At 40.5% G+C, this 288,358-nt stretch overlaps 2 protein-coding genes and 3 long non-coding RNA genes across 7 annotated transcripts; 4 read left to right on the top strand and 1 right to left on the bottom strand.

Moving 5' to 3' along the window:
* Window positions 1–44,022: 44,022 nt before the first annotated feature.
* On the bottom strand, window positions 44,023–51,381 carry LOC119728614. Of its 3 annotated transcripts, XR_005271088.1 has the most exons (5): window positions 51,342–51,375; window positions 46,571–46,671; window positions 45,389–45,525; window positions 44,240–44,376; window positions 44,023–44,133 (listed from the first exon to the last, which is right to left on the bottom strand). It is a non-coding gene; the product is annotated as an uncharacterized LOC119728614 (long non-coding RNA). The 3 variants fall into 3 exon arrangements; XR_005271087.1 differs by lacking the exon at window positions 44,023–44,133 and having other exon boundaries at window positions 44,140–44,376; XR_005271089.1 differs by lacking the exons at window positions 44,023–44,133; window positions 46,571–46,671 and having other exon boundaries at window positions 44,140–44,376; window positions 51,342–51,381.
* A 40,009-nt stretch (window positions 51,382–91,390) lies between these two features.
* On the top strand, window positions 91,391–265,811 carry LOC119727347 (stromal interaction molecule 1-like). The gene is made up of 16 exons (XM_038199200.1): window positions 91,391–91,648; window positions 92,665–92,737; window positions 93,735–93,868; window positions 123,017–123,131; window positions 133,026–133,137; window positions 144,479–144,594; window positions 161,463–161,637; window positions 170,681–170,885; window positions 201,272–201,439; window positions 217,647–217,747; window positions 218,776–218,927; window positions 219,804–219,833; window positions 246,800–246,925; window positions 249,195–249,387; window positions 256,736–256,938; window positions 265,651–265,811. The coding sequence occupies exons 1-16, from the start codon at window positions 91,391–91,393 to the stop codon at window positions 265,788–265,790; spliced, it is 2,301 nt and encodes a 766-aa protein (XP_038055128.1). The 3' UTR covers window positions 265,791–265,811.
* Window positions 112,204–114,452, top strand: LOC119728192. Its single transcript, XR_005271013.1, has 2 exons — window positions 112,204–112,375; window positions 113,122–114,452. It is a non-coding gene; the product is annotated as an uncharacterized LOC119728192 (long non-coding RNA).
* LOC119728193 lies at window positions 148,337–153,106 on the top strand. Its single transcript, XR_005271014.1, has 2 exons — window positions 148,337–150,307; window positions 152,150–153,106. It is a non-coding gene; the product is annotated as an uncharacterized LOC119728193 (long non-coding RNA).
* Window positions 204,062–207,352, top strand: LOC119728191. The gene is made up of 2 exons (XM_038200320.1): window positions 204,062–204,505; window positions 205,199–207,352. The coding sequence occupies exon 2, from the start codon at window positions 205,692–205,694 to the stop codon at window positions 206,454–206,456; it is 765 nt and encodes a 254-aa protein (XP_038056248.1). The 5' UTR covers window positions 204,062–204,505; window positions 205,199–205,691; the 3' UTR covers window positions 206,457–207,352.
* Window positions 265,812–288,358: the final 22,547 nt, after the last annotated feature.

Genomic DNA, 288,358 nt, shown 5'->3' with positions numbered 1-288,358 from the left:
CACCTATAACTCTTGAACAAAATTATCAATCGTGTTCCAACCTTGTAATCAGATAGACCATTAATTGATAAACTTTTTTGTGTACGTGATCTCGCTTGACCTTAACTTCCGGGTCAACCGGAAGGTCAAAGTAAGGTGAATTTAAAATACAGACAGAAGCCTCAAAATCAAAACGAACCGAATTTCTTCAAAACGATTTACGGGATTATAATAAAAACATGGTATGAACTTGAAAACCTATTTGTGAAAATAGTTTCAGCTATATCTTTTGAACTAAATTGAGTATCGTGTTCGTTTTTTGCGTGAGGTTGTAAATGATACCTCGGCAACAATTCGTATTCCCGGGCACAAAACCGCTTGGCCTTCACTTCCAGTGGTACAGGAAGTGCAATAAAAATTGAATATAACTCGAAAGCAGAAGCTCTTTACTTGAAGCAAGTAAATTATGGAAGTGTTTAGAACGGAATAAAGGACACGAAGACAGCATTATGACGTCATCGTTTCAAAGGGCGCCCTCTAGTGTTGCATCAAATAGGCTTTCCTTTTTTTTTCAATTTAAAAACCATCCGTCCAAATTTAACCAAATTGCCCCTTGTTATTTTCTTAACAACTACATATAACTTTGCAAGGTTTCAAAATTATGACGTCATTAGACCGGAAATTACTGTAGGGAGAATTTGAAAATGATCATTTTTTTTAAATTCTATCATTTGTTCCCTGTCTTATGACTTTGTTTGTAGCCCAAATAATGATATCCGTTCAGAAGTAGGATTTTTTAATGCGGTATCTGCTGCTAGTTACACTAGATTCGAACCAGCCATCCCATCCCTTTAGCTCGGTGGTGGAATAGTAAGACATCAGCACTAGAAAGCAGGAGGTCGAGGGTTCGAGTCCCACCCGGATAATTTTTTTCCAACTTTCACTCGGGAGGTAACACACTGAGTATACAGTGTTTATACGTCGGGAATGGCAAAACCTAATTTGATAATATCCGTTACAATGTTGACCTTTCGATCCTTAATGCTGTGACGTCATCAAACCGGAAGTTAGGTGTTATTAATACATACACTTATATTGTCCATATTTGCATACGTTATTTTTCACTTAAGTTCATAATGAAACATGTGTCCTCTCCGAACTAAATCAGTATTCAGTTTCCCTTTATGGACTGATGACGTCATCAAACCAGAAATAACTTGTTTTTATATAAATAAAAAGTATATTGAAATTTGACTCCCAGGAGAATAAAGTACTGATGAGTCTCCGATACCAGGAGCATTTGGAAAAATTTCATTGTGTAGCGCCCTCGTACATGCATGGAGGACAGAGCCCATTGTTTGCCCCGCAAATGTTTATTACACTTGATGGTTACCAAGATTATGTAACCGGACATGCGCAAATACAATATATGTATTTAGGAACTAGTTCAAGCCCCCCCCCCCTTCCGTTCAACGTTGTTGGAAATCGGGTGTGTAGGCAAACTGGCCAATTCCCCTAGCAACATTGCATGGGGGGGGGGGGGGGGGGGCGGGAGGAATAATGTTTATATTCACATAATTGAGTAGTCTGTTTGATATGCTTCAACCATGGAGTTAGATACATAACGCATAATGATAGACATTTCGTCGAGAGGGGGCGCTATTTACATTTTTGCAAAATGCAGAATGGCTTTGTGCCAAAAGGAAGAAGTGGCGTTGGACTTTTGGTGGCCAAATGGAGCCCGTGGGCTCCAGGAGTTCGTTATGCATGATCGCGTGAGGGCACTGTAACGAGGCCAATTCGCTCGTACCCCCCGCCCTGCAAACGGGACGCTGGGATACTCTGATAAATTCGCGCTCTGATTGGATAGATTTTGAGTGACCTGTGACCTGCGCGTCATCACGGTTATGACTCTGCAAGGTTTGAAACGGCCGTTAAGACTGTGATTCATTACACTTTTTATTCCAGTTTAGAGATGTGTTGTTGTTTTTTTCGTTGAAAAGCGTAATAATATAGGAAATTCTGTAAAACTTATCTGTGTTGTAAATTTACAATTGCCCGTCTTTTGCTCAGGCTCCGTTTCACGAACGGTCGGATTGCATTATGCGACGCTCACAATTTTGTCCACATGCATGGTCCGCAATGATATAGAAATCACATCCGGTATGGAATGTGTGCATTTCTACGTGAAGTTTTCGGATAGCATTTGCGCACATTGTCTAACTGCGGTCTTGAACAGCTGCAGCCAGATGCTTTATACATAGGTCATAGGCCACTTCCTTCACAAGATTCTGTGAAGCTCATCAGAGTATCCCAGCGTCCTGTTTGCGAACACACAGTAGTGAAAACTATTATGTTGATGATTCAGGATACACTCTATGTTTTTATTGTTATTGATTGTTTATATTCATTACTACATACTATGTATTACACCCAACGATATATCCGAATGGCAATATAAGACTGACAGCGGGCGCAATAAATTCGCGAGTGATTAGGGTTTCAAAAATGTATTCGCGAGTCATTTGCATAGAAAGTGACTCCACAATTTCTTGTAGAAAACATGACCGTCTGGTTTAAAAATCGGTGGAATCGTGCGAATATAGCAGAGGATCATCTTCCTAGCTTTTGGGCCATTATCTCAGAGCAGATTTGATAAAATTAGGGTCCAAAAATGGGTCCTATTCGCACGAGCAAATGTAGGGATGCCATTGGTGATGTTGGCAGCATGCAGGCTCAAGCCTCATTACCAGCACACTTTCCCAAAAAAATGGTTCGGCCAGCTGTCTATGCAAAGCCTCATTGGCCCATGGTTTTGTGCGTAAACCTTATCAGTCGGACGATCACACTCAATTGACTTCGGCAAAACCGCAAAGGCCATCATAAAGAATAAGTTAACCGGACCATTTTTTCCAAGAGTGTGATTCTAATGTACGTCACGACTGCGCTGGGTTTATTAATGTCCCGAAATCCTGTTTCGCTCTTGCTACATCGAATCTTCTTTGAGGTAAGACTGCAATCACCAAAAGTCGTTAGAAGAATGACGCGTTTTTCATCTTGCCAAACTACACATAATTGGTCTGATTTCTCTAGAAAGCGGGGGTCATCTCCTTTTTTCAGTGTACAATTTTTGGGGTTCACGTCATGTGACATTCCCAAAGTAGTGTAGCGCGAAGTTCCACAAATCCAAATCCTAGTTGTGACAACTTGCTTACTTGCATGCAAGGGCTGGGCAGTTATCACAAAATATGATATGGCCCTTGTGCTGTACTTCTTTCACAAGATCCACGACGACTTGTCCCGTAACAGTGAGAAAAGGGCGGATGAAATGTGGATGAGTTCGAAGTGGATGCATTGTCATTAGTTAGCCGGTTCTTATCAGCTCCTGTGTGCAGTTGCCAGGCACAGGTGTATCCTGTTTGTGACCCGGAGAAACACTTTATGCCCCATTTGACCGGTTTTAGTGGCATGTACTGTTTAATACGGTGGCCCTGGAACGACATTTTAAAATTGACCTTTTTAATGTGAACCTTGTAACCTCTTAATATTGACGTTGTACCTTCGCAATATGCACGTTGCACGCGGCTTAATATCGCATTTTGGAAGTTGTTCCCTCTTAATGTGAATGTTCCAACTTGTTAATATTCACGTTCGATCTTATCAATGTACACCATTGATCATGCTTGATGTCAACGTTGCACCTTGCTTTTTCGCAATATGAACCATGTACCTTCGCAATGTGAACGTTTGACCTTGCATCTTGTGAATATCATTGTTGAGCCGTCCTCTTTCGCAATGTGAATCATGCGTTCTAAAAAGTACGAAGTCCTTGCCAAGCCCTATAGTTACACAACCAGTTATGATGGAGTTTCAATCGGACGGCTGTTTAATGTCACTTAACCTGGGCGTCTACCTTGTAGTGATTTTTATCATGACTCAAGGCTCTCTGTTTTATTTACTCATCTTTTATAATTCATGTTCAGGCTAACCATAACCCAAGGTTGGGCATACATGTAAAAACATGCATCCTGAAACAAATTTGTCATTGTTTCAAATAACCCGATCTAATCATTTCAACCGTTTACTATATACGAATTTATACTGAATGTAATGATTTCTTTCTTCCTGTACTTTCATCTTTGCCATAGGCCTATCCCAATAATTTTTGACTCGCCAACAGGGCTCCTTAGCAAATAGTATGAGGATCCCCGCTGTTTTGACGAGCATTTGGTTTTCGGGCTACTGCTAAGTCGAACCCTACATACTCCCCCCCCCCCCTCCCCGGATATCCGCGCCTGACCGCAACATGAAGAATATTCGCAATTGGCTGACGACCAGTCATGTATGCATATTTTATTTACACAACTATCTGGGGTACCCATTTTTCAGGCGACTTGAATCACGGTTATAGGATTGTAGACGAAAGCCCATTAGCGCCACTGCAAGTACATGTATATATGTTACAGATTGTGTAATTCGTTATTACGGATTATTAATTCGTTATTACGGATTACTAATTCGTTATAACGGATTATTTAATTCGTTATTACGGATTATTAATTCGTTATTACGGATTATTAATTCGTTATTAGGATTATTAATTCGTTATAACGGATTATTAATTCGTTATTACGGATTATTTAATTCGTTTTTACGGATTACTAATTCGTTATAACGGATTATTTAATTCGTTATTACAGATTATTAATTCGTTATTACGGATTATTAATTCGTTATTACGGATTATTAATTCGTTATTACGGATTATTTAATTCGTTATTACGGATTATTTAATTCGTTATTACGGATTATTAATTCGTTATTACGAATTAGGTCTGATGTTCTCACACGTGGAGAGCACGTGACCAGGGGCCTGTGTATATAGCGCCGCTAGGCGGCGCTATCTTTGCATACAACGTTTGCACTCCTGTGCCATACTTGCCGAGTATGACTCAGAACGTATGAGTAATTCGTAATAACGAATTAATAATCCGTAATAACGAATTAAATAATCCGTAATAACGAATTAGTAATCCGTTATAACGAATTAGTAATCCGTAATAACGAATTAATAATCCGTAATAACGAATTAAATAATCCGTAATAACGAATTAATAATCCGTAATAACGAATTAGTAATCCGTAATAACGAATAAATAATCCGAAATAACAAATTAAATAATCCGTTATAACGAATTAATAATCCGTTATAACGAATTAGTAATCCGTAATAACGAATTAATAATCCGTAATAACAAATTAAATAATCCGTTATAACGAATTAATAATCCGTTATAACGAATTAGTAATCCGTAATAACGAATTAATAATCCGTAATAACGAATTAAATAATCCGCAATATATATACTTGCAGTGGCGCTAATGGGCTTTCGTACTCTCCACATGTGTGAAAGTATATAATTTACGAATTGCAGGGATTTTTCGAGCATCGCCGTTGCCTAGTGGTTAGGCATGCTGGCTTATGATCGGAGGGCTCGAGTTCGATTCCTCGCTCTGCCAACAAAGATTTTGCTCTTTTTTTCAACAATTTAAAGTTGAATCTTAAAAACGTTATTTTTCAGTCGGATACTACTTGTATAGCCTTTTTCTTTTCCTGATCTGAGGCTCTGGAGGATTTTTTTAAAAAGGGAAATAAAGTCCGAAATCCGTACCAAGTTGAAAAATAGTAGCCTCCACTCAAGCCTGGTTATAAAAACCAAGCCCCATAGGAAAGCGCACAAAGTACCCCAGATAGTTGTGTAATAAAAAATATCGCGCCCCGGTGTCACGGTCTCACTTCTCCGGTGTGCCAGCTTCTCCGAAAGGGAAATTTGGCTCCAACACACGCTGGTATGGAGCTTGTCCAAAAAGTGGTGCGGCGACGCGTTTTTTTTTTTTTTTTTACCCGACATTTTTGCTTCAAATGTCGGCTGATGACTGCAAATGGTGCCCGACTAAACTTAGTGCAAATATATGGGAGTCCAGAGAGGCCAAATAAAGCTTATTCTCGATCATAACCCCATCAAAAAAACACGTTGAAATTGCGCAGCAGCAGAATTCCAGTCAAACCAGTGAGTTTGGCGGTTTTGAGACATCATCTTTCATTGAAAAAAAAACTTTTTCATTTTGCCGACGCGCATGGCTACGGCGACGCGCGCGCATACCAGAAACCGGCTAAGGATACCAGCTAAGGAGCCTGCTGAGTGCTTCGGGGTTGTACTGGTGCACGTAAGATCTTAGAATATTTGTATGCATGGTTACAGGGTACCAGTCCAATCCAGAATTTTCGTGACGCGCACAACTCCCAATAACCATGGAGGAATAAGAACACATGCAATAACCAAACCAATTTATTTTAGGCCGTGGCTGCAAAAATAAAGACAAAATGGACCACGAACGAGCACGGAACACGGACCAAGAAGTTCGTTCTTAATTATTCCTCCATGAACACACACACATGCATGACGCTGGAAACACAAATCAGAATGCTACGGACCATCATGACCATGGAATGACTTGACCCCACAGGAAGTATTACATAATATACATTCTTAGGTGTCCCTCACTGTGTTATTAATGGGCTTGGTAGACTCGGAATACAGCTCCAGGAAAAGTAAGCATAGCGGACACATGGGCACGAATCGTGCTTACGTGACGTACACTGTAACGTGCTCAGTTATCCGCCGAATCCACCCGGAGAAGCTAGCACGCCGGAGAAGTGAGACCGTGACACCGGCAACACGTGATTCGCGCTCAACGCAACGGTGCGGTCGTGATGCGGCGCTCTCTCGCGGTGGCGGGTTATCGCTGCAGTGGGTAATTGCGCATTCAACCATAAAAACGTCTAGCCCCTAAACAAGCTCGAGTATGTTGCGGGTGTATGCACGCACTGAATAAACAATTAAATAACTGACCGAAGCCACCTGTGCCCCGCGCGCTATCGCTTTTCCAATGATTGACGGGAATGGGACCGTTGGTGAAATCCCCGATTTTTCCGCAAAGTAATAAATATCAATGTATGCCGGTGTAGCATGAATTTAGGTTTTATGAAATACGGACTCATTGGTGATATTGCGCATGCTCATGCATAGATAATTAGGAGAGGGACCGGTCACGTGAGAGGATTTAACCAATAAAAGGGAAAAAGAGTCCGATTTTCATACGAGTCTGATTTTCATGTGACACCCTTACTATTGGTGCCATGCTTTATAAGACGTGGATATTATTTCGTAACGGTACCACCGCATATAAATGATGTTTCTTTCAATTAGCCAATTACATCTTTAGATCATACTCTTATGCTAATTAAATACGCGGATCTCGACGGAAATCTCTCGTAACACAACAACAAAAAATCTGAATAGGGCTTGAAGGATGTAAAGTATTATGATAAAAGCCTTCTTAACGTGATCACAGAACACTGTTTGCATTATTGTAATTGACGGAGAGTATACCGTCAAGAAATTAATTAGTCTCATGAATTGAACACATCTTTTCTAGTGAAACATCGCTCATTAGCCTGAACATGAATTATGAAAGATATGTAAAATAAATCAGAGAGCCTTGATTCATGATAAAAATCACTACAAGGTAGACCCAGGCTAAGTGACATTAAACAGCTGTCAGATTGAAACTCCATCATAACAGGTTGTCTAACTATAGGGCTTGGCAAGGACTTCGTACTTTTTAGAATGCATGATTCACATTGCGAAGGTGCACGATTCAACAATGATATTAACAAGATGCAAGGTCAAACGTTCACAATGCGAAGGTACATGGTTCATATAGCGAAGAAGCAAGGTGCGGCAACGTTGACATCAAGCATGATCAATGGTGTACATTGACAAGATTGAACGTGAACATTAACAAGTTGGAACATTTGCATTAAGAAGGAACAACTTCCACAATGCGATATTAAGCTACGTGCAACGTGCATATTGCGAAGGTACAACGTCAAAATTAAGAAGTTACAAGGTTCATATTAAAAAGGTCAATATTAAAATGTCATTCCAGGGCCACCGTATTTCTGAGTTGAGTTGTTCTATGTTTAATTTCATGTTTTTTCTTAGTGTTTTATTGTGTATATTCTGGGGCCCCTGTGTTTGTATGTATAGCTGTTGAAGTCAAAGACTTCCTTTCCAAAATGCAATATATAGCCATTTGGAACACTGGTGCTAAATGTCTAGAGTTTCAAGACTCCAGAGAGTTAATCACAGCAGGAAAGCTGGCTCTCAAGAAAAATTCTTGCACAAAAGTCACGAAGAAATGATATGGCATTTTGAAGGAAAACTCTTTGAATTGATGTTGAAATCAAGTTCATTCTGCATGTACTGACCCAATTTTTTTTTTCTCTTTGCAGTATTTTTCTGTCCCTTTCTGTTGTCCATGTGTCCTGCAGGTACTGACTGGATGTTCTCTGACTGGATGTTTTCTGACTGGATGTTTTCTGACTGGATGTTCTCTGAGGGTGCTGTTGGCGTTTGCTGAGTTGAGTTGTTCTATGTTTAATTTCATGTTTTTCTTAGTGCTTTATTGTGTATATTGTGGGGCCCCTGTGTTTGTATGTATAGCTGTTGAAGTCAAAGACTTCATTATAGCCATTTGGAACACTGGTGCCAAATGTCTAGAGTTTCAAGACTCCAGAGAGTTAATCACAGCAGAAAAGCTGGCTCTCAAGCAAGATTCTAGCACAAAAGTCACGAAGAATGGCGATATGGCATTTTGAAGGAAAACTCTGGTGTTGAAGTCAAAGACTTCCTTTCCAAAATGCAATATATAGCCATTTGGAACACTGGTGCCAAATGTCTAGAGTTTCAAGACTCCAAAGAGTTAATCACAGCAGAAAAGCTGGCTCTCAAGAAAAATTCTTGCACAAAAGTCACGAAGAAATGATCTAAGGGTGCTGTTGGCATTTTCTGAGTTGAGTTGTTCTATGTTTCATTTCATGTTTTTTCTGAGTGCTTTATTGTGTATACTGTGGGGCCCCTGTGTTTGTATGTATAGCTGTTGAAGTCAAAGACTTCCTTATAGCCATTTGGAACACTGGAGCTAAATGTCTAGAGTTACAAGATACCAGGGAGTTAATCACAGCAGAAAAGCTGGCTCTCAAGCAAAATTCTTGCACAAAAGTCATGAAGAATGGCGATATGGCATTTTGAAGGAAAACTCTTTAAATTGATGTTGACATCAAGTTCATTCTGCATGTACTGACCCAATCTTTTTTCTCTTTGCAGTATTTTTCTTTCCCTTTCTCTAGTCCATGTGTCCTGCAGGTATTGACTGGATGTTCTCTGACTGGATGTTTTCTGACTGGATGTTCTCTGAGAGTGCTGTAGGTGTTTTCTGAGTTGAGTTGTTCTATGTTTCATTTCATTGTTTTTTTTCTTAGTGCTTTATTGTGTATATTGTGGGGCCCCTGTGTTTGTATGTATAGCTGTTGAAGTCAAAGACTTCCTTTCCAAAATGCAATATATAGCCATTTGGAACACTGGTGCCAAATGTCTAGAGTTTCAAGACTCCAGAGAGTTACTCACAGCAGAAAAGCTGGCTCTCAAGCAAAAATCTTGCACAAAAGTCACGAAGAATGGCGATATGGCATTTTGAAAGAAAACTCTTTGAATTGATGTTGAAATCAAGTTCATTCTGCATGTATTGACCCAATCTTTTTTCTCTCTGCAGTATTTTTCTTTCCCTTTCTCTTGTCCGTGTGTCCTGCAGGTACTGACTGGATGTTCTCTGACTGGATGTTTTCTGACTGGATGTTCTCTGAGGGTGCTGTTGGCGTTTTCTGAGTTGAGTTGTTCTATGTTTCATTTCATGTTTTTCTTAGTGCTTTATTGTGTATATTGTGGGGCCCCTGTGTTTGTATGTATAGCTGGTGAAGTCAAAGACTTCATGATAGCCATTTGGAACACTGGTGCCAAATGTCTAAAGTTTCAAGACTCCAGAGAGTTAATCACAGCAGAAAAGCTGGCTCTCAAGCAATATTCTTGTACAAAAGTCACAAAGAATGGCGATATGGCATTTTGAAGGAAAACTCTTTGAATTGATGTTGAAATCAAGTTCATTCTGCATGTACTGACCCAATCTTTTTTCTCTTTGCAGTATGTTTCTGTCCCTTTCTCTTGTCCGTGTGTCCTGCAGGTACTGACTGGATGTTTTCTGACTGGATGTTCTCTGAGGGTGCTGTTGGTGATTTCTGAGTCGAGTTGTTCTCTGTTTAATTTCATGTTTTTCTTAGTGCTTTATTGTGTATATTGTGGGGCCCCTGTGTTTGTATGTATAGGTGTTGAAGTCAAAGACTTCCTTTCCAAAATGCAATATATAGCCATTTGGAACACTGGTGCCAAATGTCTAGAGTTTCAAGACTCCAAAGAGTTAATCACAGCACAAAAGCTGGCTCTCAAGCAAAATTCTTGCACAAAAGTCACGAAGAATGGCGATATGGCATTTTGAAGGAAAACTCTTTGAATTGATGTTGAAATCAAGTTCATTCTGCATGTAATGACCCAATCTTTTTTCTCTTTGCAGTATTTTTCTGTCCCTTTCTCTTGTCCGTGTGTCCTGCAGGTACTGACTGGATGTTTTCTGACTGGATGTTCTCTGACTGGATGTTCTCTGAGGGTGCTGTTGGCGTTTTCTGAGTTGAGTTGTTCTATGTTTAATTTCATGTTTTTTCTTAGTGCTTTATTGTGTATATTGTGGGGCCCCTGTGTTTGTATGTAAAGCTGTTGAAGTCAAAGACTTCCCTTCCAAAATGCAAAAAATAGCCATTTAGAACACTGGTGCCAAATGTCTAGAGTTTCAAGACTCCAGAGAGTTAATCACAGCAGGAAAGCTGGCTCTCAAGCAAGATTCTTGCACAAAAGTCACGAAGAATGGCGATATGGCATTTTGAAAGAAAACTCTTTGAATTGATGTTGAAATCAAGGTTCATTCTGCATGTACTGACCCAATCTTTTTTCTCTTTGCAGTATGTTTCTGTCCCTTTCTCTTGTCCGTGTGTCCTGCAGGTACTGACTGGGTGTTCTCTGACTGGATGTTCTCTGACTGGATGTTCTCTGAGGGTGCTGTTGGCGTTTTCTGAGTTGAGTTGTTCTATGTTTAATTTCATGTTTTTTTCTTAGTGCTTTATTGTGTATATTGTGGGGCCCCTGTGTTTGTATGTATAGGTGTTGAAGTCAAAGACTTCCTTTCCAAAATGCAATATATAGCCATTTGGAACACTGGTGCCAAATGTCTAGAGTTTCAAGACTCCAGAGAGTTAATCACAGCAGGAAAGCTGGCTCTCAAGCAAAATTCTTCCACAAAAGTCACGAAGAAATGATATGGCATTTTGAAGGAAAACTCTTTGAATTGATGTTGAAATCAAGTTCATTCTGCATGTACTGACCCAATTTTTTTTTTCTCTTTGCAGTATGTTTCTGTCCCTTTCTGTTGTCCATGTGTCCTGCAGGTACTGACTGGATGTTCTCTGACTGGATGTTTTCTGACTGGATGTTCGCTGAGGGTGCTGTTGGCGTTTGCTGAGTTGAGTTGTTCTATGTTTAATTTCATGTTTTTCTTAGTGCTTTATTGTGTATATTGTGGGGCCCCTGTGTTTGTATGTATAGCTGTTGAAGTCAAAGACTTCCTTATAGCCATTTGGAACACTGGTGCCAAATGTCTAGAGTTTCAAGACTCCAGAGAGTTAATCACAGCAGAAAAGCTGGCTCTCAAGCAAAATTCTTGCACAAAAGTCACGAAGAATGGCGATATGGCATTTTGAAGGAAAACTCTTTGAATTGATGTTGAAATCAAGTTCATTCTGCATGTACTGACCCAATCTTTTTTCTCTTTGCAGTATGTTTCTGTCCCTTTCTCTTGTCCGTGTGTCCTGCAGGTACTGACTGGATGTTCTCTGACTGGATGTTTTCTGACTGGATGTTCTCTGAGGGTGCTGTTGGTGATTTCTGAGTCGAGTTGTTCTATGATTCATTTCATGTTTTTTTCTGAGTGCTTTATTGTGTATATTGTGGGGCCCCTGTGTATGTATGTATAGCTGTTGAAGTCAAAGACTTCCTTTCCAAAATGCAATATATAGCCATTTGGAACACTGGTGCCAAATGTTTAGAGTTTCAAGACTCCAGAGAGTTAATCGCAGCAGAGAAGCTGGCTTTCGAGCAAAATTCTTGCACAAAAGTTACGAAGAATGGCGATATGGCATTTTGAAGGAAAACTCTTTAAATTGATGTTGAAATCAAGTTCATTCTGCATGTACTGACCCAATCTTTTTTCTCTTTGCAGTATTTTTCTTTCCCTTTTTCTTGTCCGTGTGTCCTGCAGGTACTGACTGGATGTTCTCTGACTGGATGTTCTCTGACTGGATGTTCTCTGAGGGTGCTGTTGGCGTTTTCTGAGTTGAGTTGTTCTATGTTTAATTTCATGTTTTTTCTTAGTGCTTTATTGTGTATACTGTGGGGCCCCTGTGTTTGTATGTATAGCTGTTGAAGTCAAAGACTTCCCTATAGCCATTTCGAACACTGGTGCTAAATGTCTAGAGTTTCAAGATACCAGAGAGTTAATCACAGCAGAAAAGCTGGCTGTCAAGCAAAATTCTTGCACAAAAATCAGGAAGAATGGCGTTATGGCATTTTGAAGGAAAACTGAAATCAAGTTCATTCTGCATGTACTGACCCAATCTTTTTTCTCTTTGCAGTATTTTTCTTTCCCTTTTTCTTGTCTGTGTGTCCTGCAGGTACTGACTGGATGTTCTCTGACTGGATGTTCTCTGACTGGATGTTCTCTGAGGGTGCTGTTGGCGTTTTCTGAGTTGAGTTGTTCTATGTTTAATTTCATTTTTTTTCTTAGTGCTTTATTGTGTATATTGTGGGGCCCCTGTGTTTGTATGTAAAGCTGTTGAAGTCAAAGACTTCCTTTCCAAAATGCAATATATAGCCATTTGGAACACTGGTGCCAAATGTTTAGAGTTTCAAGACTCCAGAGAGTTAATCACAGCAGGAAAGCTGGCTCTCAAGCAAGATTCTTGCACAAAAGTCACGGAGAATGGCGATATGGCATTTTGAAAGAAAACTCTTTGAATTGATGTTGAAATCAAGTTCATTCTGCATGTACTGACCCAATCTTTTTTCTCTTTGCAGTATTTTTCTGTCCCTTTCTCTTCTCCGTGTGTCCTCCAGGTACTGACTGGATGTTTTCTGACTGGATGTTCTCTGACTGGATGTTCTCTTAGGGTGCTGTTGGCGTTTTCCGAGTTGAGTTGTTCTATGTTTAATTTCATGTTTTTTCTTAGTGCTTTATTGTGTATATTGTGGGGCCCCTGTGTTTGTATGTAAAGCTGTTGAAGTCAAAGACTTCCTTTCCAAAATGCAATATATAGCCATTTGGAACACTGGTGCCAAATGTCTAGAGTTTCAAGACTCCAGAGAGTTAATCACAGCAGAAAAGCTGGCTTTCGAGCAAAATTCTTGCACAAAAGTCACGAAGAATGGCGATATGGCATTTTGAAGGAAAACTCTTTAAATTGATGTTGAAATCAAGTTCATTCTGCATGTACTGACCCAATCTTTTTTCTGTTTGCAGTATGTTTCTGTCCTTTTCTCTTGTCCGTGTGTCCTGCAGGTACTGACTGGATGTTCTCTGACTGAATGTTTTCTGACTGGATGTTCTCTGAGGGTGCTGTTGGCGTTTTCTGAGTTGAGTTGTTCTATGTTTCATTTCATGTTTTTTCTTAGTGCTTTATTGTGTATATTGTGGGGCCCCTGTGTTTGTATGTATAGCTGTTGAAGTCAAAGACTTCCTTTCCAAAATGCAATATATAGCCAGTTGGAACACTGGTGCCAAATGTCTAGAGTTTCAAGACTCCAGAGAGTTAATCACAGCAGGAAATTTAAGCTGGCTCTCAAGCAAAATTCTTGCACAAAAGTCACAAAGAATGGCGATATGGCATTTTGAAGGAAAACTCTTTGAATTGATGTTGAAATCAAGTTCATTCGGCATGTACTGACCCAATCTTTTTTCTCTTTGCAGTATTTTTCTGTCCCTTTCTCTTGTCCGTGTGTCCTGCAGGTACTGACTGGATGTTCTCTGACTGGATGTTCTCTGACTGGCTGTTTTCTGACTGGATGTTCTCTTAGGGTGCTGTTGGCGTTTTCTGAGTTGAGTTGTTCTATGTTTCATTTCATGTTTTTCTTAGTGCTTTATTGTGTATATTGTGGGGCCCCTGTGTTTGTATGTATAGCTGTTGAAGTCAAAGACTTCCTTTCCGAAATGCAATATATAGCCATTTGGAATACTGGTGCCAAATGTCTAGAGTTTCAAGACTCCAGAGAGTTAATCACAGCAGGAAATTTAAGCTGGCTCTCAAGCAAAATTCTTGCACAAAAGTCACGAAGAATGGCGATATGGCATTTTGCAGGAAAACTCTTTGAATTGATGTTGAAATCAAGTTCATTCTGCATGTACTGACCCAATCTTTTTTCTCTTTGCAGTATGTTTCTGTCCCTTTCTCTTGTCCGTGTGTCCTGCAGGTACTGACTGGATGTTCTCTGACTGGATGTTCTCTGACTGGATGTTCTCTGAGGGTGCTGTTGGTGATTTCTGAGTCGAGTTGTTCTATGTTTCATTTCATGTTTTTTCTGAGTGCTTTATTGTGTATATTGTGGGGCCCCTGTGTTTGTATGTAAAGCTGTTGAAGTCAAAGACTTCCTTTCCAAAATGCAATATATAGCCATTTGGAACACTGGTGCCAAATGTCTAGAGTTTCAAGACTCCAGAGAGTTAATCACAGCAGGAAAGCTGGCTCTCAAGCAAAATTCTTGCAAAAAAGTCACGAAGAATGGCGATATGGCATTTTGAAGGAAAACTCTTTAAATTGATGTTGAAATCAAGTTCATTCTGCATGTACTGACCCAATTTTTTTTCTCTTTGCAGTATGTTTCTGTCCCTTTCTCTAGTCCATGTGTCCTGCAGGTATTGACTTGATGTTCTCTGACTGAATGTTTTCTGACTGGATGTTCTCTGAGGGTGCTGTAGGCGTTTTCTGAGTTGAGTTGTTCTATGTTTCATTTCATTGTTTTTTTTCTTAGTGCTTTATTGTGTATATTGTGGGGCCCCTGTGTTTGTATGTATAGCTGTTGAAGTCAAAGACTTCCTTTCCAAAATGCAATATATAGCCATTTGGAACACTGGTGCCAAATGTCTAGAGTTTCAAGACTCCAGAGAGTTACTCACAGCAGAAAAGCTGGCTCTCAAGCAAAAATCTTGCACAAAAGTCACGAAGAATGGCGATATGTCATTTTGAAAGAAAATTCTTTGAATTGATGTTGAAATCAAGTTCATTCTGCATGTATTGACCCAATCTTTTTTCTCTCTGCAGTATTTTCCTGTCCCTTTCTCTTGTCCGTGTGTCCTGCAGGTACTGACTGGATGTTCTCTGACTGGATGTTTTCTGACTGGATGTTCTCTGAGGGTGCTGTTGGCGTTTTCTGAGTTGAGTTGTTCTATGTTTCATTTCATGTTTTTCTTAGTGCTTTATTGTGTATATTGTGGGGCCCCTGTGTTTGTATGTATAGCTGGTGAAGTCAAAGACTTCCTGATAGCCATTTGGAACACTGGTGCCAAATGTCTAAAGTTTCAAGACTCCAGAGAGTTAATCACAGCAGAAAAGCTGGCTCTCAAGCAATATTCTTGTACAAAAGTCACAAAGAATGGCGATATGGCATTTTGAAGGAAAACTCTTTGAATTGATGTTGAAATCAAGTTCATTCTGCATGTACTGACCCAATCTTTTTTCTCTTTGCAGTATGTTTCTGTCCCTTTCTCTTGTCCATGTGTCCTGCAGGTACTGACTGGATGTTCTCTGACTGGCTGTTTCTGACTGGATGTTCTCTGAGGGTGCTGTTGGTGATTTCTGAGTCGAGTTGTTCTCTGTTTAATTTCATGTTTTTCTTAGTGCTTTATTGTGTATATTGTGGGGCCCCTGTGTTTGTATGTATAGGTGTTGAAGTCAAAGACTTCCTTTCCAAAATGCAATATATAGCCATTTGGAACACTGGTGCCAAATGTCTAGAGTTTCAAGACTCCAAAGAGTTAATCACAGCAGAAAAGCTGGCTCTCAAGCAAAATTCTTGCACAAAAGTCACGAAGAATGGCGATATGGCATTTTGAAGGAAAACTCTTTGAATTGATGTTGAATCAAGTTCATTCTGCATGTAATGACCCAATCTTATTTCTCTTTTCAGTATGATTCTGTCCCTTTCTCTTGTCCGTGTGTCCTGCAGGTACTGACTGGATGTTTTCTGACTAGATGTTCTCTGACTGGATGTTCTCTGAGGGTGCTGTTGGCGTTTTCTGAGTTGAGTTGTTCTATGTTTAATTTCATGTTTTTTCTCATTGCTTTATTGTGTATATTTTTGGGCCCCTGTGTTTGTATGTATAGCTGTTGAAGTCAAAGACTTCCTTTCCAAAATGCAATATATAGCCATTTGGAACACTGGTGCCAAATGTCTAGAGTTTCAAGACTCCAAAGAGTTAATCACAGCAGAAAAGCTGGCTCTCAAGCAAAATTCTTGCACAAAAGTCACGAAGAATGGCGATATGGCATTTTGAAGGAAAACTCTTTGAATTGATGTTGAAATGAAGTTCATTCGGCATGTACTGACCCAATCTTTTTTCTCTTTGCAGTATTTTTCTGTCCCTTTCTCTTGTCCGTGTGTCCTGCAGGTACTGACTGGATGTTCTCTGACTGGATGTTCTCTGACTGGGTGTTCTCTTAGGGTGCTGTTGGCGTTTTCTGAGTTGAGTTGTTCTATGTTTCATTTCATGTTTTTCTTAGTGCTTTATTGTGTATATTGTGGGGCCCCTGTGTTTGTATGTATAGCTGGTGAAGTCAAAGACTTCCTGATAGCCATTTGGAACACTGGTGCCAAATGTCTAAAGTTTCAAGACTCCAGAGAGTTAATCACAGCAGAAAAGCTGGCTCTCAAGCAATATTCTTGTACAAAAGTCACAAAGAATGCAATATGGCATTTTGAAGGAAAACTCTTTGAATTGATGTTGAAATCAAGTTCATTCTGCATGTACTGACCCAATCTTTTTTCTCTTTGCAGTATGTTTCTGTCCCTTTCTCTTGTCCGTGTGTCCTGCAGGTACTGACTGGATGTTCTCTGACTGGCTGTTTTCTGACTGGATGTTCTCTGAGGGTGCTGTTGGTGATTTCTGAGTTGAGTTGTTCTATGTTTAATTTCATGTTTTTTCTTAGTGCTTTATTGTGTATATTTTGGGGCCCCTGTGTTTGTATGTATAGCTGTTGAAGTCAAAGACTTCCTTTCCAAAATGCAATATATAGCCATTTAGAACACTGGTGCCAAATGTCTAGAGTTTCAAGACTCCAGAGAGTTAATCACAGCAGGAAAGCTGGCTCTCAAGCAAAATTCTTGCAAAAAAGTCACAAAGAATGGCGATATGGCATTTTGAAGGAAAACTCTTTGAATTGATGTTGAAATCAAGTTCATTCGGCATGTACTGACCCAATCTTTTTTTCTCTTTGCAGTATTTTTCTGTCCCTTTCTCTTGTCCGTGTGTCCTGCAGGTACTGACTGGATGTTCTCTGACTGGATGTTCTCTGACTGGATGTTCTCTGACTGGATGTTCTCTTAGGGTGCTGTTGGCGTTTTCTGAGTTGAGTTGTTCTATGTTTCATTTCATGTTTTTCTTAGTGCTTTATTGTGTATATTGTGGGGCCCCTGTGTTTGTATGTATAGCTGGTGAAGTCAAAGACTTCCTTTCCAAAATGCAATATATAGCCTTTGGAACACTGGTGCCAAATGTCTAGAGTTTCAAGACTCCAGAGAGTTAATCACCGCAGGAAAGCTGGCTCTCAAGCAAAATTCTTGCACAAAAGTCACGAAGAATGGCGATATGGCATTTTGAAGGAAAACTCTTTAAATTGATGTTGAAATCAAGTTCATTCTGCATGTACTGACCCAATCTTGTTTCTCTTTGCAGTATGTTTCTGTCCCTTTCCCTCTTCCATTTTTTCTGCAGGTACTGACTGGATGTTCTCTGACTGGATGTTTTCTGACTGGATGTTCTCTGAGGGTGCTGTTGGTGATTTCTGAGTTGAGTTGTTCTATGATTCATTTCATGTTTTTTTTCTGAGTGCTTTATTGTGTATATTGTAGGGCCCCTGTGTTTGTATGTATAGCTGTTGAAGTCAAAGACTTCCTTTCCAAAATGCAATATATAGCCATTTGGAACACTGTTGCCAAATGTCTAGAGTTTCAAGACTCCAGAGAGTTACTCACAGCAGAAAAGCTGGCTCTCAAGCAAAAATCTTGCACAAAAGTCACGAAGAATGGCGATATGGCATTTTGAAAGAAACTCTTTGAATTGATGTTGAAATCAAGTTCATTCTGCATGTATTGACCCAATCTTTTTTCTCTCTGCAGTATTTTTCTGTCCCTTTCTCTTGTCCGTGTGTCCTGCAGGTACTGACTGGATGTTCTCTGACTGGATGTTTTCTGACTGGATGTTCTCTGAGGGTGCTGTTGGCATTTTCTGAGTTGAGTTGTTCTATGTTTCATTTCATGTTTTTCTTAGTGCTTTATTGTGTATATAGTGGGGCCCCTGTGTTTGTATGTATAGCTGGTGAAGTCAAAGACTTCCTGATAGCCATTTGGAACACTGGTGCCAAATGTCTAGAGTTTTAAGACTCCAAAGAGTTAATCACAGCAGAAAAGCTGGCTCTCAAGCAAAATTCTTGCACAAAAGTCACGAAGAATGGCGATATGGCATTTTGAAGGAAAACTCTTTGAATTGATGTTGAAATGAAGTTCATTCGGCATGTACTGACCCAATCTTTTTTCTCTTTGCAGTATGTTTCTGTCCCTTTCTCTTGTCCGTGTGTCCTGCAGGTACTGACTGGATGTTTTCTGACTGGATGTTCTCTGACTGGGTGTTCTCTTAGGGTGCTGTTGGCGTTTTCTGAGTTGAGTTGTTCTATGTTTCATTTCATGTTTTTCTTAGTGCTTTATTGTGTATATTGTGGGGCCCCTGTGTTTGTATGTATAGCTGGTGAAGTCAAAGACTTCCTGATAGCCATTTGGAACACTGGTGCCAAATGTCTAAAGTTTCAAGACTCCAGAGAGTTAATCACAGCAGAAAAGCTGGCTCTCAAGCAATATTCTTGTACAAAAGTCACAAAAAATGGCGATATGGCATTTTGAAGGAAAACTCTTTGAATGGAATTTGAAATGAAGTTCATTCTGCATGTACTGACCCAATCTTTTTTCTCTTTGCAGTATGTTTCTGTCCCTTTCTCTAGTCCATGTGTCCTGCAGGTATTGACTGGATATTCTCTGACTGGATGTTTTCTGACTGGATGTTTTCTGAGGGTGCTGTAGGCGTTTTCTGAGTTGAGTTGTTCTATGTTTCATTTCATTCTTTTTTTTCTTAGTGCTTTATTGTGTATATTGTGGGGCCCCTGTGTTTGTATGTATAGCTGTTGAAGTCAAAGACTTCCTTTCCAAAATGCAATATATAGCCATTTGGAACACTGGTGCCAAATGTCTAGAGTTTCAAGACTCCAGAGATTAACTCACAGCAGAAAAGCTGGCTCTCAAGCAAAAATCTTGCACAAAAGTCACGAAGAATGGCGATGTGGCATTTTGAAAGAAAACTCTTTGAATTGATGTTGAAATCAAGTTCATTCTGCATGTATTGACCCAATTTTTTTTCTCTCTGCAGTATTTTTCTGTCCCTTTCTCTTGTCCGTGTGTCCTGCAGGTACTGACTGGATGTTCTCTGACTGGATGTTTTCTGACTGGATGTTCTCTGAGGGTGCTGTTGGCGTTTTCTGAGTTGAGTTGTTCTATGTTTCATTTCATGTTTTTCTTAGTGCTTTATTGTGTATATTGTGGGGCCCCTGTGTTTGTATGTATAGCTGTTGAAGTCAAAGACTTCCTGATAGCCATTTGGAACACTGGTGCCAAATGTCTAGAGTTTCAAGACTCCAGAGAGTTAATCACAGCAGGAAATTTAAGCTGGCTCTCAAGCAAAATTCTTGCACAAAAGTCACGAAGAATGGCGATATGGCATTTTGAAGGAAAACTCTTTGAATTGATGTTGAAATCAAGTTCATTCGGCATGTACTGACCCAATCTTTTTTCTCTTTGCAGTATTTTTCTGTCCCTTTCTCTTGTCCATGTGTCCTGCAGGTACTGACTGGATGTTCTCTGACTGGATGTTCTCTGACTGGCTGTTTTCTGACTGGATGTTCTCTTAGGGTGCTGTTGGCGTTTTCTGAGTTGAGTTGTTCTATGTTTCATTTCATGTTTTTCTTAGTGCTTTATTGTGTATATTGTGGGGCCCCTGTGTTTGTATGTATAGCTGTTGAAGTCAAAGACTTCCTTTCCGAAATGCAATATATAGCCATTTGGAATACTGGTGCCAAATGTCTAGAGTTTCAAGACTCCAGAGAGTTAATCACAGCAGGAAATTTAAGCTGGCTCTCAAGCAAAATTCTTGCACAAAAGTCACGAAGAATGGCGATATGGCATTTTGCAGGAAAACTCTTTGAATTGATGTTGAAATCAAGTTCATTCTGCATGTACTGACCCAATCTTTTTTCTCTTTGCAGTATGTTTCTGTCCCTTTCTCTTGTCCGTGTGTCCTGCAGGTACTGACTGGATGTTCTCTGACTGGCTGTTTTCTGACTGGATGTTCTCTGAGGGTGCTGTAGGCGTTTTCTGAGTTGAGTTGTTCTATGTTTCATTTCATTGTTTTTTTCTTAGTGCTTTATTGTGTATATTGTGGGGCCCCTGTGTTTGTATGTATAGCTGTTGAAGTCAAAGACTTCCTTTCCAAAATGCAATATATAGCCATTTGGAACACTGGTGCCAAATGTCTAGAGTTTCAAGACTCCAGAGAGTTAATCACAGCAGGAAAGCTGGCTCTCAAGCAAAATTCTTGCACAAAAGTCACGAAGAATGGCGATATGGCATTTTGAAGGAAAACTCTTTAAATTGATGTTGAAATCAAGTTCATTCTGCATGTACTGACCCAATTTTTTTCTCTTTGCAGTATGTTTCTGTCCCTTTCTCTAGTCCATGTGTCCTGCAGGTACTGACTGGATGTTCTCTGACTGAATGTTTTCTGACTGGATGTTCTCTGAGGGTGCTGTAGGCGTTTTCTGAGTTGAGTTGTTCTATGTTTCATTTCATTGTTTTTTTCTTAGTGCTTTATTGTGTATATTGTGGGGCCCCTGTGTTTGTATGTATAGGTGTTGAAGTCAAAGACTTCCTTATAGCCATTTGGAACACTGGTGCCAAATGTCTAGAGTTTCAAGACTCCAGAGAGTTAATCACAGCAGAAAAGCTGGCTCTCAAGCAAAATTCTTGCACAAAAGTCACGAAGAATGGCGATATGGCCTTTTGAAGGAAAACTCTTTAAATTGATGTTGAAATCAAGTTCATTCTGCATGTAGTGACCCAATCTTTTTCCTCTTTGCAGTATTTTTCTTTCCCTTTCTCTCGTCCGTGTGTCCTGCAGGTACTGACTGGATGTTCTCTGACTGGATGTTCTCTGACTGGATGATCTCTAAGGGTGCTGTTGGCGTTTTCTGAGTTGAGTTGTTCTATGTTTAATTTCATGTTTTTTCTTAGTGCTTTATTGTGTATATTGTGGGGCCCCTGTGTTTGTATGTGTAGGTGTTGAAGTCAAAGACTTCCTTTCCAAAATGCAATATATAGCCATTTGGAACACTGGTGCCAAATGTCTAGAGTTTCAAGACTCCAGAGAGTTAATCACAGCAGGAAAGCTGGCTCTCAAGCAAAATTCTTGCACAAAAGTCACGAAGAATGGCAATATGGCATTTTGAAGGAAAACTCTTTGAATTGATGTTGAAATCAAGTTCATTCTGCATGTACTGACCCAATCTTGTTTCTCTTTGCAGTATTTTTCTGTCCCTTTCTGTTGTCCGTGTGTCCTGCAGGTACTGACTGGATGTTCTCTGACTGGATGTTTTCTGACTGGATGTTTTCTGACTGGATGTTCTCTGAGTGTGCTGTTGGTGTTTTCTGAGTTGAGTTGTTCTATGTTTAATTTCATGTTTTTTCTTAGTGCTTTATTGTGTATATTGTGGGGCCCCTGTGTTTGTATGTATAGGTGTAGAAGTCAAAGACTTCCTTTCCAAAATGTAATATATAGCCATTTGGAACACTGGTGCCAAATGTCTAGAGTTTCAAGACTCCAGAGAGTTAATCACAGCAGGAAAGCTGGCTCTCAAGCAAAATTCTCGCTCAAAAGTCACAAAGAAATGATATGGCATTTTCAAGGAAAACTCTTTGAATTGATGTTGAAATCAAGTTCATTCTGCATGTACTGACCCAATCTTTTTTCTCTTTGCAGTATTTTTCTTTCCCTTTCTCTCGTCCGTGTGTCCTGCAGGTACTGACTGGATGTTCTCTGACTGGATGTTCTCATAGGGTGCTGTTGGCGTTTTCTGAGTTGAGTTGTTCTATGTTTAATTTCATTTTTTTTTCTTAGTGCTTTATTGTGTATATTGTGGGGCCCCTGTGTTTGTATGTATAGGTGTTGAAGTCAAAGACTTCCTTTCCAAAATGCAATATATAGCCATTTGGAACACTAGTGCCCAATGTCTAGAGTTTCAAGACTCCAGAGAGTTAATCACAGCAGGAAAGCTGGCTCTCAAGCAAAATTCTTGCACAAAAGTCACGAAGAATGGCGATATGGCATTTTATAGGAATACTCTTTGAATTGATGTTGAAATCAAGTTCATTCTGCATGTACTGACCCAATTTTTTTTCTCTTTGCAGTATGTTTCTGTCCCTTTCTCTTGTCCGTGTGTCCTGCAGGTACTGACTGGATGTTCTCTGACTGGATGTTTTCTGACTGGATGTTCTCTGAGGGTGCTGTTGGTGTTTTCTGAGTTGAGTTGTTCTATGTTTCATTTCATGTTTTTTCTTAGTGCTTCATTGTGTATATTGTGGGGCCCCTGTGTTTGTATGTATAGCTGTTGAAGTCAAAGACTTCCAGTGTTGTAGTCGAGACCGGATAGTCCGAGACCAAGACCGAGACCTGGAGATTCGAGACCGAGACCGATACCGAGACCAGCCCCTTCAAGGCGGACCGAGACCGAGACCAATATGGTCCGAGACCGATGAGGAGACCGAGACCGCTGATAATAAATAACAAAAGTCGAAATAAAAAAAAAAGACACGTTATTATAGTTGAAACTTGTAACCTTTCTATTCACAAAGATTACAGACCAAAATTTTGACCAGTGGCAGTGTTGACAAATTGATACATGACACGTTACTTGAGCAAAAAGTAGTTATACTTACGAAATATAATGGGCTGCACCCAATCTTGACAAAAATAAAAGTTAAAGGTAGATGTGTTATCTGTTATAGGAACTCGAATCCTAAACTCAACAGTCACCCCTTGGTTTCAGCTATGACTTCTAATGGATATTAAAAGATGCAATTTTAATTTTACATTGTGCCTCTTTTTTCCTAAAATAAATATAGGACTTAACTCAAGACTTGTGTACTTGATTTTAAAAAATGGGAGCTAGAAAATGTTGAATCAATTTTTAAATTTCTGTCATAGAATGTGGACTTGTACATGTAGACCCACAAGTTGTGAGGTGGTAGCCAGAATGTGCCAGATATGGATTTTTATTTTTTTTCTGAACGGGATTTTAATTTTTGAGGAATAATGGGGTACTTCAAAATGAGCAGCCAGAAAATTGGGTCTCATCATACAATCTCATGGCAACAGTGAGTGGTAACTGGTAAGAGTGTGTGAGTTCAATGCTGGAAAATCAGGTGGGAAAATTTACTTTTTCTTCAAAATATTGTCCCAAATTAAAGAGATCATTGTGTGGGGTCGAAAATATAACTAATTTGAAGCACCTCATTTATTATCAGAATACAAAATGCAAGTGATTACACCCACAGGGGTGGGCTAAACTACACAATCCCCGAAAATGGTTGACCCTTTTTGCATAAATTGTTACAAGTTTATTCTTTGCTTTATGTGCCCGACTCAACAGATAAATGCCGAACTTGTTCCAAATCGTTCAGTGACTGGTACTGCTGCAGTTTTACATGTACTTTGGAGACTTTCCAACGTGCATTCGAGTCCAAACCGACCGCGATATATAACAAGCTTGATCTACGGGCTAGCAAATGTTTTAACTATCAATTGTACTGAACGAAGTGAACAAAAAGTAATCGATCGAGCTGTAAAAGCTACATATTGCCGGTCTCGACCCGAGACCAGCCAAAATATCGAGACCAAAGGGGTCCGAGACCGAGACCAAGACCTAGACCACAGCTTCCGAGACCGAGACCGAGACCGAGACCAGCAAAAAGTGGTCTCGAGACCGGTCTCGAGACCGAGACCGGTCTCGAGACCTACAAAACTGAAGACTTCCTTTCCAAAATGCAACATATAGCCATTTGGAACACTGGTGCCAAATGTCTAGAGTTTCAAGACTCCAGAGAGTTAATCGACGCAGGAAAGCTGGCTCTCAAGCAAGATTCTTGCACAAAAGTCACGAAGAATGGCGATATGGCATTTTGAAGGAAAATTATTTGAATTGATGTTGAAATCAAGTTCATTCTGCATGTACTGACCCAATCTTCTTTCTTTTTGCAGTATTTTTCTGTCCCTTTCTCTTGTCCGTGTGTCCTGCAGGTACTGACTGGATGTTCTCTGACTGGATGTTCTCTGACTAGATGTTCTCTGAGGGTGCTGTTGGCGTTTTCTGAGTTGAGTTGTTCTATGTTTAATTTCATGTTTTTTCTGAGTGCTTTATTGTGTATATTGTGGGGCCCCTGTGTTTGTATGTATAGCTGTTGAAGTCAAAGACTTCCTGATAGCCATTTGGAACACTGGTGCCAAATGTCTAGAGTTTCAAGACTCCAGAGAGTTAATCACAGCAGAAAAGCTGGCTCTCAAGCAAAATTCTTGCACAAAAGTCACGAAGAATGGCGATATGGCATTTTGAAGGAAAACTCTTTAAATTGATGTTGAAATCAAGTTCATTCTGCATGTACTGACCCAATCTTTTTTCTCTTTGCAGTATTTTTCTTTCCCTTTCTCTTGTCCGTGTGTCCTGCAGGTACTGACTGGATGTTCTCTGACTGGATGTTCTCTGACTGGATGATCTCTAAGGGTGCTGTTGGCGTTTTCTGAGTTGAGTTGTTCTATGTTTAATTTCATGTTTTTTCTTAGTGCTTTATTGTGTATATTGTGGGGCCCCTGTGTTTGTATGTATAGGTGTTGAAGTCAAAGACTTCCTTTCCAAAATGCAATATATAGCCATTTGGAACACTGGTGCTAAATGTGTAGAGTTTCAAGACTCCAGAGAGTTCATCACAGCAGGAAATTTAAGCTGGCTCTCAAGCAAAATTCTTGCACAAAAGTCACGAAGAATGGCGATATGGCATTTTGAAGGAAAACTCTTTGAATTGATGTTGAAATCAAGTTCATTCTGCATGTACTGACCCAATCTTGTTTCTCTTTGCAGTATTTTTCTGTCCCTTTCTGTTGTCCGTGTGTCCTGCAGTTACTGACTGGATGTTCTCTGACTGGATGTTTTCTGACTGGCTGTTTTCTGACTGGATGTTCTCTGAGGGTGCTGTTGGTGATTTCTGAGTCGAGTTGTTCTATGTTTCATTTCATGTTTTTTTCTGAGTGCTTTATTGTGTATATTGTGGGGCCCCTGTTTTTGTATGTATAGGTGTTGAAGTCAAAGACTTCCTTTCCAAAATGCAATATATAGCCATTTGGAACACTGGTGCCAATGTCTAGAGTTTAAAGACTCCAGAGAGTTAATCACCGCAGGAAAGCTGGCTCTCAAGCAAAATTCTTGCACAAAAGTCACGAAGAATGTCGATATGGCATTTTGAAGGAAAACTCCTTGAATTGATGTTGAAATCAAGTTCATTCTGCATGTACTGACCCAATCTTGTTTCTCTTTGCAGTATTTTTCTGTCCCTTTCTCTTGTCCGTGTGTCCTGCAGGTACTGACTGGATGTTCTCTGACTGGATGTTTTCTGACTGGATGTTCTCTGACTAGATGTTCTCTGAGGGTGCTGTTGGCGTTTTTTGAGTTGAGTTGTTCTATGTTTAATTTCATGTTTTTTTCTGAGTGCTTTATTGTGTATATTGTGGGGCCCCTGTGTTTGTATGTATAGCTGTTGAAGTCAAAGACTTCCTTTCCAAAATGCAACATATAGCCATTTGGAACACTGGTGCTAAATGTCTACAGTTTCAAGACTCCAGAGAGTTCATCACAGCAGGAAATTTAAGCTGGCTCTCAAGCAAAATTCTTGCTCAAAAGTCACGAAGAATGGCGATGTGGCATTTTGAAGGAAAACTCTTTGAATTGATGTTGAAATCAAGTTCATTCTGCATGTACTGACCCAATCTTTTTTCTCTTTGCAGTATGTTTCTGTCCCTTTCTCTTGTCCGTGTGTCCTGCAGGTACTGACTGGATGTTCTCTGACTGGATGTTCTCTGACTGGATGTTCTCTTAGGGTGCTGTTGGCGTTTTCCGAGTTGAGTTGTTCTATGTTTCATTTCATGTTTTTTCTTAGTGCTTTATTGTGTATATTGTGGGGCCCCTGTGTTTGTATGTTAAGCTGTTGAAGTCAAAGACTTCCTTTCCAAAATGCAATATATAGCCATTTGGAACACTGGTGCCAAATGTGTAGAGTTTCAAGACTCCAGAGAGTTAATCGCAGCAGAAAAGCTGGCTTTCGAGCAAAATTCTTGCACAAAAGTCACGAAGAATGGCGATATGGCATTTTGAAGGAAAACTCTTTAAATTGATGTTGAAATCAAGTTCATTCTGCATGTACTGACCCAATCTTTTTTCTCTTTGCAGTATGTTTCTGTCCCTTTCTCTTGTCCGTGTGTCCTGCAGGTACTGACTGGATGTTCTCTGACTGGATGTTTTCTGACTGGATGTTCTCTGAGGGTGCTGTTGGCGTTTTCTGAGTTGAGTTGTTCTATGTTTAATTTCATGTTTTTTTCTTAGTGCTTTATTGTGTATATTGTGGGGCCCCTGTGTTTGTATGTATAGCTGTTGAAGTCAAAGACTTCCTTTCCAAATCGCAATATATAGCCATTTGGAACACTGGTACCAAATGTGTAGAGTTTCAAGACTCCAAAGAGTTAATCACAGCAGAAAAGCTGGCTTTCGAGCAAAATTCTTGCACAAAAGTCACGAAGAATGGCAATATGGCATTTTGAAGGAAAACTCTTTAAATTGATGTTGAAATCAAGTTCATTCTGCATGTACTGACCCAATCTTTTTTCTCTTTGCAGTATGTTTCTGTCCCTTTCTCTTGTCCGTGTGTCCTGCAGGTACTGACTGGATGTTCTCTGACTGGATGTTTTCTGACTGGATGTTCTCTGAGGGTGCTGTTGGCGTTTTCTGAGTTGAGTTGTTCTATGTTTAATTTCATGTTTTTTTTTCTTAGTGCTTTATTGTGTATATTGTGGGGCCCCTGTGTTTGTATGTATAGGTGTTGAAGTCAAAGACTTCCTTTCCAAAATGCAATATATAGCCATTTGGAACACTGGTGCCAAATGTCTAGAGTTTCAAGACTCCAGAGAGTTAATCACAGCAGGAAAGCTGGCTCTCAAGCAAAATTCTTCCACAAAAGTCACGAAGAAATGATATGGCATTTTGAAGGAAAACTCTTTGAATTGATGTTGAAATCAAGTTCATTCTGCATGTACTGACCCAATTTTTTTTTTCTCTTTGCAGTATGTTTCTGTCCGTTTCTGTTGTCCATGTGTCCTGCAGGTACTGACTGCATGTTCTCTGACTGGATGTTTTCTGACTGGATGTTCGCTGAGGGTGCTGTTGGCGTTTGCTGAGTTGAGTTGTTCTATGTTTAATTTCATGTTTTTCTTAGTGCTTTATTGTGTATATTGTGGGGCCCCTGTGTTTGTATGTATAGCTGTTGAAGTCAAAGACTTCCTTATAGCCATTTGGAACACTGGTGCCAAATGTCTAGAGTTTCAAGACTCCAGAGAGTTAATCACAGCAGAAAAGCTGGCTCTCAAGCAAAATTCTTGCACAAAAGTCTTGCACAAAAGTCACGAAGAATGGCGATATGGCATGTTGAATGTATGTATAGCTGTTGAAGTCAAAGACTTCCTTTCCAAATCGCAATATATAGCCATTTGGAACACTGGTACCAAATGTCTAGAGTTTCAAGACTCCAAAGAGTTAATCACAGCAGAAAAGCTGGTTCTCAAGCAAAATGCTTGCACAAAAGTCACGAAGAATGGCGATATGGCATGTTGAAGGAAAACTCTTTGAATTGATGTTGAAATCAAGTTCATTCTGCATGTACTGACCCAATCTTTTTTCTCTTTGCAGTATTTTTCTGTCCCTTTCTCTTGTCCGTGTGTCCTGCAGGTACTGACTGGATGTTCTCTGACTGGATGTTCTCTGACTGGATGATCTCTAAGGGTGCTGTTGGCATTTTCTGAGTTGAGTTGTTCTATGTTTAATTTCATGTTTTTCTTAGTGCTTTATTGTGTATATTGTGGGGCCCCTGTGTTTGTATGTATAGCTGTTGAAGTCAAAGACTTCCTTTCCAAAATGCAATATATAGCCATTTGGAACACTGGTGCTAAATGTCTAGAGTTTCAAGACTCCAGAGAGTTAATCACAGCAGGAAATTTAAGCTGGCTCTCAAGCAAGATTCTTGCACAAAAGTCACGAAGAATGGCGATATGGCATTTTGAAGGAAAATTATTTGAATTGATGTTGAAATCAAGTTCATTCTGCATGTACTGACCCAATCTTTTTTCTCTTTGCAGTATTTTTCTGTCCCTTTCTCTCTTCCATGTGTCCTGCAGGTACTGACTGGATGTTCTCTGACTGGCTGTTTTCTGACTGGATGTTCTCTGAGGGTGCTGTTGGTGATTTCTGAGTTGAGTTGTTCTCTGTTTCATTTCATGTTTTTTCTTAGTGCTTTATTGTGTATATTGTTGGGCCCCTGTGTTTGTATGTATAGCTGTTGAAGTCAAAGCCGTCCTTTCCAAAATGCAATATATAGCCATTTGGAACACTGGTGCTAAATGTCTAGAGTTTCAAGACTCCAGAGAGTTAATCACAGCAGGAAATTTAAGCTGGCTCTCAAGCAAGATTCTTGCACAAAAGTCACGAAGAATGGCGATATGGCATTTTGAAGGAAAACTCTTTGAATTGATGTTGAAATCCAGTTCATTCTGCATGTACTGACCCAATCTTGTTTCTCTTTGCAGTATTTTTCTGTCCCTTTCTCTTGTCCGTGTATCCTGCAGGTACTGACTGGATGTTCTCTGACTGGATGTTCTCTGACTGGATGTTCTCTGAGGGTGCTGTTGGCATTTTCTGAGTTGCGTTGTTCTATGTTTAATTTCATGTTTTTTCTTAGTGCTTTATTGTGTATACTGTGGGGCCCCTGTGTTTGTATGTATAGCTGTTGAAGTCAAAGACTTCCTTTCCAAAATGCAATATATAGCCATTTGGAACACTGGTACCAAATGTCTAGAGTTTCAAGACTCCAAAGAGTAAATCACAGCAGAAAAGCTGGCTCTCAAGCAAAATTCTTGCACAAAAGTCACGAAGAATGGCGATTTGGCATTTTGAAGGAAAACTCTTTAAATTGATGTTGAAATCAAGTTCATTCTGCATGTACTGACCCAATCTTTTTTCTCTTTGCAGTATGTTTCTGTCCCTTTCTCTTGTCCGTGTGTCCTGCAGGTACTGACTGGATGTTCTCTGACTGGATGTTCTCTGACTGGATGTTCTCTGAGGGTGCTGTTGGCGTTTTCTGAGTTGAGTTGTTCTATGTTTCATTTCATGTTTTTCTTAGTGCTTTATTGTGTATATTGTGGGGCCCCTGTGTTTGTATGTATAGCTGTTGAAGTCAAAGACTTCCTTTCCAAATCGCAATATATAGCCATTTGGAACACTGGTGCCAAATGTCTAGAGTTTCAAGACTCCAGAGAGTTAATCACAGCAGAAAAGCTGGCTCTCAAGCAAAAGTCTCGCACAAAAGTCACGAAAAATGGCGATATGGCATTTAGAAGGGAAACTCTTTGAATTGATGTTGAAATCAAGTTCATTCTGCATGTACTGACCCCATCATACCCAAGTGGATGCACAACATGATGCTTGCCAGGATCCACTCAAGTCACCTTGAAGTAGAGGCTTGCCTATGAAGAGCCAGAGAAGTACTGTACTGGCCAGGGATGACAAGCCAAATCAAGGACAGGGTTAGCCAGTGCGAGTCCTGCAATGAGTTCCTGACCAAACAGCAAAAAGAGCCAATGATGTCTTACGAAATACCCAACCGGGCTTGGAGCATAGTCAGTCAAGATCTCTTTCACTACAGACGAGCTGACTATCTGACCACCGTAGACAACTACAGCGACTTCTGGGAACTAGACAAGTTTGATGACACCAGATCTGAAACCAGGTACTGACTGACACACTTCTCACGATGTGGCATACCCAGCAAGGTAATCACCGACAAAGGTCCTCAGTTCATAGCTGTGGACTATGAGCAATTCAGCAGAGAATAGGAGTTTGAGCATGTCACTTCGTCTCCATACCACAGCCAGAGCAATGGTAAAGCAGAATCAGCAGTGAAGATAGCCAAGAACGTAATCAAGAAGGTGACCAAAGCAAAGGAGGATCTTCATCTCGCGATTCTAGATTGGCGTAACACACCTGATGCAAGTGGCTGTAGTCCAGCGCAGAAACTGATGTCTAAACGAACGAGAACACTGTTGCCGACTCCTGAAGTCTTTCTTCAACCTAATGTCATTGGAGGCGTGCCAGACAACATCCAACTTTGAAAGCAGAAGGCCAAACGCCAATATAACAAGTCAGCAAAGCCACTACCGGAACTGCAAATTGGACAACCAATCAGACTACAGCCAACCAGCAAAACCTCATCATGGAAAACCGGCAAGTGTGTTGACAGTGACGGTTCCCGTTCATACCTCATCGAACTGGACAGTGGACAAGTGCTAAGACGTAACCGAAAGCACTTGCGTACATCAACACAGCAGCCAGAGAACAGCCAATCAGCCACAACCTTAGTCTCTACTTCAAACACACCACCAGATAAACCAGCAATCCTACCTGAAACAGCCAAGCCAGTGGAACCGACTAAGGATCCTGTACACCCAACCGAAAGTCAACCGAGCAACGACCAGATTTCCTTGAAGTCAACACGCAAACGATCAAACATCAAACCACCTTCTCGATACAAAGATTTTGTAGTTTGAAACATGACAATGGACTCTAAATCTGTCATGCAAAATTCCACATAAAAAGCAAACACGGAGAACACTTGACAATTCAGTTCAACAGATTTAAATGTTTAATTATCAAGTTTAAAGTTGCATACCACATGCTCTAAAAAAAAAAGAAGTTTATTCAACTTTCAGAGTTTTACATCCAAGTTTCCTTAATAACCATGAGAAACATTTACACGAAGTTTATAATGATCATTGAAAATTGCAGGGAAAAAAACACCAACAAACAAACAGGAAGATTAGTTTCCCTATCCAGTTTTACACTGAATCAGTGCAGGAGCTTAATCTACTAAGTTTCGAGTTAACTAACTTAATGTTAAAAAAAGAAAAAAAAGAAGGGAGATGTCTGGGATATACATGTAGGAGTTTACTCAACACCACTAAAACTTTTGCTCGTATCCCCCGCCCTGCAAACAGGACGCTGGTTAAGGGCTGACGTCATATGAGCTCTCATTGGATAGATTTGCGTGAACTGTGACGTAGAATGCGTCACACAAACTAGCTTCTGGTGCCCATCATGCGCAGTGCGCGCTAGCTGCATGCAAAGGTCAATCTGTACTTCCTTCACAAGATTCTGTGAAGCTCATCAGCCCTTATTACCAGCGCCCTGTTTGCAGGGCGGGGGGTACGAGCGAACACTAAAACTGTATAGCGCCCTCTATAATGTGTTGCCATGTAAACCAGAGACATGACGTTGAAAAAGTTCAGAACACACAGTTGTTTGTCAGAATGCTGTCTGAAAAAGTGTCGTCATTCCAAGCCTCAATCATAAATAGAACCACGTAACAGAAATGGCCTTGATTTTGTTATGCTCTAAATTATACAATTTGGCAGGCTGCATAAACATTATTATAACTGTGTCCATGAATATAAACGAACATAAAATGATGCAAACATGGGAGACGTAATCTTAATCCCCCCTAAAATTCTGGTTAAAGGGTATGCATCATATACGATTTCAAACTGACCTTTTCATTTTAAATTTGTAAAATATTTTCAGGAAAGATACGAGAATGAAACCAATGTGTTTATGAAATGTTTGGTTTTTCTAGTTAGAGGATATTGATTTTAAAAAATTCACATTTTAAAAGAGTTTATCATCCAGTGTTTAACAAAAAACACAGAAGATGAATAAAGGAGCATTCACGTGTACATACATGTGACTTAAATGTTAATTTTTTTATTAATGTATGGTGTTATAGGAGGAAATCAACAATACGTCTGTATAACCCATGGTTAACCGTTGATTGCAACCAGTGGTATTATCCATGGCTTTTACGACAATGTGTTAGTAATGATAGTGAACCGTTACGATGCACGCAACAATAAAGTTGGGATTTAAAAGGATTGTAACATGGCATCTTAATTGTCGCTGATACTTTCGATGGTCTATAAGCCTCTGGACTAATGACGTCACACTTTGTTTTCATGTGCACTTTCCTATGGAGCCAGTGCCATGACGTTACACTTTGTTTATGTGTGTGTTTTCCTACAAGTAAACAAAGTGTGACATCATTAGTACAGAGGCTTATTTAGCCTATGTACTAATGACGTAACACTTTGTTTACATTTGTGCTTTCCTATGGTGCCCAGTGGACCGTTGGCCCCACAATTCAAGAAAGCAGGTATCATGGGTTCGAATCTCACCGGAGATAAATACATGTGGATTGTTTACCCGCAACACTCGGGAATAAGTATACCCTGCTTATCCCCCATACGTGTATAAAATATACATGTATACGTATTTTTTTATTTCGATTTTTTTATTACTATCAATAACTATAGGTTTTCTCGGTCAATTTCGGCAAATGAGCAGCCAATTTAACCACTACGCTATTCTATTTCGCGCAAAATCAAATGCTACTGAAAAGGGTCATTCGATTTCGTTTTATGACCAGTCAAATGTACTGTTGCGTCATTCAATTTAACAAAATAATCATGCAATTTAACAATTCAACAAAGCAGCATTCAAATTCGCAGGAGCTTTTTGAGGCGTGTGTTTAGTCATTCAAATTCATTTTTGGGCAGTCATTTCTGGAATTTGTGCAATCTAAAAAACGCTTTGTTAAATTTTTGTTTCCTTAAGAATGTTGAAGGCATAAATACGGTTCACTTTTTGGCACTTGAGTCACTTTGCCGATGTACTTCGAAGACGAGCTTTCGCTACAGTTTTACAAGCATATTTCTAGAAATGGCAGCTCGTGGTCGCTACGCTAGAGTGGCCCAGGTAGATCTAGAAAGGTTGATTGAGGCCTTCGAGGGAAACGAGCAAGACTACCTTGAGCTTGCGGTCAATTTGAACATCAACAAGTCCACAGCCAGATCAATTGTTGCAACATATTTGAGGACTGGAAGGCGAAAGACGCTGGCAAGAGGAGGAGCAACCCACAGCAAGATGGATGATGACATGCGAAACCATCTGCAAGGCATCCTTGACGCTAATCCTGTCTTGACACTTCAACAAATGAAGGCTAGTTTGAGTGAGCATCTGCCAGAGAAGCCCCAGGTTTCTACTGCCACCATAGCCAGGGCCTTGGATGGGATGATGATTACACTGAAACTAGTGGAGGACGTCCCTGATGCAAGAAATTCCCCTGAAGTTCTTGATCAACGCGTCCAGTATGGTGAGTGGTTCCTGCAGCATGGTGTTCTGGCGCATCTAGTCTTCATTGACGAAACAGGTTATAACGTCTGGACTCGACGCTCCCAGGGTAGAGCTCCACGAGGGATCGCTGCAAGACGAGTCGTCGACAGACAACGAGGGAGAAATTGCAATGTCACCTTCGCTGTTTCTAGTGAAGTAGGCTTGGTGCACCACCGAATCGCATTCGAAACTGTGACGCGAGAGAGATTCGAGGAGTTTCTTGCGGACACAATTCAAGAGTGTGATGCAGTTTTCCCAGACGACGAACCCATTTACCTCATATACGACAATGCGAGGCCTCACGTGCGAGCCCAACTCCCTGAAGGTGCCAACCCAATGATCCAGCTGAAGCGCCTCCCTCCCTACTCCCCATTCCTGAACAGCACGGAGATGGCACACTCTGCATTCAAGGCTGCAGTTAAACGCATCCTTGGGTTACCTGAGTGGCAACAACGTGTCGGAGACAGACAGGCTGCCCAGCAAGCAGGAATGAACATGCAGCAGTGGAGGTGCGATCTCCTTCAACAAGCAGCCATCCAGAGCGTTGATGTCATCACCCAAGTGAAGTGCATGCAGTGGTACAACCATACCCAAACATATATGCCAAGATGTCTGGCACGCCAACAGATTGATGGTTGAGGAAGAAACAACATAAACAATAAAAAACCAGGAAAAACATAAAGAAACACCCCATTCAAACACAATACAAAATTAGGTCTTGGTCATTAACCAATAAAGATCCCCCCCCCAAAAAAAAAGAATGAAGAAGAAAACAAAGAAGAAGAAAAATCCTCATTGGCCCCATGTAAAGTCTACTGGAAGCATAAATAAAGAAAACAAGGTTTGCCTGAATTAAAGTGAAGATACGAAACAGTTGCCTAGTACAGTTTATCTGTTTATTCGTATTTCTTTAGTCGTACTTATTTGAATTCTCTTTAAGCGAAATTGATTGCCTCTTTACGAAATTGAAAAAAATTAAATCAGTAAAATCTCCAGTCGAACCAGCTTTGCTAAATTGAATGATGATTGTGTGTCACGAAAAAGAATGACGATATGCTAAATTGAACACAGTGCTAAAGGAATTTGAATACCTCAAAACGAAATTGAATGGCCGAATTCTGAATTTGAAACGCAGTAACAACTGGAGAGGCAAAATAGCTTCAATTCGAACGCACGAAAATTAAATTGGCTGCTCATTTGCCGAAATTGACCGAGAAAACCTATATTATCTATCCTAAATATGTGTTCCTTCATTCAACCTTCGGCCGCCATTTCATATGTTGGAAACAAAACTGAAGAAAACAGCCCCCCCCCCCCACATATGTCTGAATGTGTGTTTGCTTCGTCTTAAGTCAGTCAGACATATGAAAGCACCAAAATATATGGTTTGAAGAAAAACATGTACAAAATCAATGGAAATAATATACACTGATGACACCTGATGACGTCATCGCAACAACAACAATTCGGCACACAGCTCAGGATGGTTGCCTATAATTTGATTTTTGCCTAGTCTGAAGTCGATCGGATTTACGTAAGTGCCAAGTGTATGGGTAGAAGAAAAACATGTACAAAACCTATGGAGAGAAGTCTGAAAAGGAACAAAAGGGGGGGGGGGGACTTTAACGAAAACAATAGTGTTTCAAAATATATACTCCGAAACAGCTACAAACATGAGAAGGGAAATTAATGTGGTTTGGCTGGACAGAAAATGTGTCGTCTTCAGTCTAGGTTTCAATTGAAAAATAATAAACTGAGTAGGTTTAATATTTTTGTGCATTTCTATGGGAAGTTTTCGGATAACATTTACGCACATTGTCTAACTGCGGTCTTGAACAGCTGCAGCCAGATGCTTTATACATAGGTCATTGGCCACTTCCTTCACAAGATTCTGTGAAGCTCATCAGAGTATCCCAGCATCCTGTTTGCAGGGGGGGGGGGGGAGGGGTGTACGAGCGAACCGTTATCCACGGAGCCCCAACCTCATCCCCAGGGTGTCGAACAGTACGTGCCCATCACTACCGGCTCTTTTATTTATCTATTTATTTTATTTTATTTATTGTAATTTTTAACGAGGGTAGTCCATTTCAGTTGAAAAATAACAGTGTTGCTTTTGAAACCCCTCAGCCAAAGTTTGTCGAAAAAGGAAAACTGACATTCCGAACTCAAATATCATGTCTAACTGAAATTATCATGCAGAAACCATTAGTGACCTTGACCTTGACCCCCAAACCAATCTCAACTTGCCTGTACCCAAGGGCATCCCCCTACCTAAGTTAGACACCAAAATCTCATTTCTAACTCAAGTTATCGTCTGGAAACCATTTACCTTTAACTCACCACGGTGACCTTGACCTTTGACCTTTTGACCTCAAAACCAATCTCAACTTGCCTACTCCCAAGGGCAACCCCCTACCGAAGTTACAATCCCATACAACATTTCTAACTCAAGTTATCATCTGGAAACTAAGCTGCCCGGACGTTCCAGCCAGACGGAATTGTGGGGTGATAGCATTGTGTTCCCATTATCCCTTTTTCTAAAGATTCCCTTCTGGGGTGATGTTTTTCTATTGTGAAAAAAGTGGGGTGATGTGTCCTGAAAGGAACATCACCCCACAAGGGTGGTATGGTCAGAACGGCCAGACATACGGACGGACATACGGACGGACGCCGTAGGCGATGACAATACCCCTCGAGCCTCCTGGCTGAGGGGTAAAAACTGCTTTCCAAAGGAGCCCTCACATTAAAATTACATGAAAACAGAATGAAACAAAGAAAATAAAATTACAAAAAAAGACAAGACTTTACAACAACAAAAACCTTTACACAAAACATACAGTATGAGTAAAAACTAACAGAGAGCATAAAAACACTTATTTCACATTTACATTTGCACATGTAGAATTAAAATTATTACATGGAATTACATGGAGTCCCCCAGTAAACCTAAAAAAACAGTGCTAGTAAAAAGCAAAACATCACAGTTATCCCGATTTACACATCAAAAATAAAATGCTAAGAAAGAAAAAAGTCAGGCTGTAAAATAAGTGCCCTGTCATTCCTCAAAGATTTGCATAAAGTCCCACAACAGTGCATGTAACCTAACCATAAACCACATATAATAATAATAATAATAATAATTTGGGAGGCTAATCATCCTTACTCGCAGCTGGTATGCTGAATTGCGAAGGACGCGGCTACAACGTGGTCGGGCCGCTGGCACGCAAAGGCGCCTATGGCTGCCGGCCACATCGACCCATATATGACCACGGAGCACAGCCTGAGATCGAAAGTGTTTGATTTTTCCGGAGGGAGGAAAACCGGAGGGCCCGGAGAAAAACCCTCGTGGCACAGGAGAGAACCAACGCACAACTCTACTCACATGCGATCCGCGGCCAGGATTCGAACCGTGGTCACCTTGGTGAGAGGCGAGCGCTTTACGCACAAGCCACCCATGCCACCCAAACCAAACAGTTACACATGATGATTACTAAAAGTGTAGCTACATGTATAAACTGCTATCATATCACAAACCGTCCCCTCAGAACTGATTAAAAACTGGATTAATTTCAAATATGTTGTTTGAGGTTGAGTTTAAAAAGTGAGGCTGAGGTAGACTCTCTTAAGCTTATAAAGGAAGGTTATTCCAGATTTGGCCACCAGAGAATGTAAGCATACGTTACATCTCTCTCACCCTGGTATGATCATTTGCATACGGTGCAAGATTTTTGAACACGTATGCAAATGAGGAACAGTCTGGTGCCTGGATATGCGTTACATTAGATTTTGTTTTTGTATGCGGTGTCGGGGGGTAAAAACAGAGTCAATTCGTTGCAGCGCGAGCACGGCGTGAGTTACGAAAACACAATTTTTTAAAATTAAACTGTTACGATCTTATCGAGACAACATGCAGTATCATATCTCATAATAATATGAGCAAATTGGAAAGAAAATTAGTATTTTGGAGAAGGCGTGGACAAATGATCGCGAAAACACGTACTGCACGTTGTAAATAATAGCACCAAGTACACGATAAATATCCATTACTAGCCAATTGCGGTATCGAATCAGGATACAGGAAGAAAGTTTCCTATCCAGGGCTTACTATTGGAAACGAGGTTGGAAATAAAAATGTTATTTTCAAGTGATGCAGCAACAATGGCAGCAACCCAGACTTGGTCAATCTGCCAAGCGTACGCGCTGGTTTGTTCCATGTTTGTACACAGTCTATGGAAATTATTTCTTGATGGGATTGGCTTCTATCGATTTCGGTAGAAGCCACTCATATCACAATATTTCAGGTAATGAGCGTTTTTATTCTTAAAAACGCGCGCAGGTTGTTTTGACATTATTCCTAACACGCAATTAGCCTTGTCTGCGTGTATTCGCGCAGCCAAAGTTTTGCGGAGAACGCACACACATCCCATTGGTGAGGAGTAGAAACAGATACACGCACGCGTACGTTCGAATGCTTTGAAACGGCTCTGGGTCTGCACAACACGAAGCGGTATCAATGGATCTCAACATTTTTTGCAGGTTAAACCTTTTTTTAAGATACCGACTTAAGGCAATTCAGACTTAAGTTAAACCAGATAGCCCAACCGCAGAAAAAAAGAACACGATGGCCAAAGGTCAGAGCTTCGGTTTCCATTTAGTCTTTATTCCACGGTGAACTGTAATGAAAAATAAACAATGGCAAAATTAAGTATGTCGTACAAATCAAACTCTAAAATCATGAAAGTGACCTTAGTTAGAGCAGGTGTAGTCTAAAATGAGGGGGAAAGTCGGCTCCAAACAAAGGAACAACTTATAAACGAGTCTACAGTGGTTTTCTCAAAACCCTTAAATAAAGGGATGGCTCCTGGGTATGAGTGTACAGAGACCATAGAGCTGTATGACAGAGCCTGCTACAGAAGCTAAATACAGGGATTGCTCCTACTCGAAAATTTGGCGTGGAAATGCCCGCGGCTTTAAATTTCTCCACACGAGAGTTTATAATCTACCCAGAAAATGATACAGAAATACTTAGAATAGAACTGGGATCTAAAATCCAACTAGAACTACTTAAAAACCGTAAAACTAGGGCTGGCCGTTAATAATATGAGACCAAAGTTTAACGTTAAACCACAGGCCACTGAAGAAAAATCACTAGAAAAAAACAGTAATAACATAGAAATCAACTTATGTGACTGTGGGTCTTAGAGGGGGTGTCAAGGTAAGGAGCGGTCGGCTCGATAAGGACTGAGATCGATGGTTTGAACTGTTAAATTGTGAATTCTTAACAAAAGTGGGTGACAAAAATGGCTTCTTTGAAAATGTGCTTTCCTCGCTTCGAGTCAGTCTTGAAGATGAAGTGCGCCCTCTCGTGTTGAGAAAAGGTAGGCGCCGGAGGCCGCTACAAATAGCATTGAAGGTCTCAAGTAGCAGAAAATAAACTCGCAATGTGCGCGTAAACAGCGTTGCGTTCGTCACATCTAGCGCACAATTTGTATCTATCCTCCAGCGCGTGACCCTCCATGCAAGGCCGTGCGTATGCAGCGCTGCCGATCTAGTCTTTTTATTCTATATCTATGCCCGTAACATGATAACAGAGCGCGTGACGCAAGTTTTTTTTTTATCCATTGTCTATGACGTGCAACGGGTGAATGACCGCAGCCTCCACTCCATGGGCGCGTTAGCCTTTAGTCAAGTCCCATGCGCCTCTACCCGGACCATCCAGACACGTAACGCACCCCGGATGCTGGCACGTAAAAAGACTAGCACGAGCGGCGAAGCTGCAAGGGCCTTTCCTATCTCGTGGAACTAATCACTTATTTATTTATTCACGTAATATAAATTAAGCAATATAAACTTATCATTTAACGGTGGTTTGCGGTTACCAGCAACAGCACGCGCGCCATATCACTCGAGTGCTGTCTGGCGCCAGACGACAGCTGATTTATGTTAGTAATTCTGCATTTTCATTGGTCAATTCACAATGGGTAATGCATTATGCATGTCTACCAAATCGACAGACAAATGTAAAGAAAAACATAAGCGTTCTCCATGAGATGGTTAAAGGCCCTCGCGGCTTCGCCGCTCTTGCTAGGCTTTTTACGTGTCAGCATCCGGGGTGCGTCACGTGTCCGGGTAAGCGCGTGGGACTTGACTAAAGGCTATGGGCGCGTGCGTGTTCCTTCACTAACCCCTGGCCGTGATGTAAACGATGCTGACTGGCTATTCAGAGCATAACTGCGCGGGCATTTCGAAGATTGCACACCGGGTGCGCCCATAATGCGCTCGCGTGCTTTGCACGTCACGTCACGTACGAATATTCAAAACTGCGCGATGCCTGTATGATATGGATTATGGCAGCCTCGTTTTTCGTTAAAAAGCCCTGTATCTGCAGTTGTAAAGGGCAGAGTTGTAATGACTCGAGTCAATGACTCGACTCGAGTCCGACTCGAGTCACAATTTTTGGTGAGATCCACTCGACTCGAGTCCCTAAGGGTAAATGACTCGACTCGACTCGAGTCACTGCAAGCAAATGACTCGACTCGACTCGATTCCCTCACCAGAAGACTCGACTCGACTCGAGCGAAGCCTAATAAGACTCGAGTCACCAAAATAAAAGCGCAACTTTGCGAAAAGTATTTGCAATGACTTACGGTGCAAAATGTATGCTCACCTTACTTTGCGAATAGCAGTCAAGTACAAATATACAACGTGTCACAGACTCCAACCTCATGGTTCTAGAATGCACAAAATACTATACAGGAACCAGATTTTAAAACACATTTTCTAATTCGCCGTTTCATCATTGGTTTTGGGCGATTTCTTAAAAAGCTCTTGGAATCGAACGCTGGCTCCTTTCATAAATTTTGGTATATATAGTGTGGCGGGGATCTCCCCGGGCCAAACCTAAGTTAGTGGGACCAAGTCTGACACCTATTAGAGTGTAGCTGATCTTCCCGAACCCAAGCTTCCCAAGATGAGAGACCACTCAGAGCGACCTCAAGGCTTAGGGAGCAGGTCCGTTTGGGAGGAAATATACCGCCGATTATGATGATTGTGATTACCCTCTGTTTAATAATCGCACAATAAACCAACAACAAGTACACCTGGACAACAGGATTGTCAGCACAACAAATATGATCGTAATTTATTATACAATAATCAAGAAATATGCAGAAGTGATTGGGTTTTAATGTTTTAATGTAAGTTTTAATGTAAGTTTTAATGTAAGTAGTGTACGCCAATGTAAATAACACATGCCTAGGGTGTTCTATAGACGCCAAATCTGCGTCGCGTCGTGCTTTCACATCGTGCCGTCGCGTTGTGGCGTCGCGTCGTGCCGTCGTCCGTCGCGTCGACCGTTGCGTCGTGGCGTCGTGTCATGCCGTCGCGTCATGCCGTCGTCTCTTAAATTACCGTTTCTAAGCACGTACACTGCATGAGGAAGCGACGCACCTTCACACGTCGTGTCGTGCCGTCGTCCATCGCGTTGTGCTGTCGTGTCATGCCGTCACGTCGTGCCGTTGCCTGTAATACCTCGGCACTTCTAAGTAGACTGCTTGAAGAGGCAACGCACACATTGCCCGTCGCGTCGTGCGGTCGCCCGTCGCGTCGTGCCATCACCCATCGCGTCGTGCCGTCGCATGTTACCTCGGCGCTTCTAAGTAGACTGCTTGAAGAGGCGACGCACACATTGCCCGTCGCGTCGTGCCGTCGCCTGTCGCGTCGTGCCGTCGCGTCGTGCCGTCGCCCGTCGCGTGACTGTATCTTTCTTGGCAATAACTGGCGCCTTCATTCGTCATGTACTTGTGTTTAATAGGAAGGGGCATAATCATACAGGTCGCCACTACATTTTCAGTTAAATGGAATGGAGTTTGGCCGCCACCATGCATTAAAGTTTTTATCAGACTTGTGTTTTCTTAAAAAAAAGTGGTTTTCTGGCTAGGAAAATAGCAAGGAAGAACCGGTTTTGTGCGAGCAAAATTCAGGGAACAATCTGTTGATGCTAATAACTTGTTGGAAAGTTCCAAAGTCATTCCAAGAAAGTTGCCGCCGTGAATAAGGGTTTAAAACAAGGGAGGAGGATGGGATTTGCTATCAGCATCAGCAGGGCCGTTCCCAGCCTCGACTCCAGGGGTGCGTGCTCGTTCCTTACACTAACCCCTGGCTGTGATGATGACGTAAATGACGCTGAATGGCTATTCACAGCGTACTGCGTGGGCGTTTCGAAGATTGCACGCGCTCGCGCTCGCGTGCTTAGCTTTGCACGTTACGTCACGTACGAAAAGAAAATTATGATTCAAAAGTCGCGATGCCTGTACGATATGGATTATGTCAGCCGCATTTTTCGCTTAAAAAAAACCTGTATCAGTGGTTGTAAAGGTAAGAAAGGGGTACGTACATTTAATACAAATCTTTGCTAATTAACACAACGTCCAAACGTTGTGTTTGAAAGGATTGATTCTTCAAAATTACAACTTTTAACATTTTAAAGATGGTGTAGGCACGTCAAACGGATAAACTGCAGCCCTAATTATAATATACCGTATTTTGGTATATTTAAATTACACAATTCCAGGGGTTACAATCGCGCAACGCATGATGGGAAACAACATGGCACTGCAAGAATGTACCCACGGGTGCACTGAACCAATTGAAGCCCCATTGAAAACAGTGTAAAATCAACAAAGTTCAGGGCCAAATAACATGCATGCCGACATCACTGGGGTTTCTCAAACAAAAATTAAATTATTTTCTTGTCCTTTATCTGCCTATTTCTTTTCAATTTTTGGTGGGTTAGCCAATTAAATCTTTTAATATTCACACCAAAACTTACTCACCCCCCGGAAAGTGATACTTCCCAAGGGTGCATGCAGCCATTTTACAAATGGCGTCCATCCACTTTCTCGGGCAAATAGGACCCATTTTTCAACCGTGATTTTATCAAATTTGCTCTCACATGGAAGCCCAAAAAATGGGGAGTTGATCCTCGGCTATATTTACACAATTCAACCCTTTTTTGAGCCAAAGTTTCTCCTTTTTCAAAAGAAATTCTGGGGCACTTTTTATGCTAATTGGCTGGCATAGAAATTCTCACTTGAATTTTTGGAATATTATATTTACTTTTCCCTTTTATGGAGGGGGTGGGGTGTAGGGGTGGGGTTCAATATGACAAGCAAATATCATCAAGGGTGGAGAATGTTTTTCATAGTCATGGCAGGTTTTACTTAGCACTCGAGATTTCAATTGACACCCCCCCCCCCTTTGAATTCCACCACCACCACCACCCATGCACCACAATCATATATGAAATAAAATCAAAGTGTGAACAATTCTGTCCTCAACATTTTCACAGTTAAATTGAAGGGGGCATTTGAATGTTTTACCATCACAATCTTGCAACTGAACATCTTAGGATGTATTTCAAAAAGATGAATTGCTAAGAGTTCCACAATTGAAAAGTGACCTTGACAACACATAGAAACAAATAAGGTAATTGCCCCCCGGGATACAACAGCCTTTCCAAGTGGCATAAGGACACATGCACTGACTGACGTATCTTGTGACCTTCACTTGGAAAATGAGTTCTCAGAAGTACCCAAGTAAAATGCTGAGAAATTGTATATAAGTCTGATTTAGTATTGGGATGACCATATCATTTGAAGCAACCTTATGAAAAACATTCAACAAGACTGAAATTATTTTCTTGCACGATGGGTCGAGTTAGACGAGGAATTTTCAAAATGAAAAAAACTTGGTTCAAACCAAAGCATGAGCTGTCTCCAAAAAAAATGTAGTGTGCTGAAGACCTGGAACTCCCCAAGTATGTTAGACCAACTTATGAGCAGCTTGAACTAGCTGTTCCCACAGATGAGCGAGGGTTTCTCAGCCAGCCACTGCCAACAGCCGAGGCCAAGTGCAGAAATGTAATGTTGCTCCGACCAAAATCTGCAGAAATTACTCCAGTTGACAAGCTCCAGCCCAAGAGTGGAAAACCCGAGCACAAAATAGGGCACTCCCAACCCAAGAGTGGAACAAATCACCAAGGAGGATACCGTTTCGTGAACATCCAGTCAGCTGTACAGCTAGGAGCACAGGCTGTACTTGACCATCAAAGATCGCATCCTGAGTGTGACGGTCATCCTGAACTAATGACAGAGGCAGAGGAGTGCAGAGGTTTAGCCGTATCTGAAGCAATGTACTGCCAAAAATGTGGATTCACAACACAGAGACAAAAACTTTACACCGAAATACCTCAAAATGGACCTGGACGACAGACTGCTACTCCCAACATGGCATTCCGGGTGGGACTCTACAATACTGGCATCGCAGCTGCAGGTGCTCGGAGGCTCTTGACTGCTATGGACACGACTGTTCCCTCAACCAAAGGACTGCAAAAAATTGCAAACAAATGTGGTCAAATAATAACTCGGGAGAACATGGACGACATGGCTGCAAAGAGGAAAATTGTAAAAGATGTCCATGAGATGCAGGGATTTCAAAAGGAGAGTCCAATTGCTGTTGAGACAATACAACAATCCGCTCAGACACTCTAGGAAAAAAAAGTCTCTTTGTGCCTGCCACACAAACCAGAGACACGGTGTGTGAAAATGTGACATCTTCAAAATATGTCATCATGTTCCATCACGAAAACAAACTGTGCAAAAGCAGAGAAATGAGGCGAGCCAAAGGAGAACCAACAAAGTGCCCTAACCACGCAGGATGTACAGCGACACGCCCCCCTCACTTCAACATGGGAAACGAGCGAGAAGGGGGACTACGATGTGCTGAAAAACTTTTGAAATGCAAAGAGCCCCTGCAAGTCAACAGTGTCACCACTGATGCAGATGGAGGTCTGGCAGCAGGCTTGAACACACAGATGAAAACTAGAACTGGTTTTGAAACTGTACAACAACTTGATCCGTCGCATTTGAACAAATCGCTATGCTCTGCCATCAGTCGGGCAAAATTCAGTTCAGATATGTTCCCCGGCAGAAGTGCCAGACTAAGAAAACAACTGCAAAATCGTTTTGCTGATGATGTTAGTCATAGGACACAGGCCGAGGCCATTGCAATTCTTAAAAAATCTGATGGGCAACTTGATAAAATGAAAACCATGGCAGCTAAGGCTTCAAATGCTATCCCCAAATGCTATATGGGGGATCACAGTCTATGCAAAAATGTTCCCAAATTTGCAATGGTAATTATGGCTTCCCATATATGTCACGCAGCACTAGGGGCAAACTAAATTTATCCACCAAGGATGAGCTCCTTCTAAAGACAATTTTAGAAAAGCGAGTGGGACACGAGGCATTGGAAAAAAACGAAGTACGGCATGAGTACGCAGAAGACAGAATCTGTAAATCATGCCTTTGGGATGACCAACCCCAAAGGATCGCTAACCTTTTCAAAGAACGCTGCAGCTAGAGATCACAGCGCCATTCATCTCGTTAATAACAGGCACGCCAATTCAATCATCAAGAAATGCCAAGCAGTTGGATGTCCCATAACCAGTGGCTCCACTGCAGCTAGTGCTCTTGCTGAAATGGAAAAAAAACCCAGAAATATCATAAGAAACGCGCAAAGTCACAGAAATATAGGAAACGACGAGCACAATGCCGTGGTGAGAGATTCCATGCGTACTAATACTACACAGACCATGTATAAGAAAGGACAATTAAATCCAAGGCCTAATCATGAATTCCTGCAAAAAGACAATGAACCGCAGCCAAATATCTACTACGAACACAATTACTGTAAAATGTTCTTGTAAACAAAAAATGGCAGTTCCACTGGGTTTGGTTTAGTTAGGGTTAGGTTTCAAATTAGGGTTACGTTCCGATTCTAGGGTTAGCCTTAGCTAGGGTTACCCTCCGCTAGGGTTACCCTCTGCTAGGGTTACCCTCCGCTAGGGCTACCCTCCGCTAGGGTTACCCTCCGCTAGGGTTACCCTCCGCTAGGGTTACCCTCCGCTAGGGTTAGCCCTCGCTAGGGTTACGCTTGGTTAGGGTTAAGGTTGGATTTGGAGCTAGGGTTAGCCAGTTACATAGTCTGAATATCAGCTTACATTATGTGCACATGCATTTTGGGTGTTGCCCGTGCCCCGTACAAGCCTTCTGTTTGTGGCACTTTTTCCTCGCATTGTTTACGGCGTGTGGTTCCAGGGAGAGGTGGTCGAAATTAACGCACAAGGAATTGTGGCAAAGAATTGTTAAATTCTTGGTGTGTACGATATAAGCCATCCTGTGTACACTCATCCTTGTTCGTGATTTCCATCCAGGAATATGGACATTCATCCGTCCATAATTTCCACCTCTCCCCTTGGCCTTTTTGGTGCTGCCCACCCACAGCCAGCAGCCTGTGGATGGCTTAAAACGAGATTTCTTCTTGAGTTTGGCAGCCATTTTGCCACACCAGACTTCAATGTTATCTGCCTCCATTTTGTTCATTCAGACTATGGAATCTCATTGGCTTACCAGTTTGTTCTTTTGTAGAAATTAACAATCATTTCACAAAGTCATGTTGCAAATTTTGTTCACTAAACCAATGTATATAATTATCATGTGTTTTTAAACGTTTCTGTACCTTTTTGAGAGGTTTTGCCAGCAATAAAATGTCCCTGATGTGTCACAACCAAGAAAACTGTCTCCCGATTGCTTGATCTCGTCTCTTTAGCACTGCTACAACTAACGTAAACAAGAGAAGCCATTTTTAAATCCCCGCCAGCATCAATGTGCGGACGAAGCCATGTTGGAAATACAGGGTGCACTGAACCAATTGAAGCCCCATTGAAAACAGTGTAAAATCAACAAAGTTCAGGGCCAAATAACATGCACGTCGACATCACTTGGGTTTCTCAAACAAAAATTAAATTATTGTCTTGTCCTTCATCTGCCTATTTCTTTTCAATTTTTGGTGGGTTAGCCAATTACATCTTTTAATATTCACACCAAAACGGGGCACGAGGTTGGGCCGTTTCTCATTCTTGTCTTTTTATGGGATGTATGATAAAATTGGAGTACGAGGGGCTCTGCGAGCTGATGAATCTTTTTGAAAACATTGTATTTGCAACCAGCTAGGGAAGATTTCCGTTTCTTTAATAAGACTTAGAAGCACTGGTATGGATACCTGTGTAAGTATACGACTAAACTGCCTAGAGCGTATTTGTTAAGGTTTTTTTCTTTTTTTGGAAATTCAATACGCATATAGGGAGTAACATCAGTTCCACTGCTGGGTTGCGATGATGGGTGGGTTACAACTTGTCAAACATACCTCGCCAGTGGGCCCATTAGATTGGTGATAACCGGAGAGCGGGAGTTTAAAAAAACTCATCCGTTGTTTAGGCCACACAGGGACTGGTTTGTGTACATGTGGTTTTTGTTTCTAGTTCACTTAATGATTTGATTTATACCAGTGATAATATGCCGTCCCACCTGTTTTTTCTTTTTTTGTGTGTCGGGGGAAACCAGTGCATATTTTCTGTGCCCTTTTTACGCACTTCATCAGTCACCCTTTGTTTAATTCTTTTATACGTATTTACTTTAATGCTAATGATGGTTAAGAATATTTTACGCGTTAGCATTACTTGTAATGATAGATTAAGTGGATTCCTTATTTTTTATTTTTATTTCGAAATCCATGCCTAAATGACCATTATGTTAGTTCTGTTCTTCAAGAAATTCCAATAGGACTTGTACGTTCTCCTCATCCAAGTTTTTTTTCTTGGTTGGATGGTGGAGATGGGTTAATCCTTGATCGGACCAGGCCATCTTTTATGGTTTTTTTGTCGTTTGTATGCCAGGATGGGTTGGGTCGCAAAGAGTGCACTGAGAAAATCATTATCGCTGATCAGATTCCAGTGTTTCAGAAGGGCCTGCTTAAGAGCTGGGTGTTTAATTTGTGGGTTGTAGGGTAAACCAAAGACCAGCGGGATATTCTTTTCGGTTTTTGCACAGTTTTTAGAGTTCACGCGAGTTTCGCCTTTTTGGGGAAGAAGGGCTAAGTCTTCTTGGTTGTATCCGCGTTTTTGAAGTTTGTCTTTGAAGAATTCATCCTTCTCCTCAAATTATTTTGAGTGTGTGCATATACGGTCATATCTCATTAATTCTCCCTTAATCAAACTGCCAAACACTGACTCAGGGTGGGCTGAATCTCGAGCAAGATACTGAAAGGTATCAGTTTTTTTGGTTGCTACTCGAGTATCCAGTTTCCCTTCTTTTTTGAACCGTTCGCCTTTGTAGATGACGAGGTCGAGGAAGGTGACTTGACTGTTTGAAATCTCTGACGTGAACTTGAGCGTGGGATGAATTTGGTTTAGAGTTTGGACGAGGTCACCGGCTTGGTCTTCGTTACCGTTAATTATTATTAAGACGTCGTCCCTGTATCTCATGTAACTCACAATTGAAGGATTGTGTGGGAGAATAATTTCTTTTCATATTTGAACAGGGTTATATCGCATATTTCTGGACTGCATTCGCATCCCATAGCCACGCCAATTTTCTGTCTGAAGAACTTCCCATTGAATTCAAATACGTTTCAATGCATGATAAGTTCCAGGAGACAGCGAGCGTGTTCTCTTGTAGGTTTGGGTATTGCGTACAGACTGTTATCGGCAACTTCAAGTGCATCGCAAACTGATTCAATTGCCTCATCTTGAGGGCAGTTCGTATACATGGACACAATATCCAATGTGATCAATAGGCTATCCTGCTTCAATGTCACGTTGTTTAGTTTTTCAAGCACATGCCCGGAATCGCGTGTATATGTGCTTTGTCGTTTGACAATCGGAAGCAGAAAAAAGTCTATGTATTTTGAAATTGATTGAGTCGGACCTCCGCAACCACTAATAATAGGCCTCCCCACAAACCGTGTACAAACTGTACGACATAGCAATTTGCAACACTTTCACCGCACGGCACGCATGTCATAAATACAGTACAGGTACATGAAGAATGAAGGCACCACCTATTGCCAAGAAAGATAGTCATGCGATGGGCGACGGCACGACGCGATGGCATGACACGACGGGCGACGGCACGACGCGACGGGCAATGTGTGCGTCGCCTCTTCAAGCAGTCTACTTAGAAGCGCCGAGGTAACAGGCAACGGCACGACGTGACGGGCGACGACACGACGCGACGGACGACGCGACGTGTGAAGGTGCGTCGCTTCCTCATGCAGTGTACGTGCTTAGAAACGGTAATTTAAGAGGCGACGGCACGACGCGACGGGTGACGGCACGGGCGACGGCACGACGCGACGGACGACGCGACGGTACGACACGACGTGAAAGCACGACGCGACGCAGATTTGGCGTCTATAGATAAGATAAGATAAGATTGAACTTTATTATCCCTCAGGAGGGAAATTAAAATGGCTTGACAAAGAACGGGTTATAAAAACATACAATCATTAATTATGATATAAACAAAAAAGATGTAAACATGCAATGTAGTTACCACAAACTTATAAATCCAGAAATTACATGTAAAAAACAAACTACTACATATAATACACATATTTCATTACATTAATGAGGAATCAGTGGCAGCCAAACGACAGTTCATCGTTCCAGTTGGTCATTGTACCATTTGATAGCTGCTGGAACGAATGAACTGCCGTATCGCCGTGTCCTGATCCTTCGTTGTAAAAAGCGATTACTTCTGGAGTTCGTTTGGAAGTCAGCATGCAATGGGTGATGTGAGTCGGAGAGAACTGTCATAGTTTTATTGCACATAAGAGACTTGTATAATGCCTCTGGATACTCTTGTTGTATACCAATAGCTTTACTGGCTTGCTTAACTATTCTGTCTAGCTTAATCCGATCCTGGCACCTCATATTTCCGTAAAAACAAACAAGACAAAATGTGAGAATACTCTGTACAATGGACTTGTAAAACAGTTGTAAAATAGTTTTATCAACGTGAAAAGACTTGAGTTTGCGCAGAAAAAACAAACGTTGTTGCAGCTTGTTATATTTTGATTTGGTACATGCGTCAAATTTCAGTTGGTCATCAATTTCAGTTCCCAAGTATTTGTATACAGACACTGCTTCCACACATTTGCCTTTAATAATAGCTGGTGTAATTGGAGATTTCTTTTTCCTAAAATCAATCACCATCTCTTTGGTTTTGTTGATATTGATTTCTAGATAGTTATCATCACACCACTGAGTAAATTGTGCCACCTCACCAGTAAAACAATCTCGAGATTCTTGTTTGCCATCCAGAAAGCCAACAATAGCTGCGTCATCGGCATACTTAATTATCCTATGTGATGTTTCCAGAGTAGTGAGATCATTTGTATACAAAGTGTACAGGACAGGTGACAGAACACCATACGTTTGTGCTATATAACTCTTCCTTATATTATAAACGAATCCGACGGTGGTGTGGTTTAATCCGTGATCGAAGCCTGTGAAAATAGACATGCTCGGAGAACTTTAGCCCCATAAATGTGGCCAAGTTACTGGACTACCTCCGTAAATAAAGGCCGCACTTGGAACATCAGTACAAAAACATGTAGAACTTCGTCAAATTTTGATTTTCACATTTTGGCTTAGTTTGTAGTTTAATTTTGCTTTAGAAGCACTCACCTTTATAGGCTAATCAGAAAGTGTTGCCTTTTTTCAGATGTCTATTTTTCGTGAAATTTCCAGATTCGTTTGCACACGTTTGCGTATCAAAATTTCAACATGAAAGTTCTACATGTACATGTACTTGGTTCTTCTCCTAAGGACTTCCACAAGGGAGTATAACTAGGAGGCCAGAAACACCGGGGCAAACCCTTAATTCTCTTAGCGATAAGTGTTACTGGGTTCTTTTACGTGCATTGGGCCTTATACAACACACGGGACCTCCGGCTTTAGGTCCCATCCGAAGGACAAAGCAACAATGGTTAAGTGCCTTGCTCAAGGGCACAAGTGTCCGGGACTGGATGGAAAGATGAGTTTTTTTGCCGGGCCCGCCGTATCGTGCGCGCAATGGCTGGTCAACGTGGCTGTCCGGCGGTGCACGGTGTGACATCGTTTTTGCCACTGGCAACGGCTTTTAGTTTCAGGCAAAAAACAAAACAACAGTTCTGCTTCTGGATGCGATGGCATTCGAAAATAGGGTAGGAATGTACATGTAGGGAAATTTTCTTTTTTGGCCATTTTTTTGTTTGTTTATGATCATATGCAGGCGTCTGCGTGTCTGGGTCTGTTTTTTTTTCTCCTTTTCTCCTTTTTTCTCCTTTTTTTTTGGCGCCGACGCCATCTTTAAACTGTTGAAAGTTGTGTTATTGAAGAATCAATGCTTTCAAACATAAGGTTTGGACAATGTGTATTTTAGAAAAGATTTGTATTAAAGATACGTACCCCTTTCGTCCCTTTACAACCCCAGATACAGGGGTTTTTTTAGCAAAAAAAACGAGGCTGCCATAATCCATAACGTACAGGCATCGCGCAGTTTTGAATATTTGTACGTGACGTTACGTGCAAAGCACGCGAGCGACCTAGCACCCAGCGTGCAATTTTCGAAATGCGCGCGCAGCACGCTGTGAATATCCATTCAGCGTCATTTACGTCATCATCACAGCCAGGGGATAGTGTAAGGAACGAGCACGCGCCCCTGGAGTCGAGGCTGGGGATGGGGCAAAGTGGGGATGGGGCGAAGTGGGGATGGGGCAAAGTGACTGTAAAGTGAATTCATTGTGTTGTGCGTTTGCTCCGAGCATTTATACCTCAAGCCAAGGGCCGTGAACCTAAGCTTGTACCTGATGCCTTGTACTAGATCAAACTCCTGAACAGTTCACCGGAACACCAGGGACTAAACTAGAAGTTGACGAGAGTGTATTGATGCCTAGCCCGACTGCGTCTGGCCGTACAGCACTATCGAAAGCTCTGTAGTACGGCCAGACGCTCAATACTTTCCCACAGACTGAATTTTTTTCACTCTGATATAGCGATTTTGCTACAGATTTTTATCGAGATTATATCTTCATCAAGGACAAAAATTTCCAAAGTTAAGGTTCTTAGTCGTAGAGCAACTCATACCTTTTCGAAAAAACGTTGTTTGGTCTCAATATTTTCATCCATCTGGCCAAAAGACGACTTTCAGTCATCATCTTCCACAAATATCGTCCCGAAAATGTCCTTCATGCGACCGCGTTGTAATGTATGCATTATGCGGGCGCACTTGGGCAAGATAATGAATATACATTATTTAGTTCATGACCTCGTGTTTATATGGCCAGTCGCGCCGCGCGCCCGACAAACTATGATGCATATTCATTATGCATCAAGCATCAAGCACGCCCGCATAATGCATACATTACAACGCGGCCGCCATTTTGAAATCGCATGGGAGGACATTTTCAGGACGATATTTGTGGGAAATGATGACTGAAAGTCGTCTTTTGGCCAGATGGATGAAAATATTGGGACCAAAGAACGTTTTTTCAAAAAGGTATGAGTTCCTCTACGATTAGGTACCTTAACTTTGGATATCTCTGCCCTGGACGAGAAGATAATCTCGATCTCAATCTGTAGCAAAATCGCTACATCAGAGTGAAAAAAAATCAGTCTGTGGGGACGCATTGAGCGTCTGGCCGTACTAGTACAGAGCTTGCGATAGTAGTTTTAGTAGTAGGCTACTGTACGGCCAGACGCAGTCGGGCTAGACAGACTGTTTCGTACCAAAGGCTGATAGTTATGGTACGAAACAGTCCGTCCAGATAATTTTGAATTTATTGCATAAATAATGCATTATACATAAATAAATAAATAAGCCTAAATAAGCCGAAAACTGAATTATGTAATAATAATGAATATAGGCCTAGGCCTATGAATAATTTTTATAATTTATTTTTCCATGTAGTTTATTAAAATCATTCTTACAATATTAACGTCAAGTCCACCGTGTAGGGTTTAGTTTATGCAAGATTACTTCTGAAATCAGAAGGCTTCTCTCCGTAATGCAAGACAAAAATCGGTCAAAGTACTAAGTGCGCGAAAAATGGTCAGACGAGGCCGGCTAAAGCTTAAACTTTTAAAGGGATCTGTGGTGCACGCACATGTGGGTAGCATAAAATGGCACGACAGTAGAGCGCGTGATGAATATGCATGACTATGACGTCACTCTTTCTACTGTCGCGCCGCCACCCTCTAGTGTCGTCCCACTTACCGATGATAATCAAGTGGGACGACACTAGAGGAGGCGGCGCGACAGTAGAAAGAGGACTTGTTAAATGTGATATCATCGGTAAGTGGGACGACACTAGAGGGTGGCGGCGCGACAGTAGAAAGAGGACTTGTTAAATGTGATATCGTCGGTGTGCGGGACGACACTAGAGGGTGGCGGCGCGACAGTAGAAAGAGGACTTGTTAAATGTGATATCGTCGGTAAGTGGGACGACACTAGAGGGTGGCGGCGCGACAGTAGAAAGAGGACTTGTTAAATGTGATATCGTCGGTAAGTGGGACGACACTAGAGGGTGGCGGCGCGACAGTAGAAAGAGGACTTGTTAAATGTGATATCGTCGGTAAGTGGGACGACACTAGAGGTGGCGGCGCGACAGTAGAAAGAGGACTTGTTAAATGTGATATCATCGGTGGGATGCAGCACATACAGTGTGCATCTACATGTATATCTATCAGTACCGTGCGTGATATATTACTCATGAGCTTCTAGTGACGTCATAGTCATGCATATTCATCACGCGCTCTACTGTCGTGCCATTTTATGCTACCGCACATGTGACGCAAGCTGGATGGATCAAAATCTTAATCACCGTTGAGGGAGCACTTTTGTCAAATTTGCTAATCGCGAATGTACACGTAATTCAAGTCAATTCGTGAGTAGTAAACGAAGTGGGTAGTGTCGGGTCTAACGTTAGTCTTCATTAAGTTCCTATTCATAAATCGTTTTTGTTAACGTGTGTTTATACTGTTATTTTTTTGGTATAATTTGGACATGCTAGTTGGGCAATAGTTGTACAAATTATTCACCTTTCTACATTGGGGGCCTACTAGTACTGGGATATAACACGAACCACGATGACGATGCTGATGTTCCAAGTTCTATTTCAATGCCAGTGCCGTGTATCATATGCATGGATATTTGTTGTGCTGTTTTGCGTGATGGCTATCGCTGGAGACCAAACGTCTTCGGAAGGAAGCACTGGACTTCATTCTCGAGTGAAGTTGTCAGGTGAGCCTTGGAGATATGTGTAGCCTAGCCCCACTAGTGTGGCCGCGGTATGCTGCGCTGAACTACTCCTAGAACTATGTAGCCCCATAAATGTGGCCTATTTACTGGACTGCCTCCGTAAACATAGGCCACACATCCACATGTAAAAAAAACGTGTCGACTTTGCCAAATTTTGATTTTCACATTTAGGCTTACTTCAATACTTGTTATGTTTTTTTTGCTTTAGAAGCATTCTCACCCTCTACATAGGCTAATCAGAAAGTGCTGCCTTTTTCAGATGTCCATTTTTCGTGAAATTTCCAGATACATTTGCACACGTTTGCGTATCAAAATTTCAACATGAAATTTCACAAAAATTAAACATCTGAAAAAGGCAGCACTTTCTGATTAGCCTATATAGAGGGTGAGAATGCTTCTAAAGCAAAAAAAACGTAAAAAGTAAGCCTAAATGTGAAAATCAAAATTTGGCAAAGTCGACACGTTTTTTTTACATGTGGATGTGTGGCCTATGTTTACGGAGGCAGTCCAGTAAATAGGCCACATTTATGGGGCTAAGAACTATGATGCTCCGCGTGAGCGGAGCCTCATAGATACAGAACCCCGCAAAATTGTTTGCAGCACAAAACACCAATTAAGTACAAAAACGTCCATCAAAACAGAGACATTTCCCACAGAACCGCTGCACAGTTTGCCCCTAAACTTCATACAATACCTCATGACATACTCACGTTATGTGCACCCAACAAACATTGGTGGATTCTGTCTGTTTTTCGGCAAAAATGATGAAAAATATGCCCTTTCCGCACTGAGCCAACCTGACACTTGAAACGTGCACGCGCACAGAATGATCACAGTCATTTTCGGTTCGATCGCTCGGAGCGCGCCGCGGGGGGTACGTACTTGCACTTGTACGCATGTGCATACTATCGTTCCGCTCTACACCATACCCCCCGCAGCGCGCTCCGAGCGATCGAACCGAAAATGACTGCGATCATTCTGCGCACATGCTCGTTTCAAGTGTTAGGTTGGCTCAGTGCGGAAAGAGCATATTTTTCATCATTTTTGCCGAAAACAGACAGAATCCACCGATGTTTGTTGGGTGCACATAACGTGAGTATGTCATGAGGTATTGTTCGAAGTTTAGGGGCAATCTGTGCAGCGGTTCTGTGGGAAATGTCTCTGTTTTGATGGACGTTTTTGTACTTAATTGGTGTTTTGTGCTGCAAACAATTTTGCGGAGTTCTGTGTCTATGAGGCTCCCCTCACGCGGAGCATCATAGTTCTAGGAGTAACGCTGAACCTCTGGCCACACATGTCACACCGTGGTACCGCACACTACTGAGGACGTTTTCATAAAAATTACGTTCAGTTTCTTTCTATGATGTCTTATCTATCACCTCTGGGATGCTTAGGTGTAATGATGTTCAATTTTCCGAGATATTCTTGAATTTTTCTGGAGCCCATATGCACTCGTAAAACGTCTGGTGATGGCAGCCATTTTGAATGTGTCAAGAGCTAGAGATGACCTCAAGCTGTGACGTCGCTTTTATGCAAATTGCTTGTCGAGCGAGGGCGCGAGTTGCAAATGCGACGGCTGTTTCCTTTGCCGTGGATCCTGAATAGAGATCAGTGCACATGGCCCCCAGACGATAAATGCATGGTACAGGAAACAGCCGTCGCATTTGCAACTCGCGCCCTCGCTCGACAAGCAATTTGCATAAAAGCGACGTCACAGCTTGGGGTCATCCCTTGTCACATTCAAAATGGCTGCCATCACCAGACGTTTCACAAGTGCGGCTCCAGAAAAATTCAAGAAAATCTCAAAAATTGAACATCATTACACCTAAGCATCCCAGAAGTGATACATGTAGATGAGACATCATTGAATACAACCATTTGTAAGAAACTGAACGTAATTTTTTCGAAAACTTCGTCCTCAGTAGGGCGCGGTACCACGGTGTGTGGCCAGAGGTTCAGCGCAGCATACTGCGGCCACACTAGTGGGGCTATGTATAGCCTACAAACATTAGTCCGAGTAACTTGGACCCAACTTAGTCCGAGTAACTTGGACCCAACTTATCACCTTTTTAAAATTCGGACATGGTCTGGCGATAGTTTTAGTAGGGTCCAAGCTAGACCCGTGAACGTGGCGTTGTATACAACGCCACGCGCTTCCCTCGGGTAAATGCAAGCGAAAGCATTCTATCTTTTGATCCGCCACATATTATAACCATGTATAATTTTGCCCATAGTGAATAACTTACTTGTTGGGCTTCCTGTGAATTTACGCGAGTGTTGGATCTAGTCTGTCATTGCCAAGAAATTTGATGTAAACTACGGCACAACTTTGTCAGTCACAACGAATGTTTTCAAAATGATCAGAAAATCAAAGACAGGCATGACACTCTGGTACCCCGAGTTCCGCATGCGCAAAACGGTAGGAGTATCACCAGTGGGTACCCGACTAACTGTCTTACCGGTACATGGCGGGATGACCGTAATACCATGTAAAATTCTGCTAAATCCACTTCGAAAGTCTGCCAATCACCCAGTATTAATATTGCTGTTCCATTGTGCAAGGCCAAGGGTTTGTTTCAGGGATCTTTCAAAAAATGAAGGTTTTTCCAAATGTGCCATATTTCTCTAGCCTAATCTTTTTCATTTTCCTTCATCTTCATAATTCTGCCAAAAAAAAGTTCTGCAGGTTTTCTGTACAACTCATTTTTGTATGCAAATATTCTGTCAAATGTAGCCGAAATTCGGCTAGAACGGTCACTCGATCACAGTAACCGCGGATCACAATAGAGTGTTTTTACTATAGACTGAAGCGTGGCTATGTATATAGCCATGTTCACGGGTCTAGGTCCAAGCTAGCCCAGGTTGGACGAAGTCTTCATTGCATTACGACGTAGGGAGGAAAGGGAGTCCACCTGGGCTAGGTCCAAGCTAATGCCGAGCAACACAATTCTGTCATTGACCCAAAAACCCAACATTGCCCTACTCCTAGAACTATGATGCTCTGCGTGAGCGGAGCCTCATAGACACAGAACCCCTCAAAATTGTTTGCAAGCACAAACGCTAATTAAGTACAAAAACGTCCATTAAAACATAGTCCCATAAATGTGACTGAAATACTGGACTACCTCCGTATATTGTAGCAGAGCCACGTACGGCCTGTGAGCGGAGCGTCCCGTTGCTAGGGGAGCTGAAAATTAATTAAAGATCGAAATTATTTTGTCAGCAGAAAATGAACCCAGCTATAGTACAGTTGTTTTCCTATTTCCGGATAGCAAACATCATTCAGGCTGATTTCGGCTCAACTACTCCACGAATTCAAGTGACATTGATTAAAAAGTTTACCTTGAATGATGGAGAGACCACGAAATAATTTTCAAAATTTAAGCTCTTTTCATTTTGATTTTACGACGTCAAAATTGCGGATGTCACTTTTCCTACCGGTAGTTCCAGATTGGTTCAATCAGTTCAGAATCGATCAAAACTGCTTATCAAGTTCATGCGAAAAAAAAATCACGCGAGAAAATCCTTTTTTTTTTCAGCCAGAACCAACCGAATCAAACATATTTTCTGATAAAGTATTATTTCATTATCCAAAAATAGTTCATGCAAGAGAATTCCAGCAAATTTTAAAAAGAGAAAAAAACGTACATGTAAATGATTTTGAGACTTTTGTCTGCAGTGCAACGGCTTGAACTCACGCACGGACCGAAAATCTTTGACCCAGCACAGAATACGTCATACAAAATTGATTAACGCGCGTGTAGTTGGGTCGTAAGTGCACGCGTGATCCGGAACTAGGCAAAAGTATACGGTCATTCGTTGGCGAATTTTCAAATATTAGAGAAGCTACAACTTATTTTGATCGAACAAACATTCGATGGAAGAGTTTATACGATTGTAGTGAATGAAAAAAATATTCGAAACCACACTGTACGAGAGATATACCGAGGAGAAAATGTATAGTCGATTCGCAGCTCCCGTGATTTTCTTTAACCGTCCAAACATGTCGGAGTGTGAGTCGGAAATCTGGCCAAAATTCCTCTTCTAAAGATTTTATCAAAAAAAGCTTACATTTTCCTTTTCAACATGCACTCCGTCAGAATTTTTTTTATTGGAGACTAATCAAAAAGAGGTAGGTTTTGATTAGAAGCGATCCGGAACTAGGAAAAATCCGGAACTAGGAAAACGACTGTATGACTGCTAAATAGCACAAAATTGTTACCTTCGGTACTTCAGAGGTCTAGTTATCCAAAAATCATGGTAATTCCTCAAAGAATGCAGATGGTTTTGAGCAAGCATGGCGTCGCTGATATGTTTCCCGGCCACCCTAATAATAGTCAAGAGGCCAAAGGGGTCAGGGAACCAAACAAGAGCTTTAATCATCTACCGAGCGTGCGTCAACTTTGGCAAAGCTCACCTGTGAAGCGCTCTGTGAAGTGCCCGGATGCAATACGCGACCGCGGATGGAGAGCGCACACAAGAGGGCGCGCTTCACTGCAGAGGAGTTCATTTGCTCTTTGTTCATTTTCTCTTGAAGTTAAGATACCCAAAATTGACAATTTTTGGAGTGGATGCCATCATGATCTACGTTGCAACTTGCATGTAACGTTACCGAAACGGGCAGATCAGCAGAATATATCGCGTTATCACGATGCGACAGCAATACACGTGTGAACGACAGGACGTCTGACAAGAAAAGTCTGGTACCTTACCCTATCAATCTTGCACCAATGCAGTATTACGTGCGAACGGCGGGGTACAAGTTTCGGTACATTGATTTCTTTTATCAATATATCGAGATCGGTAACCAGCCACGGCCACGCATGCACCGCATCGAGCGCCCTGTACATGTATTGCACAGTAAAGAAAACGATCGACTTACGTATGTGCGCGTGTGCAGTGCGGTAATTTCCGTCGAGTCACAAGTCAGTTCGAGTCCAAGTACGAGTCCGTAGCCCCGAGTCCGAGTCAGAGTCGGAGTCGTAAGTCAAAGTGACTCGAGTCCGAGTCCGAGTCATTAAAAATGTGACTTGAGTCGGACTCGAGTCTGAGTCCAAGTCACAAGTCATACAAGTCTGATATTTTTCATCATTTTGGCCAAAAAACCCCGACAGAATCCAGCGATGTTTGTTGTGCGCACATTACGTGAGTATGTCATGAGGTATAGTACGGAGTTTAGGGGCAAACTGTGCAGCGGTTCTGTAGGAAATATATGTGTTTTAATGGACGTTTTTGTACTTAATTAGTGTTTTGTGCTGCAAACAATTTTGCGGGGTTCTGTGTCTATGAGGCTCCGCTCTAGGAGTAACATTGCCCAACAAAAATATTAGATTTCACCCTCAAAATGGCCACCAAATTACTAGATACGCCACCTGAGGTACAAGTAGACATCAATAATTAAGATGGTTGTACTGAAGTTTACTTACGATCCGGATGAAAAGTGAAATTTCCCGTTCAATTCCTAGAGCTCCCCTCGCGATCGTGAACACGTTAAATTTCTGATTCGTGTTTGAATTGCGATGTGGTCTTCATGCCCAGCGTTCACTCGATGGTCCCCGTATCCCAAGTGCGATTCCATTACCGAGCGCGTGCGATGCATCCATTATGATAATGAGTAGACTGGATCATTTTCGTACATTCAAGTGCATTTCGAATGATAATAGGGAGTCGGAAACTAGGGCAGATTTTACGGACGGAAACCAGTTCAAGCTAGTTCCTGACTCCCTATTGTCGTTCAAAATGCACTTAAATAAATAGTAATAAAAAAGGTTTTCCATAAGAATTTAGAAATCTCTGTTGCTGCTTGTAGAGTCTGGATCATTTGCTGATGGCTGTGCATTTGCGCGACAGCGTTCGATTTACCTCTCATGTGACTTCTAACGCTTACTCGAGCCTGGCCCAAGTAACCGACTCGCCAAGCCAGTTACTTGGGTAAGTATCCCATAAGGCCATGCAATAAACATGGCTGCCAACGTGACGTCCGGCGGGTGCCTCAGGCCATGTCCGAAAGGGGCTTCCAGAGCTAGGGCTACGTATGTGAGCGTGTCCTTGCGTACATGGACGTGGACCTAGACCATGTGTCATGTCGTGTCATTTGCCAAATTCCAGCAGGGATAATATAGAGTACATGTATTTGATCCATTGTTCCAAGCTGGGTCTGTCCTACTTAACGAATAGGTTAAACTTCTTGGCAGTTGTTTTTGTAGCCAAATGCATAGACAAATTCGACATTGAATCGGAAAGCTGTATCAACTTTATCCTAGACACGTTGACGATGTTAAATTTATTCACCATTATTCTAGAACTAAAGCTTTTCATGAGTCACTTTTTTGTCAGATTCCCCCGTTTGTGGGACACCATGCCCGCAGACGTTGTTGATAGCCTGATTTTTGGTCTGAACACTTTCATTGCTAAACTGAGGGTACACTGGCTGACTCCTGGTGTGAACTACATGTCTCCCTAAGTTTTGTACAGATGGGACTTTGCTAATCCTTATCCACAATCCAGTTGGCCCTTTTTATGCCCCGCCGGCGAAGCCAAGGGGCATACTGTTTCTGCCTTGTCCGTCCGTGGGTGAGTTTGTGTTACATACCCTATGTGGACTTGTGAACAAAAGAGGTCCACATAATGCAGGTTGTGTTAACGTTATGTGGACTAAGCCGTGTCCACATAAGGTTTTGCCCTTTCTGGAAAACAGGTTTAGAGGCATTTTTGGGTTAGGTTTATCCGTAGCAGAATGAAGAGAAACACTATAGGAAATCATAGAAAAAAAATTGGGTTAAAAGAGTTTTCACAGTTTAAGTAAAGTAATTTTTTGTACCGAGTTTTCTTAACCACACGAAAACAAAGCAATGTCCACACAAGGTATGTAACGTAAGTCTGTGTGTGTGGGTGTGCTGGAATTTACTACCTTATGGAGACATGAACACAATAGGGAACAAAAGATTGTATACATGTACGTCTCCAGAAGAACATTTCTATAGATGAATACGTCTCCACAAGAATTTCACGAAATAGATATATGTATTTTACTCAAAAACTAGGAATTTCCAAGGTACAATGTAGGTTGATCTGTCGCAAATGGAAGAGTTTTAGAAAAGGGATATTTAGTCCAAATTTCAGCCCAGGAAATTAATTCTGGTTAAAATAAGAGCATTTTGAAACTTCAATTTCAAACTCGAAAACTTTACTACACGAGAACAAAGAAATGTCTCCACAGGAATACAAATTCCAGAATGGGTGAGTTTGTCTTACATACGCAGTGTGGACTTCCGAACAAAAGACGTCCACATAATGTAGGTAGCACCGACGTTGTGTGGACTTACCCCACGTCCACACAGTGTTTCCCCATTTCTGGAAAACAGGTTTAGAGGCATTTTTGGGTTAGGTTTATCTGTAGCAGAATGAAGAGAAACACTAAAGGGAATCATAGAAAAAAAATTGGGTTGAAAGAGTTTTCACAGTTTGAGAAAAATGAGTTTTTTCACTGGTTTTTCTTAACTACACGAAAGCAATGGAAAGTCCACACTAGTCATGTGAAACAAGTATGGGTGGGTGTGTGTGGGTGTGTTTGGGTGTGCGTGCATACATGTATGTCTATTGCAGTACAATGTATGGGTTGTGTGTGTGAGCTTGTCTTACATACGCAGTGTGGACTTCCGAACAAAAGACGTCCACATAATGTAGGTAGCAGCGACGAAGTGTGGACTTGCCCACGTCCACACAGTGTTTCCCCGTTTCTGGAAAACAGGTTTAGAGGCATTTTTGGGTTAGGTTTATCTGTAGCAGAATGAAGAGAAACACTAAAGGGAATCATTGAAAAAAAATTGGGTTGTAAGAGTTTTCACAGTTTGAGAAAAATGAGTTTTTCCACTGGTGTTCCTTAACTACACGAAAAGAAAGGAAAGTCCACACTAGGTATGTGAAACAAGTCTGAGTGTGCGTGAGTATGTAAACACCGGCAATCGTGGACGTAGGACAAAAGAATTGGGGCGCAAACAATACGTCCACGATTGACTGAACGTCCACGATCTCAAATCGTGTACAAAACCAATGAGAGCTGTCGCTAAAAACTTAACAAACAAAGGAAAGCAGATTAGGGACAATGGGGCATCCATGATTGCCGGCATTTACACACCTGGGTGGGTGTGTGTTTCTGTCTTGTAATATGCTCGAGGACAGACCCACAAAAGGATAACAAAAGATCCTTTCAGTCCTCGGACGACGGTGCTTTTGTTTGAAACTGTCCTCAATCGTACGTTTACGTGCTTAGTCTATGGGAAAGTGTTAAAGTACGGGGACAAAGGGAAACACAATACATTGTAGGTTGTCCTCAGGTGTATAGTAAAACACGACTGGGTGTGCGTTCCTGTCTTGTATTACGCTTGAGAACAGACACACAAAGGGAGAACAAAAGATCTTTTCATTCCTCGAACGACGGTGCTTTTGTTTGAAACTGTCCTCAATCGTACGTTTACGTGCTTAGTCTATGGGAAAGTGTGAAAGTACAAGGACAAAGGGAAACACAATAGAGTGTCCTCAGGCATATAGTAAAACACGACTGTGCGTGTGTGTGTGCATTTGGTTCCACAGCGATATCTGGATTGTATGTCCATGTATGTCTTGAACCTTGATACAATGAAGGTTGCTTGCTATTTTGCTAATATAACTTATAAGTTTGGACCCCATAAGGCAAAGGCCAAGGTCATTAGGATTATTAAAAACAATAGGAATTTAAAAAAAAAAAAAAAAATTTTTTTTTTTTTTTTACCAAACCAGTATGCATACTGTGCAAATGTAATCACTCACTAGAATATTAGAGGCCTGTACACTGTTCATACATGTTTTTTGTATAAACAATGTGGCTTCTCCACCTTTTTTCTTGGACAGTCATATTTTTAATTGAAACAACAAAAAACAAACACATGTACGTGTACATGTACATGTATTACTAAAACTTGAGACTTGCACCGTAGTTCATGAACATGTACATGTTTAATCAATCAATCAATCAATCAATTTATTTATTCGTCATGCCAGCATGAAACTTTCCTTCTCGCTTTGCACATAAAATTTCATACCTACAATACAGAAAATTAAATATATAAACATACATGTACAATATACACGTTAAAACATTTATAATGAAAAGGCAATAAATTAAATAATATACGTTTATGCAGCTCTGTAGGTTGTTCTTAGGATTTTGAGTCACTTTAGGACCCCATAGGCCAACTGTTCTCATTATTTAAAACCAAGGAAATGATATCATAATGATAACTCAAGCTTATTTAAATAACCATATTTTCTTTTGATTATTTAAAAATTCTTATTTCCATGTAGGCCTTGTAAATGCTCAAAGGATTATGCTAAAGGGATTTGCCTTTGAGAAATGTCTTGCTTAAGACTGAAAATATCCAGTCAGTTTGCTTAAATCACATATAATGACTTCCCAACAGAAAAGCAAAAACCAAAAATTAATTATGGGATCATTGGCATCAGTACGTTACATACATAGTCTAAAGAAAACAATAACGATGTCAATGAACGATCCATGTGACCCAGGTAAGTTGATGTTAATAGCGTGGTGTTATGTCATGGAGATAGGCATGGTTGCAGGGGCATTTGTGTTTTTGGCTGTTCCGGCAACCAGCCGAAACAACCTTTGTTTTTATTAAGATTTTTTTTTGGCTGTTTCGGCAATTTTGCCAAAACAGCCTTTGTTTTTGTTAGGATTTTTTTGTTTTGTTTTTGAGTGGTCGGGCACAACCCGACCACTCTTTGGATTTGTTGCGATTAATCCTTCTTTCTTTCTTTCTTTTTTTTCCGTACAGCATGTTTCCGCGGGTTTTCTCCTAAACGGTATATGATATGAACTTGTAACTATTAGCATACATTGACCCTCATTCCGAGTAGTGCATATTACACTGATGTCATGATGACGTCATCGGGTGTCAAATTACAAGCGATTTTCGTTGAAAAAATGACAGTCATGGTTGCGGGGCATTTGTGTTTGTAAACACACCTGACTTGTTTATTTTGAATTTAAATCCATCATTTGATCCCTGTCTCATGACTTTGTTTTTGGCCCCCCCCCCCCAAAAAAAATGACATCTGTTACACTTAATACTGACCTTTTGCTTCCAAATACTGTGACGTCATCAAACTGGAAGTTATCTGTTATTATAACATACACTAAATTTCCATATTTCCATGCGTTATTTTTACTAAATAATAAACAAGTGTCCTCCCTTCCCTTTTTTGACTATTGACGCCATCAAACCGGAAATAACTTGTACTTGTACCTAACTGTTTACTGAGATTGATCATACCTTAAAAGATGCATTCTTTTTGTACAAAATAATTGGTACTGGAAATGTTGAAGTTCTTGGTCCTTCTGACATAAACATATTCATAACTTAATTGGACAATCTCTAAGAAAATGGTTGTCTACCCGACCACTCTGCATTTGTAACAACAAACGCGAACCTCTAGTTGGCTGTTTCGGCACTTTTGCCGAAACAGCCTTTGTTTTTGTTAAGATTTTTTATATTTTTTTAGCTGTTTCGGTGTACACACCGAAACAGCTCTTGTTTTCGTTAAGATTTTTTTTTTTTTTTTTCTTTTTTTTTTTTTTCCCTTTTTTTTTTGGCTTTTCCGCAAAGTGCGGAAAAGCCTTTGTTTTTGTTCTCATTTTTTTTTTTTTTTTTTTTTTCCTTCTTCTTTTTGTCGCCAAAACCCCATAGACTTTGTGCACGTTTTTTCTCAGTGCCACTTTTGGCATTAATCTTTGTCAGACATCATTCAAAGTTTGCATAAGCATAGTCCCTATAGCAAAGATGTGTCCCAAAGATTGACGTCATGGTGACGTCATTGACTAATTTATTATAGATTTTTGAATATTAAATTTTTCCCATAGACTTTGTACACAGAAATTAAAAAAAACATTGTCGCTTTTCAAAGAGCATTTTCGACTCTTTGCCAGTACTTCATTTACACCACTCTTTGTCCAAGCAAAGACCCTAATTCAAACAACATTGTGGAATGATGACGTCATGATGACGTCATCCTGTGTTGATTTATAGGCAATTAAATTGTGACACTTTTAATATTTAAAAATGCATAAGAAATCAACCGTACGCGTCCGCAGCATTCTGTTGCCGGCAAGTGGTAGAGTAGGTTGAGGTCTTTATTTCATTCAGTGTGCGTGAAATCATGTGACCCTTGCTTCCGGTCGAAAAAGGCCAAAACCGGAAGTGGCTTATCATTTGAAAGTGCTAATAGATATGAACTTGCTTTCAACGGTGTTAGTCTATTGGCCAATAGTATTCTTCAAATCATCTATCAATGACGTCATGCAATCTTCGAGCGCCCTCTAGCGACAGTTTGAAAATTTGCAAAAATGTGTTTTGAATAGATGTCTTTGGCGAAGTTTGTCGGAATCGCCTAAATATTAATGTATATGATGACCTTGACCCCCTTAAGACGTGTGAGAAGTTTTAGGCGTATGACGTCATCAGACCGGAAGTTATAATGAAAAGACCCTTTTTCCTTTGAAAATTTCTGAAAAATCAACCATGGCAGTTTTTATATTTGTTTTTACTTTAACTGTCGACTTAAGGGTAGGTCTAAAACATTTTAAAGCTTCGAGGCAATAAGCGAACTCGAACATGGCCTGCGCACGCTCAAAACTTCAGGTTGACAATATACCTCTGCTTTAAAACATGCACAGGAATTTCACAATGCACATGTACATGCACGTACGTTGTACATACACACATACATCGTATGTCAGTCAGCCCGCAGCGCTCGCGCACGTGTTGCTGAGGTCAAATCCTGACCATAGTGACCGTTTTAGCCGATTTTCGGCTAACTTTGACAAAACATGCACAGGACGTCCACAATGTACATGTACATGCACGTACGTTGTTCATACGCAGATACATCGTATGTCAGTCAGCCCGCAGGGCACGTGTTGCTGAGGTCAAATCCTGACCACAGTGACCGTTTTAGCAGATTTTCGGCTAACTTTGACAGACTTTATGTTCATGCATAGTCAGAGACGTATTATTGATTAAAAAAAAATCATAATGCGGAAAAGCCCTATGTTCTGTTGCAAACAGACATAGATCTCTAGTTTCTTTTTTTTTTTCTTCTTATTTTTCCGCTTTTCTCCATAGGTTTTGTACACGTTTTTCTTCTGCCAGTCCACTTTGGCACTTTCGTAAATCCGATCGACATGAGACTTGGTACATACTTAGACCACCACCCTCAGATGTGTCTAGAAGAAATTTGTGATCGTGACGTCATCAGGTGTCGGGTTACGTCACATTAAAGATGCATTTTTCCCCATATGTTTTGTACACGTTTTAAAACACTCCACTTTGGGCACTTTCGTAAATCTGATCAACTTCAGACTTGGTACATACTAAAATCACCACCAACAGATGCTCCTAGAAGAAATTCGTGATCGTACAGTCATCAGGTGTCAAGTTACATCACATTAAAGAAGCATTTTTCCCCATTTGTTTTGTACACATTTTAAAATACTCCACTTTGGGCACTTTCTTAAATCTGATTGACTTCAGACTTGGTACATACTTAGACCACTACCCACAGATGGAACTAAAAGAAATTCGTGATCGTACAGTCATCAGGTGTCAGGTTACGTCACATCAAAGATGCATTTTCAACAAAGGTTTTGTACATGTACACGTGTTTCTGCAAACCACACACTTTGGCACTTTCATATGTCTGATTGACTTTACACTTGGCAGACACTTACACCAGCAGCCAAAGATGGTCCTGATGATTTTCGTAACGATGACGTCATCATGTGTCACGTGACATCATATTAAATGTGCATTTTTCAAATCGCTATAACTTCTGAAGTACAAGTCCGATTGGGTGGAAACTTGGTATGCACATACAAAGGGATGTGTTACAGATGAAAGTTGAAGTGACGTCACCTCATGTCATGTGACGTCCATTAAAGGGGCATATTTTTTTCTATTAAAGGTCTATATCTATATGTTCGATTTGGCTGTACGTAACTTGATATGTACGTATAATGTGCTGTGTTATAGAAAACATTTAAAGTGACGTCGTCAAGTGTTTATCATATGCACAGAGTATTTCAAATATCCGAAACAGCTGTGTTTGTCCACAAACACATTTCTAGTTTATTTTTTATTTTTATTTTTCAGTCATTTGCCCATTGCATTTGTACACGTTTTTTTGTCCCCGGCACCTTGGGCAATAATTTCAATCCGATTGCCTTTATACTCAGCACACACTTAGACCAGCATCTGAAGTTGTGTGCCGAACATTGACATCATTGTGACGTCATCGACTAATTTATTATAGAATTTTGAATATTTAATTTTTCCCATAGACTTTGTACACAGAAATAAAAAAAAATTGTTGATTTTCAAAGGGCATTTTTGACTCTTTGCCAGTAATTCATTTGCACCAATCTTTGTCCAAGCAAAGACCCTAATTCAAACAACATTGTGTAATGATGACGTCATGATGACGTCATCCGGTGTGTATTTATAGGCAATTAAATTGTGACACTTTTAATATTTAAAAATGCATAAGAAATCAACCGTACGCGTCCGCAGCATTCTGTTACCGGCAAGTGGTAGAGTAGGTTGAGGTCTTTATTTCATTCAGTGTGCGTGCAATCACGTGACCCTTGCTTCCGGTCGAAAAAGGCCAAACCGGAAGTGGCTTATTTTTTGAAAATGGTAATAGATATGAACTTGCTTTTAGCAGTGTTAGTCTCTTGGCTAAAAGTATTCTTCAAATCATCTACCAATGACGTCATGCAATCTTCGAGCGCCCTCTAGCGACAGGTTGAAAATTAGCAAAAATGTATTTTGAATAGATGTCTGTGGCGAAGTTTGTCGGAATTGCCTAAATATTGGTGTATATGATGACCTTGACCCACTTAAGACGTGTGCGAAGTTTTAGGCGAATGACATCATCAGACCGGAAGTTATAATAAAAAGACCCTTTTTCATTTGAAAATTCCTGAAAAATCAACCATGGCAGGTTTTATGTTAGTTTTTACTTTAATTGTCAATTTAAGGGTAGGTCTAAAACATTTCAAAGCTTCGAGGCAATAAGCGAACTGGGACGTGCCCTGCGCACGCAGAAAAACTTCAGGCTGACAATACCTCTGCTCTAAAACATGCACAGAACGTCTATATGTACATACACGTACGTTACGCACATACATCGTACATGTATGTCAGTCAGCCTGCAGAGCACGTGTTGCCGAGGTCAAATCCTGTCCACATCACAGTGACCGTTTTAGCCGATTTTCGACTAACTTTGACAGATTTTATGTTCATGCATGCGCATAGTCAGGGACGTATAATAAAAAATCATAATGCCAAAAAGCCCTATGTTACGTATTTAAAGGTGCAGTTTTTCTGCAGTGGGATTTTCCACAAGTCTTTTCCTATACAACACTGATATCTTACTGAGTAGTTCTGAACTTCAGCCGAGAATTACTATGAGAAGGAAAGAGAAATCGTATTTTTTTCGCGCTGTCATTCGATTGAACATATTTCTAAGGGTCAGAATATCAAGTAATATTTCATAAAAATGTTTCAGTTCAAAGGCAAATTACAAATTTAAAGGTGCAATTTTTCTGCAGTGTTTTTTTTTTAGCCCGTTAACTTTGTACACGTGTTAGCCCATTGACTTTGTACACGTTTTCAAGCCACCATTTCTATAACTTGGCGGTCTGGAATCGTCATCAATGTTACAGCCAAGGAAGACCCTCATACAAAAATTATGCCAAGACTATGACGTCATGATGACGTCATCACCTTATTTTTTTTATTGATTTTTGAAAATTTACATGCATATTATGAAGTCCTATATAGATCTACAGAACTGTAAGTGTAAGTCTGATTGGGTTGAAACTTGGTACATGTATGTGGCTAGACCGGGATGTGTTATACATGTAGGTCAAAAAAAAATATTAGGTGGTCGAGACCTGAACATGATTTTTGCGGGAATTGATAGAATTATCAAGGGTCTTCATTTTTTAAATATGTGCAAATAAATCACGTGACCCTTTCTTCTGGTTGAAACCGGAAGTGCTTTGTAATTTAAAATTGGTGAAAGACGCGAACTTGCTTTCAACGATGTTTGCTCTGGCTTAGTTGTTCTTTACCATAATATTATAGTAATAGATGAAACTTTTTGTGACGTCATCATGACGTCATCACGTGACATGGGACGTCATAATTCAAAGCCCTATGCGAATGGAATCACATATTATATGCCACCATTAATTATAAACAGAACTACACATCCTTCGTTGATGGAACACATGTCACATGTCACAAAAAGCTACCGAAACAGCCCTATGTTTGTCCACAAACATATGTCTAGTTTCTTTTTTTTTTCTTCTTTTTTAGTCATTTTGCCCATAGCATTTGTACATGTTTTTTTGTTCCCGGCACTTTTGGCACTAAAATCAATCTGATTGACTTTATACTTGGCACACACTTAGACCAGCATCTGAAGTTGTGTGCCGAACATTGCCATCATCGTGATGTCATCATGAGTCACGTGACGTCACATTATAAGCGATTTTTCTATTGTGACCGTTTTCTAGCAGAATTCGGCTAGATCTGACAGATTGGGCTATATCTCCAGAACTACAGGTCCGATTGGATTGAAACTTGGTATGTACCTAAACCGGAATGTGTTATAGATGAAAATTGAAGTGACGTCATGATGACATCATCACGTGACATGTGATGTCATACTAAACGTGCATTTTTCGAAAGCCAACATCTACAGAACCACTAGTCCGATTGGATTGAAAGTTGGTATGTACCTAGACCGGGATGTGTTATAGATGAAAATTGAAGTGACGTCATGATGGTTTACGTGACGTCACGTTAAAGATTAATAGATTTAATCTTTAAAAATCAATATAAAATCAACCGTGAGAGACCTGAACATGATTTTGGCGGGAATTGATAGAATTATCGAGGGTCTTCATTTTTTAAATATGTGCAAAATCACGTGACCCTTTCTTCTGGTTGAAACCGGAAGTGCCTTGTAATTTAAAATTGGTGAACAGTCAGTCCGCAGTGCACTGAAAAGACGTTCAGTTTATTTGCGCTGTATGCATGGCATTCCGTGTGTGACCTCGTTTTGAATATTTAATGAGCTGCTGACGACGCTTAGAATGTGGTCCAGAATATCAATTTTATTTGTCAATTGTCAACATTATGTATATTTTCTTTCAGATAGGGAAATATTCTGTTATATTATCAAATCAGATTGGAAATTACGTGATATTTAGAGGGTGCAATTTTTAACGCAAAAAAAGCTTCGAACCTCAACAAATCGGCCTCCCAAACACGACGAGGTTTTCCATCTTTTGACAATTGCCACAGCCAAATTTTACACTAAAGTTAAAGATAATTCCATATTCTATCAAAAGATGGATGATTTCGTATTGATCTTTTTCTACCCGAGTCAGGGCACACAAAATTCTAACGTTTGTCAAAAAAACTACGACGAAACATCCCGCCATGACAGCACGTTGTTTTCCAGTGCTCTCATTGGTCAAATATGACGTCATTGACAAAGCCTTGGTAATAACGTGTAGTTGGTGCATTCCTGTCGAACTACGCACAACGTATCGATGCCATGGAATTGCGGCATTTATTAAGTTATTTTCTTTAGGTCTAGAACCCTTCGGACATTATTTATCTGTTAAATTCAATATTGAACTGGCAGTGCCAGTTCAATATTGTTGGACTGTGTTTTTTCTTTAAATTTTATCCCTTCACTAAATACAAAAATGTTATATGCAACTTCAAAATCAGCCAATTGAACAAGTGACTAAGTTTTAAAGAGAATAATCATGTTCTGCATTTATTGATTACTTCCAAAGTACAACTTATAAAAAATCATATAAACATTTAATTTGTGCTATGAACTAATTGTATGCAAGAAACTGTATGTTTTAATATAATACCTGTTTGTTGATTAATCTAAACTTCCATGTACACGTACTTGAAAACATGACTGTTACACCATCAGCTGCTATAAATAAGTTTTTTCAAACACTTTATGAAAAAATCTGATAACTTATTTTTCATGACATCTTGCATCACAGTACAAATACATATATTATTAATACCTGTTTTCCTGCCAGAAAAATATTGTCTGATATAAAGAGGGTGAAAAAAAAGACACTTTTATGAAAGAGAGCTCTGGCATACATGTACATGTATTGACAACGACTGCCTTTGGCTAAGAAATAACATCAACAACAGTTTACATTGTCAAATATCATCAATTCTGCTACGGTACAATCAAAAACTGCCAAAATCTGGTAGTATGAGGTACGAGGTTAAATTTAAATGATTTATAATTATAGTGAAGTAAAGATGATCATTTTTGGCATGGTGTCGCTGACCACAATAATTATTATGTACACGAAACATCTAAAATGTATAATTGCAACATGTACATCAATAAATTTTTCTTTGATTGATATCTTCGGCGTAGTATCTGTGGCATGACTTTTATATTTCATTTTTAACAGTGACAGCAACAACAAATGTCGTTGATTAACACATACTTGTAAATGTTGTATGCACTACACAAAACATAAGTCCGGTTCGTACTCTGTGTGAAAGAGAATGCAAACGCAAAAGATTGATGCCATAGCAAGTAAGGTTGAGCCTAATTTCAACTCGGGCAAATTTTGCAGTGAATATTTCATGACATCAAAATCATTGATCAAAAGTTAGGCCTAGCAATAAAATACAAAAATCATCATGGTTCCCGTGTTGGAGGTGATGAACTGTCGCAACATCTGAGGACCATTCAAGGCGCCGAACTGGCAGGGACAGGTTCCTGATTGGGAGTGAAAGAAAATATGACAATCGTCAGTTTATGGAAAGAATTTTTTTTCAAATTTTTTTTTTGTAATTACTCTTCAGATTATTATAAAAGCACTCTTGCAGCATAGTACCAATTATTCATGTACGCAGCCTAAGTAAAAGCACCCTTCATTATGTTGTAAAGCAGTCCATAGTAAATTTTCCAAAATTAAGTAACAAAAATATTCAGGCACCATGCATTAGGGCCTCACAAAAAAAATATTATTTCAATATTAATTTTTTTTAAAAACACCCCCCCCCAAAAAAAAAATCCAAAGAAACAAACAAATTAACCAATGTTCCTAAAAATGCATGTGCTCGTGTGCGTGATCATACATAACATACATGTACATCATACTGTACACGCTGCACATGGCCACGCCAAAAAAGGCCGAAAAATTTGAAATCTCGCGCAGGAAAAGTGACTCGGAGAAAATACATACATGTCGCCACAAGCTAAAATATGTATCAAACGAAAGCTCATTGCTCCCTTTATCGATGTGTAGTGATCATTTTCATCATTATTTTCTACCTGAGTCAGGGCACAACAAATAAAAACACAACAAAACTCACTCTCAAAATCCCAGCCGAACTTCGAGTGAACAAAATTCTGCCAAAAACATGCAGAATCTCGACGTATTTTATATCATTCGATTCAGAAAAACGTTCGCTGTCGACTCACCACGCCATCTTGGAAACCAGCTGCTTCATTTGGAACGTGTAGTTCGTGAAAAAAGATCGGGCGAACTCTCGCAAATACACGTGTAAGTCTCATGGCGGTTTCGTGACGTAGGCCGTGCAAATAAAATTCGGGATTTGACCTCATTATCGCGTGCACTGCGTACTGACTGTGAAAGATGTGAACTTGCTTTCAACGATGTATGCTCTGGCTAAGTTCTTCTTTACCATAATATTATAGTTATAGATGAAACTTTATGTGACGTCATCATGTGAAATGTGACGTCATAATTCAAAGCCCTATGAGAATGGAATCACATATTATATGCCACCATTTATTATAAGCAGAATGTAGTGCTCAATTGAACAGTTTCTTGCTTGATGGAACATATGCTTGAAACTTTACGTGTCACATGTCACAAAAAGTTACCGAAACAGCCCTGTGTTTGTCCACAAACATAAGTCTAGTTTCTTTTTTTTTTCTTTCTTTTTCAGTCATTTTTGCCCATAGCATTTGTACACATATTTTTGTTACGGGCACTTTGGCCATTAAAAACAATTCGATTGCCTTCATACTCGGCACACACTTAGACCAGCATCTGAAGTTGTGCCCCAAACATTGACATCATTATGACGTCATCACGTGTCACGTGACGTCACATTATATGCAATTTTTCTGTGGTGACCATTTTCTAGCAGAATTCGGCTAGATCTGACAGATTGGTCTATATCTCCAGAACCACAGGTTCGATTGGGTTGAAAGTTGGTATGTACCTAGACCGGGATGTCTTATAAATGAAAATTAACTTGACGTCATGATGACGTCATCACGTGACATATGACGTCATATAAAATAAACATATTTTGAAGGCCTATATCTCCTGAACTACAGGTCCGATTGGGTTGAAAGTTGGTATGTACCTAGACCGGGATGTGTTGTAGATGAAAATTGAAGTGATGTCACGATTACGTCATCATGGGTCACGTGACGTCACGTTAAAGATTAATAGATCTTTGAAAATCAATATAAAATCAACCGTGAGAGACCTGAACTTAACGTTTGCAGGAATCGATAAAATAATCCAGGGTCTTAATTTTTATATATTATGTGCAAAATCACGCGACCCTTACTTCCGGTTGAAACCGGAAATGCCTTGTAATTTGAAATTGGTGAATGATGTGAACTTGCTTTCAACGATGTATGCTATGGCTAAGTTGTTATTTACAAACAAAAATATAGTTATAGATGAAAATTGATGTGACGTCATCATGACGTCATTATTCACAGCCCTATGAGAATGTAATCACATATTACATGTATGCCACCAGTTATTATCAACAGAACTACATTGTACACATTCTTCCTGGATGGAACTTATACTTCAAACTTTACATGTCACATGTCACAAAAAATACCGAAACAGCCCTATGTTTGTCCACAAACATGACTCTAGTTTAACACTGCTTTTCTAATTTTTCTTTTTTTTTAGATCTTAAGTTTTCTGGGGGGTGTTTTCCTTGTTTTTTCTTGTTAATATGGTGCAATATATAAAATAAAAAAAATATTTTCAGGAATTGGTGCTATTTTAAAGGGTTTTTCTTGTTGCCCATGGGCATGATGGGATTATGTGTTATAGTGTAAGTCTGTTATAATTTTTGTGTTTTTTTCAAAATAGGGTTTTTAGTCATGCTATGGGAGAGCTACTTGACAGTCATTTAGTTCACTTTTTAGCAATCCCATAGGGCGTAATGTCTTTTTTTTATGTCTAGGCCCTATACTGTCTGTAATATTATTTTTTTGTTTTACCCATCGTAAATTTGACCTGCGAAATAATAAATGTATTGAAAATGAAATGAAATATCAAAGTTCAACTTTCTGGCTCTTGCACAAAACTTTACCCATGGACAATGGATTAAAAAAACTTGCGTCACACGCTCTGTATCATGTTACTCGATAATGCGCCCGGCTGTTGTTGCATTACAAAACACTGCATTCGAATTGACCAATCAAACCATTTAGTCCTAATTTAGGAATGAAATGACGTCACGATTTAGTCGACTCCGATTGGCTGGCGCACGGCTTGTATATGTATGTCTAGACATATCAGACGTTATACGGGAGTCTTGCTCCGTGGATAACGGGTGATTCTCAGACTAGCCTTAAGGTCGAGGCCTGGTTTTATTCACTTTTTGTGGCAATTTTTTGCATAGTTTCGTAGTGCAATGGAAATAGTTCAGGCTAGAACTTCGCATGGACATGTAATTGAATACCCCATTCAATCAGCTTAAAAAAAAAGTTTATTTTTTTAACCCAGTTTCACATTTTTATTGCAGATTATACATTCAAGTATGAGAAATTAACGAAGAAAACCCAATATTATCAAACATTTTTTTAGAAATCGTGTCGTAAAGTGAACAATTTTGTTTTACTACAAAGAACTACATGTAAAAAAATTTGGTGAAGTTTAAACATTGATTGCTTTTAATGCAATTAGAGATATTTGAATCATAACCTAGCATGTATGATAGTCTTAATCTCTGAAACATGTGTCAATTCACAGTGAGATGCCATGTGATTGGCACATTGAGGCGACCAGTCCTGGTGACCAATTGAAGCGCCCTGTGATTGGTCTGTCTGATGCTAGCCATGAGCTAGTCTGGTACCCTGTTCCCATTGTCCTTCTGATTCCAATATTTTAAGGGGGCCTGGGAACAGTCTAGCCAGAGCCATGCACAAGTCAATTTTTCCTGAATTCAAAATTGCAGCCTCAAACACAACGCGTGCGACGAGGATGTTTCCCAAATTGAAGGTGAAATTTCTCTTTTCTTTCCAAAGGTATGTGAACTGAACAACCACATTTGTATTTTCAATTCCCACTGAAGCCTACAGGGGCACATTAGGCAGTTTGAAGACTGTTTTGGGGGTGAAATCTGAAGATTTTGATTGTGGGTACGAGTGAAAATAGTCCCAAAAAAATTATTGGTAAAAGCGATGTACTATATGATCCTAGGACTCTACTATCGCCCGACCATGTCCAAATGTTAAAAAACATTTTCGTAGAGTCCTACAGTAGAGTAGTTACTCGGACTACTGAACTCCTAGTCCCATATTAAATGTGACTGAAATGCACTGGACTAGCTCTGTACTTCGCACATTGTCTGTGCATGGATCCTTTTCCCATACTGATACATTATCGGTTGATTTTGATAAGTTATCCGTTGATACAGTATCCGTTTTGTAGTGATACATTATCGGATACATTTTTTTGGTAACTACATTATCCGTGGACACGTGATACATTATCTGATACAAATTTTACTACACTATCAGTCAATTTTTGCTACATTATTGGTTGGTGATACAATATCAGTCAATTTGTGATACATTATCAGTTGGTGATACGTTATCTGTTGGTGACTACATTATCAGTTGTAACAGCCTGCCAGTTGAGTACAGCAGAAATGAATGTCCCGCATGTGAAGGACTGACTCTGACTCCTTCACTGTTTGCTTTGAATTTGCTGTAAACTCCCCCAACCTGCATGAAACCAAAGAAGGCTTCAAGCATTACTGCTTTGAACATAGCAGTTTTGTAATGTGAATCGGTACTCTACTACATGTATCCTGTTTGGAGGTATCCCGACGGGCTCCCTCAAGGAGCTTGGAAATGATCAAATCCTTGTAAGGTCTGGCCAACCGTGCAATTTATGAAAATGACACACCCCCGTGACATATGTGGATATTGAGGAAGGGGACAAGTTATGCAATGACAACCAAGCCACAAATTCCCGAACTATTTGGACACATCTCATTTGATCTTGTGTGAGCAAAATCACGTGACCCTTCCGACCGGTCTAAACCGGAAGTGACTCAAAGTGCCTTATAATTTAAAATTGGAAAAAGATGTTAGTCTGTGGCTAGGTCATACTTCACCCCAAAAATTTTGCCGGTGACGTCATAATATTAGGGCTAGTGAACTTTTTTTTAAATGGTTGTATTTGTTTAAGAGATTGCTTTCATTGTAAAGCCCACCCCAAAAGAAAACAAATGATGGTAAAATTGCAGAAATTGACCCATGCAATCCAAGGTTATGGCCAAATATATGTCGATCAAATGACGTTATTTTGTATAGGAAATGTGTACGAAAATGGTGAATTTTTGTGAAATTGAATAAAAAGGCATATTTGAACATCTGTTATGGTGTAAATAAACACTTTGGTAAACTTTAACTTGTTTTTGTCCATTGTTTATCACAAATACTATTGGTTTCAGTTGGTTTTGAGTTGATAAAAAACTTGATATGCAATAAAATGAATGTTAAAAATGTACTTTTACACTAAAAATCATGAACGGCAAGGTTGAAAAATGACTAAGTCCTACCCAAAAAGCACTAAAAGTAACAAAACTTCCATTCACTAGAACATATTTTCACCAAATTTGGATGACACAAGGATTGTGTGTAGATACAGCATGTGGACCCCAAAAAGACCACAAAAAAATCTAAAATCTAAAAAAAACACTACTTTTTTTGCCAATTTTTTGGCCAAAATGGAGAAATTTCAGTCTGGCATGCGTAAACGTGTAAACTGGCCCAAGCCGAAGTCCAATTCTCAATGCCCAAAATCCCCAAATTTGACAAAAATTTAAACAAAGATATAAAACTTGGGTATCCCATTTAGGTTATAAAACGAAGTTTCTCTCATATTTGTGTTATTTTATCCCATTTTGGTGCAAATCTCATAAGCCTAGTAATTTAGTAAAAAAAAGTATGCGCTGTGCGTAATGATTTTCCTGCGTAATTCCAATGGCCTAACGTTACATCAGTGCCCATCACATTTGTACACAAAAATCGTACATGCTATAGCCACCCAACAAACTTTAAAAACATCAGATTTCACTCTCAAAAACGGCCACAAAGTTATTAGATATGCTACCTGAGATACAAGGAGAGATCGATTATTAAGATCGAGGAACTACGATGTGGGCAAAAAGTGAAATGATCGCCGGTACTGCGGTAGCAAAAACACTCCGAGTTCCATTTCGTTTACACCACGTGCGATGGAGTCTGGACGGTTTCCGAAAACGAAGGACTTACACTGGTATCCACTAATACATTCTGACCGTATGGGCCATGAAGGAAACCAGTGTAGAATATGCATTACGCGACAATAATACGCATCACGTGACAATGTTTTGGCTGCACTCGATCTCAAACGTGATAATTTTCTGTTGCGTTTACATTATCGCGTGCCGGGAACGAAACAGTGATGCTTACACGACGCGCGCTGTCAAACAGAAGGCGCCATGATGAAAATCCATCGCGACACAAATGTGTCTATAACTCTAAAATACAAGCATATTTTGAAGGTCTAAAAAAAAGCAATTCAAGCTTCGATATCACTAATTACAATTTTCAAGGTTCCATTATTATTTTCAATGTATTTCGTGATGAAAAAGTTTTGGGAAAAACAAAAAGAATCGTAACTTTGCAACGCATAGGCCGATTATCATGGAACGTGGATGGTTGAATGGCATTTTCAATAAGCTTTCGACTGACGTATGGCTTCTTGACGTCTGCTTTGCTACACTACCGTCGAGACCGAGTTAAACACCGTCACCAGGGCAGACAAATCTTGCCGTGGATCTTGAACGCATGGACCGGTCTGTGCGTGCCGCATGGCCCGTGAACGTAACATGTCATGCGCGCAGCATTTTTCGTACTCGGAGTTAAAATGAGACTTTTCAAACAGCAAAAACAAGTGTAATTTCGACTCAAATCACAATCACAATGGGAAAATATGTAAGTTTATTACATCATTGAACTATCTTTATAAATTATGAGGAATATTTCAAACTTTTAACTTATAAATGGGGAATGAAAACATCCGACTTTTTGAAACAAAATCACCGGGCGTGTGTATGTTGCGCGCATTCGTTTTGTACACAAAGTGATCACCGGCAGCAAACAGCGAGTGCGCGAGCCCTAATAATATGTTAGAGCGCCCTCTAGCGGCAGGTTAAAATAGTTTAAAATGAATTTTCAGTCAATGTCTGTGGCGAAGTTTGCGGTTATCACCTCAAAATTGGTGTACATGATGACATCTCTTGGCAATCAGCAAACTTGGACATGCCCTGCTGCACCGATAAAAATTCAGGCTCAACAGCCACGTATGTCAAGTATGTCAAGTACATGATCTGCCTGCGTTACGCGTAAATGTTGCATACAATCGGGTCTGGTCTCGGTATGTTGAGCTAAGATCATTGGTTATTAGACCGTGGGCCAAAACTCCTCTCTCGCCTACATGTAGAAAATGAAGTCCGCTCAAGATTTCTGCTGGCAACAATAAAATGCTTTTGTAAATTCGAGGGTGCTGAATTCAATTCTTTCTGTTGCCAGGTTGCACGTTAAGGCACAATCTTCGTCCGAAGTGTTATCCACAAGCATCCATTTTGGGGGCCTCTGACAACCGATGGCGCAATGCATCCCCTTAAGGATCTCAGGAATGGCCTCTCCGATTTCAATACAGATTGTCACCAACTTGGAATAAATAATGAAAAATAACTGTAAAATATTGAAGGCTCATAGCCAAAGGGGTTTTCATAATAATGGTATTAATGCAAAAACAACGCTTTGACCGTATACTTAGGTGCAATGTTTTATTACGTCTACCACCTGGTTTTTGAGGCCTATACCGTAACTGATTTAAATCCAGAAGGCATACTAGTCCAGCGGATATGTGACAAATATCGATGAATTGTGCAATTTTGCATAAAAGTGTGAAACTTGGCACAGATGTTTATATTCATGCGAGAAAATGTTTTAGATGTGGCGCCATCGCAAATTTACCCTTTTAGGGGCGTGGCATCCATTTAAAATAAGGGGGCAGGACTTGTCGTGCCCGCAGTGGAAACGTTTTTTCCCACTTGTTACAAAAGCAGGAAACTTCACAAAGACATAATTATATAGATTATTAGTGTTTTCCAGATTCGGATCACCACAATAGTACCTTTTTTGGGGCATGGCAGCCATTAAAAGAAAGGGGGGGGGGTAATTATTATGCCCGCTTTGGAAAACATTGTGCCCATATTTTAGAGGTGTGAGGGGCCTACTCACTGTGCCCACAATTGCAATTTTTATATTTTGTTGTTGATTTCTTATAATGTTGATTGGCCCATAACCTATATTATTTGGTAATACAATGACTTACACCAAAGAGCATGGGTAAGTACCGGTAGGCTAACCCGTGTTATAGGGTTCAATGTGTGTACTTGCACCTATATTATCATGCACATCTAAATTCCAGAGTGATTTCATAATTACAAATACACAGCACACAATGGCAGCCCTAAACTCTAACATTTAACATTTAAGAGCCATGGAAATCCTTTTTTTTTACGGGGGGTGGGGGTTGGGGTTGGGGTTGGGGAGTGTAAAATCCCCCTACCCCCTACCCGTTGCGCCGCATTGACAGCAGATTGGGTAACAACACGATGTACTCGCCTCACAAAGTGGTGGTCACATCCACTATGACTTCACATTCAATGAATCTGTGTACCCCCACCACCAGGGCTCGATTTACCCGGGTGCACGCATGCACCAGTGCATGTAGATTTTTGCTTGTACACGTAGCTATTTTACTGAGCATGCACGACGTGCATGTAACTTTTTTAGCCACCAAACTACTCATTTCATGCATATATTTACCAGTGAGTGAGAATAAGAATAAAGTTTGTTGAATACTTGACCAGATAGTGTACAAACGTGTTATTTATTTTATAAATCCATAAATTATTCCTCGCACCATGCTCGTACAGTCGCAGCAGATTCAGAGTACGACTACGAGGTAAAATTTGGCAAGATCTCGACGTCCTGCGCAACCTCCTCCGACATGTCCGACCATGCATGTGATTTACCACGTGATACATGCTGCATATGCTGCGGATAATTTTCTATCGCACTGACGCTCCGGGCATTCCTTATGTGCAGATCATTCATAAGTGCGATTCCAAATTATTAGCTGCGTTTATCACGTGGTCTTGTTATTGACCAATCTGACGCCGCCTATCATATGCGCCACATGAAGCAGACGGGCCGGGTAGCTCGGAGGGCTCCAAAAATTTTGCACACAAATGACCCTGGGTACTTGTCCAGGGTCATTTGTCAGGATCACTTGTCAGGTTAAAATCTAATTTCTACACGTTCGTATGGGTCTTCATCGACGGCACATTTCGTCGAAATGACACATCCTGAACACGCGGGAAGGCAAATTTAGATTTCTAGGCGAGTACTGAACATGGAACAAACTTATGTATGGCGGATCGATTTCGCCATGTTCGAAATGCCACAACAGCGTGGCGTTGTATACAACGCCACGTTCACGGGTCTAGGCTTGGCACTGATAGAGTAAAACAGGCTATGTACTGTACTGTCTGTCGAAAGTTTGATAAATCAAAGAGAAAGAATGCCTTCAGAGAAGCAGATGGGTGTTAGTCAATAATGGTGCATGTGGGTTTTTCTTGGTGCATGTAGGTTTTTTGGTCTACATGCACCAGTGCATGCCACTTTTTTTTTGTAAATCGAGCCCTGCCCACCACACAACACCTCTGTTCTCTTAAAAATGGTATATCAAGCTGTGATGAGTGTTTTTTGTTTACCCTGACCAAATCCATTAAATTTTTTTTATTATTCATACAGGTGCGACACTGCATGCCTTTTGGTCTGTCAGAAAAAAAGGCAGGGGAAACAATGTATTTGAAGAAGTAACACTAGTCTAAGTTCCAAGACTAACTGAGGTACCCCAGTTTATACCCCAATTCAGATATTGCTGCAGTTGAAAGGTTAACAATAATTCTACAGACGACAGAACCAGTAACTGGGTTAATGTAGATGAGGCAAGAATGCATAGTGTAAGAAAACAAAGGGTTTGCCAACAGTAACTTCCAACTATAAAGGCGGCCCTACTCCAACACATTAAACAGCTATCTGATGTGGATTTTATTATATGATTTTATTATATTGAGTACCCCCCCCCCATTTTAAAAATGGATGCCGCGCCTTTAAAAGGGTAGGTTCCCGTGATGGCTTCACATTAAAAAAAAGAAGATTTTATGAATATATTGTCCAAGTGGAATTTAATCCATTTATGAAAGGTAGGCACAACTTTCTTTTATAGGGGCATCATTACTACCCCCCCCCCCTATTTTATTATGGCTGCCACCCCCCTAAAAGGGTGTGTTTACGATGGCACCACGTGTGAATTTTTTCTCGTGAGTATTAATGTCTGTGGGAATTAGCTTCATTCGTTTATGAGATGTGGGCACATTTGTCCCATGTTGGGCATAATGAGAACCCCGCCCCCTTTTTTTCAATATGGCTGCCACGCCCCTAAAAGGGTGTGTTCGCGATGGCTCCACATCTGGAATTTTTTTTCTCACGAATGTCAATGTCTGTGGAAAGTTCCATTTCTCTATGAATGTGGGAACAATATTTCAAGGGGCAAAACCTAATTTGATTTATATCACCCCGATGCAAAATTCCATCTTATAATAGTTTATGCGGTACCCGCTGCTATGTACATCAGATTCGAACCGGCCAACCGATCCCGTTAGCTCGGTGGTCGAGTGGTAAGACATCTGTACTAGAAAGCAGGAGGTCGTGGGTTCGAGTCCCACCCGAGTGATTTTTTCCCAACTTTCACTCGGGAGGTAACACACTGAGTATACAGTGTTTAAAAAACGTCGGTGAAGGGCAAAACCTAATTTGATTTATATCACCCCGACGCAAAATTCCATCTTATAATAGTTTGTGCGGTACCCGCTGCTATGTACATCAGATTCGAACCGGCCAACCGATCCCATTAGCTCGGTGGTCGAGTGGTAAGACATCTGCACTAGAAAGCAGGAAGTCGTGGGTTCGAGTCCCACCCGAGTGATTTTGTCCAACTTTCACTCGGGAGGTAACACACTGAGTATACAGTGTTTAAAAAACGTCGGTGAAGGGCAAAACCTAATTTGATTTATATCACCCCGACGCAAAATTCCATCTTATAATAGTTTATGCGGTACCCGCTGCCATGTACATCAGATTCGAACCGGCCAACCGATCCCGTTAGCTCGGTGGTTGAGTGGTAAGACATCTGCACTAGAAAGCAGGAGGTCGTGGGTTCGAGTCCCACCTGAGTGATTTTGTCCAACTTTCACTCGGGAGGTAACACACTGAGTATACAGTGTTTAAAGAACGTCGGTGAAGGGCAAAACCTAATTTGATTTATATCACCCCAACGCAAAATTCCATCTTATAATAATATTTCCAGGGTGGGCATAATGAAAACCCCGCCCCCTCCTTTTTCCTTATATTGTTGCCACGCCCCTAAATGGGTGTGTTCGAGATGGCTCCATATCTGGAATTTTTTTTCTAATGAATATCAATGTCTGTGGGACGTTTTATTTGTTTATGAAATATGGGCACAATGTTTTCCAAAGTGGGCATAATAATTACCCCCCCCTTTCTTTTAATGGCTGCCACGCCCCCAAAAGGTACTATTGTGGTGGATCCGAATCTGGAAAACACTAATAATCTATATAATTACCCAACTAATAATCTATATTCATAAATACCTCAGACAGTTTAGCTATTCCTATTGGTCGAGAGCCCGTCACGTGGCCGGTCTTAAACGGATGATAAAGACATGGCTAACTGGTCTTAAACACTTTTCCAGTGTCACAATAAAATGTGGACTCCTAAAAATCCAGTTCCTCTTACCGTTTCATTGGTTGAACGTTCACAATCCTCACGTAGGCATGCGCAACACTACATGCGAGTCAGAATTTTATAGTTCTAAATTCAAAACGCAACGCCCCAGGTGCGTTCTGCGTGACATCGCGCAGAACATGCTACGCGCGCGTCAATCTCCATAAAAGGGTTGTTTACATCTTACTCGCCAGCTGAACACTCCATTATTTTGCTAGAGGGATGTTTCAAAAAGCATGAAGTGAACTTGTTGAACAAAATCAGGATTTTTTGAACGAATTATTTGATATTTTTTTACGGATAAGGTATTTATGAATGGGAATAAATATGTGCTCGGTCGGTATTTATCACTCTGTTTAATACCGCTTAGAGTCTGGGTGCTGATAATTACCCTCCCCTCCGGCTCGGGTAATTATCAGCACCCAGACTCTAAGCGGTATTAAACAGAGTGATAAAAACCTCTCGAGCACACATTTATTCCCATATAACAACCCGACCACTCTTTGGATTTGTTACGATTAATCTTTCTTTCTTTTTTTCTTTTTTTTTCCGGACAATACTTCTCCGCGGATTTTCTCTTAAACGGTATATGGTATGAACTTGTAACTTTCAATATATATCGACCCTCATCCGAAGTGGTGCATATTACTCTGACGTCATGATTACGTCATCAGGTGTAAAATTACAAGTGATTTTATCTGAAAAAGTGACCAATTACTTTCACCTATAACTCTTGAACTAAACAATCAATGATGTTTGTATTCTGTAATCAGATAGACCATTAATCGCTTAACATTTTTTGTCTGGTACGTGAACTCGCTTGACCTTTACTTCTGGGTTTACATGAAGGTAAAAGTTAGGTGAATTCAAAATGAAGACGTTAGCCTGACATCAAAACAAAGCAACATTTCTTCCAAACGGTTCCCAGCATGATCACAAAACCTTGTGTGAACTTGTACCATGTTACGAAGATGTTATAAAAAATTTTACGTCATCATGACGTCATCAGGTATCAAATTACAAGCGATTTAAGGGCAAATTTTGACAAAATAGTTTGCGTTATATCTTTTGAACTAAATAGAGTATCATGTTCGTTTTTTCGTGAGGTTGTAGACTATGCCGTGAGAAACATTTTGTGTTCCCAGACACAAAACCGCTTGACCTTTACTTCCGGTGTTACCGGAAGTGCAATAAAAACTTAATATAACTCAAAAGCGGAAGCATTTTACTACAGACACATATATTATGAAAGTGTTTAGTGAGGAATGCCAGACACAAAAACAGTGTGATGACGTCATCATCCGAAAGGGCACCCCCTAGCAGCACATAAAATATTGTTTCTTTTCTTTACTTTGAAAACCATAGGTTCAAATTTTACCAAATCGACCCTTGATATTCTTTGATTAACCACAGATCGACCCTTGATATTCTTTGATTAACCACAGATAACTTGGCAAGGTTTCAAATTCATTAGGTCATCAGACCGGAAGTTACTTTTATGAGAATTTGCCAACGATCTATTTTAAATTTAATTCTATCATTTGATCCATGTCGTATATCTTAGCCCAAATAACGATACCATTACAATGTTCACCTTTTGCTTCCAAAAACTGTGACGTCATCAAACCGGAAGTTCGGTGTTATGAATACATACACTTATATTTTCCAAATTTTCATACGTTATTTAACGTCACAATGAACATCCACTCCGAACTAAATCAGTATTCACTTCCCGTTTTTGACTAATGACGCTATCAAGCCAGAAATAACTTGTATGTGTACATGGAATGATTACTGAAATTTAATTGATTGTCCTGGAAAGGATTTAATTTCCTGATACTTTGTTCTTACATAAAAATATTCATAACTTAACTGGACAGTGTTTCATAAAATAGTTGTCTACCCGACCACTCTGCGTTTGTAACAACAAACGCGAACCTCTAGTTCATTTTCGTTTGATGTTTATTTGTTTGGTAGGCAGTGCCGTCTTCCAAAATGAACAATTAATTCACAGAAACTGTGATGAATGCGCAAAGAAATCAGCCATCATTCTACCCTATTGATTTCTTGCTATCAAAATCTTGAGCAGATATATTTTTAAAAAAAAAGTGGTAATCATTCAGTTTTTGACCCAGTTCCCATATAAAAGAACAGTTATGTTTAGAGACTTCATGCCTAAGCAGGATCAATCACCTTTTTGGTCTGGAATTATACAGAAAGTTTGCTAAGAAACCATGTTGCTTAATTTGTGGAAAGAGAGCATGGTTTTGAATTATGATTGACACCTGTAGGCTGTATTTGTTAAAGTTTATATTGTGATATTTATTAGAAGTGTCCAAAAGTTATTCTACACAATGCCAAAAAGTACTCGCCTACCCATCCTTCAAATAGCAAACACAACATTTTCTTAGCCAAAGTAAGAACGATGCCTTTACGATCTCTAATAACGACATGAAAACCTACCTGGCTTGTGGTCCGGTACTAGCTAGCTGTAGACCCATAAAGATGGTGGTTTGTAACCGCCCGTATTCACGTGCATGACGGGTCTAGGCCTGAGCCATACTCAGCATTGTTTTCTTGGGCAATCTCTCTTTCCTTTCGAACCAACTCTTCCAAGGGCTCGTCTCTGTAAAAATTAGACCCGTTTCTTCACAAACTTGGCTAACGCGCGTCCTGTTCATGGGCACCGCCATGTTCCGTCCTTGCCCTTCTCGGTTATCGCGAATAAATGCAATACCGTATTTATTTTGTGAGCTGCTTCATTTGTTATATATTCTTAACCCACTCCGTCTAAAAGTTAAAGGTATTAAACCTTTTTATGTTTAAACATATAGATTTTGTATCGATAGCATACTGAAAATCATTGGGGTCAATATATGAGGGTCGTATTTTATTATGCCCCGCGGCGAAGCCGAAGGGGCATACTGTTTCCGCCTTGTCCTTCCGTGGATGGGTGTGTGGGTGGGTGGGTGTGAGCTTGTCTTACATACGCAGTGTGGACTTCCGAACAAAAGACGTCCACATAATGTAGGTAGCAGCGACGAAGTGTGGACTTGCCCACGTCCACACAGTGTTTCCCCATCTCTGGAAAACAGGTTTAGAGGCATTTTTGGGTTAGGTTTATCTGTAGCAGAATGAAGAGAAACACTAAAGGGAATCATTGAAAAAAAATTGGGTTGTAAGAGTTTTCACAGTTTGAGAAAAATGAGTTTTTCCACTGGTGTTCCTTAACTACACGAAAAGAAAGGAAAGTCCACACTAGGTATGTGAAACAAGTCTGGGTGTGTGTGTGTGGGTGGGTGTGTGTGTCCGGACAAATCTTGTCAGCGCGATAACTTGAGAAAAACTTAACATATGAATTTCAAATTTGGTTTGTGGATTGTCCTTGGTAATCCTAAGAAGCCTTTTGCATTTGGGGCCGAAAGGTCAAGGGTCAAGGTCACAGTGGCTGAAACAATAGAAATTTTGTCAGCGCGATAACTTGAGAAATACTTTACATGTGAACTTCAAATTTGGTTTGTGGATTGTCCTTGGCAATCCTAAGAAGCCTTTTGCATTTGGGGCCAAAAGGTCAAGGGTCAAGGTCACAGTGACTAAAACAAAAGAAATTTTGTCAGCGCGATAACTTGAGAAATGCTTTACATATGAACTTCAAATTTGGGCTGTGTATTGTTCTTGGTAATCCTAAGAAGCCTATTGCATTTGGGGTCGAAAGGTCAAGGGTCAAGGTCACAGTGGCTGAAACAATAGAAATTTTGTCAGCGCGTTAACTTGAGAAATACTTTACATATGAACTTCAAATTTGGTTTGTGGATCATTCTTGGCAATCCCAAGAAGCCTATTGCATTTGGGGCCAAAAGGTCAAGGGTCAAGGTCACAGTGGCTAAAACAAAAGAAATTTTGTCAGCGCGATAACTTGAGAAATACTTTACATGTGAACTTCAAATTTGGTTTGTGGATCATTCTTGGTAATCCAAATAGGCCTATCGCATTGGGGGTCGAAAGGTCAAGGGTCAAGGTCACAGTGGCTAACACAATAGAAATTTTGTATTTATTCTGAGATCATAGGGATTATGGATTAATTCATATAAAACCTACAGAAGACACTAATGCTGTCAATGAACGTTCCATGTGACCAAGGTACATGTAAGTTGATGTTATTATCAAGTTGATTGATTATCTCCTCAATGCTTGAGTTGAATCCAGCAAATCAATCCTCGAAGTTTATCGTCACGTTTGAGGTATTGATAGTGGAGACCACGATACATGTACATGTACGTGCACAGTAACAAATTAAATGCGTGCGTGGTCCGGTATATACCACGCATGCATTGACTGCAGCAGTAGTCATTCAATAAGACAACCCCCAAAATGGACAGAGCGCATGCGTACAGCCTAGAGGGGGTACTGGTATCGATATGTTCATGATGCATGATGTATGCAGCAAAGATCCTATAGCGCCGCGTAGTGGTATGCAGTAGGACACCCTTTTTCGAAACCGATGGATGCAGCGATCACGGGCCGTGCGAAACCACTTTTCACTCGACACTTTGCCAACCGCAGTACAGGAAGTCGATGTCAATGCGTGATTTGTTGAATGCCGACTTACACAATGGATTTTGTAATGCTTTTTATGGAAAGGGGACCGAGAGTAACCTGACGACTTGAGCAAAATGGCGACTTATAAAAGCCGACTTAGAAATAAAAAATTCAATGGAAATGCATTACGGACAATCCGGACTTTAGTCAGACGGCCGACTTGAGCGATTTGACGAATTGTACGATGTCTGTTTAGCCGGAGTTTACTGTATACCCTTAGCCACCAACCAATTTTGAGTGGCCAGAGCTCCACTGACAATACCTGTTAATTTACCTGTGTCTTCTACGCTTAGTTTATTTAATTCCTGTGTTTTCATTTTGAGTAGTTTATTTCCTACCATAGCGTATGCCATCGGAAGACCTCCTACGATAGCTCCGTGATAAATTGTATTTGCTATTCCGCTGGTGTCAAAGTTACTCATCATTTTTATTAAATAACATTTTTTAAATTGGTGGGTCATTCCATGTCTAGTGTTCTATACGAGGGGCATTGGGTGTTGGTGTAGCTGATGGTGTAGGTACTGGCGGTTGCACTGGCGCAGCTGCGTTACTTTTTAGTATCAATAATCCCAATCCTACTATCAATGCTACAGCTCCCCACACCATCCAAGAGCTTATACCCTGTTTCACTCATAGCGTCGTTTGATGTTGGCTCCATTTTTGCTTATTTTAATTTCATCTGTCTATTGTGCTCTGCTAGAGCTTTACACTGTTCTTTTCTTTTAGGATTTTCAGTCTTGGTCACTCTCGTTACCACCGGTTTTGTTGGTGGTTTTGCTGATTGAGACACTGCTGACTCAGATGGTTGAGAAGTCGCCACTTGTTGATCCTCCATTTATTATATTAGGATTTTTAAAATTTTTGTTGAATTTTAAATGTTTTGTGGTGATTATCGCAGCTATCACTTTTGAGGGCGCTCTTGTCCTGAGCAGCCGTGTTTATTTTTCTCTGAGATCAGTTGCTTTGTAAATTCCTTTTTAATTCGTATTTGTACTGGCTTTTTTCTTAACCATGTTGATGTTGAGGATCTCTGCCTTCCGATTGTGTCGCTATTTGTGACTTTGTGGACTCTGTGAACTCTGTGAGTTTGTATTTTAACTTTTGAAATTTCGTTTTTTCATCGTGACTGTGATAACTGTGTATACATGTTTTCAAGATGGCCGTCGTGCATATCTTCGTTGTTTCGTAGCTACAGTGAACTCTTTCTCTCCTGGACGCGAATATGAAATTCCTTACTTATTCCAAGGATAGTTTGCTCGCGATGAGACATTTATCGTCCAATCTCAGACTGGGACAGACCGTCTGGAATACCATAAACGTCCTAAAAATCAACAAATTTCGTCGAGGTTGACGTGGCGGACAGATGAAACAGCGGAAAATTGTCACTCGCGTAGGTTATTTTCGGCAGAATTCTGACAATCGTTCCATAAACCATGGCAGTAACCCAGCTAGCCTTATCAGGATCCCACTACAACATTCCAGTAACTGTGCATCATCAGTTAGATTTGCTGCATGGAATGCGCGGTCCATGAAATCAAAGACTGCATCTGTGTGTGACTTCATTATTTCAAGTAAGTTGGACATTTTGGCAATTACAGAGTCGTGGTTAACTGATGATGATTGCTGTCATCGTGCAATTGCTGATATTAAACACAGCTTACTGAACTTTGAACTGCATCACATTCCTAGAACTCATTCGATCAGTGGGGAAGGGGTTCTCTGTGTGAGCTAACACTAGTTTCACGTTTGAATCCTTTGAACACATGGACCTCACCATCACGGCCAAGTCCACGTCTCTAAGACTTTTCGTTGTGTACCGTCCGTCGTACTCCAAGAGGAATAAGCTGACATCAGGCATGCTCTTCGCAGACTTCTCAACTATGTTGGAATGTGTCAGTAATGTTACCGGGAGTGTATTGCTTGCTGGAGATTTCAATTTCCACATGGATGATAATGCAGACAGTGACGCAAACACCATGGTCAACATGCTGAATATGACAGGTCTCAAACCCACAAAAGCGGTCATACACTTGACCTCTTAATCACCAGGGACAGCGATAATGTGATATCTGCCATCACCACTCAAACTGATCTTCCATCTGATCATGCAGCTACGGTGGGCTCTCTTAATTTAGCATGTCCTGACAACTGTGAACTATTGGTGCTTCTTGAAGCACATGTGCCTAATGTGACACAGTTTTTTACTCTGAGACCACACGCACCCTGGTACAGCAACATTCTTCGTGAACAAAAACAGGTGAAACGTCGGCTGGAGCGCAAGTGGGTGTCATCTGGACTAGAAGTGCACAAGCAGCTGTACCAAGAAGAATGTCAGAACTACACTCGAGAAGTCCAAAATTGACTATCACAAAGCACAGGTCAGTGGTTGTGAGCAGGGAAAGCTCTTCCGCCTTATGGATAAACTCTCTGCTGTTAGACCCAATAAAGTCCTTCCATTGCATGAATCATCCAATCAGCTTGCAGGAGAATTCTCCGAGTTCTTCTGTGAAAAGATTGAATCTGTGAAAACTGAATTAGATAGCTTCATCGGAACTATTGTTCCTACTCAAGATGCAAAAAGAGATGTTCACCAGCTCTGTAATTTTCAGAGGTTGACACCCGACGCGATTCGCAAAATTATCAAGGACTCGAATTCAAAGTCTTGCTGAAGCGGTGTTTTGACGAACTTCTACCGGCTGTTCATGAAATTGTGAACTTCTCCATCACATCTGGGGAAGTACCTGGTAGTTTCAAAGCAGCCCAACTAACACCATTGATCAAGAAACCATCACTCGACCCCGATCGTATGAAGAACTACCGACCAGTGTCAAACCTCTCTTACTTGTCTAAGATTACTGAGCGCTGTGTCGCTGCTCAGTTAACTAGACATCTTGACATGCATAACTTACATGCTGAGAGACAGTCTGCCTATCGTAAACACCACTCTACAGATACAGCTCTTGTACGTGTTTCGAATGACATTCTTCGAGCTGTGGATACACATGAGGAGGTTGTTCTTGTTCTGTTGGATTTGACAGCTGCGTTTGATACAATAGACCATGGTATTTTCTTACAAAGACTGTCAAACCGTTACGGTGTAACTGGAACAGCTCTCCAATGGTTTAAGTCATATCTCTCTGGCCGCACTCAATCGGTTGTGATTGACGGATCGCAGTCTGACCCAGCAACTTTGACAAATGGTGTCCCACAGGGCTCTGTACTTGGGCCACTGTGCTTCACAATGTACATCGCACCTCTTGAAGAAGTGGTTGCATCATTTGATGGCGTCCAGTTGATGTCATACGCGGATGACACACAACTCTACATGGTCATCAACTCATCGAAGAAGACTGCTGCAATTTCGGAACTTGAACAATGCATCAACTGTGTGAAATCCTGGATGATCGCGAATAGGCTGAAACTCAATGATGGGAAGACAGAGGTTCTGCACATCACATCCAAGTTCTTGAGGCGATCATCACCTACTGACACATTTGCAGTTGGTTCGAATGTCACTCACACAGCGTCTGCTGTATGCAACCTCGGGTTATCATTTGTCAAACATGCTGGCATGACCACACACATAAAAATGTACCCAAGTATAGTTTCCAAACATAGTGACAATTTCTCTTCCAAATTAAGCTTCGTATCTCTGGTATAGTTTTTGGAGTTCTTTACCATCGAGGCTTTTGAGATTTTTGACGGTATACTCTTTTCCTAAATGAGTCTCCAGACGCTACTACAGCGCACAGTCGGTCTCTGTGATCTGTGTTTTGATTCGATGTTTTGCTGGGGTCACTTAAAGCAATTTTTAAGTCTTCTATTTATTGAAAAACAAGTGTAATTTTAGCAGAGCTGAAAAAAAACGACTAGATGTTATGTCGTATATGATAGTGCAATAACATAGATACTGTAAGTGTAAAACAATAAATTAAGAGCTATGACGATAATAGCAAAAAAATTAAGTATTCAAATAATGCTATCATTTTAACTAGTTATAAAGCTAGTTGATTTTTTGTTGTAAAGCTAGGTGATTAGCTAGTTGATCTTTGTTGATAAGCTAGTTGTAAAGCTAGTTGATATTTGTTAATTACATTATTTGTTTTTTGTTGTAAAGCTAGGTGTTTTTTTGTTGCCCAGCTACCAGTAGTTGGTATTTGTTGCGCAGCTAGTTATTTTTAGCTGCTCATTTAGCTCTTAATTAAGTGGAGGCTCGGTCTGTACGACTAATTTACTATATTTTACATCTCTCAAATGCTGTTTTATATGATCTCATAGTTTGAAGGGTACGACATCGTTTTTCGTCTAATGCATGATCAAAAGATGTTTTGAAAACTTTCCTTGCAATAAAATAACGCCAACCAAGCGGTATTTCTCTGTAATAAACACTGTTATATTTTTAAGTCAACAACCACCAACTGTGATTAAAATGTCTTCCGCTAAATGCCATAAAGCGCGCGTCTGTTTACGATATTTAATCTCTTGATCCAAAGAGCAATTGTCTTCGATAAACAGTGTAGCAAAACCCACGAATGCTTTCCTGTAACCATCAATCGCTTCATTGAGTGTACAATTCCAGATGGCAGAGGTATACCTTCGGATCTGTGTTAACCCACTCTCTTTGGATATATACGTTTGATTTTTAAAGACGGTAGGACAAATGCTGACAACCACTTCAAATATGTATTATAGTCTGACTCTAGTATACAAAATGCATTTGGTTTTTCCCGAATTTGTTCTTATACCAACAATTAAATCACAATGCGGCTGTGTCATTTTAACTTAAACTTTTAAAATTCTTTTAACTGCTTTTAAGTTAAGACGACAGAGATTTAAAATTTCCATCTTCCAAGGTCAATTGACCGTCCATGATTAAAAATACGTACATTGTGAGGTCACCTTGGTTTTCGGCTTCTCTGAGAAATTGAACGTTGATGCCTTCTCCGTCTCCAAGTTTCCTACCGGATCCATGAGTCGCCGAGGTCGCAACCAGTCTAATTTAAGTCTTTGGTTACTCCGCGCCCGCTGTAGGTATCGATGTCTCCAAAAAACTTGCTAATTTCATTCCAGTGTTGGTATTAAAACATGCTGGCAAGTAGAGTTGATTAGGTTTACCTTCTACAGTCACCGATGTTTTGGTTATTTTTGGATTGGAAAAATTGCTGTGGATTTTTGACCATGGGATCTTTAAACAAAACCAAAATACCCTTGAGACTCCTGATAGGTTGATTGACGCTGTCGTTCCAAAGCATGTCCGATTTGTTGACCGACCTATTAACTACAAGTGAGTGAATTCTATCAAACAGGTATTGCATCAATCCCTTGTGTTTATTTTTGTTGGTGGTAACCTGTGTTAATAGCGATCGCAGCCCCCATTCTGAGTTTAGACATGTTTTCTCTTTCAATTCTCGAGTACGCCATGTTTTGAGTCACTGTGCCATTGAGCCAATTGTCTTTAAAATTGTGATACTGAGCATGAAGGTTTGAAGCCTGTTTAGATGAAGACCCATCTGTATGCAGTAACTGTTACAAAATGTACATGTACATTATGTATTTGTAAGCTTTTCTCGTCTTTGGTTTTGCAGAATGTGCTGAAGGGGACACAGTGTGTCAAAGTGACGTTGAGAAGGATATGCAAGGATTAGAAGCCATCAAGTCTATCCATAGACAGATTGATGATGACCATAATGGCAATGTGGACCTGTCTGAAAGTGACGAGGTAAGTTGCTTACTGTGTTTCCTACTTTTCAAAATAAATCAACAAATGCCCAGTGTCTTTTAACTTTGAAATTTTAAAGTTACCCCGGTAGTGCTAGGCTTGGGTAATGAGATGTCATGTTGAAAAAAAAATGTGAATATAAATTGTGACCAGCCCCCCAAAAATTAGTCACAAATTGCCAAAGCTACTTCTGAGTTTAAAAACCTCTAAATAACAGAAAATAACACAATGGAAATAACAGGAACAGTCGACATTTTAAACCAAATAATGTCTTTAAGGCCAAAAAAAAAAAGTCTCTGGTTTCTGGTATGCGCGCGCGTCGCCGTAGCCATGCGCGTCGGCAAAATGAAAAAGTTTTTTTTCCAATACAAGATGATGTCTCAAAACCGCCAAACTCACTGGTTCGACTGGAATTCTGCTGCTGCACAATTTTAACGTGTTTTTAGATGGGGTTATGATCGAGAATAAGCTTTATGTGGCCTTTTTGGACTCCCATATATTTGCACTAAGTTTAGTCGGGCACCATTTGCAGTCATCAGCCGACATTTGAAGCCAAAAAAAAAAAAAAACAGGTAAAAAAAAAAAAAAAAACTGTGTCGCCGCACCACTTTTGGGGCAAGCTCCATACCAGAAACCGGAGACTTTTTTTTTTGGGCCTATGTGTTTATAATGTGAAACAGACAGAGAAATCAAAAGCAGGATAAGATACATGTACATGTACACGTATCTGTAGCTGTATCGGTAAAGCATCCCACGGGAAACATCACACCAACTTAGAGAGAAGACAATGAGAAGAAATGACAGTTTTAGAGGTGGGAGGAAAAGCCCAGAAGAACATTCTGGGGAAAACCCATGGAATCAGGTAAGGACTGAAAACCCAATCCACATGTTGACCCGGGCAGGATTCGAACCCGGGTCACAGTGGTGGAAGACGAGGAAAGTACCTCTATGCCAACCTGACTCCCCCATGTATGTGCCTCCTACTGAATGCCTCCTACGAACATTTTAACAGCACTTGAAAAGTTGTCCAGGATAAGACTCATTTCATGAAATCCGGTCACAATTTTTGTATTCTCTTTTTATGACATCATGAATATTTAATGAGGCAATATATCTCGACAATACTTGTATAATTCAATTCAATTCAATGCAACATTTATTTCCAAATCATACAAACACTGTAATAATTACATGAAAAAAAAAAAACCCAATAGTTTGAGGCATAAACACAAAAAGCCGAAGCTTGTAAGGGGAATGCCTTGGAGTTAAATGAACAATACCGGGGTATACATTTGAAGTATGATAGTAAATAAGTACAACATATACATATGTACAAGTTACAGAACAGAAGAAATGTAACATACACACAAACGAACAAACAAGCAAACGAACACCCCAACTAACCAACAAACAACCACAACAAACAAACAAACAAACGGACAAAGGGCGAACAAATGGTAATGAGTAGAAGTTGAAATACTAAAATAATATTATATGATAGAGGAAAAATAATGTTTGAATGACGCACAGGGTTGAACTACATGTAGTTTGGAGTAATACAAGGAGGTATGTGTAGACGGACGGAGAAATGCAAACAGGTAAAGGTATCAGGGTGAAACAAATAGAATAAAAGTTAAAAAATAAAAGTAAAAAAAAAGTCCATTAGGAAAATTACAACAACAACAAAAAAAGATTTAGTGGAGAAAAACTATGTTACATAAAGAGAGAGAGATAATATTGGATGGCCTTGAGGGGCATATACATACATGTATATTGGAGCTATAAAATATCGAGTGCAATGTATTTTTTTATCCTCAGAAAAAAGCCATCCAATATTTGTGTTATTATAAATATTTAAATAAGGCTGACTTGATCCGAAAGAAGTAATTTTCATGTCGCTGTCTCATAAAAAAATCACCCCAGTACCACTTCCTCGGTACTATAATGTTAACTTCAAGAAAATGTAGGGGAGAGAGATAGTGTTCTCATGCTCTCCTTGATATATTTGTCTTAGAACCTACTTTTTTTGTATTCCTTAAGGTGTCTAGTAAATGAATTTTTTGGGGGGGGGGTGGGGGGGGGGCACTTGTTCCCCAGTAGATGTCCTTGCCCCGAGGTGTTTAACAGCCCTCCCCCTTTAAAATCTTGAATTGGAAAAAAAACATATCGACCAGAAGTTTAACCCTACTTTCCTGGTATTGCACGCTTTGCTTTCAAAATAAGATGGGCAAGTTCTAATCACATGCAATGAATAACCAGCATGGTGACACTTAGCTCAAACTGTTCACACTGTTGGGGGATGGGGGGGGGGGGTGGGGGGGGGGGAACCGGGGTATCCACTGGGGACACATGCTCCCACTAATGATCCCCCCCTTTGATATTTGTTAATAACGTTAGTTGTTTTTTGTTGTTTGTAAAGCTAGTTGTTTTTTGTTGCCCAGCTACAGGTAGTTGGTATTTGTTGCGCAACTAGTTATTTTTAGCTGGTCAATTAGCTCTTAATTAATAAGTGGAGGCTCAGTCTGTACAACTAATTTACTATATTTTACATCTCTCAAATGCTGTTTTATATGATCTCGTAGTTTGACGGGTACGACATCGTTTTCGTCTAATGCTTGATCAAAAGATGTTTTGAAAACTTACAATAAAATAACGCCAACCAAGCGGTATTTCTCTGTAATCTTTTAAAAGGCTGTTATATTTTTGAGTGACACCTACTGGTACCTCAAACTGTTCACACTGTTTGGGGATGGGGGTGGGGGGGGGGGGGGAACCGGGGGTATCCACTGGGGGATATGTGCTCCTACTTATGATGACCCCCCCCCTTAGTTACACCACTATCTAGAGCTAGCAAGATGCTGTATATAAACATTTGAAACAACACATTAGGGCTGTCAAGGACAAGTATTTACAGGTCAACGTGCACTTTGTGTATGTAAGTACGTGTGTAAATATATGCAAATTAGAATTTTTCCGTGGACATGCTATCTTTAAAAAAATCATAACTTTAAAACTTTAAAACTTTAAGAGCGCCCATCCTAATTTTTTTGAAAGATTGTTGCTGACATCATAAACTAACATTTGGAAAAAAATTACGAAATTTGAAGCATATTGTTTTTTGTAATTCAAGGTCAAAGGTCATTTCGTTTCATTTTATGAAATGGAGGCCATTCAAAGAGCTTTAATAAGGGAATAACAGTGTGAGGATCCGGTCTTCACTGCGTGATAATGACCGGGTGTGGGGGTGACCGCTGTTAATGGACTGAGACAAAGTCGAGGTCCATTAACAGCAGTCACCCCCACACCCGGTCATTATCAGTGAAGACCGGATCCTCACACTGTTATTCCCATTAATAAATACCTTTTTAACGAAATAAACAGTTAAAATGCTCCAATTTTGTGACTTTCTTTCGGTGATATTTCCAGACTTTTTTGTGTTCATGTTCATGGGCCATATTTTAGCTTAACAGCTATAACGACGTAAACTCAACAGAAACTGCTGCTGTAGCGAAACAAATTACAACAATGTTTTCATATCTTTACCTGATGGAGGAAGCTGAAATCTCGTTTACACATTCCTTGTGTCCAGAATTACAAAGATGCTTGGTTTAGGAAAGGTAAATATGTCGGTGGGTGAAGTGTTCAAAGAAAATAAATCGTAGATCTTTCGTCGTAAACATCCTCAGTATATACTGCACTGCTGTACGATGTCGTTTCAAAACTTCCTTACGCGCGCGCACGCACGCATCCCTAGCAACTGTGTTGCGTACGCGCGCGTCAGTCTCACGCGATGGGGGTTGAGCGCATGTGCAGTGCTCTATTGTTACAAGCTACCGCAGGACTGTTACTATAATTTGACCAATCATTGGCTTGCATGGGGCTGAACGGGGCTGGATCAATGCTGGTTCAGGGGCCATTTATTTGCTTGATCTTTGAAGCCGGTCCATTATCACCGTTAATGCCCGGCCACGTGATCGAGTCTCGACCAATCAGAAACCATCAACTCTCCAAGGTATTTAGGCCCCATCTCGATAATGAATGCCCGTTATTTCCCGTTCTATCTGCGTTCCGGACGATCAGTCTGCAGTTGTCAAGGAGGGCGGGAATCTGCAGACTGGACAGGTGTGTTCACTCAAGCACGGCGACTTTAATGAGCAGGACCAGCCGTGCGCTTTTGTTATCTCAACAATGATGCAATGAATAAACACGAGTCAACGTAGACCTCGTGAATACACACGGCCGGAACGCAGAAAGACGATCCGTTTTGTTATCAAACAAAATTGTTCATTATGATTGTGTGAGCAGGAACCGGCCTTTTAAATACAAGTGAATATAATACTAGGGAAGCGAACATCGAAGCGAATTCGTCATCTGCAATCATTTCCAGAAAGGTTTCTGTAATTAATATAATAATTTATTTCATGGCGAGAACTTGAACTGTCGGTATATGAACATTAATTTCACCGAAACCTTTAGGCTTTAAACCGAGTTTTCTTACGAAGATCGTAACAAAAGCCGATGGTACATGGAACATATTCACTGCGTATAAGATAACTGCCGGGATAACAGCGTTTTTTGTGTGTCATTCTAACAAAGTATTTCACTGCATTTTACTCCCAGATTGCCGTATTTCAATTCAAATTAATGTTTCCGAAGTTCTCCACTTCATTATATAACGATGTGTCACGTAAGTTTGCCGCGAAATTCTGAAGAATTGAGAAGTTTTATGCTTCTATAAGAATTACCATTTGGAAATTTAAACACAAATTGAGGTGGGCAACATTCCGGGAAATAAATCACTGCTAAACGCTAGGAAAGAATTGTGAGGGTCTATTAAGTTTGCGTTTAAATTCTTATTTATTTGACGTACATATAAAAAGGCCAAGGAGTAAAATGTTTTAAGAAAAGAATACATGAAACAGCCGTTTTGCTGGCGGGGATTTCCCCCAGCACGCAACGCAAACAGTCAGCTCCCAAATACAATTGTGTACTAATTCAAGTGGCTGTGATCCTGGTAACACGACGCATCGACGACACATCCAACCGCACATGTAAGACGCAGAAGGACCTGACGCACAGACTTCGTGCACATTTCACCAGTTAGTAAAAAAGGGGACATTTTACTGCGTCGTACTACTGCAAGTAGTGGTACAGCTTCAACACCTTGGACAAATGGAATTTCCTTTTCCAAGTTGCACATTTAATTCGAATCCTGATGGCCCTGACACTTTGGTATTCGACTAGTGAGTGAGGATCCGATGGAAGTTGACTCCTAGCCTTCTAGACCACATGCTCCACCGCTTTGCAAGACACGTTCAACAAGCAGTTTTCACGGCGGTTTTATCATGTTTATTGACGAGACAGTAATATTATTTAACAGAATCGTATGAAATCATAACCTAAAGTGTTTTATAACTGGATTAATCTTTTTGGATTAAATACGGACTGATTTTGAGTAGAAGAGTGCGGTTGGATAGAATAATAAAATTATTGGACATAATATTATAGTCACGTCACCATGGTCACTCTGACTGATTTATCAATTTTTTTTTTATTAAATATAAAAAATAAGTATTTATGATTGTATAACAATAAAACGATTTCAAAAAGGAGGCATGTAAACAACCTCTAATTCAAATGCAAAATGTAATGAACTAAGTTCTGGGTAATTATTTTCGAGAAATGAACATTGCACTGATTTTATTCCCCGGCCAGGCCATTCCCGCACCGGTACGTATAGCTGCCTGCCATAATGAACTCACAGCCCCAGTCTTACGCCAGCACAGTAAACAGCCGTTGACAACTCCAATCTATCCTGGCCTTTGCGGGAAAGCGTTGGCTCATTGCCAAACAGAGCGTGGGAAACAAGACAAACATGTATATCGTCATGGCTACGAAATTCTACCACCAATGAGAAGGCCCGATGCCAACATCCGAGCAATACTGTTTCAGTCGACATGGCTGATAGGTTATAAAGCCGCATAGCTAGGACCGCCCAAACTCATCACGGTTGAAATTCATGCGGATTTCTCAAACACTTCTATCATAGCAACATAATTGTCAAGGAAACCAGTGACGTGCAGTGAAGGACCTCGTAAATATTCATGAGTCAGTTTCTACCAAAATGTCTTCCATGATGATACTGGGTGATTTTAAGTTCTACTCGTGCTCTTTTGTCTGCACTAGATAATGGTGTACTCCTAAAAATGTGCAATAGGTCTACACGAATAAGTGGTTTTCTGCTCTTGTGCATAGACATTATTTTTCAACCCTCTGAAAATTCGTTTTTATTCTTTGATTATTTTTTAGCTCCCATTAAAGAAAATTGCTCTGCCGCGGTAAAACAAACTTATTATAATTATTTCGATGTCTCATTCAGAAGTGAATAACACCATATTTCATAAAGAACACAATATAATTATATTAAAAGCATAGGGACTTCATGCTGTATTTTCTAAAGATACTACGTCGTTTAGTTTTCAATATTTCTTACATATTCATTACACGATAGAGCAAGGAACATGATTACATGACATTTGTATACACCCATCATTTTTCTTACATTCTAGATTTGCGGAAATGAACACTCTAATGACTATGCATACATATAGAACTTCAGTAGTTTTGGGCCGAGGTATTCATTCTTCGAACGCTTCATTACTCCACCTGGATTAATTACAAATAATTATTATAGTGAATACCAAAGGGTCTCTTAATGACGTCTAAATATTTTTGAACAACATTTCATATCATTGCCGTGACGTGGTAACTTGTGCTGATCTCCCTGTACCGTCAAGTAAATGGTAGCTTTTTGAGTACCTACTCACAAATCGACAAGGAAATGTCAATACATATTTATATATGGGCCAAACAAATTTTCAATATTTACTGGGCCTTAAACAAATTTTCAATACCTAACAGAATGTTTGATGTCAAAGGAATCCCTTTTAATAAACATTAAGTTGATTTTCAAGTCAGGTTTAAACCATCTAATAAACAATGGACCGATCCAGTAAACACCGCCCCATGGTATTCTGACCAATCACAGCCGTGATTTATGTCCGACATGCGTGCACAAAAGTCCGACATGCGTGCACGCGCGTATGATGCGCGCGGCAGGAAAACACAGTGTGGCATTGGAGAGGAGCACGTGTTAATTTGCCCACGAGCGCAGTGGGAGGGGCTTACTGGATCGGTCCATTAGTTGTTTTCAAGGCAGGTTTTTAGCAATCATAACAACAAAGTTTTGATTTTATTCCCAGACCTTTATTCTGTCAAGACGCGCGGAGAAAACACCGCGATGCGGCCAGACAAAGCCACACAGCTCAGCCCACCGCGCGTTACGCGTTTGGCACGGTCAGATCCTGCTCCTAGCCCCTGCACAACACAGCAACAGGGATAATACGTGCAAATTACCACGTGTCAAACAAGTCTGGCAACGGCCGATCCCGCTCCACACAAAATGCCATCCCCGTACAAAAATACATTCGGTAGTAGACTATCAGTCTGGTTGCAACTCTCGCGACCGTTGTCAGCCACAATTTGCTCGTTTCGCCTCCGTTCAACGTTTGGAGGTACATGTATTTCTCCGTACTTGTGCCTCTCTAATTATTTCAATCGAAACCGTCGGATCGAACACGTACGTAATTTTATTATACACAAACTTGCATTAAACCGTCATGTTTTCTTTTGGATAATACCAGAAAAAAATCACTTGCTGAAAAGGCTTATACTAGACCCCCTTCATTTTTATGCCCCGCGGCGAAGCCGAAGGGGCATACTGTTTCCGCCTTGTCCTTCCGTGGGTGTGTGGGTGGGTGGGTGTGGGTGGGTGGGTGGGTGGGTGGGTGGGTGTGGGTGGGTGGGTGGGTGTCCGGACAAATCTTGTCAGCGCAATAACTTGAGAAATACTTAACATATGAACTTCAAATTTGGTTTGTGGATTGTCCTTGGTAATCTTAAGAAGCCTTTTGCATTTGGGGCCGAAAGGTCAAGGGTCAGGGTCACAGTGGCTGAAACAATAGAAATTTTGTCAGCACGATTACTTGAGAAATACTTAACATATGAACTTCAAATTTGGTTTGTGGATTGTCCTTGGTAATCCTAAGAAGCCTTTTGCATTTGTGGCCGAAAGGTCAAGGGTCAAGGTCACAGTGGCTGAAACAATAGAAATTTTGTCAGCACGATAACTTGAGATATACTTTACATATGAACTTCAAATTTGGTTTGTGGATTGTCCTTGGCAATCCTAAGAAGCCTTTTGCATTTGGGGCCAAAAGGTCAAGGGTCAAGGTCACAGTGGCAAAAACAAAAGAAATTTTGTCAGCGTGATAACTTTAGAAATACTTTACATATGAACTTCAAATTTGGTTTGTGGATTGTCCTTGGCAATCCTAAGGAGCCTATCGCATTGGGGGTCGAAAGGTCAAGGGTCAAGGTCACAGTGGCTAAAACAATAGAAATCTTGTATTTATTCTGAGATCATAGGGATTAGGGATTACTTGATATAAAACCTACAGAAGACACTAATGCTGTCAATGAACGTTCCATTTGACCAAGGTACATGTAAGTTGATGTAAGAGTGGTGTTATGTCATGGAAACAGTCACGGTTGCGGGGCATTTGTGTTTGTAAACACACCTGACTTGTTGGATTTTGCATTTGACCATTTTTATGCCCCGCGGCGAAGCCGAAGGGCATACTGTTTCCGCCTTGTCCTTCCATGGGTGTGTGGGTGGGTGGGGGGTGTGTGTGTGGGTGAGCTTGTCTTACATACGCAGTGTGGACTTCCGAACAAAAGACATCCACATAATGTAGGTAGCACCGACGTTGTGTGGACTTGCCCCACGTCCACACAGTGTTTCCCCATTTCTGGAAAACAGGTTTAGAGGCATTTCTGGGTTAGGTTTATCGGTAGCAGAATGAAGAGAAACACTAAAGGGAATCATAGAAAAAAAATTGGGTTGAAAGAGTTTTCACAGTTTGAGAAAAATGAGTTTTTTCACTGGTTTTTCTTAACTACACGAAAGCAATGGAAAGTCCACACTAGTCATGTGAAACAAGTATGGGTGGGTGGGTGGGTGTGTGTGTGTGTCCGGACAAATCTTGTCAGCGCGATAACTTGAGAAATACTTAACATATGAACTTCAAATTTGGTTTGTGGATTGTCCTTGGTAATCCTAAGAAGCCTTTTGCATTTGGGGCCGAAAGGTCAAGGGTCAAGGTCACAGTGGCTGAAACAATAGAAATTTTGTCAGCACGATAACTTGAGAAATACTAAACATATGAATTTCAAATTTGGTTTGTGGATTGTCCTTGGTAATCCTAAGAAGCATTTTGCATTTGGGGCCGAAAGGTCAAGGGTCAAGGTCACAGTGGCTGAAACAATAGAAATTTTGTCAGCGCGATAACTTGAGAAATACTTTACATATGAACTTCAAATTTGGTTTGTAAATTGTCCTTGGCAATTCTAATAAGCCTTTTGCATTTGGGGCCAAAAGGTTAAGGGTCAAGGTCACAGTGGCTGAAACAATAGAAATTTTGTCAGCACGATAACTTGAGAAATACTTTACATATGAACTTCAAATTTGGTTTGTAAATTGTCCTTGGCAATCCTAAGAAGCCTTTTGCATTTGGGGCCAAAAGGTCAAGGGTCAAGGTCACAGTGGCAAAAACAAAAGAAATTTTGTCAGCGTGATAACTTGAGATATACTTTACATATGAACTTCAAATTTGGTTTGTGGATTGTCCTTGGCAATCCTAAGGAGCCTATCGCATTGGGGGTCGAAAGGTCAAGGGTCAAGGTCACAGTGGCTAAAACAATAGAAATTTTGTATTTATTCTGAGATCATAGGGATTAGAGATTAATTCATATAAAACCTACAGAAGACACTAATGCTGTCAATGAACGTTCCTTTTGACCAAGGTACATGTAAGTTGATGTTAGAGTGGTGTTATGTCATGGAAACAGTCACGGTTGCGGGGCATTTGTGTTTGTAAACACACCTGACTTGTTGGATTTTGCATTTGACCATTTTTATGCCCCGCGGCGAAGCCGAAGGGCATACTGTTTCCGCCTTGTCCTTCCATGGGTGTGTGGGTGGGTGGGGGGTGTGTGTGTGGGTGAGCTTGTCTTACATACGCAGTGTGGACTTCCGAACAAAAGACATCCACATAATGTAGGTAGCACCGACGTTGTGTGGACTTGCCCCACGTCCACACAGTGTTTCCCCATTTCTGGAAAACAGGTTTAGAGGCATTTCTGGGTTAGGTTTATCGGTAGCAGAATGAAGAGAAACACTAAAGGGAATCATAGAAAAAAAATTGGGTTGAAAGAGTTTTCACAGTTTGAGAAAAATGAGTTTTTTCACTGGTTTTTCTTAACTACACGAAAGCAATGGAAAGTCCACACTAGTCATGTGAAACAAGTATGGGTGGGTGGGTGGGTGTGTGTGTGTGTCCGGACAAATCTTGTCAGCGCGATAACTTGAGAAATACTTAACATATGAACTTCAAATTTGGTTTGTGGATTGTCCTTGGTAATCCTAAGAAGCCTTTTGCATTTGGGGCCGAAAGGTCAAGGGTCAAGGTCACAGTGGCTGAAACAATAGAAATTTTGTCAGCACGATAACTTGAGAAATACTAAACATATGAATTTCAAATTTGGTTTGTGGATTGTCCTTGGTAATCCTAAGAAGCATTTTGCATTTGGGGCCGAAAGGTCAAGGGTCAAGGTCACAGTGGCTGAAACAATAGAAATTTTGTCAGCGCGATAACTTGAGAAATACTTTACATATGAACTTCAAATTTGGTTTGTAAATTGTCCTTGGCAATTCTAATAAGCCTTTTGCATTTGGGGCCAAAAGGTTAAGGGTCAAGGTCACAGTGGCTGAAACAATAGAAATTTTGTCAGCACGATAACTTGAGAAATACTTTACATATGAACTTCAAATTTGGTTTGTAAATTGTCCTTGGCAATCCTAAGAAGCCTTTTGCATTTGGGGCCAAAAGGTCAAGGGTCAAGGTCACAGTGGCAAAAACAAAAGAAATTTTGTCAGCGTGATAACTTGAGATATACTTTACATATGAACTTCAAATTTGGTTTGTGGATTGTCCTTGGCAATCCTAAGGAGCCTATCGCATTGGGGGTCGAAAGGTCAAGGGTCAAGGTCACAGTGGCTAAAACAATAGAAATTTTGTATTTATTCTGAGATCATAGGGATTAGAGATTAATTCATATAAAACCTACAGAAGACACTAATGCTGTCAATGAACGTTCCTTTTGACCAAGGTACATGTAAGTTGATGTTAGAGTGGTGTTATGTCATGGAAACAGTCACGGTTGCGGGGCATTTGTGTTTGTAAACACACCTGACTTGTTTTGTTATGAATTCTGTATCGTAATATTTTTTCCATCCAAACCAATACAATTTTGTGGGGTCGCTTTTTAAGCGCTTTTAATAAAATGGGCCGTCGCGCAGGTGACTCAACTTTAATAAGGTATGTTTTTTTTATATCGTGACAAATTGTTCTACATTGTACTTTTAACTCCTCTTGTTGTTTAGGTTGTAAGAGCATTCGTGAAGCAGCCGGTCAAAAAAAAATAATTTAATAAGGCCGGTCTCACTAGCACGAAATCCAATGAAAATTTTTTGGCACATATTGAATTTAGTTTGCAGAGTGAGCAAATGTCAACACGTATTTTTGACTTCGCTTTGCGTGAATTAGGTTGAAACCGTACACATGTACATTACTGCACAAATATAATACTAGTCACATCCCATTCCTTCATGCGCTCACGAGGCGAGGCCCACAACATGTTTAAGTATAGTTGCGGTTTTGCAGGTCGGTATTCTGCAGACTGACCGGCCATTCATATTTAAATGATCTCTCTGGCACTGAGCCTGGCCCGGCGGGTCTGCAGAAGATCAGGCATATTCATACCTTTTGTTATTTAAATGAAGCGTTCTGGCCCGTGCCAGGACGGGTTGTCAAGGGCTCTTTTGTTAAAAAGTCTGCAGGATCCTTCAGAAAGAACGGGGTACCGACACCAATTCATTATCGAGATGCGGCCTTATTAATATGATGTACAACTTGGCTTTGTAGGCACTATAGTTTTTGAGATACAAGTGTTTAAATTTTCAAAAAAAATTCAGTTCTGGGGGTTTCTCATGGAGGCCAATCGTCACACCAAATATTTCAATCTGTGAGTGTCGGGTTCAAAATCGAGTTGAATTGACACGGAATGACCCGATTCCAAAATTTGGCGCCATCTTTGGTGGCCATCTTGGCGGCCATCTTGGACAATCCATAAATCCACACTATTAACAATCCGTTCTGTGTTCACCTAAACATCACTGGCTGCTTAAAACTTTCCTATTCAAAACCTACAAGTCAATATCCGATTCAATCAATGAAACAAGAATTAGGATGGGAATTGTTAGAAGTTTGCAGAAGAGTGAACAGGGTCTCCATATTCCAACAAGCACTAATTGGTCGCCTTGCCATATCAACGCAAAACATCCTACGTCCGGTCCAACGATCATCAAGACACAGCACATACATCCAACTTGCAACCAACAAATAACAGCAATAGAAGACCTTGGGTAGAGGAGACCATTTGGTCAGGTTTGCTGATTTTGATGAGGTTGGGTATGTAACTGGATTTAATAATAACTGGATTTATAGAGCGCCAAATTGCCAAAGGATACAAGGCGCTGAAACAAAGAAAGAAGAACTACAGAAAGAACAACAGAAAAACAACAAGGGCGTACGACCAGCTATGGTGTGGGGAAAAAAATGGGTTTTGAGAGCCTTCTTGAAGGTTGGCACAGTATCGGAGTTTCTGATAGGGTTGGGTAGACTATTCCACAATCGGGGAGCAGCAATAGAGAAGGCCCGATCACCCGCGAGTTTATTTGTCCTCTGGAAAACAAGAGATTTCCCATGAGAAGAGCGAAGGGAGTGAGACCCGGTTCGAATTGAGAGAAGAGAAGAGAGGTAATCAGGGGCAGAGGAGTTGAGAGATTTGTAAGTGTGGGCCATAGTACGGAATTGAAAACGTTGTGCAACTGGAAGCCAGTGTAACTGGTTAAGATGGGGAGATGTATGTGTGTAAATGGGCATCTGGAAAATGAGCCTAGCACATCTGTTTTGAAGCCGTTGAAGACGAGAAAGATCTTTCTTTGAGATACCGTTAAGTAAGCAGCAGCCGTAGTCTAATTTCGAGAGAAATAAGGCGCGGACTGCATTATGGCAGGCATTAAAGTCAAGGAACTTCCTGATCCGACTGCCAGCGGATATGCCAGTTTAAGGATCGGCAGAGTTGAGTGATGTGGTCCGACATCTTCATGTATCGGTCGAAAACAACTCCTAAGTTTCTGACTGACAAGGAAGGATGAATTACACGGCCGTTGAGATCGAAGGTGAGGTGTTGGAGACGTTTGAAGTGAGTGGGTGAGGCTGCGATGAAAAATTCTGTCTTGTCTGGATTCATCTTGAGTTTGTTTGTGACCAACCAGGATTGAAGTTCTCTGACACACTGAGATAAACGAAACAGAGAACATTCAGCATCTCCAGGCTGGGAAGGATTGAAAGTTAAGAACAACTGTACGTCATCAGCATATATGTGGTACTGAATTGAGTGACGGCGAATAATTTGACCGATGGTGTGGGAGTAATAAGTGAAGATTTGTGGACCGATGGCAGATCCCTGAGGAACACCATATTTAAGCTGAACCTCAGAAGAGAGGGCATCCTTCACACAGACCTGACTCGTTCTGTCACTCAAGTAAGAGCGAAACCACTGGTGGACGGATCCATATAGACCGAAGTCGTTTGTGAGGCGCTGTAAAAGAATGTTGTGATCGACTGTGTCGAATGCAGCCGACAAGTCGATCATAACGAGGAAAACTGCCTGATGTGCATCAATAGCTCTGAGAAAGGCATCATGAACTGTAAGAAGTGCTGTTTCAGTACTATGAGCAGGTCGGTAAGCAGACTGGAGTGGTTCAGACAGGTTATTGGACTGAACGAAAGTAGCAACCTGTGAGGAAACCAAACAGTTGTGAACAAAACACCAGACGAGCGTTAGCGAGAGAAAAATCTTGAAATCTTGAATCTTGAATCTGAAGGGCTGAACTGTCATTTGATTGGCAAGTTGTTCATATCATTTTTCCTCTTATGTGTGGGATATAGTGGAATCCAAGATGGCGGTTTATCCTTGTTGTCGGGGAACGCTACCGAAATGCAGTAATTTATATGTGGGGATCTGCCCCTTGTAGCTCATACGTTCTACAGTTTATTTCACCTGCGCTTTGTCGCATAGCAACAGGAGTTGTCGGTCATGATTAACCATATTGTTCAGATCAAATTGTCTTTGGGTTAAATTAGAAAACTTTTGAACAATAAGCTTTTATTACCATATCATTGGGAGTTGGACAAAAATTGTGCATGTTGGAAAATGAAAACAAAGAAGTATTTTTGTAATAAAATGCCCTTGACCCTAGTCTTGGAGCAAGAAAATCGGCACAAGATTGGAAAAATTATATAATAATATTCCTGTAAATATCATATAGCGCTTTGTCGCATAGCAACAGGAGTTGCCGGTTCACTTCGTACTTTTATGTAGTGTTCCCGGGCCTGTGCAAGGAGCTAGTTCTTACAGCTTTTGTGAGGTTAATATTATTCTGCACATTTGGGTGGGAATAATATGTAGCATCAATTAACAAATTAGTTGGAATCTTTTTCATAATATTGATTAGATTACAAATTCACCTTATTGAAATAATGATTATTTGTGCATTCTAACGCGCATTGATATGTAATGTAGTCTATCGTGCGGTTGGGTTCCACGGTGCCTGTTCTTTTTCCACTTTGGGACGATTGAAGCTGCAAATGAAGCCCCCAGGTGTGCGGAGAGTTTGTTTTGTTCATCTAAACTGATAAATAAAGCCGAAGTGAAGCTAAGACAAAGCCTCTAGTCTAGTTACATCTGGCCTACCCCTTACCAGGGATTCACTTCCCAAGCCTACGAGGTCCAGACCTCGTACCCCAAGCTGGCGTGCAAATGCCCCCGCTTCTTCTGTCTTCTGTTGTTTGTCCTTTGACCTGCAGCTCTGTCGAGACGAGCCAGGCCAGTGTGTCGTCGTCCAGGTCGATCAGGCCACATTCACCGTGCTGCGGCCGGTGGTTTGGGCAGGTGGTGATGATGTGGTCTACTGTCTGGATTGGTTCTCCGCAGTTACAGGAAGTGCACTCTGCCAGTCCTCAGCTTCTGACTCCAGTCCTAAGACGGTTGAGGGTCGTCAACTGCTTCCGTGGGAGGTCTTGATCGGACATATCCCCAGGGTCGTTTATGAAGCGGTGTAGGCTCGATGGTTCTGCTGAGGTCCAGCGGACTCTCCAGCTGGTCTTTACCCAGGTGTCCATGTGGAACATGGGAAACATAAATTTATTGATTAAAATAATGACACAAGATACAGAAAGCTCAGTTTATTGAACATTCAAAACAGACAACCGACAAGGGGCATTGGATAGTACATAACCCTTGTGGATACTGGACGGTGAATTTTACGATGGCGTGTGGTTTGATTTGATTTATTGACTTCTTACCTCTTCTACCTTTTTTTGTATGGCCTAACGCAACATGCACCTACCACCAGTGCATATGCACATGTATGCATATGCACGTAAAGCCATTCTGCAGCAAAGCCCAAATTTTATTGTAAATGAGTATTTTTTCGTGCCATGCAAGTGATGTATTCGATACAAGCCCTGTATGATCTTCGACAGAATCTAGTCATAGCACCAATATGTGTTGAGATTTGGAATTTGCTAAAGGAATTACTGATCGCTAAAACTACTAAGCGGGGATGTCGTGGAGGTGCAAAGAAACAATGACCCATACAGACTATTGTGAGACAAAGGAGGGCCGCCATTACACCCTTTGGCATTCGCTCAGCCTGTATAATAAAACCTTGTTCCCGTAGAAAGGGCAGAAACTAACAATGAAAAATAGTTACAAATGCCGTCTTTGGTATTATGTATTCCCCGCTCACTGAACAATAGAAATGACGAGCTGAGTGCAATCTTAGACAACAACAACGTGGATGTTGCCACAATAACAGAGACATGGTTCACTGCCGACCAGCAAGTTGACCTGAATAAAATACATGGCTACGACCTTTTTTTCAGACCACGACAAGATTGACGTGGTGGGGCCGTGGCATTATACGCCAAAGAGAATGGCAGGTTGCTCGACGATGTCAATGTTCCAGATAATATCAAGGCACTGTGGGTGTCTCTGCGTCTGAATCGCCTTCCACGTGATGACTGTGAAATCATTATCGGTGTCATATATTATCCTCCTCAAAGTCCGATTGCACCGAAAATGATCGACCACATGAGCTCCACCATAGACAACATACTGTCCCAACAAACTGACACTGGAGTTTTTATTATGGGCGATTTCAACCGTTCTGAGACCAACAACATATTTTCAAGAACATTTGCCCAGGTTGTCGATCGACCGACACGCTGTGATGCCATCTTGGACAAAGTTTTCACTAACGTTTCGCAGAAATACCACCCTGTTGTGATCTTACCACCCATCAGCCTGAGCGACCACAACTGTGTTCTCCTGCAACCAAAGGCCTCGGTAAAGTGAGAAAACTCCACATCGCGGTATCTGGTACGTCTTATGCCAGACAGTAACATACGCGAGTATGGATACTGGATCTCCAATCACAGGTGGCCAGAAGAGTACGAAGCTCCCAATACCCAAACCAAATGTTCTGCCTTCTATGGAACCATCCAACAATCCGTTGATCTGTACTTCCCACTGCGAGCTGCTAAGTCACATAAGCGCGACTGACAGTGGATGACCCCACAAATTAAATTGCTCATCGCTCAAAGACAGAAAGCTTTCACAGCAAGAAGCACAGACTTCTTTGGCATCAGCTGAAGAACAAGGTGATTAGAGCAATTCGCACTGGAAAGAAACTACCTACGTCAATAGAGTACAACACTTGAAGAAAACATCTCCAGCTGAATGGTGCAGGCACATTCGGGTGATGTCTGGCCAAACTTCCGGTACAAACAACATCTTTGTCCCCGACGTCGATACACAGAACCATAAGGTGATAGCGGACACCATCTGCAGTCAATTTGCTACTGTTGGCCGTCATTAAGACATGTATTAAAGATGAATGCTCCAGAAGTACCGCCCAAGGAAATATTGATGCATCACTCAGCTACTGATCTGACATGCAACTGATTCATTGTACCAAAGTCCAGTAAAGATGTACCAACAAAGGCCAGCAATGAAATCTGTAGCACTAGCAGATCCTCAGCACAATAAGCTGATAAGTACTGAAATTTACTGCCAAGGCGAGTTAGACTAGTGAAGGCAAAGTTCGAACTGCACAATCAGAATCCAAGAAAGAAGTGATGACTCAGGAAGGAGATCCCTGAAGCAACAAATTCTCCGAACAATAGTCAGATGAAGCAAGTCGGCTTCGCTTTCAGGTCCTTGGCACAAAAAGTCTGGTGTAATATCAGCTGGTGAGGCAGGCCTTAATGATAGGCCTACATATTCCCAAATAGAGCCTAGGCCTGCCACAAATTTCTAGGCCTACTACAGCTAGAAAGTACAGCCTTTCACTGGGCAAAAGATGTCATTCAGTAACAAATCCTTGAATGAAGTCTCCAGTAAATTCAAAATGGCAAAGATGGAAACAAAATCCACAGAGCTAGCTGTTGCACCAGTCTCAAAGCTGTAGGCCTCAGCAAAAATTTCAAAATTATTTTAACCCCATGTGAGCCCAAATTTGCACCTTCTTTTCCCACTAAACCAGCCAACTGCATAAGAGCATGCCCCATTGGCTGAAAGTTTTATGAAACACAAGTTCTAATTGGTCAAAACTTTTTGATCTGATTGGCTGAACAATATACATACATTATGCCTTGGATCCTTTTCACAAAAAGTAAAAAGAATTTTTGGGTAAGAAATCCAATCCAAATAATGTACCTACCAGTATATGCATTGGCAGAAAGCTGTTAAAAAGTACTTTCAGGACATGAACAAGTTTCCCACCAAAGGAGCTTGTATTTTGCAAAATCTGCTATTTTCCACCAAATTCACAATGCCCCTGTGCAAGAAAAACCTGTACTCAACCACACACACAGGCCTTCACATTGTACTGTCACCAAATAAGTAGGCAAACCCTACCTTGAAGAAAAAGGGGTTTCTAGGGTAGGCCTCAAAAGTGCAATGTCCTCTTTGTGAAGGGAAACTTTACACACACTTTCATACATAACCCACAAGTACAGTAGACCCAGTCAGCGCGCAGCGTGCTCGATAATGAGGCACACAGCGAAGTTTTATTTGCAGCGAGTTGTACGGTCTCGGACCTTCGAGAATTCACGAGGTTTCGCGAGCGTTCGGCAGTGCCCCTGGAAGATCGACGAGAAACCCGTTTTCGCGGCAGTGTTGGGCCAACATGGAGGGGTGAGTGAAAGAATATTATTTTCGGCGTCGAATGATACCATTTTTAAGTGATTATATTGTTGTAAAGGTGATTAATTAGGCTTGCGAAATGAGGTATAAAAACCCTTTTTTCAACACTACCTGCACGTTTTGAGTGATCCTGACTACCTCGGGATATTGTTGGATAAAATTTGTCGATTCCTGGACTCTTGAAGAGTTATGCTTTCGAACCGTACTATTCCCATCTCTGCAGGTTTTGTGGGCGATTTATATTTTGATGCGAAATATACGCGAAAATTGCATGATTTTGGTCGGCAACGTCTGATTTGGATGACGTCACTCGTGTATGCAGTGTGTATTACTAACCGGCACTACGTATATGTTCGTACGTGGGTGCATCGCGACCGATGTCGACAATAGGTTCCTACCCGTTACTTTGCATGTCGCATCAAGTACAAAACAAATACATCCCATGTGCATCTAGGCTATGCATTAGGAAAGAATGTAGTATCCAGACGCCACTTAATTCAGCGGTTGTGTACAAAGTCTATGAGTGTGAAGAATCAAGAAAATTAATTTTCTAAGTATTTCCTAACAAAAGTGGAAATAATTCTCAATTTAATCTCAGTCCCAGATTCATGTCTTTTTTAAAACATTTTTGCAATGACTAACCTAATTTAATATTTGGTCTTTCCCTGTAAATGTACATGTATATTGATTGATTATAATGTTTCTCTCCTTTCTCTTTTCTTTAATATACCCTCTAGGTCAAGTACGCAGAGTGATTTACCCATTTTCCCTGTCAAGATGGTTGGACACAACATCCGCACTGGAAGATGAACATGACCAATTTCAATGGAACTCTATTATTTTACCATGGATTGAACTTTCCAATTTTTGTGGTACAACCGGATTTGGCATGACGTGTGATCAACAACTCACAAACTGACGAATCAGGCGACGGGGATTCTTACGCCATGTCGCATGGAATATTGCATGTATTGTTCGTTGATAAAAACAACCTGAGGAATAAGCACTTTCATGGTACATTTAATATGCGCCATCTTGTTCACATAGCAAGAAGAACAAGCATTGCTAGATGCAGACACATGTTGTAATGTACACATTTTGGAATGAACGCATGATGACTTGGAAGCACAAAAGGTTTTGTTTGATGACGTGTAGACTGCAACGCATGTAAATTTGCCCGGTAAGAAAAATGACGCATTACAGTGAAAAAAAATAATCAGTTCAATCAAATTTCTCTAAATATCAACTTCCAGTTTTATTTCACAAATTAATCAATGTCAGTAGCCTTTATGCTGTATATTGAAAACCGATAATACAATACAAACCTCTGCGAACGACTGTACACTGCACTCAAAGTCCATATCGATGTTCAGAAAATACGCAGACTGCGTAACATCATGAACCACTGGCAACTTTGCTGATCGTCTGCGAAACAGTTTGCATCTGTCTGAGTTGTCGGCGACACTTCCAGATGAAATGTTTCCATATTATCTGTTCTGCAGTTTTGGTCCCTTTTTTTGGTTTCACTTTGCGTTTCTTACGTTGAGATGGAAACTAGCCTGAACAGAATTGATTGCTGGTTAGTTTGTAACCATTGCAATCTTAAATATGTATTATTTGTTCTTATACGCCTGCATTCTTACCCTTGTAATTATTAAGAAATACAATTTATTGTTATTGCCAAGGGCTGGAGCGGTTGAATAATCTTGCCTTAAAACAAATTGCTGACACGTGGAATTTTATAAGCTCATGGTCTATACATGTCGCAAGAGTATAGTTACTGTACATGTACATTGTACATCAGTGTTCTCCAGAGCATTAAAAACCTCACACAATAAAGAAACTGTGCCTTAATTTTCATGTTCACTTTTTTTTTAGATCTATATTTGTAAGTTATTCCATGTTGTGAGAAACTTTCATTTGTAAAGTTTTTTTTCTTGGAAACTGAAAGTGGTTCAAATATTAAAGTGTTTCAGTATACCTTAATGTTTAACTAAATGCAGCTGAAAGTATGTAATTGTGATTTCATGAATAAAGTGTTTCCCAGAATTTCAGTCAAGAAAAGAGACGACTTGATTCTTTATACATGTTTTGTATTTGTTTTCAGGTTCATGTCATGCATGTCCACTTTCCTACTTAAGATAAAGCCAAAAATATAGTTTATTTTGCGAATTTGTACTCCCCCACCCCTCCCAATAAACCCCCACAATGATTAAGAAATAGTTATTGCATTGCCAGCATAAACACTTAGTAGGACCCCCCCCCCCCCCCAAAAAAAACCGACGAAGTTCTTATTTTTAATGCGTTTACATGAAACATCGTTTTACTTCCCTGTTTCGAAAAGACACGCAAACAGTTTATTATAGTCGGGTGCCTTTACTCCGCGTTTACTTATTGTGATCCCGTGTACGTGTGGAGCAGGGCACGAAACCGCCACGCACGTTCTTTCAGAGCGGTGTTATTTTCGTGACCTGGGCACTCGGAATAGACATCCTTTTTGAGTGATCCTGACTACCTCGGATACTCAAGAGAACCAAAGTTATAAAATAAAGGTAGCTTAATAATGTCGCTTTTCATCAAATTGTCAAAACATTCTGCCCAACTTCGTTTAGTATAGAAAAAAGGACGATTTTCACCGACCGTAAATTCACCACAACAACGGTCATATTTCCTTCCCCATATTTCACAAAATAGTTGCTTAAAACTTAATTATTATCATTTAACAATTAAACTATACCCTTGTCAATCTCTATTTTAAATAAAATCCTACTTTTAAAGACACGTTAAGCGGAAAATGAATTTCGAAGATTGGATCTCCTATCTCATGAATATTCATATTTCCAGTGTGTTCGTGCATACGCTGCAAATAAACGAAAGCACTTTCGGGCATGCTGCGCGCTGACTGGACCTGAGCATGTCATACTACATGGTAATGCATATTCATGAAAACGTTTGCCAACACAACCACTGATTGGCTGACCATGATCAGCTCAGGATCCAAGTCTGCAATGGCATTTTGTGCAGTAAACCCTTTACACATGAACATTATAGGCATGCTTGTACAGTGTTTCTACAAATAGAGCAATGCTACAATGAGTCTTCAAAGGCAAAGATCATGAGTAAATTGTATGGTACTTGGTATTAAGTTGGTTGGTTCTTCTCCTATAGGACTTCCACAAGGGAGTATAACTAGGAGGCCAGAAACACCAGGGCAAACCCCCTTCTCTTAGCGATAAGTGTTACTGGGTTCTTTTACGTGCATTGCAACACACAGGACCTCCGGCTTTACGTCCCATCCGAAGGACGAAGCAATAATGGTTAAGGGCCTTGCTTAAGGGCACAAGTGTCCGGGCCTGGGCTCGAACCCACGCCACCGTTGCCTCTGAAACACCGGTGCTCTTAATCGCTAGGCCATGACACTCCGTCACAGCTAAGCACTTATTATGAACTGCATGCAGCAGATATTAATCTCATGTTTGATACACAAATGTGAGTCTGTGTGTGGCAGTTTCCCAGGACTTATATCACCTATGAATAAATTAACACCTACCAGAAAAAAATCTGAGAATAAAGCATCTGATTATTTAATGACAAAATGTCTATCAAGTGGCAATTTGGAAAAATTTGAATAGATGTTTGTAAAATTAAAGAAAGCAAACTCTATTGTATGTGCCGCTAGGGGGCTCCTTATCGGATGATGGCGTCACCACACTTTTTTTGTGACTGGCATTCCTCACTAAACACTTTCATAATTTATGTGTGCAGTGAAATGCTTCAGCTTTTGAGTTTTATTCAGTTTTTATTGCACCTCTGGTAACACCGGAAGTAAAGAAATGTTTCTCACAGCATAGTCTACACCATCACGAAAAACAAACAGCGCAAACTATTTTGTCAAAATTTGCCCTTAAATCGCTTTAAATTTGCTACCTGATGACGTTATTATGACTTAAAAAAAAAAAGCTATCTTCATAACACGGTACAAGTTCACCCTAGGTTTTATGATCATACTGTAAATCATTCAGAAGAAATTTTACTTTGTTTTAATGTCTTCATTTTGAATTTACCTAACTTCCTGTAGACCCGGAAGTAAAGAAACAAAAAATGTTTATCAATTCATCTGATTACAAGGTGTGAACGTAATTGATCGTTTTGTTCAAGAGTTAAAGGTGAAAGAAGATGGCAATTTTTTCAACGAAAATCGCTTGTAATTTGACACCCGATGACGTCATCAAGATGTCAGAGTAATATGCACCACTCATGATGAGGGTTGATACATGTTGAAAGTTACAAGTTCATATATACTGTTTAGCAGAAGACCCACGGAGAAATATTGTCCAGAAAAAACAAAAAAACAAAGAAGGTATATCAGAACAATTCTAACTAGAGGTTCACGTTTGTTGAGTTACAAACGCAGAGTGGTCGGGCGGACAGCCTTTTCATTATACACTGCCCAGTTAAGTTAGGAATATATGTTTATGTAAGAACAAAGGATCACGAAAATAAATCCCTTCCAGTACAATCAATTATTTTGTTACAAAAATGTATCTTTAACGGTGTGATAAATTTTAGTAATCATTCTATGTACACAAAAAAGTTATTTCTGTTTTGATGACGTCATCAGTCAAAAACGGTAAGTGAATACCAATAACTTGGATAGAAGTGGTGCCCTCTGTGGCAGCACCCTCTCGTAAGTCTGACAAATTAAATAGTTGGGTTGGTAGAAGGGGGTATTGTGCACCCTCGGAAATCAACTTCTAATCAACGTCTGTAGATCAGAAAAAAATGCGTAGAAAATGATTTGCTATGTTAAAAAAATCAAAAAATGTCCCACGTATTGTTTTTTTTATGCGAATTAGTGCCGCCATTACCGAAAAATCTATTTTTCACTATATCTTATCAATATTGCGGAAAACTGAACGAATTAGGTGTCTAAACCCATGTTTTTAAGGTCAGAGATCACAATAAAACTATTCTGGAAGTGACCACATGTGTCTGTGGCATAGGAATATGCAAAGTAGTGCCGCTAGTACCGAAAAATCATGTTTTTAGCATATCTCGGACAATATAGCACATGACTACACAAGTAAGGTGTTAACTAATGTTTTGAGGGTCAATTATCATTAGAAGACCATTCACGAAGTAACTATGTGTGTCCTTCGCAGGTAAATATGTAAATTCTAAAGTGCAGATTTATCAGAAATTTGATTTTGAGTGTAACATTAACTGAACATAAGGTCGATGTGTGTCATAACAGAATCATGGTGTCCTACCAATGTTTCAGATAGCGTTTCATGGTTAGACCACTATCACCCTCCAATAAGACATAGAGACCATACATGTACATCAGGTGAAGGAATTGTGTGCTATGTACATGCGAAAATTCCATTCTTGGTGTTCAAGAATTTAGCTGAAGAGAATGTCTAGTCAGTCTGGCTTAAATTGCAGCCCCAACGTCTTCCGCGGCTGTTTAATCCCATCGTGTTTGCAGCAATTTATCAGCCCCATAACGTCAGAGACAAGCATAACTAGAGTTTGAAGCAACAAACACACAGTGTTGGGCTAGAGGTTTGGCTTTTTCACATTGTTAATTGTTGATTGTTGTTGTTGATTGTTGATGTTGATTGTTGATGTTGATTATTGATGTCCATTGTTGATGTTGATTCTTGATTTTGATTGTTGATGTTGATTGTTGATGTTGATTGTTGATGTTGGTTATTGATGTTGATTGTTGATTTTTGATTGTTGATGTTGATGTTTATTGCTGATTGTTGATTAGTTCATGATGATTGTTGATGTTGAGTTGATGTTGATTGTTGATGTTGAAGTTGTTGTTGATTGTTGATGTTGAAGTTGTTGTTGATTGTTCCTTGTTGATGTTGATTGTGGACAGTTGAATGTTGATGTTGATTAATGATTATTGATGTTGATTGTTGATTGGTGATGTTGATTGTTGAACGTTGATGTTGATTGCTGATGTTGGTTATTGATGTCGATTGTTGATTAAGTTTATGGTGATTGTTGATGTTGATTGTTGATTGATGATGTTTTTGATTGTTGTTTATTGATGTTGGTTGTTAAGGTTGATAGTTGATTGTTGATGTTGATTAATGATTATTGATGTTGATTGTTGATGATTGTTGATGTCGATTGTTGATTTCGATTGTTGATGTTGATGTTGATGTTGATTGTTGATTGTTGATGTTAATGTTGATTGTTCATTGTTGATGTTGATATTGATGTTGAGGGTTAAGGGTTGAACAATACGGTTAAGGGTTTAACAATACGGTTTGTAGTAATTATACAGACAATAATTAAAAAGAGTTAGGTGAGGATCTGCACGCGTATGCTGCTGTAGTGTAAACTTATCGAGTACAATAGCTACAAAAACCCATTAAATAGCTCATATCTCTAAAAGTAAAGGTCGTACACCATTTGTGCAATACAAAAAATTGCTCATCATACACTCTTTACCCCATGCGCATGTTTTTAGAAAAAAAAGCGCCCAATTAAAAAAAAAAGTGCCTGATTGCGGGCCCAATCTCAGAATTTCATATGACGTCATCCAAAGTAAAAAATGTGCTTCCATTAAGAAGTTGTCATGTAAACGTATACAATACACTGCTAAACACTTTAAATACATTGGTCTATCAAACAGCCATTACATGTGGCTCAATAATTAACATAAAACAGTCGTAAAACCAGACACTTGGGGAACCGGGGAAAACCCCTTTTGTTCGCAATCATCCCCCATTTGCTGTACACACGCCATACCGTACAATGTACATGGCATTCATGAACCTTCCAAGGCGTATGCGTTGTCAACTTCGAATTTCAAAGGGGCTGCAGGGCATCTTCTAATTAGCTTATCGTAATCAAACCTGGGGAAGTTTTAGACCTATTATTAAATTGTCATTTAAAGAACAAATCAAGATTAAATCTGTCAGGGTTGATTTTCCAGGAATTTTCAAAGGAAAAGAGGTCTTTGCATTCTAACTTCCGGTCTGATGATGTAATCAATTTTTTTTTTACGCACTGGTCTTGTTTGCATTAAGGACATCATATATATTAAATTTTAAAGCGATTACCGCAAATTTCACCACAGACATCAACTAAAAATGCGTTTTTGACATTTTTTTAACCTGCCGCTAGAGGGCGCTCAAACACTTCATGGCATCACATTTTTTTGGAAAGGTCATCCCAGCCAGACACTAACATTATTCAAAGCAAGTTCATATCTTTTTCCACTTTCAAATAATTAGGCACTTCCGGTTTCGACCGAAAGGAAGGGTTACGTGATTTGACACGCACATGATAAAATGAAGATCATGTATTATCATGTCGATTCCCGGTCTCTCACTAGAGATTTTATATTGAATTTCAAAGATTAAATTTATTGTTTTTGGAAGTGACGTCACGTGACCCATGATGACGTCATAATGATGTAATCACACACAAAAAAAATCTCCAGTGGGTTGTGCATTCATGTTTTGACAGTTGAAGTTCATATGTTTTCATTTTGACAAACAGTTCTGGAAATGAAGTTGCTGAGGAGAACAATAAAAAAAACCCAGTAAATTCTAACAATAACAATAAGAGGTTTGCGTTTGTTGAATTACAAACGCAGAGTGGTCGGGCAGGCAAGTTTTTCATTAAACACTGCCCAGTTAAGTTATGAATATGTTTATGTAATGTGGCGATCCGACTTGAAACAAGACTTCACTCCGCCTTGAGACAAGTCTGTTGTTTATCGTTTACAGCGTGCCGTGTGCAACATTGTTCATGTAACCACATCACTGCTACCATGCCGTGCATGTGCTTAGGTAAAATAAGCCCATAAATGTAATTGATCTATCTCCATACAAATTATTAGACATAATCAATATTTGTAATTAATCATGATCATTACCTTTGAATATTCCTGTCATAATAATAGCGAAACAATGTTTGTAAATTGTTGTATTATGCCGGATATGTAGGCCCAGTACTGTAATCTTACGCGACGTGCTTCGGCACACTACATGAAACCGTCCTCTCTCTTGCTGGAATTCCCTTTATAAAGAAGTAAGTTCCACTTTCTCTGCAAATCTCACTTATTTTGCACATTTCATTCACCGAAATATCTTATTTTGAGCTAACCATGTTTATGAATGCAGGTTCATAGCACATGTGGACCGAGTGTAGGCTCAGACCAAAATCAGAATCTGTCATTTTTGACAAGTTTTCTGTGTAGCACTTTCGGGAAACTGTGTGTGAAGTTTTGTGTGAAGATTAATCGTGTGACTTTCACGTGAAGCATACGGTCGTTTCATGTATGGTCTCAACGACTATTTATGTATTCGCTCTGTGTGTTGTTTACACAGGTTGACTCTTATAAGTGGAGAGAGCAGGTCTGCACGGTGCTCATAACTCAGATATTTACTCATAATTAACTCAGACTACATTTTGCTCAGTACATTTTACTCATATCATAATTAAGCTCATAACTCATACTTGAGATTTAACTCTATAGCTCATATCCTAAACTGTATTACACCATAATTATTTTGGGTACGTACACCTGGGCAATATATATTGCTGGATACTTGTTTAAAGCAAGACAGTGAGATAACTATATTTCAATATTTGACGATATTCTTGTAAGCTGATGTGAAATACATATAGTTCACCATTGCAGATTTAGATGAATATTTGTACTGATATAGTGATACAGTGCTTACATGTAGAACATTTACACTGTGATAGCTGAGCATATCTTTGACATACTACACATATTGCCAAATATTCTTGATACTTTTGTTGCTGGTGGCCCACCACTGGTGTTCTTTGGCATAAGCTATGGTATAGGGTTTTATTATAGCCTTTGTGTCTTAGCATAATACTTGTCAACATCCTTTAACTGATTTGACGTGACAGATATTTTACTCAAGCTTAGAATATTTTAATTGACTGATTGCTGGGTAGTATTAATTTCTCTCACTAATTGTCTTCAATTTACTCAAACAAAATTAAGTTTTATTAATTCATTGGAAAACATCTTGACAGTAAATATTGCCTTCAATTCGTGCTCATTTCTGATTGTTTTTCCCCTTTAATTGCCAAGGGGATCTATTCTCAATCTTTAAGCGGACTTACCACGTTAGGCAGCAATTACCCTACGCGTAACCGTGACAGTAAGAACAAAGGATAGCGAAATTAAATACTTTCCATCACAATCAATATTTTGTTTTAAATGCATCTTTAACGGTGTGATAAATTTCCATAAACATTCTGTGTACACATGATGATGTCATTATTCAAGAACGGGAAGTGAATACTGATTTAGTTCGGAGTGGATAAATGTTGACTGTGAAGTTTAATAAGGTGTGAAAATATGGCAAATGTGAGTGTATGTATTCATAACACCTAACTTCCTAACTTGATGACGTCACTAGTATTTGGAAGCAAAAGATGAACATTGTAATGGATATCGTTATTTGGGCTACAAAGATATACGACATGAATTCAATTTAATAAATGATCGTTTTTAAATTCTCCTTGAAGTAACTTCCTGTCTGATGACGTCATGAATTTGAAACCATGCCAAGTTATCTGTTGTTAATCAAAGAATATCAAGGGGCGATTTGGTTTAATTTGAACGGATGGTTTCCAAATTAAAGGAAGCAAACACTATTTTATGTGCCGCTAGGGGGCGCCCTTTCGAATGATGACGTCAACCATTTTGTCAACACATTGTTTTTTGTGTCTAGCATTCCTCACACTTTCATAATTTATATATGTGTAGTAAAATGCTTCTGCTTTTGAGTTATATTAGTTTTTTATTGCACTTTTCGGTAACACCGGAAGTGAAGGTCAAGAGGTTCTGTGTCCGACAAGAAGTGTTTCTGAAGGCATGTTCTACAACCTCACAAAAAAATGAACACAATATTCTAATTACCGTAGTTCAAAAGATACAGCGCAAACTATTTTGTCAAAATTTGCCCTTAAATCGCTTGTAATTTGATACCTGATGACGTCATGATGACGTAACAAAATTTATAACATCTTCGTAACATGGTACAAGTTCACACCATGTTTTATGATCATACCTTAAACCGTTTGGAAGAAAATTTGCTTTGTTTTGATTTCAGGCTAAAGTCTTCATTTTGAATTCACCTAACTTTGACCCTCCGGTAGACCCGGAAGTAAAGGTCAAGCGAGTTAACGTACATGACAAAAAAACGTTTATCAATTAATGGTCTATCTGATTACTGAATACAAACATCATCGATTATTTTGTTTAAGAGTTATAGATGAAAGTAATTGGTCACTTTCCAGCTAAAATTGCTTGTAATTTGACACCCGATGATGACATCATGACGTCAGAGTAATATGCACCACTCGGGATGAGGGTCGATATATATTGAAAGTTACAAGTTCATACCTTGAACCTTTTAGGAGAAAACCCGTGGAGAAGTATTGTCCGAAAAAAAGGAAAGAAAGAAAGAAGATTTATGAGAACAAATCCTGACAGTGGTCGGGTTGTGCCTGACCACTCAAAATGCAAAACAAAACAAAGCAAATATCAGAATTTCTTCTAGTTACAATGTTCTTCCAACAGTTTCAAAACAAGTTTTGCCCTTTTTCATTTTGCAGTTTCTTCGTGATGAGCTCCAGTACAAGACTGACTTTGAACGTCAGCACACATTGCATGGGGAAGATAAATTTATCAGTGTTGATGACCTATGGATTGCCTGGAAATACTCTGAAGGTTTGTAACAAGAAATTACACATGTACCTTTATGGACTAAGCAAAAAATAGCTGAGAACAGTCATAAAACAATGTGAATCACATGACAGTTTGTAAATTGTTATGCTAAACAAATTTTTTGGGCGTTAAGCATAAATGTACTGGTACATGTATCTGTGCATGCAATCTGTACATCTCTCAGAAATACATGTATAGACTATTCACAATAAGTTTACATAATGTACCACAGAGAAGTCCCAACAAAGATGATGTCATGTGCACACATAGAGGGTTTATGAAAGAGTTGCTGTTTGCAAACTCCAGCCCCATCCCATACATTGCACGTGCTAGCATGCATGCACAACTTTCCTCATAATGTACATGTAGCTCTTTTGTATCAATGTTGGAACATGCATATATAATTTTTTCCACATATTTTTTTCTTCCCACTGTATGTTATGAGGTGCATATTAATCCTAGGGTTTGGTTGTACTACGTTTGCGTAAATTTTGGCAATGCCACGGTTATTCCCTTACACTTGTTGTATTATTTGACATTGTGAACGCTGTGGTAAGTTGACCTATCATCATGTACATGTATTTTCTTTCTTGCATAAACTAGGGTGTGATTTTTACCCCTCAGCCGAGAGGCTCGAGGGGTATTGTCATCGCCTACGGCGTCCATATGTCTGTCCATCCAGGCAGCTTAGTTTCCGGATAATAACTTGAGTTAGAAATGTTGTTTGGGATTGTAACTTCCCAAGGGGGTTGCCCTTGGGAGTAGGCAAGTTGGGATTGGTTTTGGGGTCAAAAGGTCAAAAGTCAAGATCACCGTGGTGAGTGAACGGTAAATGGTTTCCGGATGAAAACTTGAGTTAGAAATGAGATTTTGGTGTCTAACTTTGGTAGGGGGTTGCCCTTGGGAGTAGGCAAGTTGGGATTGGTTTTGGGGTCAAAGGTCAAGGTCACCATTTTGAGTTCAAGGTTAATAGTTTCCGGATGATAACTTCACTCTGGCTGAGGGGTTTCAACAGCGACGCTGTTATTTTTAATTATTGTACCTCTGTCTGGAATACTCTACTTTCATCGGCCTAGAACGATCACGTGTTAAGTTTATAAAATGTCATGGCACACTCCCTGTGGGATATACGACGTGATATCATGTACATGCTATGACTTTATATAAACGATACTTACAGTGTGAAAGGCTTGTATCATTGGTACCCCCGCTATTTTCACCATGTTTTCACACATGAGTGGGGGCAGCGAACTACATGTACATGTAGTAGACGATTAGTTGTTTCGAGCATGCGATATGCATGCGAGTGATTGTTAGCTGTTTCGGTGTACACCGAAACAGCTCTTGTTTTCGTTAAGATTTTTTTTCTTTTTAGCTGTTTCGGTGACACACCGAAACAGCTCTTGTTTTCGTTAAGATTTTTTTTTTTTTTAAGCTGTTTCGGTGTACACACCGAAACAGTGTACACACCGAAACAGCTCTTGTTTTTGTTAAGATTTTTTTTTCCATTTTTTTTGGCTTTTTCGCAAATTTGCGAAAAAGCCTTTGTTTTTGTTCAGATTTTTTTGGCTTTTCCGCAAAGTGCGGAAAAGCCTTTGTTTTAGTTCTCATTGGCTTTTTCGCAAAATTTGGCGCCAAAAATCCCATAGACTTTGTACACGATTTTTCTCTGCAGCACTTTGGGTATTAATCTTTGTCAGACATCATTCAAAGTTGGCATAAGAATAGTCCTTATAGCAAAGATGTGTCCCGAAGATTGATGTCATGGTGACGTCATCGACTAATTTATTATAGAATTGTGAATATTTAATTTTGCCCATAGACTTTGTACACAGAAATTTAAAAAAATTGTCGATTTTCAAAGGGCATTTTCGACTCTTTGCCTGTAATTCATTTACACCACTCTTTGTTCAAGCAAAGACCCTAAATCAAACAACATTGTGTGATGATGACGTCATGATGACGTCAACCGGTATTTATTTATAGGCAATTAAATTGTGACACTTTTAATATCATCAGACCGGAAGTTATAATAAAAATACCTTTTTTTATTTGAAAATTCCTGAAAAATCAACCATGGCAGTTTTTATGTTAGTTTTTACTTTAATTGTTGATTGAAGGGTAGGTCTAAAACATTTCAAAGCTTCGAGGCAATAAGCGAACTCGGACATGCCCTGCGCACGCTTAAAACTTCAGGTTGACAATACCTCTGCTCTAAAACATGCACAGAACGTCTATATGTACATACACGTACGTTAGGCACATACATCGTATGTCAGTCAGCCTGCAGAGCACGTGTTGCCGAGGTCAAATCCTGTCCACATCACAGTGACCGTTTTAGCCGATCTTCGGCTAACTTTGACAGATTTTATGTTCATGCATGCTCATAGTCAGGGACGTATAATAAAAAATCATAATGCCGAAAAGCCCTATGTTACGTATTTAAAGGTGCAGTTTTCCTGCAGTGGGATTTTCCACAAGTCACAATAGGTTAAGGTCTTTATTTCATTCAGTGTGCGTGAAATCACGTGACCCTTGCTTCCGGTCGAAAAAGGCCAAAACCGGAAGTGGCTTATTTTTTTAAAGTGGTAATAGATATGAACTTGCTTTTAACGGTGTTAGTCTCTTGGCCGATAGTATTCTTCAAATCAGCTACTGATGACGTCATGCAATCTTCGAGCGCCCTCTAGCGACAGGTTGAAAATTTTTAAAAATGTATTTTGAATAGATGTCTGTGGCGAAGTTTGTCGGAATCGCCTAAATATTGGTGTATATGATGACTTTGACCCCTTTAAGACGTGTGCGAAGTTTTAGGCAGATGACGTCATCAAACCGGAAGTTTTAATAAAAAGACTCTTTTTCCTTTGAAAATCCTGAAAAATCAACCATGGCAGTTTTTAAATTAGTTTTTACTTTAATTGTCCATTTAAGAGTAGGTCTAAAACATTTCAAAGCTTCAAGGCAATAAGCAAACTCGGACATGCCCTGCGCACGCTTAAAACTTCAGGTTGACAATACCTCTGCTTTAAAACATGCACAGGACGTCCACAATGTACATGTACATGCACGTACGTTGTACATCTTGTACATGTACGTGTATGTCAGTCAGCCCGCGGCGCACGTGTTGCTGAGGTCAAATCCTCTCCACAGTGACCGTTTTAGCCGATTTTCGGCTAACTTTGACAGATTTTATGTTCATGCATAGTCAGGGACGTATTATTGATAAAAAAAAAAATCATAATGCGGAAAAGCCCTATGTTCTGTTGCAAACAGACATAGATCTCTAGTTGGCTTTTTCGCAATTTTGCGAAAAAGCCTTTCTTTTTGTTCTGGTTTTTTTGGCTTTTCCGCATAGTGCGGAAAAGCCTTTGTTTTTGTTCTCGTTTTTTTTTTTTTTTTTTTTTTTTCCTTCTTTTTGTCGCCAAAACCCCATAGACTTTGTGCACGTTTTTTCTCAGTGCCACTTTTGGCATTAATCTTTGTCAGACATCATTCAAAGTTTGCATAAGCATAGTCCCTATAGCAAAGATGTGTCTCGAAGATTGACGTCATGGTGACGTCATCGACTAATTTATTATAGATTTTTGAATATTTAATTTTTCCCATAGACTTTGTACACAGAAATTTAAAAAAAATTGTCATTTTTCAAAGGGCATTTTCGACTCTTTGCCAGTAATTCATTTACACCACTCTTTGTCCAAGCAAAGACCCTCATTCAAACAACATTGTGTAATGATGACGTCATGATGACGTCATCCGGTGTTTATTTATAGGCAATTAAATTTTGACACTTTTAATATTTAAAAATGCATAAGAAATCAACCGTACGCGTCCGCAGCATTCTGTTGCCGGCAAGTGGTAGATTAGGTTGAGGTCTTTATTTCATTCAGTGTGCGTGAAATCACATGACCCTTGCTTCCGGTCGAAAAAGGCCAAAACCGGAAGTGGCTTATTATTTGAAAGTGGTAATAGATATGAACTTGCTTTTAACGGTGTTAGTCTCTTGGCTGATAGTATTCTTCAAATTATTTACCGATGACGTCATGCAATCTTCGAGCGCCCTCTCGCGACAGGTTAAAAATTAGCAAAAATGTATTTTGAATAGATGTCTGTGGCGAAGTTTGTCAGAATCGCCTAAATATTGGTGTATATGATGACCTTGACCCACTTAAGACGTGTACGAAGTTTTAGGCGAATGACGTCATCAGACCGGAAGTTATAATAAAAAGACCCTTTTTCACTTGAAAATTCCTGAAAAATCAACCATGGCAGTTTTTATATTTGTTTTTACTTTAATTGTTGATTGGAGAGTAGGTCTAAAACATTTCAAAGTTTCGAGGCGATAAGCGAACTCGAACATACCCTGCGCACGTTTAAAACTTCACAATGACAATACCTCTGCTTCAAAACATGCACAGGACAGGACGTCCACAATGTACATGTTCTTGCACGTACGTTGTACATAGGCACATACATCGTATGTCAGTCAGCCTGCAGCGCACGTGTTGCTGAGGTCAAATCCTGTCCACAGTGACCGTTTTAGCCGATTTTCGGCTAACTTTGACAGATTTTATGTTCATGCATGCGTATAGACAGGGACGTGTTATAACACTTTTGGCATTAATCTTTGTCAGATATCATTGAAAGTTGGCATTAGCATAGTCCCTATAGCCAAGATGTGTCCCAAGGAGTGTCGTGATGGTGACGTCATCAAGTGATTTATTATGGATTTATGAATAATTAATTTTCTCATAGACTTTGTACACAACTTTCTCCACAAGTCTTTCCCTATACAACACTGATATATCTTACTGAGTAGTTCTGAACTTCGGCTGAGAATTACTATGGGAAGGAAAAAGAAATCGTATTTTTTTACGCCTGTCATTTGATTGGAAATATTCCCAAGAGTTAGAATATCAAGTAATATTTTATAAAAATGTTTCAGTTGAAAGGAAAATCACGCATTTAAAGGTGCAGGTTTTCTGCTGTGGGATTTTTAACCTATTGACTTTGTACACGTTTTCAAGCCACCATTTTCATAACTTGGCGATCTGGAATCGTCATCAAAGTTACAGCCAAGGAAGACCCTCATACAAAAATTATGCCAAAACTATTACCTCATGATGACGTCATCATCAAGTGATTTATTATGGATTTATGAATAATTAATTTTTCTCATAGACTTTGTACACAGCTTTCTCCACAAGTCTTTTCCTATACAACACTGATATATCTTACTGAGTAGTTCTGAACTTCGGCCGAGAATTACTATGAGAAGGAAAAAGAAATCGTATTTTTTACGTTTGCCATTTGATTGAAAATATTCCCAAGAGTCAGAATATCAAGTAATATTTGATAAAAATGTTTCAGTTTAAAGGCAAATCACGTATTTAAAGGTGCAGTTTCTCTGCTGTGGGATTTTTAACCCATTGACTTTGTATACGTTTTCAAGCCACCATTTTGATAACTTGGCGATCTGGAATCGTCATCAAAGTTACAGCCAAGGAAGACCCGCATACAAAAAGTATGCCAAGACTATGACGTCACGATGACGTCAGCACCTAATTTTTTTATTGATTTTTCAAAATTTACGTTCATATTGTGAAGTCTTATATCTACAGAAATGTAAGTCCGATTGGGTTGAAACTTGGTATGTGGCTATACCAGGATGTGTTATAGATTAAAAATGAGGTGACGTCATGATGACGTCATCCTGAAATTTTATATAAATATTTATTTTTTTGGACCTTTTAGCCATATCTCCCGAACGCAACATGCAAAATGCAAAATTCTTTTTTGCATTTGGTATGTCATGTAATAGCTATTCGCACAAAACTTGCAAAAAGGTGTGACGTCATCATGACGTCATCAAAATGCGATTTTTCAAAACTCATATAAGGAAAGGTCCAATTGTCATGAAACTTGGTGGGTAGGTAGTTAATCATACTAGTATGCAAAGTTCGAAGTGACGTCACGATGACGTCATCAAAAATTTAAAAATAATTGTCGATTTTCAAAGTGCGTTTTCGACTCTTTGCCAGTTATTTATTTAGATCACTCTTTGTCCAAGCAAAGACCTTGTACACATGCACATACATCGTATTGCCGAGGTCAAATCCTGTCCACAGTGACCGTTTTAGCCGATTTTTCGGCTAACTTTGACAGATTTTATGTTCATGCATATTCAGCGCATATTATTGATTAATAAAAATCATAATGCGGAAAAGCCCTGTGTTCTGTTTCGACAGACATACAGTTCTAGTTTTTATTTCTTTTTGTCGCCAAAATCCCATAGACTTTGTACACGTTTTTTCTACACGCCACTTTTGGCATTAATCTTTGTCAGACATCATTCACAGTTGGCATAAGCATAGTCCCTCTAGCAAAGATGTGTCCCGAAGATTGACGTCATGGTGACGTCATCAACTAATTAATTATACAATTTTGAATATTTAATTTTTCCCATAGACTTTGTACACAGAAATAAAAAAAAAATGTCGATTTTCAAAGGGCATTTTCGACTCTTTGCCAGTAATTCATTTACACCAATCTTTGTTCAAGCAAAGACCCTAATTCAAACAACATTGTGTAATGATGACGTCATGATGACGTCATCCGGTGTGTATTGATAGGCAATTAAATTGTGACACTTCTAATATTTAAAAATGAATAAGAAATCAACCGTACGCGTCCGCAGCATTCTGTTACCTGCAGGCCAAAACCGGAAGTGGCTTATTATTTGAAAGTGGTAATAGATATGAACTTGCTTTCAACGGTGTTAGTCTCTTGGCTAAAAGTATTCTTCAAATCTTCTACCAATGACGTCATGCAATCTTCGAGCGCCCTCTAGCGACAGGTTGAAAATTTGCAAAAATGTATTTGGGATAGATGTCTGTGGCGAAGTTTGTCGGAATCGCCTAAATATTGGTGTATATGATGACTTTGACCCACTTGAGACGTGTGCAAAGTTTTAGGCGAATGACGTCATCAGACAGGAAGTTATAATAAAAAGACCCTTTTTCATTTGAACATTCCTGAAAAATCAACCATGGCAGTTTTTATGTTAGTTTTTACTTTAATTGTCGATTGAAGGGTAGGTCTAAAACATTTCAAAGCTTCGAGGTAATAAGCGAACTCGGACATGCCCTGCGCACGCTTAAAACTTCAGGTTGACATACATGTACCTCTGCTCTAAACATGCACAGAACGTCTATATGTACATACACGTACGTTACGCACATACATGTACATCTTATGTCAGTCAGCCTGCAGAGCACGTGTTGCCGAGGTCAAATCCTGTCCACATCACAGTGACCGTTTTAGCCGATCTTCGGCTAACTTTGACAGATTTTATGTTCATGCATGCTCATAGTCAGGGATGTATAATAAAAAATCATAATGCCGAAAAGCCCTATATTACGTATTTAAAGGTGCAGTTTTCCTGCAGTGGGATTTTCCACAAGTCTTTTCCTATACAACACTGATATCTTACTGAGTAGTTCTGAACTTTAGCCGAGAATTACTATGAGAAGGAAAGAGAAATCATATTTTTTTTCGCGCTGTCATTCGATTGAACATATTCCTAAGGGTCAGAATATCAAGTAATATTTCATTAAAATGTTTCAGTTCAAAGGCAAATTACAAATTTAAAGGTGCAATTTTTCTGCAGTGGGATTTTTTTTAGCCCGTTAACTTTGTACACGTGTTAGCCCATTGACTTTGTACACGTTTTCAAGCCACCATTTCTATAACTTGGCGATCTTGAATCGTCATCAATGTTACAGCCAAGGAAGACCCTCATACAAAAATTATGCAAAGACTATGACGTCGTGATGATGTCATCACCTAATTTTTTTGATTGATTTTTGAAAATTTACGTGCATATTATGAAGACCTATTTCTACAGAACTGTAAGTCTGATTGGGTTGAAACTTGGTATGTGGCTAGACCGGGATGTGTTATAGGTATAAAAAAAATTAGGTGACGCCATGATGACGTCATCCGGAGATTTTATATGAATATTTGAAGGTTTTGTCCTTTTAGCCATATCTCATGAACGTAACATGCAAAATTCAAAATTCTTTGTGTATTTGGTCTGAAAAAAATATCTGACATCATTGTGACGTCATAAAAATGTGATTTTTCAAAATACATATAAGGAAAGGTCTGACTGTCATGAAACTTAGTGGGTAGGTAAATAATGGTACTAGTATACAAAGTTTAACCCTTACTCTCTGAGGGTAGTTTACTGCATGTCAGTTGGTTATGCCAATGCCCTCCAGCTGCAGTTTATTGGAGGATACTTAGATGTAGCAGTGAAGGCTCCAATTGGCAGGAGTTGGAGGCCCTGGAGGGTGCCTGATACTGACCAGCTGGGGGCACTTGATTGTTATCAGAGGACTCTCATTGTTCTCTGTGGCATGTATTGGAGTGCCTGTCCAGTTACCCTTGAAATGACATGGCAGATATTGGAGGGCCATGCAAAAAACATAGGAGATTTTCTTGAGGCACATATTGGCATGCGTTGGAGGGTCTAGTAGGGTAAGGGTTAAAGTGACGTCACGATGACGTCATCGTTTGGTTTTTAAAATTTTTTGATATTTATAATTTTATTCTGCTTCCACAAATTGCACAGTTTCTTTCATCGGATTGACATTAAACTTGGTTCAAACCAAAATCACAATGACAAAATGTGCATTGAGAAGGGTCTTAAGGATGACGTCATTGCAAGGCAAGTGACATCATTTGATAAAATTATACTTTAGGAATTATTCTAAGCGTTTTGAACAACCTTTAACTGCATGAAGCACTCTGAAAAGTGACTGCAAAAGGACAAACGAAACAAATATTTGTAAAATGCGAAATAGCCCTGTGTTCTGTTTGCAAACAGACATACAACTCTAGTTTTTTTCTTATTTTTCCACTTTTGTCATATGTTTTGTACACGTTTTTCTTCTACCCATACACTTTGGCATTTTCGTAAATGCCATCGACTTCAGACTTGGCACACACTTAGACCACCACCCACAGATGGTCCTAGAAGAAATTCGTGATCGTGACGTCATCAGGTGTCGGGTTACGTCACATTAAAGCTGCATTGTTTCCCTATTGGTTTTGTACACGTTTTCTTCAAACCATACACTTTTCCAGATGTCTGATTGACTTTACACTCTCAACTTAACTAGGTGACAAAATCTTTGCGTAGGGATACTTCAGATAACTTGAGAAATTTCAGGTCAATGGTCATCTAGGGGTCAATGGAGGTCATTGTTCATTTTGGTTAGGTACACTGAAAAGTGTACTGACTGACTATTTGAATACTACCAGCATGCCAGGCAGATTGGCAAGTTTTACTTGCAGTGTTTTTAGATAACTAGCAGGGTGCCGCGCCCTCCAAAAAATAGTTCTGCTTCCAATTACATGGCATTTGAAAATGGGGTAGGTAGGTAGGGATTTTTTTTGTGTGTGATCAAATGGAGGCGTCTGCGTTGTAGTCAAGGGTAAAAAGTAGAAATCGATGGTTATGGTGTATTTTTCTCATTGTTCTCATAAAAAAAAATTAGAGTAGGGGCTGTCAGAATAGGGTAGGGAGGGAAACTGGAAGCAGAACTATTTTTTTTTTGCCTAACCATGACTTCAGAGGAGAGCGATTGCAGAGCATTTATATACGACTATGGAGCAATTGAGTTTAATGAAACCTCTCCATAAAACCCTTGCATTTCCTTGCATTTTGTGTCTCCGCATACTCCTTTAGGCCTTTTATCACAGAAACGTGACACACAGACATCAGACAGACAGACAGACATCAGACAGAACAGACATGCAGCGTTGGATGTATTAATATAGGAAGGATAAGATGCTTTCATGAGGTTTTCTTTTGCAATATTTGATTCACAGTTTACAATTGGACGGTGGAACAGACAGTGTCCTGGCTATGTGATTTTGTAGGGCTGCCGCAGTATGCAGAAGCCTTCAGAAAAAATGCCATTGAGGGCTCAGCCATCCCAAGGTGAGAATATAAGTAATGCCTCCTACATGTATGTAGGCCACCTCCACTTAAGACAATATACCGGTACTAGAATAATTTTAATGAGCACCCTTTTGTTGGTGAGTCACATAAGGCCTTTTCTCACTAGACCAAATCTCAGGGGTGGCCCCGGGGCACTTGAAATGTATCAGAAATTCAACTATGCAATGCTATAAAATTAGAAATTAAAGTGGAACCTGTCAAATTTAACTAGTTGATAAAAGAGTATCTGGATGCTTTTACAAATGCCCCGTTCTAATTTGGTAGATGATAAGGTCTACTTCACTCAACTTACCTGTAGAGCAATGGATGCATATTCTCTATACCAGCAGGTATTTCTCGCTAAGAGTTTTATACAGTAGTGCCCTCTGGTGTCTGGTGAGAGACGGCTAGGAATTTCTTGAATGGCCCGGTCCCATGCATGTGATAGGTTGAAGCGCAACCCCCCCTCTCTTGTTCAGTATTGGTTGTTCGGTTCTTTCCCAGATGGCTTCCTTGATGCCTCTTTTGTGCCACTGCTCTTCCTTATCAAGGATCACAACATCCTCATTTCTGAGAGTGTGACCAGAGTCTCGTAGGTGTAAGAAGACTGCAGAGTTTTGTGCCTTGTTAGTGCTAGGCCGCCGATGTTGGTAGATCCTGGATTTTAGGGATTGTTTGGTTTCCCCAACATAAGACTCCATGCAGTCTTTGTCCCCGCAGACGATACCGTATACCACGTTGGAGCGTGTATCTTTGGGCTGTCTGTCCTTCACTTGAACTACTTTCCCCCGTAAGGTGTTGAACGGTTTGAAGCAAGTGGCAATGCCACGTGACTTGAAAGAGTTCTTGATCTGTTCAGACAGTCCGGCAACATAGGGGATGGTGACCCGGGTTTTACTGGCTTCGCCCCGCCTTCGTCTTTACGTTGGTGTTTGTTCTTGTTAGCTTTGTGGAAAGCCCAGTTGGGGTATCCACATTGATGGAGTGAAGTTTGGATGTGGTCCTTCTCTTTGGGGATCTAGTCCTTGTTGCTTATGATGGTGTCTGCCCTATATTGAAGTGTCCTAATGACCCCTAGTTTATGAACCAGGGGGTGGTGAGAATCAAACTGCAGGTACTGGTCTGTGTGGGTGGGTTTTCTGTATACGTCAGAAGAGAGGGTACCGTCGCTATTGCGGGTGACCGAGCAATCTAGAAAAGCAAGTTTGTTCTCCTTGCAGAGCTCCTGGGTGAACTTGATGTGTTCGTCAATGTTATTGATGTGTTCAAAGAAAGGTGCCAGTTCGTTGTATTCGATGATGACAAACGTGTCGTCCACGTATCTTAACCATAATCTAGGTGTTTTGCCTTTGTAAGTGTTGAGTGCTCTTTGCTCAAAAATTTCCATGCAAAGGTTGACTACAATTGGAGAGACTGGAGAGCCCATTGCACAGCCATGTTGTTTGTAAAATTTCCCCGTGTATGAGAAATATGTAGTCTTCAGAAAAATGTCCACCAATTCAATGAGACTCAGTGGATCTTAAGAGAAAAATAGACCCTCCCACTGAACCCTGTATCCCAGCATTTTATGGGTTACCTAAGATCTACAAGCCGGACCCGATACCAGTCAGGCCGATTGTAAGTAGTATTGGATCGGTGACCTACAATCTCGCCAAATACGCAGCTCAAATACTAAGCCCTCTAGTGGGTCAGTCCCCACACCATATCAAAAACACTAAATAATTCGCTAATCAGATTAAAGACATCAGTCTAAAAAGGATAATGAGACAATAACATCGTTCGACGTCAAAGCACTGTTCACATGTATTCCACCTGACGTTGCGATCCAAGCAGTCCAGGAATTTCTTCAGAAAGACACCACCCTGAAGGAGCGTACAGCCTCGAGTGTCGAGCAACTCATTGAATTGGTGGACATTTGTCTGAAGACTACATATTTCTCATACACGGGGAAATTTTACAAACAACAACCTGGCTGTGCAATGGGCAATAGCGACGGTACCCTCTCTTCTGACGTATACAGAAAACCCACCCACACAGACCAGTACCTGCAATTTGATTCTCACCACCCCCTGGTTCATAAACTAGGGGTCATTAGGACACTTCAATAGAGGGCAGACACCATCATAAGCAACAAGGACTAGATCCCCAAAGAGAAGGACCACATCCAAACTTCACTCCATCAATGTAGATACCCCAACTGGGCTTTCCACAAAGCTAACAAGAAAAACACCAACGTAAAGACAAAGGCGGGGCGAAGCCAGTAAAACCCGGGTCACCATCCCCTATGTTGCCGGACTGTCTGAACAGATCAAGAACTCTTTCAAGTCACGTGGCATTGCCACTTGCTTCAAACCGTTCAACACCTTACGGGGGAAAGTAGTTCAAGTGAAGGACAGACAGCCCAAAGATACACGCTCCAACGTGGTATACGGTATCGTCTGCGGGGACAAAGACTGCATGGAGTCTTATGTTGGGGAAACCAAACAATCCCTAAAATCCAGGATCTACCAACATCGGCGGCCTAGCACTAACAAGGCACAAAACTCTGCAGTCTTCTTACACCTACGAGACTCTGGTCACACTCTCAGAAATGAGGATGTTGTGATCCTTGATAAGGAAGAGCAGTGGCACAAAAGAGGCATCAAGGAAGCCATCTGGGAAAGAACCGAACAACCAATACTGAACAAGAGAGGGGGGGGGGGGGGGGTTGTGCTTCAAGCTATCACATGCATGGGACCGGGCCATTCAAGAAATTCCTAGCCGTCTCTCACGTGACCAGCTCACCGGGTCACCAGTTGCCTGACGAAGTCTGATGGTTTCAGACGCAACGTCGCACAGTTGCAAAAGTAAGTTCCAGTATTCGATTCAATTAAGAAATCATCTACTGGATGACTGATTACATACATTATCAGTTATTAACAACTGTTTTTAGACTTTCTCATCATCTTTTTGATTTATTTATTCGATTATTATGAAGCGTTTGGGGAGAACTGATCTGTCACAAACCGGGTGAAATTAGTCTCCCACGGGACAGACCAAGTTCTCGTGGGACTCTGCCATTAACGCTACATCGTTACCACGGCAGCAATCCCTTGTCCAGCACCCTCAGCCACTGCCGGCTGGGGGTGTTGACAGGTCCCCTGACCAGTTAAAGGGACCTTGGTCTCCTTCTCCCGTCAATTCAAGTGGAACACCCAAACAAAAGGCACGCTTTGGCAAGGTTCTTCCAAAACAAACCTCTTGTGCCGGAGCAAAGCCAAAAAAGGGTACGAGCGCCGCTATACCGCCCGGCCCTTCCCCGAACACAGGGCAGCCCGAGGGGACTAACCGCCACGCTTAAGTGGGCTCTAGTCACCCATGCCCTCCCGACACAGTGTTGAGTACCACTGGTTGCCGGGACGGGCTAGTGCACGGGCTATGGTACCCGGGCGGCCCCCGCTCTAACTCACTCTGAGGGACCATTCTCGTCATCGGATTTTTTCCGTTGTTCGGGGGTCCCGGTGCCCCAGGTGTCTTCCGACTTTTCCTCGGACACACCCTGAGACAGTTCTTCAAAGAAGAACAACAAGAAGAAGAAGGCTGATCGCCTATCGCACCGTTGTTCTTCGGACTCTGAAGGCTCCTCTGACTGGTCCCACCGGGGCAAACGCTCCCGAGGTGAGGACTCGATCTTGAGGTCTGATTTCCTACAGGCTTTTCAGTCGATTTCAGCTATGCTATTGGCTATGTCTGCAGGAGCTACTCCCCACAACCCTCAGTCGTTGGTTTTGCCTCACAGTCTTCAGTCACCGGTCACAGTTGGGTGGCCCGTGAACAAAGGGACATACCGCACACACTTAGCCGTGCTCCAGAGTCCCTACCTGCTGTGAATGCTTCACAGTCGTCGTTCATTTGTCATGGTTGGGTGGCCCAAGCACAACGAGATATACCACATGTGGTTGACCGTACACCGGAGGCCCGGCCTAAGGCAAGCAATTCACATGCGTCGGCCATGGGCCACGGTTGGGTGGACCAGAGACAAGGGGACCTACAGCACACAGTTATGTGCCGGGATCCCCGCCTGTGTTGAGTCTTCAACCATCGATGTCTATTGTCTCCGAGGGTGTTGCCCAGCCACCCCTGCGTGGTTTTGTCCAACTCGCCCCTCCAGATGGCTCTCGTTCGCTGGAGCCAACTCGGCCCTCACAATCGGCTGATTCATCCGATGAAGAACCAGACCAATTACAGCGGCTGTCCATTGCCGAAACGAAAATCTGTTTGGTGCAGAGGGACATGATACGGGTACTTAAATTGCCCTCCCCTTATTTTATTTTGAGTATGCAGCCTATCCAAATGTATTAACCCTTCCCACCTCAGCATTCTTTTGATTGTAACCTGGACCAGAAAGTTTTTTTTTCCGCCCCACCCGACCACATTATTATTAATTTATTTCAGGCATCCATCCCATCCAAAAACGTCAATTCTTCCCATCTCCGCATTCTTTTTATTGGAACCTGGACCAGACTGGGTTTTTTTGCCGCCCCACCTAATATATATTTGTAAACTTTGTTAAAGGCCTGTCACTATAATGAGCATGTTATATTAAACCGGTTTGCATTAAATATAGAAGAAAAACCCGGACATAATTCGTATTAAATTTTCCCCTGGAATCTATTGAGAATGTCTTTGGGAGTTCTGTAAATTTAATAAACTAAGGTTTCTAAATTGTTTAAATTTGATGGGACCATATAGTCATATTAAATTTATTATGGAATTTATTCTTTTGTCTCGTTTGTGTCTTTAATCAGATGGGCTGGTTATTTTTGTTCCCTTGATGTGAAAACAAGGAAACCAGATAATAAGCGGTATATTACCCCCATAATTTATTTTAAAGTCTTTTTTAGGAATTCACTAGCAGGGGATTATTAGGGTTTTTTTACCAGACGCAATTTTCTACGAGGAGAGAAAAGTATGTACCTCATAAATTTTACTTGCTTGGAATATATATGTTAGACCTGTTTTCTTTGGAATAATTTACAGGTTGAATTACGATTTTGCCCAAGAGATGAATAAATTCAGCCGGGGGAACAAGTCTTTCAAATAAATTCCCTCCGAGGAGCTTCCAGTCAATGATTGACAGCCGACTGGTATTTTTTTCTGGAGATAATCATGATAATGGGGCCGGTGGACATTCTTTTAAACAGCGGCGTCTTTGGGTTGATAAAGGCCTGTGAGAACAACCGATGACAATAAAGAATTTCTGAGACAAGCTTCATGATTGGACTACAGTATTATTTTTGTTCCATGTGACCATCGTTTCACAAGCACTGGGGAATTAGACGGCACTTCGGGTTGGTTGACAAAGAGTTGTGCCGCCAGCTTGCTGGGGCCACTGTCAAACCAGTGATCACTGTGCCTTTACAATTTGTTGGATGGCTTGCGGCGATTGGAGTTAATATGAAAGATGTGGCAAATATATTCAAATGCTTTCTCCCATTTATCAGTTATCAAAAAACGAAAGGCCAACAAAATGCTGTTTTGAATAACTGCTTCAGACAATTCAGAAACTGGAATTCAAACCAAATTTTTGAGAATACCTGGGAAGAAGCTTAAGGTTTTTACGTATTTTCTCTGATTATGATCATTAAAAACTGGCTGTTGATCATCCGCTTTCTATTGAAATTCAGAAATCCACACACAATGTACCTTTTATTCAATATACCCCCAGAATTCAAGTGAAACAAGTATTTGTATTTTTGAGATTTGTACAAAAATTTATGTTTTCGGTATAAGAAAAAAAAGGTAGTACAAGGTACTACATGATTGGACGCAAAACGTTTTCGCATGGACACGCTCAGAATTATAGTCAAATCAATCCACACACCAGCACGGGAGCCAGTCTAGACCTGAAGGACGCGTACTTACACGTTCCCATCAGGCCAGACAATTGGAAATTCCTTTGTTTCCTGTACAAGGATGTCTAATACGAGTTCATGGTGCTCCCATTCGGCCTAACCACCTCACCCCTAGTTTTCACGCAAATAGTGAAGATAGTCACAGCACAGACTCAGGCGGCCACATCGGCGGCACTCAACCTGACATGGTGTCTTGCATCGGACCTTGGGTTTATTATCAACGCTGTGAAGTCCCACCCACGACTGTCCCAGTTCCCAATCTTTCTGGGAGCGTCACTCGACCTCAAGAAAGGACTGGCCTGTCCTACGGAGGAACGGATTGTGAACCTTCAGCAGTGCGTATCTCTGTTTCTCCCAGCAACGGTGGCCCCAGCACAAGCCTTGCTCAGGTTACTCGGCCTCATGGCCAGTATGGTAGACGTTGTGAATTCTTGCAGGCTAAGGATACGCCCCATCCAACTGCACCTGCTGTCGTTTTATCGGCCCAGTCGTCATCACAAACATCACCTGGTGCTGACCACACCCTGGCTAGTACCACACCTTCGTTGGTGACTTGACAATGCCAACCTTACGGGAGGGCGAGCTTTCCACAGTCCCAAGCCGTCAGTGACTATCACAACAGATGCTTCACATTCTGGCTCACCAGCCATGGTTCCCAAAACTCTTGATTCACCGTCCGGTGATTCTTCACAGAGAGCGGACATCCTGTTCCAGCCCAGCTCGGGTTTTCTTCACCTGGCTCCGGGGGATCTTCACCTGACGTGCTGGGCACTATCAAGGAGTCCCTTTGCACAGCAGTCCTTTCTGAACGAGCTGCGGCCATTGCAGCCTGCAGCCGTTGCAGCCTGCAGCGGACGAGCATCTACCAGAAAAATTTATGACAGTAGATTACGCCATTTTGGTGTAAAATCCCATCTCTGCATCCCTCCAATACTTCTGTAGGGGAGGTAACATACTTCTTGTATACCTCTTTGAAAGTGACCTTACTGTGGCCACCACTAAGAATTATCGTTCTGCTGTAGCAGCTATACATGGAGGCTTTTTGGATGGTTCCTCGGTGTCAGATAATCAAACTCTCAGCCAACTACTCAGGAGGATGTTTGTTTCAAACACCCCCCCCCCCCCCCCGACGTGTAGGCTATTACCAGCATTGGATCTCTTTATCATCTTATCGACCTTATCGAGACCCCTATTTGAATCAATGGGCAGCTCAACGTTGTTGCAACTGTCCATTAAAGTTGTTAAATTTTCTATTAGCAGTGGCTATGTCTAGGCGAAGTAGCAAACTGCATTTGCTTACTGTGGTTCCGGTGGGAACCGGTGGGAACCAGGTGGTGTACACTATTCCTAAATCAGGTTTTCTGACTAAAAGTCAGTCGGAGTCCTTTGCACCCCTGACATTTTTGTACCGGACATTAAATCCTTCTTGTCAGTTTCTCGTGACAAATTCTCTTCAGCAGAGTCCGTCTCGAGCTATTCTTTGTGCTCCAGACGTTAGTCCTCGCCGGAGCTCTTGATCCATCAGCATAAAACATATGTTGTTACAGGGTTTCCAGCAGTTATTGGCCATGATAGCATTGTTGGTTCCTTAACCGACTTGGCAAACTTTGGCAGCGAACATATTACTGTTAGCCCTTCACAAGATCATTGGGATGTCAGTTTTTCCCTCCGATTCAGCAGAGAATTACCAGGCACGGATTCCACTCATCATTCTTCCTAACACCAAAGAAGAACCCCGGCGAGTGGCGTTCCCATACTGAATCTGAAACCCTTAAACAGGTTTATTCAGGCAAAAAGATTCAGGATGGAGACACTGCGGTACAGTTCTCGAGGCTCTACCGGTACCAGCTTGGGCATCCTCACTAGATTTACAGGATGCATACCTACATGTTCCAATTTCAAAGGACCATGTTCACTTCCTTCGGTTTCAGTACGACGGAAAAACTTACGAGTTTAGTTGCCTTCCGTTTGGTCTTTCAACAGCCCCAGAGGTGTTTACCAGAATAGCAAAAACTGTTGCATCAATTCTGTGGAAACAGAACATTCAGATTTTTGTTTACCTCGTCGATTAGCTCGTCGTGGGCTGAACCAGAGACAAAATTCTAAGGGCAATCAGTCTAACACAAGAACTAGCAGTCCGGTTGGGCTTCCTGATAAATAAGAAAAAGTCTCAGCTGGAGCCTTCCACACGGCCCATCTATTAAGGGGCTGAGTTGGATCTCCTGCAGGGCATTGCTGTGCCTACACAGAAAAGAATTTACAATCTAATAGAGTGTGTAACAAAATAGCTCCGGTCATAGCATGGTTACGGCTTCTGGGGCCCATGGCCAGTTTGGTGGACATAGTTCCGTGGTGCAGATTAAGGAAGCGACTCATTCAACTCCATCTTCTTGCCCAATAACTCATCTCGTACCAGTGGTTCGATATTTTCAAACACATCTATGTAACGTAGGTCTGTCTTTCATTCCAACCAAACCAAAAATTACCTTAATAACGGATGCTTCCAACCACAGTTGGGGGCGCATTTGGCACAGAATCAGTTGTAGGGAATTAGAACCCAGACGAGAGGGTCCTTCCTCCATATCAACGTTCTCAAACTGCTGGCTGTCAGAAAAACACTGATCCATCCATCGCTCGATAAAAGGTCATGCAGTGCTAGTGAAGTCCAACAACTCCACCGTTGTCTCCTACATAAACCATCAAGGGGGCACACGGTCCCCTCAGCCATGTCTACACACTTGGGATTTCCTAATGTGGTGCATAACGTTGATGGCACTTCATTTTGCTGGCAAGCTGAACCTCATGGCAGATGCTCTCTCTAGGGGAAAAATTATCCTGACAGAATGGACACTACACCCAACGGTAAACAGTTTTCCTGCTAGCAGCGGCTACCGCCAGGAGATGCAGTGAGTTGCATGCCCTTACCATAGAGCAGGGTCATGTACATGTACAATGGGAACCGCATGGAGTTCGACTGATCCCTCATAAAATGTTCCTGGCAAAGAATCAGTCATCAACTTTCCAACCATCTGATATTTTTATTCTGGAGATAAAAACCATCTCTTACATCGGAGATGACAAACTCTGGTGTTTGGTTCGGGCCCTCAAGTGGTATTGCTCCCGAACTAAGCCCCTAAGGGGCTAGACCACGCAGCTGTTCATTAAGACAACTCAGCCTTATTCAGGGGCATCACGGGACACGATCTCCCGATGGATAGTTAGGACAATCAACTCTTCTGTACCAGATTGGCCTACACATGCAGAGAACACTGCCCATGCTCATGACACGAGAGCATTAACGACATCATGGGCATTTTTGAAAGGCGTTCCTCTGCCAAACATTCTACAGGCAGCTGCTTGGAAAACGCCATCAACCTTCGTCGCGTGCTACCTGAAGGACATTCTATGTTCAGAAGGTCAAACTGGACGAGTAGCTCTCTCGGCTGCCATGGCATCTCATCTCAACCGTCAGGACAGGTTGACTGCCTCCAACACCTAGTCAACTAGAACTCCATATACATGTAGTAGGTGAGTTTCTTTCCACATACTTTGGTAATGTTTACCTTTCAATTTTGGTGAGGCCGCGAGTGGACATACCCGTACCAATCTAATCCAGGTAGTGCAGTACCTATGGCAGCCTCACCCTAGCCCTCCTCCTATAGACGGTGCTAATCTATGCAAATGTAAGGTTTAACAGGTAAGAGAGTCCCAGAAGTGGACTCCCCCAAATCAAAGGTGATTTGTGAGTCCACGAGGGGACAATACTTACCTGTTAAACCTCCCACTCTCCTTCCCCACTTGGGGCTCGTAAAGTGCTTGCGATAGAGATAAAGAGGATGAGATTACCAGACTGATGCAAGTAATGAGGGCTTGGGCGCTGAAGGCGCTATTTACTAAGGGAATAAATGTGTGCTCGAGAGGTTTTTATCACTCTGTTTAATACCGCTTAGAGTCTGGGTGCTGATAATTACCCGAGCCGGAGGCGAGGGTAATTATCAGCACCCAGACTCTAAGCGGTATTAAACAAAGTGATAAATACCGACCGAGCACATATTTATTCCCATTCATAAATACCTTATCCTTAAAAAAATTCAAATAATTCGTTCAAAAAATCCCGATTTTGTTCAACAAGTTCACTTCGTGCTTTTTGAAACATCCCTCTAGCAAAATAATGGAGTGTTCAGCTGGCGAGTAAGATGTAAACAACCCTTTTATGGAGATTGACGCGCGCGTAGCATGTTCTGCGCGATGTCACGCAGAACGCACCTGGGGCGTTGCGTCTTGAATTTAGAACTATACAATTCCGACTCGCACGTAGTGTTGCGCATGCCTACGTGAGGATTGTGAACGTTCAACCAATGAAACGGTAAGAGGCACTGGATTTTTAGGAGTCCACATTTTATTGTGACACTGGAAAAGTGTTTAAGACCAGCTAGCCATGTCTTTATCATCCGTTTAAGACCGGCCACGTGACGGGCTCTCGACCAATAGGAATAGCTAAACTGTCTGAGGTATTTATGAATGTGGTATAAAACGCTAGCATTTGGGAGCCTTAGGCTAGAGAAATATGTAAATGTAAGGTTTAACAGGTAAGTATCGTCCCCTCGTGATGGACTCACAAATCACCTTTGATTTGGGGGATTTTTTTGTAGACCCCAACCACACTTCTGTGGGGCGGGGGGATTTTATGACATCATGTTTAATGGTCTGTAGCATGCACAATGATCGAAGCACATGTAAAAATTTGGCCAGGAGCCCAGAACTATTGCCCAGAACTCAACGTGCATTTGACTACGAGGATATAGAGCTATTGAGGCAAGTTATATCGCATACATGTATTTGATTTGTTTTTAATATCTCAATCAATATCATGGTGAGATCATGTCAATTGTAGCTCTGTGGTCTCTGGAAACGTGCCAAAATAGATTACATCATTATAATTGCACTGTTACGTTAAGTGCAATTTCCAAGTGATTCAGAAGATTCTGCTTTTTATTAATGGAAGCAGACTTTTATTTTTGTTTATTTATTTGGTCTTATCGGTAATTTCTGCTTATATTATCCACCATAAGTTGGATAAGGCTGATATTCAAATGAAGTAATTTGTGGTCCAATTTACCACAGTTGGGGCGATTTGACGGCACGGTAAGCTATGGGGTGGGTTGGCAAGGGAATGACTTGGTCATGGGGTGAGTTGTTAATGGGGGAGAGGTGGTATGGGGCAAGCTGGCTAGGGTGCGAGTTCATGAGAACCCATGTACTGGTATTTTGTTCCCTGACTTGGCTTTTCTGGTAAATAAAGCTGCAATCTACTGGTTTGTGTTCAAGATAATGAAGCATCGTAAATAACAAACCATAAGGAATCAAAAAGAATCTGTCAAACAAAGCTCGATTTCCTCTTAAGGAAAACAGAAAAACTCAGTTGTTTCATTGTGACTCTTATACAGGTTGGCCATAAACAGTGCCCAGTTTCTGACGTCAATTCTGGGGATCATTGATCCTATCCACAGACAGAAAATCTCCCTGAAAGCCATGGATGTTGTTTTATTTGGACCTCCAAAACGTAAGCTTCATCTTCCATATGTTCCTTTTAGTGGACCAGCCAAAGTGGAATATTACACTTTGGATGGCATGTTTTGGTAATAGCAGGCAACCAAGTCAGATCAATCAGTCGAAGGATGGAGAAGAAAATGTAGGTGGATGCCACCCTACATTTTGACCCTAATATACCTCATTTGCATAAATTGTTAATCCCTGCAGTGTAATATATTTATTCCCATATTTGGGTATATTCTTTATTTTTTTATTTTTTGAAAAGCCTTATTTTGGTGATTCTAATTACAAACCTTACTTAACTCTGTCAGTGCCCGCGAAATTTGAAAAGTTTAACCTTACTAAAGTGCCCAACTTCGAGCATTTTTTTATTTGTTCAAAATTCCGTTAAAAAAAAAGGAAATAAGTTTTACTCACTAAAGTTGTTGTTGTTGCTTTCTGGTATATCCTTGGTACATTGGAAAGTCAATAGTAGTCATGTACATAGTGCTACTACCTGAAACACTGTCTTGCACACGGGGGAATTCCGCACTTTTTGCAGAAAATACAAGTGTCAGTGCTGTGCCCTCTCGCAAGGACTCGAATGAAACAAATAAATACAGGTCGTACTTGAATGAAAATGATATTATTAGAAAGAGTGAGAGCGCCCCCTTGTGATAACATGCTTACTCTACCTCGTACATGTACGAGGTTTGGCGATTTTAAGTACGAACATTACCTCATACATGTACGAGGTTGGCAATTTCGAACTAACAAATATACCTCGTACATGAACGCCTTTGGCACTGAAAGAGTTAAATAACATTTTCTTAAACAAACAGGATGAGTAAAAAAAAAGCGGAACCCAAACCCCAAACAATATATTTGTGGGGTTTGGGTTCCGCTTTGTTTGACTCACCCTGTATAAAATTACTCTAGAGTCATTTCGTGTAAATACTTCATATAAGTGTCCACGCTCAAAAAATCGAATTTTTTTATACTTCGTGGGATGAAAGGACTTGGGGAGCAAGTAACCAAAATAGACTTTTTAAACTTTTATTTTGCATGTTGCCATGGTTACGGGCCATTATGTGTTTTGACCATTTTGGGGCAATTTTGAGGCTGCAAAAATTCATTTTTTTGTGCTATTTTCAAAGGTCATCAAGGCAAACTGCGAAGTAATGTCACAAAAGTAACTATATCACGACAAAGTATCATCCTTACCCTTACAAGAAAAAAATAGAAACACTTCTAAAAAAATCACTTTTATTTTATTTTTAATAGGCACTACAATACAGCATGTTTTTACAACTAGCAAAATCGTATTTTTTACCCCATTTTTAATCCTCCAAAATGGCACTTGCCAGGGCACTCAGAATAATTTTCCTTTGGCTATGGTTAGTTCAGACATTGGTCTTTTTATATCTGGTGAGAAAATGTTGGGTTATTGTATATCCTTTGTGCAGTAGCGCTCCAAAAATGGTAATTTTCACAAAAACTTTAAAAAGTGTATTTTCAGTTTTTTTCCTTTGTTTTGAGTACTAACTTTTATAATTGGTATTGTTCAAGAATCTAATACATTTTCAAAAACAGAATCACACTGTGTATCATTTTTTAGACCAGTGGATGAATAGTAGGTCCTGTAGTACCCCCCCCCCCCCTTGGCTTTGTCGGTAAAATCATTGTCACATGGGTAAAAATCATGTGTTTGCAAGCCGCAATAAATACTAATAGCCATATCCATTGTCCTCTGATTGAAGTGCATCATTATTCAAATGATGTTTAGTCCTCCCCGCCCAGCTAGGCCCCGCCCCTTCCCTTGCCACCAAATTTAGATTTTGATTTCTACATGTATTTGCCTAAATTAAATTGTAAATACTAGATATCGATTTGCAAGTGAATCTTTTACAATCTACACCAACAGCCGTCTCACAGCCTATCCCCTTCCTCTGCCACCCCCACTCCTAATGCACATAAGAGAAGCCTGCCCTCTCCCCCAACAAGTCAACAAGTACAATTTTGTTCAGATTACATACACTGCATGTGGCCTTGGAGAAAGTCTGAATATAAAGGTGGCTTATTTACAACACGGGGCAGTTTGGAATATCCGAAAAGTGAGGAGGAGAAGGGGTGTGTATGTCACGGGGGTGGGGGGTGGGGGAGGTTTGGAAGAGTGATCTGGACACGCGCATATGTACGCTATACATATTTTTTTTTTTTTTTTTGCAAATTACTTTTGGAATAACAGTAAAAGTGTGGTGAACAAAATGATTTTTTTTTAAAAGTATTTTCAAAGCGGAAAGATCTGGCGATTTTGAGAGCAACTAACTCTTATTTGTTTATATTGAAATACATGTACTTTAAAACAAGGATCACTCCAGTAGGCTTGGGCGAATCCAGCATTTTTGGAATCGATTCCGATTTTGTCTGGGAATCGCAATTCCATTCGGAATCGATTCCATAATTTATGCAAACAAATAATATCAACAACAAAAATTCAAAAAAAAAAATTTCAAAAAAATTACAAATCAGAAAACCCAACAAAACAAACAAACACATTACAATAAAAACGCAAATAATGAGGTCATTGTGGGTGTAATGGCTTTCTTATAGTCATTTAATTATAAAACGAAAGTCACGTTTTGGGCAGGAAACACAATAAAATAAATGTTCGACAACTTTTGTTTCCCCTGCGGAAAACACGCAAGATCAAAATCAGAGCTCACCTAAGTTCGGCACTATCAATCAAAACAGTTGAAAATATTGTGGAAATCACCCTGAAAAACTGGCATTTTCCATCGAAATGGTCGCCAAACATAATATTGTTGTTTTCTCTTAGTTCCATATTTTTATGTACGATCAACATTTTATTTGGCAGCGTGATAATCATATCGGAATACATAGAATTTCTCTGCGCGATTTCATTTTTGATGGTCACGTTATCGCGGCATGGATCGCTGGTAAACGATTCAACACTACATTCACGATCAATCGCCAAGTACCAGTCACTTCATGCCATTCATAAAAACACAATTTTCTACTACGCAGTTCTCATTCGCGTACGGACCCTGGAAACTTTTGATGTTGATGCGACTTGACTTTGCCGTTCTTGGACTTTTGAATATAGCTTTAGAAGTTGGGACATTGCCAATGAATACATACGTGTACCTACGAAATTTACAGGAATATTTTTAATATTTTAATTTATTTTCCCCGATCTTTTGCCGATCCACCAGTCCGACTATTTTACAAGATTGTGTCTCATAGCATGTGAATTGCGATTGCACAAGCAAAATTTATAAAATCGAACCACGCCCTCGTGGCACGATGTGCACATAAAGACATCACCTGGTTGGGTCGTGAAAGGGGAAAACGAGACCAACTTGCCCATCAAATGACAGCATACACAGGCCCTCAGCACGTGCTCATCTACAAAGGGAATTCCCGAGATGAGAAATACAGATTGGTTGTCAAAACACGTGACGGCTCCACATTACAGAGTACATGGGCGCCCCAGATTTTCCGCTCGCTTACGTTCGGCTGGTGTTTTATTCACTGCGGTTTTTAGGTATGAAATGCTTTTATGGGAATGATTTTTCACCTCGTATGCATGTGGAACTTTGCAGTTCATATTTGCCATATTTAATGCAGGGATTTGTTTTTCGAAAATAGCCGGCGATTCATAGCCACTTGCCGGTTGTTTCAAACGTAAGTGCAGGACTGTATTGGTTTTTGATGGGGAAGGACAAAATAATCCGAGACAAATCATTTTTTCTTCCTGGATTTTACAACAATCTTTTCAAATTTTCGGGAGCTGCATACCGTTTCCAGTGGCTGTGAAAAATTTCTGTGATGATAGGAAACCTGATTTGCTGAGACAAATGAAAAGTTTACTTCAAAGAAAGAAAATCATTTCGTGATATATAATATGTACATGTAGCAGCAGGCAGGCGCGGCCACGTCGACAAATAGGCCGTTCCAGCGCGGCGCCGGCTGCCTCTGTATTACACAAATAAAATAGCTCACTTTGTGATATTTAATATGCCGTGGAGCTGTTAAAGCTTTTTGTAAGAGGACGGCTTCATCAGAGAGATGTACTATCGGTTTGTCTTTGACGCACTGCATACTTTTAAAACTGTAAAGGGGCCGTTTTGTTAAAGAATCGAATGTTCTTTGAAGGCGCGTTTGAGTTGGCCGGTCTTCAAAATCGTCGCGCGAAGACTGGAATCGACGCTCGGGGAACTGGAATCGGCTACATCAGAGAATCGATTCCTCAAAAAAGTGGAATCGCAATTCCGATTCCGAGGTTGGGGTCGATTCTATTCGATTTCGGTGTGGATTCGCCCAATAGTAAACTCCAGTGAAACTCCGAGAGATAACAGCATCAATTTGATTAAATGAATTTCACTCTGACTTTTAACAGTGGTCACCATGGCACCAAACACACTTCTGTAGTGTGTTCATTTTTACCATGGCAACCGATGTAAATACATCGGTGGTCATAAACTAAAGTCAAAAATACTTCCATTTTCAAAACCTATCACGAAAGTATTATCTTTAGAGTGAAATTCATGGCTATATAATTAACAACAATACCTGCTCATTATGTAATGTGGCCGCCATTGGTGCGAGAAGCCCATGTAATTTTCACCTTTCAATCTGTACCATTTTCTTTGTTTTGATGTACTTTTCTGATAGTTATTACATGAATCAATTGCAGAGCAATAAATAACATCACCAAAATTTACTTCAGTTTTGCCAATTCGGGTTAACAATCCACACATTTTTGGAATAAAATCAGTAAGTACCGGTATATAGTCCCTATGGCAGTGACAATGGATGCATACAATTACATGCATACCAATAATGTTTGTTCTAAATATAGAACCATTTACACATAAAATACAAAAAGTATGCCCAAAATGTTATCTAGAGTTTGGAAATATATAGAAAAACACCTCTAGTGGTAGCAACAATACATGTATAACCAAGAATGTCATATTATAGAGTAGTGGTCAACCAATATTTTCCTGCCAAATCAGTTGTGTAGGAAAATCGGTCGAAGCATATATGCAAATCAACATGGGGATCACAATGTGCTGTACCTCTCCCTTTCAGAAAAAAACCCCAAATACTCGCCAGAAAGGGTTAAAATCTGTACATTGGCGGATCCAGCGGGGGGCACGGGGGCGCATGCCCTCCCCCGGCAAATATTTTAAAATGTATACTGTGATTGGTGAAAAGCGGACGGTGATCCGACGGGCCACGCGTTTTGAGTTCGAGGAAGAACATCATTCAAAAGGCTTAACTACACGAAGATGTACGTACGTATGTGTAGTCCGACGTACATGACACATACGTGCACACGTACCGAAGGCTAAAATAGTTCGCGCGCTTCAAAAATTTTAATCATAGCATGTACATAACGTAAGCGCGGCCTGCCTCGCGCCTAGCTGTCCGCCGGCCATTGCATTGCTTAGTCCAAGTGAAACACGTACATGCACACGTGCCCGTGGCCGTGGTTGAAATGGTATGCCGACATTTACGTTATGGTTTGTTCTTCGCTGTCCCCTGCTTTTTACCACCAGAGTACGTCCTGCGCGAAATTTCGTGTATGGGACCAGCGAAGGTTTGTGCATGCCGTAGGTGCGCAGTTAGTTCAGTGCACACGCATAAACTCATTCTCCATGAACTGATGAATGTTTTCCAAGCTGTGGGCCGACACACATTGTAAACAGTACAAGGTAGGCCTAAGGTGTTTATTTCCATCAATAGGACTATTTATAGTTTGTAATTACAGACGTTATGTTACGTACGATTATAAAGGCCTATAAACGGCGAAGGCCTAGTGTCTATATTTCGAATCGTCAGACCCCCTTATATGACGAGGATATTTTTTGACGCACTCGCATTCAATTTGCATTGGACAATGCGAGCGCATTGCAAGCATTACCTACGTCAATGGTGACTCACGGGTACAGCATGGTCAGATGGTAGGCTTGAGCCAGCCTTATCCGTACATTTGTGTATGTATATCGTGTTTGGGAACTATAGGCCTAAGTGGGTGCGTGTGCCTTGTGTGGCTATCCTGTGCTTAGCCCTAATCTGTGAATGAACTTTCATTTAGAGTATAATAAAGCAACCCTTTTTTCAGGCGACTTGAATACAATCATGTAACATCTTACTTATGCCCGGCGCGTATACTCACTCTACACGTGTGTATGTACATGTATATAATTTATAAATTGCAAGGTTTGGTTGATGACCGTCGTTGCCTAGTGGTTAGGCAAGCTGGCTCATGGTTAGAATGTCCCGGGTTAGTTTCCTTCCCTATCTTTCACTCAGGGTTTTTTTTTTTTCAAACCTTTTTAAGTTTTATTTGATAAATATCATTTTCCAGTTGGATACTAATTGTATAGCAGCGATTTTTCTTTTTCTTTTCTGATTCGAGGCTCTGGGGGATTTTTTTAAAAAGGAAAACAAAGTCCGAAATTCACACCAGATTTAAATAATACTAGCTTCCACTCAAGCCTGGTAATATTAACTATGCTCCATAGGAAAGAACACAAATTTACCCATGCACTGAGGTAGACTCTGCATGCTGGGCCATGAGGCTTTGAAAATATATATAAAAAACACACATTTTATTGCAATCATTCAATCATACTGGCAAGGCGGGATCATTTACCTCGCAATATTCCCCCCTAAATTAGGACTTCCCCGTGCTTCCTTCTGGTGTAGTTCGTCTCTTATTAAAAATTAATTTGTCAACCGAAGTAGAAGACAGTGCATGACAGGCAGCTATATAGCCGAGTTTAAGTAGTCTGGTTCTCTGACCAAAATGTTTCTCTTTCTTTAACGTACACACGTGAAGGGCACCACGCCTGGTATATCATATCCGAAAAAAACATCGCATTCGGGATCAGAACAGCCAGCCAAAGTCACAGTGCCGCGCAGCTCGATTCAGCATATAAATACTCTAGACGCGCATACTGTGATTGGCTGTTCTGATCCCGCATGCAATGTTTTTCTTGGATATGATACGGCCAAAACCAGGCATCCAAAGAAAATATATTAATTCGCAGAAATGTAATGCCACGCAAATGTGAGTTTTCCCCACTACAGGAAATATAATGCTACGAAAATAATGTGTTTTACAGTATGTGAGGATGTGTATGTATATGTGTTGGCGAACTTTAAATATTAGGCCTGAATGTTTTATCTCAACAGTTACACATTGAAAAGATAATAAACCGGAATTTTCAGAGGGATTTATGATCCGATTCAAAGTCATTGACCTTCATTTTGCGAGCTGATTGCAGTACCAAGTCCACGAAATACATCCACTTTTGAAATGAAACATCAAAAAATAATTAACTTTCAACTAAAAAAAATCAACCTTTGAAATGAAACATCAACAAATAATGTATGACCCTACTTGATGACGCTATTAATGAGGTTAATATAAAGTGATCAACACATAATTAAAACATAACCTCGCGTTTATAGTGCAATGATATTTATAAACATCTAATATGAACGAGATCTCTAATAGCAAACGTTTACAATAATTTTGTTTTCTCCAGATGCCGAGGGATAAGTGGCGAAAAGTTAACGGAGACTGCAGCACTTTGCAATATTTCAAGAAATGTATGGTTGTACCGGCAGCATCGATTGTTCATGATCCTCGGGAAAGAGAAGAGAACATCCTTAAAGAAAACATTTTCTACCCCCGTAGTACTAGGCCTACAACAGTCGGGGATATAGCTAGGTACAACGATGGTCACAAAGTTATGCAAACGTACCAATAAAACATAGAAATGGGCTGCCCCAGTTTTTTACTTCAATGTTTTATTACAAAGTTAATTTTAAAAAAACCCAACACTTTGCATATGGTGAACAATTTAAGGATCCAAGCACATTTAGAATGCTATATACACCATAGACACTCGAAATAAGATTTTTATTTGAAATAATTATGTAATCAAAGTTGCTATTTCCATAGTGTTCACAATTTGTGTGGGTGTGTGTGTGCAATTGAAACCAATTCAATGTCTTGCTGTGTTTGCTGTATAATGGGCCCTATGTCAGTTATTTTACTCATCGTAAACTTTGGCCTCCGTGTGTTGGATTCTACGTGTATTCCAATCACCGTTGCTCCTTATTATATGTTTACATGTGCATGATCGAACGTGTGGTTCAATAATATTAAAAGCGAATGAAAATGTAGATTTGTCAGTAATGTAGGCAACTCTACCTCAAAAGACCTCTAGTTGGTGGAAGGGGAATTGTAAACCATGTCGCGTTTCAAAAGTGAATGATTTGTATTGTGAGTGCTTCATGGAGAGGAATCATTTGTCTGGGAAATTGTGTGGGGATTGAACTTGAAATACCACAAACAATCATACTCAACAAGCAAGGACAAATTCACCAAATCTTCCGAAATGATTTTAGGTCTATCGACTATGTACGAATCAAAGTGTCTGGTTTATTTGATGTGATGACTTTGGAAATGTCCTTCAAATAAAAGATACTGAAAAGCATATATATTTCTTTCATGATTTTCTTTTCTTTTCACCATTTCGACTGATATTGAGCAACATGCATGTTAAATAAAGTTGTCATCTATATTTGAGGTATACATTTTCGTTGAAAATAATATTTTATAGATAAGATTGGACTATGAAATCTAATATACACCCCAGTTAGAAATTACCCACATGAGTGATTTGGACCATGCGTTCCTTTGACACTACTGAAATGAATTCAAACCATATATTAGGGTTTGCCCTTCACCGACTGATGTGTACTCGGGCTCCTGTTCTTGAAAAGTTTCCTCCAAACGAATCCGCATTAGTGTTTGAGTCCATCATCTCACGAAGACTATATACGCATATCGGTAGAATTTGTATGTTGACTCATCAGCGAATGGCTGAGGCTCGGACTACCAGTGGCCTAAATCCCTTTCCAAAATAAAATTTGTGAAAAAAAATACAGAGATGGAACATGGTTCTCAACTTTGAGTACATAACAAACTTTATAAGAACAAAATAATAACACCTTGAAATGGAATTTTCAATGTTTAAAACGTTTTCTAAATGGTGGAAAGTGGCCAGGAATCGCCTCAGATTGCACCACAGAGAATCTAAAGTCCAAATTTTTCCGGGGCACTTAAGCAGGCCCCGGACCCCACGTCGTAAGGGCTTCGCGCTCCGCGCTCCGCGCTCCGCGCTCCGCGCTTGCATGTCCTGGACCCAAGCTCATAAAAATAATTCCAGCCTCCCCGGCAAATGGCAGTCTGGATCCCCCCCTGCTGTAAGCACTTGGTTAGGTGGGGAAGTTGATATGTTTTAATAAACACATTAACAAAACATTCCCTGTTGTATGCCAAAAAAAATCTAATTTATAAGCACCGATACATTTAAAATTGCTTGCCATGCAACAATGGATGCACCACAGAAGTGTAGCCATATTGACTACTGATGCAATTATGATTTTGGAGGGCATAGCAGCACCCACAACGGTACTATATTTGACTTTATATGTACTCGATCTGACCATAACTACACGTTGGGCCAAGACAGTTCAATCAATCAAAATAGAAGCCGTTTTGAGTTTTCACTAGAGTGATAGTTGTTTTAAAGTTCATGTATTTTAATATAAAAATATGAGTATTTTGCTCTCTAAATTGCCATATCACTTCTCTGTATTGAAAATAATATTATAAATTCAATTTAAAAAAAAAAAAAAAACAGCTTTTTGTACGATGTACATGTATCCATATTCCCCCCTCCCCCCCCCCCCCCGCGCTTTCCAGATATTCCAAACCACTCCCACATTGAAAAAAAAAATTGCCACACCTACATAGTGCTTATAAACATGTGGACTTTCCGCTAGGCAATATGTAACTTTAACAATAATACATGTTGATATCTTTGGGAGGGGAGGGGTCGTTGCTCATAATGAGCACTGGAGTAGGAAGAGGCGTGACAGGGGGGTGCATGGGCTGTGAGATGGGTACGGCTGTTGGTGTAAATTATGAAAGGTTCACTTGCAAATTGATATCTATTTACAAGTTTAATGTAGGCAAATACAAGTAGCAATCAAAAAATTTGTTGGCAAGGGAAGGGGCGGGGCCTAGCTGGGAGGGGAGGACTAGACATTATTTTAACTAATGGATGCACTTCAATCAGAGGACAATGGATATGGCCATTATTATTCATTGCGGCTTGCAAACACATGATTTTTGCCCATGTGACAATGATTTTACCGACGAAGCCAAGCTATTGGTGGGTGGTCACACCCCACCCTCAACCCCAAGCAATGCCTCAGGGGTGGGGAAAGGGGAGGCTGTGAAAAGGAAGTCTATGTAATTTCCAAAGTGTTCAAAGTGTTCATTATTTATTTTCATTTGTTTTGTTATATGCAACATACAAGTTCTAAATTCGGTGGCAAAGGGGGAGTGGACGGGGCCTAGCCAGGTGTGGGGGGAGTACACGACCTACTATTCATCCACTGGTCTAAAAATGATACACAGTGTGATTCTGGTTGTGAAAATGTGCTAGATTCATGAACAATACCAATTATACAAGTTATTACTCAAAAGCAAAAGAAAAAACTGAAAATACATTTTGTTTTAGGTATTTGTGAAAATTACCATTTTTAATGCGCTACTGCACAAAGGATATGGGTCATTCCATGTCAGACCAACGCACTTTTTTACCTCATGTCTTCCGATTTTGATAAAAATTGCTGTGCTTATAGGTCCTGATGAGCATGTCTTCTTCTATCAGAATCTACCAAAAATCAATTGGGGTCTTCAAAATTTACAACTTTATGACTATTTTTGTACAGTTGGTAGGTTACAAATGAGTAAATTTATAGACTTTACCAGTGTTGGAGCAAAGGCTTTGACCCTCAAGGCCAAGGCCAAGGCCAAGGCTTTGACCCTCAAGCCTCGAGGCCAAGGCTTAATCCTCAAGGCCAAGGCCAAGGCCCTGTTTTATGAAATGACCACTGATATAGAACTAATTATAGTCACATGAGTGAAACATCATCAAGCAAGGGCGGATCCAGAACACAATTTGGGGGGGGGGCAAAGAAATGTTGGTCCCCCCCAAAAAAAGTGGGTCAAAGAATTACGGCTTGGGCTTCGGGGCCCACTTAAGGGCCCCGAAAAAATTTTGGATTCGAGATGCTCTGTGATGCGATTTGAGGCAATTTCTGACCATTTTAACCGATGTTTTTTGAGGAAAAGATGGTGGTGTACTCACTGCCTGCCTTTATTACGACGTCACAACAACAAAAATGGTTTCGTTTTTTGTTGGGGGGGGGGGCATGGCCCCTTTTGGCCCCCCTGGATCCGCCCTTATCATCACGAATTGCTCGTTACGAAGAACAACATTTCTTTAATTGCAATCAACATGCTCGCATAGGCCTACACCGTTTTATGACTGCACTGTATCTACGGTGTATTAAAGTATAAGTTCAGGTCTTCAATATGGTTTAACTAAACAAAATAATGATTTACTTCTATATTGACACACAATTCTCCCAAGTGTAACAAAAGGGGGATCCAAGAAACTGATTTGGGAAATTTGTATTTGCTGGCCCAACATGGTCAGAAATATCAGCATTATCTAAAACAGATACATGCAAATCTTTAGCATTTATCAAGGAGAAATACAACCAATCAGATCTATTCCATAGTTATATGCAATTAAAGTGATCATCTCATTAGCCCCACAAGTGTGCGGAATATTGTTGCAGCAAATCTACTTCAATGGTAACAACATGTGATGCTATAAAAGTGGAAGTGTGCCCAACACACAAATCTATATGGTGCTTCCCTCCTCCATCGTAATACGATTAAAATGGTAACAGCAAAATTTCAAACAGATTTATCTGGAAAATGCAAAAATCTATGGGCCTTGAAGAGCCTTGACTCAAAATTGCAAGGCCCTGAACCCTCAAGGCCAAGGCCAAGGCCAAGGCTTTTGCCCTTAAGCCTCGAGGCCAAGGCCAAGGCCCTAAAATCCAGCCTTAAGGCAGCCTTAAGGCCAAGGCCCAGCATCAAGGCACTACATCACTGGAATTTACATTAGAAATCCACCAACACAACTTACTATTCTGTTTCTAAAGCTACTTAAATTAATCTTGGTTTGGGAATTTCTCATGTTTAGGGCTGATGAGGTCTAACCAGACTCATGATATAAATTATCAGCAGTGGCGCACCCAGGATTTGGCTTTTGGGGGGGGGGGGCTCATAGCTTTTTGTTTTCAAATTTCTGTAGAAAATTGCAATTGTGAAAAAAAAAAATTACCCAAAAATCAAACAAACAAATTGACAACCTTGGAGGGGGGGGGGGGGGTACAGCCCCTGGAGGCGCCCCCCCCCCCATGCCACTGATAATTAGTTATCCCACAAGTGCGCTTTGAATTGAGGCCCCCACCCACCCCGGGGTGCCACTGATAATTAGTTGTCCCACGAGCCCGCTTGGAATATGAAACAATGCAGTGATGAATGAGTAAGGTAACTTTGATTGCGATATTGCGATATCTTCAATCAACCTTGAATCCTACCCCCTGATTAGTCCATCTATAGCAACAACAGTGTGATTTGATATAATATTGCACAGCTATATTGCACCCCAGATATCGAATGTACATGTACATTTTTATTTGCAGTTTTATTTGCATCTTTTTATTTGCTGCTGAACGGTCCGATACACTATGCACCTACATCCCTCACCACGTACAATGTAGGCATCCGACGTCAAGTTTGCGGGAAGATAAATTCGTTATGGCTCGTGGAACACGGAATAATGTACGGTAGTGCGTCAGGTGGCATACGGGTCACAGCAGCATTGCATTGTTTCATATTCCAATATTCTTCTACAGAAATTTGAAACAAAAAGCTATGAGCCCCCCCCCCCCCCCCCCACATAAAAAAAGCCAAATCCTGGGTGAAATTTATATTATGAGTCTGATTAGACCTCATCAGCCCCAAACATGAGAAATTCCCAAACCAAAATTAATTTAAGTAGCTTTAGAAAACAGAATAGTAAGTTGTGTGGGTGGATTTCTAATGTAAATTCTATAAATTTACTCATTTGTAACCTACCAACTGTACAAAAATAGTCATAAAGTTGTAAATTTTGAAGACCCCAATTGATTTTTAGTAGATTCTGATGGAGGAAGACATGCTCTATCAAGTCGTTTTCATTTCGTTGATTTTCGGAATGATACATTAGTACATAAATTGGGTCAAAAGTCACGATAACATATTAAAGGTCACGTGACCTTTTCACAAAATTTATTTTTGACAAAAGAGTTGATTTGAGCATGCAATTCTTATTATTTAATACCAAATTCGCATATATTCGATGAAAATTGACATGGTTTTGACATATTTCTACCAAAAGGGTGAGATTTTACTCTAAAAATGCCCTGACCACATGGTAGGTCGGATCGGGCTAAAAATTGGTGTGCATTCATTGCTCATCAGGACCTACAAGCACAGCAATTTTTATTAAAATCGGAAGACATGAGGTAAAAAAGTGCGTTGGTCTGACATGGAATGACCCATAAACAATAACCCAACATTTTCTCACCAGATATGGAAAAACCAATTTCTGAACTAACCATAGCTGAAGGGAAATTATTCTGAGTGCCCTGGCAAGTTGCATTTTGGAGGGTGAAATATGGGATAAAAAATGCAATTTTGCTAGTTGTAAAAACATGCTGTACATGTACGTGTATTGTAGGGCCTAAAAATAATATAAAAGTGATTTTTCAGTAGTATTTGTATTTTTTTCTTGTAAGGGTAAGGTACTTTTGTGACATTACTGCGCAGTTTGCCTTGATGACCTTTGAAAATAAGGCAAAAAATGAACTTTTGCAGCCTCAAAATTGCCCCAAAATGGCCAAAACACATAATGGCCCATAACCATGGCAACGAAGTCCTTTCATCCCACAGAGTATAAAACAATTCGATTTTTTGAGCGTGGACACATATGAAGTATTTACACAGAATGACTCTTAATAATCACAAGAACAAAATCAATCACGATCCAAGATGGCTGCTATTAGACCCAAAAATTGCGCGCATTTTACGTTGTCTCCAGATATCATCAAGTAGTCTTGCCAAACCTCAGTATTGATGAGCTTCAAATTCACCAAGTTGCTAACTGGCACAGTTTCCCTATTAAAACCTAATGGACAATCATGTGAACAATGATAGCATTGTGATATTTAGCTCAGCAAACAAAATGGGGAAAATGAGCTGGCTGTCTGTAAACTGGGCTTAAATTAGGCGAAAGGTCGCCTAACGTGGGAGACTTGAATAAGTTCAAGAACCCCCCCCCCCCCCTCCCCCCCCCAAAAAAAAAATTAATAAATTGTTTACAATAATTTTGTCGATGTCTAAATGTTTTCTTTCCCATTAATTTTCTTTCCAATAATTTTGGGATTTTCCTTGAACTTTTTCAAGTCTCCCACGTTAGGCAACCCTTCACTAATTAGGCCAATTGACACCTCGTTATCCCTGGCGTTTTTGTTTGCAGGGCTAAATATCACAACGTTATCATTGTTCACATGATTTTCCGTAAGGTTTTAATATGGACACTGCGGCAGTCAGCATCTTGGTGAATTTGAAGCTCATCAATACTGAGGATTGGCAAGACTACTTGAAGATATCTGGCGACAAAGTAAAATGCGCGCAACTTTTGGGTATAATAGGAGCCATTTTGGATTGTTACTATGTCCTTATAATCATTCAGTTGCTCATATGCATTAGAAAATGTTATTCAAGTAAGGATGTGTAAGTAGCATCACCAAAAATTTTTTTTCAACAAATCAAAAATAAAAGATATACCCAAATTATGGCGAAAATATATTACACGGCAGGTATTAAAGATTTATGCAAATTAGGTATATTTAGGGTCAAAGTTAATGGTGGCATCCACCCACATCTTGTTTGTTATGATTCAAAAAATTGATTTAGCATGGATGCCAGCCATTACCCAAAAAATGCCGTGAAATTACTCTCCAGATTGACTTTTCCACATTTGGCTAGCCTACAATTTTTTATGTTGACCACTTGTTTAGTTGTTCTGTGTATGAGCTGTTTATAAATTATTCATTGAATTCACACATCTTGTTAATGAAAATCAGCATATTAATCTTAAAGAAATGTTTTTCACTACTGATTAGAATATTTATTGAATATTTTTCATCATTTTGTCGGTCTTTTTATGTTTTTTTGCCCATAACTTTTTTATGTAGTTTACATTCAACATCAATTAACCTATTTCTGTGACGTCACACTATTGTTAAAAGTGTAGATTATTTTCTCGAATCTACACTTTACTGTAGATTATTTTGAGAATCTACACCTAACTGTAGATTATTTTAAGAATCCACAGTTTTTGTTGTGAACAATTCCATGTATATTCCGGCACTAACAATTTCTTTTTTTTTTAAGTTTCAGTCCATTATAATGAAAAGAAAAAGAAATGTCAATGGTACTCAACAATTTTCGAAAGAATTTGACGTGTACCTGATTTTGATAAATACCCTACATGTACTACTTTAATTTTTTTAAATTTTTACACAAAATGTTCTCGTTTGACTTTTAATTTGCCGTGCCGATATTTTTAATAAATTATAAATTTTAACCTAAAGCGCAGTGTAAAATATTCCTTTTTTATGTTATTTGCAGTTCCCTTTATTTTTATCTTAAGTCTTATTTTTGTATTTTTATATTATTATCTATATGTTAATGCTGAAATTTTATTGATGCTAAAAATTCAATTTTTATTTTTTTGTCTTCAAATTTGCATTATAAGAAAATCAGTGGATACCCTTCAGTTAAAGAATATGTGCACATCTTTTGTTATCAAAATGACAATCATAAATAGAATGGACGATTAACTAACGAAATCAAATGAAACTCATAAACGTCTCAGAGTATATTCCAATGTAACGTATTTTCCAAGCAAAATTGGTGAGTGAGATGGTGAGTGAGATGGGCATATTCCGATGTGTAGCCTACTCCACAAATATCATGATATCAAGGTAAAGAAATGTGGTTCCCATTGAATGGCCAATGACATATGGTTCCACAAATCAAAAAGCTCTATGCACAAATGAGTTGCTTCCCAACTTTTTCTTGTGCCTGGTGATTGAACTCCTCACATCAATCCCGTAAAAAAACAGCATCAAAGAATTTTCCGGTATAATCCTCAAGCTGTAACATACAAGTGCGAAATCTCCATTTGGCTTTGGGAGTAAGGAAAGACAGTGTATTCGCACTAAACACTTCTGATCGTGAATGTGTGTGTGACTTACCATGAGGACAAATGTACTGTGCAATTGATGAATGGAACAAAAGATGTGCACCCATCCGAAGGGTTAACAATAGGACCTTGTTACGATGCAAGCGCAGGGCCAGGCAAAGTTGACTAGATTGTATGAATCTACACTTATTCACAAGTGTGGTAAACCAGGGATCTTATTTGCATAAACTGTTGTTGTTTTAAGAAATAGGTTAAGTCAGAGAATAGACTCGGAACTGAAGATTCGTTCAGTTCCTCGTCCATTCTCTATAACAGAAAAACATGTCATTAATCAAAAAGCCAAAATTATATTTACCGTTTTCATATTTTAATAATAAACAGCTGTCAAACCATATCTTCCACCTGAAAAAAAGGATGTTTATGTTTTGCTATAACAAGAAAAGACCTGAAGGCTTGTAAGTAGAACCTAACCTTCATTCTTCAGGCACCCTTGTGAATCTACAAAATCTCACACCACCAAAGTTTGAGGTAGAATTACATTGTATGTAAGACACCTAACAGTTTACATTGACCATCAGTGTTTCATGTTTTACCGTTACAGCTACCCACAGCTACCTGAAAGACACAACACTGTTAGTCTCATTGGTGGTGGCTGTCGGTGGGTGTTGGTTCGCCTACGTCCAGCATAGATATTCTCAGTCCCACATCAAGCAGATGCTGGGGGACATGGAAGGGCTTCAGAAGGCTGAGGATGCACTCAGTGAAATGCAGGAAAAGTAAGACCTTGCTCTTGTCGATGTGAATAGTCATTTAATTAGATGATATTTTATACCACATATTTTGACAATGTTAAACCATCCCCGTCCCGCCCCAAAAAGCCACCCTAAAACATCTGCCTTATCTGTGTTTTTTTATGTTTTGGGTATCAGGGTAAAGATAAGAGCTTTTTCATTCAAATACTGCAAAAAAAATCATGAAAATAGCACTTTGGGTTGCTGAGAAAATGTCATTTATATAAAAGTAGTCATTTTTCACCAACTACTTCAAACAGTGAAACATTTAACTTTAAGCCTACTGTGGAATTATCATTCTTTAAATTTCTTTAGTATTTTGACGTATTCATGATGCTGAAAGTGTTTAGAATAGGACTAAAAGAAGGACAAGATACGGTACCTGTTCAGGTGGAAAATAAAAGGTATATCCATCAAATTCATTTGTATAGTTAACTATAGCAATATTGTGTGCCGTGTTGTTTGAAAGGATTAGGACATGCACGATTAGGTACAGTGACAATCCCTTACTGTGACAATCCCTTACTGTGACAATCCCTTACTGTGAACTGTGGGAATTGGTGTGTGTACAGGATGAAAAATGACTACTTTTACATAATTGGCATTTTCTCAGCAACCCAAAGTGCTGTTTTCATGATTTTTTTTTCAGTATTTAAAAGAAAAAGCTCTCAGCTTTAATCTGATACCGAAAACATGAAAAACTTAACTGATCCCTTTTTTATTTTTAAGGGCAAGTGTTTTGGGATTGCGTTTGTCTGGGGGGTCAAGCTGTATATTCCCCTCTGTCATGAGATTCACATGTTTGGTCATGCATGTATAACATTTGCCACATAAGTACTTAAAGGTACAGTCCATCCGTCATTTTTAATATGTGTATTATGTAAGTTTGAAGCAACAAAAGTGCTGAAAATCTAAAAAGAGTGCCAAACTACTTTGCTGAATTAAAAACGAACCTATTTTACAAGAAATTTCCAGCAACCACTGTTTTCTTCAAAATGATAGCTTACCAAAAAGAATAATTTCACAGGGAGTTTAGGCCCATTATTATCTTTAAACCAAGTATGCTTTTCAACAAAAGTTACATCAGTTACTTTTTGGAGAGCTGCAGATGGTCGATCGACTGTCGCTTTCACTTGCAGGATGATGCAGTGCATATAAACTTTAGGGGTAATTGACAGTCTCTTTCTAATTATCGTGTATCCATAATTTAAGGGCAAATAAGTAACAATGTCTGTCTTAATTTCCAATCTGTACTGATGCAAAAATAAAGGAACACCTTAATAAAAGATATATATATATATCAATAAAAGACAAATATATCTATACATTTTGGGTTAATCGTCCTTCACACTGGCAGCAGAAGCTGAATTGCGAAGGACGCAACGACAACATGGTCGAACCAAAGACATGTACATTGTAACTAAGGGTGCCTTAGTCTGCCACCATATGACCCCATGACTTACCACAGAGCACAGCCAGATCAAAGGGATGATTTTTACAAAAAGTGGAAAACCAGAGAAGCCAGAGAGAAATCCTTGCGACACAGGAAAAAATTCATGAAATCCCAGCTGGAAATCAAACTGGGCCACAGCACTTACAGGCAAGTGCTTTATGCATTGCACCCTTATCCTTCATGAACTTCATCGGCTTCCAGTTCACCTTCTATCACCGCGACAGCCGACTGCGTAAACTACAAGACTCAACAACACTTACACAACAACATAGTAGTGTATGAACAAGTGATGTCATGATGACGTCATCATGGCTCACGTGACGTCATTTTAAAAGTTGATATTTCAAAGCCCAATATCTACAGAACGGTAAGTCTGATTGGGTTGAAACTTTGTACGTAGGTAGACCGGGACGTGTTATAGATAAAAATTGAGGTAACGTCATCATGACATCATCTTGTGATTTTATAAATATTTTTGAAGTTTTGAAAGAGTTTTACCATATCTCACTGACACAATAGGCTAGATTCAAAATTCTTTTTGTATTAGGTTTGTTAAGCAATAGGTATATGCACAAAATTTGGAAAAATGTGTGACGTCATGATGACATCATCAAAAATGCGATTTTGTAAAGCACATAAGGGAATGTCCGATTGTCATGAAACTTAGTGGGTGGGTAGATAATAGTACTAGTGCACAAAGTCTGGAATGACGTCACAATGACATCATCGGTAGATTTTTTAATATTATTTTTTCTTTAATATTTACAATTTTATTCTGCTTACAAAATTTAACATTTTGATTCATCCGATTGGCTTCAAACTTGGTACTAAGGATGTGAATCTACGTTTAATTTAATAAACATTTTGGAAAATTTTTCGGTAGCGTTTAAACGTTTAGCCAACACTTTAAAAGGACTGCCGCCTGTGTCCCAGTATATGTGCGGTAACTGCAGTCATCTGTGTTTGTAGTTTTGTATATACACTTGTACACACTTTAACCACCATTTTTTCTATGTTCTTTTTAAGTCTGTTGGCTTAATAGACAAAGAAGAAATGAATCGTCTGCAAGTGTTGTTGAATCAAGTGTTACTTCACGAAATGTCAAGGCCTGAAGAAGATCGGCGCTGTTCAGCTGCTGCCATGTCTGCAAAACTATACTCGTCTGAATTTCATTATTTTATTTTTTTTTGGTCGCTGTTCTTGCTGTTTTATCTTTCCTGTAACTGTTTTGCTGGATGAGCTAACAGCCCTACATATTCTGGAGCAGCAAATTGATCTTCAAAAACGAGGTAAAATGAGGTAAAACTGCCACATCTTGCTCTCGATAACAAGCCTCTTTTACTACTGAAGATAAAGGTGGTATTTCCGACACTTGCGTTCTATGATATAACTGTGCATTTTTATCGGGGAAACAGTTTGTAGTAACGGCTCTGTTGGAAGACTTCATTATGACAGAACATCCATACTTCGCCTTAAACCCACCTCATCTACCCTGAGGAGATTGCCTAGTCATTCTCTTGAGATTCTTCAAAACCTTGGGCTCCTTAAGCCAAGGCGTGGCCGCCGTGGGGGCTGCCACATACGTTGACAGATCCCACTTGTTTGCTCTGCAAGCAGGGAATATGTCCTGCATGCCAACTCCACCCGTTCAGAGCATAACCTGGTTAAGCTTCGAGCCTCACCAAACCCACAAAAGACTCTAACTCTAGAGCAACCCTTGTTGCTTCGCATGCTCCTTACTAATGCACAATCATTCAACAACAAGATGGAGGAACTTGAACTGGTTCTGCACTCCAACAAGGTGGACATTGCAATTGCAACAGAGAAATGGTTCACCGATGCAACTATCCAGGTAGCTAACATTCCTACATTTACTACCATCAGTAAATCTCGTCCGCACAAGCGAGGAGGTGGTGTTGCTATTTTTGCCAAGGATCATCTATCTGTGCATACATTGTCCGACCATGTCTGCGAGTTTGAATGTATGTGGCTGAAACTCGACGTAAAAAAGGCTAGATGCTCGGTGGCAAGTTTGTACATAGGTGTCATCTACTATCCACCTAATTCAACATATGAATGTGAGATTCTGGATCACATACATGTATGCAACACTGTAGATCACATTCGTGCGTCAGACATGTCAGCAATAATCACCCTCTTCGGTGACTTCAATGGCTTGAAATGTGACCCTATCGAGGCTAACTTGAGTATGACACAACTGATTTCATTCCCTATTGGTGGTAATGCTACCCTGGACAATATTTTCACCACCTCTGGGAGCTAGTGATCATTGCTGTGTCCTCCTCTCGGCGGTCTGTGAACTCCCTCAACAAAAAAAGGGCGCAACAAGCTTTCGACCCTACAGAGATTCTTCGGTGCGTTCGTTTGGGCAGTGGATAGTCGACTACGACTGGAGCAGTGCACTCACTGACTCATGTACTGACTCAGTGGGAAACTTCTTGACTACAGTTACAGATGCCTACAATTTCCATTTTCCCCTGGTAACCTCTGCACTGCAGAACAATGACAAACCTTGGATGACACATCGCTTGGAACGACAACACGCCTTCAGAAGTGTTAACATGGACAAATGGAGTTCACTTCGTAGCAAGATACGGTGGGAAATTAGGATTGCCAAGTGTGAGTTACACAAGCACACTGTCCAACATCTGAAGTGTAGCCAGCCTGGCAAATGGCACAGACAAATTCAAAAACTTTGCCAGATTAAATCCAAACGTACCATGATCCCTGGTGCTGACGTCGACCCAGAAACTACTTCTGAAACCATCAATGGCCACTTCGCTGATATATGCAATCAGTTGCCTGCCCTTGATCTCCAAGGGTTACCTTCATATCTACCAGCCAAGTCACCACCCCCTCTTATATACAGGGGCCAAGTGCTTAAGACCCTCAAGGGTCTGAAGCCAACCAAAGCTGGCCACCCCTCCGATTTGCCAGTACGACTGATCAGTGAGTTTTCTCATGAATTGGCTGACCCTCTCACCGACTTGTACAACGCCTGCCTACTTGAAGGAAAATTTCCCTCCATTTGGAAGACAGCAACTATTGTGCCCATTCCTAAGGAGAGGAATATCGAGCCTTGACCAGCTTCGGACAATCTCCCTCACACCGATTTCCGCAAGAGTGTTTAAAACCTTTCCTGCAAAGAGGATCCGCGAAGACATTTCTTCAAAGCTGGATGTCAATCAGTATGGCAACGTCAAAGGCAGCTCCACCGTGCACTATCTCGTGGATATGCTTAACTTTGTGCATGAGGGACTTGATAAGCCTGGTCATTTTGCTAACCTTTGTGCCATAGATTTTACGAAGGCTTTTGATCGGGTGAACCATAACATTGTCATTCGAAAGCTCATTGAACTTGGAGTTAGACATTCTATCATTCCCACTGTCTGCAGTTTCCTCACTGAGCGTACCCATAATACTAAGCTCTGCAGCCACTTGTCAAAGACTCAGGGTATTTCTTGTGGGGTTCCCCAAGGCACCAAATTGGGTCCAATTCTGTTTCTGATTTTGGTTAATGACGCATCAGCTGAAAACTGCAGACATTGGAAATATGCTGATGATTTAACTATAGGTGAAGTAGTGAAGCATGGCCCACCATCTCACATGCAAAGCTATCTTGATGACTTGTCAAGTTGGTGTTTGACAACAATGTACTTCCAAAGCCATCTAAATGTCAGACCATGACAGTAAGTTTTTTGAAGCGTGACACTCCTCGGTCCTTATTTAAACTTGATGCCACAGCATTGAATTCTGTGACCTCTATGAAGTTACTTGGTGTTACTGTACAAAACGACCTGAAATGGGACATCCATACCACAGATATTGTCTCTCGGGCATCCCGTAGGTTGTTCACTTTGGGTATTTTTAAGAAGGCTAATATACCCACCTCTCACATGGTTGCTGTGTACACTGGCTACATAAGGCCCATTTTAGAGTATGCAAGTCAGGTTTGGCACAGTTCTATAAGTGTCCGCCAAAGTGATGCCATTGAAAGCATACAGAAACGTGCAGTGCGTATCATTCTAGGCCATGGCTATGACTCCTACACCGCAGTACTCAGCGTGCTTGGTTGCCTACCCTTAAATCTAGGAGGGAGGATCTGTTGATTAAGTTTGGTAACAAACTGCTTAACTCTAATAGATTTAGAGGCATGCTGCACAAACGTGAAACATTCATTATTTGTTTTATATAACACCTGAAAAAAATCCTTGTCGTCTGATTGATTGACTTTTAATAGCCAATTTATTCAGGTTAAAAACTGTTTAAAAGTTCGACAAGTTCATCATACATGTATTTATATTAATGCAAACTGTTCAACAGGTTGAGAACAATCATTTTAAGGCCCTATATTTACAGAACCGGAAGTCCGAATTGGTTCAAACTCAATCTGCATGTATTCCAGAACGTGTTAATGACAAAAATTGCAGTGACGTCATCATGTGATGTCATCGTGTGATTTTATACGAATTATTGAATTTTTTGACCTTTTAGTCATATTTCATCTACGGAACATGATAAATTCTTTTTGTAATAGGTTTCACAAACAAAAATTTAACAAAAATTTCGAAAAATGTGTGACGTGTCATCATGACGTCATAAAAATACGTATTTTTTTTAACACATATAAGGGTATGTCCAATCGTTATGAAACTTGCTGGGTAGGTAGATATTGATAAAAGTGTTCAAAATCTGAAGTGGCGTTGTCATGACGTGATCATCTTATTTTTTATTAATTTAAAATTTTTAATATTTTCTTCTTATTACAAAAAATTACATAAAATACATCAAGGAGTAGGCACAGACCGAGACCTTTAGCTTGTATTGTTTCTAAACAAGTTATGTCGTGATTTGACGTCATGTACATTTTGCTAATTTATAACACCAAATTCACTTCTACACAGCCCCATATTTTTAGAAGAATACACATGTACATGTGCATTCGAATTGGATGAAACTCCTACATGGCAGTGGTTGCTAAAACGGTAGAAACAGCTCTGTGTTTGTCCACAAACACATGTCTAGTTTATACTTTCTCCAGCCATTCATTCTAGCAAAGTTCATGGTTTCTATTCTCCTATTTTGTCTTCTGTTTGTTGTCTCTACAATTTGAGTGAGTTTTTGTAACATTTGGTTGGTTCGTGATATTTCTTGGTCGTTATTGGTAAATTTGGGAGCGAGGCCTTCGCACAGCACAGGTTGCTGGTCGCTCACTTCCATACACGGCATTTACAAGGCTGTGTCCCTTAGGCTTCAGGTTGCAAGTAACTCACACCGTACCCAACTAGCGAGGCTTGGCACTGGTTGCAAGCTACTTGCGTTCTACGTTTATAGGACCATTATTTAACATGAGACTCTGCACAGGCTGCAAGTAGCTCACGCGGTACTGAGCCAGTGAGGCTTTGCACAGGCTGCAAGTTACTCACTATATGCTCATACTATACAACTGCTGGCATGAGGTTTTACATAGACTGAAAGTCACCAACGCTGTACCCAACAAGTGAGGCTTTGCATGGGGGAGCGTCGCACGAACTGCAAGCCGCTCACTCCCTACGCACGCTACAAATTACCGACCCATTCATGTGATATTTCACTACGTAGCAAATCCCTCATGCTGCACCGAATATTTGTAACTTTCACCTTCAAAACAAACACCTGTTATTTAACTGGCACTTTTGTTATCTCACAGCCGTGCTGACCAATGGGCGAGACTTCCTATTGACTGCAAGTTGTTTACTCCTATAACACATGTCACAGTTACCCCTTTATTTTAAGGACTGTGACTGGAAAGATAAAGGATCAGACTGCAAACACCAAATAATCACAGCACTTGATCAGAAACCTTTTCTCACGCAATGGCCGTCCGGGGGCGAGTTCCGGCGGTCTGTTTTTGACGCGAGTATTTTCATTGTTCTCACGCGCGAACAGCGGGAACACGACCCACGAAGACTGCACTCCGAACAGGATCTCACACCACCAACCCATCAGGGTTTGCAAACATGATATACCCGTGTCAAGAAAAAGACCCGCCCGAACTCGGCCAATGAGTGCTTGCCAGTTGCCAGATGATACTTCTTTCATATTATATTCTAGATTTTTTTGTTCTTTCTCTCCGGGATGCCAAAATATTTTTGTTACATTTTATCTCTTATTTTAAGGTAACATGTTTTCAATAATAATCGAAGTACACGCGTACCATCTGGTGGAGCATCTGAACTTCTGAAACATGTTTTGCCCGAAATAAAAAAAGAAAGTAATACAAATTTGATGCAGCCTCAAAAAGGAAGCAGGTGGGCCATTGAGGGTTATTGGTGGTTTTCACGGAATGGATGGAGCAACAACAAAACTTGAATCAGTTCTTAAAACAATATTCAGAATAATGAAAATGGTTAGACGGTTTCAGCTGAAACAAATTGCAGTTGTAATGCTGACACTCAAAACTTCCAAATAGGGGAATATAAATTATTTTTCTCTTCTTACAAAAGTTTGCAAACAGAAAGTCCTTCAATTTGATGAGACTTTCGATGCATGTTACAACAATTATGTAATCGGCCTGTGATGTATACAGGTGCTTAGCTCGTTTTGTCACTTGAAAATAAACGAGTAACTTCATAAATAAATAAATGAAATAAAACTATATTACATTAAATAAATTGTTATTTCTTTTGGTGATTATTTAGAACACATTGCGCCTGGAATATAGAAAACTTACCAAAACAGTATTTGCAGTTATTGCCGTCTTTATTTTGTGAGTCTTTTTTTTTTTTTTAATAAAAGTGTAATCAAAAATATAATCAACCTAAAGTACATGTAGGTATGAGAACGCTTCAACTTATCTGATACAATCCCTTATTCAAATTCTGCGTCACTGCTATTGAAGGGGGGAGGGGGAGTCTGTTTAAAAAAAAAGTTCACTTATGACAACTTTTCTTTAAGACGAACTGAAAGATGTGATGAACCATGAGATTCTCATCTGGAGTACGGTTTCATTATATTTTAATGAAGTTAATAACATTTGATCTTAAAACTTGATTTTTTCAAGTTGGACAAACTGTAATGAAAAGGTTTTGACATCCTGATGAGAAATAATGACAAAAATATAGAATATGCTTGTAATATGAAGCTTGAAAGAAGTATTATCTGGCAAACACTCCTTGCGTTTCGTCCTGTTTGCAGAGCGGGGGGGGGGGGTACAAGTGAATCATTGCGTATGAAAAGGTTTTTGACTGTGTCAATAGAGGGCGCTGTTTCTAATGTTTTTTCTCATGCAGAATTTTCAGAGATTTTACAGATTTTCTCATTCCCAAACAAACTGTGGATCGGGGAACAAAGTTTTTTAGATATGGTACATCATAGTCTACATGTCTGGGAAGTTTTATAAAATTCGGTGGACCAGATCGCCTATCTTGAAAACTAAAGCGTTTCGGCCTTTTGTCCCAAGGACCATAAGAACTGGACTACATGTAATTATTATTCACGTGGAGTGAATAATATACATAAGATGTGACCACAAAAAAAGGAAAATGAAAAATCTCCCCTTTTTTCCAATCACAGATTAGACAAAGCCCAGGAAGAGCATCAAACTGCAATCAGGGAGAAGCAGACCATAGAAGCTAAGCTGACTGATCAGATATCAAGGGCCATGCAGGAGGCAGAGAGGTTGAGAGAAGCAAGGAAAGCAGACGTGAAGGATGGAGGCTGCAACACGCAAGTTGAGCTGGAAGAGAAACTAAGACTAGCTGAAGAGGAATTAACACAGGTAATCAGTTGACTGAGGCAAGTATCTTCACCCACTGTAGCCTCTTCAGCGTGGGAAGTTTATAGCCCTCTTCACACGATGCCAAAAAACTTGCAATGATGGAGAGATTTTTGCAATGATTGAGAAATATTACAAAATGGCCATCGTGTGAAGGAAAATCAATGCTTGAGAGTGACCAGCTTTCCTTGTGAATTCCTCTCAAATATTGAGATATTTTGGTGGAGGTCCCGACCTGCGACAAATCTTCCACTAGCGGAAGTTTTCGCACGGAATGCATGCTAATCCTTCATGTGCAACCAAACCCTTGTCAATTGAACAATGTCCCTTGCGAAAGGCTGTCCAGTGCGCATGCGTGGTGACGTACCTCTGCACACACGTGCATGCATGCTGTATACGTGTGCAAATAAGGATGGCAAAGTTCAGTATGCAGGCGATCATGTATGTACGGGCCCGCTTCCAAAATCCACTTTTGAATTATTTGACCAACCAAACTAGTTGGCGACATTAAGAACATGCATGTATGTCATAGATAAAGCGCAGGGTTTTGAATTTTTTAGGGCCATTTGGAGGGGAATTGACGATGACAAGGACAAAATGCACCACGAAAATAAAGATGGGAATTACTGCGCGATGTACCTGAGCACGCAGGTTCTGCTACACGGCACCAACCGGCCCATAAACCACATAGGAAAATCTTAATTTCTATTCCAAGAAACTGTTCATTCAAAAATTACCAAAAAAAGTGTAATTACATTCAAAGATATCTGCTTTAGGTTGGCAGCGTCATTTTTTAGGAATAAAAAACATTTTTGATTCTAATTTGATCGAAACAAAACAGGGGCCCTACACTACACAATCGCCAGTATGTGACAGTGCATGCTGTTCTGATACATTTCTTAAGCTCATTACATCACCGCAAACAAAAGAGACAGCTGAAAATTCAGCGAGAATAATAGGCTTCCTTCCTGGAGAAGGTATTGCCATGCATTTCGTCTTCTTTTCTGTCGAAATCTCCTTGGCATTGCTCTTTGTGGGCCACTTCATCCCCAATTTTTCTGTGTTTCTACAGTCGGTTTAATATTTGCAACTGCAAGGATAAAAATTCGCGCTACTGCACTGGTACTAGTACCATTTATCATTGCAAGTCCCATAGTGTAGTGGCAATCAGCGAATTGCACAATGTCCTCTCAAAGATCGATCTCGGCGTTGTGTTCGTTTTCATGTGAAGCCTTGCGAATGAAGTGGAGCGTGTAATGATAAGATAAACAATCTGCGCTCGTAAAATGAGTCTCAAACATTGTGAGTTTTTTCGTTGTCGTGTGAAGAGGGCTTAGTACTCAGCTTTTTTTATGGCATTTCATAGCCATAACCTATGTGCATTGGCATTGTACCTACCGGGTATCGGATCAGGGCTCAAATTTCATGAAAAATAAGTACTAGCCACATGGGCGTCGCCAGGATTTTTTCTAGAGGGTTGCAAAAAAAATTTTGGCCAAAAAATGCTTGTATTTCTCAACACATTCTCGATTTATCAGTTTTAGAGGGAGGCAGGGACATTTTGCGCCCCCCCCCGAACTCATTAAATTGACACCACTTTGTCTTCGCGCCTCTTTCTTTTCTTTTATCTTTCTTCCTTTTTGTTGTTGTTTTGTTTGTTTGTTTTTGCTTTTCCGGGGGGGGGGGGGGCAAGTGCCCCCCCTTGCCCCCCCTCGCGACGCCCATGACTAGACAGCAGGTCTAGTAACTGAAGAATCTTACTGGACCTGAACTATTTTATAAGACCTGTGTCATAAATAAGAAAAAACAACATTTTGCACTAGATGTATGTGACAGGAATACAACAAAATGCTATTTACGAGTCACCCATTTCGTGTGTGCACTTGGCTAGTTCCCCTGGAAAATTAGTCTAATTCTCTTGCTAGCGGGCAGAGGAGTCCTTCATTTGAAGAAAATCCAGGAGCCGAGCTATAAATCGCTCTCCTCAAATCCTTGAGGAGAGCAAATGGATTTTAAAATCCATGGATAAACAGCGGTGAAACGACAGTAAACATTGTTTTTGTTTTGTTTTGAATATCAGGATTTATTCAAGGGCTGCATTTTTATTAGTTTTTGCATAATAATATGCTCAGTTGGCGTAACTTCTTTTGTTTTTGTAATTGTAAGACAAGGTAAAATTTATATAAAAAAAGTAACTAAATGGAGATTAATAAAAGGTTTGACTTCTGCTTACGCTTTCATTTTTTAATACAGTTGTCAGTTGGTTCATCACTTAATTATACTTGGAAAATGGAGTTAATAAACGGCAGACAAACATGATATTAACAGCAACTGAATATTTGTTTTCAGATTCGTTAAAATTATATGAAAATTTGCAGCCTGAATTATTTCCATTGCACTACGAAAGCTATATATAAAGGGCCTCAAATATGACAAAAACTTGCCTTAAGTGTTATCGAAAATATTTGCCGTCAATAATCTTAAAAATAATGGAAAATGCAGGTCAATTATACCATATGCAAAATGCAAGACACGACGAGAAACTGGCTAACAATGTCTGAACTTCACTTGGTACAAGCGTGCGATGATGCACTGTGTGTTGTGGACTGGCAATGGGCCGGCAATGAGCTTCGTTTTACAGTATGAGATTTTGGTGAAACACGCTGCATCGTTTCACTTCATATACCAGTAGTACTTCCTCAAAATAAATTCATGAACACGGGAAATACAAGCACAGACAGGAAAGACCAAGTTCTGTGAATATAAGCTTGCAAAGATCGTCTTTCACCATCGATGTTTTCTTGGCATTTTTACGATGTCTATTCCGTCCGGCCTGCATGCAAAACACTGTACTGCAGTGTGCATGCACCGTGTGCGACTATTGCATTCACTGGTTACCGCATTTCCATCATGCCTTCTTTGGCCCTTAGTGCACGGCACGACGGGAACCAGTCACTGCTGCACTAGCACGTATGGGCCCAAGTGTTTTCATATATCGATGCAGCTCTGTATGTACGTTCACATCTGCAACTACCGTACCGCTAAAAAATACGGGCACTTTTCGCAATCGATTTAGCGCGAATATCTCATCGCGAACGCTGTGCCAAAAACTTAGGGGGGTCGCTGTAGCCGGGACGTGCTTCGTGAGATTGTGCGAGAAACACTGTGTAATGCAAGAGATTATGCGAGATTTGATTTGCCATTCGCAAATGCTTCGCGTGCGTTCATGTTCGTGGCCACCATTATTGTTACCGGTACTCCCTTAAAGATGTCGAACGTTTGCGGAATGTTATCATACACTTCCCAGTATGATGCTGATATAAATGTTCTCCTGCATCACAGATTTGTTACAAACACTTCGTGGATGGTACCGTAATTTCCTAGAATACATGCGAGCTCACGGTAATGCCGATAAGCAATGTCACTTGTCGCGGCAATCTTGTTGTTTAGTCCGTTCATAAATCAAAACCTGGCCCTCTTTCCACAAAAGATGTTTGTGCAAGTAAAGGCATAAACCTATTTGTACAAGCCACGATAAAACCAAAACAACCGAACCAAAATTGTATCAATGTGAGTACGTCTGGAATTGTATACAATGGGAAAGGCGCCTGTCTGGAAATGTAGCAATTTGGGAATGCGCACCCTTTGTGATCTCCAGCGCTCAGCGTGGGAACGTGCGCTGGCTAGCCCACAATTGTCACGTGACAAGCGGGTGAACAACCGCTAGTAAACAATCGGCCACTTGTTCCAAGAAGTTTCTCCCTGTTCGTACGCTCACCCAACCCGCCCTCCCCAAGGTTGGAGGTTGACGGGAATACAAGTAGTTAACTTACAATAGCCAAGCGCACGTGAAGGTTATTGGATATCAGTTGGTTTGGGCTTGACACGTAATTTTACTTGGTATAAATAATGGTTGGTTGGTTTGGGCTTGACACATTTTCCGAATGGGTCCCAGTTAGTGGAACATTGGTTGGTTGGTTTGGGCTTGATACACGTACATGAATGCATTTCCACACTAGGACCAAACGGAAAGAATAATGGTTGGTTGGTTTGGGGCTTGACACATCATTTCCCCGAATGGGGCTGTAGTTGGTTGAATATTGGTTGGTTGGTTTGGGCTTGATAGTCAACTACATGCTATATTAGGACCAAGAGGGAAGAATACAGGTTGGTTGGTTTGGGCTTGACACATCATTTCCCCGAATGCGGTCCTTAGTTGGCTGAATATTGGTTGGTTGGTTTGGGCTTGATACATAACTACATTCTATCTTAGGACCAAGAGGGAATGATATTGGTTGGTTGGTTTGGGCTTGACACATCATTTCCCCGAATGTGGTCCGTATAGTTGGCTGAATATTGGTTGGTTGGTTTGGGCTTGATACATAACTACATTCTATCCTAGGACCAATAGGGAAGAATTTTTATTGGTTGGCTTGGGCTTGACACATCATCTCCCCGAATGGGTCCTACTCAGTTGAATATTGGTTGTTTGGTTTGGGCTTGATATATCGATACCCTTCCAAACTAGGACCAAAAAGGAGAAAAATTGGCTGGTTGGCTTGGGCTTAACATAATTGCCCTGACGAGGTCCTATATATTGGAACATTGGTTAGTTGTAGACATGTACTTTTCTTTCTACAATCACCCAGATAATTTAAGTTGAGTAATAGGATTATGTTAAGTAAACCCTTGCACACATAGCGGGGTTGTTTTTTCCTCTGTGCCAGGGCTTGGTCAGGTGGTCACGAAAGTTGACCAGTTACCTTCGCCAGGCCTTGTCACGGGGTGCCCCGGGACGCCGGGGGAGGCATCGAGACCACGGGGCTCTCGGCCTCGGCGGAGTAACCATCCGCCGAATGGGGCGGCTGACCCAACCTCTCTCAGTCCCGGGAATAACCAGGATAATACTCGGGGGAACTAGTTTTGCATGGGTTCATATATAATAAGCCCCCTAGTTGGGGGAAAAGACCTGTTTGTTGCTTGAATTTACAAGTTTGCAGTTTACTCCTTTTGAGTTCGAGACCAGTTATATATATATGTGTTTAGAACAAGCTACTTGCTTGACAAGCATTATAATGAGAGATATGCTATCTAATTTGTGATCATGATTTAGGATGTAAGTTGCTAATGATTATGAACAAATTGATTGGATGGACATGATCATAATTTAGGATGTACATGTAAGTTGATAATGATTATGGACAAAATAATTGGATGTACAATTAAGGCGTCCGACAGGGAGAAATAAAGAGCTTGGAGGCAAGGGCAAAGAATTCTTGGATCGTGTGTCTTTGTACAATTAAAATTTTTCTTACTGATTTGTTGGATGATTTCAAACACATACAGTGACTTCCGTTCCCTGTGTGTTCTACAAACCCTTTAGGAGTGGTAAAAACGAATTTTAAACACATGCAGATAATTTTTTTTTATTGAATACGTGTATAATAAGAGATTTTGTCACAATGCATGTATTTTGACAAAATCCTTTATACTTGGCAAACACAGGTCTGCTATTTCTCATGGTTAAAAGTTAGTTATTCTTCAAGTTACACTGTCCTGTGTAGTGATTTTTGCTGTCTCCAACAGCTTTCATAATTGTTGGCATATTTGCTCTGTTTTTACATTCAATTAGCCCCCCTCTGTGGCAATTAAACACTTAAAAAATTGGGCTATTGCAAAAGTTGGGATCCTGAGCAGGATCCTAGCACTAATTATTCATAGATTGGACCAATCACAGCCAAGAGTTTTGACCAATCACAGCCAAGAGTGTTGACCAATCAGCAGATACATTGAAGCACTAATGATATGCAACAGTGAAACAATGCATGCACATGTACTGCATATACTGTGTGGGTCATTCTGTCACAGCACTTTGAGCAAGTTGGATCAATTTGTTTGTGAAACAGCAGGAGTGTTCTTAGTGGTTCAGTTTCAGGATTTGTGGAATTATAACCTTGGATGTCTCCAATTCCCAAGTCCAGTGGAATTAATTGGCAATCATCAATTGAGTGGATTGATAATCTTGGAACTTTGACCTTGGATTGATGTTGGTGTCTCAGATTTCTTCAAATCCAATGAAACTATTTGACAGTTACTGAGTTAGGCGTTCTCTAGCCCAAGGACATGGCCAAAGTCATCAACTGCAAGTTCTCCTGCTGTTCTTCAGGCAGTTTGTGGGCACTTCACTGTCTGTCAATTGCCCCTGCTTCAATGCCAGTAATGAACCCATAGACTGCAACTTTTGTGCAAGTCTTAGAAATACACACGATGCTTAGAAAATGTGGGCCGATCCCAGTCATCAGCCTTCATCGTACATGGGACAAGTTAATGTTGCTTCAGCATGTCAGGCCTGCGCAACAAGGCCAATCTTCAAGGGTGGAATTCAAGGTGAGATAATTCCAATAATACATGTAGGCCTAGCCAGTGTTTGGGGAAAGCCTGTTCAGTACCACTTGGTTATAAAGTCTATAGAGTGTAGTTTGGATCCTGTTCAAATGATTTGGCTAGAGGCTTGGCATAATGTTAGGCAACAACTTGAGAATAAATACTGTGCAGTAATTAACTCACAGTGTTTAGGCCCTCTGCTTAAGCTTTAGCTAGAACAGGTTCTGTATTCATGCACAGTAACGTAGGCATGTGGATATATTCTGTGGATAGGCCTGTAGTAATCAAGCATGGGAACATCTTTCAGTTGATACACATTTTGACTCGGCATGCTTGAGGGGCTACGTCATGCTGCCGTAGGTAATCAACAGTATGGAACAGCTAGACTACTGTAGAGTTTATTCATTATTTTTCCTGGCAAATGGACATTAGTGTGTAAGTGCAATGTAACAAAAGAAGTTCCAAATGCGCTCGCAGTGGGTACGTAAAGCCCAATTTGTTCATGGCAAACGGACATTATAATTTAACGTGCCACTTAAGCGCACGTTTATCATGAAGGCATAAAAATGACAATAACTTCTGGAGTAATATTAAAAAAAAAATTTTTAAAAAGGGGGGAAAACCAATACACATTGGGAATGTTCGTTTTTGCAGCAAACCTTCAGCATCATGTGTAGGACAATGTTATTCTGTAAGAAACATGTTTAAGGGCGCTATAAACGGGCACTTCGTCCTTAAATCCTCAAAAATATTTTGTTTGGATTGTTTACTTATCCTATTTCAAACATCTGGGTGAAGGGAAACCATCCTAATGCCCTACCGTTAAAAAAAAAAAAAAAAAAAACCGTTTAAATACATCGGACACAACGGAGTACGAATGCGTTTTTTCTTGTTTTTGAGTCAGTTAGCAATCTATGCACGTCGTTGTGTGCGCGTCTAGTATTACTACGCACGCAACCATGCTCGTGAACAACGGTGACAGTCACCAATGCAAAAGGCGTGGTTTCTTACACGTCCGCAAAAGGCGAGCCTATTACGGGTGACATCACAACTAACGGTAGTACCCAAAAAGCATGGTTTTGTGGGGGTCGCAAGTGGACCCCGAAAGTTGTTCTCGCACGCATAATACAGGAATAACACAAAATGCACAGTTTTCAACAAGAATAGTGTGTGGATGTTTATATCCTACTTTTCAATAATGTACTTTCCGATTTACATAATTTCATTCAGAGCATGTTCTGTGGCCCAATTGGGCTGTTCTAGGACGTATGCAGTGTCCATGTAATTTTCTTGGCGCCGGGTGTTTTTGTTTGTCCCATTTAGGTTGAACACATGAATGTTGTGACTTTTTTGGTAAACACTTGTTCACGAAACATTGGTACTGGTAAAATGCACTCGTGTACATGTACATTAAATACTACTTACTAGTGTTGCACATATTAACTATTATCAACACTGTTTGAGAGCCTCCCATACTGTAATTCAGAGCACTGTGTTCAGATCATGTTCGTGGCCAGTTACTATGGCTACTTCGTGGGGCTGTTTCTTGTACATTGCATTTATTTCCGAATTGTCTCAGTGTCACCTTATGACAGGCCGCGGAGCTCTATTCTTGTCAAACTGTAGATATCTTCAGGCTAGAATGATTGCGGCAACATGCTAAATAGGTCTGGTCTATTAGTGGGCACTGCACCACATTGTCTTAGGAGAGTCTCCTGTCATTTTGCCTTTAGTATTATTCAATCACATTTGAGGATTAATTGAAAGGTGACCTTACACCATAGTTCATAAATGTGTTTTTACTTTGTTTGAATTCTGTACCGCCTGTTTGTGATTACAAACATTTGCTCATGGTTTGTTGAGTTCCCTTGAGAAGTTGTTTTCAGACTAGAACATGACGCCATAAGATGACAATGAATCAATATATTAAAAAAAAAAAAGGAAAATGGAATCACAATGACAAGATAATGAAACAATCAATTCACACAAAAAACAACAACAACAATAACATTTAAATAATCCATACATCACAAATGGACAGCTGCTGCTTTGAGTATTTTTCTCTGTTTGCAGGATCACAGGATGCAAAGGTTAAATGGATCAAACGCATCAGAAGTTGGTTCTCTGAAGACAGGAACTCAGTACTGTGGAAGCATGAAGGCAGGCAGGCAGGTATTGGCCAGGTCTGCACTATATTGGATGTATGTATGCTGCAGCATCACTGAGAAACGTTGATCAGCTCTTCAACATGAACACTGTTAATAACTCAACAGCCAAAATGGTTCTGTTTAATTTAATGATCGCCTGGTATTACTGCAAACATGGCATATTGTAAATTGCACTCGCTGTTGATAGTTTTTATGGCTTTTTAGTGTGCTTGTTATTATTTATGACAAGATTTGAGTGGCATAGTTCCCACTGTTTATAAGGCCACGGGAGCAAGCGAAAGGTGATGTGGCCCATATATTTCACGCTTATCATGATGCTATTTGATTGTTTCTAGAGTCCATCAGAAACTTGGTCGCCTATTTAGGGGCCAGAGAGGAGTTTTCCTAATTTTTTTCCCCAAAATGTTTTTTATTGGGTTTTTCGCCTCTCCTAGAAGCAATTATAACTTGAAGATGTTTTCTTTTCAGGTTGTGAGTGACTCTCACCTTTAATTTCAGGCTGTATAAAACTGGTGTTGATTGCACATTGGCACATGGGCCTGCGTACAGTATATGGTTATCACCAGCATTTGCTCCCGTGGAATGGATCATTGCGATGATCGGATGCTGAATTAAATTTTGATCAATTTTTGGGAGTATCGAGGAATGCATTTGACTTTGCAGGGCTGTAGACCTGTATGTTTTGAGACATTCTTTCCCATTGGGTGTGACAGAAGTAGGCGTGTCATTATATGCCATTCAATGGTCTGCTTGCTTTTGTTATGCATACACCTACGCATGCCAATTTAAAATTAAATTCCCTCTCATGTCAAGTGGGATCAGGGTAACAGGTGCAATATGGCTGACATAAGTTGGAGCACTTCTCATCATCTTTCTGTGCCGGTTGTAACTCTTGAGATATTTATGAAGTAATATTGACTTTTAAAATTCAAAATACTTGTATCTTGTCCTGATGGAGGACACCAAGTTGCTGTATGGCAGCATAGAGCTGTATACTCCTGCCCAGGGAGCTGAGATATGGACCCAATGAGCAAGGGTAATAATGAGGTAGCGCTCAGATATGTGTGCTTCCTGTGACACGAAGTGTTTCATTAACACGTGATTTTCATTAAGAAACAAGTTTGGTGAATAGTTGGATTGCTGTTTTGTGGTGGCTTTTCTTCTTCCTGTTGGGGCGTGCTTTGCACGTGTGGCGTTTTAACAGGATTCGAAGACAGCCATCTCCTAATACGTACATGATTGGACATGTATCATTATTGTTGTGGTTATTGTCACCAGTTGATATTGTTACGGATATTGATGAGTGTTATTATACACTGTGATGTGAACTTTGTAAGGGGTCAGCCACTCTCTCTTATGTACCCATGGGGTTTGGGTGTGCTGTATCTTCCATGGCACAACCATGGCTGTCCCCAAAATGTTGACCAGATAATTTGGTTCTGACATGATTACTCCTGGGCGTGGGTACCCATGCATTCATTAATAATTTGCCTGGGTGCCAAATGGTAATTGATGTTCATGTACATTGGACCTGGGTGTCCATTAATAACCCTTACTCTCTGAGGGTAGTTTACTGCATGTCAGTTGGTTATGCCAATGCCCTCCAGCTGCAGTTAATTGGAGGATACTTTGATGTAGCAGTGAAGGCTCCAATTGGCAGGAGTTGGAGGCCCTGGAGGGTGCCTGATACTGACCAGCTGGGGGCACTTGATTGTTATCAGAGGACTCTCATTGTTCTCTGTGGCATGTATTGGAGTGCCTGTCCAGTTACCCTTGAAATGACATGGCAGATATTGGAGGGCCATGCAAAAAACATAGGAGATTTTCTTGAGGCACATATTGGCATGCGTTGGAGGGTCTAGTAGGGTAAGGGTTAATTAATGTGGTTGATATGTTTGGGCCTGGTAGCCCATTGGACCTGGGTGTCCATTAATTAATGTGGTTGATATGTTTGGGCCTGGTAGCCCATTGGACCTGGGTGTCCATTGATTGTGTGGTTGATATGTTTGGGCCTGGTAGCCCATTGGACCTGGGTGTCCATTGATTGTGTGTTGATATGTTTGGGCCTGGTAGCCCATTGGACCTGGGTGTCCATTAATTAATGTGGTTGATATGTTTGGGCCTGGTAGCCCATTGGACCTGGGTGTCCATTGATTGTGTGGTTGATATGTTTGGGCCTGGTAGCCCATTGGACCTGGGTGTCCATTGATTGTGTGGTTCATATGTTTGCGCCTGGTAGCCCATTAATTTGACCTGGGTGTCCATTGATTGTGTGGTTGATATGTTTGGGTCTGGTAGCCCATTGTACCTGTGTGTCCATTGATTGTGTGGTTGATATGTTTGGGCCTGGTTGCCCATTGGACCTGGGTGTCCATTAATTAATGTGGTTGATATGTTTGGGCCTGGTAGCCCATTGGACCTGGGTGTCCATTGATTAATGTGGTTGATATGTTTGGGCCTGGTAGCCCATTGGACCTGGGTGTCCATTGATTGTGTGGTTGATATGTTTGGGCCTGGTAGCCCATTGGACCTGGGTGTCCATTGATTAATGTGGTTGATATGTTTGGGCCTGGTAGCCCATTGGACCTGGGTGTCCATTGATTGTGTGGTTGATATGTTTGGGCCTGGTAGCCCATTGGACCTGGGTGTCCATTGATTAATGTGGTTGATATGTTTGGGCCTGGTAGCCCATTGGACCTGGGTGTCCATTGATTGTGTGGTTGATATGTTTGCGCCTGGTAGCCCATTGGACCTGGGTGTCCATTGATTGTGTGGTTGATATGTTTGGGCCTGGTAGCCCATTGGACCTGGGTGTCCATTGATTGTGTGGTTGATATGTTTGGGCCTGGTAGCCCATTGGACCTGGGTGTCCATTAATTAATGTGGTTGATATGTTTGGGCCTGGTAGCCCATTGGACCTGGGTGTCCATTAATTAATGTGGTTGATATGTTTGGGCCTGGTAGCCCATTGGACCTGGGTGTCCATTAATTAATGTGGTTGATATGTTTGGGCCTGGTAGCCCATTGGACCTGGGTGTCCATTGATTGTGTGGTTGATATGTTTGGGCCTGGTAGCCCATTGGACCTGGGTGTCCATTGATTAATGTGGTTGATATGTTTGGGCCTGGTAGCCCATTGTACCTGTGTGTCCATTGATTGTGTGGTTGATATGCTTGGGCCTGGTAGCCCATTGGACCTGGGTATCCATTGATTGTGTGGTTGATATGCTTGGGCCTGGTAGCCCATTGTACCTGTGTGTCCATTGATTGTGTGGTTGATATGTTTGGGCCTGGTAGCCCATTGTACCTGTGTGTCCATTGATTGTGTGGTTGATATGTTTGGGCCTGGTAGCCCATTGTACCTGTGTGTCCATTGATTGTGTGGTTGATATGTTTGGGCCTGGTAGCCCATTGGACCTGGGTGTCCATTGATTAATGTGGTTGATATGTTTGGGCCGTGTAGCCCATTGTACCTGTGTGTCCATTGATTGTGTGGTTGATATGCTTGGGCCTGGTAGCCCATATATATTATTCCTGAGGCCAGCTTGCCCAAACAAATTCGGTTTCTGGCAAATAGGTTTCAATAAATTGCTTAAAGCTGTGGCAAGACACACAAATAATTATGTTTTGGGTTTCATTTATTAGGAGTCTGTGTATAAGTAAATCCTAAATCGTAATTCTGAGATGCGGACAATATTGAATTATTTATATCGTTATCGAGTCGCCCACACATTACAGCATCCGTGCCCGCAAATGATTCACGCACAGGCAGTTCGCTGCCACCATTTAACGATACACTGTAATAATAATGATGCCGATGATGATGGTACACACTTATATGATAAAAATGCTTATTATTTATCATCCATATTCTGCAGTTTGTTGCGACTTTGCAAATGGTAATTCCCAAGACTATACGGAGACAAATACAACGGCGATCTAGTGTCTTGCGGTAAAGGAATTTCCTGTAAACAGTTTCGGGCATTTAGTACTTAGACCGATTTTTTTTACTGAATAAACGAAACCGAACACAGTTTTAGACTTTAACGTTGTAAGCATTTGACCTTCATGGACAAATAATTTTGTACCCAGAATGTCGTCGTCTGCACATGAGTCGAAACTATATGTGATCATAATTCGGGCACGAACAGTAAAGTTAACAGTGTAGATCACCGTTAAATCAAGGATAAGTTTATGAGCAGAAATTTGGTCTGCGGAGTGAACTAAGTTTTATTTACCATCCGAAATTTGACATAGGCCTATGTGTCCGAGCCAAGAAAGTTGGTTGTGTGAAGTTAAGTCAGCGCGAATTTGGGGCACTCCACGATAACTTTGTTTGCGGGTGGTACAGCCGTTTTATATACCGGCGTGTTTGTGCCGTCGTGCTGCAGACGAAACTTTCAAAAACATTTACGCACATTCTATTAGAAAATACTGGAATTATCTGAAATTATCTGATTTTTCTCATGTTGTTATTTTTTTATGCACGAAGCAGTATTTTACCCGACGCGCGATCCGGAATTAGTGAAACGGATCAGGACCTATAGGAATAGGCATCGGCACTTCTGACGTTGCACATTCAAAATTAAAAGAGCTTAAATTTGGAAAATAATTTTGAAGTATCTCCATCACTCAAGTATCTCCATCACCCATTCCATTTCACTTGAATTTGCGGGTTAGTTGCTGAAAGCTGAAAGCAGCCTGAATACTGTTCGCGATCAGAATCTGGGAAAACGACTGTGATTGTATAGTTCAGGTTAGGCATATTACAACTCCCCGCGGTAAAATCAAAACAGCTCTTTCCACTTTAATAATTAAGCTATATTCAACATGGTATATCAATAGCGAACTATGATTCGGAACACAGAGACTTTTTTGTATCATACTGTGCTCCATCTGAACGGGGTCCTTACCTTGCAATCGCTTCACGAAAATATCCGCATTTTTTGCAATGTTTGTATTGTAATACAATGTATAGGTCCGCCCGATCTTTTTTTTAGATGCATGTTACAAAAAAAACTGCCCCACGTATTCAGTATTATTAAGCTGAAGGTTTATCGCAGAAATGGGCGACCATAATGCGTTACATAATACATAGAGCAAGCACGTGCTGTCCAATATTTTGATGCGCCGCTTAACGTTAAAAGCCCCATCAGAAATCATTTGAAATGATCTAAAGGCCCTGTGACACTGTGAAATTCTGGCATGGAGTTCGTACCACGACCAATAAACTCTAATGTACAATATATGGTGCTTTTCAGGACGATACATGCGCAAAATTCAATAAAAGGCACCAGGAACGGCAGATGGGACAAAAAAAAGGGCACAACATTTTTTACAAAAGGGCACTTGTTCAGAAAGAAAGGGCACTTTGTGAAAAAGGGCACTCTTTACAAAATATTGGGGGGGGGGTAAGTGCCGGTGAAAAAAAGGGCATTTGAATGGAAAAGGGCAGTCGTTGCAAAATATTGGTGGGGGGGGTAAATACCCCCCTTAACCCCCCCCCCTGCTTCCAGTGTTGGAGGCTTGCCACATCCCTGATGTTGTGAAGGAGTGGACATGGCTGAGGAAGCTTTTCTTAGCTTCAGCATGTTGTGCCGAAGCTTGCCGTCCCTGGAGGAAGCGACACTCGTCATTTAGCAAGATTTGGACATCTTAGCTTGGCTGGAAACTTCCCTTCAGAAATCCGAAGAGGAAATGCCAGCAAGGAGGTGCAAAATACTTGTGTTGGTGGGTTTCAAGCATCCAGTGATCAAACTGCATGTTGTTTAAAGCTGGGTCAGGTTTCATGGTATTGGCTGACCTCTCTCAGACAGGGCACGCATACTCTGCTGAAGAATGAAGAATGGCACGGAGCCAAAACGGTTAATCTTAGGGTGTGTGGTTTGGCTCCCCTTTCGGAGGTTGTTCTATTTCTTTTATGATGTTGTTACGGGGAACTAAATTTGGATGACTTGAATGACAGGATACGATGGAGGGTCACCCTATTAAAGGTAGACAGGAAGGGACCAAGGGGCCAATGGTGTTCCGGACCATTTGATGATAAGGGGTCGGTTGGCTTCGCGGTTAACGTTCATGAGATGGAACGAGCAGACTTGGTCTTAGCGAGATTGGTACGGAGGTGGTTGCGCTCATAGTATAGAGACGGCTAAGTGCTGAGGTAAGTTTTGCTTCTATGGCTTCGAACGGAATCTTTTGAGATGTAACGGAAAGATCGTCTGCGCAGATCAGGGATGTGATTTCTCCGGTTTTTTTCCGGAAATCCGTTTTTTGGGGCCTCGAAAGTCCACCAACGTGAATCGTGTGAATCCGTTGAGAAAATAGGGGGGGGGGTAGAATGTGCTAATTAATTATTCATAGTGAGTTTTGCTTGCCGAAATATCCGAAATTTACTTACGGACATTACTTCGTTGATCGATATATCTTTTAACGCACGCACATATTGGATACCCAATGTGAAAACAAAGTTGAAGACTATGTGTTGCCCTTAGTGCGATCATGTGATCATGTGATCTAATATTACTCAGCATGCGCAATGGCATACAGTACGGTACAATGTGGATTATGCACGTTGTTGCGTTGTTTTACGTGCGTCGGCCTTGAGTGTTTGTGTACGTATGCTTCCATCATGGCTGCGCCCAACAAGTCGATACTTTCGCAAGGAGATTTATCAGTGCGACTGCGAGAGCTTGATAAAGAAGTGAAAAATAAGTTCCGGTAGGAATGGGTTCGGGACTCCGTTATTATTGACAGGCATCAGCATGACTTTCAAGAGTGTTTCGATAAAATAGCAACCCGGCGCTGGCAAGGTTTTTTGCAATGTTTGCAACGACATTATCAACTAAGCGTCGAGTGGATAGAAATCGCTCGAGTCGTATCCCATGTGAAACACCCAAAGCACACCAAAGCATGGCAAATACGGCGAGGTAACATGAAAATGCATAGTTCTCAAATTTGAGTACAGAAGAAACTTTATAAGAACAAGAGTACATTTTAACAAATGAAGGAAAATTCTTCTTAAGATTCTTCTTAAGAAAACAAATTCTGCTCCAAAATTTCAGAGGAAAGTGCTCAGTAATCCCCTCAGATTGCACCACAGAGCATCAAAAATCAAAAAAATTTCGCGCCCCGGACCACACGCCGTAATGGCTTCGCACTCGCCAGAGTTTGCACTTCATGCATAACATTTTCAGGCTTTTTGTCACAGACCAATCACATCCCTGGCAGATGAAATGCTCAGTGTCCTGGTCTAAATTAAATTGTGATATTTTTGTGTAGACGTTATACAGCAACGGAGCTAGCACAGTGCCTTGAGGTAGGCCATTTTCTTGCCGTCGACAGCGTTTTTGTTTTGTTCTGAACAACAAAGAAGCATCTGTCTTTGAGAAGGGCTCCGATATGATCTGTAAATGCGAGGTATTGGGTCAACTCCAAGATCTTTTTCAAGAGGCGGCAGTGGTTTACAGTATTATATGTGACCAAAAGATCCACAAAAATAGGTCCACTTATTTGTCGTTTTGAAACTCATCGTCAGCGTGCTGTGCCAGATTAAGAGTTGGCTTGTTGTTGACTTGCAATGTCGCAATCCAGGTTGCTGAGGGATAAGGGATGTTTCACCAATGGGGACAAGCCTGTTTAGGATCAGGCACTCGAACATGAACAAAAACAGTAATGGGTTCCTGTCTGGACCATGTCTGGATCCTGTTTCCTGTGGCCTCCAAAGCCTGCAGTGAACTAGTTCATGTGGCTTCAGGAATCAAAGTGTATGCGGTGCAAGACGTGCATGCAGCACCTTGAGAATTTGGGCGAGCACTTTTAAACTGTAAACTTTTGTGAGTGATGACATTTATTCTCACATAATAATGTTTTACTTATACTTCAAAAGTAAAATCCAAGATGGCCACCGCAATGTATGTGGACAAATTAACCATTTAGCACTAACCCAAATGGTTCAGTTGCGTTCTTTGACCCCGAAAATATATGTGTAGACACTAAGATTTCAATGTTAAGTGGCTTAAAGATACAATACATGTAGTTTTCAATGCCGGCGGACATCTTCCAAAATACGATGGCACCAATACTGTATCTAGACAAACAAACCATTTGATATTATCCCAAATGGTACAGTTGCATTCCTTGACCCTGAAAATGTATGTTTAGACACCAAAACTTTACTCCTAAGTGGCTTAGAAGATGAGATATGGGTAAAAATAGGTTTTCCATGGCAGCCATCTTTAAAATCCAAGATGGCCGCCATATTGTTATTGGATATTATTACAGGATAAGTTGGTTCCTATCAAAAATTGAAAGCTAAGGCAATAAGGAGCATGTATGGGACATTTGGCGCTTTTGTCCGGAATGTCCACATCCATTCCAAAAGCTGGCCTGAGCTGCCTGACTAGATGCTTTATTTGAGGTAAGGATTGTAGCAATGATGTTTTTCTTCAATGATTTACTTCTAATATCTCGGGTTGGAATCACCGCTTGGGACAAATTTTTTTTTGTTTTGGATTTCCATTTTTGTTGGACGTATACGACAACAAAAGTCAAGAAGCACAATTTTTCATAAATAAAAATACACAAAACAGCTGTTTGCCCAATTAATTTGGACTTCCCCTCAGTGTGCAATCTTCGATGGTCATACAACAGTCAGTTCCCAGGCTACCTTTACAATTAATTCAAGGCTGAATGATAAGGGGAACAGGACGACAGCGCGCGAAGTCTGTGCACCTCGCGAAATATGTACACACATTGAGTTCTTCATCAAGTAACTGGTGATGTGAAAGGGGCCTATTTTTTTGTGCCTGCATGGTAGTACGTGAAGTAGCTTGCACACCACGACGATTTGGAGCTCCTTCTTACAAGTGATTGCAATTTTACTTCAGGTTGTCCAGCAAATGAACTTTAGGGTGCTGCTTGTTTGTGTTCCTGACACTGTTCCTTCCTTCATCAGGCTCAGGCATAGCTCCATGATGTACATGCTGATGATCTGGCAGATTTTAAAGGGCATTCTGTTGTTTTTTATTTGGGGGGGTTGAACTTTCAGAATAAAAAACATATCTTGGAAGAAAAAGGTATAATCAGTCATGATCCATCCCGGCCCAAAAATAGCAGAATCACAGGATTGAATGAAACAGTCCGGACAGTTGGCTTGCATGATGTACATGATGTACCAGTCAAGGTCACGGGCGATTGTACAGCTGAGCATCGGAGTGGCCTGGCCCTGTGCCGGTCGACGTGTACATGTCGACAGTGGGTACAGTAAACAGCCGTCGGCAACTGGACATGATGTTTTGGGCGCGTACAGTGTAACAAGTTTGGCTTTTCGCCAAGTAAGGACTGTCATACGAGCGGACCATGAGACCACCCACATCACATAGATTTATATGCATGTAGTTTGCACGTAGGTTTCACAAAATACAAAGTGAATAACCATAGTTAACTCTATTGCCAAGGAAACATCGTGACGTGCAGTGTAGGCTTCGTAAATATTCATGATTCAGTTTCACCCAATGTTTACCGAAGATCTGCCCGTGCTTTGGAAAAATATATATACTGAAGTTACAATTTTTTCAAACGGAAAAAACAATCTATTAAGGAAGTTTCAAGCCCTCTGAAAATGTGCTTGGACTGATTTTATTGTGGGCTGTTTTTGCGCCCAAGCACAAAAACATGAATTTGTGTTTAGCCACAAGTAATTCAAAATCTGTAACTAAAAATAATAACCATCTCATCATAAAACCAATCAACATTGATTTTTAGGTTTTCATCACTCAACATAGAAAAAAATAGGTCTACAGGGGAATTTATATTTTACATTTTATAAATTGCACTTCTTAACATTTCCTATTTACCCGTAAACTTGACCTGGAAAGAGTGATACGCGTACGAGATAAATCAGTCATTCATTGCAAACAAATAGGCCCGTTCTCGCTACATTTAATATATATTACTATAACTAATTTTCTGTAATAGCTTAGGGAACTCTGCCCATCCCCCCCCCCAAAAAAAAATCGCTTTGAATAATAAAGCAAGAAATTTAATCTGCAATTCAGATATAAGTGTTCTCTGGAAATTGAGCATGAAGTTGGCCGAGTATTCCCCAACGAGGGAAACTTAAAACAAAATGGCTGAAATTCCAGATGGAAAATTAAAATATTAATTTCAGTCAAAAACTTCTGATAGACCATTTATTATTATCGACACTGACATATCCAACTAGGCAAATCATAACATTCGGTGTTTTGGGGTAGTTTTTTTTTTTTTGGTGTTTTATAAAAAGATTTCCTGCGCACCTAAAAAATGGGGGAGGGGTGGGTGAAGTACGAGTCAGGTTGGTGTAGTGATACTTCCTCGCCTTAGCTTTCACCGCAGCTGACCGTGGCGGGCTAGAATTCCGCCTGCGTCAATATGTTGATTGGGTTTTCAGTCCCGTCCCGATTCCGTGGGTTTCCCTAAAGTTCTGGGGTTTTCCTCCCACCTCTAAAACTGTAATGTCTTCTCACTGTCTTCTGCAGGTTTATGAGCTACAGTATCTAGGGTGCTTTTGAGCAGGAATCCTTGGTTTGATACCAAAAATTATCACTAATGTACATGTAGGCCTATGTCATACATTCTCACCACAATAGGACTTCTACATGATGTAAACACAGCATCGGTGACGTTCTCCTTATACTTTGTTTTCTTTACGAAGTGCATGCACTCTGGACTGCACATTACAACAGGCAAACACCCGGTTTGTGAAGAGAACGAGTCGTTGTGTTTTATTAATAAATATTTATTCGCGAAGCATTCGCAACAACGTGGACGGCAGTGTCTGTGCTATTAAGCGCTGTGTGGATATGCTGTGCACGCTGCGAATGCATACATGTATACATGTACATTGGCTAAAATGAAGTTGCACTTCTATTACAAGTACAGGCTTGAAAAATAATGTTGTGTCGCATGCACTAGATGTCATGACTAAGTGCAGCCAAGCTTTTGGCAATTTTGCTGTGTAACTACAGCAAAACAGTTAAAAGGATGTACACATTTCGCTTTTGATATTTAGAGACGCGTCATGGCTGCATGAAATTTTCAAAGATCATTTACTTTCGCCGTTTTCCATGTTCATGTATGTATTTTAAATGAAATACTATTCTCAGTTAATTCTGTTTAAACTCAAGTTGGGGGTAAGTTCCGGTTAAATAAAAAAAAGGCAGTCTTTCAAAATATTGGGGGGTAAATACCCCCCCCCCCCCCCCTTGATGCAAGATTGTACCGGTGAATCATAAATATTTAGGACTCTATGAAATACGTACTGATTGGTAGTATTGCGCATGTCAAGGTGAGGATAATAAGCGAGTTACTGGTCACGAGAGAGGGTTAAATCAATGATAAGATAATGACTGCCACGAGTCCAATTTCCATCTGACACCGGCATTGTGACTCAAAGTAGGCTTCTAAACATGAATGTATTCTCTTGACAAATTTTGTTTGGAAGAACTTTTTGAAGGATTTTTTTTTTTATTAGTTTGAATTTATATTTTCGACTAAGCTTAGTTATCGGTATTCGCATAAGTTCATCCAGGAAACATCTATCAACACCCCACAGTGAAAGTACAAAGTGGACTTGGCCAAAACAAAATTTGTTTCCCTCCCTAAGTTGAGGCATCATCGTCGTGCTGCTCTGCCGACATGAGCGCATCACAACAAAATGTGTTGAACAAGGTGAAGATCGGTAGTACATGTATAAAGAAATGAATATGATATTAAACTCAAAACGTGATACTCGACAAGGTCGACACAGTAAACATGGGTTAGAGTTAAACAATGGTAAAACTCAAAATCAGCGAATTCAAGCAACAAGAAACAGAAGTCCGTGGAACGAGAGCCCGAAAACGCTTTAGTTTTCGAGATACGCAACCTGGTCCGCCGAATCTTATAAACCTTTCCTGACATGTAGATTATGGTGTACCATATCGAAAACACTTTGTTCCCCGATCCACAGTTTGTTTGGAAATGAGAAAATTGGGGATAAAAACGCCGAAAATTCTGCATAAGAAAAACATAAGAAACAGCGTCCTCTATTGACACAGTCAGAAACATTTTCGCACACAATGAGCGCTTGCCAGATAATACATCTTTCAAGTTCCCTTTGAAGATCATTACAGATCAAATTCGTCTAAGCTGTTGCCCAATGGCAGCATTCAGAAATCGAATTCGTTGATAATAGACGATTATAATTTCTTGACTAAAAAGGTTTGGCGTAGACTAGACGAAATCGATACTCCAGTACGAAAAGGTGCACTTGTTGTTTGAATTGCTTGAACGGAATTTTATACTGTCTCACAAAAGACGAAATTAAACGTTGGCATTGCACTTAATTGACGTTGATGGGCGAATATGAATATTAGAAACGGTGAATTCGAATGATAAACGTTTTAAAATAGCCGGGAAAACCTATATAATCTAATTTATTCCACTCATTTATTTATTTATTCTTTTTGTGAGGGGGGGGGGATGTAAACCTGCACAGTTGTTACCCACACGTACACAAGAAGAATGGTATTTAGATTACATAGGTTTGTCCAATCTGTACTGAATGAGCATTACTTTATTATTTTTAACTTAGGGGTATTCAAAGATTATTTAGAAGCAAAATTACATAAATCATGGGTATGACAGGGAGGTTTCTTTTCAGTTGCCGTCGTAGCACGACAAACGGGTTGAACCACGTGCGTTGCGTTGCTGATTTTCATGATTTTGCACCCGTTTCCACACAAATTTCGGCATCGAATTTGTCCTTAATACGCATCAAATTCACACCTTTTTTTTGTGAATTCGCATGGGTTATTTTTGTTTTGGAAAAAGCTGCGTCCGAACTGCAAACCTTGAATTCATGTATCGTTCACAAATTATCCGTTACTTGTTCTGCGCATGGGTTGAGTAGTAGCTGTTGCGCATCGTTCGCGAATGGATTTTCGCCATTTTGTGTGTGCGAATATGGGCGGCAGCACAACACAATTACATTAAAGCTATTGTCCATCATTTGCAGCCATCCGAAAAAGTAACTGGCGTATTATTGTTGAAAAACATACTTGGTTGAAAGATAGTAAGTGGACTAAACTCCCTGTGAAATTAATCTTTCTGGCAAGCTATCATTTTGAAGTAATCAACGAAATAAGGCCTTTCCAACGGTGCGTCTTAAGACACACCATAGGAAAATTTAAATTAGTAGTTCGTTTTGTTATTCGGCGCAGCGCGCGCAAGCATTGGCACGACGCACAGGCGCGCGCGGTTGCCATAATTCGTTGGATCAGTGCGCGACATCGCGTATTGCTGCAATTCAAAACAATTCAAAACATGATTCAGCAACTTTCGATTTGCAATTGAGATCCTAGAATGCTGTTTTTCTCGGAATATACAGCTGAAGCTGAGCTGAAACTTCATCAGGTTAGTTGTTCAGTACCCTTCTTTAGATTTTGAGCACTTTTGTTGCTTCAAACGAACAAAATGCACAAATTACAAATGATGGACTTAATCTTTAAAACGCTAATATTACATCAAAAACCTGTTACATACATCAAAATACTACATGCATCTTAGTAATAAAGAAGGAAAATCAGGTGAAACGAATTTTGTTTTTTACAGTTTATACTTACGATTTACTTATTATACACGTAGGCCTATTCTATAAAAGCCAGTAACATTTAATTTTGTGGAAAGAGGGCAGGGTTTTGACTTATGAACGGACGAAACAACACGATTGCCGTGACTAGTGACATTGCCTACCACAGGGCTGCCAACTTTGAGTGAGAGGTGAGAGTGAGAATTTGGCGACGGAACCTGCGAGCGCGAAGCGCGAAGGCCTAACGGCGTGGGTTTCGGGGCCCGCTTAAGAGCCCCAACAAAATTTGGATTCTAAATGCCCTGTGGTGCGATCTGAGGCAATTTCTGACCACTTTAATCATTATTTTTTGGAGCAAAAGATCATCAATACCTGGGTGTGGCGATATTTTAGGAATACGAAATCGCTCGGAAAATATGTGGGGTTCCATTTTGCTATGACACCGCTGCTGAGTATTAATTGCGCACGCGCGCTGAAGGATTTTCCCTGATGAGAAATAATTTTATGTGTAGAGCACGGTGAGAAATTTGCACACTGTATGCCGCCAATGTGATGACAGCCAATGCAATCGTTCGTCCCGCGACCAGAAAACCCTGCACACACGCTGGGACAGGAATAATTGTGTTATAAAGTTTTGAGATTCTTAAAAACTTAATTGTCTTATTTTTTACTTTTATTTATTTTTTTTACGTAAAAAATCCTGTGTGGGCGTGAGAGCGTGAGAATAACCTGAAATGCAAGACTCTCAGGCACAATGCGAGAGAGTTGGCAGCCCTGCTACCGGCATTACCGCAAGATTGCGGCGTATTCTCGGGAATTACGGTACCATTCGCGAAGTGTTTGCAACAAATCTGTGATGCAGGAGACTATTAATAATAAGTATCATACCGATAAGTGTATGATAACGTTCCGCAAACCTTCGATATCTTTAACGAAGTACTGGTAGCATTAATGGCGGTCGCGGACATGTACGCACGCGAAGCGTTCGCGAACGGCAAATCAAACTCTCGCGCATTCACAGTGTTTCACGCAGAATCTCACGAAGCACTTCCGGGCTACAGCGACTCCCTAAGTTTATGGATTTCAGTTTTTGGTGCAGCGTTCGCGAAGAGATTTTCGTGCTAAATCGATTGCGAAGAGTGCCCGTATTTTTGAGCGGTGGGGTAGCATGACTGGCGCGTTGGCCAGGCAGCTTCGTTAATTCGGCACAGCACAGGGACTTTTTTGGTCGGTAATTTTATTCAATCAAGTAAAATGAACTCAAAGCACGCTATTATTAATCAGACCTCAACCGCTAGTATACTTGGGCGTCATTTTGTTTATATAGTGCAAGAAAAAAACACTAGATAGCCGGACTAGTGCAGTCATACACAGCACTAGACCGACACCGAAATCACTAGACACAGTCCACGGTCCAGTGGGTATTTCGAGCCCTGGGTATCGGCCTAAGTTGTTAGTTCAACAGACATCTGAAACAAAACTCTTGCTACCAGGAACAAATTTCATGGAACTGCTTAAAAAGCATTGTAGTAAGGCATAAGATGTTAATTCCTATGGCAACAGCAAAACAGCTAAAACAATTTTGTCCCACACAAGTACCCTATGAATGGAGGCGGTGGGATGGAGGTCGTCAATTTAAAAGTTGTTTATACCCATTGTGCATCACACAAAGGGCTGTGACAAAGTGAGCCTAAAGTTACACTTTAAGTGAGCCTAAAGTTACACTTTCTTTTTTCACCAAAGCCAACCAGTCATATAAGAAGCTGCCCCATTGGCTGAAAGTTTGATGTAACATAAGTTCTCATCGGTCTTATCCTTCTGTTTTAATTGGCTGACACAGTATGCATAAATTAGTACAGGTTCCTGTTTATACTCCTGTGTTTTTATAAAAAGTAAAATGGCATTTTTAGCAAGAAATCCTAAACCAATTCTGTACTTACATTCATGGACAGAAAGCTGTTCAAAAGTACTGTGCATACATGAAGAACAGTTTCCCTCTTGAGGAGCTGATACTGTGCAGAATCTTCTATTTTCCATTTAATTTCTAATGCCGTTTGTGAAAGTCAACACATTTACCCATCCTCCAGGTGTGGATCTATGGGGGATTTGGGGGTCAAACAACACCCCCCCCCCCCCAACTCTGTAAAAAATGTGTTTTTTTCCATAGAAATTTATGAATTAAAATGCAACTGTATACAATTATAATGGACAAGACGTGTATGACTTAGGCTCTCCAAATTTTCTGTCAGAAATTGACCCTAGAATACAGACAATCGTCCTCGAACTGAAGAGTTCACCGTCTGTCTCTGTAGAGACACCCCTCTGCAGTGATTTTGCCATTGATGAACTGTTAGAAGCTAGGAAAGTGATATTCGAGTCTGCGAAGAAGAAGTACTGTGACGAAATCCAGCAAGATGGCGCAGAGACATCGAGTGACTCCACGACACAAAAGCTAAGTACCATTTCCAGTTGTAATTTCACCCCCAAATCCCATAGGTATCCCCATACAGCAGCCGAGGACATCAAGGAGTTATGCCTCTACATGTTTGGCCACCGTAATAGTTTCCCCAAGTCTTGCCTTAGCTCATTTTCCCAGCCCAAACCCCAAAAGCCGAACCAAGTCCCCATTACAGGTTCCACTACGACAGACGCCAGCAGGACCCCGGATCCCGTCCCATCAGAACCCATCACCCTAAACGTCATTTTCCAGGCTATTTCACAGGTTCAGGCTGATATTAAGTTGCTTGATCGTAAATTTTCCGACCAAATTTCAACACTTTCTGGCCAGATTTCTGTTTCTTCTTTTTCCTAAAGGGAAACAATAGATGGGCTGAAGAAGAAATGCGACGCTCTCCGCTCTACCTCTGATATGCTGATGAGCCCTTCTTCTCGTGGTGCCGATGTCCATTCAAAGCCCCCGCCCTGTCCTCTGATCCGGAACCATCCATGTGCCACCACGAGCCAAGCCAGTCCAACTGTGCCAACAGCCGGTCCAGCGGTGTTAACAGCCAACCGGTTTGCTGCACTAGCTACGGCAGATGTCGATCCCGTCACCATCGACGACAGCATCAACGATCCACGGACTGAGGCCGAGTTGCTGATCGACTCCTACTACGAGGCCTTGATGCCCAGTGTCCAACCTGGCAAGAAACAGGAATGTTCTCCACTCCCCAACCGGCCTGACCCCTCAACAACCAAGACCTCTTTCCACGAGCAGCTGGTCCAGTATCGCAAAAAGCACAAAGAACGGAACACTGCAAAGACCAAACCACCTACTCCCAACCCAGCCACCACAGCAGATGTCTTGGTCATCGGTGACTCCATGATCAAGCGACTACAACCTAGAAAACTGAGTACGAAAAAGAAAGTCATCTGCCATACCATGCGCGGTGCAAAGATCGAGGACATCGCTCTGAACGCCAAACACCTGTCAGGTAAGCACAATGTTTCTGACATAATTCTTCATGTTGGAACCAACAACACCTACAACAACACGTAAGAAGGTCGATGATTCAAATGATTTGCTGAAATCCATCGCACAGCGCAACAACTGGGACTTTATTGACAACAGAAACATAACTTCGAACCATCTTGTCTCAGACGGCATCCATCTCAACACCACAGGAGTACGCCTTTTGGCCAAAAACCTTCTACAGCACATAGCCGGACCATCAGAGAACACATATCGACGTGCACCATCGACTGAATACACGCCGCAGAGAACACCTTTTGGTGCATTGTCGTACTCTGATGCCCTCAAGAAACCGATCGGAGCTAGCCCGGATGTTTCGACGGTTTTCCGGCCATCCAACCAGTACTACCCTCAACGACAGCCGAAACGACGTCAGCCAATCCACTACCAACCACTACCCAAGCTGACTCAATCCGCGACACACAAAGCCCATCATCGACTCCAAGACCAAGAATGGAACCGATACCTGGAGAAAGTCGGAGAACTACTCAACCCACAGAGCATGTGATATTGATAATGGTACTTACTTAGACCCTGTAATTTCATGCTTTAATATGTTTCAAATGACGCAACTTATTCATGATCCTACCCGCGTCACTGAATTTACTGAAACAATCATTGATCTAATTTTTAGCTCTCATCCTGAACTTGTAAGTGAAAGTGGTGTCCTACCTGTCCTGATTAGTGATCATTATCTTGTTTACGGTCTTCATAATTGGAAAACTCCCAAAAAAGAAGGATGTTCAATTAACTTCAGATGTTTTAAAGATATCGATAATGACGCTTTTCAAGAGGACCTCCTTAATGCCCCATGGGAACATTGTCATGATGTAAATGAAGCATGGTCCATATGGCACTCTTTGTTTATGAGTATTATTAACCACCATGCACCAATGAAATCAAAGCGTATTCGTGGTGCATCGTTGCCATGGCTCGATGGGGAAATTCTAAAACTTATGCGACAGCGAGATCATGCAAACAAAGTGGCTAGATGTTCAGGCTCACAGAATGATTGGAACGCATACAAAAAGCTGCGAAACATGACCACTGATAAAATCCGCAGCAAGAAAAGCGAACACTTTCAATCAATCATCGAGGAAAATAAAGGCAACTCTTCCGTTCTATGGAAAAAACTAAAAGAGGTTCTCCCCAATAAACAGAAAAGTATTCCAAGGTCTATTTTTTCCCAGAATGGGGAATTCGTTGACGATCTCACCGACATTGCTGATACTTTTAACGAACATTTCTCAACGATCGGAACACGTATGGCCAGTAATGCCCCTCCATGTGAACTCGAAGTGGACAACAATATCCACTCTTTTGATACAGATTTACTTGATGAAAAGTGCTTACTGCCTGAGATAACTGAAGACTATGTTCAAAAGCAAATATCATCAATGTTGGTCGGAAAAGCAACAGGTTCAGATGGAATAAGTGTGAAAATGATTAAAATAGCGTCTCCGTACATAACTAAATCCTTAACGCACATCTTTAATCTCTCGATAAGATGCGAACAATACCCCAATGAGTGGAAACACGCCCTGGTTACGCCTATTCACAAGGGTGGAGACAAGTGTAACACAACTAACTATCGGCTATACTGCCGATTATCTCTAAGATTCTGGAAAGATGGATACACTCAGCAGTGTACTCTTACCTTGATGAAAGTGGTCTGATTCCTTGTTGTCAGTCAGGGTTTAGGCCCTCACACTCAACTGAAACTACCTTATATGATTTAACAAACAAGTATTTTGAGGCTATGGAGCGTGGGGAAATAACAGGCACTGTTTTTATAGATCTAAGTAAAGCATTTGACTCTGTTGATCATGCCACTCTCTTAGATAATCTTGAAAGGGTTAATATGTCAACCTCTGTTATCAACTGGTTTAAGTCATATCTCAGTGAACGTAGTCAATCTGTGAACATTGAGGGCAACATATCTAAAGCCCTACCACTTAACACCGGCGTACCGCAGGGATCAATTTTAGGTCCACTGTTATTTATTATTTATACAAGTGACCTACCGCTTTGTATCCATAGTGAGTGTAATTTGTTCATGTATGCCGACGACTCCACATTAACGTGTAGTTCTACCAGTGTTGATGAAGTAGAAAACAACTTGAATACAGCCCTAGCGAGAATTTACGACTGGTGTGTCAGAAACAAACTTACAATAAACACCAGCAAAACCAAATCCATGCTTATTGGAACTAAAATAAAAGTCTGCAGTACTGACCTTAATGTCAGTATTGCTGGTAGTCCAATTGTAAAGATGAACTCTTGTAAGTGTCTAGGTGTTATTATTGATGACACTTTAAGTTGGGGCCCACACGTTGAATACGTGAAGAAAACAGTTTCCTCTAAACTAGGTATTCTAAATAGAATCCGCGACTATGTTCCCCAAAGCAGTCTGCACTCTCTTTTTGTTAGCTTAGTTTTGCCATCTTTAGATTATTGTAGTACTGTATGGGGAGGAAGGTACACATCACACGACAATATTTTTAATAAATGTTTGAAAAGAGCCGCGCGGATAATCCTGAAGTGTGCATTCTTAACTCCTTCAGCCGATATGTTTGCTAGTCTTAATTGGATGTCATTTGCTGAAAGAGTAGAGTATAAAAAGGCTATTCTTGTTTACAAATGTATAAACAAAATTACTCCTTTGTATATGACAAATATGTTTACACCACTTATTCAGATTCGTGAAACGAGACAATCCACTGATATGGCACTGAGGATTCCTTTTGCAAAAACAAATGTTATGCCTCAAGCTTTGCTGTAACTGGTACAATCATCTGGAATAATTTACATGTGCAGTTGAGAACCATGACTTCACTAGCCTCATTCAAATCTGAACTACGTAAAATGTTCAGTCAGTAATAATATTTCTGCAAATAATTATTTGTGTATTTGCCGCTGTCTTCTCTGATTATACAAATCTAGATATGTGCTGATCTACGGAGTTAACAAACTTGGTTGCCATAATAAGAAGAAGATAATAAGGAGCCGGATGGGAATTTTCCTGTGTTTTCTCCCAAAAAAGGGTTTTCGCCCCTCCCGTAATCAGTTACAGCTATATTTTTCTTTTTTTTTCTTGATGTTACAAGATAGATCCAAATTTTTTGTGTTCACTGAATCAACCTTATAGTAAAGCATTCACACTGTACATGTAGTTATAATAGTTAAAAATATACTGTATTTATAATATTTGCTTAACACCTATGCATTATTCAAATAATGTTTATCTCACTGTATTGAATGTTATTGTATTTGTAATGTATTGTATAATTATACATGTTTGTAGTCATTATTTATTGTATGCAGGGCCCCAATGGAAACCAGTTTTAAACTGTTTGGGCATACCCTGGGTAAAGAAATGGAATAAACACCCCCTCCCCTTGCTCAGACACCCACATTTTTTTACTGGTAATAATGTCCACTGTACGAGCCCCCCCCCCCCCCCAGATCATCAGTAAATCGTACATGTACGGGTATGTATCGCAACTAATCCCTTATTATAAACTGTGTATACACAGCAGTTAATTCATTTGATGTGTGATATACAAGGGTTTATAATCTGTGACAATATTCTAAGCATTATTTCACACATGAGTAAATTAAAACACCAACTGAGAAATTTTGAGAATAAAGCATTTGATCATTTATTTTAAATGATAAAATGTCTTATAATATCCACCTTTAGGGACACAAGGCCGAATGGTGGTTGGATTTACAATGACATCTAAACATTAAAGGACCATATAAGATGTAAGACAAACTATTTTCGTAGGGTTTTATAAAATGAATTAACAAGAAAGTACTCATAGCCCTTGTAATGGAATTTGGGGTCAGCGCTTGTACGGCACATTTCAGGTACATTGGTAATGCATCATATCATGCACGAAAGAAAAGTTATGACCAACTATAGCCCATAGTGTCGTGTCAGGGTGCTTTTGTAGAGCCCTATCCTTACCATAGTAGTTGGTGGGTCGATTAATTATCATTTCAAGTTTGCACATTGAAAATTCACCAACACAAAACATAGTCACCTATTAAATCACTGACACCACAATAAAAGGTTAAGTTCATGAGATATTCACAATCCACAATTTAAAGGTATAGTCCATCATTTGTAATTTGTGCATTTTGTTCGTTTGAAGCAACAAACGTGCTCAAAATCTAAAGAAGGGTGCCGAACAACTAACCTGATGAAGTTTCAGCTAAGCTTCAGCTGTATATTTTGAGAAAAAAAAACAGCATTCTAGGATCTCGATTTCAAATCAAAAGTTGCTGAATCATGTTTTGAATTGGGCCTGAATTCAGCGTTTGAGACACGTTCTTAATGAGCCGATTGCAGCTACGCGATGTCGCGCAATGATCTGACAATTTATAGCAACTGCGTGCGCGTGTGCATCGTGCCTATGATTGCGCGCGCTTTGCTGAATAAAAAAAAAACGAAAATTCCAATGTTGGAAAGGCCTTCTTTGGTTTTTTTCTTCAAAATGACAGCATGCCAGAAAAAAATAATTTCACAGGGAGTTTAGTCACCTTACTATCTTTCAACTGAGTATGTTTTTCAACAATAATTACGTCAGTTACTGTTTGGATTGCTGTAAATGATGGATTGTAGCTTTAACCTAACAGTTAGTTCAGTTTGTTTATTTGCGGTGTGGCAAGATCTAAAGCACTGCCAAGCATTCAGTAAGGTCATTTCTGCTAAGCAGAAATATTATTTCTTAATAATTTTCTTTTTTTAGCTACGGAATGCATTACAAGAGGCTGAGAGGCGATTAGAAAGTGGCAGTGGATGGCGCCCGCCAGCAGTCTTACAGCAGTGGCTCCAGCTGACCTACGAGACAGAAAAGAAATTCTACTCTTTTAAGAAGACTGCAGCTGATAAACAGCTCCGTGAAGCCAAGGATGTGGTGAGTTCTTGTGAGAAAAATTACAAGTTTTTGGTTGTTGTCTGTTTCTTTCTTTGTGTATATTTTAGTATACTTTTTATGCAATTGGTCATTATACCCCCCACGTTTTGACAAGTTTTGGTGGGGGAATGAGCCATTCTTACATCTCTTCCCCCCCCCCCCCACACTTTTAAGCTTCTTGACAGCAGCTAAACAAATCATCATGTCTCTCCGTTACTCCATTAGTTACTAACAAACGTTGACATTGTCTATTGCCCATACATGTTTTTACCGATTTCAATCAAACTTTGTCAAAAGTATCTGTAGCCCAACCCCAACATGTCACATGGGGTTACTGGGGTAAAAAATGTGACATTTTTTGTTAACTCACTACTCATTCCTGAAATTACATGGCACAGTCACGTGACTCGTGCATGAATACGATTTCGCTGGCCCGCAGCTTCTGAGATTCCAATCGAGCTTGTTCTTAGTGAGAAAAAGAAAATGTGGATTTTGAGGTATATTTTCGAACTATCCATAGTACTTGGTAGAGTAATCCCATTGCAGCCCAAGTTGGGCTAAACTGTGATGTTGTGCAGAGGTGACGTAAACAGCCAGATGGATAAGGTGCCAAAAGTGAAAACAAAAAAAAGGGGGGAAAAATGATGTTCTTTTTACAGATGAAAGAGATTAAACAAAATGACAGGACAATATTGCCATTCAGAGGTTGCATGACTCTGATGGCAGGGATGGCTGGTGTTTGGAAGGCCTGTATGGATGGGGCTATGGGTAGAATGGCAGAGGGTGGAAGCCTGTTCCAAACTGACATAGTCCTTGGGAAAAAGGCGTAATTGTATGCATTGATAGTTGGTATGATTAGAGAGGTGTATTTGAGTGGATGATTGATACCTTGTTAAATATGTGTAGCATGCTAGCAGCACTGTGGGAATGTACTATTGACTAGGTTGTGGTGGATGTTATAGTACAGAGTGCGCTGTTCAGTTTGAAGTAGATCCCAGTTTAGTTGTTCTATGAGCAGTGAGATGTGAGTTGTTGTTCGGTAGTCAGAAAAGACAAATCTGGCAGTATTCTTTTGGATCTGCTCAAGGTGCTTTTTACCAGTAATTAATTGGAGTTCCAAACTTCACATGTTAGCTTGATTTGTGGACGAACTAATGTTGTATAGGCTCTTGCCTTAACCTGTTGTGAGCAAGGCGATAAAGTTTTTCAAAAGAGACCTGTTGTACGGCTTGCTTTATGTTTAATTTTGGAACAACGGTCTTTCCATCTCAAGTCGTGTGAAATTGTAATACCCAGGTAGTCATGTTTTTGGACACAGGTTAATTGCTCACCCATGAGAGTGTACCGGTACATCTTTGGGCTGTGTTTGCGGGTGATGGTAAGAACTGTGCATTTTTTTTATGTTAACCCCTTGTTTGACCACTATACAAGGGTATTCAGATCGTCCTGCAGAATCTGTTGATCATCTGCTGTCTTTATCTCCCTGTACACAATACTGTCATCTGCAAAGAGTTTGATATTTGATTGAATGTGTTCATTTATGTCATTAATATATAAGAGAAATAGCATGGGTCCTAAGTCTGATCCTTGAAGAGTGTGTTCCATTGACAGAAACGGCTTGTTTACAATGTGAAAGAAAACTATTTATCCAGCCTGGAGTGTTGTGTGTAACGCCATAGTATTGCAACTTCACTGCTAAAAGCTGATGGGAGATGTTTTTTAAGGCCTTGCTAAAATCAAGGAGTAGGCCTATGACATCAGTTTGACCTTTACAATGGAGTGTTTCAGACCAGTCATTTTTATTGAATTTACCAGTTGTGTAACCGTTGATAGGCGGTCCCTAAATCCATGCTGTTCGTCAATCAGAATATTATTTGAAATAAGATATTTTGCTGCATGACTCAGTATGATATGCTCCATCACTTTACAACAGGTACTTGTCAATGAGATAAGTCTATAGTTACATGCTTCAGCTTTTGGTCCGCTCTTGTGGATTGCTGTCACCATAGCCTGTGGCCACTCAGTTGGTACTGTATTTTTGTCACATGACTGTAATTAAGAATCTCAGAGCTGGAGCCAACTCATGAGCAACGTTCTTAAGAAGACGTGGAGACATTTCATCAGGACCAGCTGCCTTAGATGGGTTGAGCTTGGTGAGTTGTTTGGCCACACCCTCTATGCTGATGTGGAGGTATGAAATAGCTTGTATGGTGACTTCCCCTTGCTCTGTTGGTTTCCCAACCTTGTTGGTTTGTTAAAGACACTCTTAAAGTGTGAGTTTAATGCCTCAGCATTGTCTAAGTCTGAGCTCCACACTTTGTTGTCAGATTGCAGACCGGGGTTGGTTTTCAGTTCGCATGAGCTTAGCATAGGACCAAAAAGACATGTGGTTTTCAGGTAAGTTATTACCAATGACATTGTTGACATAGGAACTTCTCACAAGTTTGGTGACATAATTACAATATGAATGATATGTCATTTCCAATCTGTTTGATTGTTTGATTTGTGGGCTTTAGAGAATAATTTATCCCTGTTCCCTATTTTTGCATTTGACATCTATTGTTATCCATGGCAGATTTTGTTTACTTTTTTATTGTTTTGATGCGACGCAATTTCAGACAATGTGGTTTTGATGCACTCGCAGTTGGTGTCCACTGACTCATTAGTCGGGTCTAACATGAGAAACTCAGCCTCAAAGTCCTGCACTTTGGATCTCAGTACATGGGTATTGGCTTTGTTCATTCATGCTGATGTGGCAGGGCCAAATTTATCTTGTATATTTTTCATGTATGTAATGTATAGTGTATTGAATAGGAGTAGCTCCCCTTAGAAAAGAAGACCATTTCAGTTTCACTTAAGATTCCCCCCCCCCTTTGTTGGTAGTGTTTCCCCCTGTTTGTTTACTTAAGCCCACATGTTCCCCCTATAAAAGCTGCCACATGGTCAAGCCACACTTCAGTTCAACTAGCAGACCAACAGAGACAACTTCATAGTATACCGGTATCTTATGTTCCTCCTAACTGGAGTGGTGTGTCCTGTTTGAGCTCTGTCTGCTCGAGTCATTTGGTGAGTTTTCTTTTGTATATTGTCTACTTTTCATTTATCATGTATAATTATTATTAGAAATATAGTTCAGTTTTCTTTTGAAAGTTTGTTAGCTTTCAATTGACTCTGGTCAGTTTAGATCTTTGAGGAAGCTCCAGTTTGAAGTTTTTTTACAACTTTTTATAATTTCATTTTGTTTCCATTTATTATTTTACTTAAGACACTAGTGTTTTTTACTTCCTTTCATGATGATTGATTTGTTCCTACTGTAATAAGGAAGCTTTGGTCTTTTCAATGAAACCGGTCTCTTTTGAGTTCTTTTGAGAACAGTTTCTTAGTTCTGTTTATTTTCATTAACCTTGGTTTTACTTAAGGATAGATTTTTTGGCCTTGTTTTATTACTAAGAAAGGTTGAAAGTTCATTGGCATTCTAGATTTTTATGTTTTTCTTGTACATTTTCTTAGTATTAGATTTAGAGATTTTCTTAAATTCTTCACCATGTGCTTTAGCTTTTCATTGCAATTTCTTTGTTCTCATATAACTCACATGGCCTGTGTATAGGATGGTGACTTGTTTTATTACTTGCTAATCCTTCACTTTGGGGATTAGTGTCTCCCACTTCCTTTGTATCTTAGAACTTGTTTATTACATCATGAATATTCATTAGATCATTTCCTTATATGTTTTCTCTTTTTGTATTTTCTTGTTTACAGATTTTATTCCTGCTTGAGTGTTCTTTGAAAGATCCACTATTCACACTGTGTTGGTTTTTGGTTTTAGTCTTTGGTTTTTAGGTTTTATTCTTTGCTTTAGTTTCTGGTTTTTGGTTTAAGGTTCTTGTGAATAAATTCTTTTTGGTCCTTTTTTTGTTCGAAATCTAGAATTCGTCTCTGGTCTCTATTAATTCAATTTCCTTGTGACTTTTCCCTTCAAAGATCCTGAGTTTAGTTTAATTTTGTTAGTTAATCCCCATAGAGTCTTAGTTTGTGCGAGTTCCCCCAAGTGTGTCATTTTTCACGGTTACATTTTTTTACTATTTTTGGTGGAGAATCCGGGTAGGGAATACGTTTTTTTTTAGAAGTTAGCCAGGAATTGTTTTAATATGGACTAGTCATTTTTTTCAAAGTTTTTTTTCTGTCATTAGCGGTCTTTAACTAGCTAGTCAAACCAACACAGTGTTGTTTTGGTGGATCTGACGAATTCACGATGGCAGATGTCCTGACTCCGCTTCAGTTGTGTGGATTTGATCCACTGCCTGACGGTCACAATCAAGTCAGAGAAAATGAACCGACTGAAATCAACCCACAGTCAACTATTTTGGGACTGCTGCAACTTCAAGCCAGTATGCAGCAAGTCATCCTACAACAGTTCCAGGAAATCAACGCACTGAAGGCAACGATCTCTCAAGTGATTGGTGAACAGCAACGGCAGAGAGACTACGTTTACAGGCTGGAGTGTGCCCTGCACCACTCCAAAGTAGTTGCAGAAGCCTCACCGGTTCCAGAAATCCCCACCCCACCGTCAACTGCAGATGCCCCCAAACCCCAAGTCCCCACCGAAGAGCAAGAGCCCCAGAGTCCCGAAGCCCAAGAAGTCCCCCAAAGATGCACAGAAGCAGTCCCTGCCAATACCCCAACCAGTGGCCAGGCAAGCCATGATGGTGATGAAGGCTTGGCGGGAGGCCAAAGTCTACAAGAAGTCCAGCGCAGAGATCTGGCCATACGGCGAGTGGTTGATCTGAAGCTAGGAAATCCTCAGCGGATGAGTAGGCAGAAGATGGCATGTGAGCCCAAGATGGTGCAGAGGCTGCTACATGCATGGGACCGACTGGAAGTCAAGGGAGGCCTGCTCCTCTACAGGACGGGAGGTACGCAGACCAAGTGTTTGATGGTGGTTCCCCGCGGGATGAGGGAAGCATATTCTTTAGTCTTCATCACAGCATGGAAACACTGGGTTACGGACAAGTGTTGAAGCTCGTGCGTCGCCGCTACTTTTGGCCGAGTCTTCAAAACGAGACTATGAGCTACATGCAACAGCACCGAAGGAGAGCGCAGCATCAGGAGGTCCACACTATCCCACCACCTCATTAGTTTGACACCTCATCCCGTGACAGCAGTTAAATTATTCCAGACAAAAGGCAGTGACTGATAGATTTGTTGTGTATTGTATCGTGTATTTTTGCATTTGTTTGTTTATTTTTATCATGTCTTAATTGTATTAAGTTTTTTTCCGCCATTGCTGGCGACAGCAATATTTTAAGATGGCGTGAGTGTGGCAGGGCCAAATTTATCTTGTATATTTTTCATGTATGTAATGTATAGTGTATTGAATAGGAGTAGCTCCCCTTAGAAAAGAAGACCATTTCAGTTTCACTTAAGATTCCCCCCCCCCCTTTGTTGGTAGTGTTTCCCCCTGTTTGTTTACTTAAGCCCACATGTTCCCCCTATAAAAGCTGCCACATGGTCAAGCCACACTTCAGTTCAACTAGCAGACCAACAGAGACAACTTCATAGTATACCGGTATCTTATGTTCCTCCTAACTGGAGTGGTGTGTCCTGTTTGAGCTCTGTCTGCTCGAGTCATTTGGTGAGTTTTCTTTTGTATTTTGTCTACTTTTCATTTATCATGTATAATTATTATTAGAAATATAGTTCAGTTTTCTTTTGAAAGTTTGTTAGCTTTCAATTGACTCTGGTCAGTTTAGATCTTTGAGGAAGCTCCAGTTTGAAGTATTCTTTTACAACTTTTTATAATTTCATTTTGTTTCCATTTATTATTTTACTTAAGACACTAGTGTTTTTTACTTCTTTTCATGATGATTGATTTGTTCCTACTGTAATAAGGAAGCTTTAGTCTTTTCAATGGAACCGGTCTCTTTTGAGTTCTTTTGAGAAAAGTTTCTTAGTTCTGTTTATTTTCATTAACCTTGGTTTAGGATAGATTTTTTGGCCTTGTTTTATTACTAAGAAAGGTTGAAAGTTCATTTGCATTCTAGATTTTCATGTTTTTCTTGTACATTTTCTTAGTATTAGATTTAGAGATTTTCTTAAATTCTTCACCATGTGCTTTAGCTTTTCATTGCAATTTCTTTGTTCTCATTTAACTCACTTGGCCTGTGTATAGGATGGTGCCATTCTTTTTGGTGAATTCTTTTTGGTCCTTTTTTTGTTCGAAATCTAGAATTCGTCTCTGGTCTCTATTAATGCAATTTCCTTGCGACTTTTCCCTTCAAAGATCCTGAGTTTAGTTTAGTTTTGTTAGTTAATCCCCATAGAGTCTTAGTTTGTGCGAGTTCCCCCAAGTGTGTCATTTTTCCAGGTTACACTGACATTAACATTGTATGTGTACATTATAAGTAGTAAAACTAATGTGCAAGGAAAAACAAGTCATAAATTAAATTTGGATTAGCTTAGTTTAAGATGGATCTACAGAAGCGTCAGCATAGGGGGTCAGGAGAAGCCAAGGGCTTTTATTCCTTCCCTATCCCATTTCCTATATCACCCATATTATAGTTACATTATAACATAACTTTTAGTCAGGCAGCTTAGTGAATGGATGTCGACATTCCGGTCAAAAGCGCCAAATTTTCCATACATGCTCCTCAATGCCTTAGCTTTAAATTTTTGATAGGAACCAACTTATCCAATGACATTATGGCGGCCATCTTGGATGTTAAAGATGGCGGCCATTACAAACCTGTATCTACCAATATCTCATCTTCTAAGCCACTTAGGATTAAAGTTTTGGTGTCTAAACATACATTTTCAGGGTCAAGGAATGCAACTGTACAATTTGGGATAGTGTCAAATTGTTAGTTTGTCCAAATACAGTATTGTGGCCATCTTGTATCTGAAACATGGCCGCCATTTAAAACCTAAATCTCCGAATACGTGTATTGCATCTTTAAGCCACTAAGGATCTAAATCTTGGTGTCTACCCATATATTTTCAGGGTCATGGAATGCAACTCAACAATTTGGATTAGTACTACATGTATCTGGGATCGTGTCAAATGGTCAGTTTGTCCAGATACTTCATACGGCGGCCATATGGTTTGCCGTGAAAGGACCAATACTGGCCCGATTCAGGCTATGTACCCTTTTGCTATTATGGTTTGACTTGAAAGGGCCAGCACCAGTTCCATTCAGGTTGTGTACCGTCTTGCTATTATGGTTTCCCATAAAGGGACCAACACTGGCTGAAGGGCAGATGGGCCATGTAGTTATCATGGCTTCGACGCCCTTGACTTATGAGAAAGACCATGACAATGGGGTAGACCCGACCGACCATGGAAGACGCCGGAGTGAGGGGACGATCCCTACCAGAGAGTAACCCCTTTGCGGTGAGTTACCATGTCACTTACATTGCATGCACATTCAGTTTACATGTACATGTTTCTAATGGGGTACACGATGAGCCGATACATTTGTTGGTCTTTTCACTGCTAGTTGAGGTTCCTATGAAATTCTCGCCTATACCCTCCTCCTTTCAGTGCTAATCTATGCATATGTAGGAATTAGCATGTAAGAGAGGGCCCGAAGTGGACTACCCCAAATCTGAAGGGATTTGGTAGTCCACGAGGGGCCGATACTTTCGGTGTTTTTTCACTGCTATTTTGAGGTTCCTATGAAAATCTCGCCTTTACCCTCCTCCTTTCAGTGCTAATCTATGCATATGTAGGAATTAGCATGTAAGAGAGGGCCCGAAGTGGACTACCCCAAATCTGAAGGGATTTGGTAGTCCACGAGGGGCCGATACTTTCGGTGTTTTTTCACTGCTATTTTGAGGTTCCTATGAAAATCTCGCCTTTACCCTCCTCCTTTCAGTGCTAATCTATGCATATGTAGGAATTAGCATGTAAGAGAGGGCCCGAAGTGGACTACCCCAAATCTGAAGGGATTTGGTAGTCCACGAGGGGCCGATACTTTCGGTGTTTTTTCACTGCTATTTTGAGGTTCCTATGAAAATCTCGCCTATACCCTCCTCCTTTCAGTGCTAATCTATGCATATGTAGGAATTAGCATGTAAGAGAGGGCCCGAAGTGGACTACCCCAAATCTGAAGGGATTTGGTAGTCCACGAGGGGCCGATACTTACCTGCTAATTCTCCCTCCGTCCTACCCCACATTGGGCGTGGGATTTCTTGTAATTTCGCTTTCAGAAAAGAGGACAATATGCTGCTTGGCATCATGGGTATTGTGTATTGGCCCAGAGGATGCTGTGGTAGACATAAAATCTAGCGGTTAGGGCCTGCGGCCTATAATGAATAATGCACATGTAGGAATTAGCAGGTAAGTATCGACCCCTCGTGGACTACCAAATCACTTCAGATTTGGGGTATTCCCCACTAAACAGTGTGCTCGCCTCTTGAAGTACCTGTTTTTCCCACTTTCTCATGTTAACTATTGAGCCACATGTAACGGCTGTTTGATGGACCAATTTGTTTTAAGTGTTTACCGGTGTTTTGTATACGTTTACATGTATATGACAACTTGATACTGGAAGCACTTTTTTGACTTTTGTTTATGTCATGTGAGACTCAAAAGTTGGGATGGCAAAAGCGCACAATTGGGCGTTTGTTTTTTTAATTTGGGCGCTTTTTTTTCTTCTAAAAACACGCGCAATGGGTTCAAGAGGGTATGATCAGCAATATTTTGTGTTGGGCCAATGGTGTGTGACCTTCACTTTTAGAGATATGAGCTATTTAATGGGTTTTTGTAACGATTGTACTTGATAAGTTAACACAACAGCAGCATAGGCATGCACAAATGTTGAGACCACTTGATTCATCTTTAAAAATTAACTGTGAGAGATCTGATTTTGCTTTTTACGGACGGGCATCGACTTGCCTTTGACATTTCTCTAACTGTCATTCTAGACTGTCAGTGTTTTTAGCAAACTTTTGTTAAATTTCTTGCCATCAACACAAACACGATAGCCCAACACCGTGTGGTTGTTCCTACAACCTCTAGTCTTTCAATTGTGTCTGTTGTTAAAAATAACAAATTTGACATTCATTTTGATAATTACATTGCTTTTTGATAATGCTAGACACTCTGATGTTGGGAAGTTGCACCACCAAAGAGCCAGGTGTAATGCTGCTCATCATCCTCTTATTCATAGATTTCCTAGATTATGGGAGGTATTACCGACAGCTGTCGAAGAGTCTCTATTTACAATGTTTAAGGTCTTCTAAAAATTATTATATAAATAAATATAAAACATTGGGTGTAAGGCTTGCACACTTGTTTACATCAGTGTTCGATTTCCTTTTAAAAAAATTGCATAGCAAACACTGTTATGCAATATTTTATTTGTATAGCAATTCACATAATTTGTGCAGCAGTTTTTTTACACAATACAATTGTATTAAATCATTGAATATCCATTAAATTTAACATGAGTACATTTCCCTCCTGAATGTGGGGATGTAACCAAAAGTCTGAAAATGTTTGTAGGAAGAGCCAAGTCCAGCAAGTGCGTAGAGCTTGAAGCCATTTACGGCGTGGGTTTGGGTCACTAAAGGGCCTGGGAAAATTTTGGATTCTGGATGCTCCGTGGTGCCATCTGAGGCGGTTCCTGGCCACCTTCCTCTGCAATTTTTGAGCAGAACTTGTTTACAATTTAATTATAATAAGTTTTATTTCATTTGTTTCAATTACTCTTGCTCTTACAAAGTTTCTTCTGTACTCAAAGTTGAGAAACGTGTATTTTCATCTGCATTTTTTGTTTGAAAGGGATTGTAACGGTATTTATGACAGAATTTGTACATTGTTGCTAGGATGCTTTATGCTTAGTTCCCTCAATGTTTTGTCAAAAGCTAAGCTTTTTAGTTATCAAAATTCAAAATGCCAGAACAAATCCTTTTGGCATTTGATTAACCATACATTGCATTCAAATTTAAACTCACTGTAACTTAATCAAAATTAAACTAAAACAGAGGAGTAATTAGACATATTATTAAGTACACTGCCCCAATCTCACGAGTCGATGACTTCGAAAATTAAATCATGCTGTCCTGTCCTCTTAATGCAGGCGTCAATTTGAAGCGTGGACCCACCCTCCTCAGAGGTCGCAAAATATCGACGCCGTTTCGACGCCGAAGCCTCAGGTCAATAATTTGTTGTTATAGTGAAGCCGTAACGTTCCTTTTTAATAATTGGGTGAAGCGTCACCTATAAAGTTGATGAAAGGGTGAAGCGTTGACGAGCCTTATTTGTGTTTGGTGATGTGACATCGAATCCACGACATCGGTCGCGCCGAAAGTATGTCGAAGTCGTGGCGTTTCAAACAACTGTAATTGTGATGCAATCTTAAGATGGCCTGTTTTGAAATTCGCGCAAGCCAACTTGGAATTTGCGTGCGCGCAATTTTTGAACTGAAGTTTGCCCACACAAATACACACAATCTAACATCGCGCGCCGCACCACCTTGCAAACTGTATCCTGTGGTGGTTCCACTTGCGCAAACGTTGCCAAGTTTGCGCACGTTTGCTACCGATCTCATTTTGAGTGGATCGAACAAGCTGTGCGCCGCCGCGCCAACGTTGGCGAAAGTTAGCAACGAGGCGAACTAGACTGGTCCCCTGTCCTTATCAGCAAGGAAAGGCGATCGCGAACGTACGTGGTGGTTTTGAATCACCTACTGGAATTTGTCTGGAATGAACATTATGTTTCATTTACAAATAACAGTTATTTAACAGGAGTTGGTGTTTGATAGTTAGTTAACAAGAGTTAGAGTTTGTAAACAAGTGTCAAAGTTAAAACAACTTTCGAATAAACTTCATGCTTTTTAACAAAAATGTGTTTGTAGAAACATTGGATTTACAAAATAAATGTCACTGTATCTTTGGATTGAAACCTGGTTGACTTGGTACTTTTTTAGCAGTGTGGAATTACAAATTTAACCATTGCAGTCATGGTCTAGTTATAAGTAAACATTAATGAAGCTTGATTTTAATAGAGGTGAAGCTTGAACTATGCAGATGGCCAATATGGTGAAACAGTGGTGGCGTCAGACCTGGCAAAGACTGAAAAAGTGAAGCTTCACCTATGGAAATAATTCAAAGGGTGAAGCCTGGACTAACACATTTGCTGATAGAGTGAAGTGGTGGTGAAATCCTGACCTTATACATAATTGGCTCAGGTGAAGAAAGGTGATGACGTGAGGAGGGTGGGTTCAGGCTTCAAATTGACGCCTGCATAAGTTTCCCTCCTTTTCTTGCATGTAATTTGCATTTTTTTTTTTTTCGGAATTCCGGTGGTTTTTTTTTTGCCCTTACAATTTTTTCCAGTATTTTCTTGGTTTTAGTTCAGTCCAGTTTCAATTTTAAGTATAGGTAGTTCAGAGTTTAAGTTTGTAAATAAAACATCAGCAGATATAGATTGCCGGCAAGACAAATGTAAAATAATCATAAGATTCATATCGTACATAATTATGGTTGCACGGATCTCTTACAGAAACAAATCATCTGCGATTGCAATTTCCCACATGCCACAACACTATTTGAAGAAGGAAATTTTTTGTAAAAAATATTTGTAAAAAATATAACGTAAATAATTGTACATACATGTACATGATGACGTTGAGAAATAAACAGCGAGAATTGCTATCTATCCCTCCCCATCTGGCCTGGCGCGACGCCAGGCCCGGCCCCCGGGGCTCAGCCATCCCGCGCTTCTGGGCCCACGGCCCAGCGAACTACCATCAAATGTTCCCGTATATGCATTGTCAGAGCACGCCCAAAGAACAAACAGGTCTCGTTTAGGTTGAAAGATTAACTACCAAACTTATCAAATTGTCATTTTCAGCAACCACAAAAACATCAAAAATCCATTCGATTTCGACTTCCTTAGGAAAAATGTGACATTTCGCCATGATATTTTGGATCATCCATTGATACTGTTAATGGTGTTTTAACCCTTTTTTGAGTTTTACATGGTTTCGAATAGATTGTTTAAAAAAAAATATATTGTGATGATGAAGAACCTCGTTTCGAACAAGGAAATGTTTCGGACTTCTAAAATGGTGGAAATGCTGGTAAATTGTTCTTTAAAAAAAACATTGTACACCCCTAGACCGTAAATGGTGTGATCCACTTTCGTGACATTCTATCCCGTTGCTTGCGTGTGTTGTGCTAGCCTTTAGTCAAGTCCCACGCGCTTACCCGGACACGTGACGCACCCCGGATGCTGACACGTAAAAAGACTAGGACGAGCGGCGAAGCCGCGAGGGCCTTTACCATCTCGTGGAGAACGCTTATGTTTTTCTTTACATTTGTCTACCGATTTGGTAGACATGCATAATGCATTACCCATTGTGAATTGACCAATGAAAATGCAGAATTACTAACGTAAATCATGCAGCCGTCGTCTGGCCCCAGACAGCCATGGCGCGCGTGCTGTTGCTGGTAACCGCAAGCCACTGTTAGATGATTGGTTTATATTACTTGATTTATATTACGTGAATAAATGAATAAGTGATTAGTTCCACGAGATGGTAAAGGCCCTCGCGGCTTTGCCGCTCGTGCTAGTCTTTTTACGTTCCAGCATCCGAGTTGCGTTACGTGTCCGGATGGTTTGGGTATAGGGGCGTGGGACTTGACTAAAGGCTAGCGTTGTGCAGGGACTACACACTGTACATACACAGCAGCTCAACACGTGCGTCAAATGCTTGTTTTCACCACAGAATGTTTACGTTTACAGATGTTCTGATAGCAGAAAGTTGTCTGTTTTGGAGGATAAAGGATGGTGAGATTTTAAGGTGAAGCGTACGAGAGTTTGGGAGACCTTCAGTCACCCAACGGCCCGATTGACCAACTTAACACACTAAAAATTATGCATCGCACAATGTGCGATGTGTAAGTAAGATTTGAGGCTTTGCATGGTGGAGACACTAAATAATGAAAGGTTTGAGGAAACACCATGTGCGAATAATTTCTCAACTAAGAGAATGGTTCTGTGGACATTGTTTCGCAAAATGCGATGCGATGCGATGCGATACAAGGGAAATCGAACACTGGTTTACATGCATGAAAATTCAGGGGAAATTTCATCATAACTTCCAAAATGAAGCTAAGTGAACCTCTTGTTTGGAGACAAATAGTTTTAAAACAAAAACTTCATGTTTGGGCATAATAGGAGGGGTTCTCTCACAAGTGCTTAATTCTGCTTAAAAGTGTCCTTTCCTGAACGAGAGAATATATTTTCAATCATATTTAGGATTAAAGCTGTTGTGCATAAAATTGTTAGGATGGATGCATCTCCTTGATTAAACTTCAATCTTTTAACAACACAGTTTATAGCATGGAATATCACAAGTGATAATGATAACAAGCTGTAACACTTACGGGATTTGTTTTGCTGGATTTTTTGCTTGGCTGAGGGTCACTGCGATCAGGACAGATAGGTGTAGTCTGTCGGCGGCTGGTTTGGCCCTGAATTTAGCCAAAGGGTATATCAAAGCACATCCTCAATCTTCCAGCAAAAATCTTGTCCTCTCTCTATGCAATACGATTTTACACCTATCCTTTACTTCCATCTTCCTGTTGTATGTTTTCTTTTCCTAAACAGTCTTCCCTCTGTTTTCACTATAGTACTATCCTGAACAAAACCCATGGCCGGCTGTAACAATATGCTGTGAGGCAACACTAGGGGTTGTGCAATGGAATGCTGGCGAATGCACTTTACAAGATTGGCTAGCTTGCAGCCAGCCGGAACTTTACGCGAAGTTGATTGGCTAAGATTGGGAGGTTTCATTATCTTAGTAGGGGTGGCAAGTGAAATTTTACTCGATTGGAACCAACAATGATGTACACCTCAAAAATAATTGAAACTGATGTGACACTCCCTTTCATTGGATTGACTTCAAACTTGGTACAAACCAAGACCATAATGAAAAACTGTGTTGTCAAGATGACGTCATCAAAGGGCATGTGACATCATCACAAAGGTGCATTTTTTTAAGCCTAATATTGAGAGTACTTTCAGTCAGAATTGTGTATGAACGTTGTCCAGTGCGTACATGTTATACAGGTAATTTTACCTGCAGTCATGATCAAACAACAGGTAATTTTATGTCATAAATTTGAACAAAAAGTCCGAAGTTTTGACTGTAATTTAACTTAGGTTGAAAGATTAACTACCAAACTTATCAAATTGTCATTTTCAGCAACCACAAAAACATCAAAAATCCATTCGATTTCGACTTCCTTAGGAAAAATGTGACATTTCGCCATGATATTTCGGATCATCCATTGATACTGTTAATGGTGTTTTAACCCTTTTTTGAGTTTTACATCGTTTATCGAATAGATTGTTTAAAAAAAAATATATTGTGATGATGAAGAACCTCGTTTCGAACAAGGAAATGTTTCGGACTTCTAAAATGGTGGAAATGCTGGTAAATTGTTCTTTAAAAAAAACATTGTACACCCCTAGACCGTAAATGGTGTGATCCACTTTCGTGACATTCTATCCCGTTGCTTGCGTGTGTTGTGCTAGCCTTTAGTCAAGTCCCACGCGCTTACCCGGACACGTGACGCACCCCGGATGCTGACACGTAAAAAGACTAGGACGAGCGGCGAAGCCGCGAGGGCCTTTACCATCTCGTGGAGAACGCTTATGTTTTTCTTTACATTTGTCTACCGATTTGGTAGACATGCATAATGCATTACCCATTGTGAATTGACCAATGAAAATGCAGAATTACTAACGTAAATCATGCAGCCGTCGTCTGGCCCCAGACAGCCATGGCGCGCGTGCTGTTGCTGGTAACCGCAAGCCACTGTTAGATGATTGGTTTATATTACTTGATTTATAAGTTTTACTCGGCCTCCGAGAAATGTTTGCTCCTGAAAGGATCCGAGACCGCGGCTTCACGTCCGTGGAAAAATGTGGGTGTCTTCCGCCGGGTCGCCCTTTTTTGTCGATTTTTTTGTGACTTCGTTTAAGATCGCGATATTTGAAGCAATGCATCGATCTTTCGTTGACCCCAAACAGGCCCCCGAAATTATAACGCGACACTGAATTATACGTGGCGGGCAGCGAACTCACAACGCTCAGCCTTGGTGGTGGTGGAAGCATGGAGCTGTAAACACATTATGGAAGCAACAGCACTCTATCACGCGACGTCACAGGCTTGCGCTTCAAATAGCGAGCACCGTAGACCCAACCTCGTTTGCAGGGTGTTGAGCAGGCTGCAGTACGCGTTGCCATCGACAGTTTTGCATAGCCCGGAAATACTATGCAGTGTAGACTTTCGATTGGTCAGACCGCGCAAGGCATACTAATGTGTAGTCCTTCTGAGTATTCGTTGCACTCGGCGCAGAAGCGGCAAGCAAAGCACAGGAAACAATAGGGACACTTGGTGGCCACGCACCATGGAGAAAAAATATTTTGCCAAGGTCACCCCATACTACCATTTAGTGAACACGTAAACGAAACCCCTACGTTGACCTCGCTGACCTCGCACAGTCTAGACTCGCAGTAAAGCCAGCACAGGGGGCGGCCAGGCAGTCAACGTGAAAGCGCACACGACGGCAAATTCGTTCGCAAAACGCAGTCACGAAAAATCGACGAAACGGATCGCCGGTCCGTACGGGAAATTAGGACGACCCGAAGTGTCCGACCCGGCGGAAGACACCCTCCGCATTTTTCCACGGATGTGGAGCGATTTTGGCGCCGCGGGAGCCCGCGGTCTCGGATCCTTTCAGGAGCAAACATCGTCTCGGGGGCGAGTAAACTTCTCTCTTATATATATAGATGTGTTTCACAGTGACGCTTAAAAATGCACGCACACTGTAAATAGTACACGTATGTTTGTACTTGTAAGTGTACATGTGTCGAACAAGTGCTTTCAGGTGATTTCGAACAGTTTGAAAATCTGAAATCACATAGAAATAACATGTACACATACATTTTTTGACATGTTGGTCTACATTTGACGTGTGTGCGTTATGGGCTACATATATTTTATTTTAAGCTATGAAAAAAAAGTGCTTTGAGGGCTTGGTATTTTGCGGGACACCCTGTATTTCATATAATAATGATTCAATTAATACTTTTCAGTTTATAACAAAGTTCCTTAAGGGGGACCAACTTTTCAGCATATTTGTATTGTAAAAAAAAATAAGATAATTTTTTTTTTATTTTGGATTTGAACAGGTTGAAAAGATTCGTAAAAAGCGAGGAACATTCATGGGTTCATTCCGCATTGCCCATGGTAACATTTTAGACGATGTAGATGCACGAATAGTCAATGCAAGGTAAATTTTTCTTGGAGTTTTATACATATCAGGATCATGACAATTTTTAATCTATGTTGTCGTAGCTGGACTTTATGTTTCATATGAATTTTATCTCACCATCATATATCAACAACAATTCCACTATTTGGGTCAAAGGATTTGGATGGATCACAACTAAAGAGTCCGGGCACTATTACGTGGCATAGAGTACCAAATTTGAAGAACATGCCATTGATTTACTTCAGATTTTAAGTTTTGCATCAATACTAGAATTCGGATTTTCATTGTAAATCATGAATTTACTAGGAAATATGCTAATTCAATCAATAGGTTGGTCACCATCCAAGATTTTGTAAAAAAGAAAAGAAATCAAGACATGTTTCAACTCTGTGAAGTTTCTTGGATATGATCCAAGGGAATATCTACCCATATAGATGATGGTCTTAAAACAGTATCATTTTATGTAAATGTGGGTCTCTCAACATGCTTTTGCTGATGGTTTACACTTTTCCCATTATTTCGCGCACGCCCCCCATTATACCAGATCTCAATTTTTTTATTTATTGCAAACTCAAATAAGTGGATGACACTTACTAATCCATTTGGAGTTGCCATCAGAGTTGATGCTTACACCTAACATCATTCTTGTCATGTATGCATGCTACACAACATGCAAACATTGCAAAAGTCAATAAGTGGGCATGTACTTTCAGTTTGAAAAAAAAGGTTAGGCCGAGTGTTTGCCATTGAAGTCACTACATGATTTTGACAAGCAACTGCAATGCACCATTTGATTTAAGTCCCATCACTTTATGTAAGTCCCATCACTTTATGTGAGTACATAAAACAGAAGTTCGGGCACTGAGCCCACACATGGACCAAAATTAAGATTCAGAAATTTCAAGCTCAGTCAAAAGTTGAATGAAAAAAAGAAAGTTTGATAACAAAAAACTAGGGCTACATTGTGGGTAAAACAATTTGAAGTAAATGTGTAGCTAAATCTTGTCAGTTGCAAAAAAAACAACCAGGTTTATCATTGAATGCAGGTCTGCTCTGGCAGAGGTCACTACGGAGCTGAAGGAACGGTTACATCGCTGGGCAATGTTGGAAGGGCTGTGCGATTTCAATATCATCAATAATCCAGGCATCCACCATTTAATTACAACGCTTGGTGTTACTATGCCTGAATCCTCCACAAGTGAGTTCAAACATTGACATTAGTGACTTATAGGTCTCGTTCAAATGGCGTCATTTCCTACAGACCAGCCACGTGCTTCGGCATTTGGAGCGTCAACTTACATAACGCACATCGGCTGCGTCATATTTCAAACACATTTCGAGCAACAAGCGCGTGTTAAGAACATTTTCAACAGTGCGCAATGCTTGCTTGATTGCGTAAAACATGCAGTTGCAGTTCTCCTACAGAGATGGCCGTCATTGAGCGAACCCTATTGACCCATTCTTACTTGGTGCATTAAACACAGATTTTCTCCCTAATCCATCACTTTGCAGGAACCCAATCACACATTTTATTCTTTGTACTTGAACTTCAAGGGGCATCCAGTCCCGTAGAGTAGTTGTTACTGGGCTCTACATGTACCTTCCTAAATCCTGCCAATGCCTTCCAAATTTACTTATTATATTCCACGATATGGCTGGTAAGTCATGTGGCCATGTTTTACAAGATGTTGGAATTCAACCTATTGGAATGTAAGCAGTCTGGAGTTACTTGTTATTTATCAAGAAAGTAACAAGCAACCATGAAAATGTAATGCCTTCTACAGAGACCAGAAAGAACCTGCAAATACTCATGCACATCAAAATCCGCCATGTACAGTGTAATGAAATGAAACTTCGTATAGATTGCACTGTGCAGAAAATGGGGATCTCAGAGTTACATTAGTTGTATTAAACAGCAAACAAAATAATAATGATGACATCATAATTCATTTATCACCCAGTCCAAAGAAGTGAACCTTTTGGAGGGCTGCTGCAAACATTTCCAGGTTTTTTAAAATACATTTTCAAGGTTATTAACACCCGACTGCTTTTTATACTCGCCCCACTGCCACAGAGTCAGTGAGGAGCGCCCTTGCATTTGGAGGTATGGGATTCGATTCTTCAGTCTTATTTTGCACCTTGTCATAGCCCCATCCACATTTGTGGAGCCATTTGTTTTCCATCTTCTCATCACCCTTTTGGCCATACTTTCTAACATACTGTATTCATTTCCTTCTCTGTTCATTCCTTTCTATGACAATTTTTGTTTTGTTTAAAAGGGTTTTATTTTTACCTTTTTTATATGCATTTTTAATAATCAGTAATTTAGGGGTTTTCTTGTTTCAAAGTGAGTTAATGCATAAAGGTACATGTGAAATCTTTGCTTTTTGTGATTTTGTTGTTTGAAACAATATAATTGTTCAAAATCTTCTAAAGTAGGGTGCAAACATGTAACAACATGTTGAAAATTTAGCCAAGTGACTACTCCATTGTTAAAAAAAAAAACGGGAACAAGTATCACGTAACTTGTTCGGTCACAAACTCGCATGTAAAAAGTGTGCCCGCGGGCAACGTTTTGAAACCACCTTCAAGGTATTTGATACCAGTCCTATGTTCACTGTGAGCAAGGTTTCTGAAGTAACATTGGTATGTATTTTTCTGGGTTAGTAGCTTAAATTTTTGCTGCAAGTCATAAATAGATGCAATAAAGCTGCATTGGATAAAAAAACAGTCTTTAGAATCTACCACAAATTTATCCATATTTTTTTCAAACATGTTAAATCCATTTTTGGTAATCTTGTTGTCTGAATGATTTAGTCAGATTTTCTTATGACATTTTTGATAAGGCGGCATCAATTTCAAAACAAAAATATGATTTCTACGACGCTCTTCTTACCCGTAGAGTATTACTACAGGGTGAGTCAATGAAAGCGGAACCCAAACCCCATAAAATATATTTCTTATTTAAAAAAATATGTAGCACCAAAAATAATAATGACTGGAAAGCCAATTTCATAAGCTACTTTTAGATGAAAAATTACTGAAATTGCTCAATCGTTTTAAAGAATCTCACCATTTAACCCTTTGAAGCCTGAATTATATATGAGCGTTGACCTCCTGACCCTGAACTATTTACATATATTATCTCAGATTAACATATGTTTTGTGTTTAACATAAATGGTGATAATTTCTGAACAGATTGACCAATTTCAGTTTTTCATCTAAAAGTACCTTATGAAATTGGCTTTCCAGTCATTATTATTTTTGGTGCTACATATTTGTTCAACTATGAAATAAAATGTGGGGGTTTGGGTTCCGCTGTTTTTTATTCACCCTGAACATATGCAATATTCCCTAGAAGGCGCTAGCCATTCGCTAAAATTTATTACCCACAGTACATTGCGGCCCACCTGCCACACTTCCTCTTTTCTCTTTTTTTTTAGTGGCGTTTTGTGAAAGACGTATATTTACAAAGCTCTCGCTTTGCACATTTTCTCAGTCTTTCCTCGGCCATTTTATAGCTAAGTTCATAGTTTTATTCAACTGTATGTCTTCTGTTGTTACTTCTACACGTTGAGTGAGTTTTTGTAATATTTTGGCCGTTTTTTCGTGATATTTCTTTGATTGTTACGGGTACATTTCGGGAGTGAGGTCTTACACAGCACAGGTTGCCGGTCCCTCACTCTTGTTGCACAGTTATTACGAGACCATGTGCCTGAGGCTTCGCACAGGTTACAAGTACTTCTTGCCTTACCCATTTAGCAAGGCTTCACACAGGCTGCAAGGAGCTCGCTTCCCACATTAACAAGTCCACTTTTTAACGTGAGACTTAACAAAGGCTGCAGGAAACTCATGTCGTACAGAGCAAGTAAGGCCTTGCACAAGCTGCTGGCTACTCACTTTGTGCCCGTACATCACAACCGTTCACATGAGGCTTTACACGGTCTGAAAGTCACTCACGGATAAGGCTTTGCATAGGGGAACGTCGCACGAGTTGCAAGCCACTCATCCACTATTTACCGACCCATCAGCATGATATTAGCTACTTAGCCAATCCCTCACACTGCACCGACTATTTGGGGTCTTCGTCTTCAAAATGACTGCGGTTATTTACTCAGCGATACTGTGTCATTTAACCAGCATGTTTCGTTGTCTCACAGCTGTTTTGCTGTACCGAACGAGGCGAGTGTCGCATGAGTTGCAAGCCACTTCCCCCTTACCTACATTACAAGTTGCCATCCAATCAGCATGATATTTTTCGCTTTTCATCACATCCCTCATGCCAGCACGAACGCCACTATTTAACCAGCGTTTCGCTGTTATTTAAATGGGAGCTTTTGTTGTCTCACAGCAGTGTTGCTGTACAGAACAGATGAGACATTGCACGGGGCGAGTGCCGCAAGAGTTGCAAGCCACCCCCCCCCCCTCCTTGCCTACGCTACCAGTTACCGTCCAGTCAGCATGAGATTTCGGCATTAGCAGATCCTTCACACTGAACCAAATACTCGGTGCTTTTGTCTTCTACACGAACACCCCTATTTAACTGGCGAATCGCTGTTATTTATCTGGCAGTTTTGTTATCTACACACTTTCGCAGTTGCACGCTTCCGACATACTACTTAATTTATACTAGAATATTAGAGCGATACATACTTTGTACGATAGGCCTGTCGCTCTCTTTCAGACTAGTTTACTGGCCCCCTGAAAATCGTGCTGGCCGCCACACTATTGCTCTGGCCGTTCCGATTATTTCGGTTGCTGTTTTTAAGGATCCTTTTATTTGAGCCTTTTTCCCCATTCTGAAGTCATGTCATCCACGGGCTCCCAAAAAGAAATCTTCGGTGATTTCCAAACCCAGGAACACCTAAAAGATTCAGCCCAGTCCTGCCCATGAGGAGATCGCTGGCCACGCGACCACATCCAACACTACTCAGCCGGCCTCATCGGCCATATCCACGGCCCCAATATCTGGCGATCCTAGTGCCAGGGCCCCGCCTGCTAAGACGGTGACTGAACTTTGTTCACCCCAGCCTTTGGTTTGGTTTCTCTGATTGGTTCAGTAACATCAGACTTCCCGCTGCTTCTGGAGTCCCTCTACAATCAGAAGCTGATTCATCTTCTTAGAAGAAGAAGAAATGCAGGTCAACATATATGTCCACTGATAGTTCTGTCAGCCACAAGTGACATATGTCTTCTCTTAAGGACACCGCTTTGGTTCAAGCAATTCAGAACTTGTCTGAAACCTTGTCAGCCATCTCCAAACAGACAGTAGTCTGTTTGGAGCGGCTGATCTGGGCTCGTCGCCCCCTTATCAGCTCCGGCCGCCTCCAAACCCTGTCAAACCCCACACGATTTCCTGTCCACCGGACTCTCCAATCATGTCGGTATTTGCCCCTAGTTCTCTAGGTGCTCCTATGCTGTCTGAACTTCTTGCCAAAGACCAAGATGTTGCCTCTTCTCAGTCATTTTGTGAGGTCGAGGCCGAATATGAAGAGGACTTGAGTATGCCAGCCTCCATGGCCTCGCTTTATCACCTGGTACAACAAATATGAGACATTCATTGGGATTCCCTGAACCTGTGAAGATCGCACCTACTACACAGCCAAAATTATTCAAATAACTAATGGCTCCTGACTCGCTAGTCTCTCCGGCCCGATCCCACCCCAGTGGTTCCCTTCGATCAGGTTTGCTCGCAACAGATTCAGTTTGTATTTGACCAACCCAAACTGCGTTGACCTATTTGCCTTTTGAGTTTATACTCCTTCCCGGCAGACGAGAGGACCCAGTATCTCACCACGCCTACCGATGCTGACAACGTGCGTGATAAACTGGCCCCCGATTCTGGTCATTGGGGTGATGTTCTGCAAGTCCACGAGCCACCTCCCACCCTTTGGTCTTGACTGCCGCCTTTCGGCAGTGGTTCGGCTGGCAGAAGTGATTATGCTCACCAACAATGGGCCCCCATCACAGGACCCCTCAGTGCCCATTTGCCCCATTGTGCCAGGTCCTGGATCCACATCACTTCGGACTGGTGGGTACTTGCCACCATCTCACTCGGTTACTGCCTGGAGTTCAACCGCTTCATAAAACCCACATGGTTTCACATGGACACTCTCGACTCTCTGCTAATCTCTTGCTGGGCCACCTGCCTGGATCTCAAGGACGCGTATCTGCATGTTCTGATCAACCCAGACCACACCAGTTGAGTCGAATCAGCGACTCAAAGACTAGAGTTGAATTTAGTCCTTTGACTTGAGTTGAGTTGAGTCATTCTATTAAAAAAGAGACTCAAAGTCAATGACTTGATTCATTTACAACTCTGCACGTTCAGTGTATATGTAACATGTCATATCATGCATTCTATGTACATCTTTTAAGCATACGGTACCTCAACTTAATGGTGGTGGGCCAGGCAATGCAGACACATTTATTGTCATCCACACCTTCAGGGTTCATTAGAACAGTATCATACATGCATTATTGGCAGTTCCTCTTCAAAAATCTTTCAGAATTTCTAAAAAGTAAATGTTCTTATCCTACTGTGCTCTACTTACCCCTAGAGTATTACTACATATATGCATTATTCCGTAGAGGGCGCTAACCATATGCTGAGATTTATTACCAGCAGTACATTGTATCCCGCCCGCCATACTTCTCTTAGCGGCGCTACGTGGAAGACGTATATTCTCAGACCTCTCCATTTGCTCAGCCATTTATTATAGCAAAGTTCATTGTTTTTATTCAATAATTTTTGTTGTATCTACAAGTTGGGTGAGTTTTTGTAACATTTTGGTCAGTTTTTCATGCTATTTCATGGGCGTTATGGGTAGTTTTCGGGAGAGAGGTCTCGCAAAGCACAGATTGTCGGTCCCTCACTCCTGTTACATGGTTCTTACGAGACTGTGTGCATGAGGCTTCGCACAGGTTGCAAGTAGCTCACGCCATACCCATCTAGCAAGGCTTCGCACAGGCTGCAAGCTGTTCGCTTTCCACATTTACACGACAATTTTTAACGCTGCAGGAAACTCGCGTCGTACGGAGCAAGTGAGGCCTTGCACAAGCTGCTGGCCACTTGCTTACGCTCGTACGTCGCGACCGTTTGCATGAGGCTTTACATGGGAAGAAAGTCACGCCGCACCAAACGGACAAGGCTTTGCACCGGGGAGCATTGCACGAATTGCAAGCCACTCCAATCTACGCTGCAACCTAACGACCCATAAGCGTGATATTCGCTACTTAGCCAATCCTCCATGCTGCACCGAATATTGGTGTCTTCGTCTTCAAACGAATTTCATTTTTTACCTTGCAATACCCTGTTTAAATACCGGCAGTTTTTGTTGTATCACAGCAGTGAATATGCCCACAGACACCCCCCCCCCATCACGTACAGCACCTATAAGAACCTGTTTGACCCATTCGACTGGGTCCTTGGACCAAATCACTTCATTCCGGTGGGTACTCGACACCGTCTCACTGGGCTACTGCCTGGAGTTCACGAGGGCCCCCTGCCAGAGTGGGGGTCTTCACCAGAATTGTGAGAAAAAAAATTAAATTATGAAGATATCAGCTTGCAAACAGATTTTATCCAAATTTGAATTTTAGTATGATTTTGAATGAAAAGTGCTTTTTTTTCTGATACCTCATTAAAAGGGCATATTTGAAGAAAAAAATTTTAACTGCTTAAAAGTAGTGAACAAGGGTGTTTTCTTCATTGTTGTATATACAAGCAAACAGCTAATATTTTTTTAATTGTCAAAATTCGTCCTTGAATATCACTGTTTTGGCAATATTTTGACTTGAAAATGCATGTGAATCGTGTTGAACATCAAGAAATGCACACTGGGAAGTCGCTGAACGAGTACAAAGTGCTGAATCTTTCAGAAATATAGAGGATTTTGTACTCCTTATGGTTGAAGTCAAGAAACCTCAATCTGCCATTCACACCACGTATGTGGGATGTGGTGTGTGGGACACAGACACACTACATTTTCCGTGTTCCACAAGTGTGAGCGTGATAATGAGTTTATTTCAAGCAGATTTGACGTGCAGTACAGTTGAAACAAGCATGCTTTACATGAACATTTCAGCAGTTTAGGGCAGCTGGAATGTCGCTCCCATCTTGGAATAGCGCAATGTACAGGGTGCAATAGGACTGTGCAATACTATACAAATAATGAATGTTTGTGAATGCAATGGTAAGAATAATTTCATCTGTCACCGAATGAAATTATTCTTACCATTGCACGAACGTGAAACATTCATTATTTGTTTTATATAACACTTGAATAAATCCTCATCATCTGATTGGTTGACTTTTAATAGCCAATTTATTCAAGTTAAAAATTGTTTACAAGTTTGACAAGTTCAGAGTTATCATATTTAATTTATGCAAACTGTTCAACAGGTTGAGAACTATCATATTCAATTTATCTCAATTTAAGACTTTTCCATAAGTTTAGAACTCAAACAGTTCAATAAGTTCAGAACTTTTATATCCAGTTTATGCAAGTTAATAGCTGTTCCACAAGTTCAGAACTCAAACAGTTTAATAAATTTAGAACTATATCCAATTAATGCAAGTTCATGCAAGTTAAAAGTTGAGAACTGTCCAAAGGGGTCAAAACTGTTCATTAAGTTCCTAAGAAACAGATATCTTCAGATGCTGAAAGCCATCGAAAAATTAGCAGTGTCAAACTGGTAAAGATTCACCTGCGTCTCACTTGTTATAAAAGTTAACTGGTCCGTGGAAATGGAAATGCTGAACGGACGATGATGTTGCATTGTTAATATTGAAGTTGGACTCACTGAGTATGAGTTGCTCCTGAGAATTGGTAAGCAGATGATCCAACTCCAATCCGTCAATTGTTCTGAGCCTCCTCTTCTTGAAGATTTTCCAAAGACTCCTCTTCTTCTACAGCAAGAGTGGGATCAGTTTCCTGCATTCTGGATGCAAGGCAGGCACTCATTTGTTTCTTTTTCTCATTGTTAGTATGAGATTCAGCTTTGTGTCCAGTGACTGCCATGATGTCACGACTGGCGAATCCAGCTTCATCCAGCAGTGTCACTCAGACTATGGTTGGTGTATTTCGCTTTGTAACCTGCTCTTTCAGCGATGGTTTTCACCTTGTTGTTGAGTGTGTTGACTCCCAGTGGTGCCTTGGTGAACCACGGTCCCTGTGATGGAGCCTCCGGTCTGGGTCGTTGCCACATGCAATCAAACTCAGGGTTTAATACTTCCTTGTAGGCAAGAAATGTAGAAACCGGACATCTACTTGATCCTGGAATTTCATGCATGTGACCACTGTATGTCTCATCTTCATTTTCTCGTCTTGCTTTTGTGAGAGTATCACGATGGATGATGTATCTATGATCTTGATCATTCTCAAGAATGAAGTCAGTAATCTTCATTTCTCACAGATTTTCCCTGCCTCGGTTTCCAAAGTACACCATAATGTCAATAAACACTTTATCCTGTAGACCCTGTGGTGTTGTAATGTCTAGGGATGAACTGATCTTAGACATATCGTCTTTGCTGATAGGATCTTTATGTTTGACTGATCCCTTTCCTTCTTTTTTGAGTTTGACCATCATCGCTTTGTACACTGTAGTACTGTCCACAAACAATTTAGCATCGTTTATATCAATGCCTCTTACCGACTTGAAATGGCGGTTAAGTCCGTAGCGGATGGCAAGCATTGATTTCTTCGTGTACAGGGTGCCGTTTTCCCTTCTCAGTCCTGTGTAAAATCGTGACAAGAAGTTGTCCAGTTGTGAATCAGTTAATGCTTCAACAGATGTTCCTGTAAGTCTCGCAAATTCGTCTAATCGTTTGACTGCATATTTTATTTGTTTCTTCGTGTAAGCAGCGTCAGCATCACCAATAAGTTCTGATATATCATCTTCTGTTAGGAGAACAAACGGTGCTTCTCGAGTAACGTCCGCCAATAGGTTGCATGAACAGTTTCCAACTAGTGAATGGAATGTCATGATGTTCCAATGATAATTGAATGTGACAGATTTTGAAAGAAGCCTTGGCTCAAGAAAATCCCTTTATGAACTAAGAAAATCCCTGGCACATCCCTTTATTCATGAATTGTATTGAGATATGCCATATTGCCTCATTAATGTAGTGTTTTTCTGTCTACAAAGCAAATGCAAGCACACACTTTGTGCAGAGATGTACATATTGGGTGTTATGTATAAAACTAGCATTTGCTTTTACTACCTATTTTTAAGCATTTACTTGCATTTGTATGAATAAAAATGAAGCAAATGCTTTTACTTCTGCGCATTAATTTATATTAAGCACGCCAAAATTAACACAAAACGTTTATAAACTACATATAATACCATACACTCTATTTTTAATAACATTTATGCGAAAAGTTAAATATTTGTTTATTATTAATTTAATTACTAGAAAAAAAACGATAATGTCGCATTTTGTTCACGATATGAGAAGTGTTGGCGTAAAATTCAGTGCGGCGTAGAATGATTAAGGATCAATTTTATGCAACAGCACCCTGGGGACTGAACAGAATGAAATATTTTTTTAAGTCTACTTCATTCACTTACCCAAATAGCTACTACATATGCATATTTATTCAGCCGACAGGCTCAAACGCTAAAAGATTTAATCAACCACCGAGCGCCCTCTTGGGGCCTACCCATTATGCTACGTCATGAATCCGCCATTAAACTTCCTCTTTTTTTCTAGCGACGGCATCGTGCAGAAGCAAATATTTTTGCTCTCGCCTTTTGACGAGTTTTTGTACGATTTTCTGGTGTTCTGGGGATGAAGAGGCCACTGACCCTGGCAATTTTTCGCCATTTGAGACTGAGCTGAGGCTGGTTCAAAGAGATATGGTTCGAGTACTGCAACTACCAGAGAGCAGTAAGCCAGAGACCACGCGTCGTTCTTTCAAACGCCGGACTGGTGTTGAGGAACCTCGAGATCCACCTTTCCCAACTATGCCGGTGGATCGTTTATGCGCCAATCGCATCCAACAGATCGCCGTTTCAAAGAAATGGACTGCTTTCAACAAAAGGTCGGCAGCCTATTTCCAGTTTCCAGAAAAGGACCGAGACGATTTCTTTACGGTTCCTGCTATTCCAGATACAGCCAAGGACAAATTGACTGGAGATAGCGGCAAAGCCCCGACCAAGTCAATATTTGTCGATAAGAATAGAGAAAAGATGGAGGATACAATGGAGAAAGTCGATGAGGCGGCTAGATTTGGCTCACAAACAAGTGCCTTTTTACTTTTATTATCTGAATATATCGTCTGCACATGTGAGGAAGATTCACAAATTCCAGCCGATATGTTAGCAGCAGCCTTCCGATGTCTGGACGAAATACTCCGTTTTTCTCTAGATCAGTTTACAAGAATCTCTATCTTGTCCGCCAAATCACGTAGGACTGACGTGATGGAGGTACTTTACATACCGCACGAAGACGCTAAGAAGAAGTTAGAAGACCTTCCTCTAATGGGCAAAGACCTTTTCGGAGGCAAATTCCAGGAGATTCTGGAAGTTGAAGCCAAACGAATCGAAACAGCGGACAAACTGAGCTTGAAGAAGCCTTCAGCTACTAACAAGCCCAAGTTATCTGGGAAGAAGGCAACGAGAGGTGCTCCCTCGTTTCGCCCTTCCCCTAAGAAACCATTCAAGCCCTTTCGCCAACAGACGGCCAAGGCTTCAGCTGGTGCAATGGTTTCAGCTCCAAGCCCCTACTCTGCCCCTGCGCGCCAGTATGTACAAACTAGCGGCCGGGGGCGTGGCGGTGGGCGTGGCGGTGGGCCATGGCGGCGGTGACTCCCCCACGGAGCCGACCCCCACACTCAGGCCCGTTGTGGGTCATCTCAGAAATTCTGGAGAGAGATCACCTGCGGCGCAAGGGTGCTTTCTATAGTCAGCCACGGCTATCAACTAGAATCTACAAGCACACCCTGGTCGGAAATATGTGTTCGCGAAACACTGGTTCCGACAAACACAGACAAACGATTAGCTCTCGAACAAGAGATATCATCCCTTATCGAGAAGAGAGCAGTCCGCTTGGTACCACCAATGGGACAGTTCACAGGCTTCCTGTCCTCCTTCTTTCTAACACCAAAGAAGGTGGCTAGCTAAAACCGCTCAACAAGTTCGTCAGACCCAAGCATTTCCAAATGGAAACTCTCCATGTAGTTCTAGAGTCGTTGTCCACACCAGCGTGGGGAACGTCATTAGACCTAAAAGACGCATACCTACATGTCGCCATCTTCCAAGAGCACTCCTGATTCCTACGTTTCCAGTATCAGGGTCGCACTTACGAGTTCACTGCTCTTCCCTTTGGGCTATCAACCTCGTCAAGAGTGTTTACCAGGGTTGTGCAGGCAGTTGCATCATGTCTGTGTCGAGAAAACATAATGATTTTTATGGATCTCGACGACTGACTGATAGTGGGAAAATCAAAAGATGAAACTGCTCAAAATTTGAGAGATACTTATACGTTGACAAGGAGGCTAGGCTTCATCATCAACGAGAAGAAGTCCCAACTAATCCCGTCCCAGGAAATCACTTTTCTGGGAACAGAGATCGATCTACGCAGGGGCATAGGCCGTCCCCACAGGGGAACGCGTTACCAGCCTGCGGAAGTGCGTCAAACTTTTACTATCCGTTCAAGTCGCTCCAGCGCAAGCTTGGCTGAAACTTCTAGGGATCATGGCCAGCTTAGTGGATCTGGTCCCCTGGTGCAGACTGAGGATGCGTCCTTTGCAATTGCATCTTCTGGCACATGACAGACCCGAGACAGATCCAATCTCTCTAGTGATCTCGATCGACGAATTCATTCAGCCACACCTTCGGTGGTGGCCATTGGAACAGAACATTCGGTGCAGATGGAGTTTCCCCAGAGGGGATCCTCACGCCATAATCTCCACTGACGCTTCCAACGAGGGCTGGGGAGCCTCCCCTCCCCCTCGACAAGCTGCAGGAATTTGGGACGACAACATTCGGTCCCTACATATCAATGTTCTAGAGCTTTAGGCTGCAGTCAATGCCTTACACCACTTCCAAGCAGACGCAGTGGGCCGGTCTCTTCTAATCAAGACCGACAACACGACAGTGGTAGCATATATTAACAAACGGGGCGGTACAAGATCACCCCAGCTGTGCTACCTGACTTGGGAAATGTTTTAGTGGCTAACCAGACACAAAGTAGATCTACGTGCCATTCACATTCCTGGTGCTGAAAGCGACATAGCGGACTCTCTCTCCAGGGGCAAAGTAATTCCCACGGAGTGGTCATTGAACAAGAGAATCGTAAGTCAGATCTTCTCGATCCTAGGTTGTCCACACATAGACCTGTTCACCTCCGCAATCAACACTCAGCTCGCGGTGTTCTGCTCGAGATCCCATCATCCTCAGGCAAGGGCCTCGAACGCAATAGACTGGACAAACATGTTCGCTTACGCCTTCCCTCCGATCTCCCCTCCGATCTCAATCTTTACAAAGGTCATCGGGAAACTGGAGAGAGACAGGTGCAAGATCCTACTGATCCCCCCTTCTGGCCGCGCCAGCCCTGGTTTCCGCGACTGGTGAGGCTCCTAGTGGGCTCCCCTCTAATCCTCCCAGATCGTCACAACCTACTTTTTTAGCCTCAGTCCCTGTTCCGACACCCGGCTTCAGGAGATCTCCACCTAGCGTACTGGCCACTGTCGAGCGCGCTTACCGATCAGCAGGTCTTTCTGAAGACGCTGCAGCCCTGGCCGCAAAGGGACGTTGTCTCTCAACACGACGAATCTATGACAGTCGACTACGACATTATAGTAGGTGGTGCGAAGAACAGGCTGTGGATTCACTCTGTGCTTCTTTAAACCATTGTTAGCCCAGATTACCAAGTTTCAAATGTCTGGGTGGTATAGTTTTAAATATATGGCCCTTTAAACATTGAATTTCATGACGCAACGCACTTTTGGCCCCGCCCACCTCAAATTTCAAAATGCTGTTGCGCAAGAACGAAAAGTCGTAGAGACCCCAAATTTTCAGAATTTGCATTTCTCCTAAGTATCTTTCAGTACACCAAAAAAGAAAAAAATCCAAGAGGTGATGGTGTGCACCATTTGTTGAGTTGGCATGGAATGACCCTGTTCAGAACTTCTACTGTCATTGTTCAGAGCCAATTTGTCAGTAGGAATGGTGCGAAATTAACGATCAGCCATAGCAGCAGTTCACACGGCTTCTCTGATGGCTCATCCATTTCCTCTAATGTGGCGATCACTCAACAATTTGGATTAGTACTACATGTATTTGGGATCGTTTCAAATAGTCAGTTTGACCAGACACTTCATACGGCGGCCATATGGTTTGAAAAGGACCAACACTGGCCCGATTCAGACTATGTACCCTTTTGCCATTATGGTTTGACTTGAAAGGGCAGGCACTGGTCCCATTCAGATTGTGTACCGTCTTGCTATTATGGTTTCCCATAAAGGGACCAACACTGGCCCGATTCAGGCCTTTTACCGTCTTTTCATCATGGTTTATTGTAAGAGGACCTGCAATGGTCGGTTCAGGCTGGGCGCCGTCTTGCTGTTATTGTTTGCCTTAAAAAGACCAGCACTGGTCCGATGCAGGCTCTGAACGGTGTTACCATTACCGTTTGCCATTTAATAGGGCGCGTTTTGGCGCAATCGAGCCAGCATTAGCCCGCTTCTGGTCTTGTACCGTTTAAACTGTACGGTACTGCCACAACAAACCCATAATTAGATGGTATCGGCCCAATACCGTCCTGTTTACTGGGTCAATGCCATCTTTGAACCTAGGCAGGTAGAAATCTCTGGCACTACAGGATGTAATACAACTCTGCCTCTCCACAAATACATGCAGCTGAACCACTTTTGTAGTTCCATTTGATTAAGGCGGGTCTGTGATCGACTAGTCCTTGTTCTCAAGCGGCTGATAGTTTTTCATTGAACCCATGTCAATGTAGCACCTGTTGGGAGGTTTTCTGCCGTTGTTATAGTCTAACCATGACAATCAGTGCAGTGGCGTAGCACGGTCATTTTTATTGGGGGGTAAACATTTCTTGAAAAGGGCACTTGCACATTCGTGCTGAAATGTAGACACATTTTTTTTCTCCGGACACTTGGCCTCCGTATAATCAAATAGTTGAGGGGGGCTGGTACCATCTGTTCAAAACCGATGACTGTGCACCCTAATGTACAATATATGGTGCTTTTCAGGGCAATACATGCGCGAAATTCAATAAAAGGCACCAGGAACGGCTGATGGGACCAAAAAAAAGGGCACAACTTTTTGAATGGAAAAGGGCAGTCGTTGCAAAATACCCCCTTAACACCCCCCCCCCCCCCCCCCCCCCCCCCCCCCGCTACGCCTATGTGGTGGGCATTTGCTCCCAGTTGTTGCTTCCAGTGTTGGAGTCTTGCCACTTCCCTGATGTTGTGAAGGAGTGGACATGGCTGAGGAAGCTTTTCTTGACTTCGGCCTGTTGTGCCGAAGCTTGCCGTCCCTGGAGGAAGCGACACTCGTCATTTAGAAATAATTGGATATCTTATCTTGGCTGGAAACGTCCCTTCGGAAATCCAAAGGATATGATGTTGTTACGGGGAACTAAATTTGGATAACTTGAATGACAGGATACGATGGAGGGTCACCCTATTAAAGGTAGACAGGAAGGCTACAAGGGACCAAGGGGCCAATGGTGTTCCGGACCATTTGATGTTAAGGGGTCGATATGATCCGTAAAGCGAGGTATTGGGTCAACTTGGATCTTTTTCAAGAGGCGGCAGTGGTTTACAGTATTATATGTGACCAAAAGATCCACAAAAATAGCTCCACTTATTTGTCATTTTGAAACCCATCCTCAGCGTGCTGTGCCAGATTAAGAGTTGGCTTGTTGTTGACTTGCAATGTCGCAATCCAGGTTGCTGAGGGATAAGGGATGTTTCACCAATGGGGACAAGCCTGTTTAGGATCAGGCACTCGAACATGAACAAAAACAGTAATGGTTTCCTGTCTGGACCATGTTTCCTGTGGCCTCCAAAGCCTGCAGTGAACTAGTTCATGTGGCTTCAGGAATCAAAGTGTATGCGGTGCAAGACGTGCATGCAGCACCTTGAGAATTAGGGCGAGCACTTTTAAACTGTAAACTTTTGTGAGTAATGACATTTATTATCACATAATAATGTTTTACCTATACTGCAAAAGTAAAATCCAAGATGGCCACCGCAATGTTTGTGGAAAAATTAACCATTTAGCACTAACCCAAATGGTTCAGGTGCATTCTTTGACCCTGAAAATATATGTTTAGACACTAAGATTTACATGTTAAGTGGCTTAAATGTTAAGTGTCCCACAAAATTTGATTTTGTAACGATTTTTTCACAAAATGTCATTTTATTTCAATCATAATTTCGAAGAAAAGTCGATAAAAAGTCGATGGAAATGGCACGTTAAAATCATCGCAAACGTAGTTTTAATCTCTTTCACCAGTCGTTATTGGAATGTTTCAATAGTAGAAACACAGGCCATAACACTGATCGGAGCCTTCTCCGGCTGGACAAAAGGTTAAACATTGACAGGTGACATGAAAAATCACTGTGTCGCACATGCGTGCGAAGATGCATCTTGGTGTCAAGAAAACAATCACAAAGACAAAACGTCAGTTCTACTGGTATAAGTTAAAGGAGTCCGTCCGTGAGTGGATCAGAAAGTGCAGCAAATGTGGTGCCCGCAAAAGGCCACACCAAACTCCCCGAGCTCCTCTAGAGGACTACCGAGTAGGCGCGCCTATGGACAGGCTCGTCACTGACATCTTGGGACCCCTTCCTGTATCAGAGCGAGGAAACAAGTACATCCTACTTGTTGGCGACCAGTTCACACAATTGATGGAAGCCTACCCGATCCCCGACCAAACAGCAGAGACAGTAGCCCACAAGGTAGTCTACGAGTTCATTTCCTGATATGGTGCTCCACTTGACATTCACTCTGATCAGGGTCGAACCTATGAATCAAAATTGTTTCAGCAAGTCTGCAAACTTTTGGAGATTCACAAAACTAGAACGTCTCCCTACCATCCTTCAGCGAGCGGTCAGGCTGAGCGTTTAACCAAGTACTGGTTAACATGATTTCAGCCTACATTGACGAGAACCAACGCAATTGGGACGTTCACCTGCCGCTGCTCACTTCAGCCCACAGAAGTTGCCAGCATGAAACCACAGGGTATACACCGAACATGCTCATGTTCGGTCGTGAAACCCATACCCCTATCGAACTTGTACTTGGCGGCCCAGCCACGGACGCAGAGCCACATGATGAATGTGACTTTGTCAGTTTACTAAGGAGGCAGGTGGAGACAATTCATCACCTTGTACGTGAACACCTTGGGCAGTCAGCCACTCGTCAGAAAAAGGACCATGACGCTCGTGTATCCCAAAACAACTACACCGTTGGTGTTTTGGTGTACATGAGAGACAGCACTAAAACTGTTGGGTTGTCCCCAAAACTGAAACAAGCAAAGTGGAAAGGACCATGCATCGTCCAGAAGAAACTCAGTGACTTGCTGTTTGAGATCCGGTTAAAGCAACGGGGGAAAACCAAAATCCTCCACCAAGACCGACTGAAACAGTACCACAGCGATGATATTCCCTAATGGATGACAGACTTGCAAAAGACGTTGAGCCTCAACTGTCCTCCGCCTGAGACACTGTTCATTCCTTCTACAGCCCAGAACAACATCCAAGAACTACCTGTTGCAGTCAACGCTCCCCCCACAAAAACTGCAACGAACACTACCCCCATCCGCCGAAGTTCTCGCACTAAGCGTACACCAGCGAGATTCGTAGATATCGACTAGCCCCCTGCATGTCCGTTTTCTGTTGACCCCGCTAAGGTCAGGAATGCGGAAGTAAACACTGTAGTGACCCCGCCTTGCCTGCCCATTCGCAAATCCGGACGCAACAGCTGGTGGCCATCGCAGTGTGTGTATATAGCCCGTCAATGACATTGCCCGGCTGTCGGACCGCCAGGTACTGATAGTGCATGACAGCTGGTTATGTTCTGTTATCAGTTTTGCTGAGATACCAAGGCAACCAAACATGACCAAAACACAAACAAACACTTGTTTCTATGACGGCGAACCAATTAGTTCACAACCAATCAAAGGGCGCCACATCCATCGGACCAGCGTCCCTCCTACCCACCCCAAAATGAACTTGCTCCCCTCACAACTGTTCTCACTATCTCGTTGACAACATCGTACGTTACAGCCATGGATTGCAATTACTGTGAAAGGTCACTGCGGGATGTTTTCGCCCTCGACAGGCATTGCCAACATTCTCATTGGCCATGGTTCATGAGAAACTTTATATGTGGGTTCTGCAAGAAGGGATTTTCAAACCATTCCCGACTTGAATCACACATGCTTAGTGCTGTACACACTCAGAAGCAGGCTGACGCCAAAGGGCTCATCTCACCACGACAGAGTGTTCCCCAGTGACGAGATGCGTGGCTTCGGCGTCACTTCCAAAGCGCAGACATCACGCCAGATCAAAACGCCCACCTAGAGCAACATGTGTTTGTTATGGCGGAGGACCTGAGCTGCTCGCCAGTTGATGCACCCCCTTCACTTGACAAGTCTTCATGCTGCAGCACCCCGCTGCAGGATGAGCGATCGGACACGGAGTCTGCCGAACCACCTCAAGTCCCCCTAGCCAGGAGTCCAGTTGAAGAGAAGCCCCAGACGCCCGATATAAGTTTCCTGATTCCCTCGGTGCCGGGGCTGGTTCAAGCGCCCACCAATATACCCGCCTTCACAACTGCCGGCCAGCCTTCGACGAGATTTCGCCTCCCCTGCGTACCACACAGGCGTTTCCCCGACCAGCTGTGGCTATTTCCAAGCCAAACCTCACACCGTGTGTCCCCGCAGTAAGCCTACAAGACATCATGGACAAACTCTGTGAACAAGACAAGCGGATAGACAAACTGGAACGGGCCCTCAAGACCAAAATAGTGGCGATCGCCCAGGCGCAGTCCAAAGACATTGCAAAGAAACTCGAAGACAGCGCCCGTGCAGGTGAAACAATCTGTACTTCAAAAGAATGATGCGGTGCAAAGATACACCAAAACCGTGGCAGAGGCGTTGGCCGGATCATTCAAGTCCCTGTAAATATACATTACCTAGACAGTATACTCTTCGTTTTTATTTCCTTTATTCCTATAGTTGCTTTATTTTTTTTAGTAGTTTTTAGTCTCCGTAGAGTTTAGTTATAATTACTATTAGATTAGATACAAAACATCAAAAAGTGACAGTCACCACGAACATTAGAAGAACACTAGCCTTTGATCAACCAACTTGTTTTTTTGTTCACTATTCTACCTCGATCTGAACTCATGAACTGGAGTTTCTACGAACCAACTGAACCGACTCTTCTTTTCCTCTTGGTTACAACAAGGACGTTGTAAAAACTTGAGGGGGAATAGTGTTGCGAACCCAGAATGCTTGGTTATGGAAATCTAGCGCCCTCTGGTTTCATTCCGTCCATGAAGTACACAATCTCATTGTTGTCTTTTATAGTTCTTGTATTTTACCCATTTATTGTAAATTGCCAACTTGCACATTTATGCCATAAGTACTGACACAATAATGAACCAAGCACAGCGCATTATTCATGTAGCGATGTACATGTGCGCGACTGACCACACCTCCCTTCACCCCAGCGAGCTAAGTTCCTTTCTCCATAGCATGCGTGCTGTGGCATTCTCCGAGGACTGCTCAGCAGCACGGAGAATTTCTCTCCCCCGTGTGTTACCCATGAACACTAATGGGAGTTCTCGGTCCAGTTTTGCAGTCCCTTACTTATCTCGAGAGAATGGAATGTTACCCTTGCGTGGTCGCGTAGCTGAGCGTGGTAAGACATCCTGTGATGTAAATAACCTGCGACACAGTAACCTTTTAGCTTGTCACTCACTCCATCAAGGTTGCTCGAGATGTTGTGTAAACACTTTTGCACTCTGATCCAAACTATTGCACTCATCTCTCTCTGTATTTGCACTCTTCTCTCTCCATGTTTTCCCTTAGGTAATTGCACACGTTTCTAGTCTCTTGCACTAGGCACTCTTAGTAAATCATGTGACTAGTCATGTGACCCTTCGACAAGGAAGATTACGAAGGGAATAAATGTGTGCTCCGGAGGTTTTTATCACTCTGTTTAAGACCGCTTAGAGACTGGGTGCTGATAATTACCCGAGCCGGAGGCAGTGTAAGATCTCATAATCACCAACATGGCTGATCAATATTGTAGTGTAAGGTCTCATAATCACCAACATGGCTGATCAATATTGTGCGCCGATTATAAAATCACCCATTGGTTTTAGTGATCACAATTGTGTCAGCGTAGTGCCTAAACAATCACTAGTCGTGAATGAAGTCAAAAGGAAAGTGGTTCAACCAATGACTGAATCAAAACAAAGAGAGTTTGGCAGATGGGTTCAGAGTCAAACTTGGACCCCAATATATGATGTAACTGATACCCAAATTAAGGCAGACGCCTTCTATCAAACACTCAATGAGGGAATTAATCATTTTTTTTCCAACCAAAGTGGTTCATCTCCACACTGGTGACAAACCGTGGATGACAGTTAAAATTAAAAACCTCATTGGGCTTAGACAGAAGGCGTTTGCTGAGGGTAATACACTCATTAGAAAGAAACTGAGAAATCAAGTTACTAGTGAGATAAAGAAGGCAAAGGCCTCTCACAATATTAATAGAGTGAGAAAACTACAACAATTGCAGCCGAGGAAATAGCACAGGGAGATGTCATAGACCATAAAATTGCCTTGAACAACTTACTAAAAATGGGTGTTTCTCCAGCTATCATACAGTGGGTGGTTGACTTCCTTTCTGAACGGAAGCAAAGAGTGAAATACAAGTTTGAATTCTCTGACTGGGCCTACCTCTCAGGGGGTATCCCCCAAGGGACAAAAGTGGCGCACAGGAAGAGGACAGAGATACTGGAATCAAAGTTTGGAAATATGTAGATGACTTAACGTTAGGGGAAACTAGGCCGTATGAAAGTGCAGGCCAGATCCAGAATAGTCTAGACTCCCTGCAGGACTGGACTAACAATAACAAACTCAAATTGAACCCAGCAAAATGTCAAGCTATGCTGGTCTATTATGGAAAAAAAAACACCCCTATGTTGGATTTAAGTATCTCTGGCCAAAAACTGGCTATAGTAGAAAAGTTTAAGTTACTCGGAGTTACTCGCCAACAAGATTTGAAATGGGATGGGCAAGTAGACTCTATAATCACTAAATCGAGCAGAAAATTGTGCATGCTTCGAAAATTAAAAGAAGCTGGTCTTAATGCCCAAGAACTGTTATACTTCTAAAAACTGTATACTTCTAAAAATGCGGAAAGGCCTATGTCCTGTTCTTCGAACAGGCATAGCTCTACTTTTTGGCTTTTCTGCTGAACAGCGGAAAAGCCTTTGTTTTTGTTCTGATTTTTTTTTGGCTTTTCCGCAAAAAAGCGGAAAAGCCTTTCTATTTGTTCTCATTTTTTTTTTCTTTCTTCTTTTTGTCGCCTAAATCCCATAGACTTTGTACACGTTTTTTTCTACACGCCACTTTTGGCATTAATCTTTGTAAGACATCATTCAAAGTTGGCATAAGCATAGTCCCTATAGCAAAGATGTGTCCCGAAGATTGACGTCATGGTGACGTCATCGACTAATTTATTATAGATTTTTGAATATTTAATTTTTCCCATAGACTTTGTACACGGAAATTTAAAAAAAATTGTCGCTTTTCAAAGGGCATTTTCGACTCTTTGCCAGTTATTCATTTGCACCACTCTTTGTCCAAGCAAAGACCCTAATTCAAACAACATTGTGGAATGATGACGTCATGATGACGTCATCCTGTGTTTATTTATAGGCAATTAAATTGTGACACTTTTAATATTTAAAAATGCATAAGAAATCAACCGTACGCGTCCGCAGCATTCTGTTGCAAGTGGTAGAGTAGGTTGAGGTCTTCATTTCATTCAGTGTGTGTGCAATCACGTGACCCTTGCTTCCGGTCGAAAAAGGCCCAAACCGGAAGTGGCTTATCATTTGAAAGAGGTAATAGAAATGAACTTGGCAAGGGTGTTAGTCTCTTGGCCAATAGTATTCTTCAACTCATCTACCGATGACGTCATGCAATCTTCGAGCGCCCTCTAGCGACAGGTTGAAAATTAGCAAAAATGTATTTTGAATAGATGTCTGTGGCGAAGTTTGTCGGAATCGCCTAAATATTGGTGTATATGATGACCTTGACCCACTTAAGACGTGTGCAAAGTTTTAGGCGAATGACGTCATCAGACCGGAAGTTATAATAAAAAGACCCTTTTTCATTTGAAAATTCCTGAAAAATCAACCATGGCAGTTTTTATATTTGTTTTTACTTTAATTGTCGATTGAAGGGTAGGTCTAAAACATTTCAAAGTTTCGAGGCGATAAGCGAACTCGAACATGCCCTGCGCACGCTTAAAACTTCACGTTGAAAATACCTCTGCTTCAAAACATGCACAGGACAGGACGTCCACAATGTACATGTACATGCACGTACATTGTACATAGGCACATACATCGTATGTCAATCAGCCTGCAGCGCACGTGTTGCTGAGGTCAAATCCTGTCCACAGTGACCGTTTTAGCCGATTTTCGGCTAACTTTGACAGATTTTATGTTCATGCATGCGCATAGACAGGGACGTATTATAGCACTTTTGGCATTAATCTTTGTCAGATATCATTGAAAGTTGGCATAAGCATAGTCCCTATAGCCAAGATGTGTCCCGAAGAGTGACGTCATGGTGACGTCATCAAGTGATTTATTATGGATTTATGAATAATTAATTTTTCTCATTGACTTTGTACACAGCTTTCTCCACAAGTCTTTCCCTATACAACACTGATATATCTTACTGAGTAGTTCTGAACTTCGGCCGAGAATTACTATGAGAAGGAAAAAGAAATCGTATTTTTTTACGTTTGCCATTTGATTGAAAATATTCCCAAGAGTCAGAATATCAAGTAATATTTTATAAAAATGTTTCAGTTTAAAGGCAAATCAAGTATTTAAAGGTGCAGTTTTTCTGCTGTGGGATTTTTAACCCATTGACTTTGTACACGTTTTCAAGCCACCATTTTTATAACTTGACGATCTGGAATCGTCATCAAAGTTACAGCCAAGGAAGACCCTCATACAAAAATTATGCCAAGACTATGACGTCACGATGACGTCATCACCTAATTTTTTTATTGATTTTTCAAAATTTACGTACATATTGTGAAGTCTTATATCTACAGAAATGTAAGTCCGATTGGGTTGAAACTTGGTATGTGGCTATACCAGGATGTGTTATAGATTAAAAATGAGGTGACGTCATGATGACTTCATCCTGAGATTTTATATGAATATTTATTTTTTTGGACCTTTTAGCCATATCTCCCGAACGCAACATGCAAAATGCAAAATTCTTTTTTGCATTTGGTCTGTTATGTAACAGCTATTCGCACAAAACTTGAAAAATGTGTGACGTCATCATGACGTCATCAAAATGCGATTTTTTTTTTTTTTAAACTCATATAAGGAAAGGTCCAATTGTCATGAAACTTGGTGGGTAGGTAGTTAATCATACTAGTATGCAAAGTTCGAAGTGACGTCACGATGACGTCATCAAAAAATTTTAAAATATTTGTCGATTTTCAAAGTGCGTTTTCGACTCTTTGCCAGTAATTTATTTAGATCACTCTTTGTCCAAGCAAAGACCTTGTACACACGCACATACATCGTATTGCCGAGGTCAAATCCTGTCCACAGTGACTGTTTTAGCCGATTTTCAGCTAACTTTGACAGATTTTATGTTCATGCATATTCAGGGCATATTATTGATTAAAAAATCATAATGCGGAAAAGCCCTATGTTCTGTTGCAAACAGACATAGACCTCTAGTTTTCTCTTCTTTTTGATCTTTTTGGGTCCACCCCAAATCCCATTGACTTTGTACACGTTTTTGGTACCTGCCACTTTTGACCTAAAAAAAGTCCTTTTCCAATTAAACTTATCTCAGGTAAAGACCCTATAGTGAAGTTGTGTCTCGAAGAGTGACGTCATGATTACGTCATCATGGGTCACGTGACGTCATCACAAAGGTGCATATTTGGAAGGCCTATATCTACAGAACAGTACCGTAATTTTCGGAATATAAGCCGCGCGGCGTATAGGCCGCAGCACGCAAAAATCTGCAAATTAAGATTTGAAGTCAGCGTATAAGCCGCACCGGCGTATAAGCCGCACCGACCGCAGCGGTTTAAATTTTGTAAGGCCTCCAAATTCTAGTCAAAATGCTCTGAACCATTTCCATTTACACTACGAAAGCTATAAAAAGGGCCACAAAAGTTATATCAAATCATTTACAGTCGATACTATTACAAACAAATATGGAAATTGATGATGAGAAATAAAAAATGGGAATTGCTGCCGGCTGGCTCGTCAGTGAGCCTGCGCCGGCGAAGGATAACATTTTCCCCCAGCACTTGAAAGAGCATGCAACCCACCATGTGTCGTCAGACTGGAGTGCTACAAATCCTGCTTTGTGGCAACAGACGCTGAGTTGTTTTGCCCTAAGAATAAACAAGTCCGTTTTTACAGCAAAACTTATCAAATTGTTGTGATTACTAATGAGTAGTAACGTCAAAAATTCAAGTTTGGATCGTAATTTTCTTCGAAAACAGTCAACACGATGCTGAAAGTTTTGTGGACGAAGCCATTAATTTCATAAGGGGTGATTTCACCCCTGTTTTGAGTTTTACATCATTTCTTGAATACATTTCAAGAAAAAAAATATATTGTGATGTTGAACAACTGATTATCAAATTAAGATATGTTTCGAACTCCATAAAAAGTATTAGTTGTCTTTTTTTTCATTTTTTAAACAGGGAAAATATTGGTAATTATTGTTCCCAAGAAAGTACACCCCTTTATTACCACAAATGGTGTGGTCCATGGGGAATCCATGCAGCATGCATGCAGCATCACGTACGGCCGGTTGTTGATGTCGAAGAGACAGCTTTTACTAGCCGTACGTTTTTACCGCTCGGTACCTTTTTGTGGGACGTGCTTTCGGTTTGTTAATGACTTTCTTAATTGATAATTACACTGTATTTCAGCAACACATCTCTTCTTATACCACAACATTAAATACACATGTAAATGTCATTTTTATTCTTCAAGGCTCGGCGTATAAGCCGCCCTGTGTATAAGCCGCAGTAAACATTTTCATGGGCAAAATCAACGTATAAGCCGCGGCTTATATTCCGAAAATTACGGTAAGTCCGATTGGGTTGAAATTCGGTATGTCGGTAGACTGCGATGTGTTATAGATAAAAATGAGGTGACGTCATGATGACGTTATCGTGCGATTTGATATGAATTTTTGAATTTTTGGACCTTTAAGCCGTATCTCACGAACGCAACATGAAAAACTCAAAATTCCTTTTGTATTTTGTTTGTTAGGTAATAGGTATATATACACATTTTTTTAAAATTTGTGACGTCACGATGACGTTATCAAAAACGCGAATTTCCAAAACACATATAACAGAAGTTCCCATCCTCATGAAACTTTGTGGATAGGTAGATAATGTCACAAGTATGCAAAATTTGAAATGACGTCGTCATGACAATATCGGTTGATATTTTTATGATTTTCTAATTTTTAAGATTTTATTCCGCTAACAAAATGTTACACTTTCTCTCATGGGATTTATGGTGTTGTTACGATGACGTCATTGCGGGACATGTGACATCATGTTAAAAGGTGTAAATTTTGAAGTCCTATACATGTATGTGAAGAATTTAGTCCTATAACTACGGTATCTAATTGCATATGGACAAAACACCCCCCCCCCCAAAAAAAAAAAATACGGAAAAGCCCTATGTTCTGCTCATCGAACAGACATAGCTCTAGTTTTTTTTCTTTTTCTTCTTCAGTCATTTTGGCCCATAGCATTTGTACACATTTTTTTGTTCCCGGCACTTTGACCACCAAAATCAATTCAATTGTCTTTATAGTCGGCAAACACTTAGACCAGCACCTGCAGTTGTGCCCCGAACATTTACGTCATCATGACTTTGTCACGTGACGTTACATTTAATGTACATATTTTTAAGGTCTATATCTCCAGAACTACAAGTCCGATTTGGTTGAAAGTTGGTGTGTGCGTAGACCGGGACATGTTTTAGATAAAAATTGAAGTGACGTAACGATGACGTCATCATAGATTACGTGATGTCACGTTAAAGATTAATAGATTTAATATTTAAAAATCAATATAAAATCAACTGTGAGAGACTTGAACTTGATTTTTGCAGGAATTGATAGAATAAACCATGGTTTTTATTTTTGATATTACGTGCAAAATCACGTGACCCTTCCTTCCAGTTGTAAGGGGAAGTGCTTTGTAATTTAAAATTGGTAAAAGATGTGACCTTGCTTTCAACAATGTATGCTCTGGCTAAGTTTCAACAAAATTTAAGGTGTCGTCATAAAATGTTAGAGCGCCCTGTAGTAGCAGGTTGTTATAGATGATTATAGATAAAAACTGATGTCACGTCATCATGACGTCATCATGACGTCATCACCTGACACGTGACATCATAATTCAAGCCCTATGAGAATATAATCACATATTTATATGCCACCATTTATTATCAACAGAACTACACATCCTTCCTGGATGGAACTTATACTTGAAACTTTACATGTCACATGTCACAAAAAAAGATGCCGAAACAGCCCTGTGTTTGTCCACAAACATAAGTCTAGATACCAGTAAAAAATTTGGGGGGGGGGTTTGCATTTGTTTTCATGAATTTCTATGGAAATTTTTGTGTGGACAGAGCTGGGGGTTAACCCCCCCCCCCCCCCCCCCCCCCCCCCCGGATCCGCGCCTGTATTCATATGCACGAATGGTAATTCTGCACTATATATGTATGTATATGGCAAACTTAAGTTTTCATGGCATGTAGCACCGGAAAATTGTTTTATTCATACAGAATCAAGCTTTTTACATACGACCCATTGGGTCATATGTATAAAAGCTAGCAAATACTAAGAAGTTTAAGCAAAAAGTAAAAGCATTTACTTTGGAGTACAAGCATTAAGGAAAAGCAAATGCTTGATTCCGTATGAATAAAAGTTTCCCTTTACTGTTCAACATTTACTAGACAACAGGGGCGGATTGCAATAACGCAGTCTTAGTCGGCTGGCTAAACCAGTCCAATTTTAGCCGGCTATTGTTCTTAGACGGTCTTGGTTAAGACACCAAACTTAGCACATTGCAATAAGCTGGTCTTTACTAAGCCCGCTTAGAGTAATGATTCACAAACAAACATTCCATGGTTACGGGCAAATACTGGAGAGACTGCACAATTTTTTTTTTAGGTTTGTGTGATTCATATCATGCGAAATCAAATGTCAATTCCGAAATTTTATGTTGAGAAAATTGTATTTGCAGTACAACTCAGTGTCATTACATTTTTCCAGAAGATCCCTTCTATCCCAGAGAATTTTCCCTCCGAGCAGTACTCTGCTTTTTTAGGATTAATCATCAAACACTCATCAACTGGGAAAAAATATTTTGGGAAAGAATAATTCAACACACCAGTGAATTCCAAAAATCCCAACTATAGACCATTTTAAGCCAGCCCAACCCAGGCTAATTATTTTAAGACTGTCTTACTAATTAAACTGTGTCATTGCAATGGTCTTACTTATAGACTGACTGACAGCCAGAGCTTTTAGACTGTCTAATGCGCATAGACAGCTTTAAGACCGGTTATTGCAATCCGCCCCAGGTAGCAAATGCTTCTTACCGTTGGATTGTTGCATGGATGAATGATTGTCAACAATAGGGTTTATTTTGTGTGTACCAACTGCCACACACACGGAGGGTTTGCACATAGGGTATAGTCCAATTCAAGGTGATGCTGCTAGGACATGTTGTAGTACATCTGATCCTCAAATCCAGCAAAAATCGTGACACTTTTCGCCAGTTGCAGAATACAGAAAGTATACTTTCTTCACTCATGAAAATTGTAAAGGTCCACAGTGTCCCGTAGACGTCACAATTGCATAAAAATCACAGCCATGTGTTAAAGTGGGTAAAATCATACCAACATTCATTACATAAAGAGTTTTGTTTATAGAAATATTTAAAAAATAATAGTTGGCAAAGGTAGTTGACCTAATAAACTAAACAAATGATTTCATTTTGTTCAGTCCCCAGGGTGCCGTTGGATAAAATTTATCCTTAAATCATTCTATGCTGCACTGAATTTTATGCTAACGCTTCTCATATTGCGAAAAAATGTGAAATTATCGTCTCTTCTAGTAATGAACTTAATAATAAAACAATATTTAAATTTCGCATAAATGTTGTGCAAAATACAGTGTATGGTATTATATGTAGTTAATTAACGTTTTGTGTTAATTTTGGGGAGATTAACAATAAAAAAATGCAGCAGTTTTTATTTGCTTTATATTTTCAAGGTTGCCCCAACCCAGCCTTGAAAAATGACCAGTAAATACTTGAATCTGAAGCATTTACTCCTTTTTATTCATACAAAAAGCTAACAAGTAAAATGCAAATACTTTTAGCTTTCAGCAAATGCTTTCCAATAAAAGCATTTGCTTCATTTTTATTCATACAAATGCAAGTAAATGCTTCAAAATAGGTAGTAAAAGCAAATGCTAGATTTATACATACGACCCAATGTTCTTTGTTGACATTCCTACATTATAGACACCCAGGGAGGTTTGTATGACATTAATAAGGAATATCTTGTGATGCTCCTCTGTAAATGTATGAGTATGCTCTGTGCCCACTGGTTTTCCGTGAAAACCCTGTATCCTCTTGGTCAGTAGATAAAACCCTCTTCAAAGAAAAAGAAATAACCCGAACTTTATGTGATACAAAATGTGCTTAACTTGTGTATGGTTCATTTTGCTGTAACAGGTTCCATCGGTGCGGCCATGGTGGTGGGAAGTTTAGCCCATGTGGAAGCCAATGCCCCCATGGGCCTTGATGAATGTGATGAGGATATGCCACCACCACCAACATACATGTCAGCTGTCTCAGCTGGTAAGTTATTTTACATGCCCTGTTAAATATAGTTTAGATTAAGTTTTATAGTGGACTGGACCAGTGAATATGTTAATGCAAAACTGATCATGAAGGCCATCAACGCCCTCACAATAAAAATGTTGTTCAGCTGGCTTTCAAATCCACTAAACTGCACATTTCTAATATAGAAGATATAGCTGTGCTCATGCTGCCTGTGTTTGTCTACTCATCATCATCATCATCATTCTCTATATCCATCATGGGGGACGTTGAGCCGCCCAGACCAAGCGATCAGATGCAGACTGCCACAGCTGTTGTGCACGTGTCTTGTGGTCAACTTCTAGCTGTCGCCACCAGGTGTTGCGGGGTCGCCCCCTGGGTCTGTTCCAGGCAATGTCAGGGAGGGGTCCCCCTAGTACGTCGACGCTAAGCTTAAGGGCGGCATGGGCTGGTGTGTCATCCGATAACCGTCGGACATGACTGAAGAGGGAATGGTGTCTCCGTAAGATGGTAGCACAGATATCCTCAAGACCGGTGGTCCCCTTGATAGTGGTGTTGGTGACAAAGTTGGACCACCGGACACCAAGGATGCACCGTTGGCACCTCGTATTGAAGGCTTGAAGCCTTCACCCATCCTCGGTTAGGAGCCTCCACGTCTCCGACCCATATAGTTGTACAGGGAGGACACAAGTCGTGTTTATCCTCAGCTTGGTTGAAAGGTTAAGGCGTTTGTTCCGCCACACCCAGTCCAGTTGGCCAAAGGTTGATGAAGCGAGGCGTATACGTCAGAGGATGTCTGGCGATGAGTAGCCAGAGGAGCTGATATCGCAGCAGAGATACCTGAACCTCTCTGTGATTTCGACAGTGGCATGACAGTGGCTGTTGCGAATGGTGGGCCAAGGCCGGTGCAATTCTGGAGCTTTGTTTTGGCCCATGACACATGGCATCCCCATCGTCCTGGTTTCTTCCTCAAACCTCTGGAGTGAAATAGGCCACTGGTCAGGCTTTCCTAAGAATAGGGCAGCGTCGTCGGCATAGTCCAGGTCTGTGAAGGACTTGTCTCCCACTGTTATACCAAGATCTGACTGACAGCAATTTAAAATCCAGTCGATGGCACAGCAGAATAGGGGCGAGGATGCAGCCCTGACGGACACCTGATGTGGTGGGAAAGGGGGTTGAGATGTCGTCTCCGACATGCATGGTGGCGGTACCACCCTTGTGCAGGGCGTGAACCAGGTGAAGCAGTAATGGTGGGACTCCGGTAGCCTTTAGGGCATGCCAAAGAGCTTTCTGTTCTACCAAGTCGAAGGCTGCCTTGATGTCTTCATAGGCAACTTGGAGAGGTCTCTTGAACTCACGTTGTAGTTCCGACAGAAGTCACAGGGCGAGCACTGCATCCATTGTTGACCGGCGCCTCGTAAAGCCGGACTGCTGGGGGTGACAGTGACAGGTGAGTAGTGGTTCTAGGCAAGACAGCAGGACACGGCTGAAAACCTTTCCGGGAACTGACGGCAGAGTGATGGGCCTGTAGCTGCTGCACTGACTTCGATGACCCTTTCTTTGTACAGGGAGATGATGATGCCGTCCCTCCATTCGGCAGGGACCCTACCTGAGGACCATACTTTGAGGACCATACTTTGAGGAAGAGATCATGGAGGGCCACGCTGATTGGGGCCTCTGCACACTTGAGCAGTTCAGGGAAAATACCGTCGGGTCCTATCCTGCAGCACGTCCGTTCTTGAGTTTTCTAATAGCACGGCGTACCTCAGCCACGTTGGGAGCATCCGAGGAAACATCCCTAGCAGGGGTTGCGGCTGTTACCTGAGCGATGAGGTGCTCTCGCCAGCAGGCCAACGTCTCCTCATCCGTCGTGCATGGGGTCTCATCAGTCTTAGTTATTGGCAAGGTGCTACGTCCCTGTTATGGGGAGCCACGCATATGCTTGACGGCCTGAAAGGATGGGTGCAGGTTGTTTCTACGTAACCCTTCAGCGTCGTCGGCAAGTTTGCCATAGAACTCCTCAAGGTCGCCCTTGGCTTTAGCTTTGAAGACGCCTTTTAGTCTGCGTGCCTCGCATGTGTCACCACGTAGACGTGCATTGCGCTTCTGGTCGAGGATTTTAAAAACTGCAGAAAACACCAAATTAATCACCAGCAATTAGTACAGGGTGAGCCTGTCCTCCTACAGCTTCATATACATGTAATTCCAATTATATGTCAGAGTACCTTAACATAATTTTGAAATCTTAGATTACCTACAGAGCCAATAAGGACAATTTATATTCCAGGTGATACCATGCCTCACCAGTCACTACAAACATCCAGTACTCTCTGCCTTTCTGAAGACAAGCTGAGCATAAAGAAATCTAAAAGCACCAACAACATAGCCAGCTATGGATCTACACTGAGTCTGATCCAGGCCTCCAACGCAGCAGTCAAGGCCAAGACACCACCCCCACAGAGCAGCATGCACCATACTGAGTAGGTTATTTATATATCACTTATCTGAAGCTACTTACATTGTAGTCTGGGGAGTTTTCCTCTATATTTTTTATTTTTTAAGGGTGGGGGGAGTAGGGCAAAACCGTTGATCCTGAGATGCTCGATGAAATTACCTCCCTGCCCTTTGCCTTACAAACAACCAAAATCTGCATCCATTGTCCTGAGAACAGAACATTTCATTAACAAATATCCAATAGGTTTTCTTTGTTTAAACGATACAAGACCAGAAGCGGGCTAATGCTGGCTTGATTGCAACAAAACTGTTCTGTGTAGACAGTACAGAGTCGGAATTGGTTCAGTGATGGCCTTAGTACGGCAAACGGTAACGGTAACACCATTCAGAGCCTGCATCGGGCAAGTGATGGACTTTTAATGGAAAACCATAAAAGCAAGACGGCGCACAGCCTAAATTGGGCCATTGCAGGTCCTCTTACAACAAACCATGACAAAAAGACGGTATAGGGCCCGAATTGGGCCAGTGTTGGTCTCTTTACGGAAAACCATAACAGCAAGACGGTACACCACCTGAATCGGGCCAATGCCGGTAAAGCGTGAATATCCGACTCCATGAATTAGGTTGGTTTCCTTTCAACCAGATGTTTGAAATTGGATAAGTAAACAATCTGTAGCGGGCATGATATAGTCAAATGCATACGACACAATTAATTTTTACCGGTTATACGGTTGTATATTTTGCTTGAAACCAGTGAGTTTTATTTCATTTCCGGCTAAAATGGGATAAGATTTCAAACGTTGTATGTCTAATATAAATATCCTCAATAAAGAATATCTATACTACAAAAAGAAAAGGAAACCAAGGGTTCTAATAATTACAAAACAATTAATACAATTAATACAATGAATATAAAAGGGGAGACTAAAGGGCCTATCTTGATCCGTTGTTGTAGACTTGCTTGACGGAGCTTGCTTGACTTGACGGAACTTGACGGGACTTGCTTGACTTGATGAAGGGAAAGTCGGAGACTTTCACTCTCAATGCATTAAACTGTGAGAAGAAGAAGACTGGACGAAAGGGGTCATATAAAGGATACCTCTATACCCCATCTACACTGGCTACCATGCAGTTGATGAAGTCACGTACAAATGTAGCTACGCCAAGGCTTTCAACTGTCCAGTGTATACTCAATAGGCTCCTCTGTGCTGTGCCTAGAGCAGGACAGAGGATGAATATATGAATATGGCAGGTTCAGTTGGAGGTTACAGGGACAATTAAACAGTGGAGCTGGGTGCTTCCAACTACTTGTCTCTGTTAATTGCAGTTTGGTGGTCAAGACAATATAAATATTAACTTCATAAAATACTAAGCAAATGGAATCTACAAATAAGCAAAAGTGAAAGTCCCTTTAAACAATAGGCTGTGTGTAACGTTGTCATGGTCACCAGTGCTGGTCAATGCCCTCTACCACTAGTGTGCATACATAGGTTTGTCTTAACCCAGAAGTGAGTAAGGTACCCTTAGACAAGGACATTATACCAAGACCAATACCTCAGGGCATGACAAGGTTACACTTGTTGCATAATAAGGGAATAACAGTGTGAGGATCCGGTCTTCACTGCGTGATAAATGACCGGGTTTGGGGGTGACCGCTGTTAATGGACAGCGGTCACCCCCACACCCGGTCATTATCACGCAGTGAAGACCGGATCCTCACACTGTTTTTCCCATTGATAAATACCTTTTTAATGAAATAAACAGTAACAAATTAAAACAATGTTTTCATATTTTTACCTGATGGAGGAAGCTGAAATTTCGTTTACGCATTCCTTGTGTCCAGAATTACAACGATGCTTGGTTTAGGAAAGGTAAATATGTCGATGGATCTACGTTTGCGTCGTAAACATCCTCAGTATACTGCTGTACGATGTCGTTTTAAAACTTCCTTACGCGCGTGCACCCATAGCAACTGTGTTGCGTACGCGCGCGTCAGTCTCATGCGAAGGTGGTTGAGCGTATGTGCAGTGCTGTATTGTTACAAGCTGCCGTATGACTGTTGTAAATTTGGCCAATCATTGCCTTCCATGGGGCTGGATCAATACTGGTTCAGGGGCCATTTTTTCGCTTGTTCTTTGAAGCCGGTCTGTATATCACCGTTAATACACCCCCACGTGATCGAGTCTCGACAAATCAGAAACCATCAACTCTCCAAGGTATTTATTAACAACACTGAAAACAATTCAGGGAATACGAATGACTCATAAAGTAAAAGTTGATCAGGATGGAAAATACCAAGATCCTGAATAATCAAATTAATCTATATAATTGATATATCAAAATCAATACACTTATCAAACGATCAAAGGGAACTGTTACAAATTCACAGAATTTGTACTAAGGAAATTATTCCTCTTTTCACTCTAGTCAAAACTAACCGGAAATGATTATAAGATGCTGATTGTCTTTTGGAATATGCCAAAAAGATCACTGAATAATACATGGGTGTTCATTAAATGTCATGGGTGTTCATTAAATCATGAGTTTTTGTACATGTAGTCCTACAAACTCTTCTTTCTTAAGTAAAGTTCCACTTTATTAAGACTACAGTCGCCACAGGTCTTTTGTGCAAAAATGGCAAACTTTCAGATCAGTCAAACAAAACTCAAAGAAAACTAAAAACGATTTAGGGAATTAATCAATTTGGAATTTGTTCTACTTTCAGAGAAAATGGCTACTTCTCAAATTAAGATATGTGAAAATTAATGCATCAAACATCCAAAAGAAGCTTCAAGAAATGACAACGACGAAGCTTCAAGAAATGACAACGACGAAGCAATAAAAATGTCAACAGCAGTAAGAACTTCTCAAGTGGATATTGGCCAAAGTTGGAATGACTATGAACTTAATATTCATCTATTAAGGTTTGTTAACCTAAACTCAAAATACAGTGATGGAATGAAAGGAACACAATAGTAATAATAACAACATATGATGACTCGGTCTAAACTTTGAGTAAAGAATTAACACTTTAACCTAGGAGTAATTATCAAACTCACCTAGAGCAGGACAGAGGATGAATATATGAATATGGCAGGTTCAGTTGGAGGGATACAGAGACAGTTTAATCAGTGGAGCTGGGTGCTGCCAACTACCTGTCTGTGTTAATTTCAGTTCGGTGGTCAAGTGAAGGGAAAGTTCACTGGCCACCAAATTTATACAGTTCCTCCTCGAGGACTTTTGTGGTTGGTTGTAAGTTCTGCTACCAACCACCCACACGCGCTGCCAAGCAACCCAGACATTTCTAAGAAAGTGAATGACCTAACTCTGGGGGACTTAGGAATTAAAAAAAAAAGGGGGGGGGAATAAATTCATCCTATTACAAATCCAAAGCATGAAATGTTCGGGGATTTTAGGACCTAGTGCTCCTTTAAAGATGCATAAAATGCCACAATAGTGTATCTGGACAAACTAACCATTTGACACTATCCCGCATGGTACAGTTGCATTCCTTGATCCTGAAAATGTATGTTTATTCACCAAAATGTTGATCCTGTTATATCGGGGAAACGTCAGCATTAACAAAACAATGTCCTCTACAGAAGATTGCACCTGAATCAGTTGCCAGCTTTATGAAATGTTAATGTGCATTTAAAATAGGGAATGTAATGCATAAGAATTGGCGGCTGTTTGATGTGGGATATGCCGTTTTTAACCCCCTCGTGCCTCTTGTGGGTGAACATCGGACCGGAACAATTAGTTTTGTTATTGAGTTATTACATTACCCACTCTCAAGACATCCTCGACATCATCATACATTGCATGTTCAGGTATTCCCATGGTGGAACGGATCTTCTGAGACTTAATCCAGTAGATCTCAAGCCCACTTGGCAAAAAATTTAAAAGAAATCACGTCAATCTAAACACCGCTATTCTTCATCCGAGTCCCACGATAATCTGTCCGATAATAAGTCACTGCGGCGCACTGAGAAGTGATTCCACAAGCTGAATTTCTTCAAGCATTCCACCCAATTTCGGTGTCATCGGCCTTTCGCGAGAGCTGGGGACAGATGCCCCTGGCATATTCAACTCCCCCCTCCCCCATTTTTGCCCCCGATTTCTGCCCACAAAGTAGCCCCAGTTTCCAAATCAGTCTATTCACGGTGATGGCATGCAAGAGGACCCCCCCCCCCCCAGTGTTTTGTCGTACATCATCAAGCGTTCTAGCTAAGGTGGAGCAGAAGAACTGCAACCTTTTCCTCATAGCCCAATTTTGGCCACATCGTTCATAATTCACAAGTCTTGTCAAACTTCTGATACATCAGCTGGTAGTATTTGTATTGCTTTCTTAAAAAGCACCCGGATGACTGCAATATTATTAATATTACGGTCATCCGGGCATTTTCGCTGGTTCCCGCACAATATAGAGCATAGAAAGTCACTGTCAACCAGTCAACAGAGCGTAGCGTTACGTGCACTGTTGTCAAGGAGCCACAATGGCAATCACGACAATTCAACGAAATATGAAAAATAAAGTCAGTGTCCTGAAATTTATTCTTGCGGATCAAGCTACAAAATGGTTGGGACACTTCCTGAGCCTGCCACGGTCGACCGCTCCCCCGGTTAATGTTGTCCTCTCCAGCTGATGGATACGGAAGACGGAAAGTGCCACTCAATAAGTCTGAATATATTTTTGTGTACGTGTGAAAATATTTTTGTGTACAGCGGCCGCCACTTATCAACTGAGTTTATGTGATGCTACTTGGCTGACTTTGTGGTTGTCCGGGGTTCAAACCCCAATTTGGAGGTGGACCGTGAATTAGGGTCCGCACAAAATGGGGTTTTTTTTTTGCATTTTCTTGGCATTTGGACCTTGTAGATCAATAATTCCGACCTTGGCACCCTTGAGCATTTTTTTTTCCAAACAATAAAATATGCAAATTAGCTTCCGCCATAAGGAAAAATATAAGTTTTGTTTACATCTCTACAGGGTTTCATCCAAACTTATCATTGGAGGTGCCCAGCAATGTTTGGGGATAAACATAGCGTTTTATTCAATGACCAATTTATTTATTTTATGCAAAATATGCAAATTGGCATCCATCATTATCCAAAATTAAATTTCGATCCATATTTCCTCACGAATGTGTCTAATGATATCAAACAAGGTGTCTTAATCATGTTTGGGGGGTTCAATGAATGGATTTAAGCCATTTCTGCAATTACGTCACACACTAAACGCGTGAATAACTGGTGGTCATTGGTGGAAAGTTCTTCCGCGTAAATGTAAAATAGCACGCAATAGTTTGGCGTCGCGTCATTCTCGATTCCACCTCTGACCGGAGAAAAGGCATTTTTGTTTGCCCACCACCACCCCATCAGCCACCTTTGCCTTTTTACCCTTTTCTTTGATCTATTTGGTTCAGAAGCTCCGCTTTCTTGTGCTTTATAAATAAGTGGCGGCCGCTGTACCAAAAATTATTTTCACACGTTCAAAAAAATATATTCAGACTTATTGAATGGCAATTTTCGTCTTCCGTAGATGGAGCTCACATCGCACAATGAGAGACAACATTGAGCAGGGGCCGGGGGGTTGGGGGCCCAGCGAGATTTGGCCAGGATTGTCTGAATTTCCTCATAGTTCCAAATGTGCATGATAAGCCATTTGGGGGGCTGTTTTCTTGAGTTTTGTTTCCAAAATATGGAATGGCGGCCGAAGGTTGTATGAAAGAACACATATTTAGGCAAGATAATAATTATTGATAGTAAAATCGAAATAACAAATACATCTATATTTGTCGTTTTTCCCTAACACGTAGGGGTTGGTAAGCAGGGTATACTTTTTACTTTCAGAATGCTGCAGGGAAGCAATCGACATGTTTTGATTGATAACCATGCATCACGGTCATGGTCCATACCGTATTGCGCTATTCCAAGATGAGAGCGCTAGTCCGTACAGATACGCACGTGTTAAACCGTTGAATAGAGTTTAGTGCTTCAAGTTTGCTTCAAGATAAATTAGTTATAGCTTGCGCTCATGGAATACGGAAAATGTTGTGCATTTGTGTCCCACATACATGTACCACTCGGTTAGACACAATACACACTACTAAGTGTTCCACTCGCTCTCGCGGAATAACTATAATAATAATGGCTTCGACTCGTGCAATTACACCGTAAAAAAAAATGGGCATTTCTTGAACAACTGCTTGCCCTAAATTGGTGTAAATATCAGCTTCCCAACTTTTTGGTCACTTATTGACCAACTGTCATGGGCAGGCCATTTTGACCAGAAGATGGGTTCAACATAAATTACCAGCTAATGATCAGACAGCCTTTCCCAATTAATTGGTCAAATAAAAAAACGGTCAACTATGATTTCAAAAAAAATTGGTCATACTTATTTTCACATTGTGCAACAAGACATATTTTTCATACATCACTGTAAAAACGTTGGGCAATATGAGTTGATATGTATCTAGACCAGTGTTGGTCAACATATCAACAGGGTCTGGTTAAACTCTTGGGCAAATTTTTCCTAATAGTTGGAAAATTGTCACCCAAATCAACCCACATTGAGGTATTTTCAAACCAATGTTGGGTAAAATTACAGTGCCCAGCAGTGTTTTACCCAACATTATTTTACAGTGATATAGTTGTCGAGAAACGCATTTAAATTCGCATTCATAAATATCTAAGTGTACTACCAGTGAATCAGTATTTCATTGTCCGAAATTCACACTACAACAGCCCAGCTGCGTTTTGCGCGACATAGCGCAGTAGGCGCGACGCACACGCCAATGTCCTTATAAGGTAACGAGTTGAGGAGGGGCATTCCATATTATAGTCAGAGGGGTGTTTCGTAAAATGAAGTAAAATTGTTTTTTACTTGTTTTGATTTGTGAACCGAAAAGATTTGGGGTTTTTTGACCGAAAATGTATTTTTGAATGGGAATAAATATGTGTTCGGTCGGTATTAAACACTGTTTAAGACCGGTGGGAGTCTGGATGGGCGAGGGTAATTATCACCCAATGTTACCCGATTTAGAGGACAACAATTAATACCCAACTCAGCTTGGGCAAAGGACGTTCATATGTTCTAAAATGGTTGTCTTAATGCCTTTCACCAAATGAGAGCACCCGGAGTAGGGTAAATATTATGAAAAAAGACCAACATCTTCACTATAAAGGACCATCATCTGAGCAATTCAGCTTTAACCAACGTTTTAATACCCAACGTTTTTACAGTGTATTGTTATAGCTCGTGCAATTATACTGTTGCATCCCCTTCAATAATTATTTTAGCTGGACAACAACCATCAGTGTTAGAAACATATAGCAGTAACTTAATTTGTTTTTGTTCTCATATCACAGCCCTCCGAAATTCACAGAAGCACTTTCAACTCATAAGAAGCCTGACGGCAGCAGTACATCTGGTATTCATTCCACCAACAGGCCTCAGAGGCTCCATGTATCCCATTCAGAAAACGCCCTAGCCAGCTTGGTAGTTGGCACAGAGAATGACAAGAGGCACAATGAGTCAGCTAGAGGGCACGAGAGCAGAAAATCCAAGAAAGGTATCTGACATTGCACTTGTAGTACATGTAATATTTGTACATTAAGGTCGGCAAACTGATTCAGTTTGGCAAAGTGTTTTCTACTTCACCTTCCTTGCATTTAACCAGCTTGCATTTATGATTCTTTTCTTGAGTTATGTTTGGTTCTGAGAAGAATCAATGAACTCAAAAGTTTTAAATGTTACATTTATTTTTATTGTAAATAAAAACACAACTCAAAAGAAAGAAACTCGGTAGAATAATAGTATCATGAACATAGGATCGACAAGAGATTGTTTGTTCCGTTATTTGGCCACCGAAATTCCGCCTGTTCCCCATCACAACAGCTGTGATTTGCTTTGGCGTTCATTAACCGTTATAAAGGAAAACAAATGCTGCATACGTGCAAAGCCAATGTAAAGGAAATGGCGGTGTCTGTATCGGGTGGTATCAGCATTGTCATGTACAAGTAATCATAACGAAATGCACTTCATTATTCTCCCTCCCCCCCCCATAAAAAAAAAAGAAGAAAAAAAGGGAAACCCAAATTACACTTTTTGTGTTCACACACATAAAAAGTTTTGCGATTTAACTCGCAACAACAAAAATTCACGTTCGTATTTTTTGGGTCACAGTAGGCCTACATTTTGCACCATTTTGACAACCGTGAGACCGTAGAGCACAACTGCATATGCATTATTTAATACCCTTAGCCATTCGCTAATATTTATTCATTTATTTTTGGCTCCATATTCCCTTGGTCTCCCAGCTTTCCTTAGTGTGTCCTGGAAGATCGGTTCAGAACTGTTGCTTGGCGAACATGGCCGTTTGTAACAGCTCTCCGTACAATTATTTCTCTGGAATTGAATTGTCCATTGGAGCATCTCATTTGGGCATGGTTTTATACCCCAACTCATTGGGCAGGTTTTTAATATATGCAGCCTTCCTGTCGATGATAGCCATGGCTTACTATGCAGAGCCAATTCAGCGAAACCTTGACCCATCCTCGTCACAATCTTTGGTGCTGTGTATGTTCCCACCCCATGGCTCCCCTACTCATGGACATCTGTTGAAGTCCACTATCATGAACACAACCTGCTTACCGTATGGGCTGCAGTCCAAAGCAAAAACAAGCATGCAGCCCCCAACTTACATGTACTACCCAGACCCAGTCGAGGTGTCCCCCTAGTATCAAACTATAACAGTAAATGGCCCGTCCGTCTGGCCGTCAATTGTTGAAGTAACTTTGCCACATTTTTCATAATCAACGTTACATGTTTTGTGTGTTAGTGATTAGTTTTGGAGTGTTTTCATGGGGATGATGTAATATTCAAAGTCCGAAAGGAACAAATTTGCACCAATAAATCATACTTGCACGTGCCAACCGTAACTTCCAGAGGACATTGGAATCGGAGCATATAAAATACCTTTTTAAGGATCTGCATTATATAAGCAAACTCTTGCATTGTGCTTCTGCACACTCCTGAGACCTTTTACACAAAAAATGTGACACGTAGACATCAGATAGATAATGTAGGAAGTGGGTAAGCATAAACAACTGAGAAGAAAAGCTGAAGAAATTGAAAAACAAAAAGATGACTCTCAAAATAATTATTTCAAATGCTTATCAGAAATGGACAGCTGAGGCAACCCAAATAGGATCTTGGTTGCACACGAAAAGCGGTAACAAATGGCCAAGAACATTTGCATCAGAAACTGATTTCAAAGCAAGTTTGACTTGAATGATGAAGCTAAAATGAAGAATTTCCACCACGGGTGATGAGCACTAGCCCTTTACCAAGATAGAAGATTCAATCACTAATTTTTTTTGCAAATGTGCTGGCAAAGATAATCTCGGTGCCAAATTGCTGAAGTATGGACCCGCGATAATTGCTAAAAAAATTGCCCGAGCTCTGAATGAAACTTTTAGCACTGGCATCTTCCCGGACGACGTCAAAGAAGGTATTCTTGTTCCTCTTCCCAAGGCCAAGCCAACCAAAGGGACCCCAAGTAAACAGAAGACCAATCATTGATCTGACAAATATCCGGAAAATAATGGTCATTTGTTTGTTTGACCAGGGTTTGACGAAGAGACTCGTCGACAAATTAGACGACTGCAGCCTATCGCAGCCTATCGACACGACAGAGGCACCATCGAGCATTTTTTATTGCCTTTCCCACCAAACAAAATTCAAAACATTCCGTACCTTCATGGCGTCCGTATTGCTTTATACAACAGTGAATTATTACCAGTAACAGATGCCCTTTTCCATCCTTGGTATTAAATGGCCGAAAAATATCACAAATAAACTCTACAGGAAAATTAACGCGATCCCTATAGCGATCCCAATAAGCTATATTCCGAGGAAAAAAAGAATTCTAGGATCTCGATTTCAAAATAAAAGTTGCTGAATCATGTTTTTGATTCGGCCTGAATTCAGCGTCCGAGACACGTTCTCTCTGAGCCAATTGCAGCTACGCGATGCCGCGCACCGATCTGACGAATCATAGCAACCGCGCGCGCGAATGAAGAAAACAGGGGGTTTTAGTCCCATTACTATCTTTCAACCAAGTATGTTTTTCAGCTTGTATGTATATTTATATCACGACAAAAACTGCAAAGTATAATATTTTGGCTGAAGTATAATATTTTTACGAAAGTAGTAGTTTTAGTAGTTTTGCGTAAAGTTTTATGAATATTCACATTTGAGTTGCCATGCAAATAAAAACAATACAATGGCACACTACGAAAATGCGAATGCAAGCCAATGGGTATTAATGCCCATTATCAACGCGTTTAACCAATTGAGGGCAAGACCGCTCAGTGCATTTTTTTTACAACAGCTCAGAACAGACGTTTTATCCTTGTGTAAGATCCGTGCTTACACGGACGTCGCGCGCCAGGAAGTGTGACACTTCAAAGAGGTGAATTCAGAATTGAGAGAGGTGACCCTGGACTTCCGTTGTGATGTTGCCGGTATGTCGCGCGCTTCAAATTCAATACAGAGTCTTTGTCCAGAGAGCCAATCACTGGAAATTATATTCCCTATATACGTGAACTTTCAATTGTTGTTCGGTTGGGTGCCTTCGATTGGTGATGTCCGTGTTTGGTGCAGACGGGTGATGTCCGTGTTTGGTGCAGACATATGCACGACCTCTGTCTTGCCTCTGTCTAGCTTTGACGCCTCTGAGATCTCGCAGGACTCTTTGCCTCTGCAGTTCCTGCGTCAGTGTGCGAACCATTCGCGTGTTTAGCTTTGTGATTATGATATTCTCTATTTGACAAATGGGTCCTCCTTTACACAGTTCGATGATTTGGGCATACAGTGCTCCCTCGCACAACGCTAGGAATTTTGGCAATTTGAATGAATATGAGTTGGCATCATTTGGTGGGTAAGGTCATTGATTAGGTCCTCTCTTGCCTTTGATAACCCGAGAAGTCAACTACAAGCCGAGAAGTTATGCTAATGACCAATACCCGGGTGTTCACATCAACCACTATAGCCCCTGAATTTCTGTGTAAGTCTACCGAAAGCAGAGTTCGGAGTCATCAAGTAAGTTAGTGATATCAGAACCGACTTTCGGAGGCGGGAACTCACCCCTGTCCCTCATTTATGCATATATTATTCAGCAAGTCTCAATTCAAGCAACTCACTTGACTGGGAGAGGCAACTTCTAGTTTCCAGGCACAAGGACAACCAAATCAAAATGGACTCTCTTTCCTCTCAAAATTACGTGCAATGCGTCTTGCCATTGCGAACATATCCGATCATCGACCTTGAACTCACCCGACTAGGCATCAGTGTTGCCGCTCTCAGTGACACGTGGTTCACCGTTAGTAGCTCGATTCGGGAGGCTAATTTCACCTTCTTTTGGAGCGGCTCCCCTGACACTGTAAGACCTATGCATGAAGTTGGCCTTGCAGAAAAACTCCTTGCTCCCAGCTATCCAGCAGCATCTTCCATTTCTCCTCACCTCATGTCCCGAGTGCGTTCGATTACTTCCCTCGTGCTTACTCGTGCAAGCGCGACAACGTTCAATTTACCCCTCACGTGACTTCATGCGCTAACTCGAGCCTGGCCCAGGTAACCGACTCGCCGAGCCGGTTACTTGAGTAAATATCCCATAAAGCCATGCAATAACCATGGCTACAAAAAGTGACGTCCGGCGGTCGCCTCAGGCCGTGTCCAAAACGGGCTTACAGAGCTACGGCTACGGGTCTATTGTCAGCGCGTCCGCGAATTGTCAATTAAGCGTGGACCTAAAACCTAGCTCTAGGGCGTTTTGAATTGTTTAATTTTATTTATTGCTACGCAGTTCCACTTCATTTTGTACGATACATTATTTCACTGCGAACTTTCTCCATCATGGCTAATTTGGTAGCCAAATTACAGCTACGACGCCGACTCCTTTCCCGCATTGGTATTCTGTGCCTAAACCGATCGTCGATACTTCTCTCCTCGCCCTTGCAACTGCTACGTTCACCAAAACCAGATTCTGCAGCCACTTGAACTTCCTCGGTACCTGCTTACGTTCTGGACTTATACCGAAGGGTTTTGGACTAAAGTACTGCCCTATCGTATCAGGGGTATTATCCACGAACTCAATGCTGAACTACATAATACCATGAAGCAGTCCAAACAGTCCAAGCTGAGTTCACTTCAAGATTCTTCTCCATTCGCTAACCCATCCCCGCCTACCCTTGACTCGATTCATCGGGAATAGCCTATGAAATTGGTCGTCACTATACCCCCAGATTAATTTTCTACTAAGAGAGATGCCGAAGAATTTTTCAAGAATATTTTCATCAAGATTGACTCGCGGACACATAATCCATCCCCCTCACCATCCATGTCTCAGTCTGATGATTCATCTCCTCAAGCAGACCAAGCTGATCCTGTTGATCCCGATCCTGTTGATCCCTTTGACAAACTCTGCCCCAAGAGATCTAAGTGGTGTCCTAACCCTGGCCGCAACAGAACAAAAGACTTCGTGATTGACAGTTGTAGGTACGAGGTCAATCGACTTGACTTCACAAGATCTACCGTTACCAACATCACTTCTGACGAACGCAAAGATTTGCAGTCCCTGGGTAAAACCTATTGTCTTAAAGAGAACAGACAAGGAGCTACGGTTGTTTGGCGACGTGATCTATACATCCAGGAGGAAGAAGTTTCCCGTACCGTCAAAAAGTTCATTCAACTTGGCGCACTACCTACCAATGCTGCTGACCTCATAGTTTCTGCACCACGTACTGCCCGTTTCTACCTCCTCCCGAAGCTGATAACACAGGACGGTCGATGGTCTCAGCCTGCGGTTGCCCCACTGAGCTTGTTTCCTGCTACCTTGACTCAGTTTTGACTGCTATTGCCACAGGCGCTACCATCAAAATGTTAAAGAAACCTCCGATGCTCTCCGGGCTGTTTGAAGATTTGTGCCCTCTGCCAACAAGCACCTTTTCACTATGGATGTGTAGTCTCCTCCACGCGGACGGTTTGGTTAGCCTTGAAATAATTTCTCGAGCGACGGCGGAACCCCACGCCATCATCTTCGACACTCGTCCGTCGAAAGAAAACACTTACTCCATCGGCTAAGGATACAGACAAGCGCATCCCTTTAGTCCTCACCTACCACCCGTTTAACCTGCGAGTTCGTGTTGTCATCCTGAAAAAGTTCCGCACGTTACAAGTTGATCCTTTGACCAAGCCACATCTTCAAAAACGACTCAACTCCCCTCGTTGCTGTGACCGGTCCATTTGACAGACTTTAATCCGATTAATGCTCCCAACAGTCTCCGATGTTAACGGCATCAACACCGGCACCACAGCTTGCAACCGCCCACGCTGTAATACGTGCAGGTCCATCCACAATCCACCCCAGATCGACGGTCCCAAAGGCAGTTATACACCCAGGGGACATTTCACTTGCGTATCCACCAACCCGGTGTATTGGACAACGCAGAGTTGGCAGGAGCCAACTATGCAGTGTCCACTACATTGGCGAAACGAAGCGTCGTTTGGCTGACCGATATACTTGAGCACCTTCGAAGTGTCCGACTCAATCTCCCCGGACACCCTGTGGCGCGCCACTTCTCCAAGCCACCACACACGTGTTATCGAACGCCCAGCGCTTGGAGATGGAACAACGCATCTTCTACAAGCTTGGAACGCTCACGCCAGGCGGTTTGATTGTGGATTTTTCTACATTCAAACAGACATAGCTCCGATGAAGGCCAAGCGGGGCCGAAAATTCAGCCCGGTAGTACTGCTTTTACTTTTGTTTTCATCACTTAAACCTAGCTCTAGACAGTAGATTCGCATGCAGGTTTGTCATGTCAAAGTTCGACTTTCCTGCTGTTCTTGCACGAAACTGTACCCGAAACTGTTCGTTTATTGAGCTCCACTGCACTGCGCATTTTTGTCATCACGCAAGGAGCCAGGCGGGAGTAAGCTGGAGGAAGTAATCGAACGTACTCCTTATGAATCTGAGACAGAGAAACATTCAAAGAGTGTTTAAAAAATGCTTTGAAAATGTACTTGACTTTCCACAAACACAACCAAACAAGTGGCGTCGGGATACTACAATTCTTTCCGGTTAATAACCTCGTAAGCTAATGCTCCTATTTTATTTGCACAATATAGGAATGGGGGACAAACCCACGAAGAATGCCCGTCTCTGAATATTACTTTTGACGGAATGAGCTGAACGCTAAAATTACAAAAATTCTTGTGGAAATTCAAAACGCCAACAAGTTTCCAGGAGCTGGTGATTTTTCTACAACTTTTCTTCGATGTCTTGAACAGGGCCTACAAATTTCTTCAATATTCTGAGTTCTTGTGGAACAAAAATACACTGGACTCGTGAAGAATTGTCCTGAAATCCCGGAAAATTACCACAAATCTGTCCCATGTATTTTCAGACTAGAAGATAAATAAATATTGTTATTAACTTTTACTCATCATGTCCTAGTTTGTTATTATTATATATTATATGATTACTTGTTTGATAACATTCTGTATTATAATACGCTGTAAGACTTCCAAGCAATCATATTTTCAATCTGACAAGTGGTGTAAAATTGCCAATACACAATGTAATTTTTATTGGTGTTTATTTACCCCTCCAGCTTCCCCCTCTATTGAGTCTGGGGCCAATTTCACAGAGCTGCTTAAGTGCAAAATTTGCTTAAGCACAACAAAATTTGCTTAATATAGGTTTTCCCGGCTATTTTAACACTTGTATCACACGAATTCCCTATATCGATACTTTAATTTCGTCCCCGAACATCGCCAAGCTCAATTCTCAATTTGAATTTCAAAAAGCCACCACTAGATTTCATTTAACCCTAAAGGGGCCGGGTTATTTTGACCATCTCTCGGCCATCGAGTGACGAAAAATTTTGAAACTCGGCACATGCATAGAGCAACTCTTCCTAAACATACCCAAGAAATTTCATTACTATAGGTCAAAGGGTTTTGGAATTATGGCTAATTAATTATTCATATGTACGAATGGCAATTCTGCTCTGTGTACACGACGAATATGCAAAAATTCAGTTTTCACGGCGCGTAGCGCCGGAAAATTTTTCGCTACGTAGCAACCCGTGGTCCGATTTTTATGTTTTTGGTATCAAAAGATGCGCAAAGCTCGAGGCTAAAAAGTCATAACAGCTCGGTTCGCGAAAAAAATTTTTTAGAGGCTATCCCGGAAAATGTTGAAGGGGGGGGGCGGATTCCGCCCCCCCGGCCCCTTTAGGGTTAAGGTTCAGTATAATTCAAATTGTTAGCACTCTGATTCGTCCAAAATCTTTAAAATTCGTTTCGTCAAGCAATCGGCGTTGAATTGAAAAAGCAAATTCGTTTTTTGTCATTCGTTTTAATGTTCTTGTCGTCACATTTCGTCTCTGGTGACTTAAAACGTTACCATTAAAAATGTGCCCAATCTTTGGACTTGTTTGCGCATTAAATAAATTTTAATTTTTAACAAATATTTCCGTATAAATGAAAGTATAAGAAATAAAAATAAAATAAATAAAATTAGAAATTGAACTTTCCCAATAATTATGCTCTTTGAAAATTGAGCATTAAGATCAAACACCTTCGTAATGTTGCTCTTTGATATATGTATATGAATAAAACAACAGAAATAAGGTATAGCTATCAAAGAACAACATTACATGTAAGAAGGTCTTTGAACTTACAGGTAATGCTTAGTGTCCATGTCATAAGTGCATATTGTGAAATGTCAATTCCTGACTCTGTAATTGTGAAACACAGAAATGAAAATTCATACCTTAACAGCTAACTACTTTTATTTATACATATAAGGAAATATATGTCGCATTTTCTAATCGTATACGGGACGAAATGTAATGACAACAACATGAAAACGAATGACAAAAAACGAATTTGCTTTGTCAATTCAACGCCGATGGCTTCACGAGACGAATTTGAAAGATTTTGGACGAATCGGAATGCTAACAATTTGAATTATACTGAACCTTAAATGAAATCTAGTGGTAGCTTTCTGAAATTTAAATTGAGAAGTGAGCTTTGCGATGATCGGGGACGAAATTAAAGTATCGATATAGGGAATTCGAGTGATACAATTGTTTAAATAGCCGGGAAAACCTATATAATCACTTTACCAACCAAAACTCCATGCGATTGTCTTGCTATTTTCGTTTGTATTGAATGTCAAACAATCTTTATCAACATTTTGTTACTATTGCAGACTCCAAAAAAAGTAGCTCATCACAGCAGGATGGTGACACAGACAGCCTCGAGATGGAGGAAGAGAGAAAGAAGAAGAAGCGGTTGAGGATACCAGGCATGTCCGCTAGTAGCAAAATCGAAAGGCTCAAAACATGTTAATGAACCAAAAACGGGCTCCCAGCCTGATGGTAGCTTAAATGTTGAACCTCTGAAATTTAGAGAATCAAATCAGTAGGAATAATACAGTGCCTTTTGTGTTAAATTTACTCTTTGGTTGAAAAACAAAAGTTCATGTTAAAGCGCGTAATCAATCTTTCAAAACATTGTCTCCACATTTACAACAAAATTTGAAAAAAATAGTATGTGGAAACGAAATTAGTTAACATTCCCAAATAATGTTATTAATCAAACACTTCATTGTAAATATTTGTTGTGTGCTGTAAGGAAAGTCCCAGTATGAATACGGGGTAAATGTCAATAATGGTTTTATTGGCTGCTAGGAAAAAAACATTTATTTTTCGGGTAAATTTATGACTTTTTGGCATTTTTTCGGCATTTCCCAAATTTTCTACGGCAGAACAATGTATCTTACCAGAAGTATTGTTTTGTTCAACAGCAAAACAATGTATCTACGTGTTGCTCCCTTTTTGCTTGAAGTTGATTTTCCCAAAATGCAGTTTTTTATTTGGCAAAAAAAGGTTAATTTGTATTTGCATTGCTCTTGCTAATTTCAATGACTTCTCTAAATTATAACATCAATCGGAGCAAAAGAATGTAACTGAATATGCGTTGTGAGTTTCATTTTCTATGAAAATTGAATGCATCTTATAGATGCTTTGTTTTTCCTTAGACGATGTATGCATTCAAACCAAGCCAACTCAAATTGCCTTGTTTTGCCACGAAAACCCTTCTTTCTATTTCAACATTCAATCTTGTTTGCATTGTTGTACTGAAAAAAAAAATGCTGACGTGAGAATGAAATTCATGTCAAAAATTCGTGACGGTCGGGACAAAATCCTTTTCCCATGTAATATTTTGACAACATAGGGCGCTATAAAATTTCGACTGCCCTTCAAATAAAGATCCATTGTTTTGCCGTGGAATGTATCACAGAGTTGACAGTTTTGCTGCCTCTCAACCAAAGATACATTGTTTTGCCGTAAAATTTCTGAAAAAGTGCTCTTGTCAAAACAAGATGCATTGTTTTGCCTTGGAATGTGTAAACCACATACGACAAATAATGCACGGCATAAGAGTGCAACTTAATAAAAATGGTAATAAGTATAAGAAACCGAGCTTTTAACAGTCCAAAAATTTCAGAATATATAGAAAATATAACTGGCACATCTGTGAACAAAGAAACACTGTTGTGTTTCTTTGTTCACAGATGTGCCAGTTATATTTTCTTTATATTCTGAAATTTTAAATCATAAAAATGGCAAAAGATGGAACTTCAAAGTCTTTTTTCTCAAAATGATCATGTTCGAGTTGCATTGTTTTGCCTTGGAAGGGCCGTCGTCGCCTTATGGATGTTGCACATTAAATTATATTCATTCATATTGTTACATCCAGGAGTGAAACACTGGCAACCAATGCAAGCAAGCATTGCCAATACCCCGTTTTCATTCAAGACAACACAAACAGACTAATTAAGTTGCCTAAATGTTAGTAATTTTTGTACTATGCACAATGTTCAACTTTGCGAGAGTGAATGTTGAGTGCCTCAGATCCATCTCATTCGACAGGTAGTCCGATTCAAAGGTATTGCAGTAGTTTTTTCTTCAGCTGTAGTGATATGAATTATTTTATTAAGAAAATACTTGGAAACACCAAAAAGCGTTTACTAAAAAATCATTTTATTTCTCTATTTGAATCCATTTTAGAAATGTTTAGGATGAAAACTTCCCAGTACCTTTTAACCTGAGAACAACTTCAGCGGTAATAAGTGACAAGGTTGTTAAAGTTATTGATTTTTTGGTTGCTTGTGTGCGATGGGTTCATTCATGGATTTGGGGTTACCCAAAATTCACGAATTTTTCTTTGCTGGTTTAATAATGGCTCGGTTTTATTCAGAAGAATGAAAACTAATCGTCAGATTAGTCATAGTGCCGGTTATTGTTGGTTTCTCATGTTTGTAAATGGCTAATTTGAAAGTTATTTTGTGTCATTATTATTAAAGAAACAAACTACAAGTCTTGAAACCTTTTATTGTTTTGGAGTGTGTTCATATTTTGGGGTGTTGTCTTTTTGCCTTTCATTGTCATCATTGTAGCATCTGTTATTAAAAAAAAAAATTCTCAATTTTGGTTTCCCTTTTTTTTCTCACTGCTTTTTCCTTAACCCAGTGAGAACAAAATATCGGAAAAACAGAATTGAGAAATATATATTTTTTTAAAATTACAAATTTTGTGCGACACTTGGTGGATTTTTATCCTTATTCTGTTTCTCAGCTTTTAATTAAAAAAAAAAAAAAAAAAATTGTTTTCCCAAAAGAGCCAGAAAACGCTCATCCGAAGTTCGTCTTGCAGTCGGCTTTACTTTAGAATAGCCACTTACCGAGCTTTTTGCGATACGAGTGTAGGTCCTCTCGCTTGCCACTGTTGAACAGTGAGGGAGATGACGATTTTGCACTCTAGCAGGATGTGATCATTGTCTATGGCCTCACAAGGGCAGGTTTCATAGTCACAAGCAAGCGCCTGGAGTTGAATCACTGCCAGTCATGGTTCACCATGACTGGCAGTCAATTTGCCTTCATCCTTCTGTCTCTCTGTCATCCAAGAAGTATATAAGTGGGATCCCCTGCTTGAAATTGCTGGCATGGATTCGTTTGTAAAGAAGAAAAAAAACTTTTGTTTGCTACCTTGTTCGCACACCGTACTTTAGAATGAACTTTCACTGCAGTGCGGAATTTCAATTCGAATACAGGGATCTGCATAAAATCTCTTCCGCAAGAAGGGTGAACACATCATTGAAGCCTGCATGCTTAAAATGATATGCAGCACCGGTCCTCAAAAAGGGTGCGATTTCCAACTGGATTCGCTCCTGCTCTGCGAGATTGAGCGTGCAGTTTTTATAGCCCCCACGGTCCACGAACATGGGTAACGAGATGTAGTAGTTAAAGGAAAGATGAGAAACCGAGCCGTTTGCCTACTTTGAAAGTGATCACAGGGGATACGCTTCTCACCAGCAGGGTACAAAATGGTTCCTATTTTTGCAATTGCAAGAGGCCTTTTTGCCTTAAGTGATTAACCAATATGTCAGATAAAAATGTAGTCCTTGCTGCTTTTGCATTCAATCGAGTGCCTAGCCATATTTGCATTTATGTCAAAACTGAACTAAAACCTGCGTGATTAAGGCAAGAAATCGTCCGAGACTCACAAAAAAATTGCCCCAGTGTGGTCAATTATGATGAGGTTTTTGCATCGCAAGGCCGTAGGCAAAGGAGCTTTCTCATTTGATTTGTTTTCGATTCGCAATGCGAGAAATCTCTGGTCACGGTGATTTATAAGATGGCGGCTCCATTGAAAAGTCTTAGCGACTTTTGTAAGGGACTGTCAAATTGGTTCGGATGTCGTCGGATTATTCTTGTTTTAACGGCCGCATGATTTTCAAAATGGAGAAAACTGGCTTTGGAAGAAATTGCAAAAACAATAGCATGAACAGAGTGTTAAGTAGTTTTCACCTCGCAATTCCAAAAGCTTCTCAAACAGGCTGGAAAACCGTAAAATCGACCGCACATGGTGATATTTTGTGAGCTACGTGCTGAGTCGAATGACTTTTTGCTCAGAACGTGGCTCTTGTGGCGGGATTTTTGAAATGCGAGTGAAATCCTTCCATAAATGTCATGATGCCACGTCAAATAAAAAATGATTTCACGTTCAAATGAAAAATGATTTAATTAATGACGGTCTACCGGAGAGAACACGGAACAAGGGGCAGAATCGAAGTTGTGCGCTCAGGAAACCAAAAGTTTACCCAAAAATAGACGTAACAATTAAGTTTTCTAGAATTCGTTGATTTTTTTTCCTTCGTTCAAATTCGTCAAAATGAAACTGGTTCAGGACGACAGTTCTCCAACTGTCGTCCTGAACCAGTTTCATTTTGACGAATTTGAAAGAAGGAAAAAACAAAAGGCAAGGCAAGGTTGTCTACTCCCTCTCACGCTCTTCAACATCTTTTTGGAGAGAATCATGACGGACGCACTGGAAAACCATGAAGGTACTGTCAGCATCGGAGGCAGGACGGTCACCGACTTGCGTTTTTCTGACGATATCGATGGCCTAGATAGTGGATGGCCTTGACAAAACATCCTTATCCTATGGCATGTAAATCAGTGCAGAGAACTAAATGACGAACAGTATCGACGGCATCACCACTGACATCACGGTCAACGGCAGGAAGCTTGACACTGTCCAAAGCTTCTAGTATCTGGGAGCTGTTGTGAGTGATCAAGGGTCTAAACCAGAAATATGCTGATGACATGCACTCGTTGGTTATCCCCGTCTCTTTACCTACGCATGTGAGAATTGGATTCTAAGAGCCGACTTCTAGAAGAGAATACAGGCCACAGAAATGAGATACTTCAAAAAGATTTTTGGCATCTCCTACAAAGATCGCATCACCAGCGAGGAGGTACGGACCAGAATCAGGCAAGTTATCCTACGTATCCTACGAAATCTCCTGACCACTGGGAAAAAGCGCAAACTGAAGTGTTATGGGCACATTTCGCGATCATCAGGACAAGTCCTAAGACGATCCCGCCAAGGACTGTACAAGGAGGAAGAAAAAGAGGCAGGCTGAGAAAGAGGTGGGAGGACAACATCTCGGAATGGACAGCACAGACGCTGAGTGACGCCCTGAGAAAGACTGAGGATCGGGAGGGATGGAGGAAGCTGGTTGACAAGTCTTCAAGGGGTGCCCCCACGGGAAAGGTAACAGGTAACAAAATAAGAAAAAGAAACTTTTTCAGTCTTGCAATTCGAATTGTTTCTATGTGTTCAACTTTTTGGCCTCTGAAGTCCGCACCGTCAGGCCGCCATTAACTTAGTTAATAATTATCTTCCCAAAGTCCCAAATATAAACGAAAATTATATTTTTGTCGAATGACTTTTTGCTCAGTCTGTAGCTCTCGTGGCAAACAATCGCAACATTTCGTAGTGCCTCCTTTGTCTCTTCAGACAAATCAGTCTGTGCACAGTGTCATTGGTTGGTGGAACGAACCGTTATGGTTTAAGCCTCACTTCAACCTTGCTGCTGTCAAACTCGACCTGCTTTTGGCCTCTTTTGACGATGACATCTTACTTGCTTGGAATCAGTAGACGTTCTACGCCCCATGGATGAACACGAACTACATGACAGCAAGGCTCACAAGCTACCCGAAATCAAAATAGTCAAATTATTCAGCAGCCAGATTAAACAAAACCTGCCATTTGCGCAATGTTGTTGAATGCCTTCATTCGTGCGCAGTTATTGAGAAGAACGCGCACAGGAGCGCCACCTCACCTCGATCCATACCCTAATCGTGCCTCACTTAGACAGCTGTGGCCCAAACAGCCGAAAACGAGCACCCGATGTTAACGACATTAAACACCGGTACCACAGCTTGCAATCGCCCTCGTTGTAATACGTGCTGGTCCATATTCCACAATCCCCCAGATCGACGTCCCAAAGGCAGTTAAACCCCCATAATGTACCAACTTCGTGTATTGCAACTCCTAGCCAACCACGCAGTGTCCACTGCAACGGCGAAACGACGCTTCGTTTGACTGACCGATCTAGGTGAGAACCTTCGGCGTGTCCAACTTAATCTCCCTCGACACCCCTGTGGCGCTCTACTTCTCCAAGCCACTACACACATGTGACGACAAGCGCGCGTGTGTGACAAATCAAACACCCAGCGCTTGAAAATGGGACATCATCTACTAGCTGGGAACGCTGGAACGCCAGGCGTTTCAATGTGGAATCGTCTACATTTAAACCGCAAATCCAACTCACAGCTCCGATGAAGGTCTAGTTAGGCCGAAAATTCAGCAAGAAAATTCCTGGTGAGCAACTTACTTGATCTTATTTTCATTATACAAAACTACAGTGCTTACAGTCCTGCTTCATTTCGTGCTATGCTACTTGCATATGCTTTCACTCGGGAGGCAACACACGTCGGTGAAAGGCAAAACCTAAATTGATTTACATCACCCCCAACCAAAAGTTGCATCTTATGCGGTACTCGCTGCTATGTACATCAGATTCGAACCAGCCAAGCGATTCCGTTAGATCGGTGGTCGAGTGGTAAGACATCTGCACTAAAAAGCAGGAAGTCGTGGGTTTTGAGTTGATTTTTTCCAACTTTCATTTCGGGAGGTAACACATTGAGTGTTTATACGTCGGTGAAGGGCAAAACCTAATTTGATATTCTTAACTGTTAGTGGCTTCATGTGTGGTAATTCTTTAGAGGGGAATAGCCATTTTCTATGATTATTCCGCACGTATGTCACTCTGAACATGAAACCAAGATTGCGTACAAGCGGACAAATCACTCTTGCGCGCGATTTTGGAGTTTTTTCCCCTTCTTTCAAATTCGTCAAAATTAAGGAAAAAAAGTGAAACAAATATTCAAACTTCTCAAACTTTGTTCACGTCTTGCAGTCTAATTTGTTTCTATGTTGACCCTTCCGGTGATCAATTTTTTGGCCCCTTTTTGTCCTGCAACGGTCAGGCCGCACTAACTTAGTTCATAATTCTCTTCCAAAAATCCCAAATATAAACGAACATATAAAACAGCACCCGTATGTACAGCCAATTTTTGTTGGTGGTGTATATTGTTGGTGGCTTTTGTGCTTTTATTCATTTTTTTTGGCAAAAGATATATATATATAAAGCCACACATTTTTTTTTTCAACTAATATTTTCCACAAATATTTCGTGCAAAATTTAAACATATATATATATATTTATATATATATACATATATACATTTGTTTTGCTCATAAAAGGAGCAGAAAAATATTTTATTTTTTTGATTTTCATTAAAATCACCTATTATTTGATTCATTTTTTTGGCTGATGAGTGCCTTATGGTACGAAACAGTCTGTTCAGAAAGAGAATATTCTGAATTTATTGCATGTATATATATATATATATATATATATAGTTTTGTTTCTATATACCTTTTTTATTAATATGTATAGGTGATTTTAATCATTTTATATGTATATATATATATATATATATATATACATATAAAATGATTAAAATCACCTATACATATTAATAAAAAGGGTATATAGAAACAAAACTAAACGGTGGTCCGGCCATTTTTTTTTTCAACTAATATTTTCCACAAATATTTCGTGCAAAATTTAAACAAAAATCATTGTATTATAAAAAAATAAAAAATAATCCGTAAAAAAGATACTGTTTATATATCTTTCTTTTTTATAAGTTAAAGACTAATAAATAGTTCAGATGTAAAAAAAAAAAAAGACAGTCATTCGAGTTTGAAAAAGATTAGGACTCTGAACGAAGAAAAAAAACTCACGTAGATAAAAAAACATCCTTTACGCTTCGTTTGCCTTTCAATTTAATTTGCAACCAATTGAAAAAGAAAAAAGAATTCTTACTAAAAAGTGAATTAAACGAACCATCATTGTACAACCAAAATCGTGTCTGCACGAAAACAATATGGAAACCGTTATAATGAACATAACCGAAAATTCTAGACAAATTCAGTGTTGATTAAAATAAATGAAATTACCGCCGCAATAAGTTAGCCCCTCTATGAAAGCGCAAAGGTAAATAGAGCCATTAGGTCATTAATTGGTATTTTTAGATCATTATAATACATGTATTAATTACCATTGTATAAGATCACTTACACTATGGGAGTACTATGGGAGTATCAATTGCTATCAGTTGAAAGAAATGTAGAATATAACATTTATAAAAACTGTACAAACGGCTCGAAATGATCTCGGAAGCTGCGGCCAAATTGTAAGACCGTAAATCATGTTATGTAAATACATGATGTAAAAGTCTGTTTTTATAATGCCCTACTACTCACGTGGTTGTGATTGTCAATTGACAATTCCTATTTTACAGTATTAAATAAATATATTAATTTTTAAAAAAGCTATAAAACGCTCCATGGAGACTTTTATAGCTGTATGCTACGGAACACTACATTTGTGTGCAGTAAAAAGTGGCAGTCCAAATGTGTTTTTAGTTCAAACATCTGGGTTTTTTTACTCTAATGACCCAGTTTCTCACAAGTGCAATAAATTAATAGCTATATGCAACTGTCACAATGTAGGGCCATGAACAAGAGTCACGTGTTGTTTGAAAAGCATTTCGTGAAGTTTGTTACCAACCAACGAGAGCCATGGCTACTCGTGGAGCTGCTCACCCGCAACTAAAAAAAAACACCTAAAAGGCCACATTATAAACAACAAAGATTACCTACGTAATTTGAAATTCGCAGTCTTATCTGTTCCGACACTCAAATATCTTAATAAAAATATATATTGATCAGCTGGATATGAACTGATAATGTCAAAATTGAAGAAATAAAAGGCGTCACACAAATATAAAAAAGCATGGTAAATAATACTTCATGTCCTGTTAAAATATTTGATGTCCCTTTTTCCATTCAGATGTACAGGGGAATGGAAACAAATGACATAAAACCTAAGGACATGTAGTATTATTTACCATGCTTTTATATATTTGTGTGGCGCCTTTTATTTCTTTAATTTTGACATCAGTACATATCCAGCTGATCAACGTGATATACTGATTGAGCCAAAAAAAAACGTAGAGAAATCACAATGTAATGATATTGTCAAAATTAAAAAAAATCGGAAATACTGAATACAATATTTAACAGTGATTCTTTTATCCGGCTGTTATCTAGCTTGTTTTACTGAAGAAAACATCTTTCAAATGTTTAATTACACTTTCATTTGAGAAAACAACTTCTGGGTTGGGGGAATTAGATAAAAAGAAAATATCATTAATCTGAACAATCATCGCCCTCCGACAAAAATATTAAAACATTCATAAGGATTCATAAACACACATACATTATTTCAATAACCTGTGCTCGCTATAACCAACTATGAGCTCCGTGCGCTACCAAAAGAGGGCGCCCTTTTACCTAGCAACGACGTCCCATGGGCGGGGCGTTTCGCTGGTTGACGCGCACCGTTCCTTGTGTGTGACGCACGTACACCAGGGGATTTGTTTTACACGCAGGGGCCGCGCGCGTAATTTTTATTCCTATGAGGGTTAGGGGCAATGTCATGAATAATTCATGTTTATCCATGAGAACGGACAATGACATCAACAGCATTGTTGTTAGTTACTCAACTAGTTACAATACATTAAAGCATTTTAAAGAACGGTTGTCGTCGAGCTACCACACAGTAGCCTAGTGGATAGCGAGATGAGCTATGGATACGAAGATCCCTGGTTCGAATCCACGTCGTCGCTGCTCATTTTCATCAGCTATTTTTCTTCTCCAAATTTATCACTCAGATAATTTTAAATTAAGGGGGAAATAGAACGAGAACCTAAGTCTTGCAATGATTCAAAGGAAAAACTGAATTATTCATGACATTGCCCCTAACCCTCCTAGGAAAAAAAATTACGCGGGCCGCGCTTCGCGGCAAATGAATTGAAGTCAGGCAAGATGGCGTCGGTCGGTCACCCCCAGCTGTACTTCCTTTGCCAGTGAGGGGGTATTATTTAAAAAAATAAATAAATAAATCTTTAAAACCACACCTACAACTGAGGTTCGGTTGGAATATTCATTCATGGGATTCCTAAGACAATAAATAGTAAAATGTTTTATCTTTTGCGACACTCAAATTCAACTTTTTTGTCTTGGCATTTTTTTTACATGCCACAGTTAAAAACGTGCTTAAATATATTAATTTCCCGAAAACTAAATGCAAGATTTAAATTTTGATGCCACAAAAACCTTTGCTTTTTTATTTCTGAAGTGTCACTCCGATTACATTCCTCGATGAAACAATGGGGTGTGATCAATGGATCTTGGCCAATCAACTGGCTCCTCTACGCGGTTACCTTTGTCGTTTTGAATAGACTTTAGATTGCAATTTTTTTTCTCACAAACGACATCCAAATAATGATGTACACTATGGCGTTTTGAACTTTACTTTTCTAAAATCATGAATTCGATCGTAATGAAGTTCGGACTCAAATTCCCTTTAAAAAAAAAAATCCGAAGCCTCAGGTTAAAAAAGAAAAACAAATCAGGTACAAAAACGGGATTGTGGAAAAATTAATTTATATACCTGCTTACGTATCCTAAAAGTATCGTAAAGGGTTTGGATGTGGTTTGGGGAAAGAAAATTCGCTGCCCACCAGGAACTGCCTCACTTTGAGATTTTTATTTTTTAAATACAACATTGCATGCCCTTTTAACTGAACGCCGTAACGCTTGGAAGAGCGGGGGGGGGGGGGGTGTAATCAAACACGGGGAAAATCAGCTTGTCTCTATAATTTTCGCTGCTGACATGTTAGACACATATTCGGTAACTTAAATAAATATAGATTATATTTGTTGTAGCGTACAAATACCCTTCGAATACTTTACTTACAAATTCGTTATTACTGCAAGACTTACAGAATGTCTACTATATATCGCATAAATTGTTTATATAGGCATCCTTGGGGTTTGGTCAGTATTAAATCATTCGCTCGTACCCCCTGCCCTGCAAACAGGACGCTGGGATACTCTGATATGAGCTACACAGAATCTTGTGAAGGAAGTGGCCTATGACCTATTATAAAGCATCTGGCTGCAGCTGTTCAAGAACCAGTTAGACAATGTGCGCAAATGCTATCCGAAAACTTCCCATAGAATTGCGCACATTCCATACCGGATGTGATTTCTGTTTCATTGCGGACCATGTGGACAAAATTTTGAGCGTCGCATAAATGCAATCCGACCGTTCGTGATTCGAAACGGAGCCTGAGCGATCGAGTGACGGGAATTGTAACAGTTATTACACAGATAAGGTTTACAGAATTTCCTACATTATAACGCTTTTCAACGAGAAAAAAATCACTAAACTGGAATAAAAGAGTAATGAATCACGGCCGTTAAAGATAACGGCCGTGTTAAACCTTGCAGAGTCATGACCTTGATGACGGCGCAGTTCACTGGTCACGCAAAATCCAACCAATCAGCGCGTGAATTCATCAGAGTATCGCAGCCATCGAGTTCGTGTGCGCACTGGATCCAGAAGATGGCTGCTATAGCGTAATGAGAAAATGGTTCGGCTGGCACAGCAGAAAAGTCTATTCGTTTGCGAAAATGATGCCACCTCTTGAAACTATTGAAGTATTTGCTGACTTTGGCGACTTCGATCTCCTCGACTCCTGTCTCCTTTTTTGTCATGTCTCCTCTCTATTCCTTCTCAGCCTAACACACCTGTCAAACAAATAAACTCTCATTATAACCGAGGCATAGATTTTTGCGCATTCACTGACTAAAACCCCCCTCATTTTCAGTGCAATCAATCTGAACTTTTGTGGATTTGGGGCGAAAATGTCATTATTTCATTTTCCTCATATTTAAGACAGATACATTTTGGACAGTTGCATTTGTGTAACATTTGACTCCCTTTAACGAAAGAGTTTAAATACCGTGTTCCAATTAACAAAAACGAACAAAACGGGGCAGACTTCTACAAATGGGTCAGATCATAGTACCTTTAACTTTTACTCTCCGATTGTTTTTGTCAACGCCTGACTGGTCAATCATTACCAGCAATTTGATGCAGACATTCTTTTTTTCTAATTTTCGCCTTCTTGACAATGTTGTAATGTGTTCACCATTTCATCTTCAGCACTCTCTCTAACAGCCTAGAGAGAGTCTTTATAAAAAGTTTATTAAATAAATCATAGCCAAATCAGAGTTTTTAAGTTTAAAAAAAGTGTACGATTTTTCCCCAAAATAATTTGCCAAATGCAGGATTTCAGTTTCTAGCAATCCATTTGGCCCTTTTATGTCCACATGTGGACGTTCGGTTATTATCGTATTTGCCCTTTCTGACCTTTCTGAGAGAATAACTGCAATAGTGGTCAAATTGGGGTTTCTTTTTCGTTTTGGGTTCGTTCAATTTCATTTTTAGGCAGCCAAAATTTTGCTCTGAATGTTCGTTTTCATTTTCGGGCATCCTATTTCGTTTTAGTGCATTCAAGACTTAACTTATAGCAGTCTTAAATTAAGTCTTTGCAACCTTTTGACGGTTGACGCATTCAAATTAGCGAACATCTGTACGCTTGTAACGTATAACCATGCTTTTCGTTTCTTATTAGTTTATGGGCAATCGCTTTCATCGTTTGGTCATTCAAATTGGTAAAAAAATTTAATCGATACATTTTCCTATTTTTCTTCGAGGTTCATTCCCCCCCCCCCCCCAAAAAAAAAAACACTTGATGACTGTAACATTTACAATGTTACAAAATAACTGATAGACCCTATGAGGGAAACAAGATGTAATTACGAATTAATTAATTGAAGGGAATAAGATAATTTATGTTTTACTGTTTATATTTTCTACTTGTTTAAACGTTGGAGCAAGGGGCATCTTTACGTTGACGATTTGGCAATGGTTGTACCATACATACCATCGGCAACATTTCTCTTGAGTTATTTCTTAAATGTTATAAAATACATCTTTGCGTCACAATTAAACTGATTTGCAAGTTTCATTTTCCATTTTGAGGGGTGTTTTTGGTGCCTTCTCCATTTTATGCTAATGCAAAGTTTCATACTCATTAGAAAACCTGCGATGGCATTCCGGGCATAATTAATGTTTACACGGCTTTTTCAGCAAACAAAGTTGCTAGCATTTAGGATATTTCGCGGTCATAAATTTCTTTTATTTAGTGATTATATGATGTTTCAGTACATGGCAGTAAGCCAATGACCAACCCTTTCACACAAATGTTTTTAATTACCAAATCTTGGATGAATAATTTGAAAGAAAAAAAAAAACCTAAACTGAACAGTGTTTTTCCTGAAATATATAACATCATAGTAACAGTGCGCTCCTACGTAGTCCGGAAAAGCATGGAAAATGTTTTAAGAAGTGCACTTTTGCAGTAAGATATAACCATTTTTGTCAATTGTGTAGTTTCCTTAAATTTCACAATAGTAAAGAGTTGCACAATAAGATTTCCTGAGAAAAAAAGGCATTGCACATACCCTTTAATTACGAAAGAAAGGCATCTACGGATTGAAAGCATCAAATATGATTTACGCTATTACGGACACGTATGAAGTCTTAAAAGATGTTTGACAAACTGTGAAATATGTTTGCCCATTCATGAAAACGAATGCCCGATCAACCCCTTACTAATGTTTTAGACGAAATTGAATGAACAACGCGATACTTTTAAAATGAATGCATCTTTGATAGGGACGAGTGAAGCTAAAAGGCGATAGAATGCTCGGATAGTGAAATTGAATGATTCTTTTTGATTGTCGAATGCCGATCTACGTGATCTTTCAATTTCAATTTAAATCGAATGAGCCAGGTGTTAAATTGAATGCAAGTTTGGTGAAATTGGCCGGGAAAAACATTCTAGAAAACGAAACTTATTAAATGGATTTATTCATTAATCAGGCGCATAATGTCTGTACATTTTATTTGGAAAAAAAAGAAAAGAATCAGCTTGGCAAATAAACAAATGGAAAGAAAACATTTTGTGATAATCCTTAGTAACTGAGAGTACAGGTTGTTCGGATCACTGTAGACTTACTTATAGCGACCAAAATGCTTTTAGTCATTTGAATTTGTAATTATGGATTTACAAATTGTTTACATGGCTAATTGTACCGTCAATGCCCTCTAAGAACCTATTCAATTAGTTTCGATGGATGATCACTGGCAAGGCACCTGAAGTTATCGGACTTTTGTTTACCCTTCAAATAAAAATATCCCAACTATAAATTTGAAGCAGAATAACAGATGGAAATTGGGAAAAAATCCAGACGCCACTTCACCGGTTGTGTACAGTGTTTTGGATAGTCAAGACTTTTTTAAAAGTATTTCCGAACAAATTGGAAATGTTTCTCAGATCCATGTCTCATCAACATTTTTGCAATGACTGACCTTTATTACTACTCAGCGACAGCCGTTTCCTGTTATGATTTAATGAACCGTCCCGTAACGTATTACTAGTTGACTAAGTAATAACAATATAGAACGTCATTTTACTTCTCATGAATAAACTTTCCATCACCGCGCACCGACTGACGGCAAAATAGCGATAGGAAATATATTGCCGGTGATGGCAAAATATCCACCATTAAAAACTTCAACATGGCCGTGTCACACTCACAGCCCTGTTTGACCTCAGTTTCTTGACCCGAGGTCTCACACGCGTTGCCCAAAAGCGAAGATTTATGCAAGACTTACAGAAAAACACGAAAAGTGCCTGGATACATGCACTGTTTGGCCAAGATGGCTAAAAATGTGAAAAGTTTAACCGTGTGCTTTATTTTGATACCAAAAACAACTGCTTTTGACAAATATAAAGTGTTGTTACGGCCTGTCAAACAAAATTGTATCTTTTATCTACAGAAGCGAGGGCCGATAGTTTTTAGCGTTTTTAGGTGTACATTCGATTCTTAAAAAAAGGCCGAAAGACACGGCAATATTCATTAGATAGATAGATTATATGCCTAATTTTCATGTGAAACACGTGCAGGAGACTTCTAATGTTTGGTCCAAATCGCCTGTTGAAAAATGCGAGATTTCATGATTTGCAATCACATGTACGCGTATAAACGAACGTAAGTACATGTACGCCGACGAACGTTGGCCTGAAAACATTGTGAATAGCACGCGCGAACGTGCAATGAATGACTTTGAATATCGAGCTCGACCAATCAGTGGGCGTATGGGGGTCACAAGGTCACACCGTGTTTGGGTTCCTCGCTCTATGCTTTACAATGGCGACGATCTTTTTGCGTTGTGAAGAAATGGAACTTGTTGGAAACATTAGGTGTACATCGAATTCTTAAATTATTAACGACATCACGTTCACGTTCATTCTTTCCTTTGATTACTTAAACATTTGGAAGACTTTCATCGTTGTCGGGGAAAAAACGGTTGTGGTTTGCCATGAAAATTGCGAATTTGCTGAAGCCCTTTTTTACGACCATCGTTCGCTGGCCTGGCGTCTCTGTCAGTTGTACTTAATGTGGACGAGAAAATAGAGCAGCTACGCGAGACACGGCAACTGACTGGGTATTTTTGGTCATTCGTACACAACAGGACTTGTCTGCAATTACTGATTTAGATTTTTTTGTTTGATACCTTACAATCAACACATTTCAATCTTTCTTCACATCTCTAAGCCAAACTCAATCTATGTAGGACAAACTTGAATGACTTATTATCATAATTTTTTTTGCAATGAATGACCTTCATATTGAGATTATATATCAAGTGATGTCAGGTTGCATTTTTTTTCCTCGGCTAGCTTAATCATTTTGTGCATGTGATGGTAGTGTTACCATGGAGGTAGGAATTAGACCATGGTAATACCCCTGTCTGTGAACATCTGACTTCACCAAGACGCTTACCTCTGCTAATCTTGAACTGGTGATTTCCTTTGCAGACAATCTCTCTACTTGTACTCTGGCCAAATAGGTTTTGATGCATCCTTCTGAGACTTGATAACTTTGCTTTGAAAACCAGCTAACTTGGATGAAACCAGTTTTGCCCATTGCGAAATGACGAATGCTTGCCGCTCCCGTTCGTCTATGTAACTCGCTTGTGGATCCACAATGAAGTCGGTATGGTATAACCATAGAGCTAGGACCTAGTATAACGGCCTCTGTGGGTGTGCTCGCTATAACTTACTACATTGTATATATATAATGCACATTCCTTCTCTCAAACCTCTTTATACAAAACCCTCTTACGTAACACACCTGCCATGGGCTACTGGCTTTCTATTCGTTCTAAAAATTCCTCTGACAATCGTTTCCTGTTAAATAGAGTGCTACTTACGGAAAATCCTACTTACTGGGTACAACGCTTACCGGTACAGTGCTCATTACCGGTACAACTGTGTTTCTGGGGGGAAAAAATATCAAGTTGGGGTGATTTTCATAATCTCTCCATGTGCAAGCCTGTATCAATAAGTACACGAAAATTTCAGACAAAAGTCTGAACAATCTCATGCCGGACAATGCAATCATAAACTTTTATATTGTGGGGAAACCAGCAAATTTATTCTCAAATGGCGAAGAACAAAATACACATATTTTGTTACTTTCGTCTTCGGCAAAATTACGAACGTCTAAAATGTATTTACAAAATGAATTATCAAGATTAAAGACAAATTAATTGGAATTACTTTTCGTTCATGCAATAATTATAATGGTTCCTGCAAATCATTAAACAGTTACATTTTTTTTGCCAAAACTTTGGCGAGGTCGGCGTTATTGGAATTAACATTTAACGTAATGATTAATTGCATACATGTTAATTTACCAAAAGAAAGTCGGCCAAAATTATTTTGAAAATGGCGGGCGGCTGTGATTCAAATGACTGCTTTACGTTTCAACAACAACTTCACATAAACAGCCCTTATTCGCTCGTCGTCCAAGATGTTTAAATTAATTGGCTGTTTTGGCAACTTGATGAAACAGCATTTGTTTTGTTAACATTTTTTTCTTTCTCCCCCCCCCCCCTTTTCAGCCATTCCCGAAGCATGTGTACACGTTTCCATCGTGCATGGCACTTTGGGCACTAAAATTAAACCAATTGCCTGGCACACACTTAGACCACCTCCATGCTTAGATCCAGCACCTGCAGATGTGCGCCGAACACATCATGACATCATCACATGTCACGTGACGTCACAATAAAGGTGCATATTTTGAACGTCTATATCTCCAGAACTACAGGTCCGATTGGGTTGGAAACTGGTGTGTACCTAGACCGGGATGTGTTATTGATGAAAAATTAAGTGGTCATAATGACGTCATCACATGACATTTATGACGTCGTATTAAAGGTTACTTTTTCTAAGGCCTATATCAACAGAACTATAAATCCGATTGTAACTTGGTGTGTACCTACATTGGGATGTGTAATATCTATAACACGACTTGAATATACATACATCCTGTTTACTGTGATCACTATAACCTAAACCCTAAGCTATTTACAGCAATTCTACTGGCCATTTATTTTTGGCAAAAGTGTTTACCTGTTGAGCAAACAGCTTTATAAATCAAGTGCTTTTTGGCCAATTGTTGTTCTCAAGTTTATCTCTAATCTTGTTAACTTTTTGACAATTCAACATACAGTACATTACCGTCGAGTACTTAATCTCAAACTCTTTCCCATTCAAAATTCTATGAGCTTTGAGCCACCTGGTTGCATATACTCTATTAATGGATCTGTTCCCCATGTAGCTGACTGCACCAGTACAAGGCAGCTGAGGTAAGTTCGCTTAACAACCATTGTCAACCAATGGTTCGTTGGTGTCAAACAGTGCACATTGCGCTGTAACATTAAAGTGCGTAAGACTCTAGTCGAACCATTGGCAACATATGGCAGTCAGAGTATGTTTGGATTGTTCATGTTCTTTGACCTGTTGAATGAAACAGAAGATATCTCCGAGGCCCACCAGCGGGTAGTACAACTTGCTACGTTTAATCTCTTGTCAACAGTTCCCTCTGCACTTGAGTAATAAAACGAGACTACAGCCTGTCTCAAAAAAAAAATGGTACAATTGAAAACGATTTTTTTTTCAATATTAAATCTCAACATAAGTAAGTCGTTTTGAGCATCACAATAAAGAAAAAAGACCAGGCTTTCCAATACTTTTTGTTTCATCTCATTTGCTTTTGTCAATCCAGTACTCAAAACAACTCTGCCCATGCATAAAAGTGGCACAAAATCGATTTTGGTGTATCGCACTAAATTGATTATATCTCTGAATTGACAAAAGCAAATCAGATCAAACAAACACAATTGGAAAGCCCAGTCTTTGTTCTTTAATATTATGCCAAGTAAGAATGCCTTTTTTTGAAATTTAACATTTAACCAATTTTTTTTCTGATTGTACCATTTTTGTTTGGAGACAGGCTGTATTGATAACCAGCGATGCGACCAGGCCCAGTAGGCTGGTTCCAAGTAGTCGACTAGCGTATAGTCCAACCATCGTCGACTAGACAGACTTTGGGCTTACTCAGTTCAAATATGTTTAACAATAGTTCTTGTAATGAAGTTCTTTTCAATGAAGGGCAGCTAAGCTTGTCCGAGGGAGACTGACAAACTTTGTTAAGTTATTATAAACACCTCAAAATAATGAACAAATGCTTTTAATAACGTTTTGGAAGGAATACCAAATACTTGATTTTCATGGATTAATCTCACATTGCAACACAAAAACTAACAAAGGTTTTTTTTTACTGGAAGGCCATTTAAAGCTACAGTTCATCATTTGCAGCTATCCAAAAGTAACTGACATTTAGTTGAAACATAGTAAGGGGACTACACTCCCAGTGAAATTATTCTTTCTGGCATGCTGTCGTCTTTAGGCTTATCGTTGGAAATTTTCTTTTTTTTTTCATTTTGCGAAGCACGCACAAGCATTGACACGACGCACATACGCGCGCGGTTGCTTTAATTCATCAGATCAGTGCGCGACATCACGTAGCTGCAATCGGGCTCAGTGAGAACGTGTCTCAGACGCTGAATTCAGGCCCGTTTCAAAAACATGATTCAGCAACTTTTGATTTGAAATCGAGATCCTAGAATGCTGTTTTTCCCGAAATATACAAATGTAGCCGAGCTGAAACTTCATCAGGTTAGTTGTTCAGCACCCTTGTTTAGGTTTTGAGCACGATTGTTGCTTCAAACGAACAAAATGCACAAATTACAAATGTTAGACTGTATCTTTAATGATACTCATTGTTTAAATGTTTAATTGATAAGCATTGTTTCATATGCTTATCCATTAAAATGGCCTTCCAGTACAAACAACCTTTGTTGAGCAATCTGTGAAAATGCAGTAACTTCACCATGTCGCCACCAAGTAGTTTATCCAGCTATGTCAAAATCTGCGGAAATAACAAAAAAATTTTAAACAATTCCGTGAATACATTCATCCTCAAAATAGTATTTCATAATTCTTAATAAATACCTTTGAGAGTTGATGGCTTCTGATTGGTCGAGACTCAATCATGTGGGAGTGTATTAACGGTGATATAAAGACCAGCTTCAAACAACAAGCCAAAAATTGGCCCCTGAATCAGCATTGATCCAGCCCCCCGGAAGGCAACGATTGGCCAAATTTACAACAGTCCTACGGCAGCTTGTAACAATACAGCACTGCACATGCGCTCAACCACCATCGCGTGAGACTTACGCGCGTATGCAACACAGTTGCTATGGGTGCGCGCGCGTAAGGAAGTTTTCAAACGACATCGTACAGCAGTATACTGAGGATGTTTAACGACAAAAGCGTAGATCTGTGATTTATTTTCTTTGAACACTTTGCCCACCGACATATTAACCTTTCCTAAGCCAAGCATCTTTGTAATTCTGGACACGAGGAATATGTAAACGAAATTTCAGCTTCCTCCATCAGGTGAAAAAAATATGAAAAAAATTGTTGTAATTTGTTTCGCTACGGCAGCAGAAGTTCATAGCCTGGACGTCGTATTAAATGCAATGATGAAGATGTCGTCCAGCGCAGCCTGGGCCCAGCTATGGTGGTATATAACAACGCATATTGAAGCGACAGGGTACCACGCATAAGCTAAAATATGGCAAATGAACATGAACACACAAAAAAGGCCGGAATTATCGCCGAAAGCAAAGTCACAAAATAGGAGCATTTTAACTGTTTATTCCGTTAAAAAGGTATTTATTAATGGGAATAACAGTGTGAGGATCCGGTCTTCACTGCGTGATAATGACCGGTCACCCCCAAACCCGGTCATTATCACGCAGTGAAGACCGGATCCTCACACCATTATTCCCTCTATTAAGCATTCAAAATAATCATGTTCAAAGTAAAGTTTGATACCTTGGAATCCATTGGGGAATCCACTGGAAAATCAAGCCTTCGGCATACAGGAAATTGCCTCAATTTCAGGGGATTTCAATCCTGTGAAGTACGCTGAGTAATGGAAGGTGTCAAAGCCATAACATGCAGCACCTGCAAACAGTGGCAAGAAATAAGAAGGACAATATGAAACCTTTGAGATTGTAGACGTTTTCCAAAGTTTCGTCCATAATAAGTCTGATTTGAGACAAGTCTTGATGAGATCTACCCAAGTTCCAAACTATATGTAAGTTATTAATTCTCAAACAATGTCCATGTCCAATCATAGACATTTTCAAATGGCGCTTTAAATACATGAGCGCAATATATACATGCCGTGTGAATTTTTCATATGTTATCATGATGACATCATGCGTCAAATGACATTGACTTGAAGTCATACATTATACAAATATAACACGGTATGAGGGTGGACAGTTGATATTCGTTACCTGAGGTATTGCAAGCGGACAAACTAGTTCCTGAGGCGAAGCCGAGGGAACTAGTTATATTTGTTTTACTGTGCCTCATACATATTCTGCTGCCTATTTGCTTTTCCGCTTGAAAGTGGAAAAGCATTGTTTTTGTTCTGATTTGTTTTTCTTTATTCCCCCATAATATTCCACCACAAATCCCATAGACTTTGTACACGTTTTTTGACCGCAGCATTTTGAACCTGAAACAAACTTATATTCTAATGATTACGTCATCATGGGTCACGTGATGTCATCTAAAATGTGCAAACTTTAAGACCCTATATATCTAAAGAACTGTTAAGTCCGATTGGGTTGAATCTTGGTATGTGGGTAGACCGAGATGTGTTAAAGGTAGAAATTGAAGTGACATCATTATAACATCATCATGTGATTTTTTATCGATTTTTTTAAGTTTTGGAACTTTAAGCCATTATCTCATGAACGCAATATGCTAAATTCAAAATTCTTTTTGTAGTATGTTTGTTGGTTAGGTAATAGGTATATTCACAATATTTTGAAACTTGTGTGACGTCATTATGACGTCATAAAAAATGTGATTTGTTAAAAACAAATCTAAGGAAAAGTCAGATCGTCATGAAACTTGGTGGGTGGGTAGATAATAGTACTAATACACAAAATCTGAAATTGATGTCACGATGACGTCATCGGTAGATTTTTAACGATTTTGTTAAACATTTGCAATGTTATTTTGCTTACAAAATTCAACACTTTTATTCATCCGATTGGCTTCAAACTTGGTACAGACTAAAACCACAATAAAATAATAAGCACTACCAAGTATTGTTACAATGACGTTATCACAGGGCATGTGACGTCATATTGAATGTACATTTTTCAAAGTTTTCTATTGAGAGAACACGTGTATCTGACACGTGTTATAGAGGGAAATTAACCTACAGTCAGGGTAAAATGATTTCTGCTAACTTTAACCATTTCTGCCTTTTTGGACAAATTTGATCATGAACTTTACTACTTAAAGATGACATTGTTTTCATACACAAGGGCTGCTTATTCGTTAAAGTATGCACCTAAAACAAAATCTTTGGAGAAACTTGTCCGGCACGCGTAATTTTTTTTCCTAGGAGGGTTAGGGGCAATGTCATAAATAATTCAGTTTTTCCTTTGAATCATTGCAAGACTTAGGTTCTCGTTCTATTTTCCCCTTAATTTAAAATTATCTCAGTGATAAATTTGGAGAAGAAAAATAGCTGATGAAAATGAGCAGCGACGACGTGGATTTGAACCAGGGATCTTTGTATCCATAGCTCATCTCGCTATCCACTAGGCTACTGTGTGGTAGCTCGACGACAACCGTTCTTTAAAATGCTTTAATGTATTGTAACTAGTTGAGTAACTAACAACAATGCTGTTGATGTCATTGTCCGTTCTCATGGATAAACATGAATTATTCATGACATTGCACCTAACCCTCCTAGGAATAAAAATTATGCGTCCAGCACACCAAAACAAAATTATTGCTCAACTTTACTAGTTCAGTGCATTTGCAATACAGTAACTAAATACAATAGTTTGTTGACAACATTCTTTTGTACAGGAGGCGTCTTTATTGTCCATAAACATTGTCCAGTTCAGCATCATTGAGCTAGGGAAATTAACGCCATCGTGCAACCATCTTCATGTGTAGCTGGCTTGGGGGGATGTTCGCGCGTGCGTACTACACCTGTTCAACAGTTCTGTAGTGACATGTACATGTGTATATAATTAATTGTTTGTACTTTTAGCTCCAACAGGCGTTCCATACAAATAAGTATGTTAATAAGTTTTGGTTGCCATAGGCTGTGCTGCGTTTGCGCAGTGTGACATGTTGGTGACCTCTGACTTATCGTTTTCATTCTGCTTTGTGCAAGTCTTATTCCAACGTTGAAAGTTTCCTCAACCAAGTTTTATTCAGTCAATTGATGTGTGCTTAAGCCTACTGACGTTCCAGAAGTTTGTTAATCATTGGATAGCAGGTGCATGACGAACTTGTCAGTTTTGAGAGCATTAAAACTTGTAAACAACCAACATTTTGTGTGCCGTTTTTCACGACTTGTAAGAACAGACACGAGGCTTGATAAACAGTAGTAGAACTCATTTCGGGAGAAAACACGAATTACTAC

This window comes from Patiria miniata, unplaced genomic scaffold (genome assembly GCF_015706575.1).
Source record: "Patiria miniata isolate m_02_andy unplaced genomic scaffold, ASM1570657v1 HiC_scaffold_20, whole genome shotgun sequence".
Lineage (NCBI taxonomy): Eukaryota > Metazoa > Echinodermata > Asteroidea > Valvatida > Asterinidae > Patiria > Patiria miniata.
Note: the sequence above shows the minus strand (reverse complement) of the source record. Positions and strands in the feature narration are given on the sequence as shown.

Coding starts and splice junctions, on each gene's coding strand:
- LOC119727347 (XM_038199200.1), top strand. CDS start 91,391: ATGTACATCGCACCTCTTGAAGAAGTGGTTGCATCATTTGATGGCGTC. Junction 201,440..217,646: donor TCCGTGAAGCCAAGGATGTG/GTGAGTTCTTGT, acceptor GGATTTGAACAG/GTTGAAAAGATTCGTAAAAA. Junction 249,388..256,735: donor AGCAGCATGCACCATACTGA/GTAGGTTATTTA, acceptor CTCATATCACAG/CCCTCCGAAATTCACAGAAG.
- LOC119728191 (XM_038200320.1), top strand. CDS start 205,692: ATGGCAGATGTCCTGACTCCGCTTCAGTTGTGTGGATTTGATCCACTG.